At 43.8% G+C, this 288358-nt stretch overlaps 5 protein-coding genes across 19 annotated transcripts; 1 reads left to right on the top strand and 4 right to left on the bottom strand.

The window, feature by feature from the left end:
* Positions 1-34281: 34281 nt before the first annotated feature.
* On the bottom strand, positions 34282-46227 carry LOC112230418 (serine/arginine-rich splicing factor 7). 3 transcript variants are annotated; one of them, XM_024396718.2, is made up of 8 exons: positions 46087-46227; positions 44062-44242; positions 43533-43709; positions 42380-42448; positions 38801-38872; positions 38603-38656; positions 35116-35136; positions 34282-34548 (listed from the first exon to the last, which is right to left on the bottom strand). In XM_024396718.2, exons 1-8 carry the CDS (start codon positions 46112-46114, stop codon positions 34494-34496), a joined length of 657 nt encoding a protein of 218 aa, XP_024252486.1. In that variant the 5' UTR covers positions 46115-46227; the 3' UTR covers positions 34282-34493. The 3 variants fall into 3 exon arrangements, with proteins under 3 accessions (XP_024252486.1, XP_024252484.1, XP_024252487.1); XM_024396716.2 differs by having other exon boundaries at positions 34282-35136; XM_024396719.2 differs by lacking the exon at positions 35116-35136 and having other exon boundaries at positions 46087-46226.
* An 8011-nt stretch (positions 46228-54238) lies between these two features.
* On the bottom strand, positions 54239-129808 carry LOC112230419 (son of sevenless homolog 1). 5 transcript variants are annotated; one of them, XM_042310774.1, is made up of 24 exons: positions 129593-129808; positions 114000-114125; positions 109342-109473; positions 97948-98112; positions 96857-97066; positions 96414-96557; positions 96097-96207; positions 95778-95876; positions 90816-90943; positions 86044-86705; positions 75584-75665; positions 72364-72486; positions 71699-71802; positions 71330-71552; positions 65437-65556; positions 63710-63872; positions 63309-63426; positions 62800-62972; positions 62108-62224; positions 61142-61192; positions 60169-60439; positions 59917-59961; positions 56527-56648; positions 54239-55940 (listed from the first exon to the last, which is right to left on the bottom strand). In XM_042310774.1, the coding sequence occupies exons 2-24, from the start codon at positions 114039-114041 to the stop codon at positions 55404-55406; spliced, it is 3942 nt and encodes a 1313-aa protein (XP_042166708.1). In that variant the 5' UTR covers positions 114042-114125; positions 129593-129808; the 3' UTR covers positions 54239-55403. The 5 variants fall into 5 exon arrangements, with proteins under 5 accessions (XP_042166708.1, XP_042166703.1, XP_042166704.1 ...); XM_042310769.1 differs by lacking the exon at positions 129593-129808 and adding an exon at positions 126109-127122; XM_042310770.1 differs by lacking the exons at positions 59917-59961; positions 129593-129808 and adding an exon at positions 126109-127122.
* On the bottom strand, positions 129156-170493 carry LOC112230420 (mitogen-activated protein kinase kinase kinase kinase 3-like). The gene is made up of 17 exons (XM_024396727.2): positions 170448-170493; positions 140235-140273; positions 138524-138586; positions 137646-137703; positions 137048-137231; positions 135958-136064; positions 134632-134716; positions 134061-134140; positions 133205-133265; positions 132703-132820; positions 132560-132618; positions 132156-132259; positions 131337-131509; positions 130918-130985; positions 130521-130613; positions 130276-130344; positions 129156-129648 (listed from the first exon to the last, which is right to left on the bottom strand). Exons 3-16 carry the CDS (start codon positions 138529-138531, stop codon positions 130280-130282), a joined length of 1263 nt encoding a protein of 420 aa, XP_024252495.1. The 5' UTR covers positions 138532-138586; positions 140235-140273; positions 170448-170493; the 3' UTR covers positions 129156-129648; positions 130276-130279.
* A 5131-nt stretch (positions 170494-175624) lies between these two features.
* LOC112230456 (mitogen-activated protein kinase kinase kinase kinase 3) lies at positions 175625-194744 on the bottom strand. Of its 9 annotated transcripts, none has more exons than XR_006080605.1 (14): positions 194667-194744; positions 194103-194165; positions 193059-193280; positions 191922-191977; positions 191460-191507; positions 190984-191026; positions 188783-188855; positions 186545-186676; positions 185889-185951; positions 185375-185456; positions 181744-181866; positions 180582-180678; positions 179195-179264; positions 175625-176856 (listed from the first exon to the last, which is right to left on the bottom strand). XR_006080605.1 is itself a non-coding variant. In XM_024396781.2 (14 exons), exons 3-13 carry the CDS (start codon positions 193159-193161, stop codon positions 176792-176794), a joined length of 885 nt encoding a protein of 294 aa, XP_024252549.1. In that variant the 5' UTR covers positions 193162-193280; positions 194103-194165; positions 194667-194744; the 3' UTR covers positions 175628-176288; positions 176784-176791. The 9 variants fall into 9 exon arrangements, 8 of the variants coding, with proteins under 8 accessions (XP_042166710.1, XP_042166711.1, XP_042166712.1 ...); XM_024396781.2 differs by lacking the exon at positions 179195-179264 and having other exon boundaries at positions 175628-176288; positions 176784-176856; XM_042310776.1 differs by lacking the exon at positions 179195-179264 and having other exon boundaries at positions 175626-176856; positions 193055-193280.
* Positions 194745-235447: 40703 nt separating this feature from the next.
* LOC112230455 (transmembrane protein 178A) lies at positions 235448-251072 on the top strand. The gene is made up of 4 exons (XM_024396779.2): positions 235448-236288; positions 244826-244939; positions 247169-247306; positions 248867-251072. The coding sequence occupies exons 1-4, from the start codon at positions 235877-235879 to the stop codon at positions 249106-249108; spliced, it is 906 nt and encodes a 301-aa protein (XP_024252547.1). The 5' UTR covers positions 235448-235876; the 3' UTR covers positions 249109-251072.
* Positions 251073-288358: the final 37286 nt, after the last annotated feature.

Genomic DNA, 288358 nt, shown 5'->3' with positions numbered 1-288358 from the left:
AGGACTGTATGAGAAGAAAGGCAAAGATGAACACAGGACAGTTCTGTTCAGAGTACTTTCCTCTATTTTTCAACAAGATTTTCTCGCCATCTGTGGATACTCATCTTGTTTTTCAGCTAGATGTAGTATCTGGGGATCTACATCTGTTTATATTAGTTACTGTGCTGTTACTAAGCAGTAATGCATTACGGCAGTGTTACGTTACTACACCTAATAGGAAATGCATATGCACACTGGGGTGCCGGGAACTGTAGAGAACGAGGGGTTTTGACTAAACTAAAACTAACTGTACTCCCGGCTCCTGCCTGGTCATTTCTCCACAACACAAATATTACACTAGATTGAAACAAAAACACACCCAGCTAAGTCTTTATCTACCTAATAAATCCATGTATTAGGTTATTTTCCTTCCTCTGATCCGGATATGGCTACTTCTCTGTTTCTATCCTTTTCTCTCTTTCACCTCTGCTGGACTACGAACCCTCTGAAAGTCAACAGTTCTACTGAAAGGACCCCAGGTGTTCACGTAAAGTGAATGAATTAAGTCAATTGCCTTGAGAAGAAACATCTCATTTCCACGGTCTCGAGGGAACATTCCTTCTTTGCATTCATGACCTAACACCATTTTCATGGAGCTATGTGTCACGCCCTGGTCTTAGTATTTTGTGTTTATATATTTATTTGGTCAGGCCAGGGTGTGACATGGGGTTATTTTGTGTTGTGTTGTGGTATTGGGGGTTTTAGTAGATATTGGGATTGTGGCTGAGTAGGGGTGTCTAGCATAGTCTATGGCTGCCTGAGGTTCTCAATCAGAGTCAGGTGATTCTCGTTGTCTCTGATTGGGAACCATATTTAGGTAGCCTGGGTTTCACTGTGTGTTTGTGGGTGTTTGTGGGTGATTGTTCCTGTCTTTGTTCCTGTCTTTGTTCCTGTCTTTGTTCCTGTCTTTGTTCCTGTCTTTGTTCCTGTCTTTGTTCCTGTCTTTGTTCCTGTCTTTGTTCCTGTCTTTGTTCCTGTCTTTGTTCCTGTCTTTGTTCCTGTCTTTGTTCCTGTCTTTGTTCCTGTCTTTGTTCCTGTCTTTGTTCCTGTCTTTGTTCCTGTCTTTGTTCCTGTCTTTGTTCCTGTCTTTGTTCCTGTCTTTGTTCCTGTCTTTGTGTTTGCACCAGATAGGGCTGTTTCGGTTTTCATTATTTCATTTCGCTAGTTTTGTAGTTTCTGTATGTATAGGTTTTCCTGCATTAAAATATATCATGAATCATCATCTCGCTGCATTTTGGTCCGATCCTTGTTCTACCTCTTCGTCAGAGGAGGAGATGGAAGAGAGCCGTTACACTATGGTTCATTTGAGTAACGACAACGATTTACTACAAGATATGAATTGGGCATTGGAAATTCTGCTCACCTGGGTGAGAAATGGTAAATTAAGTATAATATTAATTTATTGTATTGATGTTTAAAGATTTGATTAATCTAAATTGTTAGTCAATTAGGCTTTTCTGGGTAGAATTCCCCTCAAGCTGCTAGTTAAATGTCACTAGAAATATGAGAAGCTGTTCCCCAATTTCCATAATATTATCTTCAGTACTGCAATGGAGAGATAAAATAAATATTTAGTCCAAGATGGCGGTAAGATCTCTTGTTGAGATGTTACTAAATATTTGGTCGTACACATTTGAATTTATCTCTGATGAAAGTTTAGGTATAATAATATGATGATGATGACATTGTATTTTACTTTTATGGTGTCAAATAGTTTCTTGACATGCATATCTATGACAGGTGTTTTGCTCTTAAATGTAAGAACTTTGTATTTGATACAGGTCTACACCAAAGGCCCTGATAATATCATATACTTAGGTCTTCGTTTCAGAATCCCTTTACAAAATTCCACCTACAACAGCGTGCTTCTCTTAGAACTCCAGTACTCAAGTACACTGTGAGCCTGTTACTGTGAAGTGAGAACAGTATATCTCCCAGCCAGAGATGAAAAGATTATTTAATAATCTTAAGGTCAGAGTCAACTCATCTGACAACCGTCCTTTTATAATGTGCCAGGATAAAAATGTGCACAGACACACTGAGCCTGTGTTCCAAAAGGGAACTCTATACTCTATATACACTCTATATGCACTCTATATAGTGCAGTATTATTGACCAGAGCCCTATGGACCCTTGTCAAAATTAGTGTACTATACAGGGAACAAAATTAGTGCACTACTGTGTATAGGGAATAGGGTGCCATTGGGACATCACCACTGAGTAGACAATAGGGCACTTCGCTTTCACTTCAAAGAGGGTTTTAACTCATTCAGCATGAAAATAGGTAGTTTTAGCACACTCATTCCCTTCAATAATTGAAATAAAAAAACAGAAACTGAGGGTATGTTGTGTAAAAAAATAAATAATGTAAATGCATGCACACCCACACACACACACACAGTTCAGAATGTTTCAGAGACTATGTAGTGTTTCAGAGACTATGTAGTGTTTCAGAGACTATGTAGTGTTTCAGAGACTACGTATCATAAAACAATGGTACTGGCCTCGACAGAAAAATATGCAATCAAAAGGGATTTTTCAAATGTCCTACTGCTTCACCAACCTACTCATGGATCCAGAAGTCAAAATAATTGTCAATAAACGAGTTTCCTGTCAAACAAATGGTTTTATAATTTGATGCAATGCATGGTAGCAGGTTTCATTACATTCATATGGTTGCATTTGCTTTCTTGCAAACCACATTGCAAGTCCAGCCAGGCCTGTTCTTAACTATGTAGATGGATCTCACAAGCTATTTTATTATTTCAATATTTGTTAGAGGTCATAGATTGTAGGCAGCAGAGTAACGTGGGGTAACTAGACCCCCGGGGTAACTGCACCCCCCCCCCTGCAATTCTCACAGAAACCACTTTATCTCACCAATTTTTCTCCCAACACTTTCCCTGGCTGCTACTACTCTTGCTCAACTAAAATGTTATCTGTCTTATCGAAAATGTATAAGTCACTTTAACAAAACGATTCTGAGGTAAGTTGGTCTAATATTTCGTCATTTATAAAAACTTATTATCTAATTAAATTACATCTATAAAGTGTATATATATATATATATATATTACATTAGGGAAGCCTAAAGATACATAATTGACTATGTTGGGGATAACTGCCCCCCCCCCTCAAATGATTCATACCCCTTGAGCATCGATTACAGGTGTGAGTCTTTCTGGGTAAGTGTCTAAGAGCTTTGCACATCTGGATTATACAATATTTGCACATTCTTCTTTAAAAAATGTTGTTGATCATTGCTAGACAGCTATTTTCAAGTCTTGCAATAGATTTTCAAACAAATGTAAGTCAAAACTGTAATTAGGCCACAGGAACATTCAATGTGGTCTTGGTTAGCAGCTCCAGGGTATATTTGGCCTGTGTTTTAGGTGAATTTGTCTCCCAGTGTCTGTTGGAAAGCAGACTGAACCAGGTTTTCTGCTAGGATTTGGCCTGTGCTTAGCTCTATTCCATTTAGTTTTTACCCTAAAAAACAACCTTGCTGATGACAAGCATACCTGTAACATGATGCAGAGCCACCACCATGCTTAAAAATATGAAGAGTGGTACTCAATAATATGTTGTGTTGGATTTTCCCCAAACATAATGCTTTGTATTCAGGACATAAAGTTCATTTCTTTGCCCCATTTTTTTGCAGTTTTACTTTAGGGACTTTCTGCAAACAGGATGCATGTTTTGGAATATTTTTTATTCTGTACAGGTTTCCTTCTTTTCACTCTGTCATTGAAGTTAGTATTGTGGAGTAACTACAGTATTGTTGATCCATCCTCAGTTTTCTCCCTTTACAGCCTTTAAAGTCTGTAACTGTTTTAAATTGTGACTGTAACTGTCACGACTCCGACCGAAGGACACTCCCCTTCCCGTTCGGGTGGCGCTCGGCGGTCGTCGTCACCGGCCTACTAGCTGCCACTGATTCTTTCCTCCCCCTCCTTATGTGTTTATTGAGTACACCTATTTTGAGTTGGGTATAATTAGTGAGGCTTTATTAGTCAGCCGGCCCGCCTGGTTCTTTGTGCGGGATTAATTATTGTGATCTTCTGTTTTGTAGTAGAGAAACGTGTTTGTTCCTGGTTGTGCATTTTGGTTGTGAGCACCCTGTGTTGCGTTTTGTGCATTAAAGAGCACAGCATCACACTCTATGTTTCCTGCGTCTGACTCCACACCCACGACACCCGGAGCGTTACAGTAACTGGTGAATTCCTCTCCGGCAACTGAGTTAGGAAAGACTTTCTTTGTAGTGACTGGGAGTATTGATACACCATCCAAAGTGCAATAACTTAACCATGCGCAAAGGGACATTCAATGTCTGTTTTTAAATGTTTTACCAAGTATCTTGGCCATACTTTGTGAGGCATTGGAAAACCTCCCTGGTCTTTGTGGTTGAAATCCCTGAGCGGTTTCCTTCCTCTCCGTCAACTAGGAATGACGCCTGTATCTTTGTAGTGACTGGGTGTATTGATACACCATCCAAAGTGTAATTAATAACGGCACAATGCACAAAGGGATAAAACACATACTATCAGTATGTGCTCTTCTTTGTGAACCATAGGAAAACCTGGTCTTTGTGGTTGAATCTGTGCTTGAAATTCACTGCTCGATTTAGGGACCTTACGACAATTTTATGTGTAGGGTACAGTAATGGGGTTGTCATTTAAAAATCATGTTAAACACTATTATTGCACACAGAGTACATGCAACTTATTATGTGACTTGCTAAGCACATTTTTACTCCTGAACTTATTTAGGCATAACAAAAAAGTTGAAAACTTATTGACTCAAGACATTTCAGCTATTCATTATTTATTTGTAAAATATTTCTAAAAACATAATTCCACTCAGACATTATCGTGTGTAGATCAGTGTAAATCAAAAATCTCACAAAATGTGGAAAAAGTCAAGAGTGTGAATACTTTCTGAAGGCACTGTGCCTACAGTACTTTTGAAAAAACCTTGCTTTTTTGTGTAAGAAATTGGACATTGTTTTTAGGTAGGGGGGGGCTACAATAGTTACCCCATGTTTCCCTATTTACACTATATTTCCAAGATTTCCAATATAATCTTGTTGCCTGGGTTCAAGATCTGTCCTCAATTTCCTATCGTTCACTTGTTTTATAAGAAACACATCCATTCTAGATGTAAAAATGTTTAGAAAGGATATTTTCTTCAAAGTAAAGTACACTGTGTGTGTGGGAATGTTTCCAATGGTATTTGGCCACTATAAGCAGCTGATTCCAATCCAATTATCCAATCACATTATTATTTTCAAACCTCCATTTACCCCAGTAGCCAACATTTACGATTTCATTTAAAAAGAGAAGGCTGAAGAATTTAAGAGGAGGATGGAGATGACTGTGCCATAACATTTAAAAAAAAAATTGTATCACACCACAGACTTGAGAAAAATGTTAAGGTTAGTTTTCTATGGAAACACTCCAGCTGAACAATATTGTACAATACAAGTGTAGGACACATGTTACATTTTAGAGGCTTCATTTCTCCAATAACAGTGTGTGACTGACAATATTACAATAAGAATAAGGGTCCCAAATGGCACCCTATTCCCTGTATTCAGGGGACCAGTTCCATATACACCACCTTTTTGATTTTGAAAAGGCCTTCGACACTCCACCGAATATCCCTGTGGAAAATACTTCACCACTATGGAATCCCTCCCAAAATAGTCAACGTCATCAAGACCTTGGAGACCGATTTCCACTGTCAGGCTGTCCGTAAGAGACACGTAAACCAACCGTTTCGGAATCAACACTGGAGTTAAACAAGGATGCATCCTCTCCTCCACCCTGTTCATTAAAGCCATTAACTGGCTTATCACACAGACCCTGACAAAGGGAAAAAGTGGCATCAGATGGACACTCACCTCAACTCTGGAAGATCTGGATTATGCAGATGACATCACCCTGCTCTCCAGCAGACAATCTGACATGCAAGACAAGGTTGACAAGCTCACAAACACATCCCTACAAATGGATTTGAAAATCAATGCAAAAGAAAACTAAGCTCGGGAGGAAAAGCCACAAGACACACACATAAATGGAGAAGCGGTGGAGGAAGTTCAAGAACTCCTCTACCTCGGCAGCAAGGTCATTAATGGTGGAGATTCAGAAAAGGATGCCAACACCCGGATCATAAAAGCAACCAACACTTTTGACGTGTTAAAAACCATATGGAAAATAAACCACTCAAAATCAAAACCAAACTCATCCTGTTCAATAGTAATGTCCTCAGTGTGCTTCTGTACGACTCTGAATGTTGGAGGCAAACATCCAGACTGTCTAGAAAACTAGAGACTTTCCAAAACAAGTGTCTCCAGAAGATACGTGGCATTTACTGGCCAAACACGATGTCAAATGAAGAGTTACACCAAAAGACAGCATCACAAAACCCCCAAAAATGAAGGTGGTGGCTAGGGCATGTATGCTGAATGAATGAGCCTGCACTCCCAAAGACAGCCCTTCACTGGACAGCAGATGGAAAAAGGATGCGTGGCTGCCCAAAAGAAACCTGGCAAAAAACTGTGGAGAAGCAGATGAAGGACAGTGGCCTGTCATGGAAAACCATCCCCAAAAAGGCAGAAGATCAGCAGCTGTGTCTCTCTCTCTCTCTCGTGGAAGCCTTATGTTCAACGTGGGAACAAAGAGGACAAACTTAACTGACTAACAAAAAAAACATTGAGTCAATATTTTGTTGAAATTCTAGATTACAGCAAGCAATGTGTATCATGATGTATGTGTGATGCAGGGAGCAGTGCTCTCATTTCTCTACTGCAGGATCCATGGATAAGACTTCCTATACAGCTCACTCACTTGCCTACATAAGGTTGTTGTAACTTGAAGCTTTATATAGCCGTTTATGTCAATTTCTGTCATTTTGTCTGTCTTTGCCATACCCCTGTTCTGAAGCACGATGCACTGAAACTTTGGAATCTGAATGTGTTGTAGCCGATTAGCGATAGAGACCAGCAATGTGACCAGTTAACACGTTTGTGTCTCATTTAGTCAACTGGATGTCCTGTGTGGCTCAGGTAGTAGATCATGGTGCTTGCAATGGCATGGGTAGAGGGTTCAATTCCCACTGGGGCCACACTTACAAAACAATTATGTGTGCATGACTGTCATTTGATTTTGTCACGCCCTGGTCAAAGTATTTTGTGTTTTTCTTTATGTATTTGGTCAGGCCAGGGTGTGGCATGGGGTTTTTGTAATTGTGGTGTGTTTGTCTTGGGGTTTTGGTGGTGGTATTGGGATTGTAGCTTAGTGGGTTGTCTAGCAAAGTCTATGGCTGTCTGGAATGGTTCTCAATCAGAGGCAGGTGCTTATCGTTGTCTCTGATTGGGAACCATATTTAGGCAGCCATATTCTTTGAGTTTGTCGTGGGTGATTGTCCTTAGTGTCCTATGTGTACTCTCGGTTAGTTTGCACTAGATAGGCTGTTTCGGTTTCGATTACGTTTATTGTTTTGTGTAGTGTTCGTGTTTCTTCGTTTGATTAAACATGAATCTAAATCGACACGCTGCAGTTTGGTCCGACTCTCCTTCATCACCACTAGAAAACCGTAACAGAATCACCCACCACCAACGGACCAAGCAGCGTGTTAACAGGCAGGAGCCACAGGAGAGGCAACAGAGGCAGCAGCAGCAGGAGCAGCAGCAGCTGCAGTGGGAGAGGCTGCACCACCTGGAGAAATGGACATGGGAGGAAGAACTGGACGGTAAAGGACCCTGGAATCAGCCTGGAGAATATCGCCGCCCCAAGGAAGAACTGGAGGCGGCGAAAGCTGAGAGGCGCAGATATGAGGAGGCAGCACGGCGTAGCGGATGGAAGCCTGAGAATCAGCCCCAAAAATTTCTTGGGGGCTCAGGGAGAGTGTGGCAGAGTCAGGAGTCAGACCTGAGCCAACTCTCCCTGTTTATCGTGAGGAGCCGAGGAGGAGACCAGAACCAGAGCCGGTGTTGGAGGTGAGCGAAACAGAGACTGTGAAGGAGTTAATGGGGAAATTGGAGGAGAGAGAAATGAGGGAGTTGCTGTGTTGGTGCTTTTTGCATGGAATTCGCCCGACGGAACGTGTTGGGGATTTGATGGCACCTGGGTTAGCGCTCCATACTCTTCCTGAGGTGCGTGTTAGTCGGCTGGTGAAGTTGGTGCCAGCCTCACGCACCAGGCCTCCTGTGCACATCCCTAGCCTTGCACGTCCTGTGCCAACACTGCTCTCAAGATCTCCAGTACGCCTTCACGGTCTAGCCCATCCTGTGCCACCTTCACACTCCAGTCCTCCGGTAGCAGCTCCCCGCACCAGGCTTCCTGTGCGTGTCCTCGATCCAGTACCACCAGTTCCAGCACCACGCACCAGGCCTTCAGTGTGCCTCGCCTGTTCAGCGCAGCCAGCGCTTTTGTCCTCTCCTGCGCTGCTGGAGTCTCCCGTCTGTTTAGCGCAGCCAGAGCCTTTCTCCTCTACAGCGCTGCCGGAGCCTCCCGCCTGTTCAGCGCAGCCAGAGCCTTCCTCCTTTACAGCGCTGCCGGAGTCTCCCGCCTGTTCAGCGCAGCCAGAGCCTTCCTCCGACACAGCGCTGCAGGAGTCTCCCGCCTGTTCAGCGCAGCCAGAGCTGCCAGTCTGCATGAAGCAGCCAGAGCTGTCAGTCTGCATGAAGCAGCCAGTCTACATGAAGCAGCCCGAGCTGCCAGTCTGCATGAAGCAGCCAGTCTACATGGAGCAGCCAGAGCTGTCAGTCTGCATGAAGCAGCCAGAGATGTCAGTCTGCATAGAGCAGCCAGTCTGCATGGAGCAGCCAGTCTGCATGGAGCTGCCAGTCTGCAAGGAGCTGCCAGTCTGCAAGGAGCTGCCAGTCTGCAAGGAGCTGCCAGTCTGCAAGGAGCTGCCAGTCTGCAAGGAGCTGCCAGTCTGCACGGAGCTGTCAGTCTGCACGGAGCTGTCAGTCTGCAAGGAGCTGTCAGTCTGTAAGGAGCTGCCAGTCTGCAAGGAGCTGCCAGTCAGCACGGAGCCGCCAGAGCGGTCAGTCTGTAAGAAGCCGCCAGAGCTGTCAGCCAAAATGGAGCAGCTAGTGCCGCCAGTCTGCCCAGCGCCGCCAGTGCCCCCAGTCTGCCCAGTGTCGCCAGTCTGCCCAGCGTCGCCAGTCTGCCCAGCGTCGCCAGTCTGCCCAGCGCCCAGTCAGTCTGCCCAGCGTCGTCAGTCTGCCCAGCGTCGTCAGTCTGCCCAGCACCGCCAGTCTGCCCAGCGCCGCCAGTCTGCCCAGCGCCGCCAGTCTGCCCAGCGCCGCCAGATCTGCCAGTCAACCAGACTCTTCCAGATCTGCCAGTCAATCAGACACTTCCAGATCCGCCAGTCAGCCGGGATCTGCCAGAACTGCCAGTCGACCAGGATCCGCCAGTCGGCCAGGATCCGCCAGTCGGCCAGGATCCGCCAGTCGGCCAGGATCCGCCAGTCGGCCAGGATCAGTTAGATCCGCCATTCAGCCAGGATCCGCCAGTCTGCCAGGATCCGCCAGTCAGCCAGGATCCGCCAGTCAGCCAGGATCCGCCAGTCAGCCAGGATCCGCCAGTCAGCCAGGATCCGCCAGAACTGCCAGTCGGCCAGGATCCGCCAGTCTGCCAGGATCCGCCAGTCTGCCAGGATCCGCCAGAACTGCCAGTCGGCCAGGATCTGCCAGTCGGCCAGGATCCGCCAGTCTGCCAGGATCAGTTAGATCCGCCATTCAGCCAGGATCCGCCATTCAGCCAGGATCCGCCATTCAGCCAGGATCCGCCATTCAGCCAGGATCCGCCAGGATCCGCCAGTCTGCCAGGATCCGCCAGTCAGCCAGGATCTGCCGGAACCACCAGCCAGCCAGGATCTGGTAGATCCATCAACCTGCCTGAGCTTCCTCTCACTCCCGAGCTTCCTCTCACTCCCGAGCTTCCTCTCACTCCCGAGCTTCCTCTCCTCGGTCCCGAGCTTCCCCTCGGTCCCGAGCTTCCCTCGGTCCCGAGCTACCTCAGTCCAGTGGGGCCCGTTGTTAGGTTTCCTAGGCCAAGGTTAGCGGCGAGGGTCGCCACTCAAGGGACACTAAGGAGGTGGACTAAGACAATTATGGAGTGGGGTCCACGTCCAGCACCAGAGCCACCACCGCGGACAGATGCCCACCCAGACCCTCCCCTACAGGTTTAGGTTGTGCGTTCGGGAGTCCGCACCTTAGGGGGGTTCTGTCACGCCCTGGTCAAAGTATTTTGTGTTTTTCTTTATGTATTTGGTCAGGCCAGGGTGTGGCATGGGGTTTTTGTAATTGTGGTGTGTTTGTCTTGGGGTTTTGGTGGTGGTATTGGGATTGTAGCTTAGTGGGTTATCTAGCAAAGTCTATGGCTGTCTGGAATGGTTCTCAATCAGAGGCAGGTGCTTATCGTTGTCTCTGATTGGGAACCATATTTAGGCAGCCATATTCTTTGAGTTTGTCGTGGGTGATTGTCCTTAGTGTCCTATGTGTACTCTCGGTTAGTTTGCACTAGATAGGCTGTTTCGGTTTCGATTACGTTTATTGTTTTGTGTAGTGTTCGTGTTTCTTCGTTTGATTAAACATGAATCTAAATCGACACGCTGCAGTTTGGTCCGACTCTCCTTCATCACCACTAGAAAACCGTAACAGATTTACAGTATATTATGTCACTTTCAAATAAATTGTTGCTGTAAGTTCATAAAAACACAAAATAAAGTAAAGGCAATTATGCCTACATAATTAATCACAGGGATCTAGTGAGTAAAAATGACAATGTTCAGTGATGGTTGGAAAAGGCAGTCATGGGAGAATGTATTAATTCATCTGTAATGACTTCGTTTTTAACTTTTTTACAGTTCATGATTTTCTCAGTCCATCACGGTTTGTTTATCATTGTTGTTTTTTTTAGCTTGAAGCACAAAGAGACTCATTTGTGGAAACAGTTTAATGACAGGAGGAAAGAGTGCAATTTTGTCGAGTTACAGTACAATTATAATAATTTTTATAATGACTATTCATTAGCATTCATTGGCAAATAAGGTTTGTATTTTCACAGTGTTGGTTTTTATTGCTCTTACGCACAACACAAATGATTAATTGACAAGGATCCATGGAGGTAAAATATCAATGTTGCTTGTTGCCGAAGGAGGATTTTGAATTGGTAGGATGGATTAAATCTATTTTTATTCATACTTGTCCTCCTGGACCCTTGTGGATGTTAATTTTCTGAGTTAATATATTTATCTTGTTGCCTCAATGAATAAAAAAACATGAAATAACTTAAACCAATCTCAAGAGACCCAGGAGGGTTCAATTCTAGTTGAGCTATAAAAAGTCACATTTCTTAATAATGTGAGTTGAGGGAAATCCACATAAAGAAAAATGTGGCATTTTCTGTTAATGGTTTTCATTTTACCTTAATTGAATGGATTTACACCAAAGCACAATCACCTAAACACACACACACACACACACACACACACACACACACACACACACACACACACACACACACACACACACACACACACACACACACACACACACACACACACAACACAAAACAGGTCCATTTACTTTAGGGACACCTAGAATTTCGGTCGCATAGATGACCAAAAAGTCCATATATCGCCTTTCAGTCCAGGCCTCCTAGGTTGTAAACAACCACACAAATAGAATGTAATTCATTTCTATGTCATTTCATTTATATGGCTACGTCTTACTGCTACCTTTTTAAAGTATATTTTAATGTATTCCTTTGATTTTATTGAACAGATAGTGAGCGGATTATAATGCTGAAAGATAGGACAGAACCTATGCTCACACTGAATGCAGTGTACCGGTGGCTGCAGCATTACCACAAGACCCTCAAGGGCACCCCCTGCTTCCTTTTGTCCATTTCCCATATGGTCACCATACTCGAGTACCACCCCGTGCTGAGTGGACAAACAATGATGAAGCTCTAAAACCTGTATGAATCTGTTGGGAGGACAATGAAGATGTAGGATCGGTGCATCCAACTGTGCGATTACATCCTGTGGGTGTTTGTTCATCTGCCTACACACATAGGCTGTTTCCCCACAGACCTGGGTTCAAATACTATTTAAATCCTTTCAAATCCTTTATCTGTGCTTGATTTAACTGCTTGCCTGGCTTAATGGACCAATAGAATAGTCCCAAAACAGTAAACCCGGCCAGATGGCATTCCAGGCAGGCTAGAGCAAATGCTCAAAGAATTTAAAAGATTTCAAAAATTATTTTAACCCAGGTCTGTTTCCCCCTCCCTCCCTCTCTATCTTAGCCTCGATCACTTCATGCAAATTAGTGTAGCAGCGACCCAGGATCATTTGTTTACTGGAAGATGGAGGAAATCAAATTTCATGATAGCCGGTGACACAGTAGGCTATCGCTTGAACACAGGAAAATATATTGTTGTAAATCTAAGCCAGCCCAAATTCAATTACATTTTTTGAATGAGGGGCAAGCTAGTCCTGCTTCACTACGGTAGTTGTATATAAAATAGGCTTTCATAAAATACACAACAGTGAGTTACAGAATTACTGATGCGACAGAGTCAAATTTGTTTAAAACCAGCATTGGGTCAATTCCATTTAAATTCAGCCAATTCGGGAAGTCAACTGAAATACCCTGTTTTAACACATTGTGTATGTAAGATGCGTGGACTCATGGACGCTCGGTGTGTGGTTGGGATTATGTTAGCTCCGGGAGTTGAAAGGCGCTTCGTTATTTTGATGTCCCGGACCCTCTGTGGTCAACACCGAGCCTAGAGAAGAGCATTAGCATGGTGGTGACAGGGCACCAGGAGGGCAGGCTACGCCTCTGCCAGTGCCCACTCGCACACAGGCACCCGCAAACACATACTATTCAAACGCAGAGTCAGTAGACTCATCAAACTGACACGTGCACCTCCCTCCCTCTCTCTCACACACACACACACACACACACACACACACACACACACACACACACACACACACACACACACACACACACACACACACACACACACACACACACACACACACACACACACACACACACACACACACACACACACACACACACACACACACACACACACACACCCCAAATGAGCCTCCCAATTATGTGTGTGATGGGGACTAAAAAAGCCTGGCTCATTTGCATGTACAGCTGGTTGGAAGGATCAAACAGATTTTTCATGTCTCCCTCTTTTGCGCAGCGGTGGCTCAGCCTTGAATCACAAGCATAGGGTACAAAGAGGTTTACCTCCAAGACCTTCCATTTAGTCTTGTTTCATTTTTCAGCACACTGCTTTAATGGAGGGGAGAGAAGAGGGAGAGAAAGAAAGAAAAAGAGAGGGGGGGAGAAGAGAGAGGAGAGAAAGAGGCAGCTGCAGGTATTGATCGTCGACAGCATTCAGCATAATGGGTGTTAATATGAGAGTTTGTGAGAGACGAGGTGCCGTGGTTGGTGTGCCTGTCGGAGCGGGGACATGTGTGTGGTTGGTGTGCCTGTCGGAGCGGGGACATGTGCGTGATTGGTGTGCCTGTCGGAGCGGGGACATGTGCGTGGTTGGTGTGCCTGTCGGAGCGGGGACATGTGTGTGGTTGGTGTGCCTGTCGGAGCAGGGACATGTGTGTGGTTGGTGTGCCTGTCGGAGCGGGGACATGTGTGGTGGTGTCGGAGCGGGGGTGTGCCTGTCGGAGCGGGGACATGTGTGTGGTTGGTGTGTCTGTCGGAGCGGGGACATGTGCGTGGTTGGTGTGTCTGTCGGAGCGGGGACATGTAAACCACAGCCGTCGTGTGATAAATGATGCCATATGCCAGGCCCTCTGCCAGTCCCCTTGAGGTAAACCCAGGCTAACTCATGCTAAATTGTCCTCACGCTGGCAAAGCGTCAGATTCAGATTTCTTACAGTTAGGAATGAACTGCGGCGAGGGTGAATGTCTGGCCCTGAAGGCGTATGACATTGAATGTCGATCAGCCTACACAGGCCGCAGCCTGGCCATAATGAGGACAATAGATGTATTGATTAGACATAATTTGATTTGATGATGGGATGCAATAATGTGCTATAACTTCATGGATGGATCAATCATTTTTCTTCTAAAATTTGAATCCTATACGGACAATAGTAATATGGAAACAAAAACATTTGAGTATTTTATAGATGAATGTTATGTCATGCTATGCAGAAACAGCCATCACACAATCAAATTGCATAATGGTACAAGTGTTTGTTGTGAAAGCGGATGTCAAACATTTCCTCAAGTTCGTCAGGTACAGCTCAATGCACTTCACATTGTGGTCTAATTTGGAGTTCAGACCAAAGGCCAACTATGACCTATTTCAGGCCTTTCTTACTCTAATGAAACCACTATAAAATAGAGCATGAAATGGTCAATGAGGAAGAGGCATGGTTGAAGGGGGAGAGACAAAGAGGAAATTAGAGCCGAGTGGTTTTCAGAGTCTTGTTCTTCTGTTCTTTCTGACAGCTATTGTGGGGCAATTCCCTCCCCCAATTAGCCTTGCTTATGGTGTTGTCAACTAGTGAGAGCAAGAGTTTGAGAAAGTTTGACAGTACGTTTGTGTGTGTGTGTGACCAAAGAAAACAAAAGTCATAGCAATTTATTATTTCTGCTATAGGGCTTACAAATAAGTACCTCTTCTGAGAAAGTTTGACGGTAAGTGTGTGTGTGTTGTTATTTCCGCTATAGGGCTTACAAATGAGTCGTTTATTTAACTCTTCTTGTGTCCAACAAGTCAATGTGTTAATGTAACTTAATTGAAGTTAATTCACCTAGTTAAGAAGTCTAAACCTTGTCCGTCTCTGTCCAAAGTACCTTCCAACCTTTTACTTACTGCCCCACTCATGGTTCCTCTGTGCTCTCCTCTAGCTTGCTACCAGATCTGTTTGTGCTGTCACTGGGACTATAGGAGTTGGCAAGACAGCTCAAATAGATCTGGGAACAGACTAGTTCTCCTCCATACTGGGTCTGTTTTTTGCTTCACTTGCTTTTGTTTGTTTTCTGGGCCACCTTGCTTTGCTTGTCTTCTCTGTGGCAGACCTCAGCCTCTGTGTCAAATGGAGCCATAGCGCTGGAGTGCACCTTGGTCCCTGACACTTAAAAATAGGCTGACAGTTGTGCTCAAAGGCCCTTGGCTTTTCTCTCTCTGCTTTACTCTACACCTGCCAGCTCCTCTCCATAACACGCTCCTTTGTCCCCTCGGGAAATTTTTTTACCTGGAAGAGGTGACACGCCTACTGCATTATTAAAAAGGTGCGAGTGGTGTAACATACTCAATTCCGACACAGAGCAAATGAAAAAGAAGGTTCACTGAACTGCTAGGATACCCAAAACATTTTTATATTAAGAAAATCTCAAGAGGAGTTTTGGTCATTCCCCTGCCTCAGGGAGCATGTTAAGATGTTTTCAGTTTATATGTAATAGACCATTGTGCCCTGGTGATCAGCCTCTCCCCCTTGTGTACTCCTGAATTGGCGCAGTCTGACTGTGCCAAAGGGCCGCTGGCAACCAAGTCCTCCTCAATGGAGTCCTTGTTCTGCTTTCTCGCCTGTTGCCACTGCCAACTCTGCTCTGCCCAGGAGTTCCAGAGAAAGTAGCGGGATTATCCTCAACTACTGGAATGTCTTTCTTAAGACGCACCCGCCCAAAACATGGATCAGATCAGCTCCCCAAGGGAGGACTTTGGATATTCCAAGGCATCCCAGTTGGACAGTTAAGAGCGCAGTCAGTTAGGGGCAAATCATCTAAAATAACTTGTATGCATTCAGGACTTGCTCAGCATAAGCTGTCATAAGCACCGACAGTGGAACTGAAGCACTCAAAACTGGCACCGTGGGAGGCCCAAGATAGGAGCAGCCAATTTGGTCAGCCCCAAAGGTATACTGTACAGAGGCTGGCCTTGAACATCATTGGGAAGACAAACTAGCTGAATGAACTGAATGAGCTTCCGTCTTCTAACTCAGTTGCAGCAGAAAGACCTGAAGGGTGTCATTAGAAAGTAATTTAGACAAACGAACCCACAATCATTTCCTTTTTTCTGGGGAGCGTTATAATTCAATTAGACTTTGTTATTTATTATCCCCCTGACGTTTAATGCTAATTTGAAAGGACCCCCGAGAAATATTTTCAAGCACCCCATTTAGAGGGTCATGAATCTGGGCAACAACAGTGTTAAGGGCAGACATTTAGGTAGATGATGGAGTGTAACAGAACAGGTTGAATGGCATTACTATGAACGCCGCTCAAAGCCATTGCTCCACTAAAACACTGAATGTTCCCCCCAAACGAGATGAGCGCAAATGACTGTGATTGACGACTCTAGCTGGATTATCTATGCGATAAGTCAAAACTTGCACAGTTTTCTGGAGGCCGAGTGGGTGGCTGGGGAAGATAAAAATCGATTAGGCTCTCAACCCTGTGAAGAGGTGCTCAGTGAAAGAGAAAGCCATGGATGAAGGAGGAGAAATCAGTTCCAAGAACTCCCAAACACACACACACACACCTCTGCTGAGAAGTTACCGCCTAAAACATCTATACTTGTCTTTCAACATTGTCCTCTGCATGAGCCATAGAAACCAATACATACTTTCATACATTACAATTGCACTCCGTACTCTCAATCTCAAGTCTCCAGAGTTCGATAAAACAAAAATGTTCTTGTGCCGAGGGAGTTTGTTTAATCAATAAAACAATGATTGCTGTTGGAGGCAAAAAGAAAGTCCACAGAATATGGAATAAAATATGGTTTCTTAGAATAAAAGAAAACATTCTGAATAGGACCCATGGCTGAATTTTCCAGCTAACAAAAGCCTCCACAGGGGCCACCAGGGTCAGTGAACAAGCACGCACACAAATCCACACAGCGATGACGGTGGGCTCCAGACAAGACAAGGCCAAGTATTTTACCAAAGCCCTTGGTTTCCACCTATCTGACAACACTCCCGTTGGGTGTGTGTGAATGAAGGCTTCATCTAATTTGCTGAGTCCCACTGTGCCCCCCACGCCGCCTGTGTTCGCTAATACAACCACCTTGGCATGCTCACAACTACAGGGGCTCAAGGTGCTTTGGTAATAATGAATACATTATTCAAATGTATTCAGTGATGACATTTAAAAGTCTTCCCGTCCACAAATCCAACCCCAAAAAGAAACTCATCGCCCAACTGGATGCTTAATCTCTGTTAGTGTTGCGTTGTGTTGTTCTGAAGAGAGAACAGGTGGGAGAACAACACAGAACAGTAGCTGGAGTATTTATTGTGCTATAAATCTTTAGTGCTCTTATTACAAGGCCCGATGCAATGATTATTTAAGAGACACACGGCTGGGATTCAGATGGCCGTAAGGTCTGGCCTGAAAACAATAACAAGGAAGAACGAGGCTATTAATATTGCAGAGAGAGTGTCCACCTGCGTCAGGTATCTTCAGTCTAATGGCAGACATTGGTTAAAAGGCTCTTTGCAATACAGCTAGTGGCATATTAAATATGCCAAATGCTTCAGGCAAATAATATTTTATTTGCTGTATATTGGCTTTCTGTTTAGCAATATCTAGAAGAAAATATTGTTAACACTGTAGTAGGCTGCAGGTAGGTTAAATGCATTACGAGAGTGTTACAAAATTATTTAGCTGAGAATAACAGCTAGGGCCCCAAAAAATGTAAAGTTGAGACTAGCCATGTCTCAGCACTAGGGTTGCAAGGCGATGATATATTACTGGAAATGTTCCAACTTTACCAGCAAACTACCATAATTATTTTATAAAAGGACATCTTGTGGCCTTTTTGTGTATTTAAGATTATCACAGGGGTTTAATCATATCTGGCCCTGTGTTTTTATTTGTATTTTTTTATTTAATCTTTATTTAACCAGGTAGGCTAGTTGAGAACAAGTTCTCATTTACAACTGTGACCTGGCCAAGATAAAGAAAAGCAGTGCAACAAAAAACAACACATGGGATAAACAAAAGTACAATCAATAACACAATAGAAAAAGCTATATACAGTGTGTGCAAATGGAGTAAGGAGGTATGTAAAATAAATAGGCCATAGTAGCGAAGTAATTACAATATAGAAAATGAAGACTGGAGTGATAGATGTGCAGATGATGATGTGCAAGTAGAAGTACTGGTGTGCAAAAGAGCCGAAAAAAAAGTAAATAAAAACAATATGGGGATGAGGTAGGTAGTTGGATGGGCTATTTACAGATGGGCTATGTACAGCTGCAGCGATCGGTAAACTGCTCTGACAGCTGATGCTTAAAGTTAGTGAGGGAAATAAAAGACTCCAACTTCAGCGATTTTTGCAATTCTTTCCAATCATTGGCTACAGAGAAATGGAAAGAAAGGCAGCCGAAGGAGGTGTTGGGGATGACCAGTGAGATATACCTGCTGGAGCGTGTGCTACGGGTGGGTGTTGTTATGGTGACCAGTGAGCTGAGATACCTAACAAATACTTATAGATGACCTGGAGCCAGTGGGTCTGGCGATGAATATGTAGTGAGGGTCAGCTGACGAGAGCATACAGGTCGCAGTGTGGGTGGTATATGGGGCTTTGGTGACAAAACGGATGGTACTGTGATAGACTGCATCCGGCTTGCTGAGTAGAGTGTTGGAGGCTATTTTGTAAAATACATCGCCGAAGTCATAGGATGGTCGGTTTTACGAGGGTATGTTTGGCAGCGTGAGTGAAGGAGGCTTTGTTGCGAAATAGGAAGCCAATTCTAGATTTAATTTTGGATTGGAGATGCTTAATATGAGTCTGGAAGGAGAGTTTACAGTCTAACCAGACACCTAGGTATTTGTAGTTGTCCACATATTCTAAGTCAGAACCGTCCAGAGTAGTGATGCTACTCGTGCTGGTGGGTGTGGGCAGCGATCGGTTGAAGAGCATGCATTTAGGTTTACTAGCATTGGCCACGGAAGGAGTGTTGTATGGCATTGAAGCTCGTTTGGAGGTTTGTTAACACAGTATCCAAATTAGGGCCAGCTGTATACAGAATGGTGTTGTCTGCGTAGAGGTGAATCAGAGAATTATCACCAGCAAGAGCGACATCATTGATATATACAGAGAAAAGAGTCGGAGAATTGAACCCTGTGGCACCCACATAGAGACTGCTAGAGGTCCGGAAAACAGGCCCTCCAATTTGACACACTGAACTCTATATGAGAAGTAGTTGGTGAACCAGGCGAGGCAGTCATTTGAGAAACCAAGGCTATTGAGCCTGCCGATAAGAATGTGTTGAATGACAGAGTCAAAAGCCTTGGCCAGGTCAATGAAGACGGCTGCACAGTGCTGTCCTTTATCAATGGCGGTTATGTCATTGTTTAGGACCTTGAGTGTGGCTGAGGTGCCCCCATGAGTGACCAGCTCGGAAACCAGATTGCATAGTGGAGAAGGTACAGTGGGATTCGAAATGGTTGGTGATCTGTTTGTTAACTTGGCTTTCAAAGATTTTAGAAAGGCAGGGCAGGATGGATATAGGTCTATAACAGTTTGAGTCTAAAGAGTCTCCCCCTTTGAAGAGGGGGATGACCGCGGCAGCTTTCCAATCTTTGGGGATCTCAGACGATACGAAAGAGAGGTTGAACAAGCTAGTAATAGGGGTTGCAACCATTTCAGCTGATAATTTTAGAAAGAGATGGTCCGGATTGTCTAGGCCAGCTGATTTGTAGGGATCCAGATTTTGCAGCTCTTTCAGATCATCAGCTGTCTGGATTTGGGTGAAGAAGAAACAGGGGGGTTGTGAAAGTTGCTGCAGGGGATGCAAAGTTGTTGGCTAGTGTAGAGGTAGCCCGGAAGAAAGCATGGCCAGCCGTAAAAAAATGATTATTGAAATGATCGATTATCGTGGATTTATCGGTGGTGACAGTTTCCTAGCCTCAGTGCAGTGGGCAGCTAGAAGGAGGTAGAGCTAGAAGGAGGTGCTCTTATTCTCCATGGACTTTACAGTGTCCCAGAACTTTTTGGAGTTAGAGCTACAGGATGCAAATTTCTGTTTGAAAAAGCTAGCATTTGCTTTCCTAACTGACTATGTGTATTGGTTCCTGACTTCCCTGAAAAGTTGCCTATCGTGGGGACTATTCAAATGCTAGTGCAGTACGCCACAGGATGTTTTTGTGCTGGTCGAGGGCAGTCAGGTCTGGAGTGAACCAAGGGCTATATCTGTTCTTAGTTCTACATTTTTTGAAAGGGGCATGCTTATTTAAAATGGTGAGGAAATTACTTTTAAAGAACAACCAGGCATCCTCTGCTGACGGGATGAGATCTATAGCCTTCCAGGATACCCGGGCCAGGTTGATTAGAAAGGCCTGTTCGCAGAAGAGTTTTAGGGAGCGTTTGACACTGATGAGGGTTGGTCGTTTGACCATGGACCCATAACAGATGTGGTTGCTGAGATCCTGAGTGAAAACAGCAGAGGTGTATTTGGAGGGCAAATTTGTCAGGATAATATCTATGAGGGTGTCCATGTTACGGATTTAGGGTTGTACCTGGTGGGTTCCTTGAGGATTTGTGTGAGATTGAGGGCATCTAGCTTAGATTGTAGGACGACCGGGGTGTTAAGCATATCCCAGTTTAGGTTTAGAACGAACTCTGAAGATAGATGGGGGGCAATCAATTCACATATGGTGTCCAGGGCACAGCTGGGAGCTGAGGGGGGCCTATAACAGGTGGCAAGAGTGAGAGATTTATTTCTGGAGAGATTCATTTTAAAATTAGAAGCTCAAACTGTTTGAGCATAGACCTGGAAAGTATGACAGAACTTTGTAGGGTATCTCTGCAGTAGATTGCAACTCCTCCCCCTTTGGCAGTTCTATCTTGACGGAAAATGTTATAGTTGGGGATGGAAATCTCAGAATTTTTTGGTGGTGTTCCTAAGCCAGGATTCAGACACGGCAAGGACATCAGGGTTGGCGAAGTGTGCTAAAGCAGTGAGTAAAACAAACTTAGGGAGGAAGCTTCTGGTGTTAACATGCATGAAACCAAGGCTTTTACAGTTACAGAAGTCAACAAATGAGAGTGCCTGGGGACACACAGGGCCTGGGTTAACCTCTACATCACCTGAGGAACAGAGGAGGATTAGGATTAGGGTACGGCTAAAGGCTATCAAAACTGGTCGTCTTGTGCGTTGGGGACAGAGAATAAAAGGAGCAGATGTCTGGGCGTGGTAGAATAGATCCAGGGAATAATGTACAGACAGGGGTATGGTAGGGTGCGGGTACAGTGGAGGTAAACCTAGGCATTGAGTGATGATAAGAGGTTGCATCTCTGGAGGCACTAGTTATGCTAGGTGAGGTCACCCATGTGTGGGAGGTGGGACAAAAGAGGTACCTGAGGCATGTTGAGTGGGGCCGGTTGAGGGCACATCGGACGGCATTACGTCAGCAGACCAGACGTGATGGATCGGCGGGGCTCCGTGTCAACAAAAGGTCTAGGCCAATTGGCAAAAGAGGTATTGTAGCTGGAGTAATTTAGTTTGCTAGCCAGGAGATGCGCCTGGCTCGAGACTAACTGGTGCTTGCTTCAGGACAAGGGCATTAGCCACTATAGCCGCTCGGTAGCAGCTAGCTAGTTGCGATGATCCGATGCAAAGGTCCAGAGCTTATGGAAGGAATCTGGCAATGTAGTGGCTTCTAGTTGTGTTAGTGAAGAGAGACATCAGCAGTATAGCCGAGTGTTCATAGGGTCCACTGAGCTGGCCGGGAGATGGGCAGATCCGTATCACATTGGGTGTGTAACGTGCAATGAGTGAAGAGGTGTGGAGTCAGGCGCAGAGAGCAAAAGGATCTGGGGAAAAACACGCTTTAATGTCCAGGAAAAATAACATGAACAAAAGTAGGAAAACAAATGAACAGAAATATTAACGGACAGCGCGAAACCCAAAATGCAAACAAAATACACTCTAACACAAAACAGACGAACAAGCCCGCACGAAACAGAAGCGGGCTGAACAAACTTAAATAACCCCACCCTAACAACCAAACAAGAAACAGGTGATACCAATTAGACAAAACCAAACGAACACAGAACAAAGGATCGGTGATAGGTAATATTCGTGACAGGGTGAGGCGGGTTGCCGGAAGGTATATTTGATTTTAAAATGGAAAAAGAGACTGAAATATATTAAAATATATACAAAAAAAGACTAAATTAACGACAAACACGTCTGCACTGCTATGCCATCTTGGAGTTCGCTGTGTGGCCTTACCACGTGTTAAATATATAAAACAACCAAAAAAGATGCTTTTAAAATTAAAAATAGAATGACAAAGCTGTAAAACATCATCCTAAATATAAAACTTAGTGAATACCATTGATGTTTAATATGAGGGTTTTAGCATGCTAAAACCCTCATATTAAACATCAATGGTATTCACTAAGTTTTACATGTATATTCCTTTATATTTGTTTGACACACTTTTATTTATTTTACTATGTCAATATGTCTTTGTTGTCAATGTTTTGTCGCCAAACTGGCAGCAGTTGTGAAAAAGTCCATGGTTGAAAAAGGACATGCAAACTTAATTGAAAATAAGGCCCTTATTGATTAGATGCTTTTTAACTAGGCTATTTCATCTAGAAAAGTATCGCCTATCCACTAAAAACGAATGGAAAATATGGACAAAGATATATAAAATTGAATACTATACTGAACAAAAATCTAAACGCAACATGTAAAGTGTTGGTCCCATGTTTCATGATCTGAAATAAAAGATCCCAGAAATGTTCCATACGCACAAAAAGCTTATTACTCTCAAATGTTGTGCATAAATTAGTTTACATCCCTGTTAGTGAGCATTTCTCATTTGCCAAGTTAATCCATCCACCTGACAGATGTGTCATATCAAGAAGCTGATAAAACAACATGATCATTACACAGGTTCATTTTGTGCTGGGGACAATTAAAGGCCCCTTGAAAATGTGCAGTTTAGTGCCACAAATGTCTCAAGTTTTGAGGGAGCGTGCAATTGGCATGCTGACTGCAGGAATGTTCACCAGAGCTGGTGCCAGAGAATTGAATGTTAATTTCTCTACCATAAGCCACCTTCAACATTGTTTTAGAGAATTTGACAGTACGTCCAACCGGTCTCACAAACGCAGATCACGTGTAACCACGCCAGCCCAGGACCTACACATCCGGTTTCTTCAGCTGCGGGATTGTCTGAGACCAGCTGATTAAAACTGTGAGTTTTCACAACCCAAGAATTTCTTCACAAACTGTCAGAAACCGTCTCAGCGAAGCTCATCTGAGTGCTCGTCGTCCTCAGCAGGGTCTTGAACTAACTGCAGTTCGGGGTTGTAACCGAATTCAGTGGGCAAATGCTCACCTTTGATGGCGACTGGCATGTTGGAGAAGTGTGCTCTTCATGGATGAATCCCGTTTTCAACTGTACCGGGCAGATGGCAGACCGTGTATGGCGTTGTGTGGGCAAGCGGTTTGATGATGTCAACGTTGTGTACAGTTGTGTACAGGGTGCCCCATGGTGGAGGTGGGGTTATGGGATGGGCAGGCAAAGCTACGGACAACGAACACAATTGCATTTTATCGATGGCAATTTACAATGACACAATGACAAGATCCTGAGGCCCATTGTCGTGCCGTTCATCCGCCGCCATTACCTCATGTTCCAGCATGGTAATGCATGGCCCCATGTCGCAAGGATCTGTACAAAATTCCTGGAAGCTGAACATGTCCCAGTTCTTTCATGGCCTGCATACTCACCAGACATGTCACCCATTGACCAAGCTTGGGATGCTCTGGATTGACAGTGTGTTCCAGTTCCCACCAATATCCAGCAACTTCATACAGCCATTGAAGAGGATTGGAACAACATTCCACAGGCCACAATCAAATTAAATCAAACTTTATTTGTCACAAATGCCAAATACAACGAGTGTAGACCTTACCGTGAAATGCTTACTTACAAGCCCTTAACCAACAGTGCATTTCACGGAAAGTTAAGAAAATATTTACCAAATAAACTAAAGTAAAAAATAATAAAAGTAACACAATAACATAACAATAACGAGGCTATATACAGGGGTACTGGTACCGAGTTAGTGTGCGGGGGTACAGGATAGAGGTCATTTGTACATGTAGGTAGCGGTGAAGTGACTATACATAGATAATAAATTAGTACCAGTAGTGTACAAAACAAATGGATTGGGGGGTGGGGGGTCAATGTAATAGTCCGATGGCCTTTTGATTATATGTTCAGCAGTCTTATGGCTTGGGGATAGAACCTGTTAAGGAGTCTTTTGGTCCTAGACTTGGCGCTCCGGTACCACTTGCAGTCTATGACTTGGGTGACTGGAGTCTCTGACAATTTTATGGGCTTTCCTCTGACACCACCTATTATATAGGTCCTGGATTGCAGGAAGCTTGGCCCCAGTGATGTACTGGGCCATACGCACTCCCCTCTGTAGCGTCTTACGGTCAGATGCCAAGCAGTTGCCATACCAGAGGGTGATGCAACCGGTCAGGATGGAACTTTTTGAGGATCTGGGGACCTATGCCAAATCTTTTCAGTCCCCTGAGGGGGAAAAGGTTTTGTTGTGCCCTCTTCACGACTGTCTTGGTGTGTTTGGACCATGATAGATTGGTTGTGATGTGGACACCAAGGAACATGAAACTCTCGACCCGCTCCACTACAGCCACGTTGATGTTAATGGGGGCCTGTTCAGCCCTCCTTTTCCATCACTCAATGATGGTGTTGGAGTCGTGTTTGGCCACGCAGTCATGGGTGAACAGGGAGTACAGGAAGGGACTAAGTACACACTCCTGAGGAGCCCCAGTGTTGAGGATCAGCTTGGCAGACATGTTGTTGCCCACCCTTACCACCTGGGGGCGGCCCGTCAGGAAGTCCAGGGTCTAATTGCAGGGGGAGGTGTTTAGTCCCAGAGTCCTTAGCTTAGTGATGAGCTTCGTGGGCACTATGGTGTTGAACGCTGAGCTGTAGTCAATGAACAGCATTTTCACATAGGTGTTCCTTTTGTCCAGGTGGGAAAAGGCAGCGTGAAGTGCAATTGAGATTGCATCATCTGTGGATCTGTTGGGGCGGGATGTGAATTGGAGTGGGTCTAGGGTATCCAGGAGGATGCTGTTGATGTGAGCCATGATCAGCCTTTGAGCTTTGAGTACACGTCCTGGTAATCCATCTGGCTCCGCGGCTTTGTGAATGTTGACCTGTTTAAAAGTATCGCTCACATCGGCTACCGAGAGCGTTATCACACAGTCATTCAGAACAGCTGGTGCTCTCGTGCATGCTTCAGTATTGCTTGCCTCGGAGTGAGCACAAAAGGCATTTAGCTCATCTGGTAGGCTCGCGTCACTGGGCAGCTCGCGTCTGGGTTTCCCTTTGTAGTCCGTAATAGTTTTCAAGCCCTGCCACATCGGACGAGTGTCTGAGCCGGTGTAGGAGGATTCAATCTTAATTCTGTATTGACACTTTGCTTGTTTGATGGTTCGTCTGAGGGCATAGCGGGATTTCTTATAAGCGTCCGGATTAGTGTCCCGCTCCTTGAAAGCGGCAGCGCTATCCTTTAGCTCGATGCGGATGTTGCCTGTAATCCATCGCTTCTGGTTGGGATATGTCCAGTCACTGTGGGGATGACGTCGTCAATGCACTTACTGATGAAGCCGATGACTGAGGTGGTATATTCCTCAATGCCATTGGATGAATCCCGGAACGTATTCCAGTCTGTGCTAGCAAAACTGTCCTATGGCGTAGTATACCCGTCATCTGACCACTTCCGTATTCAGCGAGTCACTGGTGCTTCCTGATTTAGTTTTTACTTGTAAGCAGGAATCGGGAGGATAGAATTATGGTCAGTTTGCCAAATGGAGGGTCGGGGGAGAGCTCTGTGTGTGGAGTAAAGGTGGTCAAGATTTTTTTTCCTCTGGTTGCACATGTGACATTTGGTAATGAGCGCCGCTTCTGCGTGAGCATTTTCTTGTTTGCTTATGGCCTTATAGATTTGGTTTAGTGCGGTCTTAGTGCCAGCATCGGTCTGTGGTGGTAAATAAACAGCTACGAATAATATAGATGAGAACTCACCTGGTAGATAGTGTGGTCTACAGCTTATCATAAGGTACTCTACCTCATGTGAGCAATACCTCAAGACTTTAATATTAGACATCATGCACCAGCTGTTATTTACAAAAAGACACACACCCCCACCCCTTGTCTTACCCCTTGTCTACCAGACGTAGCTTCTCTGTTCGGCCGGTGCATTGAAAATCCCTCCAGCTTGATATTATCCATGTCGTCGTTCAGCCACGACTCGGTGAATCATAAGATATTACAGTTCTTAATGTCCCGTTGGTAGGATAATCAAAATCGTAGGTCATCAATTTTATTTTCCAAGGATTGCATGTTAGCAAGTAGAATTGATGGCAGTAGGAATTTACTCGCTCGCCTACGGATTCTCAAAAGGCAGCCTGATCTGCATCCTCTTTCCCTCTGTCTTTTCTTCACGCAAATGACGGGGATCTGGGCCTGTTCCCAGGAGAGCAGTACATTTTCCTCATCGGACTCGTTAAAAGAAAAAAGCTTCTTCCAGTTCGTGGTGAGGGATCACTGTTCTGATGTCCAGAAGTTTTTTTCGGTCATAACATACGGTAGCAGCAACATTATGCACAAAATAAGTTAAAAAATAAGAATAATATTCCAACACGGAAAACATAAAAATCCAAAGCACAAGAAAACGAACCCACATGACAAACAATAATGCACAAAACAGAGAGGGAAGCCAGAGGGTTAAATAAGGAACATAATTAATGTAATAGAAATCAGGTGTGTATAATGAAGACAAAACCAAACGAAAATGAAACATGGATCGGTAGCGACTAGAAAGCCGGTGACATCGACCTCCGAACGCCGCCCGAACAAGGAGAGGGACCAACTTCGGCGGAAGTCGTGACAGCCATTCTCTTCGGCGCCATCTTATATCAATCAACAACCTGATCAACTCTATGCGAAGGAGATGTGTTGCGCTGCATGAGGCAAATGGTATTTGTGACCATGTATTCCCAGTCATGTGAAATCCAGAAATTAGGGCCAAATGTATTTATTTCAATTCATTAATTTCCTTATATGAACTGTACCTCCGTTAAATCTTAAAAATTGTTGCATGTTGCGTTTATATTTCTGTTCAGTGTATACAGTGCATTCGGAAAGTATTCAGACCCCTTGATTTTATCCACATTATGTTACGTTACAAGTCTTATTCTGAAATGGATTAAATTGCTGTTTCCCCCTCATCAATCTACACAAAATACCCCCTTATTATGACAAAGCAAAAACTGGTTTTTAGATTTTTGTTCGAATTTATAAAAAACAAAACTGAAATATCACATTTACATATGTATTCAGACCCTTCACTCAGTACTTTGTTGAAGCACCTTTGGCGATTACAGCCTCAAGTCTTCTTGGGTATGACGTTACAAACAATACATTTTAAGGTCCCTCAGACAAACAGGGAATTTCAAACACAGATTCAACTACAAAGACCAGGGAGGTTTTCCAATGCCACGCAAAGAAGGGCACCTATTCGTAAAAAAATACACTTTGGATGGTGTATCAATCACTACAAAGATACAGGCATGCTTACTAAGTCAGTTTCCGGAGAGTAAGGAAAACGCTTTCACCATGAGGTTAATGGGGACTTTAAAACAGTTACAGCCTTTAATGGCTGTAATAGGAGAACACTGAGGATGGATCAACAATATTGTAGATACTCCACAATATTAACCTAAATGACAGTGAAAAGAAGGAAGCCTGTACAGAATAAAAATATTAAAAAACTTGCCTCCTGCTTGCGGTAAGGCATTAAAGTAAAACTGCAAAAAATGGGACAAAGAAATTAACTTTATGTCCTGAATACAAAGCATTATGTTTGGGGCAAATCCAACACTACATTTTAATTTTAATTTTATTTAACCTTTATTTAACCAGGAAGGGCTCATTGAGATTAAAATCTATTTTTCAAGAGCGCCCTGGCCAAGAGAGGCAGCACCAAGTCATTACAAAAAAATTACAGACAGACAACATGAAAAACAAGAGTATAAAACAGCAAATTAAAAACATTGACATACATCACTGTGTACCACTTTCAAATGTTCAAGCATGGTGGTGGCTGTATCATGTTATGGGTATGCTTGTCTCCGACAAGGACTAGGGAGTTTTGGGATTAAAAGAAACGTAATAGAGCAAAGCACAGGCAACATCCTAGAGGAAAACCTGGTTCAGACTGCTTTCCAAAAGACACTGGGAGACAAATTCACATTTCAGTAGGACAATATCCTAAAACACAAGACCAAATATACACTGGAGTTGCTTACCAAGACAACATTGAATGTTCCTGAGTGGCCTAGTTACAGTTTTGACTTAAATTGGCTTGAAAATCTATGGCAAGACTTCAAAATGGCTGTCAATAATATCAATGATCAACAGCTAACTTGACAGAGCTTGAATATTTTTTTAAAGAATCATTTGCAAATATTGTACACTGAACAAAAATATCAACGATACATGCAACAATTTCAAAGATTTTACTGTGTTACAGTTCATATAAGGAAATCAGTCAATTTAAATACATTAATTAGGCCCTAATCTATGGATTTCACATGACTGGGAATAGATATGAATCTGTTGGCCACAGATGACTTTAAAAAAAAGGTAGGGGCGTGGATCAGAAAACCAGTCAGTATCTAGTGTGACCACATTTTCCCTTATGCAGGGTAACACATCTCCTTCGCATAGTTGATCAGGCTGTTGATTGTGGCCTGTGGAATGTTGTCCAACTACCCTTCAATGGCTGTGCGAAATTGCTGGATATTGGCGGGAACTGGAACACACTGTCGTACATGTTTATCCACAGCATCCCAAACATGAGTGACAATTTCTGGTGAGAATGGAGGCCATGGAAGAACTGGGACATTTTCAGCTTCCAAGAATTGTGTACAGATTCTTACGACATTGGGCCGTGCATTATCATGCTGAAACATGAGGTGATGGCGGTGGATGAATGACACGACAATGGGCCTCAGGATCGTCTCATATCTCTTGTGCATTCAAATTGCCATCGATAAAATTAAATTGTGTTTGTTGTCAGCAAGCTTATGCCTGCCAATACCATAACCCCACCGCCACCATGGGGCACTCTGTTCACAATGTAGACATTAGAAAACTGCTCGCACACACAAAGCCATTCATGCAGTCTGGCATCTGCCAGGTACAGTTGAAATCGTGATTCATCAGTGAAAAGCACACTTCTTTCTGCATTGTGTCAGTGGTCATCGAAGGTAAGCATTTGCCCACTGACGTCGGTTACAACACCGAACTGCAGTCAGGTCAAGACACTGGTGAGGACAACGAGCACGCAGATGAGCATCCCTGAGACGGTTTCTGACAGTTTGTGCAGAAATCCTTCGGCTGTGCAAACCCACAGTTTTATCAGCTGTCTGGGTGGCTCGTATCAGACGAGGTGAAGGAGCCGGATATGGAGGTCCTGGGCTGGCGTGGTTACACATGGTCTGCGGTTGTGAGGCTGGCTGGACCTACTGCCAAAATCTCTAAAATATCAGAGGCGGCTTATGGTAGAGAAATTAACATTAAATTCTCTGGCAACAGCTCTGGTGGACATTCCTGCAGTTAACATGCCAATTGCATGCTCCCTCAAAACTTGAGACATCTGTGGCATTGTGTTGTGTGACAAAACTGCACATTTTAGAGTCTCCTTTTATTGTCCCCAGCACAAGTTGCACCTGTGTAATGATCATGCTGTTTAATCAGCTTCTTGATATGCCACAGCTGTCAGGTGGATGGATTATCTTGGCAAAAGAGAAATACACACTAACAGGGATGTAAACTCATTAGTGCAAACATTTTTTTCCAATGTTTTTTGTGCGTATGGAATATATGGGATCTTTTATTTCAGCTCATGAAACATGGGACCACCACTTTACATGTTGCGTTTATATTTTTGTTCAGTATACAATCCAGGTGTGCAAAGCTCTTAGACTTACCCAGACAGACTAGCAACTGTAATCGCTGCCAAAGATGAATCTTACATGTTTTGACTCAGGGGTCTGAATTCTTATGTAAATGAGATATTTCTGTATTTCATTTTCACAAAATTTGATAGAAAATTCTAAAAACATGTTTGTTTTCCCTTCATCATTATGGGGTATTTGTGTAGATGGGTGAGAAAAACAAATCAATTTAATCCATTTTGAATTCAGGCTGTAACACAACAACATGTGCAATAAGTCAAGGGTTATGAAGTTAAGTTATAACGTAAATCCCTGCAATTGCATAGCACCCCGTGATTCACTTTTGGTTGTGTTCTTTTCCAGTGCTGATCCTTTGCCTTTATAGAAACCAACAAACCAATAGATTGAGCTCTATGTTTAAATTATCTCAATTTTTTTAAGGGTTTACATGGATTAACACAAGCAGCAGGAAACAGCACTTGCCATATCAACAAAATATAGGTGGACATTATAAAAGAAATGTAGGCTTCGATGATGATTGTTAGTCTAATGCATGTCTTCCTCATGTGAGAGGATTTAATTCCTCATTTCTCCAACACACCACATAACCTTGATTCATCTTCGAACCCTTTGCATACCAGAATAAGGTCACGCACATTAGGTAGTTGGCATTTTGCCTTTGGCTAATGAGGCTATTAAAAGATATGAGCAGTCTCTTTGGATTATGATCAAACTGCTGGGAAGAAAAGGGAAAAACAAGGGGGGAGAAGAAACAAGCGGTAAACAGCTGCATTTCAATATGTGCATCTCAAATGGCACCCTTTTCCCTATATAGTGCAGTACTTTTGACTAGTGCCGATAGGGGGCCATAGGGCTCCTATAGCGCACTATATTGGGAAAAGGGTGCGATTTGGGATGCACTTAATGCACTCGTTCCCACTGCTGTTACAGGCTAAATGCTCCCTGGTCTTTACTTGCCCAAGAGCAGATTGGCGTGTCTGAAAAACACTTCAGATATTACTGCACCATGAGATTTTTTTTTATTATTGTCAATTCTTTGGCCAAGTGAAAATGAGTGGAGAGGGTAACTGGAGGCTCATCAACTGCATCATGATTATCCTATTTTATGACCATCTCTTATCCCCTCCTTTGTCTCTGTGACCTTGGGCGTTTTCACAATCAAATGTGTTAACGATTTTATTTTATTAGGATCCCCATTAGCTAGTCTTACTGTGGTTCGACACATAACGAAAAATAATTTTACAGAGAAAATACTTTATAATTTACTTAAATGTAAAAACATTACCTGTAGTGTGCATCAGTGGAGGCTCCTAATAGGAGGAAGGGGAGAACCATCCTCCTCAGTGAATTTAATTTGACATTTTTTAAAAAGCTATCCTTTTTAGATAAAACTATACTAAATATAATCACATCACCAAATAATTGATTAAAACACTATTTAGCTAAGAAGGTCTACAGTAGCCTCAACAGCACTCTGTAAGGTAGCACTATGGAGTAGCTGGAGGACAACTAGCTTCCGTCCTCCTCTGGGTACATTGACTTCAATACAAAACCTAGGAAGCTCATGGTTCTCACCCCCTTTCATAGACTTACACAGCAACTATGACAACTTCCGGAGGACGTCCTCCAGCTTATCAGAGCTCTTGCAGCATGAACTGACATGTTGTCCATGGAATCAAAGGATCAGAGAATTAATATAGTACTGAAAGCATAACTTACAGCTAGCTAGCACTTTAAATGTGGTGGGTAGTTGACTCAAAGAGAAAGAAAGACAATAGTTGAACAGTTTTGAACAAATTAATATCTTCCAAAATGAAGGAGAAGAGAGAAATAGAGACAGTGAGATTGTCATTTTTTTCCAGTTTCCCTTAACTTAGCAAGCAAATGCAGCTAGCTAGCTTAGCATACTCAAACAGATGGATGTTATGTTAGCTAGCTGGCTATGACTTTCCAACACAACACTGGAACTCTTCCAAGTCACGGTAAGCTTTTGGTATTACTCATTTAATGCTTACTGACTGTACACTAATGTTAATGCATGCTTGTATGGGGTTTACTAAAGCATTAGTTATATTAGCTATGCTGACTATGACATTACTTTACCTAATATGCGATAAGGAACACAATATGTCTGCTATGAAAGTGAACTGTGTTTACGTGTGAACGGAAACAAACAGAACAAAACGGGATAAAACATAAGTACATTTGTCCAATTGAAACTCTTGTTTGCAACACCCTATACAGTGCCTTCAGAAAGTATTCAGACCCCTTGACTTTTTCCACATTTTCGTAGGTTACTGCCTTGTTCTTATTTAAAGCAAAAACAGGATTTTAGACATTTTCGCTAATTTATTGAAAACAAAAAAACGGAAATATTATATTTACATAAGTATTCACACTCTTTACTCAGTACTTTAGAGAAGCACCTTTGGCAGTGATTTACAAGTCTTCTTGGGTATGACGCAAAAAGCTTGGCACAGCTGTATTTGTGGAGTTTCTCCCATTCTTCTCTGCAGATCCTCTCAAGCTCTGTCAGGTTGGATGGGGAGTGTGGTTGCACAGGTATTTTCAGGTCTCTCCAGAGATGTTTGATTGAGTTCATCCGGGCTCTCGCTGGGCCACTCAAGGACATTCAGAGACTAGTCCCGAAGTCACTCCTGAGTTGTCTTGGCTGTGTGTTTAGGGTTGTTGTCCTGTTGGAAGGTGAATCTTTGCCCCAGTCTGAGGTCCTCAGTGTTCTGGAGGTTTTCATCAAGGATACCTCTGTATTTTGCCTCGATCCTGACTAGTCTCCCAGTCCCTCCCGCTGAAAAACATCCCCACAGCATGAAGCTGCCACCACCATGCTTCACCGTATGGATGGTGCCAGGTTTCCTCCATAGGTGACAGTTGGCATTCAGGCCAAAGAGTTCAATATTGGTTGCATCAGACTTGAGAATCTTGTTTCTCATGTTTCTGAGTCTTTAGGTGTCGTTTGGCAAACTCCAAGCGGGCTGTCATGTGCCTTCTACTGAGGAGTGGCCATGAAGGCCTGATTGGTGGAGTGCTGCAGAGGTGGTCGTCCCTCTGGAAGGTTCTACCATCTACACAGAGGAACTATAAGAGCTCTGTCAGAGTGACCATCGGGTTCTTGGTCATCTCCTGAGATGTTACCCCACTCTTCCACCAAGGCACCTGCAAGTTCCTGGACATTTCTGGGGGGAATGGCCCTAGACCTCACCCTCCAATACAACAGGTCCCAGACGTGCTCAAGGGGATTGAGATCCAGGCTCTTCGCTGGCCATAGCAGAACACTGACATTCCTGTTTTGCAGGAAATCACACACAGAACAAGCAGTATGGCTGGTGGCATTGTCATGCTGGAGGGTCATGTCAGGATGGGTACCACATGAGGGATGTCTTCCCTGTAACACACAGCGTTGAGATTGCCTACAATTACACCAAGCTCAGTCCGATGATGCTGTGACACACTGCCCCAGATCATGACGGACCCTTCACCTCCAAATCGATCCTGCTCCAGAGTACAGGCCTCGGTGTAACGCTCATTCCTTCAACGATAAATACAAGTCCGACCATCACCCCTGGTGAGATAAAACCGCTACTCGTCAGTGAAGAGCATTTTTTGCTAGTCCTGTCTGGTCCAGCGGCGGTGGGTTTGTGCCCATAGGCAACGTTGTTGCCGGTGATGTCTGGTGAGGACCTTCCTTACGACAGGCCTACAAGCCCTCAGTCCAGCCTCTCTCAGCCTATTGCGGACAGTCTGAGCACTGATGGAGGGATTGTGTATCTCGGGCAGTTTTTGTTGCCATCCTATACCTGTCCCGCAGGTGTGATGTTTGGATGTACTGATCCTGTGCAGGTGTTGTTACATGTGGTCTGTCACTGCGAGGACGATCAGCTGTCCGTCCTGTCCCCCTGTGGCGCTGTCTTAGGCATCTCACAGTACGGACATTGCAATTTATTGCCCTGGCCACATCTGCAGTCCTTATGCCACCTTACAGCACGCAGATGAGCAGGGACCCTGGGCAAAGAGCACATTTCGCAAGTGCAACATTGCCCTCTATAGGTAGAGTTAACACAAACACTCAATCAAAAACCTTTTAATTATCAACCATTTCATTGAGTTGTGCTCTATACAGACCAACTGTGCCCAGATGGACAACACACCACCAAACAGTTTTAAATCAAATATACTTTATTAACCAACAACTATTTCTAAAACAAACACAAACGCATTCCAAACTGGGTCCCAATTGCTTCTTTTTGAAATGTCAGTAATATGCCTCAAGAGGAAATTAACAAGCTACATATTTTCAAATAATACAATGGGTTAACAAAGAACTTAGTCACAGGAAATGCTCACAAAGAAACAAAAACTTCAAAAGTTCAGTCGTCTCTCTCCGAGCTGTCACCTCGACGAGGACTCCTCGAGGTAGAGTGGCTGAAAGAGAGAAAAAGAGAAATGAGTTTTCCCTCTTCATTTATTTGCTGTGCATTAAACCCAAATTAAAGTCATTACCTCAGCTGGGAGGAAAAACGCACCTTCGTTTTTTGAGGTGAATCTTTAGATTTTGAACAGCTGGGATTTCAAATATAATTTTAATTTTAGAGCTCATTCTTAAAAGACTTCGACAATGGCAACTGGTAGCAAGCAAATTATTTAAGGACCATGCATTTAATATAAGTTTGTCATGCAAATGTATTATTTTGGTGAATTTAAAGAATACAATTCAAATAACCTTTTAATACATATTTCACACATTGAACTAAAAGACGTGAATGTAATGTGAAGATGTTGATTTATTGCTGAGTACCTTTCATTTGTAATGCTTGAGTAGCCTGACTTAATGAACCATCATGCATCTAAACCGTTTAAACTGTATGGATAGACAACATTTTCATTGTCTGGTTTTGCTGCTTATCATGCATTGTCAAACTGTTCCATAGCTCGTTTAGAGAGGAGAATGGTGGGAAGAAAATTGGGGTCAGACTCAATACTTCTGCATACCTCCTCGTGGGGGAACCAGACCTGAAGAAGTAAACATACAAGGCATTCAGATTCTTTAGATTTAAAGTGTCCCTTTTTCGTGCAAGTCATTTATTTATTTATCTCCACCTTAAGATCACTTCTGTTACTTTTCCTGCAGTATGAACATTCAAAAGCTACATGGAATCGGATATTTCAAGACATATTTCAAACCACCTTCAATCTGATTGCTGGCCATGTGACTTGTCTGAATGGTCAAATCTGATTTATTTGCACTCAAGCTACTCTGTTGACAGTTTGACAAGAACATGACATTGTAGCTAACTGGCTTGTTAATCGTTTAGAAACAAATGAGTGAATGTGCTAGAAAGCTAAACCTCTACCTAGCTAGCTAGATGACTGCTGTGGCTAGTCAGCTTTGAAAGTTGGATCATCTTATCATTTGAGGCTTTTAAAAGTGATCTTACACTATGATTTTGAACATTCAAAGCAACTGGGAAACGTCCGTGGCAGGCAAAGTTGTCACCTTAGTTTTCTACAAAGTGATGGGAAGCACGAGCACCACCACCAATCAGCCTACACCACCGTGCACACACCCGTTGTTACTATGACAACCAGTGTAACCATGACAGCAAATGACTGCTGTCTGTACACACACACACACAAATGTACTTTTCTTTAACCAGGCAAGTCAGTTAAGAACAAATTCTTATATACAATGACGGCCTACCAAAAGGCAAAAGGTCTCCTGTGAGGACGGGGACTGGGATTACAAAATAAAATATAGGACAAAACACACATCACGACAAGAGAGACACCACAACACTACATAAAGAGAGACCTAAGACAACAACATAGCATGGCAGCAACACATGACAACACAGCATGGTAGTAACACAACATCACAACAACATGGTAGCAGCACAAAACATAGTACAAACATTATTGGGTACAGACAACAGCACAAAGAACAAGTAAGATGTGGTCACAAGTACGACAGTCACTACTACAAAACGCATTTGAGAAACAAAACTGATTTGAGCATTAAGGTCTGCAGTGTGGACAAGGCTTCAGCCCTCACTTCAACTCAATGCACGGAGAGCCGAGTATCTGCGGGGTTTCGCTCTTCCCTTGTATTTGATTGATGAAATAAGTCACTAATTACACTGAACAAAAATATAAATCAATATGCATCAATTTCAAAGACTTTACTGAGTTACAGTTCATATAAGAAAATCAGTCAATTTAAATAAACTCATTCTGCCAAAAATCTATGGATTTCATATGGGAATATAGATATGCATCACTTGGTCACAGATATCTTTTAAAAAATTCAAAGGTGGCCTGTGGAATATTGTCACACACCTCTTCAATGGCTGTGCAAAGTTGCTGGATATTGGCGGGAACTGGAACACGCTGTTGTACATGTCGATCCAGAGCATCCCACACACGGGGCCATGCATTATCATACTGAAATATGAGGTAATGGTGGAGGATGAATGGCACGACAATGGGCCTCAGGATCTCGTCACGGCATCTCTGTGTATTCAAATTGCCAAAAATAAAATGCAATTGCGTCCCTAACCCCAGAAACCCCTAATGTACAGGACTACCTTCATAGATCTACTGCACTGGATCCAAGGTTCAAGTCCCTGTCTCACCTAGACCCTGCCCTACACCGGAGGACATACAGTGATCTCACCACTGAGATTGTGGTCACTGAAGAGGTAAAAATAAGGGTGAATTACTTAATAAATATACTGCAGCCTAATCTTAGTCTATGCTATTGCTATTAGAATCATCCATTTTTTGATTTGGAATAATAATGGCTTTTATTAAATGTATGTAAATTAAATATAATTTATTAAATTGCCACAATTATAGTTCTATGAAATACGAAAATAAATCATTAGTTTAATAGATCAAGTAATTTTCTCTGCGGGGTCAAGCCACAGAGCCGACAGGAGCAGACTCAAGAGGCAACTCCTCCGCAAAATAATTTGTCCATGAAGGAGCGTTTCAGGGAGACCTTTGCGAGCAAGGACACAGGCAAGATGTTTGCCAACACCATCAAAGAGGAGGCGGCATCCTACAATAGGCAAGTGGCATTCCAGTGGATGGTGATCCACTGGCATGGTGGAAAAGTCAGCCCTCACATTGACATGATGGCAAGGCCCTACCTGGTTGTGCCTGGCACTACAGTACCTAGCGAGAGGGTGTTCTCCACGGCAGGGGACATAGTGACTGCCAAGAGGTCTACCCTCTCCCCAGACAATGTAGACATCATCTTTTTGAAAAATAATTTGAAGTTATAAGCTCAGGTCTGCTTTGCTTTCTTAACTTTTTTTTGATGATGTGGACACAGGCAATTCTTTCACTATTGTTCAGTGTTGGAATCGACATTTTGAACATTGAGATGTTAAAGACATGATAGATTAGACGTATAGTATATTAAGGAGTGAGATCTGTAGAAAGACAGAGTGGCTTTGGAACGTGTTGGGGGACGGGAGGAGAGCACCGTGTTGATACAGGAAAGACAGACAGACATCTGTGGATTAGGTGAAGGAGGGGTTGAGTTCAGGAGGTGAGGTCAGGTCCCCTTAAGGGGGCAATACGGGTTTGGTATCCTGTTACCCTTTTGGAGAGGATTGGAGAGAAGGAGGAACGTCTTAAGTGGGATGTATATAACTGTGATGGTGAGAAATGTCTTGCTGTCTGAATACAGCTGTACAGAACCTTTGGGAATAATTCAACTTGGTTAAGGTCCTTTAGTGTCCGTGAGTCATTTATTATCAAAAATAAGAACCTAACAAAAGGAAGAAGGTATCATGCCTGATATTGCACTTTAATTCAACAATTAAGTATTGAAGATTTTATTTAAACATTGAAAAGTTCCTTGCTTTAAGTGTTCGTTAAGTGAAATGAAAAGCAAAGTTATATTTGTCTCCCTTTTTTTTGCTGATCCAAAAAAATGATCCGATCCGTTTAATCAGGTTCTTGATATGCCACATCTGTCAGGTGGATAGATTATCTTGGCAAACTATTAATGCTCACTAACAGGAATGTAAACAAATTTGTGCACATACATTTGAGAGAAATAAGCTTTTTGTGGAACATTTCTGGGATCTTTTTTATCAGCTCATGAAACATGGGACAAACAATTATGTTTATAATTTTGTTCAATGTAGTAAGGAACTCTCCTCACCTGGTTGTCTCTCTTCATTTAAAAGGGAAAACCCGCAGATACCATGCCCTCCATAGAATGAGTTTGACACCTGCTTTACTCTCTTAAGTCAGTGACATAATATATCAAGGGGACAAATGTCTAAATTGTAATACCTGAAACGGTCAACACCAACACAAAATTGTATTTTGTTGCGGTAGTGACAATCTTTGGGGATTGACATAATGCAGCAGTTTAAGTGTTAATTGCTCAATTTATGTAGCTGCATTGTTGACAACAGCAACGAAACGCTAATCAAAGCATTGAAATAGTTATATTTCTCACCTGGTCTTTGCACGAGAAAGTGACCTAGACCTTGATCTGGACTTTGACCGAGATCTAAAAAGAAATGAGGGGGAAAAGCATCAACACCCATCCTTTAATAAATAAGTGAACAATATTATTTTTATTTAACCTTTATTTATTTATACACAATGTGGGATCTTTAAATAATGCAAGCAAGTCCATTTTTCGACAATTTACCTTGATCTCTTGGGGGTAAGGGCTCTCGATCTTCTAGGAGAACGAGAGCGGCGTGGAGAGAAGGATCTCGATCTAGAACATAGATATCAAAGCTGTTAGCCATTCCTGATCAACTACTCTATCGTACTACCGTAACACATACAAATCTGTATATGTTTATGTGGTGAATGTATGTATGTGGAGTTATGTATAGCATAAGTGTAATGACAATTTACTCTACACCGAGTGTACAAAACATTAGGAACACCATCTCTTTCCATGACAACCCAGGGCTCTCCAACCCCTGTTCCTGAAGAGCTACCGTCCTGTAGGTTTTCACTCCAACCCTAATCTAGCACACCTGATTCTAATAATTAGCTGTTTGAGCAGCTGAATCAGGTTAGTTTACAACTGGGGGTGGAGCAAAAACATACAGGAAGGTAGCTCTCCAGGAACAGGGTTGGAGAACCGTGACAGACCGACCAGGTGAAAGCTATGATCCCTTATTGATGTCACTTGTTAAATCCACTTCAATCAGTGTAGAGATGGGGGGGGTCCACCACCCAAAGGACATCCAGAGAACTTGACACAACCGTGGGAAACATTGGAATCAACATGGGCCAGCATCCCTGTGGAACACTTGACACCTTGTGGACTCCATGCCCCGACGAATTGAGGCTGTTCTAAGGGCAAAAGGGGGTGCAACTGAATATTTGGAAAGTGTCCCTAATGTTTTGTACACTCAGTGTATATACAGTGCATTTGGAAAGTATTCAGACCCCTTCCAATTTTCCACATTTTGTTTTGTTACAGCCTTATTAAAAAAAAAAAATAAAAAAAAACATTTTCCTCATCAGTCTACACACAATACCCCATGATGACAAAGCGAAAACAGGTTTGAATTTTTTTTGTTGCAAAAATAATATATAAAAACCTATTTACATAAGAATTCAGACCCTTTGCTATGAGACTCGAAATTGAGCTCAGGTAAATAAATAAAATCCAATTGTATTAGTCACATACACGTGTTTAGCAGATGTTATTGCAGGTGTAGCGAAATGCATGTGTTTCTAGCTCCAACAGTGCAGTAATATCTAACAAATAATATCTAACACAGGGCTGCCCAACCCTCTTCCTGGATATCTACTGTCCTGTAGGTTCAGTCCAACCCTAATTTAGCATATCTGATTCAGCTAGTTAAGGTCTTGTTGAGCAACTAATAAGTAGAACCAGGCGTGTTAAATTACACAGAACCCAAACCGGCTGTGCGTGTGCACCATCGTGCATACATTTATTTTGTCCCCCCACACCAAACGCGATCACGACAAGCAGGTTAAAATATCAACACAAACTCTAAACCAATTACATTAATTTGGGGACAGGCATTAAACATATGGCAATTTAGCTAGCTAGCACTTGCTAGCTAATTTGTCCTATTTTAGCTAGCTTTCTGTTGCCAGCTAGCTAAATATAGTTATTATTAATATAGTTGTTATTATATAGTTGTTATTATATAGTTGTTATTATACCTGAAATGCACAAGGGCCTCTACTAATCCACACATAAAACGGTCAACCGAATCGTTTCTAGTCATCTCTCCTCCTTCTAGGCTTTTTCTTCTCTTGACTTTATATTGCGATTGGCTCGTTCGTTTTTCAGGGGGTATAACCAATGAGGAGATGGCACGTGGATACCTGCTTCTATAAACCAATGAGGAGATGCACTGCAAGTCCTGCCTCTCCCAATCGGCGTCACAAATAAAACTGACTTCTATTTTAGCCCTTAGCAACACAGACGCACGTTGCTGCGTGCGAGCAGCGTGGGTGCAATAATTGAATAATATAGATTTCTACATTTATTTTGCAACGCTCACACACACGAGCAGTGTAGTCAGGGTATTAAGGTTGGACGGAAAACCCACAGGATGGTAGATCTCCGGGAAGAGGGTTGGGCAGCCCTGATCTAACAATTTCACAACAATACACACAAATCTAAATTAAAGGAATGGAATTAAGAATATATAAATATTTGGGCGAGCAATGTCAGAGCGGTATGGAGTAAGATATAGTGGAATAGGATACAGTATATACAAGAGATGAGTAATGCAAAATATGTAAACATTATTAAAGTGACTAGTGTTCCATTATTAAAGAGGACAGTGATGATTTAAGTCTATGTATAAAAGCAGCAGCCTCTAATGTGCTAGTGATGGCTATTTAACAGTCTGATGGCCTTGAGATAGAAGCTGTTTTTCAGTCTCTCGGTCCAGCTTTGATGCACCTGTACTGATCTCGCCTTCTGGATTATAGGGGGGTGAGCAGGCAGTGGCTCGGGTGGTTGCTGTCCTTGATGATATTTTTGTTCTTCCTGTGACATCGGGTGAGGTAGGTGTCCTGGAGGGAAGGTAGTTTGCCCCTGGTGATGCGTTGGGCAACCACACCACCCTCTGGAGAGCCCTGCAGTTGCGGGTGGTGCAGTTTCCGTACCAGGCGGTGATACAGCCCGACAGGATGCTCTCAATTGTGTATCTGTAAAAGTTTGTGAGGGTTTTGCTGAAGTCCACGATCAGCTCCTTTGTAGAAATAACCTGTTTCCATTGATCAGTTTTGAGATGTTTCTACAACTTGATTCTGCAGCAGTGAAAGTCCCTAAGAACACAGTGGCCTCAATCATTCTTAAATGAAAGAAGTTTGGAACCACCAAACTCTTCTTAGAGCCGGCCGCCCAGCCAAACTAAGCAATCGGGGGAGAAGGGCCTTGGTCAGGGAGGTGACCAAGAACCGAATGGTTACTCTGACAAAGCTCCAAAGTTTTGCTGTGGAGATGAAGGACAACCATCTCTGCAGCACTCCAATGAGGTCTTAATCCCTACGGGGAAGCAAGGTGGTGGCAGCATCATGCTGTGGGGATGTTTTTAAGCGGCAGGGACTGGGAGACTAGTCAGGATCAAGGGAAAGATGAACCTTAAGACTGGGTTGAAGGTTCACCTTCCAACAGGACAATGACCCTAAGCACACAGCCAAGACAACGCTGGAGTGGCTACGGGACAAGGCTCTGAATGTCCTTGAGTGGCTCAGACAGAGGCACCACTTGAACGCGATTGAACATCTCTGGAGACCTGAAAATAGCTGTGCAGTGACGCTCCCCATCCAACCTGACAGAGCTTGAGAGGATCTGCAGAGAAGAATATGAGAAACTCCACAAATACATGTGTGCCAAGCTTGTAGCATCATAGCCAAGAAGACTCAAGGCTGTAATTGCTGCCAAAGGTGCTTCAATAAAGTGCTGAGTAAAGGGTCTGAATATGTGATTTTATATATATAGATTTTTCTTTTACATTTGCAACATTTCTAAAAACCTGTTTTTCCTTTGTCTCTATGGGGTAGTGTGTGGAGATTATTCTTATTTTTAAATAAATTTTAGAATAAGCTTGTAATGTAACAAAATGTCAAGGGGTCTGAATACTTTCCGAATGCACTGTACAATCATTGTTATGAAAAAAGAGGACCAAGAATAGACCCCTGAGGAACCATCGATGATTGAGGAAGTTGGACAACAGAGCCTTTGGAACAAGAAAGGACAATGCATAAGAGCGCTCACCTCCTGCCACGGTCCCGGCTGCGAGAGCGAGAGTACCTCCTCCCACCGGACCTGGAGTGAGACCGGGACCTAAACCACATCCAAACGAGGGGGAGGGAGGAAAAGAAGGACAGTTCAGAGCAGGCTCCGTGGAGCCCCACATGAGACTGCCTTAGTCTGTTTTTATTTCTAACCTGACCACTGACAACAACAATCACCCTAAGCCCACTGACGCTCACTCAAATCAACACACAAAAAGGGGGGATTACATTAGATTTAACATTACACGTGCAATGATACTGGTAGTAGGAGTCACTATATAGACATAGCTGTTCATGGCGCTAACGTATCCTGCTTAAAGCAGGCCTTTCAGTTCTCTAGTAAAGAGTGGAAGAGAGGAATGTTATTGTCAAGTCATACATTACATTGGAGATAAAAACACATTAATTGGTACTTGAAATAAACCTTGCAAGATTGCCCGGTTGACCCACTTTGGACCAAGGTTCGAGCAGATCTAGGCGATCTAGAAGTATCTATCAGCCGACCTCTGCATCTAGTCGTGTTCTTCGATTTCTAACGATGATGGTCGTATTGACAGCCAAATCGCTTGATTGAGACTTGATAGATGCAAGGCGATTTTTCTAGACGGGACCATGGTCTACCAGGTTGTCCTCTTTACAAAACCAAAGGCCCAAATTGAAAACCAAATCATCTGGTGCATTGTCAGCCCTCTATGAAATCTTTAAGGTGCAGCTAGATGTGGCAGTTGCTTGAGAAGGGGAGGTCTGGCTGATCGATCAACCCCATGGTCATAGAAGGATCAAAAGTGTGGAATTTGCTAGATGCCTCATGAAATCGTTAAGGATCGTGACACTCTGAATCAAACGACGAAACCTGAAATGTTTTGACCAGGTGAGTTGTTAACAAAAAGATTCCCACATAACAGTTCAGAAGTATTTCCATATTTTAAAAGGGATTAAGTGACAAGCGGAGACAAAAGTAGCAACAACAACAGGTAGCCTAGACACAGAGGCAGTTTGTCAAGATTGTATAATAATCATCTTTACTTTTTTTTAATCTACATAAGACACTGAAAAATCAAGACAATGAAAAATAAAATAATAATAAATAAGTAAAAAGACCCAAATCTGATGCATTGGTTAAGGAGGCATACCTGCTCCTCCTGCGTCGACTGTAGCGGTGGCAGTCATAGGCATAGTGCCCCCGCTCACCACACTCATAGCACTTGTCGTTGGAGTCAAAGGGCCGGTTGGTGGGCGCACGCTCGTACCGAGATCGCCGCGGCATCCCTGTAGATAATTCAACTCGAACTCGAGATCCAGAAATTAACCTGAAAGGACAGTCAGTTCAACAGTAAGCAAATTGCACAATGGCATAGTTCACTTTAAAAAGAGGACATGACGAAACCCATCTAAAGCGTAACAAGCATTTAGGAACATGCCTAAAGTGTTTCATCTGGATAGCAGCAAATGCGTAACAAGATCATACCAGCTACCTGCTTTACTGTCTACTGATAGATGTCCCTAAACCAAGAAAATGCTTCAATATTCGCAAAGAGCAAACTACATTATTGACTGGCAAACTTCAACAACACTGGTGCCCTCTGAGCCCTTTCAGCTTGTAGGTCTTGGAGAGTAGGCTAAACTTGGGGGCGAAGTCTGGAGTCTTGAGGTACCACTTACTTGCCGTCAAGGCCACGGACCGCATCTTCTGCATCCCGGGTGTCTTCAAACTCCACAAAGGCAAACCCTGGGGGGTTCCTAGCAATCCACACTGTTCTCAAGGGTCCGTAATACCCAAACGCCCGCTCTAGCTCTCCTTTCCCTGCACCAGTGCCCAGGTTACCGACGTAAACCTTAGCGTCTGCAAAGGAAAAATAGAAAGAGGTGCCACCACTGCTGCAACTCACTGATTCTGTTCCGAGAGGCCTTTGATTTCCCACTCCCCTAAGCTCAGTAGCAAAAGTAACTGCACAAATGTGGAAATTGCATTGAAATGCGGTCCTCTCAAGGCATCCTATGTATGAGGTCAGTGAACGATTAGCATAGAGTTGGCCTGAGGCAGTTCCTCATGCTATGGTCTAAAATTAATTATGTGTCAGGCATATGAACATAATATTGTGTACTTTTCCACATAACAATGAGCTGCGTGTAGTGATTTCCTGCAATTACGTATCACCTAAATCACACTTGAGCAAATATTTCAAATATGATAGGTGATACGTAATTGCAGGAAATCACTACACGCATGCTTAAGGTTGATTCTTTGCCTAATTTATCACATTTTCAGGCTTCAAGCAATATGCGTTTGGATCAGGAAAGTTCCCTCTCACAACCTCTACAAGCCAAAATATTGAATAAAATGTAGATTTTTTTGTTTTTCGTACTTTTACCCCCTTTTTCGTGATATCCTAGAAACACTGTCCAACTGGCGACCGAAGTCAGCTTACAGCCACCCGGCCTGCCACAAAGAGGAAAAGCTCAAAGGCCTAACCCGGACGTCGCTTGGATAATTGTGCGCTGCCTCATGGGTCTCCCGGTCACGGCCGGCTGTGACAACAGATTAAATGATATTTTTACTCACTTTACCGGTTGTCCATGTGGTTGGTCCTTTTGCAGGTAGGAATGTGAGCTATTATATCGACAGGAAGTATAATTACATAAACTTTTCAAAGCCCTGGTAGTGTGTTCAGATTTCGATCACTTGAAGCATGTGCACAAGAGACGCATGCTCGTGCATGTGTTTACATGGTTCCGCGCATGCTTCAGGTGATAGAAATCTGAACGCACTACCAGCGCCTTAAAGTTCACTGAAGTATACTTTCCTGTGAATATGTCTCATATTCTTACAGACAACCTGTTAAGTCATTCAACATTCTGGCTTGTGAGAGGACATTTTCCAAACAAATCTATGGCATTAATCTCAGACTGTGAATCAGAGCTATCACAGTGCAGTTGAAACAAAGCGATCCCCGCCCCTGTTTTGTTAAAAAGCTGAGGGATGGGGCTGGAGAAATGTAACCAATCTCAAATCCATAGAGCAATGGATATAAAGAATGACCATCTATGATATCACATGTATAGTTTTAACCATGTTTTGAGGCTTTACATCTAGTGTTTGTTAACATTTACATGGTTTGCAAACATTGGAGTAAAACATGCTTATATTTTGAGTTCTGATGGGGTACAACAATTGAACTATGGTCATGAGGCATTTAAGCTGCAATATGTCACTTTTTGTTATGGAAAATATCTTTCACAGCGGTTTAGATGGTACAATGATTCTCTACACAATGACTGATTGTTTTGTCACAAACTGAAATTAAGTAAATTAATAGAATTTTTGCAACAGGAAATTGCGGAGCGATCTGCATATTGCACCTTTAAATTCTTCAAGAATCAATGCAACAATGGGCACATTTCATTCATTTATAGGTCCACAAATGGATGTAGCAACTGCAGATTGCCCCCATTAAAACATTTCGATCGAAAAATAGCTACTTAATAAAGCAATTGATTAGCGAATCGGGTGTGCTAGGAAAGCTAAATACGCCTAATGTAGCTAGCTAGTCAACCAAGTATGAGATTATCTTCACGTATAGGGAGTTTGACGTCAATATATATTTTGTCTACTATTGAACATTGCGTTCGGTTAGCCTTTTGTGCATTATTTTGTGATGTTAAAATCCGTTATGCTATTTAGTTTACCTCCTCCGTTTCGACCGTGTCTTGACATGATTCTAGGCCCGCTTTACAATCAATCTGCGCATGTGCGTGTCAAACTCATTCTCCTGAGAGGACGGTCAGACAGGACGGCTCACAAAATGTACTCTTGCAATACAATAAAATGCTAAATCACACTTATTTCATACCATGAACCACACAGTACAGTATTAGGTTAGTGAAGGTATTTAATTATTCGGTCCGGACCCTTTGGAATTGTATCACTGTTTACAACGACACATTTGACCGTCGGACATATTCAATCCAGCTAGCCAGCTCTAGCACCTGATTTGAAGATTAAAGTCCAGTGTAGGTTATTCTCGGTCAGTATATTGAAACAGTCATGGACATGTGGCGTCAACTGAAGCCACTGGAGTGGTGTAGATATGTCAACAAAGAGGTCAAAAGTGACAGCAACATCATGGTTGGGTTAGGCTAGCTCGTTCCTGGCTCTGCCCACCTTGCTTGTTCTGTCCACTATGACTCATTGTTTCCATTTGATACTACGGGCTGTGGTCTATCTTGGTTTAGTTATACAAATCTGAGGCCTACACATGTTGCTCCAGAGCCAGTACTGTTTTTCCTTCAGACAAGAATGCGTCAAAACTTTGTTCATTTGCGCAATGTCTCAAGTTCACATGTCCAAACTCACAAAAAAAAAAGACATTTGGTAGCTGCTACCTATTTATGTGTAACTTTATGAGCTGGATTGCCTGTCTTCGCTAACGAGCTCGTTAGCATATTTAGCAAGCAGCCCCCATTGAAATTCGCTATTACTGCACATTTTGTTAGCATTCTGGTAATAGACGCCCAATGGCGTGTTTTTTTTTTTTTTTTGGCGCAACCTTGTGTACCAAGCCGGTAATAGCGTATTATACCAATATGAAAGAAGAATGGTATGACGATATGAAAATCTGGATACTCTCCAACCCTACCAACAATACATGAGGGAATCTCATCCTTACACATTGAGCTACAGTATTACATTGTGTGTTATAACTAAGTAGTCCTCCAGAGCACTACAACTTCACAAATGTTGGGGTCGATTTTGGAATGGGCACTTGACACAGAGAAGAAGGGTTTTATGTAATGTCACAGCCAAATAAGTATAACATAGTGCGCTACAATGATAGGCCTCAACAGCAGTCATACTGGAGCTTAACGTTTTTCAAAGCATCTTACGTGGTTACTGTCATGAATGCCATAACCTTGTTTAAATATGATACGATTGGGTTATTCTTGCCTCATTTAGCTAGAAAATCATTTTCATAAATGTGTTATACTTTGTGATATTCATATTCTATTCCCAGAACATTGTTACACTCCCTGTGTATGGAATCACATCCTCATGACATATCAGCTTATGTCTTATCTATTATTCTCTATTATTCACCTTTCTTATCACTACATACCCACCTACAATAAAACACAGGAATGAAGAGAGAAATGGTCCCGTAATAGTGTAGTTTATTGAATGGTGGAACTGTAGAGGGGGAGAAAGAGAAGGAGAGGGAGGGATAGATAGAGAGAAAGAAGGATAGGGAAGGGGATTCTCAAATGGGAAAAAGTCCATCCTCTCCTCCATTCCTGTCCTCTTCTACACTGTGACCCGGAAACCAAAAATTGTTCACCATATGTAGGATGGTATCAATTCGGAGGAGTTTCCTCCTCTCCTCCATAGCCTAAGCACAGATGTATCCTCCCGGCAGTTAACACGAAAGTGTTTTAAAATCTGCCACACCCCCTTTCAATCAGTTATTGTTTTCTCTGAGAAAAGCATGCCCATAGTTAAAAATAATACACTACTTATCCCTCTATAAAATGTCGAGTGTAACTATCTAAATGTATTTTTACCACTTAACACATATTTTGGGATTACTCCATTGTAAATGTAATTTGCCTGATGACGTGCTAGTGGAGAGTCATTTCATTTAAGCATATTTGTTTCCAGGTTTCCTTTCCTCACCTCCTCTCCTTGATTACCTTTGAGCTTTTTCAAAAGGAGGGCGAGGAGAGGACGGAGGTGAGGACGCGAGGAGTTGAGCAAAACCAATGGAGATTCTCCCATTGAGGGACAGAGATACAGAGGAAAAGGCAAAGAGGGACAGTGAGAGACAGAAAGGGATGAAGGTAGAGGCAGGTTGGCAGTCCTCTCTTTGCACTACAGATACAGGAGGCTTCATAGGCTCAGCCCTCCAAACAGCGACCTGTGTTAACCTCATTGCAGTACTAACCCTTGCTTTGTGCACAGCGATATAGGGGGAACTTCTTATGTATTGTACTAAAAGAGTGTAACAGTATAACTTTAGTCCGTCCCCTCGGCCCCTGGTTCGAGCCAGGGTATGGGCCTCTGCACACATCAACAACAGTCACCCACGAAGCATCGTTACCCATCGCTCCACAAAAGAGGGACCAATGACTGTTGATCTTAGCATACTGGATGAGGCACTTTTAGTTGACCCGACTGACTACAAGCCAAAAGATTAGTCTGTCACCCGCTCTTGGACAGTGCTGGACAGTATCCTGACTGTTACCATGATCCTTGGTCTTATTTCCCTTGGCGTGTGCACCCACTACGTACAAAGGCGCACACGTGCAATGGAAGACCTAATGAGGTCTTATACTAGGATCATCCGTGGAATGGAAACAATCCCGATTTTCGGAAAGTTGGCAATAGATCCTGAACCCCCAACAGGGGGTCCATCCACAGCATCCTCAGTTTCCTCTCCCAAATTCACTAGCACAGCCCTGTAATGTCCCCAATGTAAGCTTTGCCATTCAGGGTGCCATTTTTCAAAGTGCCTTAAATAGCCACCTTCAAGTTGGATCGCCCTAGATATGACATTAGAGACAATGCCATAATAGAGTAATTTAGCCAAGACCTTGGACATATATAGAACATAGTCCAAATTAGATGAATAAGGTGTGGTAGCTATATTTTGTATATCTCTTGTTTATGTTTTTATTCATTTTGTTTCATTTCCTTTGACATTTAGGAAGTGATAGAGCCATAAACAAGTTCCCCATTCAACCACCAGTTAGAGCCACAACGGCGCTCATTTGGGGAAGAAATGTAATGACGTATTGACTGAGTGTGGTGCGTTATTAACATGTGCCCAAGTTACTGCCTAGATCCACTAGCCGGGACAACCAGACAACTGGCTGGGAACACAGAGCCAACGCTGGACCTCCCATGTCCATTCTGGTGGTGATCTGCAGCTGGCAGAAATCCTACCAGGGTAAATCACCAGGAGGGGACTGCTACAATGATCCACAAACCAGGAAAGCTGATGGTCATATGGTGTGTTGCAACATGCAGAATCCTTCCAAGTTTAACCCACTAGAGGGGGACTGTCATGACTGGCCTGTTCGGGTCAGGTTACAGTGGACCACACTCCTACAAGAGACATCTGTCACACCCACCAGAGGGGGAGAGATCGAGAGCTATGGAGGTGGGTGGTTTTATGACACCTCACGCCCATTGTATATCTTAAGGCAGCAAACAAAATCCCTTTGTCCTCTCACTTTGGATGATTGTATGATGGGCCTATGGAGAACCTACCTCAGAACAGTAACATGCAATAAATGGACTTTGGGACAATGTGTTTCGACAGCCAAAATGGTGGTAATGACAATAGATGGAATATGAAAATGATGTTTTTGTTATGTTATTACAAGTTAAATGACGTTATAACAAAAACATTGTAATTTGAAGAGTTTTCACAATATGTACCTGATGTTTGCATAATGTGCGTTGTGTGGAAAATGTCCAGATCAAAGAGAAAGTTTTTGTAAAGATGAAATGTGAAGTTTGTCTAAATTGGAGGCAGAAACGCCCATTTCTGACCCAAGGGTATAAAACATGTAGGTTAAGAATTAACATTATGACTAGATGACCACGAACTGCAGCCAAGGTCCGATTAGCTGTAACCTCAAAACGCAACACGAGGTTGAAGACAAAGGAACCTTTTAACAATCTATGCTATGGATGAGTAGTTGTTTCTAAGAGTGTGAATTCAAGCAGGACCACCCGGTTACCACTCTCCAAGGAATCATGTGTCTAAACTGTTTTCACTCCTACGTCGGAGCCCTGAGCTACATGGCTGGCTGTCCTCAGAAGACCCCTTTTCAGAACAAGGGCAAGGAAACAGACCACTAAGACAAAGGACACTGTCATCGTGTGGACAATCAGAACAACAGAAGTGATGCCATCAGAGAAGGTGAACCCGGTCCATGAAGAGATACCCCATCAGAGTCCTTCGACACGTAATTACATCATTATATTCTGACCCATAAGATCGGCCGTTCGGGGCAAGGTTAGGGTTAAAATAATCATAGTTTACAAATGTACCCAAGTGTGCTTTTCTCTCGTGCACTCTTTTTCTCTCTATTTTTAAATCCCCATTTTGTGTAACACGTGTCATATTGTGTTGGCCCGCTAGGGACCTGTTTCATTGTACTAAGTTCTAATCAATAGCCTAGACTGTGTGTTTGTGTATGTGCATCTTATATTATCATTTTAGCTTGTTAGTAAATAAATAATCAACTCAACTGGTGTGGGACAGACTTATTTAGTGGGACTCGTGTTTGAGCATTATGCCACGTTCAGAATGAGACTGTAGAGGAAATTAATTAATTAGCGGCTGTTGTAAAAATCGATATTCTGAGTTAATTTGGCAAATAGAAATTGAATAACACCAAACTTTTCCATGGTGCCCCAGGTTACTGAGTTAATAATTACCTGATAAAAACAAGTTAATAAAAACCAAGGTCAGTCATGTCAGGCTTCTCGCCATCTGACAAACATGTTGGAAAGGGTGGTAGTAGATGGAGTAGGGTATGAGCGGCCAGCCCCCGGCCGTGGACTGAGGTTGGTTGCTGAGCTCCCGGCAGGATCAGCCCCCGGTTGCAGGAAGCCTGATTGGACAAGACGATGGAAGGTTGTGCTCGGAAGTTACTGCTTTGAAAGACTCCAGCTGTGCATGGGATGTGTCGTTTGATTAAAGGTTCCCCCTGAAACTGCGTTATCAACTCCCAATACTATCAGATACACTCAAATCACACACATTAGCCAGTCTCTAAGTGACCAGCAGCACTGAGTCAGGACCTTCAGTACAACTCTAACAATCAGTCAACCAAATGATCCCCTAGAACTTATCCTCTAAGCTCCCCGGCTAATGGTTAAATGGGCTATTTCTAACCTAAGTGTGTGTAACTCAACATAGCAGTGAAACAAATACATTTTACTCATCTAATTTTACCTGACTGCACATATCACTGCTGCAGTCGACTTAAATGCTTGGAAGTCATGGTCAGCAGTATACAGTGGGGCAAAAAAGTATTTAGTCAGCCACCAATTGTGCACGTTCTCCCACTTAAAAATATGAGGCCTGTAATTTTCATCATAGGTACACTTCAACTATGACAGACAAAATGAGAAAAAAAATCCAGAAAATCACTGTAGGATTTTTAATGAATTTATTTGCAAATTATGGTGGACAATAAGTATTTGGTCACCTACAAACAAGCAAGATTTCTGGCTCTCACAGACCTGTAATTTCTTCTTTAAGAGGCTTCTCTGTCCTCCACTCGTTACCTGTATTAATGGCACCTGTTTGAACTTGTTATCAGTATTAAAGACACCTGTCCACAACCTCAAACAGTCACACTCCAAAGTCCACTATGGCCAAGACCAAAGAGCTGTCAAAGGACACCAGAAACAAAATTGTAGACCTGCAATAGGTAAGCAGCTTGGTTTGAAGAAATCAACTGTGGGAGCAATTATTAGGAAATGGAAGACATACAAGACCACTGATAATCTCCCTCGATCTGGGGCTCCACGCAAGATCTCATCCCGTGGGGTCAAAATGATCACAAGAACGGTGAGTAAAAATCCCAGAACCACACGGGGTGACCTAGTGAATGACCTGCAGAGGGCTGGGACCAAAGTAACAAAGCCTACCATCAGTAACACACTACGCCGCCAGGGACTCAAATCCTGCAGTGCCAGACGTGTACTGCCTTAAGCAGGGGGACATGTCCAGGCCCGTCTGAAGTTTGCTAGAGAGCATTTGGATGATCCAGAAGATTGGGAGAATGTCATATGGTCAGATGAAACCAAAATATAACTTTTTGGTAAAAACTCAACTCGTCGTGTTTGGAGGACAAAGAATGCTGAGTTGCATCCAAAGAACACCATACCTACTGTGAAGCATGAGTGTGGAAACATCATGCTTTGGGGCTGTTTTTCTGCAAAGGGACCAGGACAACTGTTCCGTGTAAAGGAAAGAATGAATGGGGCCATGTATCATGAGATTTTGAGTGAAAACCTCCTTCCATCAGCAAGGGCTTGGCTGAGTCTGGCTGGGTCTTTCAGCATGACAATGATCCCAAACACACCGCCCGGGCAACGAAGGAGTGGCTTCGTAAGAAGCATTTCAAGGTCCTGGAGTGGCCTAGCCAGTCTCCAGATCTCAACCCCATAGAAAATCTTTGGAGGGAGTTGAAAGTCCATGTTGCCCAGCAACAGCCCCAAAACATCACTGCTCTAGAGGAGATCTGCATGGAGGAATGGGTCAAAATACCAGCAACAGTGTGTGAAAATCTTGTGAAGACTTACAGAAAAACATTTGACCTCTGTCATTGCCAATAAAGGGTATATAACAAAGTATTGAGATAAACTTTTGTTATTGACCAAATACTTATTTTCCACCATAATTTGCAAATAAATTCATAAAAAATACTACAATGTGATTTTCTTCCCTAATATTGTCTGTCATAGTTGAAGTGTACCTATGATGAAAATTACATGCCTCTCATCTTTTTAAGTGGGAGAACTTGCACAATTGGTGGCTGACTAAATACTTTCTTGCCCCACTGTATGTTCATTCCCAACGTGGCACAATTATTGCATTTCGGACACTGCATCAATGTGTTGTGGGTTAAAGAGACCTACTGTTGCCAAGACTTTTTCCACGGTATTGCTGGTAAACACAAGGTCACTGTGAATGAGATGGTCACATACATACAGTACACACATACAACCTGGTTTCTAATTCCTTAAAAGATAATCATTACTTTCCTAGATGGAATATTGGTGCACTGATATTGCCGTCAGTTGACCCATCGCGGAACGTGACTTGAATGTGAATGCACGTTCTAGTCATTCTGTTTCTATGACTCTCAAACTCCAACCATTACATAGTGTATGGGCCAGAAAAATATGTTTTTTTGAAAGCAACTGACAGGATGGCCCTATGGAACTTAGTTCAATGGGAAGAAACCCGGGAGAATAGCCAAGAATTATTACAATGAAGACAACAAACCCAGATTAATTACTTTAGGTTATTCATCATGAGTGCATCTCAAATGGCACCTTATTCCCTATATAGTGCACTACTTTTGACCAGGGTCCATAAATATGGCACCCTATTCCATACACAGTGCACTTTGGGTGACTCACAGCTCACATTTTGACCCTAGAGAACAAACCATAGTATAAAACTGAAGATGGAACACCTGTACATGTTCAAATAAACCAAAATGATTCAAAAAGTACAACTTAATCGTTTGATTTTCTATATATAAACTATTGCCAAACTCACAGGCTATTGTTCTCGTAATTAAATTATTCAACTGCATTTTGCTATGGCCCTTTTTGGATGCTTTAAAAGGTATCCCCTTCATCCTTCCTTTAAGGACTGTGTGGTTTCATGAGTTAAGAAATTATAACGTGTGGCTCATTTGGTAGAGCATGGCGCTTGCAATGCCAGGGTTGTGGGTTTGATTCCCACGGGGGACAGGTAAGAAAAAGTATGAAAAAAAAAATGTATGCACTCACTACTGTAAATCGCTCTGGATAAGAGCGTCTGCTAAATGACAGAAATGTAAAAACCTTAAAATGTGTAAATGCCCCATCCAGGCAAGACTCAAGCTGAAATTTGAGGTAAACAATTACATTTCCATACAGACTCTTTATGATGTTACTGAGAGAGCAAGGTCTCCACTACATAACCCGATCAGCTTCAGTCATGTCAGATCAGTGACCACGCCGTGGAAGGAAGGAATCATTAAACAAATCTATTCTAACAGGTCCTTCGCGTTCAGGACGGTAGCCAGCTCTTCACTCGTTTCATAGTTGACTTATAGGTGGTAGAAACACTTTTATTCCCTTGTTTAAAGAAGTCAATCGTAATTTTCTTTACATACTCATTGGCAGAAATAAATCAGAACATAAAAGTACTAACACAAACTTAAGAACAATCACTTCTTGTGTTTCTTGAATGCTTGAAAAGTACCTCTTTGGTGTGGATGGGTATCTTAAATCAGGGTTTCTCAAACTCGGTCCTGGGCCCCCCACATTTAGTTTCTTGCCCTTGCACTGCACATCTGATTCAATTACCCAACTCATCATCAAGCTTTGCTTATTTGAATCAGCTGTGTAGTGCTAGGGCAAAAACCAAAATGTGCACCCAGGGGGGCCAGGCCCAAGTTTGGGCAACCCTGCCTTAAATCATGGTACTCTGGTCGATCTACTGGCACAAAAAAAATAAAACGTTTGCCTCGGACTCAGTCTCTACACAAAGCCTTAAACACCATTTAACAACATGATTTCCCAAGTCCCTTTTTCAATCTGAGTGAGGTGGATTGAACAGCAGACATTTGTTATTGGGGGAGTTCAAATGGGTTTACAACACCGTGATCGCTTGAGTCCTCTCTGGTCAACATGGGCCATGTTAGTAGATTATTTAGCCCATACACAGTGAGTTAAAACACTATTAAGTTTGTGGATTTCTCCTAGAGTCTGTTCAAAACTGGTCTACAGTCTTTATCGTTCCATCCTCCAGCGTGCGGTGGACTTGTGTGGTCCTGGTTCAAGGTTTATTATGGTTCAAGCTGTATGTGCATGTGTAGGCCACCGAGCTCATTGACAAGTAATGCTGCAATTGATTCACTTAAAAAAATAAAATAAACCAAATGAAATAAACATTGGACGATGACAAACAACATACTGTACATACAAACACACAACAAAACAAACAAACAGTAAGATAAAACCCTTTTGGGGGGGTTATAGGGAGTCTCCAATGGTCTGCACAAATGAAAAAGGACAATCATTCATTTAAGTATTTTTTTTTTTTTTTTTACAAGGGCACATGATTATTTTTCCAGGTAGCTAAGAAACTACACTGGCATTGCCTTTTTTTCCTTAAAGTCGACATCACAATTCAATTTTGTTTTTGTTCAAGTCTAAAGTCTTTAGTGTTTAATGATTTCCCCCCATATCTCATGTACAAGTATTTTTAAGAGGGGTTGGCATTCTCCAGTAGGGGTGGGCCATCCCGATGCACTAGGGACGGGTGTGACACCAACTCCCTTTTGTATGTTTTGGGAGGGAGCTTGGGGATAGCTTGGGCAGCGGCACTGCTGGTGCTCTGGCGAGGGGGCACAGGGGGGCCAGCTGCACCCCCCAGAGGGAGGAGGGCTGAGTCGCTGCAGCAGTCTGGGCCGCTGGGCCCCAGCGAGGGTGAGGGAGTTGGGGGCGGCGGCGGGGTGAGTGGGCTGAACGGCGAGGGTGGGAAGAAGGTCTGGCTCAGCGTGGGTTCGCTGCTGCGGATGCGGCCCAGCGGGGGTGGCTGCAGGTGCAGGGGGCTGTTTGAGCTGGAGAAGACGTCCGGCGTTCTCACGGGCTCCCGCGGCGGCAGGGTGGGTGGGCTGTCAGGTGGCTCTGACACAGAGGTGCGCTCGGTCGAGAGCGAGTAGCGAGGTGAGTAGACCTTGGTGGTGGTGGGCTGCCGTGGGGGGATGGCGGGGGGGCTGTCCAAGTGCTTTGACATCATCTGGAATGTGAGAGACGTGCAGGTGGAAAAGGAGAAAGAAGGAGAAGCACAAACGTTATGAAGACTCGACAAACTCTCAAAAATGTAATCAAGAAATGACTAGCAAATAACTGACAGTGGAACTTTGTTGTGTTTCATTGGATATTTAGCATTCCACATCTAAACTCTAGAATCAATCAAGAAACATCCTAATGATTCGACTAACCGGTGCCCTCGCACATCGACTCTGTACCAGTACCCCCTGTATATAGCCTCACTATTGTTATTTTACTGCTGCGCTTTAATTATTTGTTACTTTTATTCTTTTTAAGTTATTTTTTAAAACTGCATTGTTTATACTTTTATTTAACTAGACAAGTCAGTTAAGAACAAATTCTTATTTGCAATGACGGCCAAACCCGGACGACGCTGGGCCAATTGTGTACCGCCCTATAGGACTCCCAATCACGGCCGGATGTGATGTAGCCTGGATTCAAACCAGGGACTGCAGTGATGCCTCTTGCACTGAGATGCAGTGCTTTAGACCACTGCGCCACCCGGGAGTCTCAGAAAACCTTAGGTAGCAAACAGGTAAAAATAGAGTCACCTTCGAAGGGGAAGATTCAGCGGGGGCGGATTCGGGGCGTCTGCGAGGGGGCACAGGCGGGGGGACGGTGGTGTCTTCAGTGTTCCTGTGGAAACTCACCATGGAGGAAACCGAGGAAGACCCTGGAAAAGAAGGAAATCAGGTTAACTAAAATTAAGCCTTACAAGAAGACAGTAATTACACATATTTAAACCCAATTCATCCCATACAGGACTCTACAACTCAGGGATGGCCAACTGAGTGTCTGGGGTTTCTCTCTTTTGCCTGGCACTTGACTGTTTTCTAGGTTATAAATCCCACATTCATTTCAAAGAAAGAGACGAACTGAAGACATTCAGGCCCACGAAGAATGGAGTAAATACAAGCATTGAAATCACAGAAAATGGAGAAAAAAAAGAAGAGAATAGAGGATGATGAATGGATGGGTAATAGAAACTCTTTCAGGAAGAGTATACAAAGACAACACTAAAGTATTATGTTTGAGGAAGCAATCACGTCAACCAACTTCAATGATGCCTAATATTACGGGTTCTACTACATACAACTGCTACTAACTATACAGTGCATTCAAAAAGCATTCCAGACCTTATTCGAAAATAAATTAAAAAAAAATAATCCTCAATCTACACAAAATACCCCATAATGGGCAAAGCGAAAACAGGATTGTTTCGAGGCACAGATCTGGGAAAGGGTACCAAAACAATTCTGCAGCATTGAAGGTCCCCAAGAACACAGTGGCCTCATTCTTAAATGGAAGAAGGTTGGAAACCTTCCCAGAGCTGGCCACCCGGCCAAACAGAGCAATCGGGGGAGATGGGCCTTGGTCAGGGAGGTGACCAAGAACCCGATGGTCACTGACAGAGCTCTAAAGTTCCTCTGTGGAGATGGGAGAACCTTCCTGAAGAACAACTATCTCTGCAGCACTCCACCAATCAGGCTTTATGGTAGAGTTGCAAGATGGAAGCCACTCCTCAGTAAAAAGGCACATGACAGCCCACTTGGGAGTTTGTCAAAAGGCACCCTAAAGACTCTCAGACAATAAGAAACAAGATTCTCTGGTCTGGTGAACCCAAGATTGAACTCTTTGGCCTGAATGCCAAGTGTCACGTCTGGACGAAACCTGGCACCATCCCAACGGTGAAGCATGGTGGTAGCAGCATGATGCTGTGGGATTTTCTTTCAGTGGCAGTTACTGGAAGACTAGTTAGGATCGAGTAAAAGATTAACAGAGCAAAGTACAGAGATCCTTGACGAAGTCCTGTGCGCTCAGACTGGGGTAAAGGTTCACCTTCAAACAGGACAACAACCCTAAGCACACAGCCAAGACAACGCAGGAGTGGCTTCAGGACAAGTCTCTGAATGTCCTTGAGTGGCCCAGCCAGATCCTGGACCTGAACCCGATACACCACCTACATCTCCTACTGGAGATGTTTCAAGCAAACCACCATAGTGTTCTTGGGCACAGGGACTAAGGTAACCTGCCTACATGACTACAGATCCGTAGCACTCACGTCTGTAGCAATGAAGTGCTTTAAAAGGCTGGTCATGGCTCACATCAACACCATTATACCAGAAACCCTTGACCCACTCCAATTTGCATACATCCCCAACAGATCCACAGATGATGCAATCGCTATTGCACTCCACACTGCCCTTTCACACCTGGACAAAAGGAATACCTATGTGAGAATGCTGTTCATTGACTAAAGCTCAGCGTTCAACACCATAATGCCCTCAAAGCTCATCACTAAGGTAAGGACTCTGGGACTAAACACTGCAACTGGATCCTGGACTTCCCGACGGGCCGCCCCCTGGTGGTAAGGGTAGCTAACAACACATCCAGTTAAGGGTGCGTGCTCAGTCCCCTACTGTACTCCCTGTTCACTCATGACTGCACAGCCAGGCACGACTCCAACACCATCATTAAGTTTGCCGATGACAACAGTGGTAGGGCCTGATCACCGACAACGACGAGACAGCCTATATGGAGGTGGTCTGACCGTGTGGTGCAAGGACGACAACAACCTCTCCTTCAACGTGATCAAGACAAAGGAGAAGATCGTGGACTGCAGGAAAATGAGGACCGAGCACACCCACATTCTCATCGACCGGGCTGTAGTGGAGCAGGTTGAGGGCTTCAAGTTCCTTGGCGTCCACATCAGCAACAAACTAATATGGTCCAAACACACCAAGACAGTCGTGAAGAGGGCATGACAAAACCTATTCCCCCTCAGGAGACTGAAAAGATTTGCCATAGGTCCTCAGATACTCATAAGGTTCTACACAGCTGCACCATCAAGAGCATCCTGACGGGTTGCGTCACTGCCTGGTATGGCAACTGCTCGGCCTCCGACCGCAAGGCACTACAGAGGGTAGTGCATACGGCCCAGTATATCACCGTGGCCAAGCTTCCTGCCAGGCTGTTCTCTCTGCTACCGCACGGCAAGTGGTACCGGACCGCCAAGTCTAGGTGCAAGAGGCTTCTAAACAGCTTTTTCCCCCCCAAGCCATACGACTGAACATCTAATCAATTGGCTACCCAGACTACTTGCATTGCCTGCCCCCCCTTTATGCTGTTGCTACTCTGTTATTATTTATGCATAGTCACTTTAATAACTATCTACATAACCGGTGCCCCTGCACATTGACTCTGTACTGGCACCCCCTGTATATAGCCTCGCTATTGTTATTTTAATGTCGTTCTTTAATTATTTGTAACTTTTATTTTGTTATTTTTCTAAACTGCATTGTTGGTTAAGGGCTTGTAAGTAAGCATTTTACTGTAAAGGTCTACACCTGTTGTATTCGGCGCATGTGACATTTGATTTGATTAGAATAATTAAGTGAATGTGATATTTCAGTATTTTATTTGTAACAAATGTAAAAAAAAAAGAAGGTTTTTGCTTTGTCATTATGGGGTATTGTGTGTAGATTGATGAGGGATTTTTAAAATCCATTTTAGAGTAAGGCTCTAATGTAACAGAATGTGGAAAAACTCAAGGGGTCTAAATACTTTCTGAATGCACTGTATACCACCGAGTGATGTTGTACAAGAATGCAACAGGAGGGGGGGGGTGACACTGATCTAAGGTCAGTTCAGCTGGTCAGGATTTAGAGCTGATCCTAGATCTGTTTCTGTGGGCAACGTCTACTTGGAAACACACACAGACAACAGAGCATTCTTTGCCACGGACAGGGGCAACGGTGAGGGGAGATGGGAGCAATGAGGTGGATGTCAGTTGCATGCGGGTAGGGAGAGGCAAGTAGGGCTTGGGAGGGTCAGAATGAGTGAGAGATGGGGGTGGGTTGATGTAGTAGTTTGTATGGGGTGTGGGTGGATGGGTAGTGAGGGGACACTGACAACAGGAAGGCTTTGAGGGTCATACTAACGTGGGCCGTGTGGTAAGGAGACCTGGGCAAAGATGCTGTCGCAGTCTGGATGGAGGGAAAGGCCGGAGTAGAGAAAAGAGAAGAGAGAGAAGGCCCTGAGAGAATGAGAGACTGAGGCGGAAGGAAAATCTCAAACTGTGTTTAACAAACACCTTCTCTATAAGCTCTAGCTACGCTCCCACCCAACCTATCCTCCCTCCTCCACAATCCCCACCCAACCTGCTCCCTCGTCCAGCTTGAAGGGCCACCTACTGGAGTGGAAGGGGCTGGAGGGGCCCTGGGGTGAGTCGAACACGCTGCCGATATCTGTGGAGCTGGAGGCAGCCGAGGCCGGCGGCGGCGTGAGGGGCGTGCGCGGCGAGTTGGGTGCAGAGGCGGCGCTCTCCATCTCGCTATCAGGGATGCGGCTGTAGCTGATCTTGCGCGGCTCATTCTGCAGTGGCGTCGGATGTCGCATGGTGCCCGGGCGCACCGAGGACGGGCGCACGCCAGGGGACTTGAGCGGGCAGTTGTACTTCTTGGGCTGGAAGGAGACAGGGAGAGGGGGGAGTTGAAGAAGGGGTCAGGGTAACACTTCTACAATGTCAGGGCTACTCAACTGCAGACTCTCAGCCCTCAAGTACTGCTGGTTCTGGTAATTAATGTCAGAGATTGGGGGACTATCTGGTTAGTGTGTTACCTGCAGGTAACTGCCAAAATAAACCAACACCAAAGTGTATTAATAGGGCGTTGGGCCACCACAAGCCGTCAGAACAGCTTCAATATGCCTTGGCATAGATTCTACAAGTGTTTACAACTTTATTTGGAGGGATGTGACACCATCCTTCCATGAGAAATTACATAATTTGGTGTTTTGTTGATGGAAAACGCCGTCTCAGGTGCCGATCCAGAATCTACCATAATTGTTCAATTGGGTGAGATCTGGTGACTGACACACACACCCTTTAAACACTCTATGCACCATTTATATCCTTCTTTCAAAGTCACCTCTCTCTTCTTCTAGCCATGGTAGCCAAAATAATGGGAAACTGAGCATTTTTATACACGATCCTAAACATGATGGATGTTAATTGCGTAATAAAAGCTCAGGAACACCTGTGGGGAAGCAACTGCTTTCAATATACTTTATATCCCTCATTTACTCAAATGGGTCCTTTATTTTGGCAGCTACCTGTAATTGTTAGAGGTATAAATTCTGCTGACAAATGTTCAGTCTTTTTTCTACCTTAATAGCAGGGGCGTTGCGTCCATAGAGGGCGCTCGGACGCCGCCCCACCTGGCAGCAATGAGATAAAAACGGATTTACAAAAATGTATATAATGATCAAATATTGTAATATCAAGTTTGTGTATATAAATAAATGCATTTAGATTACAAATGGAGTTTTCAAAAATAAAATGTGCTGCTGTAATTGGCAGCGTAGTTCCAGCATTCCAGAGAGCTTCTCAAGCCACCTCATTCAATGCAATTTAAAGTTATCCCTATACCCCTTGCGGTTATCATAGGATTTTAGCCACTCTTATTGAACCTATCCAAAGAGCCCCTGGTTTGCAATTATAACTCTGTACACCAGATGGCGATGATCTACAAAACACTGCACTGTTGTCAAAGTATGAAGTGAGCGCAGACACAGAAGATGACACTGTCAAACAGCTATTTCAGCAAAGCTCAAACAAGACATGACGTTAGCTATAACTAAACTACCACAACTTTTCGTCTGTTATTGTATTCCCACATGCTTGTACGTCTAGCAAATAAGTTGAAGTTGAACATTTGCAGTAGCCTACTTATTCCGTTTGGAAATGTGGACTTATTTGTCAGCTACCTATTGCCAGTTTGCAACAGCCCCACTTGTTGGAAATTTCACGAGACGCCACTGCTTAAGAGCATACAGGGAGCCACACATGCTTAAGTGTGGCTCAGTGTGGTCCCGTGGCTCAGATGGTAGAGTATGACACTTGCAATGCCAGGGTTGTGGGTTCGTTTCCCACGGGGGGCCAGTACGAAAAAGCTAAATGACTCAAATGTAAAACAATGAATAGTGGACAAAAATGATTTTTCATCTCAACTCATGAAGTTTCAATGTCATTCTAACAAAGGTTTGAAATACAATAACTGATCAAACGGCATTGGGAGTCCGAGAGAGGATAATCACGTGAACCGTAAGAAGGGAGAGGGACAAGACCCTTACATATCGAGGCAACGACCGGGCATTCCGAGGCTCAATCTCCAGCGACTTGTTGAACAGATAGTCAGCAAACTCCTTCTCTGCCTTGTCCTCCATTGGATTGAGGTTTTCAAAGAACTTCTGTTTAACACAAATGAGAGAAACAGAGAGTCGTCAGAAAGACAGATCCATTGAGAAGTATACATTGTTGTCCTAATGACTATAGACAAGGGTGTGGGGTGATTGGGGACAATTGGATAAATAACCAACTAGTACATGTCGGGAGCTGAGTGGCAGTAACTCTCTACTAAAGCAGTGAATTCTAACTTCCACATTTCGAATTTTCATGCATTGATGTCAATGAGATTAAAGTTCAAGCTAGGGATCAGCACTAAATGTATATCTAATCAAAAACTAAGAGGTTGCTATGACTTGGAAAACTGTCAACTGTACATGGGAACTGTAGAGATGAAATTGTGAAAGGAAACAGGCCAAATGATGTGATATATTACTTACATTATTCCTTGTTTAATCATATTTATACCCATTCATATTCCACGTAACTAAATGGTATTTGTGAAATGTTGATGGGTTGGACCATGCTGCAAAGCCGGAAAGTATGCCAATTTCTCAAAAAAATGTTGACTATGCAGGCTGGCCATAGAGTGGTGACCAACTTCAATGGAACGTGCGACATCACTGTTTTTGCTCCTCACCCGGATATCGCTCTCCACCCGTAAGCAGTAGGGCTGGTTCTGGTACTGCTGGATCTCCCCGGTGATCTCCGCCACTTTCCGTCGCTTGCTGAAGTTGATCAGCTCCTTGCCATGCCTCTTCAGGAAGTCAGGGTTGCCTTCCTCCGTCTTCAGGATGTTCGTCAAGTAGATCCCTGAGGAGAGAGTTAGAGAAAAGACATGAGAGAGTGGAGCAATGATGTCGATGGACTGGCACCGGTTCGTGAAATGTTGCTGGCCGGTCCCCGAGATGGTTAACCAACACTAGTTCTAATGGAAGCGGTCCTCCAAGGAGGAAAAACCCTAGCTTAGGATAGCATAGGACAGGATCAACTTTAAATGTTCCCGAGGGGGAAATTGTCTTAGATACACAGTACTGCTGTGTACAAAATAAAAACGGCACATTACTTGTGAGTCCCTGACACAAAAAGGACCATAGCTTCCTCGTCCCTGGTATCAAAAAGGTTGAGAAACACTGCTCTAGAGCATACCAAAGAAGGGGACACAGGGGGGGTTGATGGAGCGCAGTTTTGCCAGGTACTTCTTGTAGTGGTCCTCGCTCAGTTCGTGGGCCTCCTCCAGAATCTTCCTCTGTCGGCTTGGAATTTGCTGGAGAGGGGCCGAAAGTTCAGTCAAAACAATTGTATATATTTCGCCCTACAGATGTGTCTCTATGGTACACAGAGGCACATTGGGCCATGCTCTCTATTGATAAGAAATCTGTAATTTTATGACTTACTAATTACAATACTCATCAACACTAGGCACTTAATTTGGTACTGCAATTTTCATTGGATTCATGCAATGCCAGAAAGTACCAAGACAGTTATCACACCATTTCCTAACAACAACTTCAAAGAATTTTGCAGAAAGAACCCCTCCAGGCCTTCACCTCGAAGGTGTGGTCTAGCCGGTAGACGGGCGAGGAGTTCATGGCGCTGACCACCTCCAGCACGCCGTTGAAGTTGTTGAGCTCCTGGAACACCTGCAGGATCTCGATGATACGCGCCACCACCGCTGCCCGCTCTTCCAGGTTCTCCGTCTCTACGATACACCTGTGGAGAACGTAGTACATTGAGAAAAAAAAAGCTATTTAAACCCGTGGGCCAGGGCCGTGTTCATTAGGGACTAAACGGACAACTGACAAACAGCGAGGGACTACCTTTTTGTTTTGAATTGCAAAAAGTTTTTTTTGTTGCTGCAAGCCCTAATAAACATGACTCAGGTCTGCATAGTTCAGTCATTTCATTTCTACAGCTGGTGGATGACAAAGTGTAAGGTAAGTGGGGGAAAGAAAATGCATATTGGTACATTGTAATGCTCCCAAACGTATTAATTAGTGACAACATATTGACCTGTTAATCCTCATTTGGTAACATGGTGAGCTATTACGTCAGTGTAAGGACACATTTCACTCAACCAATTCAGTGGCCCCTGAAAACTAAACCAGGAAGTCTCTGGAGATATCAAGCCTGGTGTGATATCACACATGGGATTAGCAGCTCATACACAAAAAAACAGTCCCAAATTGTTTCTTTCCTTTTCAACTTGAGAATCAACATGGTGAGGATAGGAGTAATCTCAGCCTTATTTAGGGTTAAATTCTGCCACCTACATAAAGCATTCGTAACACCTGTATGCAGTGCACTAAAGGACATGACATAACTATACTGAACAAAAACGCAACATGCAACAATGAACGATTTTACTGAGTTACAGTTCATATAAGGAAATCAGTCAATTGAAAACAATTTCATTAGGCAATAATCTATGGATATCACATGGCTGGGCAGGGATGGGTGGGCCTGGCTCCCAAGTGGGTGGGCCTATGCCCTCCCAGGCCCATCCATGGCAGCCAATCATAATTCGTTTTCCCCCCACAAAAGGGCTTTAATAGACAGAAATACTCCTAGGTTTCATCAGCTGTCCAAGTGGCTGGTCTCAGACGATCCCGCAGGTGAAGAAGCCGGATGTGGAGGTCCTGGGCTGGCGTGGTTACATGTGGTCTGCGGTTGTGAGGCCAGTTGGACATATTGCCAAATTCTCTAAAATGACGTTGGACACGGCTTATGGTAGAGAAATGAACATTCAATTCTCTGGCAACATCTCTGGTGCACATTCCTGCAGTCAACATGCCAATTGCATGCTCCCTCAAAACTCGAGATATCTGTGGCATTGTGTTGTGTGACAAATCTGCACATTTTAGAGTGGCCTTTAATTGTCCACAGCAGAAGGTGAACCTGTGTAATGATCATGCTGTTTAATCAGCTTCTTGATATGCCACACCTGTCAGGTGGATGGATTATCTAGGCAAAGGAGAAATGCTCACTAACAGGGATGTAAACTCATTTGGCACAACATTTGAGAGAAATACGTTTTTTGTGCTCACGGAAAATTTCTGGGATATTTTATTTCTGCTCACTAAACATGGGACCAACACTTTACATGTTGTGTTTATAGTTTTGTTCAGTATACATCGAGCTACATAACATACTTTATCATGCCATAAATTCATCATAGAAAATGCTTTGTCAACACTGCAAGTGTAAGGAATATCATGGTCTCGTTTCACGAGGACCGCTTCTTTGTGATGCCAAAAAACAAAATGGGTGCTCTTACTTTTCGAACCACAACGTGAGGTTGGTGGTGTGGCGGATCATGCGCAGAAGGTTGGGCGAGTTCAGCTCCTTGTCCTCCTTCGTCCACACGCTGCCCACCAGCTCTGACGGCTGCACTGCCCTGTAGATATAGTTCAAAGAGGACAATAATGCAGAGGTCAGTCGCTTTGACGCTTCAAGTAGATGCTCCAAACCAAAGTTCCAGGAGGAGATCACCATATACCCAAACTATTATATGCCATTATTCAAAGAGACTTACAAAAAATGTATGCAGTCACTATAGTGCATGTTTATGTGATCCCAGCAGGAATTGAAGCCACAACTTTAGTTTTGCTAGCACCATGTGTTCACCATATGAGCCACAGAGGACCACCATTATTAGTTATATGACAACAACAAAAAAATCAGACCTTGTGTCAGTGGTTAGGTGCAAACTTCTACCGACTCCAGTCTTGGCAGCTAAGGGAGTTTTCTGCGCCAGCATTGTGGTAAGATTTTCAGACAATACCAGCGACCATTGTTGGGCCACAAGGCCGGTGCGATGTGATCTCGTCGTAGGAAATGGAGTACGGTGATTTTTTAAAGGTTTTTATTTTAACAGGTAGCCAAGGGTCTCATTTTCAGGTGAGCCCTGTGTACACAATACACATCAATATACAAAATACACATTTAAAACTAAACATGCATAAATACGTGTTAATATTAAAAAGAATACGCAAAAAGTAAATACAGAATCCTAAACAGTTACAGGTCTCAGCAACTAGGTTTTCAATCAACGCCCTAAACTGCAACAGAACATCCCATTTTAATGAGAGCTGTAAATTGTACCAGCAGTGGGGCGCATTAAAACTAAAAAGCGGATTTACCTAATTCAGTGGAGACCCGAGGAACAGCAACCCTGTGAATGCGTTTTGTAACTCATGTTTTTATACTTCAACAACAAAGTCAGCTGAGTCAGAAGCTTGTGTAGTAAACAAAGTGGGAGTAATGAAGTGACCTACGGGACATTAATGAGTATCGGCTCAATTCATGGACATATCAATTGATATTATTACAGTATATACATTGAGTTACCATAGATGCTGATCTTGGGTCAGTTCTGAATTTCCCCACTAATGGTTACAGGTTAGAATTGGGAGAGAGGAAGCTGATCATAGATCTGTACCAAGGGGAAACTTCACCCCGGAGCGTGGGAAAGAGGTGAGGGGATAACCTTTGGTACGGCCCATCATAGCTGTTCCCACAGGCCCAGCGACATCAGTGGGGGAAGTGTACCCCCTCTCTGGTGCTGCACGTTTGTGTATGTGTACAGTTGAAGTCGGAGGTTTACATACACCTTAGCCAAATACATTTCAACTCAGTTTTTCACAATTCCTGACATTTAATCCTAGTAAAAATTCCCTGTCTTAGGTCAGTTATTTTAAGAATGTGAAATGTCAGAATAATATACAATACTCAAAAAAATAAAGGGAACACTTATTTCTTTACTTAGTTGAATGTTGACAACAAAATCACACAAAAATTATCAATGGAAATCAAATTTATCAACCTATGGAGGTCTGGATTTGGAGTCACTCAAAATTAAAGTGGAAAACCACAATACAGGCTGATCCAACTTTGATGTAATGTCCTTAAAACAAGTCAAAATGAGGCTCAGTAGTGAGTGTGGCCTCCATGTGCCTGTATGACCTCCCTACAATGCCTGGGCATGCTCCTGATGAGGTGGCGGATGGTCTCCTGAGGGATCTCCTCCCAGACCTGGACGAAGGCATCCGCCAACTCCTGGACAGTCTGTGGTGCAACGTGGCATTGGTGGATGGAGCGAGACATGATGTCCCAGATGTGCTCAATTAGATTCAGGTCTGGGGAACGGGCGGGCCAGTTCATAGCATCAATGCCTTCCTCTTGCAGGAACTGCTGACACACTCCAGCCACATGAGGTCTAGCATTGTCTTGCATTAGGAGGAACCCAGGGCCAACCGCACCAGCATATGGTCTCACAAGGGGTCTGAGGATCTCATCTCGGTACCTAATGGCAGTCAGGCTACCTCTGGCGAGTACATGGAGGGCTGTGCAGCCCCCCAAAGAAATGCCACCCCACACCATGACTGACCCACCACCAAACCGGTCATGCTGGAGGATGTTGCAGGTAGCAGAACGTTCTCCATGGCGTCTCCAGACTCTGTCCCATGTGCTCAGTGTGAACCTGCTTTCATCTGTGAAGAGCACAGGGCGCCAGTGGCGAATTTGCCAATCTTGGTGTTCTATGGAAAATGCCAAACGTCCTGCACTGTGTTGGGCTGTAAGCACACAACCCCCACCTGTGTATGTCGGGCCCTCATACCACCCTCATGGAGTCTGTTTCTGACCGTTTGAGCAGACACATTCACATTTGTGGCCTGCTGGAGGTCATTTTGCAAGGCTCTGGCGGTGCGCCTCCTTGCACAAAGGCGGAGGTAGCGGTCCTGCTGCTGGGTTGTTGCCCTCCTACGGCCTCCTCCACGTCACCTGATGTACTGGCCTGTCTCCTGGTAGCGCCTCCATGCTCTGGACACTACGCCGACAGACACAGCAAACCTTCTTGCCACAGCTCGCATTGATGTGCCATCCTGGATGAGCTGCACTACCTGAGCCACTTGTGTGGGTTGTAGACTCAGTCTCATGCTACCACTAGAGTGAAAGCACTGCCAGCATTCAAGTGACCAAAACATCAGCCAGGAAGCATAGGAACTGAGAAGTGGTCTGTGGTACCACCTGCAGAACCACTCCTTTATTGGGGGGTGTCTTGCTAATTGCCTATAATTTCCACCTGTTGTCTATGCGATTTGCACAACAGCATGTGACATTTATTGTCAATCAGTGTTGCTTGCTAAGTGGACAGTTTGATTTCACAGAAGTGTGATTGACTTGGAGTAACATTGTGTTGTTTAAGTGTTCCCTTTATTTTTTTGAGCAGTGTAGTAGAGAGAATGATTTATTTAAGCTTTTATTTCTTTCATCAAATTCCCAGTGGGTCAAAAGTTTACAATTAGTATTTGGTGGCATTGCCTTCACATTGATTAACTTGGGTCAAATGTTTTGGGTAGTCTTCCACAAGCTTCCCACAATAAGTTGGGTGAATTGTGGCCCATTCCTCCTGACAGAGCTGGTGTAACTGAGTCAGGTTTGTAGGTTTCCTTGCTCGCACATGCTTTTTCAGCTCTGCCCACAAATGTTTTTTAGGATTGAGGTCAGGGCTTTGTGATGGCCTCTCCAATACCTTGACTTTGATGTCCTTAAAGCCATTTGCCACAACTTTAACTTCCTGACTGTGGTCTTGAAATGTTGCTTCAACATATCCACATAATTTTCCTACCTCATGATGCCATCTATTTTGTGACGTGCACCAGTCCCTCCTGCAGCAAAGCACTCCCCATGTTGCCACCCTCGTGCTTCACGGTTGGGGTGGTATTCTTTGACATGCAAGCCTCCCCCTTTTCCCTCCAAACATAACAATGGTCATTATGGCCAAACATTTCTATTTTTGTTTCATCAGACCAAAGAACATTTCTCCAAAAAGTACCATCTTTGTGCAGTTGCAAACCGTAGTCTGGCTTTTTTATGGTGGTTTTGGAACAGTGGCTTCTTCCTTGCTGAGCGGACTTTTCAGGTTGTATCGATATAGGACTTGTTTTACTGTGGATATAGATACTTTTGTACCCGTTTCCTCCAGCATCTTCACAAGGTCCTTTGCTGTTGTTGTGGGATTGATTTGCACTTTTTGCACCAAAGTACGTTCATCTCTAGGAGACAGAATGCGTCTCCTCCCTGAGCGGTATGACGGCTACGTGGTCCCATGGTGTTAATACTTGCGAACTACTGTTTGTAGAGATGAACGTGGTACCTTCAGGCATTTGGAAATTGCTCCCAAGGATGAACCAGACTTTTTTTCCCTCAGAGGTCTTGGCTGAGTTTGAGAGGCACCGAGTTTGAAGGTAGGCCTTGAAATATATCCACAAGTACACCTCCAATTGACTCAAATTATGTCAATTAGCCTATCAGAAGCTTCTAAACCATGACATCATTTTCTGGAATTTTCCAAGCTGTTTAAAGGCACAGTCAACGTAGTGTATGTAAACTTCTGACCCACTGGAATAGTGATACAGTGAATTGTAAGTGAAATAATCTGTCTGTAAAAATTACTTGTGTCATGCACAAAGTAGGTGTCCTAACCTACTTGCCAAAACTATAGTTTGTTAACAAGAGTGGTTGAAAAACGAGTTAATGACTCCAACCTAACTGTATGTAAACTTCCAACTTCAACTAACTGTATGCATGCATATGTATGTATGTATGTATGTATGTATGTATGTATGTATGTATGTATGTATGTATGTATGTATGTATGTATGTATGTATGTATGTATGTATGTATGTATGTATGTATGTATACTACCGTTCAAAAGTTTGGGGTCACTTAGAAATCTCCTTGTTTTTGAAAGAAAACTGATTTTTTTGTCCATTAAAATAACATCAAATTTATCAGAAATAGAGGGAAGACATTGTTAATGTTGTAAATGACTATTGTAGCTGGAAACGGCTCATTATTTTATTTTATGGAATATCTACGTAGACGTACAGAGGCCCATTATCAGTAACCATCACTACTGTGTTCCAATGGCAGGTTGTGTTAGCTAATCCCAAATTTATCATTTTAAAAGGCTCATTAGAAAACACTTTTACAATTATGTTAGCACAGCTGAAAACTGTTGTTCTGATTAAAGAAGCAATAAAACTGGCATTCTTTAGACTAGTTGAGTATCTGGAGCATCAGCATTTATGGGTTCGATTACAGGCTCAAAATGGGCAGAAACAAAGCCCTTTCTTCTGAAACTTGTCAGTCTATAATTGTTCTGAGAAATCAAGGCTAATCCATGCGAGAAATTTCCAAGAAACTGAAGATCTCATACAACGCTGTGTTCTCCCTTCACAGAACAGTGCAGACTGTCTCTAACCAGAATAGAAAGAGGAGTGGGAGGCCCCGGTGCACAACTGAGCAAAAGGACAAGTACATTAGTGTCTAGTTTGAGAAAGACGCCTCAAGTCCTCAACTGGCAGCTTCATTAAATAGTACCTGCAAAACACCAGTCTCAACATCAATAGTGAAGACGAAACTCCAGAATTCTGGCCTTTCTATTTTTGATATTGCTACTATTCAAATATGCAAGTAACAATCTCACTGTACCATTTACACCTTCTGTATCCTGTGCATGTGACAAAAACATAGATTTTATTTGAAATAGTGTGTTTTTACCAGAGATGGTAATGTGAAGAACATGACCTGCACCAAAGTCAAATTAGGATATGGGACAAGGACTAGATAGTGTATTTTTAGCTGGAGCTTTTCCTTATTGTAGGCTACTACTTTTAGCACTCTGTCTTGAAATCCTCAGTTGTTTACTACAATACTCACTCTGTTTAACACATGGCCTCACATTTAATCCTTCAAGAGATGGGTTGGGTTAAGGCTTAAGAGGGTGTGAACAATGCTGAATGGGTGTAGACAAAGAAGAGCTCTCCAAGTAGGTGTCCAAAAATATTCAAGGGCCATTTTCTCAAAAGTGGTGTTACAAGTTCATCAACTTTCAAAGCAAAGTGTATGATAAACCATTTTCTACCTTTGAGTCTATACTTTATCTCCAATGTAAAAGACACCATTTCAAATTTTGCTACATCGTACCGAATCCAGGTGGTGAGTCACATTTTTGCTCTAGTCCACCACTTACACAGCTGATCCAAGGAATCATCAAGCCAGTGATAAATTGAGGTGCTTTAGTACTGGACTGGAACAAAAAGGACTGGAGTTAAAAATGTAAAAAACTGCCGTGGACAGCAATACGGTACTGTAGGCCTACCTGTAGAAGTCGGACTCGAGCAGTGTGAGCTGCCGGGCGATCTCAATGGGGTGGAGGGTCATGAGGTCAAACTGGTCTGTCTGACCCGACTTGCTGAGGTGCCACTCGATGGGCGGTGGCGAGCTCTCGAAGGTAATGTTGTGGCTGGGCCCATTGGCCTGTGCTTGCTTCTTCCTCTGGATGATCTTGGTAATGGACTCCACCCACTTCTTCATGGCCTTGCCTGGGAGGGGTCACAGAGAGGGAGATTGTCACTCAGAGAAGAGAAGTAGAGGAAAGATACGAGCGAGGAAGAGACGAGAGGAAGAAAAAAAAGAGAGGATATGCAACAAAAGAAGAGAAAGTCCTTGCCCTAATTTATCCACATACCTCGCACCAATGCAATGAACTCCTCCAGACACTTGAGTAACTGACAGTCCCGCTCAAAGTCATAGAAGTGGTGCTCCACCCAGTGGCGACATACATTCAATACCCTGCAGGAAGAGCGAGTAGGTCAAAACCAGTTAAGATACCAGTTACAGACCAGCAAGAGAGCGCTAACTACAAATCCTGACCTAAAAAACAAATAAATCTGCCCGCTTGTCATTATGCGGTATCATGTGTAAATTGATGAGGATTTTTACATTTAAAAAAAAATCTATTTTAGAATAAGGCTGTAACGTATCAAAAAGTGGAAAAGGGGAAGGGATCTGAATACTTCCCGAAAGCACAGTATATGGAGCATAACAAAAAAAAAATATATAAAAAAATGTAAAGAGTGCATGCTTTTGTTTCAGCCCAGCATTAAAAAAGTTTGAAACCTTTCTCTGCTAATCAGGACAGACTACATTCCAAGTGTATCACAAGACAACCAGGATGTACTGTTGACCCCTAGGTCATGTTCATTAGGCACCAAAATGAAAGAAAACAGACAGGGGCTACCTCGACTTGTCCAATAATAACTGTTTGTTGTTGTTGAATGTTCTCTGTTATAGTCCCTAATGAACACAACCTCTGGAATTAGGTGTGGTAAATGGGGAGGGGTGCAGAGGTACCTGAGTTGGACTGGCTGGACAAACTCCTTGCGAAATCGTTTAAGTTCGGCGCTGAGAGGTTGGTCTCCGTTCTCTATGGCCATCTGGTCCGCCTCCGTGGGCTTTGGCTCGGGAATTTCAAACCTGGAAGGTTCCAGAAAACAAAATCACAACTGAGAAGACACAGCAGTGTGGAATCTGGAATACACCTTTAACCAGACAGTAGAGGTTCCAGACTGGAATATGTTCCGGGATTCTTCCGATTGCATTGAGGAGCACACCACATCAGTCACTGGCTTTAGCAATAAGTGCATTGAGGACGCCTTCCCCACAGTTACTCCAACGAACCATCAAATAGGCTAAGCATCAATACAGGACTAAGATCGAATCGTACAACACAGGCTCCGATGCTCGTCGAATGTGGCAGAGCTTGCAAAGTATTACAGACTACAAAGGGAAGCACAGCCGAGAGCTGCACGAGTGACACAAGCCTACCAGAGGAACTAAATTACTTCTATGCTCGCTTCGAGGCAAGTAACACTGAAACATGAAACATGCTGTTCTGGATGACTGTGATCTCACACTCTCCGCAGCCGATGTGAGTAAGACCTTTAAATAAGTCAACATTCACAAGGCGGATTACCAGGACGTGTACTCCGAGCATGCACTGACAAACTGGCAAGTGTCTTCACTGACATTTTCAACCTCTACCTGTCTGAGTCTGTAATACCAACATGTTTCAAGCAGACCACCATAATCCCTGTGCCCAAGAACACTAAGGTAACCTGCCTAAATGACTACCGACCTGTAGCACTGACATCTGTAGCCATGAAATGCTTTGCAAGGCTGGTCATGGCTCACATCAACACCATTATCCCAGAAACCCTAGACCCACTCCAATTTGCATACTGCACCAACAGACCCACAGATGATGCAATCTCTATTGCACTCCACACTGCCCTTTCACACCTGGACAATAGGAACACCTATGAGAGAATGCTATTCATTGAATACAGCTCAGCATTCAACATAGTGCCCTCAAAGTTCTTACTAAGCTATGGACCCTGGGACTAAACACCTCCCTCTGAAACTGGATAATGGAATTCCTGAGGGGCATCTCGCAGGTGGTAAGGGTAGGTAACACATCCGCCACTCTGATCCTCAACAACGGGGCCCCTCAGGGGTGCATTCTCAGTCCCCTCCTGTACTCCCTGTTAACTCATGACTGCACGGCCAGGCACAACTCCAACACCATCATTAAGTTTGTTGATGACAACAGTGGTAGGCCTGATCACCAACAACAACGAGACAGCCTATAGGGAGGAGATCAGAGACCTGACCGTGTGGTGCAAGTACAACAACCTCTCCTTCAATGTGATCAAGACAAAAGGAGATGATCGTGGACTACAGGAAAATGAGGACAGAGCACACCCACATTCTCATCAACGGGGCTGTAGTGGAGCAGGTTGAGAGCTTCAAGTTCCTTGGCGTCCACATCAGCAACAAACTAACATGGTCCAAGCACACCAAGACAGCCGTGAAGAGGGCACGACAAAACCTATTCCCCCTCAGGAGACTGAAAAGATTTGCCATGGGTCCTCAGATACTCAAAAGGTTCTACAGCTGCACCATCGAGAGCATCCTCGCGGATTGCATCACAGCCTGTTATGGCAACTGCTCGGCCTCCGACCGCAAGGCACTACAGAGGGTAGTGCGTACGGCCCAGTACATCATTGGGCCCAAGCTTCCTGCCATCCAGGACCTCTATACCAGGCGGTGTCAGAGGAAGGCCCTAAAAATCAAAGACTATAGCCACCCTAGTCAAAGACTGTTCTTTCTGCTACCGCACGGAAAGCAGTCCCGGCTCGCCAAGTCTAGGTCCAAGAGGCTTCTTAATTAACAGCTTCTACCCCCAAGCCATAACACTCCTGACCAGCTAATCAAATGGCTACCCAAACTATTTGCATAGTCTCCACCCCTCTGTTACACTGCTGCTACTCTCTGGTTATTATCTATTCATCGTCACTTTAACTCTACCTAAATATACATGTTACCACAATTACCTTGACTAACCAGTGCCCCCGCACATTCACCTCAAGCAGTGAGTAAAGGTATGTTTTTTATTGAGAATGACAATGGTTCCTCAATGTATATAAAAAAAATTAATCACTCTCCATTTCAATAAGCACTCAGCATGAAAGGGAAAAATGTAATGCTCTGATCCAGTGCAAACGTCATAAAATACCTGATTACTTCTTATCCCTAAAGCTGTGTCTCAAGCTCACTGGCTCAGGAAGCTCACTGGCCCAGAATATTACAATGTTGCAAGTTTGCTAGCACGAGAGCGTTGGTGTATCCAGTTGATAGCCTAGTTGATACAATGTTTCAAGTTCGTTGCAGACAGGCTATGCGTAGCCAAAGTGATTTATAGGATATTCATTTTTTTAAATTTTTAAATCAGGATATTTTCTACCTGCAGGCTGCAATGTTTTTATTTGTTGGCTTTAGACTATTTTTTTTTACATAGTTGGCAATGGCAAAAGTTACTTTTAGATGTTTATGATTTTCATTTAGATATAACTTAGATGAACCACATGACAATGATTGAGATACAAAGACTTTATTATAAATTAAATTAAACTGTTAATTGAAAATAATAGCTGGCATAAATTGGCACTCCAAATGGAAAAAGTTGCCGACCCCTTGTGTAGCCTATTACCGGCAACTTCAGGAATGTAAAGGCAGAATTTTGAGAAGGCCAGCAGCAACGGGAGGCGGCCATCTTGATCTCTGGCTCCCTCGAGTCATTTGTGTGTCTTAATTATTTAATCAAACAGTGTGTTTAAATCATCAGACAAGCTACATAGTTGATTTTATCAAAACACATAGGGTGTGTGTCTTTATATGGAAAAATATACGTTTAAATTTATTTTGAGCAATCGATTAGTCCAAAAAAACTGACGACTCTCGCTTGACCAATAATTATTTTAGTCAGGGACAGCCCTCGTTTCAAAAATGTATATGGGAATATATTGTCCACGATGAATACATCTCTGTCTTTGTTCTGACAAAGGTCAGAGTCAACGAGCACAGACGAATGTCTTGTTGACTGAAAACATTTGCCAAAGTGAAAGGCAATGTATCTGATTTTGAAAAATATGATACAATATTAGACACACAAAGGCGGTTCATAGAATAATAACAGTGGAGCCCAATCTTAGAATGGCATCAACATACTCACCTCTCCATAAGAAGACCCAGCAGCTCCTGAGGTTTACAGAAGGACCTGTAGGTTGTTAGAAATGTTCGGACGAAATTTGGATCTGCAAGAAGGAAAAACAAGGGAATTGTCAGCCATTTTGTTAATCAAATCAAATTTATTTGTCACATACACGTTAGCAGATGTTAATGCGAGTGTAGCAAAATGCATGTGCTTCTAGTTCAGACAACGCAGTAATAACCAATGAGTAATTTAACCTAACAATTCCACAATTACTACCTTATACACACACAAGTGTAAAGGGATAAAGAATATGTACATAAAGATATATGATTGAGTGATGGTACAGAACGGCATAGGCAAGATGCAGTAGATGGTACAGAGTACAGTATATACATATGAGATGAGTAATGTAGGGTATGTAAACATTATATTAAGTGGCATTGTTTAAAGTGGTTAGTGATACATTTTTTACATCAATTTCCATTATTAAAGTGGCTGGAGTTGAGTCAGTATGTTGGCAGCAGCCGCTCAATGTTAGTGGTGGCTGTTTAACAGTCTGATGGCCTTGAGATAGAAGCTGTTTTTCAGTCTCTCGGTCCCTGCTTTGATGCACCTGTACTGACCTCGCCTTCTGGATGATAGCGGGGTGAACAGGCAGTGGCTCGGGTGGTTGTTGTCCTTGATGATCTTTATGGCCTTCCTGTGACATCGGGTGGTGTAGGTGTCCTGGAAGGCAGGTAGTTTTCCCCCGGTGATGCGTTTTGCAGACCTCACTACCCTCTGGAGAGCCTTACGGTTGTGGGCGGAACAGTTGCCGTACCAGGCGGTGATACAGCTCGACAGGATGCTCTCGATTGTGCATCTGTAGAAGTTTGTGAGTGCTTTTGGTGACAAGCCAAATTTCTTCAGCCTCCTGAGGTTGAAGAGGCGCTGCTGCGCCTTCTTCACGATGCTGTCTGTGTGGTTGGACCAATTCAGTTTGTCTGTGATGTGTACGCCGAGGAACTTAAAACTTACTACCCTCTCCAGTACTGTCCCGTCGATGTGGATAGGGGGGTGCTCCCTCTGCTGCTTCCTGAAGTCCACAATCATCTCCTTTGTTTTGTTGACGTTGAGTGTGAGGTTATTTTCCTGACACCACACTCCTAGGGCCCTCACCTCCTCCGTGTAGGCCATCTCGTAGTTGTTGGTAATCAAGCCTACCACTGTAGTGTCGTCCGCAAACTTGATGATTGAGTTGGAGGCGTGCATGGCCACGCAGTCGTGGGTGAACAGGGAGTACAGGAGAGGGCTCAGAACGCACCCTTGTGGGGCCCCCAGTGTTGAGGATCAGTGGGGTGGAGATGTTGTTACCTACCCTCACCACCTGGGGACGGCCCGTCAGGAAGTCCAGTACCCAGTTGCACAGGGTGGGGTCGAGACCCAGGGTCTCGAGCTTGATGACGAGTTTAAGGGTATTATGGTGTTAAATGCTGAGCTGTCGTTGATGAACAGCATTCTCACATAGGTATTCCTCTTGTCCAGATGGGTTAGGGCAGTGTGGTTGCGATTGCATCGTCTGTGAACCTATTGGGGCGGTAAGCAAATTGGAGTGGGTCTAGGGTGTCAGGTAGGGTGGAGGTGATATGGTCCTTGACTAGTCTCTCAAAGCACTTCATGATGACGGAAGTGAGTGCTACGGGGCGGTAGTCGTTTGGCTCAGTTACCTTAGCTTTCTTGGGAACAGGAACAATGGTGGCCCTCTTGAAGCATGTGGGAACAGCAGTGTGCAAGTAGCTATTGTTCTTTCATGACTTTGCGGTGATTACTTTTTTTGTTGTTGATGAAATTCGCTACTGTTTGCTAGCTATATGTCTTATAACTATTAAGTTAACAGTCTAAGATATACTAACCGATGTCATGTTTATTAGGCACCAAACAGAAGAAAACAGACAAACAAAATGTCAAACATTCCGAGTGAACATGACTCAGGTCTGTGTGTATATTAGGAGTGCTGATACTGTGGTTATGCGGGTGAACAGGACCGTTAGCTAGTGGTTCACATGTTGGATCTGTCCAAGCCCTTTCACCGGTGTCTGGCTGGGGTTGGACAATAGCTGCCTCAGTGCGGATTTACAAACAATCGGCCTGAAACTATTTCAGCCAGGAAACAGACGCTGCTCTGACGCACGCAGCTGCCACTCCACCACACACGCTTAAAAATAGATCACCCGCCTGCCCTCCCCACCACCGACATACACACTGCAGTGGCTTTGACCACAAATACAAGTATAGGACAAGTCAAACACATTATTTGGGTATGACATAACAGAATATGAACTTAAAGGTTTGATTTTCACTGGGTAGTTACTTTAAAGTAATCTTCCTGCAATTCTACGCATTTTGCAATGGGGGGCAGAGAGATAATGACAGGTTTATTGCCAATTTCCTGCAATTCTACACATTTTGCCGTGGCTCATGCTGTGTTCTTATACTATCTGAGTAACAAACTTTCTAACAAAAATGTATTTCAGACAGTTATTCTGGTGGTTGTTAGTTCTCAAAGATGATCCTATTAAAAAAATATACAGCTCCATTATCTTTTCTACATACTTTATATCTGGTTTTAAACGTTTAAGTTTACACGGAAAACGTTTTAACACCCCAAACCTTATTTAGTTATCACACACACGAAAAAGTATGTGAACCTTTTGGAATTACCTGGATTTCAGCATCTTCCTCTCAGTCACAACAATAGACAAACAGTGTGCTTAAACTAGTAACACAAATTATTGTATTTTTCTTGTCTATATTGAATACATAATTTAAACACTCACAGTGTAGGTTGGGAAAAGTATGTGAACCCCTAGGCTAATGACTTTTGGAGTCAGGAGTCAGCTAACGTGGATTCCAATCAACGAGACGAGAGTGGAGTTGTTGGTTAGAGCTGCCTTTCCCTATAAAAAAACACTCAAAACATTTGAGTTTGCTATTCACAAGAAGCATTGCCTGATGTGAATCATGCCTCGAACAAAAGAGATCTCAGAAGACCTAAGATTAAGAATTGTTGACTTGCATAAATCTGGAAAGGGTTACAAAAGTATCTCTAAAAGTCTTGATGTTCATCAGTCCACAGTAAGTAAAATTGTCTATAAATGGAGAAAGGTCAGCACTGTTGCTACTCTCCCTTAGGAGTGGCCGTCCTGAAATGATGAGTGCAAGAGCCCAGTGCAGAATTCTCAATGAGGTTAAGAAGAATCCTAAAGTGTCAGCTAAAGACTTACAGAAATCTCTGGAAGATGCTAACATCTCTCTTGACGAGTCTAGAATACGTAAAACACTAAACAACAATGGTGTTTATGGGAGGACAACACGGAAGAAGCCACTGCTGTCCAAAAAAACCCATTGTTGCACGTCTGAAATTAGCAAAAGAGCACCTGGATGTTTCACAGTGCTACTGGCAAAATATTCTGTGGACAGATTAAACTACAGTTGAGTTGTTTGGAAGGAACACACAACACTATGTGTGGAGAAAAAAAAGGCACAGCACACCAACATCAAAACGCTATCATTTGTTTTTCAGCAGGACAATGACCCAACACACCTCCAGGCTGTGTAAGGACTATTTGACCAAGAAGGAGAGTGATGGAGTGCTGCATCAGATGTACTGGCCTCCAATCACCTGACCTCAACCAAATTGAGATTGTTTGGGATGAGTTGGACCGCAGAGTGAAGGAAAAGCAGCCAACAAGCGCTCAGCGTATGTGGGAACTCCAAGACTGTTGGAAAAGCATTCCTCATAAAACTGGTTGAGAGAATGCCAAGAGTGCAAAGCAAAGGGTGGCTACTTTAAAGAATCTCAAATATATTTTCATTTGTTCAACACTTTTTTGGTTACTACATGATTCCATGTGTAATTTCATAGTTTTGATGTCTTCACTACTATTCTACAATGTAGAAAATAGTAAAAATAAAGAAAAACCCTTGAATGAGTAAGTGTGTCCAAACTTCTGAGTTGTGTAGAGTCAGTATAAATGTGTGTGCATGCTATATGTGTGTGAGCAAATAGTCTCTCTCACACACACACGAAAAGTATTCAGACCCCTTGACTTTTTACACATTTTGTTACGTTACAGCCTTATTCTAAAATGGATTACATTAAAATAGTTCATCAATCTACACACAATACCCTATAATGACAAAGCGAAAGCAGGTTTTTAGAAATGTTGGCAAATGTATTACAAATAAAAAACAGAAATATCTTATTTACATAAGTATTCAGACCCTTTGTTATGAGACTTGAAATTGAGCTCAGGTGCATCATGTTTCCTGATCATCCTTGAGATGTTTCTACAACTTGATTTAAGTCCACCTGTGGTACATTCAATTAATTGGACATGATTTGGAAAGGCACATACCTGTCTATATAAGGTCGCTCAGTTGACAGTGCATGTCAGAGCAATACCAAGCCATGAGGTCAAAGGAATTGTCTGTAGAGTTCCGAGACAGGATTGTGTCGAGAAACCGATCTAGGGAAGGGTACCAAAACATTTCTGCAGCATTGAAGGTCCCAAAGGACACAGTGGCCTCCATCATCCTTAAATAGAAGAAGTTTGGAACCACCAACACTCTTCCTAGAGTTGGCCGCCAGGCCAAACTGAGCAATCCGGGTAGAAGGGCCTTGGTCAGTGAGGTGACCAAGAACCCTCATGGTCACTCTGACAGAGCTCCAGAGTTCCTCTGTGGAGATGGGAGAACATTCCAGAAGGACAACCATCTCTGCAGCACTCCACCAATCAGGCCTTTATAGCAGAGTGGCCAGAAGAGAAGCCACTCCTCAGTAAAAAGGCACATGACAGTTTGCTTGGAGTTTGCCAAAAGGCACCTAAAGGACTCTGACCATGAGAAACAAGATTCTGTGGTCTGATAAAACCAGATTGAACTCTTTGGCCGGAATGCCAAGTGTTTTCAGCAGCAGAGACTGGGAAACTTGTCAGGATGAAGGGAAAGATGAACGGAGCAAAGTACAGATAGATCCTTGATGAAAACCGGCTCCAGAGCGCTCAGGACCTCAGACTGGGGCAAAGGTTCACCTTCCAACAGGACAACAACGCTAAGCACAAAGCCAAGACAACACATGAGTGGCTTCGGGACTAGTCTCTGAATGTTCTTGAATGGCCCAGCCATAGCCCGGAATTGAACCCAGACCTGAAAATAGCTGTGCAGCGACACTCCCCATCCAACCTTACAGAGCTTGAGAGGATCTGCAGAGAAGAATGGGAGAAACTCCCCAAATACAGGTGTGTCAAGCTTGTAGAGTCCTACCCAAAAAGACTGACATGCCAAGTTAAGTAAAAATATCTGGGATATCTGTACTTTATTTTACTATTCATATTTTTGTCAACTTTTACTTCACTACATTCCTAAAGAAAATAAATGTACTTTTTACATAAATTTTCCCTGACACCCTAAAGTACTATATTTTGACAGGAAAATGGTCAAATTCACACTTATCAAGAGTATATCCCTGGTCATCCCTACTGCCTCTGATCTGGTGGACTCATTAAACACAAATGCTTTGCTTGTAAATTATGTCTGAGTGATGGAGTGTGCCCCTGGCTATCCGTCAATAAAAAACATAAAAATAAGAATTGTGCCGTCTCCCTTTGCTTAATATACGGAATTTGAAATGGTTTATACTTTTACTTTTGATACTTTAGTACATTTACAAGTTCCATTTACATTTGATACTGAAGTGTGTTGGAGGGCCAGTTGGAGGCACTCATTCCTCTGGTCTAAATAACATCCCAATGCCCCAGGGTAGTGATTGAGGACACTGCCCTGTGTAGGGTGCCATCTTTAGGATGGGATGTTAAACAGGTGTCCTGACTCTCTGAGGTCATTAAAGATCCCATGGCACTTATCGTAAGAGTAGGGGTGTGAACCCCGGTATCCTGACTAAATTCCCAATCTGGCCCTCAAACCATCACGGTCACCTAATAATCCCCAGTATACAATTGGCTCATTAATCCCCCCCCTCTCCCCTGTAACTATTCCCCAGGTCGTTGCTGCAAATAAGAACGTGTTCTCAGTCAATTTACCTGGTAAAATAAAGGATAAATAAAAAAATATAAATACATTTTAAAAAGTATATTTAAAACCAAATACTTTTAGACTTTTACTCAAGTCGTATTTTACTGGGTCATTTTCTGTGGTATCAAGTATAACAATTGAGAATTTTTTCCACCACTGCTGCTATGTACCATAGAGGTCAATGGTCAAAGTTCTGTTGACCTGAACATTCCGAAAATGTGTCTGAATCTCTAAGCTTTCCAATGATATAAGATTAAAGAGAACAAGTGAGAAATACTGATATTGTTTGTCATAGGGTAAAATCCCTATGGGAAAAATTGATGGGACGGAGGGATGAAAGACAACACGCAGAAGGCTACCATTGCTGCACTGCTATCACACATTTTCTAACTCTTGGGACATTGACCTTCAAAAAAATCACTATGAGACATCGCCATCCCAAGTGAACCCGACCGACCCTCCTGGCTCATGGACTATATGGATTCTTGATTACAATTTATGGGAAAAGAGAAGCGTAGATCCATGCAAATTGTAATGCAGATAGTCGGGACAGAGAGATGAGAGAAAGTGTGTTGTCCCTCCGCTGCTGTCTCCTGGGTGGGAGTAGGGTGTGTGTCCAGGCATGAGGTGCATCGTACAGGAAGCACCTTTTTCCCCCTTTTCAAATTACCCTGGGCACACAGACACACTTTTCCTCAAAAGGCTGGTTTCCCTTGGCTTATTTGAAATCAGTGGCACACAGACGGTTGAAAACTAAAAAGCAAAATAGTGGCCTAAATTTACACCCTACTCTTTATTCGGGGGAGGAAGTTTACACAGGGGTGTGAGCTGGACAGTCCACCCATAAGAGGAATGTTCTCTTCTGGCTGTGTATTGTGCTGCATTAACCTTGGACCAGTGTTTTTTAACTCCAGTCCTTCACTACTCCCCAACAGCACAAAGGTTTGGTGTAGCCCAGGACAAGCACACCTGAACCAACTCGTCAACTAATCATCAAGCACTTGGGTGAGTTGAATCGGGTGTGCTTCAACAAAAATGTGTACAGTTTGGGGGTACTCACTTACCACAGTTGAGAAACACTGCTCTAGACATCCAGAGACAAACAAGATGAAACTCAAACTTGTGTACGAGTTCAGAAAGGCTTCCGTGCTAAACAAAGGAAAACGTGTGTTTTTAAGAAGATTTTATACAACACCTGTATGTTTGCATGACATTGAATAACAATGCATAGAAACAGAACAAATTCAAAAGCGCTTGGCCTAAATGTTTTGCTCCCCGGATTACCAGAGCCCACATCCACTTGGACTTTGAGTGATTGAATTTGGTGATTTATTTCCCCAAAATGACATCATTACTTTTAATTAATGAAGAGCTTATTAGTCCAATCACAGCCTTGTAATCTGGTTAGGTACAATGGCACCCGTCAGTAGAGAAGAATACAGATCCCATGGTCTAACAACTGCTGTGTGTGCTGGGTCATTCAGCCTTTCTTAAGAGCGATTCCTTGCAAAACCCAGACAAAGAAAGACCATAATTTTTTACATTTTCACAAAATATAGTCTATAAAAGTGTCCTTTGGTTGAAGGATTGTTGACGTGTCTAAAAGCATAATTGAGAAATATTTAATACAAGTTGGCATTTTTCTGATATTTTGGCCTTATCCAGGCCTCCATTAAGACTCCATAGTGTTTCATCTGTAGATGCTACTAAACAAACATTGGTGTCATATGAAGTTTTATCACTTGCTCTGTAATATGAGTAGTATTTTGGTTTCAATCACTTTTTCATACATTCTTGAAAAATAAACAAATATATTAAATCTAAAAAATATAAACATGAATATAGAAATGTTTGATTTGAGATATATATATATATATATATATATTGTTGAGCATAATATAGCCTATTCTACAGGCATATCAGTTCCAGAGGGGATCTCTGATATTACCAACAGTAAAAGTGAACATTTATTAAAAATGTTCACCCTCTGCTGGTGATATGTAGGATGTGCAATGATTCAAGTAAAAGGAGGGCTGTGATTGGTTACATTGCCTACTATGCCAATTTCTCTGAATAAAAAGGGCCAAAACTTTAAAATAACTTTGATATTCCTGTAGAGCCTATTATGTTCCACAATATATTGAAAAATTTGCCAAATCAAAAAAGTTATATTTTCAATATTCATAAATTAGTATTATTTTTGACTATTAAAATACTACTCCTATTACAGAGCAAGTGTTAAAGCTTCATATGACATACATTTTTGCTTTGTAGCAACTACAGATGAAACATTATGGAGTCTTAAAGGAGGCCTGGATAAGGCCAAAATGTAATAAATATGCCAACTTCTAGATACAAATATATGTCAACAATTCTTCCTCTAAAATAACTATATTATGGATTACATTTCATGAACATTCCAAAAGTAATGGATTTTTTTGTTTGTTTGGCTTTAGTGAGGAATCACTAAAGGAGTTCAGGTGCCACTGAAGTCTGCAAAGTGATTACCTCAACAACACTAATGGCTAGCTCACCAACACACCACAAAGGGCTGTGAGGGAAAGGGGAAGTTTAGTATTTTATAACATGATGCTAGATGGTTCATGACCCTGAAAGTAGTCTATGGGCCCAGAGAAACTGTAATCCATGGGTTGGTTCTCTTTAAACAGCTACACACAAGGTGAGGATACTGAACTTCCCCTTTAAACACTAAACAGGCAGGAAAGATCTGATACTACTGGTCACTTACAAAATGGCGAAGTGAAGATAAATAGGCTTCGTCCTCTTGTTTTTTTGTTCTTTATCAGTTCTCGCTGTGTTATCAGGAGCTAAACTGACACTGAAACAAAGCAGGTCATCACATCCCGCGCTCTGACGTCAAGTGTGGCCAAATATTTACAAGCCGTGTGAAAACAGCTATAAATGGATGCGGGGATGACGAAAGTGGGGGGGAAGAAAAAGGCCTTCCACTATCTTGTCTTTTATGTTTAGGCATAAACTGCGTTTGTGCCAAGCTCAAGGTTTGGTGTGTAGAACAACAAGGTGATAACAGGAACAGGCACTCCAGGCACTGGGCAAGTGCATATTACATAAACACAAACAATGGAGGTGTACAATGGTGGGAACACGTGAGTAAGAGACCAGGCCCTAATAGTTAGGATTTTTTTTTTAAAGATACAGAAAATATCTAGGTTTCTTGGCATTCGCTTTCGACCTGTCCAGTTCTCTCATTTCAAAGAAATTAAACGTGGTGAGGGAGCCATTTGAGATGTGACCCATGTCTACTTCCTGCTCTCTGTAGCCCTTTACACTCGTACCTGTATACGGGTTGAAAATGGCATATTTGGGCACTGGTAAGCTCCTAAATTGGAACACAGTGGCTATACAATAACATGCAGTGTCAATGTTTATGATCACTATGTTTGATGTACAATTACAAGATGACCTGGTGTCATACCCTAGGTTGTTCTGAAGAGAATGAGCATGTTTGTCTCGTTGGATTCTAAACTTTGAACATTGAGATATTAAAGACATGATAGATCAGACGCATAGTATATAAAGGAGCGAGATCTGTAGAAAGACAGTGGCTGTGGAATGTGCTGGGTGGACGGGAGGAGATCAAAAGATTGCTATAGGGGAAGCAGGTGGACATCTGTGGATTAGACAAAGGAGGGGTTGAGGTCAAGAGGTCAGGTCAGATCCCCTGAAGGGAATAATAAGGGTTTACTACCCTCTTCCTGTGGAACCATAAGATGTAAGGATTGGAGAGAAGGAGGAGTGTCTTAAGTGGGATATTAAACTTGGTTAAGCTTCTCTAGTGTCCGTGAGTTATTTACTCTGAAAAAGTAGAACCTAATGGTCTAAAGCATGACTCTTTTCTTCTCTTTCTTATCAACAAATGCAGCGAAAAGTAAAGTAAAGGTAAAACGCACATAAAATCAACAGTGTAATGTTCGGATTCAGCCTTGTGAAAGGTGAACTGTCGTATCCTCAACTTTGGTCAAATAATGTTCCCATAATCTCCAAACTGTTCCCTTTCAATTGCTACTATGCTCATGCATTTCATATTTCTTCTGTAAAAAAAACATTTCAATTTAGCCCTATCCATATAGGCCAAATCGCACGACTGTAAAGGGTTAAACCTTTAAACTGGTTGATGAACACCAAATTTGACTCCTACAGACTACTTTTTCACAGGATTCTCCTCCTCTCTAAAACCAAAACCCTGCCCCTTCCCCCTGTTCTACGATAGGAAAGGGTCTGCAAGATGTTCTCTACTACGATTTAGCAACTACTGTTATTCCACACATCTGAGGGAGTTATTTGTATAGCCTACTGTACGGAAAAGGCATGCATTTCAACAGGTCAACATAGGAAACCTTTTTCTGTGTCATGCTTTTTCTCACCTGCATACATGTGGAAGGTGAGCCTTTCGATGAGCTTGAGCACTGTACCCGCCTTGATGATGGGGATGCCCGACTTGGACTGCACGTTCTCCTCGAACACCACGTTCTCCTCAGAGTCGGGCGTGGCGAACCGGTAAAGCTCCGCCCCGGGCAGCCTCATTTGCTCCTCCTTCTCCTCCTGTAGCATGGCCGAGTCCAGCATGCGCTCCAGCGTCGAGCGGTACTGCAGTGAGATGAGCGCCGCCATCCAGCCATTCTTGTCCTCGGCCGACTTGGCGGCGAACACCACGCTGTTGCCATCTTTGAGGATGATCTCAAAGGCGTGCCGGTACTCGCCCTCCTTGTCGTCCTTGTCATTGATCTGCACCTTGCGCATTAAGAACTTCTCCTTGAGGCGGTACTCGGCGGTGGACGAGGCGCCAGGCAAGCGCGGCTGGCCGTGGTTGGACTTGCAGCAGATCATCAGGCCGTCGAAGAGGAATATGTGCCGTTCGTGCTTGGCGCCCACGCGTGTCAGCTTCCCCTCCATGATGAATTCGTTGCAGCACTGGCCAATGTCCTTGCCCTCCCAGCCGTCAATGTTCTTCTGGATCTCGTTCATCTTCTTGATGGCCAGGTGCTTGCCCTTCATCTGCTGGCTGTAGAAGCGGCAGGCTGACTCGCTGGTGCCGCCGTAGAGTTTGAGGAGAGAGAGAAAGAAAAGATGAGATGAGATAAAATGACAAAAAAGTTGAATGTAAGAGAAAGAATGTGAGAAAAAAAAGGAAAGCGGGGGAGAAGAGAGGAAGGGAAATGTGGGTCTGATGTTCACAGCCCATTGACAATGGAAAGTCAACAAAGCCAGCGAGACTGAGATTGAGTGGAGGGTCAGTGTGGGTGGCTAAAGCAGCGGTACAACTAAACCTGGTCCAGGAGGGGGTTCCTACAAATAACATCTCCTTAACAAAACACTGGGTGCGACTGAAGCAACGTGACTGGCATCCCCACCCATAACTAAACTCAGCAAAAAAAGAAACATCCTCTCACTGTCAACTGGGTTTATTTTCAGAAAATGTGTATATATTTGTATGAAAATAAGATTCAAAAACTGAGACATATACTGAACAAGAGACAGAAATTGAATGTGTCCCTAAACAAAGGGGGGGGGGTCAAAATCAAAAGTAACAGTCAGTATACGGTGTGGCCACCAGCTGCATTAAATACTGCAGTGCATCTCCTCCATGGACTGTACCAGATTTGCCAGTTCTTGCTGTGAGATGTTACCCCCACTCTTCCACCAAGGCACTTTCAAGTTCCCTGACATTTCCTAGACCTCACCCTCCGATCCAACAGGTCCCAGACATGCTCAGTGGGATTGAAGTCCGGGCACTTCGCTGGCCACGGCAGCACACTGACGTTCCTGTCTTGCAGGAAATCACACACAGAACGAGCTGGTGGCATTGGGTCATATCAGGATGAGCCTGCAGGAAGGGTGCCACATGAGGGAGGAGGATGTCTTCCCTGTGACGACCACCGTTAAGATTGCCTGCAATGACAACAAGCTCAGTCCGATGATGCTGTGACACCACCCCAAACCATGATGGACCCTCCACCTCCAAATCGATCCCGCTCCAGAGTACAGGCCACGGTGTAACGCTCATTCCTTCTACGATAAACGCAAATCCGACCATCACCCCTGGTGAGACAAAACAGTGACTTGTCAGTGACAAGCACTTTTTGCCAGTCCTGTCTGGTCCAGCGACGGTGGGTTTGTGCCCATAGGCAACATTGTTGCCGGTGATGTCTGGTGAGGACATGCCTTACTACAGGCCTACAAGCCCTCAGTCCAGCCTCTCTCAGCCTATTGCGAACAGTCTTAGCACTGATGGAGGGACTGTTCATTCCTGGTGTAACTCGGGCAGTTGTTGTTGTCATCCTGTACCTGTCCCGCAGGTGTGATGTTCGGATGTACCAGTTCTTCTCGTGTTGTTAAACGTGGTCTGCCACTGCGAGGACGATCAGTTGTCTATCCTGTCTCCCTGTAGCGCGGTCTTAGGTGTCACACAGTACAGACATTGCAAACATGGGAAACAGTGTTTAAACCCTTTACAATGAAGATCTGTGAAATTATTTGGATTTTAATGAATTATCTCTGAAAAACGGGGTCCTGAAAAAGGGACATTTAGTTTTTTGCTGAGTTTATAATCCTGACCCTAACCTTCAAGGAAAATTCCACCCAAAAACTATCTTTTAGTTTTTGTTTCATTAGTCCATTGTTGATAATAGTCCCTAAATGTTTTGCATGTCAGCAATCCAATAAAGGACTAATGAAATAAATACTAAAATATAGTTTTTGGATGGGAGTTTTCCTTTAACCACACCAATAACCCTAAACTTAACCTAACCAGAACCCATTAGGTAGTTCAACATCAGTTTGCTGGTCAGTCATGTCCCTTCAGTTTACACCCAGCAGGCCAATTGACTAAACTTCCTCACCATTCCAGCAGTTCAGTTCGAGGAAGGGCCCACACCCATGGTTAACAGGGTGCCTTGGAGGACCAAATGAGAAAGTGCATAAGAATAGAATGAGTCTAAAAGAAAGAATAAAGAGCATCTGATGATATTTATTTGAGCCAGACACTATTTAAATATTGTTTTGGTTCATCATACCATTAACATGGTCTATGGTATGACTATCATATTCAAAATGAGCTATGAGTATCTCTCATTCCAGTTCTTTTAGGACCACAATGTAGAGTCTGTTTTAATCAATCTCTTTATTCTTATATTATACTGTCTATTTAAAGTATTTATTCATTACTAAGGACCATGCCCCCTGTAATATTTACGTCATGTGAGGAGTACGTTTAAAACTCTTTCAGCAATTCAATACAAAAAGACTGGTTTGAGTGAAAACCAGCACATACGGTGCTCTTTCAAAACCAGAATGACAAAACAAAAAGCAAGCAGAAGAGGAGAAAGCTCTGCGGCACACCAGAACCAGAATCTCACCTCTACTGCTCATGACAAATCAGCTGAGCAATAATTCCAATGATCACTTCTAAAACCACCTACTTAGAATAATCGAACAGCATTGCGCCACTGGGGCTTGATTTCTGATATCCTAATTTTCTTTTTTTGGGGGGCTAAAGATTTGTTGGCGGTTCTACAAATTGATTGAGTGAGAGGGTGATAGGAAAAAAATCAACAAGGATTTAACACCCGCTAGTACAGTGCGTCTGAACTAAAACTACTTGTAAACAATCGCGGGAGGGCTTACTTTGTTTTTCGTGGACGCACGACGACTCGCATCAGCACTCCTGAGAGGAGGGGAAGGCAGGCGAAGCCAACTCACGCGCCTGTCTTCATACCAGCACCTCAAAGTACAGGATGACTTTCACCCGGCCCGAATTAGCTTCGCAGAGAGACAAGGGGCACCTCTGAAGGGCAAGGGATAGACTACACACAAAATTCACCCCAGAAACTACAATTTCCATTTCCCAGTCCATTAAGTGTGAAACTCTAAAAACTATACACAGAAAGAAACTGTCAAAACTTTGCCTACTCTCAAGTCTGATCAGAGAGGTTATATTTGAAGTGCATTTACATTCATCTTTAAACGAGCAGTCTTGCAATGAAATTAATCAATTAGTTAATTAAAGCAAAAAATTATAATGAGCATCATTATCAAACCATCATTTATCCCAGGCAGCGATGGACCTTGCCAGAGCATTGGCGACTAAGAGCCTATTACGTTTTTCCTAATGAACAGCAAGGTTGCGAAAGAGCAAACATAATTCAAATGGCTGTGACAGAGCTCTTGGGTTGTTCTTTGTTCTGGCTCTCGAAATACAAAGACCCCTAGAGACAGGAAAGGTGTAGCGAAACGGCAAAAGTCAATAAAGGTAACCCTTGTGGGGTGCCCCAACTCAGTGTCTCCTCTCGGAACGTCCATTTTAGCCTCCTACGTGTGTCACCATCCCCACGTTCCCGCCAAAGTATGGGGTGCAAAGACATACCGTAAGATAAGCCATCCTTTCCCCATGAAAAAACAAAAAACAACTAAAAAGAACAGCAAAGGGGTAATCTTTTTCTCGTTTATAACCTGTGTCCTCCACTCAAGTAAAGAACGAGCGACAACCGCATGTAACCAAAAAAACACCCTGTTTTCTTCACCAATACAAAATGAGGGGTGGAGATAAAAATGGTCCGCACGGTTTGGATGCTAAAGTCCACTGTTGAAAGCAAGGGAATTCTCCCCCCCCCCCTTTCAAATTCTATCACTTTTTTCCCCCTCAAAGCCGGGAACAATAACACCAGAACAGGACAGCCCAATTCCTGACACAACTTCCCTCCGACAACACAGTGGCGAGCCTCCCTCCAACCCTCTCCCTCCCCCCCACAAGTCTATTTTAGGTTCAGAGGGAAACTCAGAACTGAGCTTAGGGTGGGGGGTGTGCAGAGGATGGGAGGAGTACACCAATGAGGCAGTAGTATGAATTGCTGTGTGTGTGTTAGTGTGGGTGTCTTTTGTGAGGTGTGTATTGTGCTGTGCAAGTGTTAACGCCTCTGAGTATATATAGTGCACATGAGACATATCCACCTTTTGGTGCTTGTCTGGTCTGTGCCATTATGTGTGTGTGAGTTATCTTCCCATATTTTGCTTGTGGATTTCTATTACTGTGTGTGCATATGTACTGTGTGTGTCAGAGCTAGCTTTGTATCTTCTTGGGTAAAGAGAACCAGGTGTGGATGGACCAGGAGGGGTTGTAAATTGGCGCTCCTCTGCCTACCTCAGCCTCCTCTTGGCCATGTTCTTGGAGCAGATCCTCTCCATGCTACTCTGCAGATTGAGCAGCGCCGTGATGGCCTGCTTCAGACACTCCTTGTCCTCCTCGTCCTCACTTTTCTCCTCTAGTTGCTGTGGAAAGGAGGGGGAAGAGGGGATGGGGCAGAGAAAGAGGGGTAGAGAATAAAATGTTGGATCAGGTGGTTTCGCTGGTAGTGGGAGTCTAGAGAAGGATCATGATGCGGTATAAGGCCAAACTCATGAGCGAGATTACGGCTGAGGGAGAAAAAAAAATCCCTCCCAACCCCCTCAACTCCAGTGTTTCCCCTTAATTCGTACTTTCTTGAGCGACTACCAAGGATTGGTCCAACATTACCAACATTGTCTCGCCCTCCTTTATATATACAGTCGTGGCCAAAAGTTGAGAATGACACAAGTATTAATTTTCACAAAGTTTGCTGCTTCAGTGTCTTTAGATATTTTTGTCAGATGTTACTATGGAATACTGAAGTATAATTACAAGCATTTCATAAGTGTCAAAGGCTTTAATTGACAATTACATGAAATTGATGCATAGATTCAATATTTGCAGTGTTGACCCTTCTTTTTCAAGACCTCTGCAATCCACCCTGGCATGCTGTCAATTAACTTCTGGGCCACATCCTGACTGATGGCAGCCCATTCTTGCATAATCAATGCTTTGAGTTTGTCAGAATTTGTGGGCATTTGTTTGTCCACCCGCATCTTGAGGATTGACCACACATTCTCAATGGGATTAAGGTCTGGGGAGTTTCCTGGCCATGGACCCAAAATATTCATGTTTTGTTCCCCAAGCCAATTAGTTATCACTTTTGCCTTATGGCAAGGTGCTCCATCATACTGGAGAAGGCATTGTTCGTCACCAAACTGTTTCTGGATTGTTGGGAGAAGTTGCTCTCGGAGGATGTGTTGGTACCATTCTTTATTCATGGCTGTGTTCTTAGGCAAAATTGTGAGTGAGCCCACTCCCTTGGCTGAGAAGGAACCCCACACATGAATGGTCTCAGGATGCTTTACTGTTGGCATGACAACTGATGGTAGCGCTCACCTTGTCTTCTCCGGACAAGCTTTTCTCCGGATGCCCCAAACAATCGGAAAGGGGATTCATCAGAGAAAAGGACTTTACCCCAGTCCTCAGCAGTCCAATCTCTGTACCTTTTGCAAAATATCAGTCTGTCCCTGATGTTTTTCCCGGAGAGAAAAGTGGCTTCTTTGCTGCCCTTCTTGACACCAGGCCATCCTCCAAAAGTCTTTGCCTCACTGTGCGTGCAGACACACTCACACCTGCCAGCTGACATTCCTGAGCAAGCTCTGTACTGGTGGTGCCCCGATCCCGCAGCGGAATCAACTTTAGGAGACGGTCCTGGCGCTTGCTGAACTTTCTTGGGAGCCCTGAAGCCTTCTTCACAACAATTGAACCGCTCTCCTTGAAGTTCTTGATGATCCGATAAATGGTTGATTTAGGTGCAATCTTACTGGCAGCAATATCATTGCCTGTGAAGCCATTTTTGTGCAAAGCAATGATGACGGCACATGTTTCCTTGCAGGTAAGCATGGTTGACAGAGGAAGAACAATGATTCCAAGCACCACCCTCCTTTTGAAGCTTCCAGTCAGTTATTCGAACTCAATCAGCATGACAGGGTGATCTCTAGCCTTGTCCTCGTCAACACTTACACCTTTGTTAACGAGATAATCATTGACATGATGTCAGCTGGTCCTTTTGTGGCAGGGCTGAAATGCAGTGGAAATGTTTTGGGGGGGATTCAGTTAATTTGCATGGCAAAGAGGGACCTTGCAATTAATTGCAATTCATCTGATCACTCTTCATAACATTCTGGAGTATATGCAAATTGCCATCATGCAAACTGAGGCAGCAGACTGTGTGAAAATGTATATTTGTGTCATTCTGAAAACTTTAGGCCACGACTATAGCGCATACAATTTTTCAGACCCCTTGATTTTTTTTAACAGCCTTATTCTTATCCCCCCCCTCCTCCCATCATCAATCTACACACAATACCCCATAATGACAAAGTGAAAAAAGTGAAAACAGAAATACCTTATTATTCAGACCCTTTGCTATGAGACTTGAAATTGAGCTCAGGTGTATCCTTTTTCCATTGATCATCCTTGAGATGTTTCTACAACTTGGAGTCAACCTGTGGTAAATTCAATTGATCGGACATGATTTGGAAAGGCACACACCTGTCTATATAAGGTCCCACAGTTGACAATGCATGTCAGAGCAAAAACCAAGCCATGAGGTTGAAGGAATTGTACGTAGAGGTCCAAGACAGGATTGTGTTGAGGCACAGATCTGGGGAAGGGTACCCAAAAATTACTGCAGCATTGAAGGTCCCCAAGAACACAGTGGCCTCCACCATTCTTAAATGAAAGAATTTTGGAACCACCAAGACTCTTCCTAGAGCTGGCCACCCAGCCAAACGGAGCAATCGGGGGAGAAGGGCCTGACCAGGAACCTGATGGTCACTCTGACAAAGCTCCAGAGTTCCTCTGTGGAGATGGGAGAATATTCCAGAAGGACAACCATATCTGCAGTACTCCACCAATCTGGCCTTTATGTTAGAGTGGCCAGACGGAAGCCACTCCTCAGTAAAAAAGGCACATGACAGCCGGCTTGGACTTTTAGGTGCCAAAAGGCACCTAAAAACTCTCAGACCATGAGAAACAAGATTCTCTGGTCTGATGAAACCAAGATTGAATTATTTGGCCTGAATGCCAAGCGCCATGTCTAGCGGAAACCTGGCTCGGCCCCTAAGGTGAAGCATGGTGGGGTTCAGCGGCAGAGACTGTGAGACTAGTCAGGATCAAAGGAAAGACGAATGGAGCAAAGCAGAGTGAGATCCTTGATGAAAACCTGCTCCACAGCGCTCAGGATCTCAGACTGGGGTGAAAGTTCACCTTCCAACAGGACAATGACCCTGAGCCCGCAGCCACGACAACACAGGAGTGGCTTCGGGACAAATCTCTGAATGTCCTTGAGTGGCCCAGCCAGAGCCCGGACTTGAACCCGGTCTGGAAAGACCTGAAAATAGCTGTGCAGTGACGTTCCCTATCCAACCTGACAGAGCTGGAGAGGATCTGCAAAGAAGAATGGGAGAAACTCCCCAAATACAGGTGTGCCAAGCTTGTAGCCTCATACCCAAGAAGACTCATGGTTGTAATTGCTGACAAAGGTGCATCATCAAAGTACTGACTAAAGGGTCTGAATAGTCATTATGGGGTATTGTGTGTAGATTGATGAGGGGAAAAAAATATTTAATCAATTTTAGAATGAGGCTATAACGTAACAAAATGTGTAAAAAGTCAAGGTGTCTGAATACAATGTATGTCATCTTCTTTGCAGTTTTATTCAGGTCTCTAAACTAATAAGGCAGCTAGCATGCCGTGGTTAAAGTACAGAAAGCCCTACCTTTTGCATCTGTAGCAACAGTGTCTATATTATTATTATATATATATATATTTATTTAACTAGGCAAGTCAGTTAAGAACTAATTCTTATTTACAATGACAGCCTACCCCCGGCCAAACCTGTACGACGCTGTGCCAACTGTGCGCCGCCCTATGGGGCTCCCAATCACGGCCGGATGTGGTTGAGCAGCCTGGATTCAAACCAGGGACTATAGTGACGCCTCTTACACTGAGATGCAGTGCCTTAGACCGCTGCGCCACTCGGGAGCCCCATGGTCTGTTATAGTCTTGTATACCTGTGCAAACGCATGACATGTAAAGGATAATCAATGAGGGACTATGCGTTCTATGGGAAATAATGAACGACGTGGAAGGAGTGTTCTACCATGTGCCAGCGGAGTGGAATTAACCTTCCAATAGTTGCATAACCCATGGGTTTGCATCCTATGGCTGTCCCTTTGGCTATACCATCTGAGGAAAAGGCAGAAAGAGACTCCTCTCCACACCCACTTTCCCTTTACCCTGGACTCGCAGTAAGTAAGCATGGGGTAGAAAAGAAATTCTGCGATTTAGCCCTCTCCAGAGCAGCCGCCACTTCCATGGCTTGCTGGAAAGAGGCTTAGGGGAGAATAAGGACTGTGTGGGCCAAATCTTTGCCTAAGTGTGAACAAGAAGCCCGGCACTAAGGCTCTCTCGGCGGGGGCACATGGTTCCTGTCCTTGTGACTTTTGGCAGATATTCCACGCTAGTACAGATCATGTGGTCCAGCGGTAACACTTTCTGCTCTAAAACACATGCATGACTACCCACCAGAGACCAATCGCGGCATCCTCCCTTCTGTGTCCCTCCCACCTACTCTCCCTTCTCTGATTTCAAACCTGTCTGAATAAGTTAAACAATACGAGAAGGAGTGTGGAACCTCCCAAGGGGCAATCTGCAATTGATACATTCATTTTTTAAATGAATGATATATACCCATTCATTCTTTAAAAATATATTTTTTAAATGCCTCATGGTTAAAACGATCATGTTGATCCCATGGATGTCAAGTCCTTGAATCCATAGATCTGTCTATGGATTTGAGAGTGGTTACATTTCTCCTGCCCCATCTCTTAGATGGGACCCTTTTCTTGTTGTTTTAAACTGCATTATTTAAAGAAATAAACAAGAAAAACATTGAGATTCCACATCAACTGTGGGCTGGTGGATCGTCGGAGAAAAACCAGCCCCCTGCATCCAACCAAGGCATTCTGATCCATATACAGTACCTTCGGAGATACTGACACAACATATTTATACACTATTATTATTAAATGTTATAATATATGCCATTTTCGCAGACTTTCATCCAAAGTGATTTCCAGTCCAGCGTGCATAAATTTTACGTATGGGTAGCCCTGGGAATCGAACCCACAATCCTGGCAATGCAGCAAGTGCCATGCTCAACCAATTGAGATACAGAGGACCACATTATGAATCCTCATACATGCTTACCTTTAAGATCTCGAAATAGTGGAGACAATGATAGACCGGTGTGAGGAGCAACCGGGGCAGGACGTACTGGACTGCTTCCTTAAAGCCTTCGCATATAGACTGGGGAGTCAGAGACAGAGAGAGATGAGGGTTAACTTGGGCAGGTAATAAAGTGTCAAATCTTATCAAGGTAAACAGTGGTCTGGGGGGAAAATCCACCCCAGAAAGGGCCAATAACATTTCTACTATCTCAAATTGTTCTGGCAATTCTCACAGGAACTGCATTGGGAGGAATGTTTGATGTGCTTAAAAAAAAAAAAAAAAACACATTTTCTCTGACCTGGAGGTAGAAGGCAGCTCCCGGTTTAGACAACTGGTTGAGGAAGTGATCGTGGAAGCCAGTCCGCAGGATGTCTTGAGCATATGTCTCGTAGGGGTCGAAGGCCAGCTCCTGGAATCAAAAAGAAAGCTGTATCAAATGTCATGTGTTATAACAGTCGTGCTGCTGACACTGGCCACAACCATAGGGTGTAAGTGGGGTCTGTGAATGACAAGTAACCTTGCCTGGGACCTGAAGACTTGCGTTAGCTCCCTGATCTAACGCACGCACCCACCCAGAAACACACACCCACGACCACCACACAAACACACACCAACCTCAGCCAGGTCTTCAAAGCAGCTGCCCACCAGCGGGTGTGGGCTCCCCTCATCTGTCATCTCCACCGTGTCTTCAATAAGGCCCAGCAGCTTAAGGGTGACCTCGTGGATGTCCACGATGCGGCTGAAGATGTTCTCCACGTCCTGCAGGGGGTAGTAGAGAGGGGGAGAGAGAGGATGGGAGACAGGGAATTAAGAAAGGGGAGGGAGGCCGTGAGAGAGTTGGGGGAAGAGAGAGCGAGTCGTGTGGGAAAAGGGGGAGGGTGATAGAGAGATAGGTGGAAGGGAGAGAACAGTAATGCAGGAGGGTAGTGGGGAAAAAAGTAGTGGAAAAAGACCAAAGTAGAGTCAAACAAAGTCATGATGGAAGATCATCGCTGCACACGTGTGTGTGTGTGTGTGTGTGTGTGTGTGTATATGAGTCTACCTCCATCACTACTCACATGGTGGGAGAAGAGTATGGCGTCGGAGGCCAAGGGCTCGCGGAACACCTTGATGATGAGGTTGAGGTCGCGCAGGTACTGTCGGACCTCGGCCATGAAGGTCTTGACCAGGTCGTAGTAGGTCTGCTCCTCGCTGGTGGATGGCTCCTCGTCCATCAGGGGGAAACCGCTGATGTCCTCCTCATCCTGGTGGAACATGTCCATCAGAACCTGGAGATGGGGGGGGACATATTCTTACCAATTACTCAAGAAGAGTGTTCTAGACCACTTTTTGCTACCGGGTGGCGCAGTGGTCTATGGCACTGCATCTCAGTGCAAGAGGCATCACTACAGTCCCTGGTTCGAATCCTGGCTGTATCATATCCGGCTGTGATTGGGAGACCCATAGGGCGGCGCACAATTGGCCCAGCGTCGTCCGGTGTAGGCCGTCATTGTAAATAACAATTTGTTCTTAACTGACTAGCCTAGTTAAATAAAAATAAATAATTATAGGTTGAATAGTCACACAGAGGGACATCAGCATAGATACCAGGTTGGAGTCAATTCATTTTAGTTCAGTCAATTCAGGGAGTAAACTGAAATTCCAATTCCAATTTTCTTCAGTAATTTTCTATAAAGAAAATGTGAAATTGGAATTTCAGTTTACTTCCTGAATTGAAATAGATCCTGAGAGACCAAAGCTTAGAAGCGCGAGCACACACTCTCTCGCTCATTCAGCTGGCATTCTTCATCAGCTTATGTTCAGAAATGACCCTATGGACTCCAGCTTTAGTGGAATATTGGCCAGTCAGTGTGGTTCCTGGGCCTTCTCACCATCACACACCACCAGCCATACTAAGGCCAACAACAATAGCATTTACAAGCTAATCTAATTTCATACTCATAGCAACATAAAAAAGGGACAATCTGGGATTGGTACAGTCATTGGTACAGTCATTGAATCTTGAAGAATAACACTTATTATAACTAGAAATTGTTTATTGTCATATATGGCCAGTGATGTCCTGCTGGGAGATGTCATTGTAGCTGATGTTGAAGACCCTCTTCATAATGCATTACAATACATTGCACAACACAGGCGTTACTCTCACCTTATCGGCACACATGGCCACGGTGATGTCCTGCTGGGAGATCTCGTAGTGGCGGATGTTCCTCACGTAGTTCCCTGCCAGCTTCAGGATGTCTGCTGAGATGTACTCCAACACTGCCACAATGTACACCGACACCTGGTGGTCAATCTTGTAACCTAGTACCTCCTGAATAAAGAACAGGAATCATGGAGAAATGATTCATGGGTAAAAGCAGGGTCAGTGGGGTTTGACTACTGTATAATCCGACCACTGTACATTCAAACTAATGGAAACGGTGTAGGCCTAAATGGGCCACAGAATGCAGAATGTGCAGGTTAAGAATTCCTTCAAGCGTTTTAGTTACCGGTACACATCATTGAACAGTAATTGGGCACAATAGGTACTTTAATAGTAATTAAGTAATGTGAGATGGTTATGCAAGGTAATTAGCTAAGAATGGTATAACCTGTGTTCGTAAAATGATGTCAACCACAGTAATTCTGTTGTTGCGGCACATTAATTGTTATGTGTATTTCTAAAACAAAGAGCACTAGGAGCTCATAGCTAAAAAGTTCTAAAGAATATAAGTGGAATATTCTTATCAAGTATCCAAAAAGAGGCATGTTTTTAAAAGGTTGCTTGGTCATCTCTGGTTAGGTGTATAGTTAGGCTTTACATTTTAGAATGCTATCATTCCTTATTTAAAGGGGCAATAGGTGAAAGAGTACAAAAATGTAAAGTGCAAAAAGTTTAGGTCTTTCAGAACTTTAACCTTTTGTATTCTTTGAAGCATGGTCTAAATTAAGTAGATCTTTGCATATCCTTGGAATTGTACTTCATGGTTTGAGAACTCTACAGTCACAATTCATTCTAGCCTGTGTGCAAACCTTCATACTGGCTTTCTACATTTCTCCATACCCATCCCACAGCTTTTTACCAAAACTTTGTTTCAACTGCAGATTGCCCCTTTAATATCATCTCAAAGTATTTGGCATGGGGGAAGACATTTTGTTAAGCACCACAGGTTCATCCTGGATTTTCAATAAGTGACCAATTCCACAACACAGTTCAACATCTCCCTCTATTGGTCAGTATAGGTATTGTGAGAAAAGTGGCCAATACCTTTACCAGGGCTGTGTTCAATAAGAACCGAAACAGAAAACATTTTGGAAAACACAAAATGTCTATTTTGTTTATGGAGTCATTTTAAAAAAGCAGTCTAATCAATCCTTTTTCTGTTTCATAACATTGTCACTTTCTGAAGTGTAGAACACAGACATCAGTAACCGGGCCCTGCGCAGGAGGATTACAACACTTTCAGATATACTGTGTAGAACAGCTAGAATAAATTAATATATATTTACTGTGACTTCAGAAACTATTCACACCATAATGTTGTGTCACTGATCAATACCCCATAACTTCAAACTGGAATTGTTTTGAGAAATGTTTACAAATTAATCAAAAAGTAAAAGCTGAAATGTCTTGGGTCAATAAGTATTTAACATTTTATGGCAAGCCTAAATAAAATCAAAAGTAAAAATGTGCTTAACAAGTCACATAATACGTTGTGTGCAAAAATAGAAGTTTAACGTGATTTTTAAACGACTACCCCATCTCTGTACCCCACACATACAGTTAGTAAGGTCCCCCCAGTCAAGCAGTGAATTTCAAGCACAGATTAAACCACAAAGACCAGCAAGGTTTTCCAATGGTTTGCAAAGGGCACCTATTGGTAGATGGGTAAAAAATAAAGCAGACATTGAATATCACTTTTCGCATGGTGCAGTTATCAATACACACAGTCACTACAAAGATACAGGTATCCTTCCTAACTCAGTTGCCGGAGAAGAAGGAAACCGCTCAGGGATTTCACCATGAGGCCAACAGTGATTTTAGAACATTTACCGAGGCGAATGGCTGTGAGAGCCATTAATGAAAATGGCGCCGACAGATATGGCTGCCATGCTTCTAGCTCTTAGGGAACTTTGCAGTATTTGTTTTTGTGTGTTATTTCTTACATTATTAGCCCAGGAAATGTGTGATATTAAATACAGCCGGAAATAACTTTTGGATATCAGAGCGGTGGTAACTCACCAGCATTACGACCAGGAATACAACTTTACCCAGTCGGACCCTTTGTTCATACCCCCCAGGGCAATTGAACTGATTCAAGAGGCAGATCCAAAACACCATTGGCGGAAAAAAACTCAGAGTGGACTTCTAGTCCGACTCAGGAGGCGCGCACACCATCCACCGCATCAGAGTATATTACTCGCTAATGTTCAGTCTCTGGAAAATAAAGTTAATGAGCTCAGGGCGAGGATTTCCATCCAGAGAGACATCAGGGATTGTAACATACTCCGTTTCAAGGAAACATGGCACTCTTGAGATATACTGTCTGAGTCCGTACAGCCAGTTGGGTTCTCAGTTCATCGCGCAGACAGAAATAAATATCTCTCTGGGAAGAAGAAGGGCAGGGGTGTATGTTTCATGATTAACTACTCATGGCGTGATTGTGTTAACGTACAGGAACTCAACACCTTTTTTTCACCCGGCCTAGAATACCTCAATCAAATGCAGACCGTATTACCTTCCAAGAGAATTCTCTTCGGTTATAGTCACAGCCGTGTATATTCCCCTTCAAGCCGATACCATGGCTGCCCTCAAAGAACTTCACTGGACTTAATGCAAACTGGAAACCACATATGAGGCCACATTTATTGTAGCTGGAGACTTTAACAAAGCAAATCTGAGAAAAACGCAGCAAAAGGTCTATCAACACATTGACTGTAGTACGTACACGCGCTGTTAAAACAATGCTACTCCAACATCCGGGATGCCTACAAGGCCCTCCCTTCTGCAAATCTGATCACCCCTTCCTATGGCATAAACTCAAACAGGAAGGACCCGTGCTAAGGACTATTCAACGCTTGTCTGACCAATCGGAAATCCATGCTTGAAGGTTGTTTTGATCACGCGGACTGGGATATGTTTCGGATAGCCTCTAAAAATAACATAAATTAATACACACTGATACGGTGACTGAGTTCATCAGGAAATGTATCGATGTTGTACCCACTGTGACTATTAAAACCTACCCTAACCAGAAACCGTGGATAGATGGCAGCATTTGCGGAAAACTGAAAGCGCGAATCATCGCATTTAACCTTGGCAAGGTGACTGGGAATATGGTTGAATACAAACAGTGTAGTTATTCCCCCCGTAAGGCAATCAAACAGGCAAAACATTAGTAAAGAGACAAAGCGGAGTCGCAATTCAACGGCTCGGACACTAGATGTATGTGGGAGGGTCTACAGACAGTCAATGACTACAGAGGGAAATCCAGCCACGTCGCAGACACCGACGTCTTGCTTCCGGACAAGCTAAACACCTTCTTCGCCCTCGTTGAGGATAGCACAGTGCCACCGACACGGCCCACTACCAAAGACTGTGGGCTCTCCTTCTCCGTGGCCGGTGCGAGTAAGACATTTAAGCATGTTAACCCTCACAAGGCTCCTGCCCAGTCAAAGATCATAGCCGCATCCTCAGAGCATGCGCAGACCAGCTGGATGGAGTGTTTACGGACATATTCAATCTCTCCATATCCCAGACTGCTGTCCCCACATGCTCAAGATGTCCACCATTCTTCCTGTACCCAAGAAAGCAAAGGTAACTGAACAAAATGACTATCGCCCCGTAGCACTCACTTCTGTCATCATGAAATGCTTTGAGAAACTAGTCAAGGATCATATCATCTCTACCTTACCTGACAACCTAGACTCAATTCCATGTACTTACCGGCCCATAGATTCACAGATGATGCAATCGCACTACACTGCCCTAAGCTCATCACAAAGCTTGAGGCCCTGGGTTTGAACCCCGCCCTGTGCAACTGGGTCCTAGACTTCGTGACGGGCTGCCCCCTGGACGTGAAGGTATGAAACAACACCTCCACTTCGCTGATCCTCAACACTGGGGCCCCACAAGGATGCGTGCTCAGCCCCCTCCTGTATTCCGTGTTCACCCATGACTGTGTGGCCATGCACGCCTCCAACTCAAATCATTAAATTTGCAGACTACAAAACAGCAGTAGGGCTAATTAACAACAATTAGACAGCCTAGAGGGAGGAGGTGAGGGCCCTGGGAATGTGGGACCAGGAAAATAACCTCTCACCCAACATCAACAAAACAAAAGGAGCTGATCGTGGACTTCAGGAAACAGCAGAGGGAGCACCCCCTATCCACATCGATGGGACCGCAGGGGAGAAGGTGGAAGGCTTCAAGTTCCTCAGCGTACACATCACTGACAATCTGAAATGGTCCACACACACAGACAGTGTGGTGAAGAAAGCGCAACAGCGCCTCTTCAACCTCAGGAAGCTGAAGTAAGTTGGCTTGGCACCTAAAACCCTCACAAACTTCTAGAGATGCACAACGGAGAGCATCCTGTCAGGCTGTATCACGCCTGGTATGGCAACTGCACAGCCCGCAACCGCAGGGCTCTCCAGAGGGTGGTGTGGTCTGCCCAACGCCTCACCGGGGGAAAACTACTACAGGAAGGCCAAAAAGATCATCAAGGACAACAACCACTGAGCCACTGCCTGTTCACCCCGCTATCATCCAGAAGGCGAGGTCAGTACAGGTGCATCAAAGCTGGGACCGAGAGACTGAAAAGCAGTTTCAAGGCTATCAGTGTTAAATAGCCATCACTAGCACAGAGGCTGCTGCCCTATATACATAGACTTGAAATCACTGGCCACTTTAATAAATGGAACACTAGTCACTTTAATAATAATATTTACATATTTTTCATTGCTCATATGTATATATTGTATTATATCCTATTCTACTCTATCTTTGCCGCTCTGACATTGCTCCTCCAAATATTTATACATTCTTAATTCCATTCCTTTAGACGTGTGTGCATTGTTGTGAAATTGTTGGATATTTCTGCACTGTTGGAGCTAGAAACACAAGCATTCAGCAACACCTGCAATAACATCTGCTAAACAAGTGTATGAAACAAATAAAATTTGATTTCATTTAGGAGATAACTGAGGATGGATCAACATTGTAGTTACTCCACAACACTAACCTAAATAGAGGGAAGACTGTACAGAATAGAAATATTCAAAAACATGCATCCTGTTTGCAGTAAGGCACTAAAGTAATACTTCACATCATGTTGCAAAGAAATTAACATGGTTCTGAATACAAAGCATTATGTTTTGGGCAAATATAACATTTTGTTTTTAAATAAAAAGAGTAGGAATATAGCTAAGCACAGGCAAAATCCTAGAGGAAACTTGGTTCAGTCTGCTTTCCAACAGACAAATTCACCTTTCACAAGGCCACATATACACTGGAGTTGCTTACCAAGACGACATTGCATGTTCCTGAGTGGCCTAGTTACAGACATAGATTTTTAAGCAGATTTATGACAAGAATTAAAAATGGATGTCTAGCAATGATCAACCACCAACTTCACAGAGCTTGAAGACTTTTTTGAATAATGGGCAAATATTGTACAATCCAGGTCTGCAAAGCTCTTCGAGACTAACCCAGAAAAACTTACAGCTGTAATCACTGCCTCAGGTGATTCTAACATGTATTGACTCAGTGGGTTGAAAATGATCTAATCAAGATGTGTGTGTATGTACACGTATATATACACACACAGCAAAAAAATAAACGTCCCTTTTCAGGACCCTGTCTTTCAAAGACAATTCGTAAAAATCCATAGTAATTGGTTTAAATGCTGTTTCACATGCTTGTTGAATGAACCATGAACATGCACCTGTGGAACGGCCGTTAACACATCTGCTGTGTCAGATAAACATTTAAAAAAAATAAGCTTTATCTGAGAACGGCGCTCAGAGCCCAAACCAGCCAAAAATACAGTGGGGCAAAAAAGTATTTAGTCAGACACCAATTGTGCAAGTTCTCCCACTTAAAAAGATGAGAGGCCTGTAATTTTCATCATAGGTACACTTCAACTATGACAGACAAAATGAGAAAAAAAAATCCAGAAAATTACATTGTAGGATTTTTATTGAATTTATTTGCAAATTATGGTGAAAAGTAAGTATTTGGTCACCTACAAACAAGCAAGATTTCTGGCTATCACAGACCTGTAACTTCTTCTTTAAGAGGCTCCTCTGTCCTCCACTCATTACCTGTATTAATAGCACCTGTTTGAACTTGTTATCAGTATAAAAGACACCTGTACACAACCTCAAACAGTCACACTCCAAACTCCACTATGGCCAAGACCAAAGAGCTGTCAAAGGACACCAGAAACAAAATTGTAGACCTGCACCAGGCTGGGAAGACTGAATCTGCAATAGGTAAGCAGTTTGGTTTGAAGAAATCAACTGTGGGAGCAATTCTTAGGAAATGGAAGACATACAAGACCACTGATAATCTCCCTCGATCTGGGGATCTACGCAAGATCTCACCCCGTGGGGTCAAAATGATCACAAGAACAGTGAGCAAAAATTGCAGAACCACACAGGGGGACCTAGTGAATGACCTGCAGAGAGCTGGGACCAAAGTAACAAAGCCTACCATCAGTAACACACACTCAAATCCTGCAGTGCCAGACATGTCCCCCTGCTTAAGCCAGTACATGTCCAGGCCCGTCTAAAGTTTGCTAGAGAGCATTTGGATGATCCAGAAGAAGATTGGGAGAATGTCATATGGTCAGATGAAACCAAAATAGAACTTTTTGGTAAAAACTCAACTCGTCGTGTTTGGAGGACAAAGAATGCTGAGTTGCATTCAAAGAACACCATACCTACTGTGAAGCATGGGGGTGGAAACATCATGCTTTGGGGCTGTTTTTCTGCAAAGGGACCAGGACGACTGATCCGTGTCAAGGTAAGAATGAATGGGGCCATGTATCGTGAGATTTTGAGTGCAAACCTCCTTCCATCAGCAAGGGCATTGAAGATGAAACGTTGCTGGGTCTTTCAGCATGACAATAATCCCAAACACACCGCCCGGGCATCGAAGGAGTGGCTTCGTAAGAAGCATTTCAAGGTCCTGGAGTGGCCTATCCAGTCTCCAGATCTCAACCCCATAGAAAATCTTTGGAGGGAGTTGAAAGTCCGTGTTGCCCAGCAACAGCCCCAAAACATCACTGCTCTAGAGGAGATCTGCATGGAGGAATGGGCCAAAATATCAGCAACAGTGTGTGAAAACCTTGTGGAGACTTACAGAAAACGTTTGACCTCTGTCATTGCCAAAAAAGGGTATATAACAAAGTATTGAGATAACTTTTGTTATTGACCAAATACTTATTTTCCACCATAATTTGCAAATAAATTCATTAAAAAGCCTACAATGTGATTTTCTGGATTTTTTTTTCTAATTTTGTCTGTCATAGTTTAAGTGTACCTATGATGAAAATTACAGGCCTCTTATCTTTTTAAGTGGGAGAACTTGCACAATTGGTGGCTGACTAAATACTTCCCCCCCCCCACTGTATTTAGGCTACGTGTGCCTTGTTTTAAAAGTATGTAGTTCTGTCCTTGAGCTGTTTTTGTCTTAATGTTCTGTATTATGCCATGTTAAATGTTTTGTGTGGACTTCAGAAAGAGTAGCTGCTGCTTTTGCAACAACTAATGGGGATCCTAATAAACTACCAAATACCAATACATAGCTCATGAAATCCCATGGCAAAACAGAGCGGGGCTGTTCGAGATTCTCTGGGGACAAATGCATGTACAGTATTTGTATGTGTGGCTGATCATATAGGAAGAGCATCAGAATGACAGCCTTGGGGCAACTGAAGAGCAAAATAAGCCTAACATTTCCACACCCTAATTGTAGGCTAACCAATACCCAAATGGAGATTCAGTGAAAATAAAAATGTCATTAATTTATCAAGACCGGTCCCCATACATGTGTCAGAGCAGCACAAAACTGTGCTGAAATAGTTGACCACACGGGCGTAGGCTATTGCTTCAAATCCTATTATAACAATTGGATGACTTTGGGAGTTTCAGTAAGCAACAATTTGTTGCCTTCATTAGCCTACTTTATTTCAATATTTAGGTCATGGTAACCATTCAGATCACAAACATGCAGTTGTTATACACAGAGAGACCAATAGAGAAGCTGAGGTCATAGAGCCCCTTATTCATCAGAATTTCAGAATTTATCAGCAATGAAAATAAATGAGTAAAACTAAAAAATAAAGCTTTCAACACACATCTTATTATTCAATATGAACTTCACATTCTGCAGGCCCAGGCATGTATCAAAGCTTGCGAGACATTCAATGACATTATCAAGAGATATGCTGGACCCTATGTCAGAGAGGTGTTTTTGGGACCACATCGTGTCTATTGCCCTGCTAATAGCCCTTATGAAAAACAAGTGTTTGAAAACTTTTTCCCCCTTCCAATTGCCTCTTCCACGGTCATGCTGCAATTAGTTGGTTGTAAATTTTGGGTAGAGCAGACATTTCCATATATTTGTGTTAGCTGCATGTGTGGCATAACTCCACCAGTCCTATTTATCATATCATTTACAAAGATTATACCTTTAACATTTTATTGAATATTTGAGTTTAGCATATTTGAGTTTAACCACAATATTTGTATTATTTGCTCTGTCTTTTCTGGTGAATTAAACTGAAATTGCAACCAAAAATAACAATATTTTTTAGATTATTTTGTTTTCAAATAACCGAAAGTGAGCAGCTGCAATCTGAATAAAGGGGAAAAAGCCATTCTTAAACATGGGGTGAGACATTCTTACTAATTTTCTCGAGAACCCGTTCGGATTCAAGTATAACTTCTGTATGACTGACGCCTATAGTGAGAGGTCTAATGCTTTAATATGTAAGAATGTCGGCCCTCTGAATTCATATTCCCATGTGCATCTTGATATTGGAGGCGAAGCCAGCCAGCCAGCCATAGTAATTCGTTATGGTTCCATCCAGATGTGGTGAGAAAACAATGCATTTGGTGGACTCACTGATGGTTGAAGATGATGAGCGATCGGCAAAGGCAATCAACATCGCTCTAATCACAGTCAGAAGACAGTTGAATAAAGTTGAGTGTACTTATGGAAAGGCTCAGCAAGACATATTGTTTTAATATATATTTATTTTTCCCCCCCAGAACATTAACCATGTGTGTTCCCTTGTTCTGTAGTTGACCCAATAATTCTTCTGACAAACGAAGAACTTTGGTTACTGCAGGCCCAGATCAAAGCTGGTGAGAGAGGTGTTTTTGGGACCACGTTGTGTCTATTGTCCTGCTAATAGCCAAAAGCTTCCAGGACCGACACGAGTTCCTTACTTTTTCCCCCTTCCACTTGCCTCTACCATTTATTCCCATAGTAATTCGTTATGGTTTGCATTGAAAATGAGGGCATAAACTGGGTCAAGATGCCAGCAGAGTAAGTAGACCTTCATGAAGTAAAATAAAATGTAAAAAAAATGTTTTTGAAGACCTACAACACTTAACAGGACATTACTCAACACTAGTGAGACTCATGTCGCCTACGGTAGGCCTACAGTATATCTACAAATATTTTGTAGGTCTCCTGATTTAAACGCGACCGAACTTGTTGCAACTAAAATGTAGTTGAAATAAACTGCATGTTTGCCTGGCATGGATTGTGAAACGCCCTCGCCCTCTTCAACTCCGCCAATGCGGCCTGACTCTCTGCCAATAATTACATTTAGAGGATTGGATTCTAAATTAATATATAAGGGGCATTTTTCATTAGATACTCTCACGGACCAGATTTCCCCTAAGGGGCTTTATCTAATTATGATGCAGGGTTAATAATAGTCGCTTTGTAAATAAGAATTATTTTATGAAAGGAAAATTACATACGCAAGAGACGGTGGTATATATTTTTATCCATCCCAATTTTCTTTAACCAATTTTGGCCTTTAATCCAGGGCCGACAGACAAGTTCATTACTTTTTTCAATTTTTTCTTTTTACTGAAATTGCATCTAACTTTCTAAGGCTTGTTTAAAAATGAGGATATTTTGGATATGATTTTATTTCATTTCAAAAATGAGCATTTGTAATCTGAATAAAGGGAAAAAGGCCATTCTTGAACATGGGGTGAGGCATTCTTACTAATTTGTAAATAAATCCAGTTTGTTATTTTGGAATTACTTATCTGTTTTTAGATGGAGAGAACCCAAAAGACTACCGTGCCTATTTTTTTTGAAAATCGTCAATCCACGTGAAGTGAAATTCCCCCATTGTATTTACCCAAATTCTCTCTTAACTCCAGGACCACCAACAGTTTTTGTTGCCTGATGCAGGACCACCAACAGTTTTTGTTGCCTGATGCAGGACTCTAGTGCCAGAGGAGAGACTGACTGAAAACTCCTCCATTAACTGCCACAGTTTAGACTAGACAGATCAGCGTTCTAACTCCCCCTTGTGATTGTACCGCACTATGACAGAATACCAGCATCTACCACAAACAGTCGCAGCATAAACTCGTAACTTTTAAAGGAAGAACCACTGTATTTTGTGTAGATCCTTGACAACAAATGACAAATCCCTTTAAATCCAACTCGTAACAAAACATTTTTGGGGAAAAGGTCAAGGGGTGTGAATACTTTCTGAAGGCACTGTACATCACTGAATACACCCTGCTGTTTCCTAAAAGTGGTTCACAGCCTGACTAATTTACTGGGCACTGAAGACATAGGCTACATGCTGATGACCTTACAAGTCACTTCATTATGATTGGTCTAGCCACCACGGTCATGTTCAGTAGGCACAAAACAGCAATGTACTACTTGAAAGCAGAGTCCAAGGTTAACTTTTTCTTTTTAAATGCATTAGGGTCATGTAGGGCCTAGGTTAAATGCTTGTATGTATGTATGTATGTATGTATGTATGTATGTATGTATGTATGTATTCAGCGAGTAATAGGCTACATTTGGTCATTTAATATTGTATTAAAAACTAATATAAATTTAGCAATATAGACAATGTATTATTTTTGCTAGTATGTTCACTACTTTCCCTAAAATAAATAAGCTGAGTGAGTAGATTGTTGAGCGCTTCTTTTCCCTCTGGACAGCTCGTGTGCCGTGTGAAGGCATCAACTCATGCTCAAGAAGTTGTGATTGGCGAGGAGCGTGGTTGAATGAACGGCCAATAATTTTGCTCAAATACAAATAGCATCATTTTTCAGTGTGTAGTCCTTCAATGGTTTTCAATAGCAGACTGCGACACAGAAGGTAAACTGGAAAGACAAAATGTGCTGAGAAGATATTGGCCCAACATGTTTTTACTGGCAAGCGGGCAATCAATGTCAGATCCTGCTAAAAGTGTCCAGTAAGAAATGTACATTTTCGCTTTCCATTTCAAATTGCTTTGACCTACTGAACATGACCCAGACATTTGGGATTATGGGTTACCTTGAGCAGCGGGTGGATCTTATCCACGGGCAAGGCCAAAGGATTCCTCCTCTTCCTCTTTTCAATGGCCGCCTGGGCATCAGCGATAGCCCATTTATCGATAGGGTGAGGGAAACTCTTCTGCACTCGCTCCTGAGGGGAGGAAAGGAGGGAAGGAGTGAGGGAGATCGAGAACCTTTTAATAGTGCAATACTTTTGACCAGAGCCCTATGGGCCCTTTCTAAATGTAGTGGAATACATAGGGAATAGGGTGCCATTTGGGCTGCAGAGGGCCTTACTTATCTGTTATTTACTTTAATGACGTATTTCCTGGTACTCTATTGACGCTGCATCCATAGGCAAAGCAAACATTACCCCCAGTGAATGTCTGTTCACTGGGGGGTAAACATGCCTCCTCCTCCTTCAAACTGCCCTATGACACTTTACATTGTTTTATTGTTGCAGACATTTCACAAGGGACTTTTCCCTTAATAAGGGACATCTAACAGGTTATGTCAATGGGAGGGCGGGTACATGACATGTACACGTCAAGTCACACTTCCGCTAGAGGCACTACCAGGATGTCCTTCCCTTGACGTGGGTGTTGGGCTAAAGAGTTACTGTAACCCTTTAAAAAAGGGTGAGAACTAAAGCCACAGTTAAAGGAGGACATCTTCATAAGCACATGTTAATTGTTATGTAGTGCTTATGTCAACAACTTCAAGTTGGCATAGGCTTTGAGGCCTAGGCATTTACAAAATGTTTGTTGTATATTAGGAGGGAATCAAACATTTCTGTTGTGCCTACAAAGGTGTTAAGGAACTCCTTATGAATGTGTTATGTAGTTCTTATGTAGGGTACATACATAGTAAACAAACAATACAAATTTCCCGTAATCTGTTGGGTCACAAATTACAATATACACAAGCACAAATGAGTGTGGTCAATCATCAACCCTGGCAGGTCAATGGTTAAGGGGGCACAGGTCAAGGGTTAAAGTTCATACAGACTGGGTCACAGGGAGAGGTCAACAGAAAGTCAGAGCACAGAACTAAGGGAGGAGTAAACATGGTAAAAAGAGACCACATATCGATGGTTTGGCTTTACCATGCCCCATGGCTAGGACCATGGACCCTAAAAAGCACCTGTGGATTTCACGTGATCCGTCTGCTCGCAAAAATAAGTCAAGGTGGACAAAACAAAAACAAGAGGTGAAAACATGTTGGTCCGCTAAAACATGGACTGAACAAAGAAAGTCTTCAGATGTTTTCTGCATTAACTCATGTCAGTTATCATTGCAAAAAATCAACACAATAGTAGTAGCCATTAGTGTGATGATGCGCAAGAAAACATTCTGTTCAATGACATAAAACCAAACAAGAACTAAAAAGGTAATCATATTCAAAATATGAGACTGTGTGTTCTGTTCAAATGATTGTCAAAGCAATAGGAGTCAAAATACATGTCTGCAAATAGCTTCACTTTTCCACCTTTCACTTTGGGTAAATGGATTGTATTCATAAGAATACAAATGGACAAAAACTGAGTTATATCTCAGTGCAAAACAAACCGTCTAAAGAACACCATGATCTGAGCGTAAAAGAAATTAAACTTCAAACATTTATAATTTCCCCTTTTTGGTTGGGGACATAAATCAACATCCTCTTTTACTGAAACCGTGACTTAACCAGCTGTCAATAAAAAGTGTGTCTGCTACCGAATAAAATTAAGCTGAATGCTATGAGACGCTGTGAGCGACATTAAAGTGGCAATCAGCAGTTGAAACAATAACAAAGCGGACTCCTTGCCCCGGTTTGGTAAAAAGCTGGGGGACGGGGCTAGAGAAATGTAACCACTCAAATTCATAGACAGAGGTATGGATGCAAGGACTGGCCATACATTATATCAAAATTATAGTTTTAACCATGTTTTGAGGCTATATAGTGCTTGTTTACAAACATTGGAGTAAAAAGATTATATTTTGGGTTCTGATAGGGTATGACAGTGGAAGTAAGCTCATGAGGCATTTATAAGTTATTCTTCAAAAATGTATAAGTCCAAAAATGTATGTATACTGAACAAAAATATAAAAACGCAACATTCGACAATTTCAAAGATTTTACTGAGTCACAGTTAATAAAAGGAAATCAGCCAATTGAAATAAGTGAATTAGCCCCTAATCTATAGAGTTCACATGACTGATATGCATGTTGGTCAAAGATGCCTTAAAAAAAAAGTAGGGGCATGGATCAGAAAACCAGTTAGTATCTGATGTGACCACCATTTGTGTCATGCAGCGCGACATCTCCTTCGCATAGAGTTTATTAGGCTGCTGATTGTGGCCTGTGGAATGATGTCCCTCTCCTCTGCAATGGATGTGGGAAGTTGCTGGATATTGGCAGGAACTGGAACACACTGTCGTACACGTTGATCCAGAGCATCCCAAACATGCTTGATGGGTGACATGGCTTGTATTCAGGCCATGGAAGAACTGGGACATGTTCAGCTTCCAGAAAGTGTGTTCAGATCCTTACAACAAGGTGCTGTGGATTATCATATTGAAAGCACTCCACACTGCCCTTTCCCACCTGGACAAAAGGAACACCTATGTGAGAATGCTGTTCATTGACTACAACTCCCGTGTTCAATACCACAGTGCACACAAAGCTCATCACTAAACTAAACTAAGGACCCTGGGACAAAACACCGACTGCAACTGGATCCTCGATGGGCCACCCCCAGGTGGTAAGGGTAGGCAACAACACATCTGCCACGCTGATCCTCAACACAGGGCCCCTCAAGGGCTACCTTTACCACTTTAGTCCCCTACCCTTACCACATTTGTCCCCTCCTGCACTCCCTGTTCACCCACAACTGCGTGGCCAAGCACCCTCAGTAAGTTTGCTGACGACACAAAAATTCTACAATTGCGCCATCGAGAGCATCCTGACCGGTCGCTCTGCTACTGCACAGCAAGTGGTACCGACGCGCCAAGTCTAGGTCCAAAAGGCTCCTAAACAGCTTCTACCCCCAAGGCATAAGACTGCTGAACAACTAATCAAATTCAAATGGCCATGCGGACTATTCACTTTAACCCTACCTACATGTACAAATTACCTCGACTATCCTGTAGCCCTGCACATTGACTTGGTACCGTAACCCCCTGTATATAGCCTTGTTATTGTGTCACTTTTTTTCTTAACTCTATTTCTTGAACTGCATTGTTGATTATGGGCTTGTAAGAATTTCACAATAAATTGTATTCAGCGCATGTGAAAAATTGAATTTGATTTAACAATGGGCCTCAGGATCTCGTCACAGTATCTGTGCATTCAATTTGCTACAGATAAAACGCAATTGGGTTCATTGTCCGTAGCTTATGCCTGCCCATACCATGACCCCACCCCCACCATGGGGCACTAGGTTCACAACGTTGACATTAGTAAACCACTTGCCTACACAACGCCACAGAGGCTGTCTGCCATCTGCCTGGTACAGTTGAAACTGGTATTCATCCATGAAGAGCACACTTCTCTGGCATGCCAGCGGCCTTTGAAGGTGAGCATTTGCCCACTAAAGTTGGTTACGACACCAAACTGCAGTCAGGTCAAGACCCTGGTACTCTGGGTTGTGCAAACCCAAAGTTTCATCAGCTGTGCGGGTGGCTGGTCTCAGACCATCCCGGAGGTGAAGAAGCCAGGTGTGTAGGTCCTGGGCTGGAGTGGTTACACGTGGTCTACGGTTCTGAGGCCGGTTGGACGTACTGCCAAATACTCTAAAACGACATCGGGGGCGGCTTATGGTAGAGAAATTAACATTCAATTCTCTGGCAGACATTCCTGCAGTTAGAATGCCAATTGTACACTCCCTCAAAACATCTATGGAATTGTATTGTGTGACAAAATTGCACATTTTAGAGTGGCCTTTTATTGTCCCCAGCACAAGGTGAACCTGTGTAATGATCATGCTGTTTAGCTTCTTGATATGCCTCACCTCTCAGGTGGATGGATTATCTTGACAAAGGAGAAATGCTCACTAACAGGGATGTAAAACAAATTTGTGCACAGAATGAGAGAAATATGCTTTTTGTGTGTATGGAAGATGTCTGGGATCTTTTATTTCAGCTCATGAAACATGCGACTAACACTTTACATGTTGCGTTTATATTTTTGTTCAGTGCTGCAACTGCTGATTCCCCCTTTACGTAGAAGTAGCACCTAACCACTGGTCAAGGGTCAGTTTATTTCCTAGACCATAGTTTAAAGTGAGAGGATCAGGGGAACAGTCGTCTGATCCTAGACCTGTGATTTAGAGGCAACTTCTACCCCGCCACATCTGTTGTTGATGCCCTGAGGGATTCTGAAAGGGAAGGTCTGCTCACTCTTTTTCTCCTCCCAAACGGGATCTTTTAATACAGCTTAGACAACACAATCACAACAATTCAACTTAATTGTGATTAAAATGTTGTGATTTTATCACCTGGGCCTAAGCTTTAGTAAAATATCACATTTGAAGGCAAAACAACACGCACACATTCCCTTTTTCTCTATGTATTGGACCTTTTTGTCCAAAGCCCCCTTTATTGCTTTGGAAGTGTACAAAACCCCCTCTGTTTATACTCTGTAAAAAAGGGGTCAACAAGGTTTTAGGTCTGTTGCACTATTGACGGAGATCTTCACCTCCACGTCCTGCACGCTGCGTGGCTGTGCCTGGCAGAGCATGCTGAGCAGCAGCAAGATCAGCTCCTCGATGTACTGCAGCGCATCCTCCTGGGACGACAGCTTGGGATGCACCTGACTCAGCACCTTCACAGAGACAGAGATGTGCATTAGTTCAGTATGAGTCAAAAAAAAAAAAAAAACTTTTGAAAAAGGTTGGATCGGTAGAATGTGGTAAACATGTATGAGTTCAGTATAGGTTGAGTTGATTATCATATATATATTTTTTTATAAACTGTTAAAAAGCTTGGGGTGCATCTGGCTCAGCACCTTTACACAGAAACTAAGAGAGATGAGGCAAGGCTACTAGTTCAGTATAGATTGCCGCTGGGCCCAAACTGGTTGACTCAATGGTGTTTCCATGGAATAGAATCAACGTGGAAAACTGATTGAATTTGCAAAAAGTCATCAACATATAGGAATTGAGACATTGTCATTTTTTCACCCAATTTTGAACCTAAATCCAATGACACAGTTCAAATGTTTGTGGATTACACGTTAGTTGACAACTCAATAAAACGTCAATCTAAACTAGACGTTGAAGTGACGTCTATGGTTAAAAAAAAACAATCAAACTGTTAAAAACCTTGAGTAGCAACTGGAAAGACATTTTCTAGTGTAGTATAGTTGAGTGTTTTCACACTTAGTCCCTTTTCAGTCAATGTGTGTGAACTCAGTGCAGTTCGCTTATTTTTTTGGTACAGTATGAACACTCCAAAAGAACTCAGACCCCTTAAAAGAGCCCCAAAAGCAAACCAAATTGAGACCATTGTGAGAGGTGGTCCGAATTCGGTTTGCTTGAATTTCCACACCACACACTAGACTACTGCAACAGTGTTTCCCCTGCCATAAGCCCTCACATTGGTGCCACAAGAGAGAGAAGATGAGCTAACACTTTACTTGACACCCAGCGTCATAACACGTTATTACACAGTCATAACCATGTCATGGCGTAACAGCTGACATAACACATTGTTATTTTATGGCTGTTATGACACCTACATAGGAGTGGAAAGGAAACTTCACAGAGAAAACCTATTTGGATAAAATTGGGTTTTGACACAAGTAGGTGTTATAAAAAGCCATAAAATAAACACAATATGTCACAACAGGTGTAAATATAATGGGTCATGACAGTGTTGATCATATTATGTTATATTATGACAAGTTATGTCAGCTGTTATGAGATATGACATGGTTTTGACCGTGTCATAACGTGTTATGGCACAGGGAGTAAAGTCAAGTGTTACAGATGATGTGCAGGTTCACATAAAAAAACTAAGTGCATGTTTGGAAACTGATTAGCGATTGTTAAGGATGCACAGAAATGCCAAAATGTGGAGGTTTTGAGATTAAATCAAATAAAATGTTATTGGTAATATACACATGGTTAACAGATGACAATGCGAGTGTAGCGAAATGCTTGTGCTTCTAGTTCCGACGGTGCAGTAATATCTAACAATACCCCAACAACTACCGAATACACACAAATCTAAAAAGGGATGAATGAGAATATGTACAAAAAAATATATGGATGAGTGATGGCCGAGCGGCATAGGCAAGGTGCAATAGATGGTATAAAATACAGTATATACATATAAGTAATGTAAGATATTTAAATATGATTAAATTGGCATTATTTAAAAGTGGCATTGTGTAAAGTGACTCGTGATCCATTTATTAAAGTGGCCAGTGATTGAGTCTCAATGTATGCAGCAGCCTCTCTGAGTTAGTGATTGCTGTTTAGCAGTCTGACGGCCTTGAGATAGGAGCTGTTTTTCAGTCTCTCGGTCTCAGCTTTGATGCACCTGTACTGACCTCGCCTTCTGGATGGTAGCGGTGTGAACAGGCAGTGGCTCGGGTCGTTGTTGTCCTTGATGATCTTTTTGGCCTTCCTGTGACATCAGGTGCTGTAGATATCATGGAGGGCAGGTAGTTTGCCCCCGGTGATACGTTGTGCAGACCACACCACCCCCTGGAGAGCCCTGTGGTTGCGGGTGGTACAGTTGCCGTACCAGGCTGTGATACAGCCCGAAAGGGTGCTCTCGATTGTGCATCTGTAAAAAAAAGTTTGTCAGGGTTTTGGGTGACAAGCCACATTTCTTCAGCTTCCTGAGGTTGAAGAGGTGCTGTTGCGCCATCTTCACCACACTGTCTGTGTGGGGGGACCATTTCAGTTTGTCTGTGGTGTACGCCAAGGAATGTGAAGCTTTCCACCTTCGATGTGGGGGTTCTCCCTCTGCTGTTTCGTGAAATCCACGATAATCTCCGATAATCTCTGCGCATGCACTGAGAACGTAGCTAGGGATGCTGTCTGGGCCAGCAGCCTTGCGAGGGTTAAAACGTTTAAAATGTTTTACTCACGTCGGGCCAAGTGGGGGGGGTGCAGTCCTTGTTTGTGGGCTGCAATGGTGGCAAAGTATTATCCTCAAAGCGGGCAGAGAAGGTGTTTAGTTTGTCTGGAAGAGTGACGGTGTCCTTGACTTGGCTGGTTCTCTTTTTGTATTCCGTAATTTTCTGTAGACCCTGCAACATATGTCTCGTGTCTGAGCTGCTGAATTGTGACTCCACTTTGTCCCTTTACTGGCATGTCGCTTGTTTGATTGCCTTGCAGAGGGAATAACTACACTGTTTATATTCAGCCATATTACCAGATCTCTTTCCATGGTTAAATGCGGTGGTTCACGTTTTCAGTTTTGCGAAAGCCACCATCCATCCACGGTTTCTGGAAGGGTAGGTTTTAATAGGAACAGTGGGAACAACATCTCCAATGCACTTCCTTATAAACTCACTCACTGAGTCAGCGTATAGATCGATGTTGTTCTCTGAGGCTGACCGGAAGATATCCCAGTCCGGGTGATCAAAACAATCTTGAAGCATGAATTCCGATTGGTCAGACCAGCGTTGAATGGTTCTAGTAACTGGTATTTGTTTGCAATATGTGATCTATAGGCTAAGATAGCTTCATACACGGTTTAGTCGATTGTGGGGTTTGAATAGTGTGAGAAGGCAACATATGGTGAAAATCACAACATGGAGTACAAAATAAATTCAAGCTCTTAAAAAGGGGCAGTAGCCTACATTCGTAGCCTACAATTTTCAATAACAGCATTATTTAATCTGCAGTTATTAATCTGCTATTTATTCTGTTACCAATAATATTGACATGTAAATAGTATCTTCTGATTGTATTTTGTTAAAATATTAGACAATTGTAATCTATTAGCTTCCAAAATGTATGTAGCCATTAGTGTAAAATACTTAAAAAGGAAAGGTTCACGGATTTGGAATGTTATACTGTTTTTGTGCATCTCTAAGTGATGTTCTATCGATACCCTTGGGTGATTAAATGTGTATCGGAGTTATTGGTGTTCAAGCAGGCAGAATCAGGCCGGTATGATGCAGCACTATGACAAAGTCGCACTCACTTCACTGGAAGTTAATAGGAATATGACTTTCAGATCTCAAAAACATCTACCCACTGTCTCTGATCTTGCAGACTCACTAAACACACATGCTTTGTTTGTAAATTATGGATGTTTGAGTGTGCTCCTGGCTGTCCGTAAGTAAACAAAAAAAATATTTTAAAAATAGTGCCGTCTGGTTTGCTTTATAAGGAATTTGAAATTATTCATACTTTTATTTTTAATACTTAAGTACATTTTAACAATTACATTTACTTTTGATACTTACGTATATATTTTTTTTAATTACTCAGGTAGTATTTTACTGGGTCACTGACTTTTACTTGAGTGTTTTTCTATTAAATGTATCTTTACTTTTACTCAAGTATGACAATTGAGTACTTTTTCTACCACTGCTGCTATGTACCATAGAGGTCAATGGTCAAAGTTCTGCTGACATGAACATTCCCGAAAATGTGTCTGAATCTCTAAGTTTTCCAATCTAGCTGTCCGATAAATTCAGATGGAATGGCTTGTCCTGCACTTTGTAAAAACCCAGAGTACATTGAGGGAATGCTGGAAAAAGCTCTTGGATCCTTTCTAAACATAGCAAATGTGAATACAAAGAGGACTCGGAACACAACATAGGTGAAGTGAACTGGCAAAATAGTTGAGTCCTCAATCAAAGGCGAGGGCAGTGTGAATACAAAGAGAACAGAGTTATTTTCCTTATTTTTTACCCGGAGTTCATGTTAAAAAAGGACTGTGTGAAAATACCCTTCGTGGGAAGAAAAAAAATATGAAAAAAAAGTTAGATTTCTCATTTGGACCACTCAAAAACAGACAGAATAATAAAATAGTCAATATTTTGCTGAAAGTAGGCTAGACTTCACACTCTCAGGGATACTTTTGGTTGGATAGCATGCGGTCGAATATAATGTTAAGAACAAAAAAGACATAGGCTTGTAGTGTGGCTCCCCTTTAGAGCTGCACTATATGCATTTGCAAATAGCAATTCAGCCGAATAGTATTAGGCCTAATTGATGCTAATTCTGAGTGCCGTGGTCACCAGTATCTAGCCTACTCAAATACATTCTTACACTGGATAGGCCTATCTGCATTCCAGTCAAGTGCACTCAATCATAACAGTCACAAGTTAATGTATAGAAAGACCTACATGATTAGTTCTTGCAGAACACGCCCATCATAACATAGACCCAAACTCCTTAAACACAGCCCATGGTTGGCTTTAAAATCAAACACTAGACATAGGCTACATGAATATTGATGAAAGCCATTTTCCAAGTCAATTCATATTTTTCAAGCATGAAATTGCTATTTAAGTGCTCATTTGCCAAACTAATTCTGTGTTGACTAACTGCCGAACTTGTGCCCACTTCATGCAGTCACTCAAACAGTGACAAACATGGCTAGAAAAAGAGATGACCAGTGATGAAGGTTTATCGCAGTCGCTAAGAACATAACCATAAAGACACATTGCTCACATTACTACCTTTTGATCCTACATCTCCTAACCAACATCCATTGAGTTGGTACAAGACTTCAATCTTCACTATGGCTGGTAATGGGTCAAATACATTAGGGAAAAAGTATACATTTAGGCCTAGCTGTAATAGAAAGAAGGCAATGCTCATAAACAAAGATCATCCTCCCTCATCTTACACTGCAACGACCACTGACACACACCTACCTAGCTTTCTCACCTCGTGTCGGAAGGCAGAGGTATTCATCTGTCGTGGGCATACACGTAGGTGCTTTCAGAAGTGTGTTTTGAGTGGGGAAAGATCAAGGTCTAACAGGAGGTCCTGAGATAATGTAAAAGATGTGTTGGCCACATCATGATTGCCGATGGGGGGGGAAAAAAAGGGAGATTGACAAGAAAGCTCTGCTTGTAGAGGACCTGAATGCTGGAATACATTGCATGCTGCAATTCTTTAGACCGTTTTAGTCTTCTTCCTTTGTTCTGCCTCCTTGTAAGGCAAATGAGAAATAAACTAGAAAGTGAAAACTATTAAAACCCATTGTAATAGGGTAATAATAATCTGAATAAATGAGTTGCAAATAAAATCTGGACACACACAAGATAATATATATGGAGGATAGGTTTATGGGAAGCTCCCAGAAAAATTGGAAGAAAGGCTCATTATTCCAACTGAATCAATGCTCCCCCACAGAAACAATGTCTACGGTGGACTTCAACTCAAAATGTATTGTATGTTTTTAAAAGGTTCTTCCAGGCTTTCTGTGTCCTCACATCCAGACATGTGTAGTAGAGCAGTGTGGTCCTCTGATAGATAACGTCAAGTAAAGAGTATAATTGAACCCTTGGTTGCAAATCCAAGGTCACTCTCCAACCCCAAGTTATGAGAGGACTGAGTGTGGTTCTTGAAGGTAATATGGGAGTCTCAAATCCAGAGTAAGCTGCTGATCATGTGAATCAAGTTGGTTGATAATTCAAGCTCAAGTGAATTGACTTCAGATGTGCAAGGTGGCCTTGTGAGCCCTAGCCCCACATGCCTGCTTGACATGATCCTGTGTCACTCTTGTCCCAGAGGTTGCCGATGACAATCAAGCCGGTGTACCCAGGTGCTTCTCCCTCAATCTCAGCTCAATTCCAGTCCCCAACCCTTGCCCATAGCCCTTTTCTCAAGAGTCTTAGCAGAACTGAAGGGACCAGACAGATCTCCTAATCTGCAACCTAGATCTTCAATAGCTCCATATTACTTTCACCTGTCCAGGACCTGTCAGGTCTGTGCAAATCATGTGAGAAGGGGCTAAGGGTTTAGAGAAAGGGGGACAAGAGCAGAAGGAATCCGGGCTGGAGCTGCCCATCACAGGCAGGTGGGTGTGGTGGAGAGAAGGCCCTGGTTCCTGCATGCTAGACTAACTCAAAGCAATGCCAGGAATTTCATTCCCATGAACCCCAGCCAGTGTGGGCCTGCACAGCACCATATGCAAATAGTAGGGATGTGCATCTTTCCCATACAGGAATGATACGTTTTAGTTTGAAACGATTCAGTTCAATTGGAGAATGAATCAATGCAATTCAGTTCAATGCGATACACTAACATTTGTTGTATAAAACACATTCATTTTCCATTCTAAATTCAAATCTGCTGATGGAACTCATAAGCGGGGCCTCCCTGAGCTGGATCTGTCTGAGTTGATTTATGTGTGTGTGTGTGTGTGTGTGTGTGTGTGTGTGGATGCATGTGTGTGTGTGTGTGTGTGTGTGTGTGTGTGTGTAAAGGATGCATGTCTATGGTGTACTATGTAGGCACCTGAGCTGAGCTGAGCAATAAGGGAGACTAGGCATCTACAACCCCATTACCACTATCAGATCTGAGGGGTGGGGCAATGGAGCCTGTTTCCCCCCCCCTTCTAAAATTGCCACCACCCACTAATTAACTTGTCATTTTAGCAAACTAAGTGTTTGAGCTAGTAGTATATCAATATTTATCATTTACAAATTAGCTATGACAGCCAATGAATATATAGCAATACTTTGGATTTCACCCCATCTCAAAATCTAATGGTTTTGACAATTTTGAAGTTTCTACATAGTGACATTTTCTTCCCCTCTTGCTTCGAGTGGGCCTCGCAAAAATGATTGCCGTCCTCGTTATGAAATTATCAAACGTTACCATTTTTATATATAAAATGACCATACAGATTGTTTAAAGCAAAACTACAAAAACTATTGTTGATGGTAAACCTCAACAATCAAAATAAAATCAATTTTATGCCCGGTTCGGCAAGTATATCCAGATGAGAGCTGTCTCCGGTAGCTTACTTTTCCCAATTTTCAACTAGAGGTCGACCGATAATGATTTGTCAATGCAGATACCGATTATTGGAGGACCAAAAAAAGCCAATACCGATTAATCGGAGAGATATATATATATAAAATAATGACAATTACAACAATACTGAATGAACACCTATTTTAAGTTAATATAATACATAATCAATTTAGTCTCAAATAAATAATGAAACATGTTCAATTTGTGATCACTGTTCAATTTCAAAAACAAAGTGTTGGAGAAGTAAAAGTGCAATATGTGCCATGTAAAAAAGCTAACATTTAAGTTCCTTGCTCAGAACATGAGAACATATGAAAGCTGGTGGTTCCTTTTAAAACCTGTTGATCCTACCCCCTACTTTTTCGAACATTCTGTTAAAAATCGCGCAACATTTCGGCGTCCTGCTACTCATGCCAGGAATATAGTATATGCATATGATTAGTATGTGTGGATAGAAAACACTCTCACGTTTCTAAAACTGGTTAAATCACCGCTGTGACTATAACAGAGTGTCTGTTTCATCGAAAAGCGCAAGAAAAACTGATCACTGAAAACTGAAAAAAATATCCATGCGCCACTTGCATGTATTGTTCAAGGGGCACGAAATTAAATAGGGCCGAGATTGCAAGTCCTACAGCTTCCACACGATGTCACCACTCTTGTCAATTGCCTTCTCGTTGTTTCTTGGTCAAACGAGGAAGAGAGACCACTTTCCATCCGGTCTCCGACAGGACGTTATGGAAGAGAGATTTTGGAAGATGTTGAAGACGTGGAGCTATTGAATACATATCGCCTCGTGATCAATTTGATAGATTATTAATGTTTACTAATACCTAAAGTTTGATTACAAAAGTATTTCGAAGTGTTTTGTGAAAGTTAATCGTCGACTTTTTTAATTTAAAAAAACGACGTAGCGTTTTGAAACGGCCTTTTTTTCTGAATCACACAGTTTCCATAGATGGATATTTTGGGTATATATGGACCGATTTAATCGGAAAAAAAGACCCAATAGTGATGTTTATGGGACATATAGGAGTGCCAACAAAGAAGCTCGTCCAAGGTAATGAAAGTTTTATATTTTTTCATAAACAGCGCTGTGCTTCAAACATTGCGAAGAGCTGCTGGCAAATGCAGGAAAGTTTGAATGAATGCTTACGAGCCTGCTGCTACCTACCACTGCTCAGTCAGACTGCTCTATCAAATCATAGACTGAATTATAATAAACACACAGAAATACGAGCCTTAGGGGATTAATATGGCCAAATCTGGAACCTATCATTTTGAAAACAACACGTTTATTCGACCGACCTCTATTTTCAAACGTGCATAGATAACAATTACCCAGCAAACACATAGGTTGTTACTGAACTAATAAAGCATAATATTACGCAAGCCATTTTACAATTTGAATGCTGAAGGTACTGAGCAGATGTGCAATATCAGGAACAGGCTGCCTACCCCACGTTGGTCAGCGCCCAAAGCTGAGCAGTCGCAATTTGTCTAGGCTACTGGTGTTGTCTGGGGTTGTTCGGCATGCAAAATGACTTGTAGATCAATGACTTAACAGTTACACACAGTTCCAGACTGAAGGAGAGGACACATCAGTTGTCAAAAGATTCGATACTTTCAGAAGGTAGAAATAATGTAATACGACTCCCAAAAAATTGTGAACGGGTGATTCGTAAAGTTTAAAATCGATTTTCTGACTGATGCAAGCTACATTTGGATCGGTTTTGGGTCCGCAGACCAATGCGGATGTTAAACATTTGAATCGGGGACCGATGCGTATCGGTGAATCACTACATCCCTAGCAAACAGACTAGGAGAACAAAAGAAAGAGGAAAATGGGGGACACTGTTTATGGAAAATTGTCTGTGCTTGAAAATTGTGATTATTGCAGATGCTAAAGTGATTCATTTGATTGATTATCGTCAAAGAGTAGAGGCACAAGATGCAGCATGTGTGGATGTAAATGCAATTGTAATGTGAAAAGTCTATGTAAGTACATATGGCTGAGTTGGTGTGACATTTTCCATCTCCAATTTAAGATTATGTCCATTGATATTTAGCAGGGCTAGGAGAATATTCGGGAATATTCTACAGACTACAGCTGGCTTTTTGAAAAACCTGACCACAACTTTGCCCACAAAATGAAGAAATTACTCTGCACATTAAGTACAAAAATTCCAACAGAACTTGAAAGACTTTGCAAACTCACTCCATTGGAAAAGTGTGGGGAGGCTAAAATGAGGGCTTTCTCTTGACAAAGCCTCTCATGGCAGGGCTGACAAACGTGGCATTTTGGCTTTGGCAAAGCTGGCCAAAATGTCTTGAGCAGTGAACCAAGGAGGAAATATACATTTTAAAAAATGGCATGACAAAACAATCCCGATTTCATTCCACAGCAGAAACCTGAACAATGCTCATCCACTGAAGCGCATGCAGGATTTCGAATCCTCTCAGTTCCCTGTGTCAGCACGTTCCAGACAAATGTAACAATTTTTTTAAAGCCGAGAGGCCAATGGCTAAATCAATAAGGTTAACAGACGGTGTGTCCACATTGAACGGCTCAATGCGGAAAAGCTGGTCTGGCCATGGGGCTCTTTTGAAGTCTTCCATAACCTCTCCTAGACTTGTTGACACAGCTTGAGCGGGGAAAGCAACACTTGAGGGATCCGAGGGGCGTGATTTGGTGGAGAAGAAAGGGGGTAAAAGCTTGTCGCAAAAAAAATCCTTAATGCAACCCACTGGGGCTATAACCTCCCCTCCGTTGTCTCTTACTCCCGCTCTCTGCGAGGGCTGACTTGCTTTGACCTCATGCATTGGGCTACATTCCTGCCATGCCTGTGGCGTTACATTGCAATGGCATCATGGCACTTTAGCATTTGCCGGCCCTTGCCAGTCTACACACAACAGGAATGCAGAGGCCATCCCCCCTCGTTGGGATGCCACATGTGCCCGTCGTCCAACAGTGGGAACTCGAGCAAAGACTTGAACTGTTTCTCTGCAGCATTCCTCCACAGTTCATTCAATCTCCCACATAAGACCAACTTCTCAACATAATGAACAGTGTACTGTTTCTGCAGCGTTAGCTAAAAGATTAACCGAGGCATGTCAAAGGTCATTTCCAGATTCATATCAAATGGTACACTGTAGCATTCCATCATTCAGTCCTAGCTGGTCCATTAGGATGTTTTTTCAGTAGGCTAGAATTCAGTTTCAGAATTATTAACCTACTGTTTCAGTACTGTTCTGATTCTCCCAGTTCTTATCATTCTCTTCTCCTGATCACTACCTCTGGCCCAATATGACACATAGTGGGGCTTACGCTGGGCCTACCCCTTCACGTCAAACTCCCATTGTAAATTGGGCTGCTTATCTTGACCACTACCATTATATAGGCCTAATACTTTTAAGGCCTAAAATCGGTCAGTCTGGAGTGGTTTTAGCTAAGCACTTTACAGTGCAAAACAACTTGGGCTTGGCCGAGGCTGTCGTGAACTAAATATACGCTAGTCATAAACAATACTCATCTTGAGAAAGCACTGGGGTGAAAAAAAAAAGAAGGAAAGAACATTTTTTACAATTTGCTCAACTGTCATTGTAACACATCACTTGAGAGCTGTGCAGTGAAGTTCACTGACTCGGCATTCCCCTGCTTGCAGCATCTTGCTGAAAAACCCCACCCTGATCACCTCACGCCAGTTATAGGCCTCTATTTGCCAACACACGCAAACTAGAGAGGCTCTAGTCAGTGTTCACTCTGTGTAGACCAAGGTAACATGTGTGGTGTGTCACTAAAATTTGCCCACATCAGACATGTTATTTCAAACCATCCTGATATGCGTTTGTTTGATCAATAACATCAATTTCACTCAGCAGCGAGTCGGTAAATCGCCCAAAACATGGCCAGCACCTTTATGAGACTAGATGAGGGTGTCCCAAAATATCGAGACAGTCAGAATCTACTTGAAAAAAGTTGCTGCATCAATCTTGATGGGCTGTGACCCAAGTATGTAATGTTTCAAAACCTCATTTCTCTTTAAAAATACATGTGGAAGCAGGCAAGCAGAGTATCACAACAACAATATAAAAAGACACTTATGACTACTCTAGCATTTATCATGATGATTACTACTACAATATACAGGGTTGCTGCTAGCAAGCCGTTTATTTATTCTGTCTGAAATTGAGGGCCCAGTTTGAACGTTGCTATGGACCCCTTAGCTTAGGAAAAAGTGATGCCGTTTTGCCGAGGGGGGACAACGTTCTGTGAGTGTGACAGCGTCCTCCCCCACAGAAGCTGCCAGTGCCACCACACTCAAACTGACACCGTGGGCAAGATGTGACGCTGAGATAGCAGATACAAATAAAAGGAGACATGTGTAGGAATGGTGTAATGCATAGGGAACTAGGTGACGTTCGAGTTTAGGTGTGGGAATCAAACACAAAAAAGTTAAGTCAAACATAGGGCTGTGTGTGTGTCTGTCACATAGAAGCATCGAGTCCCCACGGGTGCACCCCAATAATGAGCGGGGGGCAGCTAACAACTATTAGCACACACAAGCATTTCGCTACACCCGCAATAACATCTGCTAAATATGTGTATGCAGCCAATAAAATGTGATTTGACCAACCAAACCATGTGTCACGGGCAACATGGTGTATTTTGACATGGCATTATCAACTGTGTGTTGCAAAAAAAATCAATTCCTACAAGACAACACCGTTTGAGTTAGCTAATTAACGTTAGCTGACTAGCTAATAATAGCTACGTTGCTTGTAATGCATACCCTCGCCGTCTAGTTAGTTCGCTTGGCACCTGCCAACGTCCTAGCCTACCTTGTTCAGGGAGGGTACCAACAGCCCCCGCCATTTCGGTGCGTTCTCCTCGCTGAAAAAGTCGTACTGAACCTGGGCCGCTTGCATAGCTTCAGCTGTTCGTCGTCGTGCGCTATCTTGCAGCCAGCGAGCGATGTGTGTTCACGGCCACTCTTCACATCAATACAGTATGTAGCATGGCCCGTGGTTGGAACTGAGAGGTGCAATATTCTGTGCGGCCCGCTGCCTCAGAATATCCACCCAATGAGCATTCCTCTACCAAAACAGTTAACAATGCGACCATCGCATCGGCAGTGTACAGATGTTGATCGCTGCTAGCTAGCCGTCTGCAGCTGCCGAAGCAAGGAGCTATCGTTAACTAGCAGGCTTGCTCTTTCGGGCTCCGAGTTTTAAAAAAAGCCAAAATTCACGAAACCAAATATATTTCAAACGCTAACTAGCAAGCTTGCGTTGCGTTGTCAAATTGAAATTATTCCAAGTTCTGAGCTGACGCTGATGGCAACAAACGAACGTTAGCCTTGCTAATATAGCACGCTAGTTTACAGCCGAGCTGGTGATGTTTACTAGCCATAGCCGATCGATCCGAATCGGAAGATGGTTGGCAGTAGTGATCAACGATCTGTGGACAGTGGCGTAGCTGGCTAGCTAGTATCCAATTTAGGGATTAATGTGTCACTTCACGTTTCGGGAACTGCGATACTGTTCGTCCTTTTCGGCTAGTTGAACCATTCCCTATATTTTTGGGGGGAAAAACCTCTTCGGTGCATAATCACCCATTTTCACCGAATCTTCGACAGGGTGTATATTGATAAACGTGTTATCCTCCACGAATTTATCATTTCCAAAATATGTCTCCAGACTATTTAGCTTTTTGTTAAGTTATCGAGAAAACCAAGATTCCACGCACAGGCTGGCTTTAATGACCAGTTAGGCTTTGGTCAAAATAATTTCTTTGGACGATTGTTATGACTGGTCGGTTGCAGTTGTTGGTAGAAGAATTGCACAGGCGCAATGGATAGCTAATGACGTACTTCGGGTTTGTTTTCGATAATCATCGCGCCTGCCCAAGATCTGGATCTAATCTGGCTAAACCGAGAGCAATAATTGTTTAAACGATAGAATGAAAAAGATCGCTTGATGAGGAGGATCACTTGAAACCATTGCATACTCACGGGGCCCTAAACACTCACTGTCACTCCAACACACACACACACACTCCCATCATTTTCTCACTCACATAATATGCACATACATTTCTACTGACTCTACACACCCACTCACATACAAGCTGCTACAACTCTGTTTATTTTATATCCTGTCGCCTAGTCACATTACCCCTATACAGATCTACCCCCATCACTCCAGTATACCTGCACATGTAAATATGGTATTGGAACTAACATTTAAAATAATTCCTGTATATAGTACCGTATGTTTACTTAATTACTTTGTGTATTTCTTATTCTTATTTCTCGTGTGCTTTCCCCCCCCTGTAAACCAGTTATGGATTATTGCATTTTTGGGTTGAGTTTGTAAGAAAGGCATTTCACTGTATTTGTGAAATTTGAAACATGCCAACGATGCATGTGAACAAGTGCTAGATTAACTCACGCGGTGAAGTCTCAGACTTGACTAACAGAGCCCAGAGAAAACATCATGGAAACCATTTATCTTTTTGTAGACTTCCCAAAGACACCTCCACTAACTGTGTGGAGCAGTTAATGGTATATAAAGTATACCCAATGTTCAAAATACACATCTACATCTTGGCAGAAATTATTCCTGTAGGTTTAATAGGCTTAAAAATATACAGTTGGATTCGGAATTTTTACATACACCTTAGCCAAATACATTTAAACTCAGTTTTTCACAAATTCTGACATTTAATCCTTGTAAAAATTCCCTGTCTTAGGTCAGTTAGGATCACCACTTTATTTTAAGAATGTGAAATGTCTGAATAACAGGAGAGAATGATTTCAGCTTTTATTTATTTCATCACATTCCCAGTGGGTCAGAAGTTTACGTACACTCAATTAGTATTTGGTAGCGTTGCCTTTAAATGGTCCAATTGACTCAAATTATGTCAATTAGACAGTCGTGAAGAGGGCATGACAAAGCCTATTCCCCCTCAGGTAACTAAAAATATTTGGCATGGGTCCTGAGATCCTCAAAAGGTTCTACAGCTGCAACATCGAGAGCATGGTTGCATCACTGCCTCGTACCGCAATTGCTCTGCCTCTGACCTCAAGGCACTACAGAGGGTAGTGCGTACGGCCCAGTACATCACTGGTGCTAAGCTGCCTGCCATCCAGGACCTCTACACCAGATGGTGTCAGAGGAAGGCCCTAAAAATGGTCAAAGACCCCAGCCATAGACTGTTCTCTCTACTACCGCATGGCAAGCGGTACCGGAGTGCCAAGTCTAGGACAAAAATGCTTCTCAACAGCTTTTACCCCCAAGCCATAAGACGAACTAAACTGACAGGTAATCAAATGGCTACCCGGACTATTTGCATTGTGAGGCCCCCCCCCTCTTTTTACGGTGCTGCTACTCTCTGTTTACCATATATGCATAGTCACTATAACTATACACTCATGTACATACTACCTCAATTGGGCCGAACAACCCCTGTTCCCGCACGTTGGCTAACTGGGCTATCTGCATTGTGTCCCGCCACCCACCAACCCCTCTTTTACGCTACTGCTACTCTCTGTTCATCATATATGCATAGTCACTTTAACCATATCTACATGTACATACTACCTCAATCAGCCTGACTAACCGGTGTCTGTATGTAGCCTCGCTACTTTTATAGCCTCACTGTATATAGCCTGTCTTTTTACTTTTTAAAACATTTCTTTACCTACATATTGTTCAACTAATACATTTTTTGCACTCTTGGTTAGAGCCTGTAAAGTAAGCATTTCACTGTAAGGTCTACACCTGTTGTATTCGGCACACGTGACAAATAAACTTTGATTTGATCAGAAGCTTCTAAAGCCATGACAACATTTTCTGGAATTTTCCAAGCTGTTTAAAAGGCACAGTCAACTAAGTGTATGTAAACTTCTGACCCACTGGAATTGTGATCCAGTGAATTATAAGTTAAACAAGTTTAAAATAACACATTTATAACACATTATTTTATTGTCAGACATAAGACTGTAAAACAGCAAATCAGCTCCAAGGGATTTTAATTTTGGAAATCTGTTACAAAGTATTCACACACATAATAGAGAGATACACAGTAACAGTATGTGATTGTATACAAATGTAAGCAAGGTTTGACATGATTATGTTTTAGTCAAATATTATATCTGTTTGGGCTTCTTGTGGTCAATTTGCAGGTTACAAATTCTTTGTAATTATGTTCCGGCCCCCTGACCATCCGCTCATGAAAAGAAATCGTCTCGAGGCTGAATCTACTGTAGTTGATGATACTTGCTAAACAGATTTAGCCTCAATCTAAAAATGGATTTCTCACCTGTCTGATCCTAGGAGTCGGAATATCCTGGTGTTGTCGGAAATTTCCTGTGTAATCTGGTGGGAATATGGACAAGATCCAATAGTCAAGTCATCGCAGTCACTATCATAGTCATCATATATTTTGAGCCAGCAGCACACCACTCTGCATACCACTGCTGGCTTGCTTCTGAAGCTAAGCAGGTTTGGTCCTGGTCAGTCCCTTGATGGGAGACCAGATGCTGCTGGAAGTGGTGTTGGAGGGCAAGTAGGAGGCACTCTTTCCTCTGGTCTAAAAAATATCCCAATGCCCCACTGCAGTGATTGGGGACACTGCCCTGTGTAGGGTGCTGTCTTTCGGATGGGCCGTTAAACGGGTGTCCTGACTCTCTGAGGTCATTAAAGATCCCATGGCACTTATCGTAAGAGTAGGGGTGTTAACCCCGGTGTCCTGACTAAATTCCCAATCTGGCCCTCAAACCATCACTGTCACCTAATAATCCCCAGTTTACAATTGGCTCATTCATCCCCCTCCTCTCCCTTGTAACTATTCCCCAGGTCGTTGCTGTAAATGAGAACGTGTTCTCAGTCAACTTACCTGGTAAAATAACAAATAAATTAAAGAAACATTACAACAATAAACAGTTCAACTGTATATTGGTTATATACAGTTATTGCGTCCGCCGGGGCATTGACACAACTTGCCTCATTAGATTTGAAACTCCGTCCTTGCATGCCATGTCTCCAGAAAGCCAGAACACTGTCTTGAAGGCACTGTGGAAAATATTCATGTTTAATATACCATATGAAAAATTCAATTTTACCAAAATGTCATTTATCATAACATGACTGTGATACTATGCTCTCCTCTCCATTCTATAGCTGTTGATACATGTGTGTGTGTGTGTGTGTTTTAGCTAATCTCTAGCAAAGGGGTCAAGGGCGATTACCTATCGACTCAATCTGGAAATTAAACGTCAGCTCAGCTGAAAGCTTTCTACTGGACTTCAGCCTCCCCTGCAGATTCACAATCTTAATGGATCCTGAGGGGGAAAATAACATATGGAAGTTAAACAATGATGCTATTACAAGAGACTGAAGACATCCAGGCACAAAATGGCTGCCGTCCATCCAGGCGGGGTGCAACACATTGGTGGCTATTGAGGTGAGTTTCCCCCATGTCATTTAAAGGACAGCTCAGTGATAAAACATTATACACTGTTAATATATTGTCATAGTGTTATTAGCAATGCATACAATTAATGTACAATGCATGTATAATCTATATAGATAATATTACAATACAAATCAGATTTTTGGATAGTCAAGACATGCTGCTAGACTCACGATCCAGGCAGACAAGAATGGTGTCTCTTTCCAGTTGAGTCACATGGCTAACACAGGTCTGTGAGTGTCTAGGAGGAGATTAAACATAAAAACCTCAACTAACCATTACATCTGTTGCTTTATTAACGTCAAACATTTTACATTATGAATGTGCACAATGATATAGGACTATATTTTCTCTATAATTGTTAACTTTTGAAAAGTTAACCATTTCCAGTAAGGTCAATGTGTAGAATGTGAACGTCAGTCTCCAGTGTGTGCTACGATAAAAAAGAAAAATAATAATGGGGATTAAAAAAATGATATTTAATGTTTATTTAATTTTAATGATGTTCCATATTAAAGGAGCACTAAAATCTAGAGTTGTGTCAAGTCTATGTCAATGAGGAGTCAAGGTCAGTCTTTGAATGAGACCTTACCGGACTCTTTGAGCCCAGGGGCAAACGGTGTTGGGGTCCAGCGTCTCAAAGCGTACCACCTGGTTGAGCTCCGTGCCCTTGCTGACGCCCATACAGATGAGGGGGTACTGGTGCTCGGGCACCACAAGCATCTCAAAAACCTCCATCGGTGAGGGCAGGGGAAAGTCAATGTTCTTAGGAGGAGAGGGTTAGCGTTAGCATTAGGCTTGTCAATGTTAGGAAGACAGGGTTAGCATTATCATTATGCTACATGGTCTAGACTCTAGCATGTTATCATGCTAATCTCAAAATCATTATTCTTGGGAGGAGGAGAGTTAGCATTAGGCATGTAGACGGGGTTGGCTTACAATCAAAGTATTATTGACAACATGTACGATATATATAGAACAAAACATAAATAAAAGGGTAAGCATTAGCTCATCGGTTACAAAGCACGGGTAGCTTAGTCTATGTTGGTGGGTTAGCACAAACACTTCCAGTGTCAGCGGGCAGGGGGAAGTCAGTGTTTTTAGGAAGAGGGAAGTGTGTTTCCATTAGCATGTAGGCTACAAAGTAAAGGGATGTCTCTTAGCATATCTCAAACACCTCCATTTGACAGGGCAGTTAGGGGAAAGTTGTGGATTGTTATTAGTCAATTCTTCCCCGGAAGCTCTTAGCATAGCTAGTGTCAATGCTTTTTTGTTTTTGGTTGAAACCTCAATGGCCAAACTCTTATATGGCTATGACATGGGTTGTCAGCACTCCTCAAAGGTTTGGGGAGAGTGAGCCTGGCAAACTGATGGAGATGGCTAAAAAATGCACAGACATAAAAATTCTTACCTTGATGAGCATGAACTTCTGCATGGGCTCCACCCATTCCGACATGACCACACTGGATTGGAAGGCTCCACACAAGTACTTGTGGCCCGTGTAAGGATTTCTCACTAAGGGGGAATAGTTGGTAGTCAGCAGGGGTTGTCAATCATACTAAGCTGGCACCACAATAATGTATTTCAAAGACCTTTCTACTATTGGTACCCAGTTGAAGAGGTTGTTGTCCTAATTGGTTATAAGGGGAATGGAGAACTATTGTGTTTATTACATGTAGTGAAGCGATGCATCTACTCTCAATCTTGTAGCAAGATTATGTAGCAACTTGTTGGAAAGTAGTGGGTCTGACGTAGACAGAGATGAAAACCGAGGGGGGAGAGCGAGAGAGAAAAATAATGTCCATGACTACTCACCCACACAGCACGTCTGACATCCCTTGGTGTCGGGAATCTTGTTGGAGATGGAAAATTTCCTAAAAACCACAATAACAAAGTCTCAAAAGTAGGACTCTACCCACAGAAAACTCCTACACGCAGAGGCATCGCCATCTTCTTACCTTGGAATGATTTTGTCTGGGAGCCGGTGGGTGGGGATGGCCATTGGCAGCTTCTGCATCTGTCGAGCGTGCTCATACAGACCCGCCAGATTGTGACAGTAGAGCTGCGAGGCTTTTCCTGCCAAAAAACACAACGAACACACCTTTTGAATGCTTTGAAGGCAATTATAATATCTTTAATTTTCACGCAAAACGTGCATCATCTAACTGCTTGTATATCTGGAGCAAGTATCGACAAGTAGAATTTACATTTACAAGTGCATATTTCATGATAAAATTAGACTAATGCTCTTGATGACAGATTGTTGCTTATGATTTATGTTTTTAATGTCTGTCACAGTCATTGTGTGCGGCCAAAGGTACATTTAAATGATGTGTCTGGAAAATCTATTCTATTCTGGAAACTACAAACAAATAACGTAAAACTTTGTGTGCACTACAGTTATTTGTTGAGATATATTAGCAATGTGTGGGAATACAGGTTTCTATGATGAATCCTTACCAGATATGGAGAGCAGACTATTACTCATGACATAAAGCCACGTACATCTCCGGGGAAAGAGCTAGGAAATAAAATAAAAATGTATCTGTTTTTAATAGTTCTGTAGGTGGTCAAATGAAATCATAATCCGTGTCTCATTGACCAGTTCTGGATAAAACCTCAAATCCTTGTGGATAAATCCTTGTGGATCAAACCTCAAATCCTTGTGGATAAAACCTTGTGGATCAAACCTCAAATCCTTGTGGATCAAACCTCAAATCCTTGTAGATAAAACCTCAAATCCTTGTGGATCAGACCTCAAATCCGTATGGATAAAACCTTGTGGATCAAACCTCAAATCCTTGTGGATAAATCCTTGTGGATCAAACCTCAAATCCTTGTGGATAAAACCTTGTGGATCAAACCTCAAATCCTTGTGGATCAAACCTCAAATCCTTGTGGATCAAACCTCAAATCCTTGTGGATCAAACCTTGTGGATCAAACCTCAAATCCTTGTGGATCAAACCTCAAATCCTTGTGGATAAAACCTTGTGGATCAAACCTCAAATCCTTGTGGATCAGACCTCAAATCCGTATGGATAAAACCTTGTGGATCAAACCTCAAATCCTTGGGGATCAAACCTCAAATCCTTGTGGATAAAACCTTGTGGATCAAACCTCAAATCCTTTACTTACGTCACAAAGAAGCAAGCACTCAAATTGAACTATCATTTGATGTGACAGAGAATATTTCAATCTTCACATAAATACATAGATTATGTTTAATACATTACACTGTAAAAACATTGGAAGCAGTTAGAACAATTGAAATTTACTGACAAAAAGATCATTCAAATGAAATAATGAGACACTGACCTGTTCCATGGAGGAGTCATGCAGTTCGTTGAGATTTAGAGTGTAAATGCCCTCTTCAGCACCGAATAGCAGGTATTGGTCTAAAACAGAGAATTAAACAATCATTAAGTATTATAACAGAGAGAGAGACAGGTAAACTTGGACAATACACACATTGCTTAGGACTCTGCCTAAGAAGGAAACTAATAGTAGCACATGCAAACTGCAAATAAGACATAGGGTAAGACAAAGACGAAAGTCAAGTTAGCTTAGACTCCTGTTCTAGGTTTCTCCAAGCCTTTCTCGAACAAGAATACAGTGGGACACCTGGTAGCGCGAGACTGAAAATAAAGTAATCCAATCAATTGCAGATAAAGGTAAACCGCACAGCGGGTTTGGTCAAAATATTAACCGTGCTCCGTCTGTCAGACCCTGCACACCCCACACCCTTGCAGACATTGTCATTGAACATTGACACAAATCCACATGATCTGTCCTTAAAATACAGCATAAATACAGTTTCCTGTTATCTGCAATTGATGGAATCAGGGTACACGGCAGTTAGACAGAAATGAATTGGCACGAGGCCCACCTCTCGTGTCGGGGTTGATCCATGACGCCGCACAGTGGATCTTTAGAGGGCAGCCATTGAAGACTTTGGAGAAACAGGCTCCCATCTGTGCAGCGAAAACAGAATGTAGATGTTTAGTTATAATTGATCAATGTAGAGCACCTGGAAAAACCCTTTATAAATTCAGTCCAATATAATAAATAGATTTTAAAACAAAGTTATGGCAGGATCTCTAGCTCGAGGGTTGCGGTAATTACAAATGTGTTATGAACTCAACACTACTACTTTTAGGTTGCTAATGAATTAATTACAATTCACATAAATTATTTAGATAATGAATGTGTAATCAACACATTTGTGCTTTTGTTTCTGTATCTTAGTGCTCATTTGCTTTTTCCTAGTACAGAGTTATAGTTTTCTACTTGACAATGCGTGTGTGTGTGTAAGAGCAGGTAAGGGGTGTTAAGACGTACGTGGACTTTTGGCGTGGGGGGAAGGCCATTACTGATTGGTTTCCGAGGAAACAGGAAATGACATCATCATACCAAGGTCAGTGTAGAATAATTAACAATCATAGTTAAAATATACTGCAATATTATTAAATATGAAAATAATATGTGGATCTTATAGAGTTCTATTGAGCTGTGCGTTAACAATGGCATCACTCTGTCTATCAGTGCTGTAATATCTTGGGAAAAACACGGTAGCACTTTAAGTGAACTATAAGTGATCTTTAAATCATGAGTCGTTGCTTATTAACGAGTAACTAATGAGGTAAACATATAACAAATGCTCTTTGTTCAGAGCTCTGGGTGCAAATAAAAATCCACTTCTAAGAAGAATGAGAAGATTTATGTTTAGTCATAATGCAAAACCGCATAATTATCTATTTTGCAATGACAATTTAAGTCTTATCATGGCTGTTAGGACATGTTAATGAATTAATCACCATTTACATTAATTATTCACCAAATAAATTACTTTCAGGTAACACGTAGTAAAGTTAGTATGTAAAAATGTGAAAAGGTCAGAAACATTTTAAATAACACTTTCTATGAACCAGCGCTGTGCAATGCATTATGAATAGATTATGCAATAACGCATGATGTACATAATGAACACCTCATTATAGATATTAATTAATTAATGACAGCCATGACCGGTTATCAATATAATGCACTTTACTACCTATATGTTTAACACATAATGCTTACAGGAAGTCTTATAATGCACTATGGATTTGACAGAATCCACTTCAAGTGCATTATATACAGAAAATTCACCAAAAGTGTCGCCACCAATTTTTACGCACAGCTTCTGACCAAGGCTAAATGACTATGATGTTACCGGAATCTCTTTCCTGTCCTTCCTCGTGGTGACACAAGGTGGCATAGTAGACTGCTTCTCGGCAACACCAGCATCCCCGCTCACTTCTGATGGGCTGAACCCATTGCCTGTTAGGAGGGAACTTAATTATTGATTCATTTTGAAATATTACATTATTTAAATTATTCCCCAATAGCCACAATCTGAATGGTGCTGTGGAAAGTGAAAAGTGAAAAGGAAGCAAGAGAGTATGTGGCTCTGTGGGAACTGAGCAATTACAACAATTGTGCTGAAACAAGACACTGATAAGATCACCACAGTGACTAAACTAAGATTTGTCTCAATAGTCTAAAGTGGCGTCCACTCCTCGTCTCTTGTCCTTCACCTTGACATATCTGAAAACAACAGGACAGGAGAATGCAATAGGATGGAATAGCCCTGGTACTAGTCCAGTTCTTTCATGTCAAATGCAGATGAAGGAAAGCTCATGATGGGAGGAAAACTATTGAGATGCACACGTGAGGGACAGTCAGCTTCGTTTGAAAGTTGGCCCCTGCCACCAGACTGCTCGAAGTGGACAGGATGTGGAAACTGGGGAAGTTTGTGTGAGTGTATTGGAGGGTGACTCATGTGGCAGAGAGGGTGTGTGACATTATCGCATGCCAACACCAGACACACCACTGCTCCTAATTAAACTGACAGGCTATAAATACTAGCTGGCAACCACAGGGTCCACTTTGGAAAAGCTGACTGGCTAAGACAGGGAGGAGGTGGGGCGGAGCCTCTTGAGGATGTTGGCAGGGTTGGAAGGAGGAAGGAGAGATCCCTGAAAACAGTGGTAGCTTTTATCTCAGCATCATCACACTTATTGTCTAAGTGGTCCAGGTTTGGTATTGTGATGAATTGAAGTGACTGGCTGATTCATTCATTCGACTCACTCACCCACCGACCCGACCCATTCATTCATTCAAAGGGACCACAGCTTTGGTCCTCCAATTAAGTGCAGGGGAGATAAGAAAACCCACATTAATGCATTTCTGACAGAATTGTCTACATCTCCCAGAATGCACCCATTCAGTTTGTGAGCATGCCTTTAAACCATGTTACCTACCTAAGCTAACCTGCTTGTGCGGGGGGAGTCTGGGGGGCGGCGGCCTGGGTGGCACATGGGTGGCAGAGCGGGCGGGGCTCTCGGTGGCTGGACAACGCTTGATGGTCCCCCCGTGGTCATCATGGTCACCAGGGGAGCCATGGTGTGCAGGGGAGTTGGCAACATCCTGTGGAATGGGAATGGGCTAAGAGCAAAATACAAAACAAAGAGATAGGATATCAGGGTTCTGGTAAATTCCCATTTAATGAAGTCAACTGAATTGAAACAAATTACATTTGTAAAATAAAATCATACGTTGAAATTGATTTGACCCCCAACGCTACAGGATCGGCATCAAAGCACACACGTCAACATGTAAACATCATCATTAGATGTAGTCACACCAAGAAATATCTCAAATATTATGCTCTATTGCACACAATAGGGCTATAGGAAATATAAACAAATGTTGTGCTATGTTCACTTTAAAGTGGTGCCACAAAAGGATTCCTGTGTGTGTACACTGCAGTAAATAGATCATCTTGCAGGTTTATATGTGAGAAAACACTACGCTCTCAGTCTCAAAATATGGACAATGAGTAATTTGAAGAATACATACCTTGACGTTGGGAGGCGGTGGTGGAGGCTCTTTGGGCCGCATTGTGGAGCCCTTGGCACTAAGAGAGAGATAGGGTATAACTATTAGAACAACCTATTGTACTAATAGTTATACCTTTATTTGTGTATCACATACAGTGTACAAAACATTAAGAAGACCTTCCTAATATTGAGTTGCACCCCCTTCCCGTTGCCCTCAGAACAGCCTCAATTCGTCAGGGCATGGACTCTACAAGGCAACAAAACCATTCCACAAAGATGCTGGCACATGTTGACTCCAATGCATCCCACAGGAGTCAAGTTGGTTAGATGTCCTTTGGGTGGTGGACCATTCTTGATACACACGGGAAACTGTTGTATCAAACCAGTGGGCCTGTCACCTGCTACAATACCCTGTTCAAAGGCACTTAAATATTTTTGTCTTGTCCATTCACCCTCTGAATGGTACACATAAACAATACATGTCTCAACTGTCTCAAGGCTTCAAAATCTTTTTTTAACCTGCCTCCTCCCCTTCATCTACACGGATTGAAGTTTATTTAACAAGTTACATCAATAAGGGATCATAGCTTTCACCTGGATTCAGTCTGTCATGGAAAGAGCAGGTGTTCATACACTCAGTGTATATCCTGGGTCACGTTCATTAGGCACTATTTGGCATTATAAGGCATCAAATGGAAGAAAACATAGTAAATAAAAAGACGGACTACCTGGACTTGTCCAATAAGAAACGCTTAATGAACATGAACCTGGCCCCTGGTAGAGTAGCAAGTTCCTATAATTTGCATAACAAAAAATGTATAGATACAATTTATAGATGAAATGTTAAGAGGACAGTTAAGTTGAAAGGAGAAAGAGGTTGAAGACAGTAGGACTTACTGTTGCATTTCATCATCATGGTCACCACAATCATCATCATCATCTAAATGAGTCTCGTGTCCCCTAAGGGAGAAGAGGGATGTACATTTCAATTCAATACCACTTTATTAATGCCTTTATAGTTGCCCCTCTGGGAATAATACAATACAATTATTTGTAGTGGTATTGAACTGAAGAGGTACAGTGGTAGAGGCATTTCTCAATCGTGGCTCAGAATCAGCTGAGGACTCCCTTCTAAGGGCTTATGAGAGATGAGGAAAGATCCACCTCATAACAACAATCCTTTTGAACAGAATTTCAGCATTGGGGATGCATACTCTTCTCCTGTCCAATGTAGAAAAATAGTTAGTAGGTACCTCGTGTCCAAAACATTTCAACAGTGAAATGTGATAATATGCACCATTATTCATTGTGAGGTCTACCTTAAGGCGTCCGCATGCTTCCCAACCGTAACCAATCGGAAGAGTTTGTGCATATAATGTGTTTGGACTTCGGTGAGGGTTTTTTCGGGGACACATTTTTTTTTCTTGAGGCAAACTGAAGTTGGTAGCCGAAGTCTTACGTCCCTTCATCAGTGATTGTTCAACAGTAGGGGTTCCTCAGTAAAGTCTGTTGTCATTCAACGAGCGGTGACTCGTTTTCATGCAATTATTTTGGTTGAGAAATACTGCACCAAACACCTTAGTTTGGATGTATTGCACAACTAAGATCTCCTCGGCAAAATGAATGATATTTCTTGCGTTATTTTGGATTCATTCGGACTACTTTGAGGAAGCGTATACTGACTATGGCGTCTCAAAATGAACAAACTTTCCGCTTTCATCTTATTTTTCAAGCAAAGGTCTTTTGAGGGAGTATGCGAGCACACTCGTGCTGTTCGCCTAGCCGACTGAAGCATGCTGACGTCTTTAGTAGTGAACCGGCCAACATTTTGAGTGCCATTTCATCAACAAAGATAAAAGTAGAGAAGGCACCCGAAACAGTCAATGCCTTATTTTGAACAGTGTCTAGCTATCCATTTGTGTTGTCTTACCAAACGTCACGTGTGGCAAGACAACGAACATTGGAGTTGGCTATATACAGCATAAACTGATCTAGCACTTGCTCGTCACTTGTGTATTGGAAATCAGTGTGCATGCATCTTTCCTGCATGAGGTGTATTTTTTTTTTTACCCTAACGCTGAGAATGAATGGATGCTAGCAGCACACCACGCTAGCCGCAACGAGACAAAGATTACAATAAAGAATAGTGGACATTCCGCCGGCTTTCAGTCCCTCTGCGCTATAACTGGGCATACGGCTTTAACACCTCAGCAAGGGTGAGAAATCACCCCGGTCTCCGCGGACGTGGTTCTAAAGCAAGTTAGCCGTCCATTTCACTCGGACAAGCACAGAGGCAGGAGGTTAGGTCACATTAAATATTGAGTAGTGCAAGAGAGAGGTGGGGGGAGGAAGAGCGAAGCTGAAGATGAGAAAAATATGAGGGGAAAGGGATGAGAATAAAATAGTCCAGAAAGAGAAGACCGATAAGATTAACTTTTATTTATCCAGGGAAGTCACATTTATTTTTCCAATTGAGCCCTGTCCTATATAGAGAGATAGAAATGAGAAGACAAGATAGGAAAGAAAGAGTTTCAGTGAGAAAGAGAGACAGAAAGAAGGGGGAGTAAAAACGAGAAAAATGGGGAAGGAAAGACATAGCTGGGCCTACCTCTGGTTTAGCTCCTCCTCCACCGATTTCAGAAGACTCCTGTTGCGAGAAAATGACAGGAGATAATTAGAGATAAAACAGAAAATGAGATGCTGTTTACATTTGAACACAAAGGGTACTTGGCAGGGGTGGTTGGGGATGAGGGAGACGATTTACGAAAACACGGTTTTACAAAAAAGGCTTATTGACTGTAAAGATGGCGCTAGATTGATGTTGATCGTTCAAAGGTAGATTTTGTGTCCGTTTTTTGGAAGATGCTGTGAAAGTACCCAACCACCTTCGCTTTCTTGTCTAAAAATATTAGTGGAGCCATGTTCCTTTTTGTAAAATAACTTTGCCGCCTGTTTCTCCAATCTCGATTCTCCGTGTTTTGGTTGTAAATTATTTAGTGCATACCGGGGTCGTGCGCTGAGGGCAGTTCCAACAAACAAATTGCAGAGTGATTGTGTCGGAGAAAAAAAAGGCTATTTATGTTTTATGAATTAGCACTCTGCAAAACCTCTCGATAGGTAGGAAGAATGTTGGCTGAACATTAAAAAACAAACACAGACAAATATCAAAGCTGAAAGGGGTTCCTGCTAGTGAACAAAAACCTCTCAAACACACTATGCTCAGCAGTGAGCTACTCAATTTACTATTGGTGGTTCCAATGGCTCAATTAAGTCATGATGCTTGCAATACAATAGTTTGTGGGTTTGATTCCTGCATGGGCCACATACAGTTAACCTATACCCAGTGTACTGTAAGTTGCTTTGACAGGGTCTGCTAAAATGTATGCATCAAAATGATATCATATTAGTAGTACTGTATAAGAGTGAATGCTACATTGCGTTGTGTAGAAAGTGCTAGCTGCAAAGGTTGTGGCTACACTAAATGGTCCCTCCAAAAAAAATCTGTGGTAATTTAAACACAATACAACCACACACGTGGATACAGTGCAATGGCATTAAAATCATGGAGGATGAGTTTAAAAATGTATTTTCATTGGGGTCCTCTTGAAAATACTTTAAAACCAAAATATACAACATGAAAACAAAATACATCATCAATAGGGAAGAAAGAGCAAACGGAATAAAATAGATGACCAAGTAACGTTCATTGATACAATTATACTTTCTTTTAGCCTGTCGCTTTAAAACATTTAGCTCATAAACCATTTCTTAAAGGGATAGTTCACCAAATTACAAAATGACACATTGGTTTCCTTACCCTGTAAGCAGTCTATGGACAAGGTATGACAGCAATGCATGATATGGTTTTGTGGGACAAATCCTAATCAAGTCATGGGACCGATATTAGCATTTTTCGTGCATCATTTTCAAATCCAAAAGTATCTAAAATGGATTGTGAAGCTTAACAAAGTCACTTATAGATGTTTTGAATATGATGTGCGAAAAATGCTAATATCGGTCCCATAACTTGAATGGGATTTGTGCCACAAATGCACTTGGAACAGTCCCAGGGAAACTAAACCAAAGCATAGATTGTTGTCATAAACCAATATGTTATTTGGTCATTTGGGTGAACTATCCCTTTAAGGTTTATCATAAAACTCCCTTGCGTAGGGATGGATTTTATATGGTTTGGTACACCATTCCATTCCTCTGCACCAGTGTTAAAATAGCTTTTTCCAGCCATGCTCCTATCGTGCAGCGGTCTGATATTGGTAACACTGGCTCTGGTGTGATGGCTACGAGAGTCTCTAATTAAATTAAAATAACCAGACAGGTAACTCCGGGGGCAAGGTCATGTATAACTTTTAAAATTAACAGTTTGATCTGCACCACCCGGAGATCAACTGGAAGTCAGTTCAGTTCCCTGAATTTATTAGGACAAATGTGCATTCTAGGGCTGAGCTTGAGTATAATTCTCATCAGTTGGTTTTGGGCCATTTGAAGTTTGTCTTTCAGATTTATTTTATGCCACTGGACCATGAGATACAATCATAGTCATAGTGGCACTGGATCAGAGATGTTGCCAGGGTCTGCATAGTAGGCTACTGTTTAAGAGAGGATGCTAGTATGTTGCTTTGTGTGGAGAGCGCTAGCTACACATGTTGTGGCTAAGCTAAATGACCATAATCATTATTACTAGTACTGTATAAGAGCAGAGGGAGCATGCCACATTGCTAGGCTATGTGTGGAAAGCGCAAGCTTCACATGTTATGGCTAAGTCAATTACCAACAAATATACTGTATACTAGTACTGTAGAAAGGATTCTACATTGCTATGTGTGGAAAGCGCGAGCGACACAGGTAGCGCCGAAGCTAAATTACCATATTATATTATTACTAGTCCTGTATAAGACAGGATGGTATGTTGTTAGTGTGGAAGGCGCTAGCTTAACAGGTTGTGGCTAAGCTAAATAACCAAATTATCATATTATTACTAATAATGTATATAAGGGTGCTGCATTGCTTTGTGTGAAAAGCTCAAACTTCACAGATTGTGACAAGGCCCATCGGTTAGTGTAACTGGGAGCGACACCTCTCGCCTGTCTCACTCGTGTGTCATTCCACCTGTCTCGACGCCCCACCGGCCTTGTCAAATCTACATCTTCCCCTATTATCCCTCTCTCCTTCATTCATGGCTGTCTCTACAAATAAACAATAAAATATGAACAGAGAGTGGAAAAGTTTTGAAAAAGAGTCTACACATATTCAAGATGCCCATTAAGATTCAGTGCAATGCAACCAGAGTTGGGTTCAAATACTATTTGAAATCATTTCAAATACTTTATTTGGGCTTGATTTGCCTTGCCTAGTGGCAAAGGTACACTCCAGATAAGGTGAAGAAAACACAAAGTATTTGAAAAATGTAAAATAGTATAATCGAATCCAGGTCTGAATGCAACTTGCCTAGTCACCATATCCTTACACATGCAGTGCTGTAAAAAAAAGTTGTCTTGCAGCATGAAATTCTCCTGTAGAATTCTCTGTGTTAGGTTGGAGTCATTGGAGCTAAAGGTGGTACAACCGGTTATTGAGAGTGTAAGGGGGCAATTATTTTTCACATGGGGTCATTGGGTGTTGCATAACTTTGTTTATGACATAAGTAGGGTGCCATAAGTATATTGTGCAGTAAAGTAGTGCACTATAGGGAATAGGGTGCCATTTGGGGGGGACACACACAAGGTGTCAGCCGTGCACCCAATGTACACAGAATCTCAGAGGGTGAATTTAAGAAACGGTTTAGCTACCATCTTTAGTATCTACGTTATGACAGTGAATAATGGCAATATATATGTACAACTACAACATATATGTACAACTAAATATATGCGCAAGATGTGTGCATAATTGTATCTTTAGATTAGATAAAAGCATCAGCTAAATTCCATATTACAATATGATAATTCCAAAACGCCATCTCAGGGCACATTTCTGCTGTATGGCCTAATGGGAAACACTTAATAAATCCTTTAAAAAGGGATGTTATCACAACACATACATGCAGAGGATGTGGGGAGGATGTGAGGAGGTTGTGTGGCTAAGCAGAGGCCTGTTTTACTGCGGTGCAGCTGTTGTATGGTTGCTGTATGTACCGTTTGTTACACAAAGCATCTGCAGCGGGTGCTTAGGCAGCACTCCCCTGTCCAACTCGGAGAGACTTGCAGCTCACTACAGTTTGAACGTCTCGATGGGACAAACAATGACACTTCTCTATCAACCTCTCTCTCTCAACTGCTCTTTCTATCACTTGTTCTCTCAACATTTCTCTCACTTTCTCAACCTCTGCCCCCCCCTCTCTCAACCTCTATCAATCTCTCAACCTCTCTCTATCAATCTCTCAACCTCTCTCTCAATCAATCAATCCCTCTCTCAACCTCCGTCCCTCTACCTCGAGCTCCCTACCTCGCGCTCTCTCTCGCTCTCTCAACCTCGCGTCTCTCTCTCTCTCAACCTCTCTCGCTCTCTCTCTCTCTCAACCTCGCGCGCGCTCTCTCTCTCTCAACCTCTCGCCGCGCTCTCTCTCTCTCTCTCTCAACCTCGCTCGCTCTCTCTCTCTCTCTCAACCTCGCTCTCTCTCTCTCTCTCAACCTCGCTCGCTCTCTCTCTCTCTCAACCTCGCTCGCTCTCTCTCTCTCTCTCAACCTCGCTCGCTCTCTCTCTCTCTCTCAACCTCGCTCGCTCTCTCTCTCTCAACCTCGCTCGCTCTCTCTCTCTCTCTCAACCTCGCTCGCTCTCTCAACCTCGCTCGCTCTCTCGCTCTCTCAACCTCGCTCGCTCTCTCTCTCTCTCTCTCTCTCAACCTCGCTCGCTCTCTCTCTCTCTCTCAACCTCGCTCTCTCTCTCTCTCTCTCAACCTCGCTCGCTCTCTCTCTCTCTCTCAACCTCGCTCGCTCTCTCTCTCTCAACCTCGCTCGCTCTCTCTCTCTCTCAACCTCGCTCGCTCTCTCTCTCTCTCTCTCAACCTCGCTCTCTCTCTCTCTCTCAACCTCGCTCGCTCTCTCTCTCTCAACCTCGCTCGCTCTCTCTCTCTCAACCTCGCTCGCTCTCTCTCTCTCTCAACCTCGCTCGCTCTCTCTCTCTCTCAACCTCGCTCGCTCTCTCTCTCTCTCGCAACCTCGCTCGCTCTCTCTCTCTCTCGCAACCTCGCTCGCTCTCTCTCTCTCAACCTCGCTCGCTCTCTCTCTCTCTCAACCTCGCTCGCTCTCTCTCTCTCTCTATCTCTCTCTCTCTCAACCTCGCTCGCTCGCTCTCTCTCTCTCTCAACCTCGCTCTCTCTCTCTCTCTCTCTCAACCTCGCTCTCTCTCTCTCTCAACCTCGCTCGCTCTCTCTCTCAACCTCGCTCTCTCTCTCTCTCTCAACCTCGCTCGCTCTCTCTCTCTCAACCTCGCTCGCTCTCTCTCGCTCGCTCTCTCTCCTCAACCTCGCTCGCTCTCTCTCTCAACCTCGCTCGCTCTCTCTCTCTCTCTCAACCTCGCTCTCTCTCTCTCTCTCAACCTCGCTCTCTCTCTCAACCTCGCTCTCTCTCTCAACCTCGCTCTCTCTCGCTCTCTCTCAACCTCGCTCGCTCTCGCTCTCTCTCAGCCTCGCTCGCTCTCTCTCTCTCTCAACCTCGCTCGCTCCCGCTCTCTCTCAACCTCGCTCGCTCTCGCTCTCTCTCAACCTCGCTCTCTCTCTCTCTCTCAACCTCGCTCGCTCTCTCTCTCTCTCAACCTCGCTCGCTCTCTCTCTCTCAACCTCGCTCTCTCTCTCTCTCTCTCAACCTCGCTCTCTCTCTCTCTCTCAACCTCGCTCGCTCTCGCTCTCTCTCTCAACCTCGCTCGCTCTCGCTCTCTCTCTCAACCTCGCTCGCTCTCGCTCTCTCTCAACCTCGCTCGCTCTCTCTCTCTCTCTCAACCTCGCTCGCTCTCTCTCTCTCTCAGCCTCAACCTCTCTCTCTCAACCTCGCTCGCTCTCTCTCTCTCTCTCAACCTCGCTCTCTCTCTCTCTCTCAACCTCGCTCTCTCTCTCTCTCTCTCAACCTCGCTCGCTCTCTCTCTCTCTCTCTCTCAACCTCGCTCGCTCTCTCTCTCTCTCTCTCTCTCACCCTCGCTCGCTCTCTCTCTCTCAACCTCGCTCGCTCTCTCTCTCTCAACCTCGCTCTCTCTCTCTCAACCTCGCTCGCTCTCTCGCTCGCTCTCTCGCTCTCTCAACCTCGCTCGCTCGCTCTCTCTCTCTCAACCTCGCTCGCTCTCTCTCTCTCTCTCAACCTCGCTCTCTCTCTCTCTCAACCTCGCTCGCTCTCTCTCTCTCTCTCAACCTCGCTCGCTCTCTCTCTCAGCCTCGCTCGCTCTCTCTCTCAGCCTCGCTCTCTCTCTCTCTCTCTCAGCCTCGCTCGCTCTCGCTCTCTCTCAACCTCGCTCGCTCTCGCTCTCTCTCAACCTCGCTCTCAACCTCTCGCTCTCTCTCTCAACCTCGCTCGCTCTCTCTCTCTCAACCTCCTCGCTCTCTCTCTCTCTCTCAACCTCGCTCTCTCGCTCTCTCTCAACCTCGCTCTCTCTCTCTCTCAACCTCGCTCGCTCTCTCTCTCTCTCTCAACCTCGCTCTCTCTCTCAACTCTCTCTCGCCTCGCTCTCTCTCTCTCAACCTCGCTCGCTCGCTCTCTCTCAACCTCGCTCGCTCTCTCTCTCTCAACCTCGCTCGCTCTCTCTCTCTCAACCTCGCTCGCTCTCTCTCTCTCTCAGCCTCGCTCAACCTCTCTCTCTCTCAACCTCGCTCGCTCTCTCTCTCTCTCTCAACCTCGCTCGCTCTCTCTCTCTCTCAACCCTCGCTCTCTCTCTCTCTCAGCCTCGCTCGCTCTCTCTCTCTCTCTCAACCTCGCTCGCTCTCTCTCTCTCAGCCTCGCTCAACCTCGCTCGCTCTCTCTCTCAACCTCGCTCTCTCTCGCTCTCTCAACCTCAGCTCGCTCTCTCACCCTCGCTCTCTCTCGCTCTCTCAACCTCGCTCGCTCTCTCTCTCTCAACCTCGCTCGCTCTCTCTCTCTCTCAACCTCGCTCGCTCTCTCTCTCTCTCTCAACCTCGCTCGCTCTCTCTCTCTCTCTCTCTCTCTACCGCTCTCTCTCTCTCTCTCTCTCTCTCAACCTCGCTCTCTCTCAACCTCGCTCTCTCTCTCACCTCGCTCGCTCTCTCTCTCAACCTCGCTCGCTCTCTCTCAACCTCGCTCGCTCTCTCAACCTCGCTCGCTCTCTCAACCTCGCTCGCTCTCTCTCTCTCAACCTCGCTCTCTCTCTCTCTCAACCTCGCTCGCTCTCTCACCCTCGCTCGCTCTCTCTCTCAACCTCGCTCGCTCTCTCTCTCTCAACCTCGCTCGCTCGCTCTCTCTCTCAACCTCGCTCGCTCTCGCTCTCTCTCTCAACCTCGCTCGCTCTCGCTCTCTCTCTCAACCTCGCTCGCTCTCGCTCTCTCTCAGCCTCGCTCTCGCTCTCTCTCTCAACCTCGCTCGCTCTCTCTCAACCTCGCTCGCTCTCGCTCTCTCTCTCAACCTCGCTCGCTCTCGCACTCTCTCTCAACCTCGCTCGCTCTCGCTCTCTCTCTCAACCTCGCTCGCTCTCTCTCTCAACCTCGCTCTCTCTCTCTCTCAACCTCGCTCTCTCTCTCAACCTTGCTCTCTCTCTCAACCTCGCTCTCTCTCTCTCTCTCTCAACCTCGCTCGCTCTCTCTCTCAACCTCGCTCTCTCTCTCAACCTCGCTCTCTCTCTCTCTCTCAACCTCGCTCGCTCTCTCTCTCTCTCAACCTCGCTCGCTCTCGCTCTCTCAACCTCGCTCTCTCTCTCTCTCTCTCTCTCAACCTCGCTCTCTCTCTCTCTCTCTCTCACCTCGCTCTCTCTCTCTCTCACCCTCGCTCGCTCTCTCTCTCACCCTCGCTCGCTCTCTCTCTCTCTCGCTCGCTCTCTCTCTCTCTCACCCTCTCTCGCTCTCTCTCTCTCTCTCAACCTCGCTCGCTCTCTCTCTCTCTCTCAACCTCGCTCGCTCTCTCTCTCTCTCTCTCAACCTCGCTCGCTCTCTCTCTCTCTCTCAACCTCGCTCGCTCTCGCTCTCTCTCTCAACCTCGCTCGCTCTCGCTCTCAACCTCGCTCGCTCTCTCTCTCAACCTCGCTCGCTCTCTCTCTCTCTCTCAACCTCGCTCGCTCTCTCTCTCTCTCTCAGCCTCTCTCTCTCTCTCTCTCTCTCAACCTCGCTCGCTCTCTCTCTCTCACCCTCGCTCGCTCTCTCTCTCTCTCTCTCAACCTCGCTCGCTCTCTCTCTCTCTCAACCTCGCTCGCTCTCGCTCTCTCTCTCAACCTCGCTCTCTCTCTCTCAACCTCGCTAGCTCTCTCTCTCAACCTCGCTCGCTCGCTCTCTCTCTCTCTCAACCTCGCTCGCTCTCTCTCTCAACCTCGCTCTCTCTCTCGCTCTCTCTCTCAACCTCGCTCGCTCTCTCTCTCAACCTCGCTCGCTCTCTCTCGCTCTCTCTCTCAAGCTCGCTCTCTCTCTCAACCTCGCTCGCTCTCTCTCGCTCTCAACCTCTCAACCTCTCTCTCTCAACCTCGCTCTCTCAACCTCTCTCTCTCTCAACCTCGCTCTCTCTCGCTCTCTCTCTCAACCTCGCTCGCTCTCTCAACCTCAACCTCGCTCTCTCTCTCTCTCTCAACCTCGCTCGCTCGCTCTCTCTCTCTCTCAACCTCGCTCGCTCTCTCTCTCTCTCTCAACCTCGCTCGCTCTCTCTCTCTCTCTCAACCTCGCTCGCTCTCTCTCTCTCTCTCAACCTCGCTCGCTCTCTCTCTCTCTCAACCTCGCTCGCTCTCTCTCTCTCAACCTCGCTCGCTCTCTCTCTCTCAACCTCGCTCGCTCTCTCTCTCAACCTCGCTCGCTCTCTCTCTCTCAACCTCGCTCGCTCTCTCTCTCTCAACCTCGCTCGCTCTCTCTCTCTCAACCTCGCTCGCTCTCTCTCTCAACCTCGCTCGCTCTCTCTCTCTCAACCTCGCTCGCTCTCTCTCTCTCAACCTCGCTCGCTCTCTCTCTCTCAACCTCGCTCTCTCTCAACCTCGCTCGCTCTCTCTCTCTCTCAACCTCGCTCGCTCTCTCGCACCTCGCTCGCTCTCAACCTCGCTCGCTCTCGCTCTCTCTCAACCTCGCTCGCTCTCGCTCTCTCTCTCAACCTCGCTCGCTCTCGCTCTCTCTCTCTCAACCTCGCTCGCTCGCTCTCTCTCTCAACCTCCTCGCTCTCGCTCTCTCTCTCAACCTCGCTCGCTCTCGCTCTCTCTCTCAACCTCGCTCGCTCTCTCTCTCTCAACCTCGCTCTCTCTCGCTCTCTCTCTCAACCTCGCTCGCTCTCTCTCTCTCACCTCGCTCTCTCGCTCTCTCTCTCAACCTCGCTCTCTCTCTCAACCTCGCTCGCTCTCTCTCTCTCAACCTCGCTCGCTCTCTCTCTCTCTCTCAACCTCCCTCGCTCTCTCTCTCTCTCTCTCAACCTCGCTCTCTCTCTCTCTCTCTCACCCTCGCTCTCTCTCTCTCTCTCTCCTCGCTCGCTCTCTCTCTCTCAACCTCGCTCGCTCTCTCTCTCTCAACCTCGCTCGCTCTCTCTCTCTCAACCTCGCTCGCTCTCTCTCTCTCAACCTCGCTCGCTCTCTCTCAACCTCGCTCGCTCTCTCTCAACCTCGCTCGCTCTCTCTCTCTCAACCTCGCTCGCTCTCTCTCAACCTCGCTCGCTCTCTCTCAACCTCGCTCTCTCTCTCTCAACCTCGCTCGCTCTCTCTCAACCTCGCTCGCTCTCTCTCAACCTCGCTCGCTCTCTCTCAACCTCGCTCGCTCTCTCTCTCAACCTCGCTCGCTCTCTCTCTCTCAACCTCGCTCTCTCTCTCTCAACCTCGCTCGCTCTCTCAACCTCGCTCTCTCTCTCTCAACCTCGCTCTCTCTCTCTCTCTCACCTCAGCTCGCTCTCTCAACCTCAGCTCGCTCTCTCAACCTCGCTCGCTCGCTCTCTCAACCTCGCTCGCTCGCTCTCTCAACCTCGCTCGCTCGCTCTCTCAACCTCGCTCGCTCGCTCTCTCAACCTCGCTCGCTCGCTCAACCTCGCTCGCTCGCTCAACCTCGCTCGCTCTCTCTCTCAACCTCGCTCGCTCGCTCTCTCAACCTCGCTCGCTCTCGCTCAACCTCGCTCGCTCTCTCTCTCAACCTCGCTCGCTCTCTCAACCTCGCTCGCTCGCTCAACCTCGCTCTCGCTCTCTCAGCCTCGCTCGCTCGCTCTCTCTCAGCCTCGCTCGCTCTCTCTCAACCTCAGCTCGCTCGCTCTCTCAACCTCGCTCGCTCTCTCAACCTCGCTCGCTCGCTCTCTCTCAACCTCGCTCGCTCGCTCTCTCAACCTCGCTCGCTCTCTCTCAACCTCGCTCTCTCTCTCTCTCAACCTCGCTCGCTCTCTCTCTCTCTCAACCTCGCTCGCTCTCTCTCTCAACCTCGCTCGCTCTCTCTCTCTACCTCGCTCGCTCTCTCTCTCTCTCAACCTCGCTCGCTCTCTCTCTCTCTCAACCTCGCTCTCTCTCTCTCAACCTCGCTCGCTCTCTCTCAACCTCTCTCTCTCTCTCAACCTCGCTCTCTCTCTCTCAACCTCGCTCGCTCTCTCTCTCTCAACCTCGCTCGCTCTCTCTCTCTCAACCTCGCTCTCTCTCTCTCTCTCTCAACCTCGCTCGCTCTCTCTCTCTCAACCTCGCTCGCTCTCTCTCAACCTCGCTCGCTCTCTCTCAACCTCGCTCGCTCTCTCTCTCTCAACCTCGCTCGCTCTCTCTCTCTCAACCTCGCTCTCTCTCTCTCTCTCAACCTCGCTCGCTCTCTCTCTCTCTCAACCTCGCTCGCTCTCTCTCTCTCTCAACCTCGCTCGCTCTCTCTCTCAACCTCGCTCTCTCTCAACCTCGCTCTCTCAACCTCGCTCGCTCTCTCTCTCTCAACCTCGCTCGCTCTCTCTCTCTCTCAACCTCGCTCGCTCTCTCTCTCTCTCAACCTCGCTCGCTCTCTCTCTCAACCTCCTCGCTCTCTCTCTCTCTCAACCTCGCTCTCTCTCTCAACCTCGCTCGCTCTCTCTCTCAACCTCAGCTCGCTCTCTCTCTCTCAACCTCAGCTCGCTCTCTCTCAACCTCGCTCGCTCTCTCAACCTCGCTCGCTCTCTCTCTCTCAACCTCGCTCTCTCTCTCAACCTCGCTCGCTCTCTCTCTCTCTCAACCTCGCTCGCTCTCTCTCTCTCAACCTCGCTCGCTCTCTCTCTCTCAACCTCGCTCTCTCTCTCTCTCAACCTCGCTCGCTCTCTCTCTCTCAACCTCGCTCTCTCTCTCTCTCAACCTCGCTCTCTCTCTCTCTCAACCTCGCTCTCTCTCTCTCTCTCAACCTCTCTCTCTCTCTCTCTCTCTCTCAACCCTCGCTCTCTCTCTCTCAGCCTCAACCTCGCTCTCTCTCTCAACCTCGCTCGCTCGCTTTCTCTCTCTCTCAACCTCGCTCTCTCTCTCTCTCTCAGCCTCGCTCGCTCGCTCTCTCTCTCTCAACCTCGCTCTCTGCTCTCTCAACCTCGCTCGCTCTCTCTCTCTCAACCTCCTCGCTCTCTCTCTCTCTCTCAACCTCCTCGCTCGCTCTCTCTCTCTCACCTCGCTCTCTCAACCTCGCTCGCTCTCTCAACCTCAGCTCGCTCTCTCAACCTCGCTCGCTCTCTCTCTCAACCTCAACCTCGCTCGCTCTCTCAACCTCTCTCTCTCTCAACCTCGCTCGCTCTCTCTCTCTCAACCTCGCTCGCTCAACCTCTCTCTCTCTCCAACCTCGCTCGCTCTCTCTCTCTCTCAACCTCGCTCGCTCTCTCTCTCTCTCTCTCAACCTCGCCTCGCTCTCTCTCTCTCTCTCAACCTCGCTCGCTCTCTCTCTCTCTCAACCTCGCTCGCTCTCTCTCAACCTCGCTCGCTCTCTCTCTCCTCGCTCTCAACCTCGCAGCCTCCTCGCTCTCTCAACCTCGCTCTCTCTCGCTCTCTCAACCTCAGCTCGCTCTCTCTCACCCTCTCTCTCTCTCAACCTCGCTCGCTCGCTCTCTCTCAACCTCGCTCGCTCTCGCTCTCTCTCTCAACCTCGCTCGCTCTCGCTCTCTCTCTCAACCTCGCTCAACCTCGCTCTCTCTCTCTCAACCTCGCTCGCTCTCTCTCTCTCTCTCAACCTCGCTCGCTCTCGCTCTCTCTCTCAACCTCGCTCGCTCTCGCTCTCTCTCTCTCAACCTCGCTCGCTCTCGCTCTCTCTCTCAACCTCGCTCGCTCTCTCTCTCAACCTCGCTCGCTCTCTCTCTCAACCTCGCTCGCTCTCTCTCTCAACCTCGCTCGCTCTCTCTCTCAACCTCGCTCTCTCTCTCTCTCAACCTCGCTCGCTCTCTCTCTCTCAACCTCGCTCGCTCTCTCTCTCTCTCTCTCAACCTCGCTCGCTCTCTCCTCAACCTCGCTCTCTCTCTCTCTCTCAACCTCGCTCGCTCTCTCTCTCTCTCAACCTCGCTCTCTCTCGCTCTCTCTCAACCTCGCTCTCTCTCTCTCTCTCAACCTCGCTCGCTCTCTCTCTCTCAACCTCGCTCGCTCTCTCTCTCAACCTCGCTCGCTCTCTCTCTCTCAGCCTCGCTCGCTCTCGCTCTCTCTCAACCTCGCTCGCTCTCGCTCTCTCTCTCACCTCGCTCCTCGCTCGCTCTCTCTCTCAACCTCGCTCGCTCTCTCTCTCTCAACCTCGCTCGCCTCTCGCTCTCTCTCTCAACCTCGCTCTCTCTCTCTCTCAACCTCGCTCTCTCTCTCTCAGCCTCAACCTCGCTCGCTCTCTCTCTCAACCTCGCTCGCTCTCTCTCTCTCTCTCAACCTCGCCTCGCTCTCTCTCTCTCTCAACCTCGCTCTCTCTCTCTCTCAACCTCGCTCTCTCTCTCTCTCTCTCTCTCAACCTCGCTCTCGCTCTCTCTCAACCTCGCTCGCTCTCTCTCTCTCTCTCAACCTCGCAACCTCTCGCTCTCTCTCTCAACCTCGCTCTCTCTCTCTCAACCTCGCTCTCTCCTCTCTCAACCTCGCTCTCTCTCTCTCTCAACCTCGCTCGCTCTCTCTCTCAACCTCGCTCTCTCAACCTCGCTCTCTCTCTCACCTCGCTCGCTCTCTCTCTCTCAACCTCGCTCGCTCTCTCTCTCAAGCTCGCTCTCTCTCAACCTCGCTCGCTCTCTCTCAGCCTCGCTCGCTCTCTCTCTCAACCTCGCTCTCTCTCTCTCAACCTCGCTCTCTCGCTCTCTCTCTCAACCTCGCTCGCTCTCTCAACCTCACTCGCTCTCGCTCGCTCTCTCAACCTCGCTCGCTCTCGCTCTCTCTCTCAACCTCGCTCGCTCTCTCTCTCAACCTCGCTCTCTCTCTCTCTCTCTCTCCTCGCTCTCTCTCTCTCTCTCAACCTCGCTCGCTCTCTCTCTCTCAACCTCGCTCGCTCTCTCTCTCTCAACCTCGCTCGCTCTCTCTCTCTCAACCTCGCTCGCTCTCTCTCTCTCAACCTCGCTCGCTCTCTCTCTCTCAACCTCGCTCGCTCTCTCTCTCTCAACCTCGCTCGCTCTCTCTCTCTCAACCTCGCTCGCTCTCTCTCTCAACCTCGCTCGCTCTCTCTCAACCTCGCTCTCAACCTCGCCTCGCTCGCTCTCGCCTCTCTCAACCTCGCTCGCTCTCTCTCTCTCAGCCTCGCTCGCTCTCTCAACCTCTCTCGCTCTCTCTCTCTCTCTCAACCTCGCTCGCTCTCTCTCTCCTCCTCGCTCGCTCTCTCTCTCTCTCAACCTCCTCGCTCTCGCTCTCTCTCTCAACCTCGCTCGCTCTCTCTCTCTCAACCTCCTCGCTCGCTCTCTCTCTCTCTCAGCCTCGCTCGCTCTCGCTCTCTCTCTCAACCTCGCTCGCTCTCGCTCTCTCTCTCAACCTCGCTCGCTCTCTCTCTCTCAACCTCGCTCTCTCGCTCTCTCTCTCAACCTCGCTCTCTCTCTCTCTCTCTCAACCTCGCTCGCTCTCTCTCTCTCTCTCTCCTCTCTCAACCTCGCTCTCTCTCTCTCTCTCAACCTCGCTCGCTCTCTCTCTCTCTCAACCTCGCTCGCTCGCTCTCTCTCTCTCAACCTCGCTCTCTCTCTCAACCTCGCTCGCTCTCTCTCTCTCTCAACCTCGCTCGCTCTCTCTCTCTCTCGCTCCTCGCTCGCTCGCTCTCTCTCTCAACCTCGCTCGCTCTCTCTCTCTCAACCTCGCTCGCTCTCTCTCTCAACCTCGCTCGCTCTCTCTCTCTCAACCTCGCTCGCTCTCTCTCTCAACCTCGCTCGCTCTCTCTCTCTCACCCTCGCTCGCTCTCTCTCTCAACCTCGCTCTCTCTCTCTCTCAACCTCGCTCGCTCTCTCTCTCTCTCAACCTCGCTCTCTCTCTCTCTCTCTCAACCTCGCTCGCTCTCTCAACCTCGCTCGCTCTCTCAACCTCTCGCTCTCTCTCTCAACCTCAGCTCTCTCTCTCAACCTCGCTCGCTCTCTCAACCTCGCTCGCTCTCTCTCAACCTCGCTCGCTCTCTCTCTCAACCTCGCTCGCTCTCTCTCCTCAGCTCGCTCTCTCTCAACCTCGCTCGCTCTCTCTCTCTCTCAACCTCGCTCGCTCTCTCTCTCCTCAACCTCGCTCTCTCTCAACCTCGCTCTCTCTCTCTCAACCTCGCTCGCTCTCTCTCTCTCAACCTCGCTCGCTCTCTCTCTCTCAACCTCGCTCGCTCTCTCTCTCTCAACCTCGCTCGCTCTCTCTCTCTCTCTCAACCTCGCTCGCTCTCTCTCTCTCTCAACCTCGCTCGCTCTCTCTCTCTCTCAACCTCGCTCGCTCTCTCTCTCTCAACCTCGCTCACCCTCGCTCTCTCTCTCTCACCCTCGCTCGCTCTCTCTCTCTCTCTCAACCTCGCTCGCTCTCTCTCTCTCTCTCAACCTCGCTCGCTCTCTCTCAACCTCAACCTCGCTCTCTCTCAACCTCTCTCTCTCTCTCAACCTCGCTCGCTCTCTCTCTCTCAACCTCGCTCGCTCTCTCTCTCAACCTCGCTCGCTCTCTCTCTCTCAACCTCGCTCGCTCTCTCTCTCAACCTCGCTCGCTCTCTCTCTCTCAACCTCGCTCGCTCTCTCTCAACCTCTCTCAACCCTCTCTCTCTCAACCTCGCTCGCTCTCTCTCTCTCAACCTCGCTCGCTCTCTCTCTCTCAGCCCTCGCTCAACCTCTCTCTCTCAACCTCGCTCGCTCTCTCTCTCAACCTCGCTCGCTCTCTCTCTCTCAACCTCGCTCGCTCTCTCTCTCTCTCAACCTCGCTCGCTCTCTCTCTCAACCTCGCTCGCTCTCTCTCTCTCTCAACCTCGCTCGCTCTCTCTCTCACCTCCTCGCTCTCTCTCTCTCAACCTCGCTCGCTCTCTCTCTCTCAACCTCGCTCGCTCTCTCTCTCAACCTCGCTCTCTCTCTCTCATTCTCGCTCTCTCTCAACCTCGCTCGCTCGCTCTCTCTCGCAACCTCGCTCGCTCTCTCTCTCTCTCAACCTCAACCTCTCTCTCTCTCTCAACCTCGCTCGCTCTCTCTCAACCTCGCTCTCTCTCTCTCTCTCAACCTCGCTCGCTCTCTCTCAACCTCCTCGCTCGCTCTCTCTCTCAACCTCGCTCGCTCTCTCTCTCTCAACCTCGCTCTCTCTCTCTCAACCTCGCTCGCTCGCTCTCTCTCTCAACCTCGCTCGCTCTCTCTCTCTCTCAACCTCGCTCGCTCTCTCTCTCAACCTCGCTCGCTCTCTCTCTCTCAACCTCGCTCGCTCTCTCTCTCTCTCTCAACCTCGCTCGCTCTCTCTCTCTCAACCTCGCTCTCTCTCTCTCTCTCAACCTCGCTCGCTCTCTCTCAACCTCGCTCTCTCTCTCTCTCTCAACCTCGCTCGCTCTCTCTCTCTCAACCTCGCTCTCTCTCTCTCTCAACCTCGCTCTCTCTCTCTCTCAACCTCGCTCTCTCTCTCTCAACCTCGCTCTCTCTCTCTCTCTCAACCTCGCTCGCTCTCTCTCTCTCTCTCTCTCAACCTCGCTCGCTCTCTCTCTCTCTCTCAACCTCGCTCGCTCTCTCTCTCTCAACCTCGCTCGCTCTCGCTCTCTCTCAACCTCGCTCGCTCTCGCTCTCTCAACCTCGCTCGCTCTCTCTCTCAACCTCGCTCGCTCTCTCTCTCTCTCTCAACCTCGCTCGCTCTCTCTCTCTCTCAACCTCGCTCGCTCGCTCTCTCTCTCAACCTCGCTCGCTCTCTCTCTCTCAACCTCGCTCGCAACCTCGCTCGCTCTCTCTCAGCCTCTCTCTCTCTCAACCTCGCTCGCTCTCTCTCTCTCAACCTCTCTCTCAACCTCTCTCTCTCAACCTCGCTCGCTCTCTCTCTCTCTCAACCTCGCCTCGCTCTCTCTCTCAACCTCGCTCTCTCTCTCTCTCTCTCAACCTCGCTCTCTCTCTCTCTCTCAACCTCGCTCGCTCGCTCTCTCTCTCTCAACCTCCTCGCTCTCTCGCCTCTCTCTCTCTCTCTCTCAACCTCGCTCTCTCTCTCTCTCTCTCAACCTCTCTCTCAACCTCTCTCTCTCTCTCTCTACCTCGCTCTCTCTCTCTCTCTCACCCTCGCTCGCTCTCTCTCTCTCTCAACCTCGCTCGCTCTCTCTCTCTCAACCTCGCTCGCTCTCTCTCTCTCAACCTCGCTCGCTCTCTCTCTCAACCTCGCTCGCTCTCTCTCTCAACCTCGCTCGCTCTCTCTCTCTCAACCTCGCTCTCTCTCTCTCTCTCACCCTCGCTCTCTCTCAACCTCTCTCTCTCTCTCAACCTCGCTCGCTCTCTCTCTCTCTCAACCTCGCTCGCTCGCTCTCTCTCTCTCAACCTCGCTCTCTCTCTCGCCTCGCTCGCTCTCTCTCAACCTCGCTCAACCTCTCTCTCTCTCTCTCAACCTCGCTCGCTCTCTCTCTCTCAACCTCGCTCTCGCTCTCTCTCTCTCTCAACCTCGCTCGCTCTCTCTCTCTCTCAACCTCGCTCGCTCTCTCTCTCTCTCAAAACCTCGCTCTCTCTCAACCTCGCTCTCTCTCTCTCAACCTCGCTCGCTCTCTCTCTCTCTCTCAGCTCTCCTCGCTCGCTCTCTCTCTCTCAACCTCGCTCTCTCTCTCTCAACCTCGCTCGCTCTCTCAACCTCGCTCTCTCTCTCAACCTCGCTCGCTCTCTCTCTCTCTCAACCTCGCTCTCTCTCTCTCTCTCTCAGCCTCGCTCGCTCTCGCTCTCTCTCAACCTCGCTCTCTCTCTCTCTCAACCTCGCTCGCTCTCTCTCTCTCAACCTCGCTCGCTCTCTCTCTCTCAACCTCGCTCGCTCTCTCAACCTCTCTCTCAGCTCAACGCTCTCTCTCTCTCTCAACCTCGCTCGCTCTCTCTCTCTCAACCTCTCTCTCTCTCTCTCAACCTCGCTCGCTCTCTCTCTCTCTCTCAACCTCGCTCGCTCTCTCTCTCTCTCTCAACCTCGCTCGCTCTCTCTCTCTCTCGCCTCGCTCTCTCCTCGCTGCTCTCTCTCTCAACCTCGCTCTCTCTCTCGCTCTCTCTCTCAACCTCGCTCGCTCTCTCTCTCTCTCTCAACCTCTCTCTCTCTCTCTCTCAACCTCGCTCGCTCTCTCTCTCAACCTCGCTCTCTCTCTCTCTCTCAACCTCTCTCTCTCTCTCTCTCTCAACCTCGCTCTCTCTCTCTCTCTCAACCTCGCTCGCTCTCTCTCTCTCAACCTCGCTCGCTCTCTCTCTCTCAACCTCGCTCGCTCTCTCTCTCTCTCAACCTCGCTCGCTCTCTCTCTCAACCTCGCTCGCTCTCTCTCTCTCTCAACCTCGCTCTCTCTCTCTCTCTCTCAACCTCCTCGCTCTCTCTCTCTCTCAACCTCGCTCTCTCTCTCTCTCTCAACCTCGCTCTCTCTCTCTCTCTCTCTCTCAACCTCGCTCGCTCTCTCTCTCTCTCTCTCAACCTCGCTCGCTCTCTCTCTCTCTCTCAACCTCGCTCGCTCTCTCTCTCTCTCAACCTCGCTCGCTCTCTCTCTCTCTCAACCTCGCTCGCTCTCTCTCTCTCTCAACCTCGCTCGCTCTCTCTCTCTCAACCTCGCTCGCTCTCTCTCAACCTCGCTCGCTCTCTCTCTCAACCTCGCTCGCTCTCTCTCTCTCTCAACCTCGCTCGCTCTCTCTCTCAGCCTCTCTCAATCTCTCTCAACCTCGCTCGCTCTCTCTCTCAACCTCGCTCAGCTCTCTCTCTCCTCTCAACCTCAACCTCGCTCTCTCTCTCTCTCTCAGCCTCGCTCGCTCTCTCTCTCTCAGCCTCGCTCTCTCTCTCTCTCAGCCTCGCTCGCTCGCTCTCTCTCTCAACCTCGCTCTCTCTCTCTCTCTCTCAACCTCGCTCTCTCGCTCTCTCTCTCAACCTCGCTCTCTCTCTCTCAACCTCGCAGCTCGCTCTCTCTCTCAACCTGGCTCTCTCTCTCTCTCAACCTCGCTCTCTCTCTCAACCTCTCTCAACCTCGCTCGCTCTCTCTCTCTCTCAACCTCGCTCGCTCTCTCTCTCTCAACCTCGCTCGCTCTCTCTCAACCTCGCTCGCTCTCTCTCTCTCAACCTCGCTCGCTCTCTCTCTCAACCTCGCTCGCTCTCTCTCTCTCTCTCAACCTCGCTCTCTCTCTCTCTCTCAACCTCGCTCGCTCTCTCTCTCTCTCAACCTCAACCTCGCTCTCTCTCTCTCTCTCAACCTCGCTCGCTCTCTCTCTCTCAACCTCGCTCGCTCTCTCTCTCTCAACCTCGCTCGCTCTCTCTCTCTCAACCTCGCTCTCTCTCTCTCTCTCAACCTCGCTCTCTCTCTCTCAACCTCTCGCTCTCTCTCTCAACCTCGCTCGCTCTCTCTCTCTCAACCTCGCTCGCTCTCTCTCTCTCAACCTCGCTCGCTCTCTCTCTCTCAACCTCGCTCGCTCTCTCTCTCTCTCTCAACCTCGCTCGCTCTCTCTCTCAACCTCTCTCTCTCTCTCAACCTCGCTCTCTCAACCTCGCTCTCTCTCTCAACCTCGCTCGCTCTCTCTCTCTCAACCTCGCTCTCGCTCTCTCTCTCTCAACCTCGCTCGCTCTCTCTCTCTCTCAACCTCTCGCTCTCTCTCTCTCTCTCAACCTCGCTCGCTCTCTCTCTCTCTCAACCTCGCTCGCTCTCTCTCTCTCCTCGCTCTCTCTCTCTCAACCCTCGCTCGCTCTCTCTCTCTCTCTCTCAGCCTCGCTCGCTCTCTCTCAACCTCGCTCGCTCTCTCTCAGCCTCGCTCGCTCTCTCTCTCTCAACCTCGCTCGCTCTCTCTCTCTCAACCTCGCTCGCTCTCTCTCTCTCTCAACCTCGCTCGCTCTCTCTCTCAACCTCGCTCTCTCTCTCTCTCAGCCTCGCTCGCTCTCTCTCTCTCAACCTCGCTCGCTCTCTCTCTCTCAACCTCGCTCGCTCTCTCTCTCTCAACCTCTCAGCGCTCTCTCTCTCTCAACCTCGCTCGCTCTCTCTCTCTCCTCTCTCTCTCCTCTCTCAACCGCTCTCTCTCTCTCTCACCTCGCTCGCTCTCTCTCGCTCTCTCTCTCAGCCTCCTCGCCTCTCTCAGCCTCTCTCTCTCTCAACCTCGCTCGCTCTCTCTCTCCTCAACCTCGCTCGCTCTCTCTCAGCCTCGCTCGCTCTCTCTCAACCTCGCTCTCTCTCTCTCAACCTCGCTCGCTCTCTCTCAACCTCGCTCTCTCTCTCTCAGCCTCAACCTCGCTCGCTCTCTCTCTCTCAACCTCGCTCGCTCTCTCTCTCTCAACCTCGCTCTCTCTCGCTCTCTCTCTCTCTCAGCCTCGCTCTCTCTCTCTCAACCTCGCTCGCTCTCTCTCTCTCTCTCTCTCAACCTCGCTCGCTCTCTCAGCCTCTCAACCTCAACCTCGCTCGCTCTCTCAACCTCTCTCTCAACCTCGCTCGCTCTCTCAACCTCGCTCGCTCTCTCTCTCTCTCAACCTCGCTCTCTCTCTCTCTCTCTCTCAACCTCGCTCGCTCTCTCTCTCTCAACCTCGCTCTCGCTCTCTCTCAACCTCGCTCTCTCTCTCTCTCAACCTCGCTCGCTCTCTCTCAACCTCTCGCCTCGCTCTCTCTCTCTCTCTCAACCTCGCTCTCTCTCTCTCTCTCTCAACCTCGCTCGCTCTCTCTCAACCTCGCTCGCTCTCTCTCTCTCTCGCTCTCTCTCAACCTCGCTCTCTCTCTCAACCTCGCTCTCTCTCTCTCAACCTCGCTCGCTCTCTCAACCTCTCTCTCTCAACCTCGCTCGCTCTCTCTCTCTCAACCTCGCTCGCTCTCTCTCTCTCTCAACCTCGCTCGCTCTCTCTCTCTCAACCTCGCTCTCTCTCTCTCTCTCTCTCAACCTCGCTCGCTCTCTCTCTCTCAACCTCCTCGCTCGCTCTCTCTCTCTCAACCTCGCTCGCCTCGCTCGCTCTCTCTCTCAACCTCCTCGCTCGCTCTCTCTCTCTCTCTCTCAACCTCGCTCGCTCTCTCTCTCTCTCAACCTCGCTCGCTCTCTCTCTCTCTCTACCCTCGCTCGCTCTCTCTCTCTCAACCTCGCTCGCTCTCTCTCTCTCAACCTCGCTCGCTCTCTCTCTCTCAACCTCGCTCGCTCTCTCTCTCTCAACCTCGCTCGCTCTCTCTCTCTCAGCCTCTCAACCTCGCTCTCTCTCAGCCTCGCTCGCTCTCTCTCTCTCTCTCCTCGCTCGCTCTCTCTCTCTCTCTCAACCTCGCTCTCTCTCTCTCTCTCTCTCAACCTCAACCTCTCTCAACCTCTCTCTCTCAACCTCGCTCTCTCTCTCTCAACCTCGCTCGCTCTCTCTCTCTCAACCTCGCTCGCTCTCTCTCTCAACCTCGCTCGCTCTCTCTCTCAACCTCGCTCGCTCTCTCTCTCAACCTCGCTCGCTCTCTCTCTCTCTCAACCTCGCTCGCTCTCTCTCTCAACCTCGCTCTCTCTCTCTCTCAACCTCGCTCGCTCGCTCTCTCTCACCTCGCTCTCTCTCCTCGCCTCTCAGCCTCGCTCTCTCTCAGCCTCGCTCGCTCTCTCTCTCAACCTCGCTCGCTCTCTCTCTCAACCTCGCTCGCTCTCTCTCAACCTCGCTCTCTCTCAACCTCGCTCTCTCTCTCTCAACCTCGCTCGCTCTCTCTCAACCTCAGCTCGCTCTCTCTCTCAACCTCGCTCGCTCTCTCGCTCTCTCTCTCAACCTCGCTCGCTCTCTCTCTCTCTCTCTCAACCTCGCTCTCTCTCTCAACCTCTCTCTCTCAACCTCGCTCGCTCTCTCTCTCTCTCTCTCTCTCAACCTCGCTCTCTCTCTCTCTCAACCTCGCTCGCTCTCTCTCTCTCTCAACCTCTCGCTCTCTCTCTCTCTCTCTCAACCTCGCTCGCTCTCTCTCTCTCAGCTCCTCTCTCGCTCGCTCGCTCTCTCAACCTCGCTCGCTCTCTCTCTCTCTCAACCTCGCTCGCTCTCTCTCTCTCTCAACCTCGCTCTCTCAACCTCGCTCGCTCTCTCAACCTCGCTCGCTCTCTCTCTCTCAACCTCGCTCGCTCTCTCTCTCTCAACCTCGCTCTCTCTCAACCTCTCTCTCTCTCAACCTCGCTCTCTCTCTCTCTCTCAACCCTCAACCTCTCTCTCTCTCTCTCTCAACCTCGCTCGCTCTCTCTCTCTCAACTCGCTCGCTCTCGCTCTCTCTCTCAACCTCGCTCGCTCTCTCTCTCTCAACCCTCTCTCTCTCTCGCTCTCTCTCTCTCTCTCAACCTCGCTCGCTCTCTCTCTCTCTCTCTCTCTCTCAACCTCGCTCGCTCGCTCTCTCTCTCAACCTCGCTCGCTCTCTCTCTCTCAACCTCGCTCGCTCTCTCTCTCTCACCCTCGCTCTCTCTCTCTCTCTCAACCTCGCTCTCTCTCTCTCAACCTCGCTCTCAATCTCTCTCTCTCTCTCACCCTCGCTCGCTCTCTCTCTCTCTCAACCTCGCTCGCTCTCTCTCTCTCTCTCTCTCTCAACCTCGCTCGCTCTCTCAACCTCGCTCTCTCTCTCAACCTCGCTCGCTCTCTCTCAACCTCGCTCTCTCTCTCAACCTCGCTCTCTCTCTCTCAACCTCCTCGCTCTCTCTCTCAACCTCGCTCTCTCTCTCTCAACCTCGCTCTCTCTCTCTCTCTCAACCTCGCTCAACCTCGCTCTCTCTCTCTCAACCCTCGCTCTCTCTCTCAGCCTCTCTCAACCTCTCTCTCAACCTCGCTCTCTCTCTCAGCCTCGCTCGCTCTCTCTCTCAACCTCGCTCTCTCTCTCTCTCAACCTCGCTCGCTCTCTCTCAACCTCTCAACCTCTCTCTCTCAACCTCGCTCGCTCTCTCAACCTCAACCTCGCTCGCTCTCTCTCTCTCAACCTCAACCTCGCTCTCTCTCTCTCAACCTCGCTCGCTCTCTCTCTCTCTCTCAACCTCGCTCGCTCTCTCTCTCTCAACCTCGCTCGCTCTCTCTCTCTCAACCTCCTCGCTCGCTCTCTCTCAACCTCGCTCGCTCTCTCTCAACCTCTCTCAACCTCTCTCAACCTCGCTCTCTCTCTCAACCTCGCTCTCTCTCTCTCTCAACCTCGCTCGCTCTCTCTCTCTCACCTCGCTCGCTCTCTCTCTCTCTCTCAACCTCGCTCGCTCTCTCTCTCTCAACCTCGCTCTCTCTCAACCTCTCTCTCTCTCAACCTCGCTCGCTCTCTCTCTCTCAACCTCGCTCTCTCTCTCAACCTCGCTCTCTCTCTCTCAACCTCCTCTCTCTCTCTCTCTCAACCTCGCTCGCTCTCTCTCTCAACCTCGAATAAGCTCTCTCAACCTCTCTCTCTCTCAACCTCGCTCTCTCTCTCTCAACCTCCTCGCTCGCTCTCTCTCTCTCAACCTCGCCTCGCTCGCTCTCTCTCTCAACCTCGCTCGCTCTCTCTCTCTCTCCAACCTCGCTCGCTCTCTCTCTCTCAACCTCGCTCGCTCTCTCTCTCTCTCAACCTCGCTCGCTCTCTCTCTCTCTCTCCTCTCTCGCTCGCTCTCTCTCTCACCCTCGCTCTCTCTCTCTCTCTCTCTCAACCTCGCTCGCTCTCTCTCTCAACCTCGCTCGCTCTCTCTCTCAACCTCGCTCGCTCTCTCTCTCAACCTCGCTCGCTCTCTCTCTCTCAACCTCGCTCGCTCTCTCTCTCTCAACCTCGCTCGCTCTCTCTCTCTCTCAACCTCGCTCGCTCTCTCTCAACCTCGCTCTCTCTCTCTCTCTCCTCGCTCTCTCTCTCAACCTCGCTCTCTCTCTCTCTCAACCTCGCTCTCTCTCTCTCAACCTCGCTCTCTCTCTCTCAACCTCGCTCGCTCTCTCTCTCTCAACCTCGCTCGCTCTCTCTCTCTCAACCTCGCTCTCTCTCTCTCTCTCAACCTCGCTCTCTCTCTCTCAACCTCGCTCTCTCACCTCGCTCTCTCTCTCAACCTCGCTCTCTCTCTCTCTCTCTCTCTCTCAACCTCGCTCGCTCTCTCTCTCTCAACCTCGCTCGCTCTCTCTCAACCTCGCTCGCTCTCTCTCTCAACCTCGCGCTCGCTCTCTCTCAACCCTCGCTCTCTCTCTCTCAACCTCGCTCTCTCTCTCAACCTCGCTCGCTCTCTCTCTCAACCTCGCTCTCTCTCTCTCTCTCAACCTCGCTCGCTCGCTCTCTCTCTCAACCTCGCTCTCTCTCTCTCAACCTCAACCTCTCTCTCTCTCAACCTCGCTCGCTCTCTCTCTCTCACCTCGCTCTCTCTCTCTCTCAGCCTCGCTCGCTCTCTCTCTCTCAGCCTCGCTCGCTCTCTCTCTCTCTCTCTCAACCTCGCTCGCTCTCTCTCTCTCAACCTCGCTCGCTCTCTCTCTCTCACCCTCGCTCTCTCTCTCTCTCCTCTCGCTCTCTCTCTCTCAACCTCGCTCGCTCTCTCTCTCTCAACCTCGCTCGCTCGCTCTCTCTCTCTCACCCTCGCTCTCGCTCTCTCTCTCTCAACCTCGCTCGCTCTCTCTCTCTCAACCTCGCTCGCTCTCTCTCTCTCTCAACCTCGCTCGCTCTCTCTCTCTCAACCTCGCTCTCTCTCTCTCTCTCAACCTCTCTCTCTCTCTCTCTCTCTCGCTCCTCAACCTCGCTCGCTCTCTCTCTCTCAGCCTCGCTCGCTCGCTCTCTCTCTCTCAACCTCGCTCTCTCTCTCTCTCAACCTCGCTCTCTCTCGCTCTCTCTCTCTCAACCTCGCTCGCTCTCTCTCTCTCAACCTCTCTCAACCTCGCTCTCTCTCTCTCAACCTCGCTCGCTCTCTCTCTCTCTCTCAACCTCGCTCAGCTCTCTCTCTCAACCTCGCTCTCTCTCTCAACCTCTCAGCCTCGCTCGCTCTCTCTCTCAACCTCGCTCGCTCTCTCTCTCAACCTCGCTCGCTCTCTCTCTCAACCTCGCTCGCTCTCTCTCTCTCAACCTCGCTCGCTCTCTCAGCCTCTCAGCCTCCTCGCTCTCTCTCTCTCTCACCCTCGCTCTCTCTCTCTCTCAACCTCGCTCGCTCTCTCTCTCTCAACCTCGCTCGCTCTCTCTCTCTCTCACCCTCGCTCGCTCTCTCTCTCTCAACCTCGCTCGCTCTCTCTCTCTCTCTCTCTCAACCTCCTCGCTCTCAGCCTCTCTCTCTCTCAACAGCCTCGCTCTCTCTCTCTCAACCTCGCTCTCTCTCAACCTCGCTCTCTCTCTCAACCTCGCTCTCTCTCTCTCAACCTCGCTCGCTCTCTCTCAACCTCGCTCGCTCTCTCTCAACCTCGCTCTCTCTCTCAACCTCGCTCTCTCTCTCAGCCTCAGCTCTCTCTCTCTCTCTCTCTCAACCTCAGCTCTCTCTCTCTCTCAACCTCGCTCGCTCTCTCTCTCTCAACCTCGCTCTCTCTCTCTCTCTCAACCTCCTCGCTCTCTCTCTCTCTCAACCTCGCTCGCTCTCTCTCTCTCTCAGCCTCGCTCGCTCTCTCTCTCTCTCTCAACCTCGCTCGCTCTCTCTCTCAACCTCGCTCGCTCTCTCTCGCTCTCTCTCTCAACCTCGCTCGCTCTCTCTCTCTCTCAACCTCGCTCGCTCTCTCTCTCTCAACCTCGCTCGCTCTCAACCTCGCTCTCTCTCTCAACCTCGCTCGCTCTCTCTCTCTCTCTCAACCTCGCTCGCTCTCTCTCTCTCTCAACCTCGCTCTCTCTCTCTCTCAACCTCGCTCTCTCTCTCACCTCCTCGCTCGCTCTCTCTCTCTCACCCTCGCTCTCTCTCTCTCTCTCACCCTCGCTCTCTCTCTCTCTCTCTCAACCTCGCTCTCTCTCTCTCTCTCTCTCTCTCTCACCCTCGCTCTCTCTCACCTCGCTCGCTCTCTCTCAACCTCGCTCGCTCTCTCTCTCTCTCAACCTCGCTCGCTCTCTCTCTCTCAACCTCGCTCGCTCTCTCTCTCTCTCTCAACCTCGCTCGCTCTCTCTCTCTCTCTCTCTCAACCTCGCTCTCTCTCTCAACCTCGCTCTCTCTCTCTCTCAACCTCTCTCGCTCTCTCTCTCACCCTCGCTCTCTCTCTCTCTCAACCTCGCTCGCTCTCTCTCTCTCAACCTCGCTCGCTCTCTCTCTCAACCTCGCTCGCTCTCTCTCAACCTCGCTCGCTCTCTCTCTCAACCTCGCTCGCTCTCTCTCTCTCAACCTCGCTCGCTCTCTCTCTCAACCTCGCTCGCTCTCTCTCTCAACCTCGCTCGCTCTCTCTCTCAACCTCGCTCGCTCTCTCTCTCTCACCCTCGCTCGCTCTCTCTCTCTCTCAACCTCGCTCGCTCTCTCTCTCAACCTCGCTCGCTCTCTCTCTCAACCTCGCTCGCTCTCTCTCTCAACCTCGCCTCTCTCAACCTCTCTCTCTCAACCTCGCTCGCTCTCTCTCCAGCTCGCTCTCTCGCTCTCTCTCAACCTCGCTCGCTCTCTCTCTCTCTCTCGCCTCTCTCTCCTCTCGCTCTCTCTCTCAACCTCGCTCGCTCTCTCTCTCTCAACCTCGCTCTCTCTCTCAACCTCGCTCGCTCTCTCGCTCTCTCTCTCTCAACCTCGCTCGCTCTCAACCTCTCTCTCAACCTCGCTCGCTCTCAACCTCTCTCTCTCAACCTCGCTCTCTCTCGCTCGCTCTCTCTCTCTCTCAACCTCGCTCGCTCTCTCTCTCTCTCAACCTCGCTCGCTCTCTCTCTCTCTCTCAACCTCGCTCGCTCTCCTCTCTCAAGCTCGCTCGCTCTCTCTCAACCTCGCTCGCTCTCTCTCAACCTCGCTCGCTCTCTCTCAACCTCGCTCGCTCTCTCTCAACCTCGCTCGCTCTCTCTCTCAACCTCGCTCTCTCTCTCTCAACCTCGCTCTCTCTCTCTCATTCTCGCTCTCTCTCTCTCAACCTCGCTCGCTCTCTCTCAACCTCGCTCGCTCGCTCTCTCTCTCAACCTCGCTCTCTCTCTCTCGCTCTCTCTCTCGCTCTCGCTCTCTCTCTCTCTCTCTCAACCTCGCTCGCTCTCTCTCTCTCTCAACCTCGCTCTCTCTCTCTCTCTCTCAACCTCGCTCTCTCTCTCAACCTCGCTCGCTCTCTCTCTCAACCTCGCTCGCTCTCTCTCTCTCTCAACCTCGCTCGCTCTCTCTCTCTCTCAACCTCGCTCGCTCGCTCTCTCTCTCAACCTCGCTCGCTCTCTCTCTCTCAACCTCGCTCGCAACCTCGCTCGCTCTCTCTCTCTCAACCCTCGCTCTCTCTCTCTCTCAACCTCGCTCGCTCTCTCGCTCTCTCTCTCTCTCTCAACCTCGCTCGCTCTCTCGCTCTCTCTCTCTCTCTCTCAACCTCGCTCGCTCTCTCTCTCTCACCTCGCTCTCTCTCTCTCTCTCAACCTCCTCAACCTCGCTCTCTCTCTCAGCCTCGCTCTCTCTCTCTCTCAACCTCGCTCGCTCTCTCTCTCTCAACCTCGCTCGCTCTCTCTCTCTCACCTCCTCGCTCTCTCTCAACCTCGCTCTCTCTCTCAGCCTCGCTCGCTCTCTCTCTCACCTCGCTCGCTCTCTCTCAACCTCGCTCTCTCTCTCTCAACCTCGCTCGCTCTCTCTCTCTCAACCTCGCTCGCTCTCTCTCTCTCAACCTCGCTCGCTCTCTCTCTCAACCTCGCTCGCTCTCTCTCAACCTCGCTCGCTCTCTCTCTCTCTCAACCTCGCTCTCTCTCTCTCTCTCTCAACCTCGCTCGCTCTCTCTCTCTCAACCTCGCTCTCTCTCTCTCTCTCAACCTCGCTCGCTCTCTCTCTCTCAACCTCGCTCGCTCTCTCTCTCTCAACCTCGCTCTCTCTCTCTCTCAACCTCTCTCTCTCTCTCTCAACCTCGCTCTCTCTCTCTCTCTCAACCTCGCTCTCTCTCTCTCTCAACCTCGCTCTCTCTCTCTCAACCTCGCTCGCTCTCTCTCTCTCTCCTCGCTCGCTCTCTCTCTCAACCTCGCTCTCTCTCTCTCTCTCTCAACCTCGCTCGCTCTCTCTCTCAACCTCGCTCGCTCTCTCTCTCAACCTCGCTCTCTCTCTCTCTCTCAACCTCGCTCTCTCTCTCTCTCTCTCTCTCAACCTCGCTCTCTCTCTCTCTCTCTCTCAACCTCGCTCGCTCTCTCTCTCTCAACCTCGCTCTCTCTCTCTCTCAGCCTCAACCTCGCTCTCTCTCTCAACCTCGCTCGCTCTCTCTCTCTCTCAACCTCGCTCGCTCTCTCTCTCTCTCAACCTCGCTCGCTCTCTCTCTCAACCTCGCTCGCTCGCTCTCTCAGCCTCGCTCGCTCTCGCTCTCTCAGCCTCGCTCGCTCTCTCTCTCAACCTCGCTCGCTCTCTCTCTCAACCTCGCTCGCTCTCTCTCAACCTCGCTCGCTCTCTCTCAGCCTCGCTCGCTCTCTCTCTCAACCTCGCTCGCTCTCTCTCTCTCTCAACCTCGCTCTCTCTCTCTCCTCAACCTCCTCGCTCTCTCTCTCAACCTCGCTCGCTCTCTCTCTCAACCTCGCTCGCTCTCTCTCTCAACCTCGCTCGCTCTCTCTCTCAACTCTCTCTCTCTCAGCCTCTCAACCTCGCTCTCTCAACCTCTCAACCTCGCTCTCTCTCTCTCAACCTCGCTCGCTCTCTCAACCTCAACCTCTCTCTCTCAACCTCGCTCGCTCTCTCTCAACCTCGCTCGCTCTCTCTCAACCTCGCTCGCTCTCTCTCAACCTCGCTCGCTCTCTCTCTCAACCTCGCTCGCTCTCTCTCTCAACCTCGCTCTCTCTCAACCTCGCTCGCTCTCTCTCTCAACCTCGCTCGCTCTCTCTCTCTCAACCTCGCTCGCTCTCTCTCTCAACCTCGCTCGCTCTCTCTCTCAACCTCGCTCGCTCTCTCAACCTCTCGCTCTCTCTCTCTCAACCTCGCTCGCTCTCTCTCTCCTCTCTCTCTCTCTCAACCTCGCTCTCTCTCTCTCTCAACCTCGCTCGCTCTCTCTCTCTCTCAACCTCGCTCGCTCTCTCTCTCTCAACCTCGCTCGCTCTCTCTCAACCTCGCTCGCTCTCTCTCTCAACCTCGCTCGCTCGCTCTCTCTCTCAACCTCGCTCGCTCTCTCTCTCAGCCTCTCTCTCTCTCTCTCTCAGCCTCCTCGCTCAGCCTCTCTCTCTCTCTCTCAACCTCGCTCTCTCTCTCTCTCAACCTCGCTCGCTCTCTCTCTCTCAACCTCGCTCGCTCTCAACCTCTCTCTCTCTCAACCTCGCTCGCTCTCTCTCTCTCAACCTCGCTCGCTCTCTCTCTCTCTCAACCTCGCTCGCTCTCTCTCTCTCAACCTCGCTCGCTCTCTCTCTCAACCTCGCTCGCTCTCTCTCTCTCTCTCAACCTCGCTCGCTCTCTCTCTCTCTCTCAACCTCGCTCGCTCTCTCTCTCTCTCTCAACCTCGCTCGCTCTCTCTCTCTCTCTCTCAACCTCGCTCTCTCTCTCTCTCTCTCAACCTCGCTCGCTCTCTCTCTCAACCTCGCTCGCTCTCTCTCTCTCAACCTCGCTCGCTCTCTCTCAACCTCTCAACCTCTCTCAACCTCTCTCTCTCTCTCACCTCGCTCGCTCTCTCTCTCTCAACCTCGCTCTCTCTCTCTCTCTCAACCTCGCTCGCTCTCTCTCTCTCTCAACCTCGCTCGCTCTCTCTCTCTCTCAACCTCGCTCGCTCTCTCTCACCCTCGCTCTCTCTCTCTCAACCTCGCTCGCTCTCTCTCTCTCAACCTCGCTCGCTCTCTCTCAACCTCGCTCGCTCTCTCTCAACCTCGCTCGCTCTCTCTCTCAACCTCGCTCGCTCTCTCTCTCAACCTCGCTCGCTCTCTCTCTCAACCTCGCTCGCTCTCTCTCTCAACCTCGCTCGCTCTCTCTCTCTCTCAACCTCGCTCGCTCTCTCTCTCTCAACCTCGCTCGCTCTCTCTCTCAACCTCGCTCGCTCTCTCTCTCTCTCTCAACCTCGCTCAACCTCGCTCGCTCTCTCTCTCAACCTCGCTCGCTCTCTCTCAACCTCGCTTCTCTCTCTCTCAACCTCTCTCTCTTCTCTCTCTCTCAACCTCGCTCGCTCTCTCTCTCACACCTCGTTCTCTCTCTCTCAACCTCGCTCTCTCTCTCAACACCTCGCTCTCTCTCTCTCACACCTCGCTCTCTCTCTCTCACCTCGCTCTCTCTCTCTCTCAACACCTCGCTCTCTCTCAACACCTCGCTCTCTCTCTCAACACCTCGCTCTCTCTCTCTCAACACCTCGCTCTCTCTCTCTCAACACCTCGCTCTCTCTCAACACCTCGCTCTCTCTCAACCTCGCTCTCTCTCAACCTCGCTCTCTCTCAACCTCGCTCTCTCTCTCTCTCAACACCTCGCTCTCTCTCAACAACTCCCTTTCTCAACACCTCCCTTTCTCAACACCTCCCTTTCTCAACACCTCCCTTTCTCAACACCTCCCTTTCTCAACACCTCCTTTTCTCAACACTTCCATCCCTATATTTCCATCTCAACCCCTCTCTCATCTCTCCAGCTCCTTGTCCTCCCTCGTCTGAGTGCCATCATTGATAGGGCATTGCACTTTGATAACCATCCCCCTCTCTTTCAACCTTTCTCTCTTTGAAAAAGAGACGCTTCGCATTGTGACAAGCCCTAAAAATAAAGCCCTTCTGTGCCCCTGTAAAAACAAGCGCATGTCAAAAAAATACTTACTACAAAATAGGCCAGGGGAGAACTTACATGCGATATTTCATCATTGTAACCCATTTGGTGATTTTTCATGCTGATATTACTGTGTTATTTCATCAACCACGTCAAAACCAGGTAGGAATATGAATTGATCATACTGTAAGGTATGCAGGGCATTAATAAATGTGCAGTGATACCTGACACTAATAACCAAAAGGAACTATAGGCTGCAAACTATATGTTACAAAAGGGAGTATATGTCGCAAGGGCACGGTTTATGTCTTTACATGTGTAGGCCGTCATTGTAAATAAGAATTTGTTCTTAACTGACTTGCCTTGTTAACTAAAAGGTTACACATGCAATGACAAGTGAAAGTGTTAAGGGATACCAGCGAAAGCAGCAAGACAGAGGGCTTCACCGAGTGAAAAGCATCCAAACGTGAACTGACAACATATGAACTGCGATGAGGATGAGACAACACAAAACAGAGGTAAAATATGGGCAAAAATAAGAACAGAAGTACCATGTTAGATCTTGCAGTGTAGTATTGTTCTTCCACACAGTCCAAAAAAATCATCAGGGTCGGGCTGTTTAGTAGACAGACCAAGAAAATACAGATTATTCACAGTCATGGGGTATTTAAAAATAATCACACACACAGTTTTTTTTTTAAAGTTGTTGAAGTTGTTTGAAGAGATGGGATGAAGGTTGGGTTAAAAAATGTATAAACATATTTCTTTTAAACACACATAAGGGGTGAGAGACTCAAAAGGCTGGCCAAGGTGCCAAAAGGATACCATGCAAGTGGGGCCTTCAGAAAATAATCTTTCATGGACTTGCACCTCTAAAATAAGTGGCCGATCTTCCCCTCCAACCAAAGCACATCAAAGACAGAAGTTGAGAGAGAGAGAAAGAGCGTGGTATTACAAGCCTACGATTTTGTGGCTGTTGATAAAAATAAATAAACACTCCTTGCAAAAAAATATACAAATATATTTAGAATAAATATATATAATTATTTTTACAAATTCTTTAGTCCCCCAAATGTGTTTGTGTGTGTGTGTGTGTGTGTGTGTGTGTGTGTGTGGGGTGCTTTATAAAAATAAAAAAAAGAAGAAAAGAAGAAAATACTTCAAGACTGGAGGATTGGAAGGTACTGTGTACAGGACTTGATGACTGATTGTTGATTAACACACACACACATTCAAACACTGCTACATTTAAACACTGTTTAGACTCGGTTAGATATTTAATTGGAAGGGTTAGAAAATGTATTTAACAATGTGAGACTCTCACCCCTTCGGTATTTTGAAGTCAACATACAAACTACAACTCGTATTTGTTGACTGTGGGTACGTCCCAAATGACACCCTATTCCATATATACCTTTGACCAGGGACAATATGGTGTCGTTTGGAGCGCACGATCTGGGTTTCCAATATATCTTTGTATGCAGGCGTCTGTCGTCGCTATTATACCACATACAGTTAATATAGTCTATATAACATATCACCAAATACTATAGTATGCCTCATCCAAAATACAATGCACAGTTATGGTATGATAGCAGTGCAACAATAGCCATGGAAATTGTGAGGTTCTGAATTTAAACAGTCATTATTGTTGCAACGTGTGATTTGGTTGGTCGAAAAGTGTGAAATGTTGATGGGCAAGCCTGTGCGTGTGTTTGTGTGTGTTAGAGTCACTCGCTGCTGGTTCGTGATGAGGTTCAGTCTCCTTCCTAAGCAGGGGATGAAACTTGACTTGATCGACTATCAGTGTTAAAAAAATGAAACAGAGAATTAAACAAACTGCAGTACTAAGAAATGAACACACAACACATTTCTAAATATAGTCACAGTGGCCTGGCAATAAAAAAATAAAAACCTGCATGACTCGAACAGCAACATAAGCACAAAATATCACTAAAGATCGCTTACGGGCATATTACTCCTAGTGTAGGCACTTTCCCTCCTATATAATCTCTGTGGGTACTGAGTCAAAACTAAATGGCAAAGATTAAGACCCTCAGATATAGAGTCGCTGAATGAACAGTAAGCAGTTCCCCATGCGCCTTTTGCACATGCAGGGCGAATATTCAAGTCTCTTGGGAAGTGATGCTCAGCGACTTAGTGAGTGACAAAAAGGAGAGCTGGAAAGATAAGGAGCGAGTGCGGGGGAGAGGCAGAGAGAGGAAGGAGTGGTTTTCCATACTTAACCACAAAAGGTCATGAGAAGGACCACTCAGGGAGAAATTTGAAAAGCTTTCGTTACATTGTTATTAAACGTGACATTATAGATGTCATAACCAGTCACAGTGACCTGTGCGAGATGTTAGATTGTGGCTACTTACTTGATGCAGTCGTAAATAAAAATGATTTTAATAATTCCAGCCAGTTGTTTTGAAAGTAGAGCTCACAACCCAAAACGGGTCCCCGAATATTGTTCATAATTGTGTACAACGTCAGTGCATGTGGGGTGTGCATGTTGGGCTCACCTCGCAACCTCATTGGACAATACAGTGCTGACCTGAATCCCGCCTCCCACTTTAACCTTGCAACCTTACTGGACCTCATTCCACCTGCGAATAAACATTCTCTATCAAGTTCTGTTGTTGCAGGCTAGCTCCCGTTGTAGGGTATGGTCCCATCAGACTAATATGGCAAACGAGCAAGCAAATGTTATAAAGTAAGTTTAAACAACGGAAAATGTACACTTCTACAATACATGACCATAAGTTTGTGGACACCTGTTCATCAAATATCTCATTCCAAAATCATGGTTATTAATATGAAGTTGGTCCCCCTTTGCTGCTATAACAGCCTCCACTCTGCTCGGAAGGCTTTCCACTAGATGACAGAACATTGCTGCGGGGACTTGCATTAGGCACTGATGTTGGGCAATTAGGCCTGGCTCGCAGTCGGCGTTCCAATTCATCCCAAAAGTGTTCGATGAGGTTGAGGTCAGGGCTCTGTGCAGGCCATTCAAGTTCTCCACACCGATCTTGGGAAACCATTTCTGTATGGACCGCACTTTGTGCACAGGGAAATTGTCATGCTGGAACTGTTTCCACAAAGTTGGAAGCACAGAATTGTGTAGAATATTATTTTATGCTGTAGTGCTAAGATTTCCCTTCACTGAAACTAAGGGGCCTGGCTCGAACCATGAAAAACAGCCCCAGGCCGGTATTCCTCATCCACCAAACTTTACAGTTGCCACTATGCATTGGGGCATGCAACGTTCTCCTGGCATCCGCCAAAACCAGATTTGTCTGTCGGTGGTGAAGCATGATTCATCACTCCAGGGAACGCGTTTCCCGGCTGAGCTGTTGTTGCTCCTAGACGTTTCCACTTCATAATAACAGCACTTACAGTTGATCGGGGCAGCTCTAGCGGGGCAGAAATTTGACGAACTGACTTGTTGGAAAGGTGGCATCCTATGACGGTGCCTGAGCTCTTCAGTAAGGCCATTCTACTGCCAATGTTTGTCTATTAAGACTGCATGCTGTGTGCTCAATTGTATACACTGCTCAGCAACAGGTATGGCTGAAATAGCCAAATTCACTCATTTGAAGGGGTGTCCATCTACTTTTGATTATATAGTTGCATCAAATGTCCTACTCCTTGAAAGTCAATCGGGGGAGAATGGCGTGACGCTTGGCATTCAAGCCAAAGAGTTCAATCTTGGTTTCATCAGACCTGAGAATTTTGTTTCTTATGGTCTCAGAGTCCTTTAGCTGCCTTTTGGCAAAAAAAAGAAATGTCCTCTCACTGTCAACTGTGTTTCTTTTCAGCAAACTTATATGTGTAAATAATTGTATGAGCAATCTATTGCCCTGGCCACATCTGCAGTCCTCATGCCTCCTTGCAGCATTCCTAAGGCATGTTCATGCAGATGAGCAGTAGAAAGGCCTCTTTAGTGACTTAAAATGTCATAACTGTGACCTTAATTGCCTACCGTCTGTAAGCTGTTTGTGTCTTAACGACCGTTCCACAGGTACATGTTCATTAATTGTTTATGGTTCATTGAACAAACATGGGAAAGTTTGTAGTATACATTCATATCACGATTCACGAACGGAATGGATGGACACGTCTTGTATAAACCTTATAGCCTATTGCACAATATATTACAAAATTATAAAAAATTACAAAAAAGATTGCTGGTTCAAACCCCTGATCCAACTCGGTGAAAAATCTGTCAATGTGCCCTTGAGCAAGGTACTTAACCCTAATGGCTACTGTAAATCAATCTGGATATGAGTGTCTGCTAGTATACTAAAAAATAAAAAAATAATATATAACTTCTAATTTCAGATGTTTTCTAACTTATGATGCATGGATTTGATCCATGTATTTTAGCTGCTATCAAAACAACTAATGGTAAGCCATGCAGGCACTTGAAAACTTGCTTCAGAGTGCAATACATGACAGGCACGAGTGCGTAATCTCATGCACTAAATGATGGCAGGTTAGAATGTAAGGATTCAGATGCTTTTTCCGCTTGGAGAGGACTGTAGATCATTTATTATGCATGTACGAGCCATACATTGACACGTTGAGTCCAAAACAGAAGGTTTAAAAAAAAAAAATCTAAGTTTTCTATCTTCCCGGAAGATCTAACCATGTAACCTTTTCAGTCATGTCATGACTAAGGCTGTAGCGGTCACAAAATACTGTCAGACGGTGATTGTTAAGCAAATAAACTGTCAGTCTCACGGTAATTTACCATTAATTAACAAACACATTTTGCATCTCCTGGCTTCCACGCATAATCCATGTAATATAGCCTACACCTTCACAATAAATATGTTATTTATTTTAGACAGGCCTAAAGAAGCATGATATGAAGAAGAAGAACAGAAGAACAGAATAGCATATTCTGAGTTGTCCTGAGGCCCTGATCTGGCTATGCCAAATGGCTGTGGGCTACACTAGTTCATTTAGCAGACAAGATTTGAGTCGGTGGCATTATTTTATAGTATGAAGAATACAATTTAACAAATCTGAATAAACAATTTGAGGGAGTGAGCACATGCGGCTATTCTGTGTTAAGCGGTTAACAAAGAAATTGCTATTCCTACATGCTTAATTTAGAGTTATTTAACTTAAACTTTAGTTCTACAAACGTTAGGCTATATGTTTTGATTTTTAATACATTGTAAGGCTGCATGATGGGACTCTAAACATTTTTGCTTGAAAGGCATGAGCTCTGCATTGTTTTTTTTGTGCAGGCTGTACACACTACATCAGTCACTCACAATTTGACAAGCACTTGATAATGCCTCGGAATTTCACGGCGGCATCCCCTTGTGTGGCTGTAATGCACCCTAAAAAAAAATCCAAGTCTTTTGCGGCCAGCGGCCATTGTGCACTTCTCCCTGAGTGATGCGTGCTCCATCAAGTGATCGGGTCTTTCTCACAAGCTACAAGTGAAGACCGACACATCGGGCACGCACCTGCGTGCGTCCATATCCAATTCCGAGGAGCATATTGAGGATATTTGAAGAACTGTCCACATTTACTTTTCGTCAGCCAACAAGATGAGTAGGCCTAACGAACAGTGAAAGCACTAGCCTATGTCAATCTACTATCCCCCATAGTACAAAGGTTAACCTATTCTATTCTGTGCGAGAAATAAATATTCCAAACATAGTCTGGGACAGTTGCGGGATGCAATAGATCCCAAATTAATATAACCACTAGCATCAAAAAAAACTTTAAAGAATTTTGGCTGATGCAACTGATCAGAAAGTTTATCAATATTTTAAGCTAAGCGATAAGGCTATTTCTTCACATTATAAGCACAGCAATGCGCACATGGTAGTATTATTTCAATAAGCGTGAATGTTACATTAGCGGAAAACACCATTATCAAAAATGACCGCAAATGCAATTATCCATGTAATGCTTTTATTATAAAGGTGCATAAGATGAAAATGACCTTCCCCAAACTTGAAACTCAAGCGCTGCTTACGTATGCCCGTTGGCCACTTTAGTTGTGATACAAACCTTAAAACATATACACCTATGGACTAGGCTACATTACATGTGACTATGATTCAAAAAGTAGCACAAAAAAAAAGGCATTGTTTCTTAAGCTAGTCATCATTCACAAGTGATAATATATAATTCACAAGTATTTGGCTAATATTGTCACCCATCAGACTATTCTTGATTTAATATAGTTTTTACATATACTAAATAATATATGTGTGAAATATGTTTTGATTTAGAATGGACCATAATCAAGCACCTGTTTAGAAACAGGGTCGGCAGGAAAAAAATACATGTCATCTATGCACTTAAATTGCGACTGAAGGACACTTTTCCCCGTGGTTTATTTTCATGCCAGCCAGGTACTCCTGTTGTAAATATAAGCAATGTGCTTAATATTAAGAAAGTTGAGAAATAAATACAGTAGGCCTAGCCTATAGAATGCTGATCCTCCTATTCTTATTAGAGGCCATTACTCTGTTTTAACGCACAATTGCATAGCCTACTGAAATGTTGCGTAACATTAGCTCATGTGCTCTCATGAAGTGTTTGATTAGATTTTTAAATACATTTGCATTGACGTCAGAGAGATTAGAGGGACAATAGAGTGCTGAGTACCAGGCAGTTAGCAAGTTTGGTAGGCTACTAATGAACATTGGCAGCATCAGGGCTGGGAGAAGCCTAATTTACTGTGACTAAAAATTCACGTGGAATTAGACTGCCTTCATGACTCGTGACCGCCGGTATGGTGGTAATACGTTCACCCTAACTGCCCTAGTCATGAATGCTTATGACATACTATGGCATGCTAATGTCACTCTTATACCAAAGGGATTAAGTAAAATGCTACTGAAGACACTCACAGTTGATCTCAGAGAGGGTCTTCCCTTCTCGTGTGTTCCCAGAGCGAATCCGATGCGGCACCGATACAGGGGGCTGTCAAAACAGATAAAGTGGAGTGAGGGAAACAGTACAACACTAACTAGCCTGGTCCCAGATCTGTTTGTGCTGTATTGCCAAATTTTATGGTCATTGTCAGCCCAAAACGATCTGGGACCAGGCTAGGAATACATTAGTCGCAAGGCAAAAATGTAGCATTGTCTGATGCAGGCATTCTGACATACATACCCCCTACAGTACAGTTTATGAAAGTGTTTGATATTATTTCAATGTGCTTGTATGCATCTGATACTGCCTTAAAATTACATTTAAAAATGGGATTTAATTGTATTTTAAAGTATTGTGGTGGCAGCTTTATGTAATGGGTATGCTGGTCATTGGCAGGGACTGGGGAATTTGTCAGGATCAAAATAAATATGAAAGAAACAAAGCCCAGGTAAAAAGGAAAACCAGCCTCAGTCTTCTGAAAACCTAACCCTGGGGTGGAGTTATATTTTTCAGCCAGACAATTACACACATTGTTATGCCAAAGACATACCAGTGGCTTTCCAAGAGGTGTTGAGTGTTTTTGAGTGGTTTAGTCTCAGTCCTGAATTAAAGTTGCTTGAAAATCAGAGACGAGGTTGAATTATTCCTGTTCACCATTGATTCCCAACCAAATTTACTGACCTTAAGCAATTTTGACAAAAATAATGGACATATGTTGCCCTAAGAGTTATGCAAAGTTGGTAGAATATTATTCACAGCTGTAATGGCTGCCAAATGTACTTCCACCAAGTATTAACTCTGAGGTGTGAAGACACATGCAATCAAGACATCTTCGTTCTTTCATTTTAAATTAATTTAGAAATGTTTCTATCATTTAAAAAATGTGGAGTAGATTGTGTAGATCTGTAGGTAAAAATTCCAGTGTAATCCCTTTTTATATGTAATTTTAAGGCAGCAAAATGTGAAGACTGTGCAAGGGGTGTGTAGAAAAAGTATTCAAGACCCCTTCACTTTTTTCACATTGTTACGTTACAGCCTTATTCTAAAATTGACTCAGAGTTGTTTCCGAAGCCACTCCTGCATTGTCTTGGCTGTGTGCTTAGGGTCGTTGTCCTGTTGGAAGGTGAACCTTCGCCTCAGTCTGAGGTCCTGAGCACTCTGGAGCAGGTTTTCATTAAGTATCTTTTTACTTTGCTCCGTTCATCTTTCCCTCAATGCTGACTAGTTTCCCAGTTCCTGCTGCTGAAAAACATTGCCAAAGGATGATGCTGCCACCACGCTTCACCGTAGGGAAGGTGCTAAGTTTCCTCCAGACGTGACGCTTGGCATTCAAGCCAAAGAATTCAATCTTGGTTTTATCAGACGTGAGAATTTTGTATCATTTTGTCATGTGCCTTTTACTAAGGAGTGGCTTCCGTCTGGCCACTCTAACATAGATGCCTGGTTGATGGAGTGCTGTAGAGATGATTGTCCTTCTGGAAGGTTCTCCTATCTCCACAGAGGAACTCTGGAGCTCTGTCAGAGTGACCAAGGCCCTTCTCCCCCGATTGCGCCGTTTGGCTGGGTGGCCAGCTCTAGGAAGAGTCTTGGTGGTCCCAAGCTTCTTCCATTTAAGAATGATGGAAGCCATTGTGTTCTTCGGGACCTTCAATGTGGCAGAAATGTTTTGGTACCCTTCCCCAGATCTGTGCATCGACACAATCCTGCTCTGACATGCACTGCCAACTGTGAGACCTTACAGGTGTGTGCCTTTCAAATAATGTCCACTCGATTGAATTTATCACAGGTGGACTCCAATCAAGTTGTAGAAACATCTAAAGTATGATCAATGGAAACAGGATGCACCTGAGCTAAATTTCAAGTCTCATAGCAAAGGGTCTGAATAATTATTTACCCCCTGCCCTGTATTTATGTATATTATTTTTCATAAAATTTGTAAACATTTCTAAAAACATGTTTTCGCTTTGTCATTATGGGGCAGTGTGTAGATTGACAAAGACATTTTTTTTTTAGAATAAGGCTGTAACGTAACAAAATGTGGAAAAGGGGAAGGGGTCTGAATACTTTCCGAATGCACTGTAATTAGCGTCAATAGGTAAGATAAGAGATCTGTATATAATGATGAGATGCTCATGTCTCCTTCCTAACAATGGGAGTTGTTGTCCCATTGGCGGAAGACAGGCGACATGTTTAGATTTCAGTGAGAGTGAAACCTCTCGCTTCGTCTCTTCCTCTCTGGTAAGACCAGTATAATGTAACGACAATTAGCGATAACGATGATTTTTTTAAACTAGGCAAGTCAGTTAAGAACAAATTCTTACTTTCAATGACAGCCTAGGAACAGTGGGTTAACTGCCTGTTCAGGGGCAGAACGACAGATTTGTACCTTGTCAGCTCGGCGATTTGAACTTGCAACCTTCCGGTTACTAGTCCAACGCTCTAACCACTAGGCTACCCTGCCGATGAGAGAAGAACAAGATTTCAAATGAAAGAATAACAAGTATTCAAACCGTCTTGGCAGCCGGCGCATACGTCCCAAATGGCACCCTATTCCTTTTATAGTGCACTACTTTTGACCAGACGCCTATGGACCCTATAGTCAAAAGTAGTGCACCATATAGGGAATAGGGTTCCATTTGGGAAACAAGTGAGTCACGTCTTCCTGGCAACCTTCCACATTTCCCTGATTAAAGAGGCTAGTGTAAAAATACCACCATTGAATGTCGCACTTTGATGACACGTGTAATGAAAATGACCCTTCTGGGGGGGGCATCAACCTGATATCCTCCCTTCCACTAAGCCATGTGGGGAAAATCATTAGTTGGCTGCCAGTCGTCTTCTGTGTCATGACTATAAGAAAGGCGTGCGTCCCAAATGGCTGCCCATTTCCTATATAGTGCACTAATTATGAGCACAGCCCAAGTAGTGCACTATGTAGGGACCAGGGTGACATTTGGGGGCAGCCAAGGTAGTCCCAGGATGGCTTCCACTGTTATTTATTTAGCAGTGTGTCCTCCTTCGTGCATCAGAGGACATGCACTTTACTTTATGTGATGGGCTCACAGTGGAACTAACATTCCCAGGGCACAAAATGGCAGTTGAAGGACCTCCTTCACTGCCGGGTTGACTAAAAGCATTTAGAGCCAAACCGTCGGAAGCCAGGGGCGGTTGAAGGAGCTTCTCCAGCACAACTTAATCTTGGGATATAATATAGGACCATTCTTGTCTACATTTTATTCATTTAGCAGATGCTCTTATCCAGTAGTGGGTGCATACATTTTCATACTTTTTTTGTAGTGGATCCCGTGGGAATTGAACCCACAACCCTGGAGTTGCAAGCACCATGCTCTACCGACTGATCCACATGGGTCTACCATTAAAGACAAATAGCATTTGGTTCCAATTTACAATAAGTGTCCCCGATACCTTTGTATTTACATGCAGCTCTACAGTATCTACACTGTAATTATACTACCTGATGTAAATATTTATTAAGGTCACCCACTGTAAAGTGGGACTAAGTACTCAAATGGTAAAATGTATCATACATTTTAGCTTTAGCAAGGACCCAATGGTTTCACACCATTCTCCACATCAAACAATTTCAGCACATGCTCATGATGTTACACCCGAACACACTTACCATGCACAAATGTTTAAAAAAACGAACCACACATCTATGCCTGTGTGCACACAATCTCAATTACCAGAGCAAGCAAACACACCCATATAGGCCCACAACGCCCACAAACAGACAGACAGACACACGGTACCTCTCTGCCAACGGAAAAGCGTGGGAGTCGTCGAGATAGGGGGACAACAGGTTGAAACACACCCCAGTATGAGCCAAAGCACCCTCTTGTGTTTCAACTAAGGGCAAAGGAGAGAGACAGAGACACTCAGCCCAACTGATAAGAGGAGTTGAGGAGGATTAGGGTGAAATTGCCCTTAGTTGCTGATCTTCGGTCAGTTTTGCATTTCCCCCACTAATATTTAAGGTTAGGCTTGGGGGAAAGGAAGCTGATCATAGATCTGTACCTAGGGGAAACTTTACCCCGGAGCAGTTGAGGACAGGGCAGGGGGTGAAACGGCCTAAATAATTCCTTTAAGGCACAGAGTCAACACCTAGAGTCAGTTATTATGGGCCTTGGACAATGTGTGACTACTGCCAGCTAAAGTGACAGTGCAACTTTTTGGAATGAGTCATGCGTACATTTGATGAGACAATGTTGGGGAAATGTAAAAAATAAAAATTGCAGGCAGCTAAGAGGCTAATTAATGCTTATGCTAAGGCTAATACATCTTTAAAATTCAAACAAAAATGTGTAGATGCTGTATAATAGTATACATTCCGTAATTGTCTAAAAAATATGCATTTAAGTGTGCCAATGAACAAGACAGAATGTTCAGTCAGTGTATTCTAGTATAATATTGACAAAGATAAAAGTACTGCTGAGTGTGAATACAGTGGCTTTGAATAGCAAAAGCACTCCCATCAAACTCTTGCTGTGCATTATACACAGACTAAATTGACCCCTAAAACCTACAGTGACACAATGTTCTGTATGACAAAGTACAATAGATGCTCTATAACCAATGATAGTCCTTTGTAGTCAAATAAAATGATTTAGGGCCTTGATCAATCAAAACCAGTAACCAGGAATACAGGATAAGACAAAGGAAAATCTAAATGATTACTATTTCCACTGTGAGAATTGATGTCACCATTGAATAATGGCAACTTTGGAGGCAACCTAGCCTGGGTGCCAGTCTGATTCTGCTATCTTGACAACTCCTTATGGAACAGTTATGCCAAATGTTTGGATTGACACTGAGTGACAAGGAGTTGGAAAGATTGTATTAACAGACTAGCAAAGGTTACCGGTTTTGATTAAATGAGGATGTGTCCTGTGAGTGTCTGCAGCTGTACTGTACCTCCTCGGACTCCTCAGGCACATCATCTAAGTGGTCTTCGTAGGAGGAGTGGTCCGGGTTGCTGGCCTTGTCCAAGAGCTCGATGGCCAGCGTGCGACTTAGAGGTTGCGAGACAAAGGGATGCTGGGAAAACATCAGGGGACAACAATGAAGCGGAGTTCATACTCTACCATAGCCTGGTCTCGGATCTGTTTGTGCGGTCTTGCCAATTCCTATGGTTATTGATGGGGCAATGACCATAGCAGTTGGCAATACAACACAAACAGATCTGAGACCAGACTAACTGTAGGAGACTATGGGCCAGATTCAGTCAAGAAAAAACACGTGTCAGAAAGATTGCATTATGAGAAATGCAATCGAGTAAAACAAATTAATCATAGCTCTCAATTATTTAAAAAAAATACATTTCCTGCTGTGGTTGTTCCCTCTTGAGCCAAATAGCAGTTGAATAAAATAGGAGTTGGCTTGGCTTAGGGAAAATGTTATCTAAGATGAGATAAGATACAACTTTATCCATCCCCTTGGGACAATTAGATTCAGGGCTAAAGTGGTGCATCTGATATGGACTGACATACAAAAACACTAGACAGACAACACATTTAGGCTGCATCCCAAATATGGGCATACGGTGCCATTTGCCTCAGACAAGCATGAAACAAGACATTATCACATTTTTATTACATGCTTGTGCAATAGATTATTAAAAGGCTAAAGAGTAATGTGTAAAAGGCACTTTAAGTGAGGTAGATCTAAACAAGATTTCTAAGATAAAATGTTCAAACGGTTGAGCCTGTAAGAGTTAGGTGGGTTCCTCTGTTAAGTTTATTTGAGTGATATACATGGTCGAGTTCTAAGAACACAAACCTCAGGCTAATAGTAAATAAGAGTTGCTATGTGGAAACTGAAGCACTTTCTACAGCACTTTCTGCAATTGCAACATCCTTTTTTGGACTGTTAAATAAATGTTTACCCATTGATTCTTTAAGAATCTTTTAAATGCCTCATGAGCTTAGCTCAACTGTCATACACCATCAGAACCCAAAATGTAAGCTTGTTTTACTTGAAAACAAACACTATATAGCCTCAAAGTGTATAACTGGGGGCAAAATCTCCCCCCTCCTGGACACCTACACCACCCGATGCCACAGGAAGGCCAAAAAGAAAATCAAGGACATCAACCACCCGAGCCACTGCCTGTTCACCCCGCTATCATCCGGAAGGCAAGATCAATACAGGTGCATCAAAGCTGGGACTAAAGACTGAAAAACAGTATATATCTCAAGGCCATCAGACTGCTAAACAGCAATCACTTGCACATCAGAGGCGGATGCCTATAGACATATATCAGGAATCACTGCCCACTTTTAGAAATGGATCACTAGCCACTTTAATAACGTTTCCGTATCTAGCACAACTCATCTCATATGTATAGACTGTGCTCCAAGCTATTCTACGGCATCTTAGTCACTTTAATTGTGTGTAAATATTCCATCACCCATCTCATATGTACAGTTGCAGTCGGAAGTTGACATACACCTTAGCCAAATACATTTAAACTCAGTTTTTCACAATTCCTGAAATTGAATCTTAATAAAAAATTCCCTGTTTTAGGTTAGTTAGGAACACCACTTTATTTTAAGAATGTGAAATGTCAGAATAATAGTAGAGAATGATTTATTTCAGCTTTTATTTCTTTCATCACATTCCCAGTGGGTCAGAAGTTTACATACACTCAATTAGTATTTGGTAGCATTGCCTTTAAAATTGTTTAACTTGGGTTTGTAGGCCTCCATGCTCACACACACTTTTTCAGTTCTGCTAACATATTTTCTATAGGGTTGAGGTCAGGGCTTTGTGATAGCCAATCCAATACATTGACTTTGTTGTCCTTAAGCCATAACTTTGGAAGTATGCTTGGGGTCATTGTCCATTTGGAAGACCCATTTGCGGCCAAGCTTTAACTTTAACTGATGTCTTGAGATGTTGCTTCAATATATCCACATCATTTTCCCTCCTTATGATACCATCTATTTTGTGAAGTGCACCAGTCCCTCCTGCAGCAAAGCATCCCCACAACATGATGCTGACATCCCAGTGCTTCACGGTTGGGATGGTGTTCTTTGGCTTGCAAACCTCCCCCTTTTTCCTCCAAACATAACACTGGTCATTATGGCCAAACAGTTCTATTTTTGTTTCATCAGACCAGAGGACATTTCTCCAAAAAGTACGATCTTTGTCCTCATGTGCAGTTGCAAACTGTAGTCTGGCTTTTTTATGGCGGTTTTGGAGCAGTGGCTTCTTCCTTGCTGAGCGGCCTTTCAGGTTATGTTGATATAGGACTTGTTTTACTGTGGATATATATACACACTGTTGTACCCGTTTCCTCCAGCATCATCACAAGGTCCTTTGCTGATGTTCAGGGATTGATTTGCACTTCTTGCACCAAAGTACGTTCATCTCTAGGAGACAGAACACGTCTCCTTCCTGAGCGGTATGACGGCTGCGTTGTCCCATGGTGTTTATACCTGCATACGATTGTTTGTACAGATGAACGTGGTACCTTCAGGCGTTTGGAAATTGCTCCCAAGGATGAACCAGACTCGTCGAGGTCTACAATTTATTTTCTGAGGTCTTGGTTGATTTCTTTTGATTTTCCCATGATGTCAAGCAAAGAGCCACTGAGTTTGAAGGTAGGCCTTGAAATACATCCATAGGTACACCTCCAATTGACTCAAATGATGTCAATTAGCCTATCAGAAGCTTCTAAAACCATGACATCATTTTCTGGAATTTTCCAAGCTGTTTAAAGGCACAGTCAACTTAGTGTATGTAAACTTCTGACCCACTTGAATTGTGAGTTATAAGTGAAATAATCTGTCTGTAAACAATTGTTAGAAAAATTACTTGTCATGCACAAAGTAGATGTTCTAACCGACAAGCCAAAACTATAGTTTGTTGACAAGAAATTTGTGGAGTGGTTGAAAAACGAGTTTTAATGACTCCAACTTGAGTGTATGTAAACTTCCGACGATATAGTGTATTCTATACTATACCACTGTATCTTAGTCCAATGGCGCTCTGACATATGTATATAGTCTTAATCCATTCCTTACTTAGATTTACATGTATTTTGGGTATATGTTGTGAAACGGTTAGATATTACTTGTTAGCTATTACTGCATTGTGCATTTTGCTACACCCACAATAACATCTGTTAAACACGTGTATGTGACCAATACATTTTGTTTTATTTTAAACATGGTAAAAACTATAATGTTGATAAAGTATCATTATTCCTTGAATCCGCTAGCTCATTCTATTAATTTGAGAGTGGTTCAATTTCTCCAGCACCATTCCTCAGCTGTTTACAAAAACAGGTGCGGGGTCAGTGCTTGCTATTGTTTGAACTTCATATTGCCCATTTAACCAGCGTTTGTATAACAACTGCAAAGGGGGCTCTATTTCCAAATATTCACACTATTTCACCCAATCTTGACCTTGAACATTTGAAAGACTTCCTTATGAACAATACTCTTTGGGTTGTCATTGAGGCAACCAAATCCCTTGATCCACACAATGACATCACTACAATCACATTACTGTTATGTAGCTCAGGCCAAGATCATCTTACCTGCAGCAGCTTGTCTGAGGAAGGCCTTTTCTTTGGATTTTTCGTCAACGATATTTTTACAAAATGATGAAAATTACTGGTCCTTGGGGAGAGAAAATGAAATTGTATTTAAAAAAAAAAATATTTCACCCATTCTATCATTTTTTAAAGTAAATATTCAAATTTATATGCTAATAATGATCAAACCTCTTTGGGATAAAACTTGACCTCATATTATGTGTAAATCGAGTTAGGCTGTCAATTCTCAAACCACTCCCCACAAAAAAAAGCCTTTCTCTGAGTCCAATGACATTGACACAAATCTGAGGCTCCTTTACCCCTATGACAGGTGTGTCTGACTGTTAATATTTTAGCAGCATTTTGATTTGATTCATTAATATTGTATTACGTCTCTTTTTCCATCCAGTTCTAACGTATAAGTGTTGGGGTGGGAGAGGACGGTGTGTTCAAGTAACGAGATAGAACCGGACAGGGTTAAGGTTATGTTGCAGGCAGCAAGCGTAAAGACACTTACCACTTCACCTTGTCTTTCAACTTGGGCGGCTGGAAGTTACTTTTGGTCATAAAAAACAGGGCTCTGAAAAAAAACAAAAAGGTGCAGTTGTGTATTTAAGGAAATCAGTCCTTTCACATCCAATCCTTGCTTTTACTCAGTTAAAGGCGCTAACTTTCTAAACATACATTGAAAATAATTATGATCTGCTTACTTTAGGTTCTGCAAATGCATACAACGAGTTTGTCGAGTCATTGCGTGTTAGAAATATGGGACCAAATACTTAACTATTGACTACTATAAGTGAATTTGTCCAAATACCTTTGACTTCAAATGAGAGACTAGCTACATAAAAGTGCTTTCATTTCTTAACGGTAAAACAGATATGTCTGAAAATAACCTCAAGTAAAAGGTGTCATTCTGTACTGTCGCCTCATATGAAACATTTAATCTCAAATCCAAAATGCTTGAGTGTAGAGCCCCAAAAGATACATGCTTCACTGTCCAAATACATGCGGAGGGTGAGTGTATAAGATTCCCCTGCATGCATGGATAAGAATCCCGGCACCTACTGGCCCTATTATGTGTCTCCATTCTCTCTGTGCTCTTCATTTCATAAAGGTCTCTGTCAAAAAAAAAAGGGCCCTGGTCTGATGCCAACAGGTTCAAATGCTAACCTCATCGGGTGAAGGTCAAACATGGGCGGCTGCAGCTCTGCCAGCTCGATGGCGGTGATGCCCACCGCCCAGATGTCGCACAGTTGGTTGTACCCGCCCTTCCTCTCCACGGCTGCCACCTCAGGTGCCATCCTGCACACAGGGAGTCGGCTCAGTTAAATGAACCGTTCACCACATAGCCTTGGCACAGTCAATAGCAATTAACACTACAGGGGCATCTCAACCAAGACCTCTGAACTCAACTGTATAACTCACTGTATGTGCCAATTACTCGCTTATAAAATGTTTATAAATATTAACACATTTTGTAAATATTTCTAAACTTTTGTTTAGCGGTGGCTCGACCGCTAGGGGTGCCAAGTGGGGGGCCACAAATGTTTCGCCGCCAAGGTCGGGGGTGGCAACCCTACCAAAACTCACTTAATTACCCAAAATGGCTAGAGCCAGCACGGATTTTAAATTTTACAATTTATAAGCATTTATAAGGCTTATTCGTGAAAGTTATTATGTTTAATAGGTAACTTTTTTTTAAATCAATCGAATACACTGTTCTAAAATTGGATTTGATGATACAATTTACAACAACATTATTATTACATTTCAGTAATTTATCAGACGCTCTTATCCAGAGCGACTTACTGGAGCAATTAGAGTTAAGTGTCTTGCTCAAGGGCACAGACAGATTTTTCACCTAGTCGGCACTTAACCACTAGTCTACCTGCCACTCATCATCATCATCATCACCACCAAATCAATATAATCAGAATATGTTAACCCCCTAGAGTCTAAGCCCTGCCTAAGCTGGGCGGGGGTTCTACTAAGCTAACATACGGAATTATTTTAAGAAAGTCATACCAAATATCATTTATCTATTTGATTTAGAATTTTAAGAAATACAATTTAAAATTTTAAAAATTAAGAAAAAAAAAACAATTATTTGACTAAAATAAGTTTGTTCTGAAGTGTCTGTCCTACAGTGCCGTGAAAAGTATTTGCCTCCCTTCTGATTTTCTCTATTTTTGCATATTTTTGATACTGAATGTTATCAGATCTTAGATAAAGGGAACCTGAGATAACACACCCCCCCTCCCCAAAAAAAGTATACCTATTTATTTAATTTACAAAGTTATGCAACACCCAATTCCCCTGTGTGAAAAAGTAATTGCCCCCTTACACTCAATAACTGGTTGTGCCACCTTTAGCTGCAACGACTGCAACCAAATGCTTCCTGTAGTTGTTGATCAGTCTCTCACATCGCTGTGAGCAATTTTGGCCCAGTCATGCATGCAGAACTACTTAACACAGTGACATTTGTGGGTTTTCAAGTATGAACTGCTCATTTCAAGTCCTGCTCCAACATCTCAATTAGGATTAGGTCTGGACATTGACTAGGCCATTCCAAAACGAAACATTTGTTGCTTTTTAGCCACTTTCATGTAGACTTAATTGTGTTTATGGATCTTTGTCTTGCTAGATGACCCAGCTGCACTTCAGCTTCAGCTCACAGATGGCTGGCCTGACATTCTCCTGCAGAATACTCTGATACAGAGCAGAATTCATGGTTCCTTCTATTAAGGCAAGTTGTCCAGGTCCTGAGTCAGCATCCCCAAACCATCACACTACCACCACCATGCTTGATCGTTGGTATGAGGTTCTTACTGTGGAATGCACTGTTTGGTTTTCGCCAGGTATAATAATACTACTACTACAACATGGAACTTATATAGCGCTTTCATGGAAAGAACGTTGCTTTATAATTATAGAAATTAACAAACAACAAAACAGGAGTCAAAACAAAACAGACTAAACAAAACATGAATAAAGAGAGGTGTGGGCTCAAAAAAGGAAAAGAGTGTATCAGTGTAAGGGGATGAGGGTAGGGTCAGGATTTGGATACGAACCCGGTCTAGGGTAAGGGTCGGGATTGGGGTTAGGGTTCTCTGCCAACTTTTACCACATATGCAGAAGTACAACATTGGCAGATGCAATGCAAAAAAAACATATCCAGCTTAAACTGATGGATTTTGATGGAAATGTTTTCATTATGCTAATTTGATTTTTGCAGGGCCACGGATATCAACTCTAGGGGGTTAAAAACCTTCTAAAATCAATCGAAGGGCACATTCATATCCTGCTTGACAAAATGGTGGATGATAGATCCATGGATAGATTCACCTGACTTGGGTATCAAGGGACAGAGAGAATTGATAGAAGGGGGGAGATGATGAAGGACATTACCAGTAAGGTGTGCCGATGAAGGATTTTCTCTTTGCAATGGTCATTGTGATTTGGGCCGAGACGCCGAAGTCAGCTGCCAAGAAAACAATGAAAGATTTGAGAACCTGACTTTATAGGTCTATTCCCATCAACAGTTGAAGTCGGAAGTTTACATATACCTTAGCCAAAAACATTTAAACTCAGTTTTTCACAATTCCTGACATTTAATCCTAGTCAAAATTCCCAGTTTTAGGTCAGTTAGGATCACCACTTTATTTTAAGAATGTGAAATGTCAGAATAATAGTAGAGAATTATTTATTTAAGCTTTTAATACTTTCATCACATTCCCAGTGGGTCAGAAGTTTACATACCCTCAATTAGTATTTGGTAGCATTGCCTTTAAATTGTTTAACTTGGGTCAAACGTTTCATGTAGCCTTCCACAAAATTCACACAATAAGTTGGGTGAATTTTGGCCCATTCCTCCTGACAGAGCTGGTGTAACTGAGTCAGGTTTGTAGGCCTCCTTGCTCACACACGCTTTTCAGTTCTGCCAACAATTTCTATGGGATTGAGGTCAGGGTTTTGTGATGGCCACTCCAATACCTTGACTTTGTTGTCCTTAAGCCATTTTGCCACAACTTTGGAAGTATGCTTGGGGTCATTGTCCATTCGGAAGACCCATTTGCGACCAAGCTTTAACTTCCTGACTGATGTCTTGAGATGTTGCTTCAATATATCCACATAATTTTCCTACCTCGTAATGCCATCTATTTTGTAAAGTGCACCAGTAACTCCTGCAGCAAAGCACCCCACAGCATGATGCTGCCACCCCAGTGCTTCAAGGTTGGGATGGTGTTCTTCGGCTTGCAAGCCTCCCCCTTTTTTCTCCAAACATAACGATGGTCAGAATGGCCAAACAGTTCTATTTTTGTTTCATCAGTCCAGAGGACATTTCTCCAAAAAGTATGATTTTTATCCCTCTGTGCAGTTGCAAACCGTAGTCTGGCTTTTTTATGGCAGGTTTGGAGCAGTGGCTTCTTCGTTGCTGAGCGGCCTTTCTGGTTATGTCGATATGACTCTTTTAACTGTGGATATACAGTAGATACTTTTGTACTTCCTCCAGCATCTTCGCAAGGTCCTTTGCTGTTGTTCTGGGATTGATTTGCACTTTTCGCACCAAAGTACGTTCATCTCCAGGAAACAGAACGCATCTCCTCCCTGAGCGGTATGAGGGCTCAATGATGTTCCCATGGTGTTTATACTTGCGTACTATTGTTTGTACAGATGAATGTGGTACCTTCAGGCGTTTGGAAATTGCTCCCAAGAATGAACCAGACTCGTCGAGGTCTACAATTTATTTTCTGAGGTCTTGGTTGATTTCCTTTGATTTTCCCATAATGTCAAGCAAAGAGCCACTGAGTTTGAAGGTAGGCCTTGATTAGCCTATCAGAAGCTTCTAAAGCCATGACATAATTTCGGGGAATTTTCCAAGCTGTTTAAAGGCACAGTCAACTTAGTGTATGTAAACTTCTTAACCACTGGAATTGTGATACAGTGAAATATAAGTGAAATAATCTGTCTGTAAACAATGGGTGGAAAAATTACTTGTGTCATGTACAAAGTAGATGTCCTAACCGGCTTGCCAAAACTATAGTTTGTTAACAAGAAATGTGTGGAGTGGTTGAAAAAATTGTTTTAGTGACTCCAACCTAAGAGTATGCAAACTTCCAACTTCAACTGTAAATGTCCAAATGCAATCAACAGTTCATCATTAATACAGTGAATGTCTAATACACGTTTGATGACCATTTCCTAAGCCTGGTTCGCTCTGTAGTAAATTATACATTATGCATAGCAATGTTGAAATCAATGAAAATCATGCAATGCTCATGTATTGTAGTAATTATACAAAAAATGTAAGCTGGTGTAGGCAATATTCCCAAAAGGAATATGATATAAATTGTAGTGGTAGCACTGATATACAATTATTCCAATCACTGTCCAGGCATCTCAGACTTGATTTAGCTTACTACACACATTGAATATAAAAGCACACACACACACACAAAAGCAGAAGGTGCTATTCACAGCCAAGCACAATTAACAGCTTGTCAATCACAGCCAGGTGGCGATCACACACTCAACTCAACAAATTGCCATTATTCATCATATTGAAACGCAGACATCAAAGAAAACAGTTGGACGTCTGGACTCCTTACCTAGTTTGACGTACCCGTTGTCTGTCAACAGTATGTTTGCTCCCTTTGTGCAGATAAAAGAAAATTACAACTTCAATGGATTTGCAGTTGCATAGGCCTATGTAAGTGTTTAGTACGTTTATACATACGTTTTCTCAACAACGTATCAAATGTCTTACCAACTTGGTGGCTATTAGTGTCAGAAATGTTTTTATAATGGCTATTACACCGTCTCTGCCAAGAAATTCCAGAGGAACACACTAAACTACTGTAAATGTTTTTTGTACATGTCTGGGTGAAGGTGTTGTTGGTCTATTTGTGTGTAGGTACAAGCTTGTGTAAAATGATTTTCTTGAAGAGGACAATAAACTGTATTCTATTCGATCCTAATCTACACAATGCATTCCTGCTTGAAATGGTTATTGTTCCAGTCCCACCTTGCCTTTGTGCACTCAATTCTATTCTATGCAATGGAACCTTGCATTTTCCCACCTTACCTTTATGTCTCTGTGCATTTTCCCTTTGTTGTGTAGATAGTAGAGACCCTGTGAAGGGAAAAATGCAGACAGTGAGTCAAGTCCATTGACCTCTTCACAAATAATATCCCATCCTAATATGGTGTCCCTTTTTAGCCAATTCACATTCAACCAAAATCAGCCACATACCTTTCCAAAAGCATAAGAGAACTGTCATTTTACCAGGAAAGCAATAGTCTGTTTGCTTATTTTTTGCAATTTGTAATAAAGGATTTATTATGATATAATAGTTGTGTGTATCAAAATCGAACAAATCAATGACAACAATAGTCCTACGATGTTGCTATTGCTAACGGCTGTTTTCAATCTCAATCGAGCGGATGGATGAAATCAAAGGCAGTTCAAAGGCTTTTAGCTGAAAGACATCTGTCTGAAGAAGAGTGAATGCTTGAGTGCTGGAGGAGGCAAAGTGAATGGACGTACCTGAAGAGTTTCTCGAGACACGTAGGCTATTTGTGATTCTGTAAGAGGCCCGGTCACTGAAAGATAAGGAGAGACATGGTTGGAGCCTGAGAAGCACTGGGGTATATCAAAAAGCAGGGTCACCAAGTTAGCCAGTTGAATCAATTATAATATTCCCATTTTATTTTTTATTTTTTATATTTTACCTTTATTAAGAACAAACAACTGCCTTGTTCAGGGGCTGAACGACAGATTTTTACCTTGTCAGCTCAGGGATTCGATCTTGCAACCTTTCGGTTACTAGTCCAACACTCTAACCACTAGGCTACCTGCCTCCCCTTTCAAGCTTATCTTTCCAAAAAATGAGGAATTTACTTCCAAATAGTTACACAGGTTAGCTGGCTAACTCATTGACCCTGTTTGATGGGTTCTGACTTCTTAACTGGAAACATTGTTAATCATCAGGTATCCTTTGGAAATGAGAAGGGCCACCGTCTGGTTTCTACACCAGAAGTTAATGGTTATCTGTAGGAGGAATGTCTATGGTGGAGTCAATTAAGGTTAGACATGTGTAAAGGAAAGGCAATCACACGGTTGCGGTCACTGATAAGGGTGGAGAGCTATGAATTAGTGAGTAATGGGGGCAGAGGTCATGTCACATGAAGGGAGAAGGAACAGTTTATTACCCGCATCACTTAACGTCCTACCTAGCAATAAAGATGTAATGTTTAGAGGGAAGGAGGAGACTTAACCCAAATTGGGGTATATATACACTTGTTCTGGTATAAACATGTCTTTGTCAGTTCAGCTGTCTGAACCATTGGGTGAATAAACTTGGTTTGAGATGTACTAATCTTCCATGAGTTAGAACCTAACATGTTTAAATTGGAAAACTCAGTCTAAAATTACATCCTTCCTTTATATTCTTTCTTTCATCGGCACTGACCTGAAAGAACCTATACAGATGACAGCATACTCCCAGCTAGGGTCTACCATACTGCTTTCACCTATCCTCCATTTTCAGATCAATGCAGATGGAAAGGAGAAAAGGAGAGGAAGCTATGTTAGACTAATCAACATGCCCCCTTAAGCCTTGTTAAGAATACCCAACAACTAAACGATGAAGGTTAAAGGAATGTAACGATGCGACAAACCTACTGGGCATTGTGGAGACCACGAGGGACAGTGCGCCGAGCACGTCAGCCTTCCGTTTCGGTGACCCTCTATGTACTCCGTGGACAGAGCCTAGGGTTGGGGACATTATGACCAGCGTGACGTCTCCGTGGCAGCAGGGAGCCGATATGTGGGAGGATGAGATCAACGGTAGTTGGTGGTGTCGACTGCTGTTCCTGTCTCTCTAATGAGGAGCCTTACAGCCGACTGAGCCCAGCACAGTCATTAAGAGCAGAATCAACACCGTCTCTGTGTGAGTGTATGTATGTATGTGTCTGTGTGTGCGCAAAAGTGCAAAAACAGCTGCTAAAGACGGCCGCACTAATGACCTGCTCTTTAAATGGGCAATCTGCAGTTCAAACAATTACAAAGTGGTCACGCCACCAGTACTTTCGTAAATAGCTCGGGGATGGGGCTGAAGAAATGTAACTACTCAAATATATAGATGGAGCTATGGATGCAAAAACTGACCATCCATGACAAACTTATAGTTTTAGCCATGTTTTAAATCTATACACAGTGTTTGTTTACAAACATTCGAGTAAAACCAGCTTATATTTTGGGTTGTGATGGGTTAAGACCGTTGAACTAAGCGCGTGAGGCAATTTATAAGTTATATTCTTCTAGAATAAAATGGATATATCATCTCTTTTAAAGTCCAAAAATGGACGTAGCAACTGCAGATTTTCCCTTTAACGACCAAGACAAGAAGAAGAAAAAGCGTAATAAGAATCTGTTAACTGTCTACCTGGTTATGTGGTAGGAGCTAGGTTACGTCCAACATGGCAACCGATTCCCCCTGGGCCGTAGTATAAAGTAGTGTACTATAAAGGGAATAGGGCGCCATTTGGGACATACCCCTAGTAAGAGGACGTCTAGCTTGAGTGAGGAATTAGCTTAAAACCACACACCGAAACGTATTGAATTTGGCTTCATCGAACCGGTTGAGCCAGCGGTCATTTTTCAAATGCTTGTGTGTTTTGTGTGTGTATGTGTGTTTGTGCGCTGTATGTTGTTGTGTATGCTTACCGTGATATGTCTTGTAGGGACCCTCCCCCGCAATATTCAATACATATCCATAATTTATCTCTCCTGTAAAGAGCAAAAGGAAACAAATTACATTACAATCGATACTGTACGGCTCAAAATAGTCTGAGTAAAAAGCTAAAGCAAAGAGGCAGAGAGAGAGTATGGATGAATGCTTTTGGGAGTCTTTTTCTAGGTTGTGACACAGCATGATGCGGTTCGGCTATTAGGTCACAACTACCCTCCGGCCAACCAACGCGTTAAAACTTCTCAAAATGGCCACCCTCCACCTCCCTCACCTCTTGAGCAGTTCAATACAAAGCATTTCCCCAGAGCTAGTAATTAGGCACATTGTTAGCATGCTAGCGTTAGTGCGGCTAGACTTGGAAAGGAGGCTCTGTCCGTAGCTTGGCTGCAGTGGAGAACGACTCTACGCTGAGCCTGTGTGTACTTCAAAACCTGAGAGTGGCTGGGAATTGACTGAGCCAGGACAGGGGTGGAGGAGGGAAGGGTAGGTTAGGGATGGTGGCGGATGAAGCATGGGGTGCGGACCTTTAAATATGCTACCTTAAGTAACTGCCAAAGTAGGCCACGATGTTAGAATGCTTGCAGTCCTTCATCATGATGATTTCCTGCTGCACCACCACAAAGTCCTCCCCTGTGGAGAGACGACAGACGTGGTGAGAAGAGAGACAAAGTAACATACGTACATAAACACACATTTATAAAACACATTCAAGGGTTTTTCTTTATTTTTACTATTTTCTCATTTGTAGAATAACAAACATTGAAACAGTGAAGACATCAAAACTATGAAATAACACATATGGAATCATGTAGTAACCAAAAGAGTGTTAAACAAATCAAATATATTTTATATTTGAGATTCTTCAAATAGCCAACCCTTAGCCTTGATGACAGCTTTGCACACTCTTGGCATTCTCTGAAACAGCTTCATGAGGTAATCACCTAGAATGCATATCAATTAACAGGTGTGCCTTCTTAAAAGTTAATTTGTGGAATTTCTTTCCTTGTCAATGCATTTTAGCCAATCAGTTGTGTCAAGGTAAGGGTGGTATACAGAAGATAGCCCTATTTGGTAAAGACCAAGTCCATATTATGGTAAGAACAGCTCAAATAAGCAAAGAGAAACAACAGTCCATCATTACTTTAAGATATGAAGGTCAGTCAACACGGAACATTTCAAGAACTTTGAAAGTGCAGTCGCAAGACACATCAAGATCTATGATGAAACTAGCTCTCATGAGGACCGCCACAGAAATGGAAGACCCAGAGTTACCTCTGCTGCAGAGGATAAGTTCATTAGAGTTACCAGCCTCAGAAATTACAGCCCAAATAAAAGCTTCACAGAGTTCAAGTGACAGATACATAAACATCAACTGTTCAGAGGGGACTGTGTGAATCAGGCCTTCATGGTCAAATTGCTGCAAAGAAACCACTACCAAAGAACACCAATTTGAAGAGACTTGCTTTGGCCAAGAAACATGAGCAATGGACATTAGACAGGTGGAAATTTGTCCTTTGGTCTGGAGCCCAAATTGGAAATTTTTGTTCCAACCGCCATGTCTTAGTGAGACGCGGAGTGCGAGAACGGATGATCTCTGCATGTGTATTTCCCACCGTAAAACATGGAGGAGGTGTTACGGTGTGGGGGTGCTTTGCTGGTGACACTGTCTGTGATTTACTTAGAATTCAAGGCACACTTAACCAGCATGGCTACCACAGCATTCTGCAGCGATACACCATCCCATCTTGTTTAGGCTAAGTGAGACTATCATTTGTTTTTCAACAGGACAATGACCCAACACACCTCCAGGCTGTGTAAGGGCTATTTTACCAAGGAGGAGAGCGATGGAGTGCTGCATCAGATGACCTGGCCTCCACAATCCCCCAACCTCAACCAAATTGAGATGGTTTGGGAAGAGAGTGAAGGAAAATGCTTTTCCAACAGTCTTGAAGGAGTTTCCACATATGCTAAGCACTTGTTGGCTCAGAATATGTGGGAACTCCTTCAAAACTGTTGGAAAAGCATTCCAGGTGAAGCTGGTTGAGAGAATGCCAATAGTGTGCAAAGCTGTCATCAAGGCAAAGGGTGGCAATTTGAAGAATCTCAAATATAATATGTTTTTAACACATTTTTGGTTACTACATGATTCCATGTGTTATTTCATAGTTTTGATGTCTTCACGATTATTCTACAATGTAGAAAATAAAGAAAACCCCTTGAATTAGTAGGTGTTCTAAAACTTTGGACCAGTAGTGTATGTCCACAATGAAACACTATAAAAGACTGAAACACTTTAAATGGAACTTAAGCTGCTTCTACATGAATAAAATGGCAAAAAATGAGTTTGAATTATATATATTTTTTTATACAGACACACATTTGGACCACCTCACTGAACCACAGCACTCTGACAATACTAGCTGGGAACTTACAGAATGGGCCAAAAAGTAAGCAGACAATTACAAACTGTGCAATAGTCTGCATACTGACCAGATGCGCAGAGATAATGGCTCGGAGGATTAGTTTAGCAGAATTAATGCGTTATTTGTAATCTATGCTAGTCCCTTTTGATGAAGGCATCTGTCAAACCGGCAAAGCTATCGGTGCAAACTTTAAGCTACACACCTCCCAAATGAAGACCATACATCTCAGAATCAATGAGCCGCACGACGTCCAACTACGATCACTGAGGGGAATCAATTCCACAGATCATAATTACACAGGCTGGGAATATTCAGTTTGGCAGCTTGTCAACACCACCAGAAGGCCAGTGTTTCCCGACACTCAACGCTATTCTAATGCGGGGGAGTGCGATGGACTTGGAAACTGGGGATATAGAAACCAATAGAAGCTAAGTTTTGGAGGCCTGTCTCCTTGAGGTTGCACTCAAACACATGCACACACACTCACAGATAAGAAATTATCTCAATGACAAGGCGGCAGTAAATAGCCCTTGATTAATAAAACCCGCTGGGGATGCTTGCACTTCGATTTTAGCACTTCTCTCAATACGGGATGCGTGCCGCCCATTCAAACCCTGCACTCTCCATCAGCACTGTTGCTATGTCAGCGCATTTCTCCCAGGCAGAGCTATCGAGTGCAGCTCCACCCAATGCTTCTTCAGAGGGAGAAGCAGGGCACGTTTATTGGTTTTAACGAGAAATGACTGCCCATGAAGCTCTCCCTCGCCTTCGATTGGCCCAAGGGGCGGAAGGCAGGGCCCGGTTGATTGGCTGAATGGGCGAGAATCACATTTTTTTCCTCTTTGTTCTCCGACAATGTCCCCTGGGGTTCGTGGACCTGACAGCGTCGATCTGGGCTGACCTTGATCTCTGGCTCGGATCTCAACATCTATAAGCATGTGCGTCATCTCATGCGCGGTGGGACAAACGCTTTGGAGGAGAGAGAGAGAGAACAAAGTCACTTTAGTGTGACTGCTGGCTTAATGATGGACGCTCCAGGCCTCATTAAAAAGCTGATCTATTTTTTGTATTATTTTTTTCTACACCTCTCTCGCCACTCTTCAATATTTCTACACCTGTCATTCGCTCGTTCAAAATCTCTTCTGTAGCCTCAATGAGAGATGAAAATAAATATGTATGCTGGCTTATGTAATGGCTCATTAAAATGTATGGAACATGCTGGATATGCAAGGCGAGGGTTGTGAATATAGTTAGTGCTGCAGCAAAAAAAAGCCCTATTAATAAAGTTTACACGGACCCTATGATGAATTAAATATCGGTGGGGGGGTTTTGCGGGTCTTTTTCTGCTTGCGGCCTCCTCCCGAGGGAGCGTCCCAGGATTCACTTTCAACAGTGACCAAGGTCAGATGGCCCTGGTGCTTCCTGTCGTGGTGAGCCTGTCCTTCTCCGGTGACGCAGTGACATTTTCCCAGTACAGGAGGGATTGGAGAGAGGGACTGACTGTGTAGGATACTCTGGGTGAAGTTTCCCCTAGGTACAGATCCAAAATTAGCGTCTCCTGCTCCAATCATAACCTTAAACATTAGTGTGGAAAAGGCTAAACTGACCCAAGATCAGCGTCTAGGGGCATGTATGACTGGGGGAGACGCCTACTACCGACTGCCATCACCTCTACGTGCTAATACCAAAGGAGTGACTTTGGATAAACTCCTGCACACGTATCTCGAGCTTGCCAGAATGAGTCTTTAGACTCAAAACAATTTATAAATATGTTATATTTAGAACACAAGTGGAGATTTACTGGCTTATTACAGAGATGTAATGTTAGCTGAATTGCTTCCATTTTTTTAAAGTTAAGAACATGGCGTAACAATAACTCAAAAAGTACATTTTTTTATTTTGTCATTCATTTGTTTATGTATTCTTTTTGATCACAATATTCTACAAATTCATGGAATTAAGTATTTATCTGCAGTTACAAAACAATGCTTAATAATAATAATAATAATTACATTCTGGTCACTAAGCACTTACATATAGTAACTGTATAGACCAATGGTAGTTTTTAATTTGGACTATTTAGCAAACAGTAGTGAATTTTTCCTTTCATCCAAGGTGACATGGAATAAAGCAGTGCAATAAGCAATAGGATGCCCCCTTTGGGATGCTCACATACGCTGACAGTAAAGCAAGGACCTCATAATATGATCTCATGTTGGCTAATAGAACAGCAAATGTTGGCAAATACCATGGAGGACTGGAAGCCATCAGGGTTGTGCTCATTAGGCACCAAACGGAAGAAAACGTAAATGCTCATTTTGGTTTTCCGTTGCAAAATGTTTTAAAACTTTTCCAGTTGCATGCCCTAATGAACAGGATCCAGATTTGGGGGAGGAGGCCTTGTGCAAACAGATTGGCTGCGTTGCAATGTATTGAAGCAGTTACAAAGATCTTGGCAGCCTCTAACCCAGATTCTTGGACTGTACATGGACATCACAAAGCACAAGATGAAGATAAAGCCTGGCAGCCAGCCCAAATTAAAAATGTATTTATGACCGAGATGCCATTTGAAAATCAAACACAGATTAGAACAAATTGGAACAAGTCAAAAAAGCACATATTAAATGACTTATTTGAATTCTGCACAGCATGCCACTAAAGCGAGATAAGCCAATGAGTTCCCAGCAAACTGTTGCTAGGGTATATTAGTTGGGCTTGCATTGAAAGCATCTTTGGGAAACAGTTTTACATTTGAGATTGAAACAGACTGGCAGATATAACAAGGTGCTGAATATGGTGTCTTTCGTTGGTTAACTGTGTAGCCGCTCACCCATTAGTTTGTCTTTTTTTTTTAAAACCCTTTTTCCTCCCCAATTTTATGGTATCCAATTGGTAGTTACAGTCTTGTCTCATCTCTGCAACTCCCGTACGAGAGAGAACGAGAACGAGAGAGAGAGAGGCAAAGGCCGAGAGCCGTGCGTCCTCCAAAACACAACCGCACTGCTTCTTGACACAATGCCCACTTAACCCGGAAGCCAGCCGCACCAATGTGTCAGAAGAAACACCATACACCTGGCGACCGTGTCATCGTGCACTGCGCCCGGCCCGCCACAGGAGTCGCTAGTGCGCGATGGGACAATGACATCCCTGCAGGCCAAACCCTCCCCTAACCCGGACGATGCTGAGCCAATTGTGCGCCGCTCCATGGTCACGGACGGCATGCGACAGAGCCTGGACTCTAACCCAGAATCTCTAGTGGCACAGCTAGCACAGCAATGCAATGTTTTAGACCATTGCGCCACTCGGGTTGGCCCCAGCCGCTCACCCTTGGGTGTGTGTGTGTTAGTCCACTCCACACACTATGATACTTAATCACTCTGCCTATGTCTAGGCTACATAGGTTTCCATGGTCCTGGCTTTGGCGACACACCTCGAGCCATCGAATCTGTCACCAAGAAACACACTCATGGACACCATGGCTACATCTGTCAAGAGTGCTAGTTGCCCTGGCCGTGATGCGTACTGACAAGCACCTCCATGTCACTCCACGCTGTCACAGTGGATTGTGGCACCTTCCCTTCGTCATGCAGTGCTGTTGGCATTTTAAGGAGGGAAAACCTTGGCCACATTAATTTTAGATGGGGTTCCTGCAGTGCGTTAGCGTGAATGGCTAATAAGAGACCTCCGGGCCGAAATCGACTGCATGTGGTCCACCTGATAAATCTGGGAAGACACACACTCTCTCTCTCTCTTTAAAGCTTCTGACCCATTTCCAGCTCCAATTGTCACTGTCAATCTAGCAAACCATCAAAGCCCTGTCTGGTGCATTCTCTACCTCTAATGTACTGTAAGAAGAAAATAAAGCATTTAACCCATAGACATCCGCAAAGGGAAGTTCAAACAACATCAGAAACCCCATTTTGGACGTTGTCTTAAGCGTGTGGATGTGTCACAAATAATAAGTCCACTATTTTTAACCAGAGCCCAATGGGCCCTGGTCAAAAGTAGTTCACTATATAGGGAATAGTCATTAGAGACGCAACCTTGAAGTGACTGGTATTCCCAACAACTTCACAGTACAGTGTTCTTTTATGATAAACTGATTCACACACCTAATATTGATGGCCTTTCATAAAGGGGGCCTTGAAAAAAGTGCCTTGAGCGACTACATGCAGAGGGCAAAATACACTCCTATTGCCCTATTGATTTGATTGATGCCTCGCACGTCCCTCGGCGCCAGTCCTGCGTGTTAACTCCATCGTCACACAGGCCTCTGCATAGAAGATCATGTGATGTTGTATAGAATATGGTTCTATGGAACTCATTAATGAACATTTAAAGATATGGGGCATATCATTTGTATTAGAATCCACACCCTTTTAAGATTAAAGGGATAGTTCACCCAAATTACTTATTTGATTCCTTACCCTGAATGCAGTCTATGCCATGGACAATGAGACTCTGTAAGAACTGCTCACAAGGTAAGGCTACAAATATGTAATTTTGTAATTTGGCTTACTATCCCTTTATATAAATAAAACATGGTTTACTGTCAGCTGTGGATGATAACACAACTGACACAAATCAAAGGTTAGAAATGACCATGGCATGAGCACAACCTAAAAATATGCCACAAATAAACCCCAAATCAATTCCTGTTATTGTAGAATTATGCAGTGTCCTTACAAGAATAGACACACAAATGGAGGGAGAGGGAAGTTGCAGCAAATCAATAGTGCCTGTTAAAGTTAAAAGCACTACGACAGAGGTCCCACAGTCCAAAAGCCTTGCAGAAATACTCTAGTCTTGAGTGTCTATACTAAATCTTCCTCCTCAAATGGCACCCTATTCCCTATGTAGTGCACAATTTTTTCTAAATAGGGAATAGGGTGCCATTTGGGATACAACCCAAAAGCAAGGCAGGAGCTGTCACAGCGGATATGGTAAAGAGGTGGTTTGACATTAAAAGGAGAGGATTGGGAGAGTCAGGGGGCGGTTCAATGCTGACTGACCCCTCAACCTTCCGCCCAAGAATAACTTTGGTTGTTGAAGAACACACTCACGTACAAGGACAACAACACATACGGCCACACAGGCACACAAAATTATGAAAGTCAACATTGGATAACTACAGATGTAGGAACTTCATTTGAGCCAGTTCGCTACAGCAGAAAAATAATCCTGCAGCAACAGGAAATGTTTTTTTTTTAAGTGGATTATATTTAATGAACATTTTCATAGGGGTTGATAAATTTTTTGTAATGGAAAATTAAGTCAAATGTCAAAGTGGAAATTACAAACTTCAGAAGCCTTTTTAAAAACATCAAATACACCACAAGTTTTAAATGTCCTGTACTGTAAGAATGTACTCTAGCAACAGGGTATTCAAATCAAGATCCTATTCTGTACTGTATATTTAACGGACTGCCTGAAAGTTGAATAGTTGAGTAGCACTGTCAAATCTGCACAAAGAAGTCCGCAAACAAGCAAACACCAGCAACGAATTAATATTAGTGATCATACCACACACACACACACACACACACAAGCAGAGACTGCTTCCTGTCTGAACTCTTTACCATCCGCAACATCAGATAGTACCCCACAGGCTGCATATCTGTACACGTACGCACAGATAACCGCACACATGCCCATACACAAAGTCCATCAAGCCTACCACCTGCTGACTGTCAGTCTAACAAGCCAAACTCAAAGTGAATCCCTGTTGATTCATAGAAAGAAAAAGTAAGTAAACATTTATTTAGTCTAGCCTAGCCTACACCCACCAGTTCCCACCCCCTGGGTTGGTTCGACTATAGCAGCAACAGTTAACTGTAAAATTATTATGAAAGTCGACTAAGACCAAAATGCTAATAAGATGTATTGAATCGTTGTTTGAATCGGATTCTAATAGCACCATACCTATTAGAGTCAGTAAAATACAATATCATATGACTGTACAGAATGAGATGTTCTAAACTCCACCCCCCACAGCAACTCGTGTCATCTGAGATTCCCAAAGATTGGAAAGCAGCTGCGGTCATCCCAATCTTCAAAGGGGGGGGGACACTCTTGACCCAAACTGCTACAGACCTATATCTATCCTACCCTGCCTTTCTAAGGTCTTCGAAAGCCAAGTCAACAAACAGATTACCGACCATTTCGAATCTCACCATACCTTCTCCGCTATGCAATGTGGTTTCAGAGCTGGTCATGGGTGCACCTCAGCCACGCTCAAGGTCCTAAACGATATCTTAACTGCCATCGATAAGAAACATTACTGTGCAGCCGTATTCATTGATCTGGCTAAGGCTTTCGACTCTGTCAATCACCACATCCTCATCGGCAGACTCGACAGCCTTGGTTTCTCAAATGATTGCCTCGCCTGGTTCACCAACTACTTCTCTGATAGAGTTCAGTGTGTCAAATCGGAGGGTCTGCTGTCCGGACCTCTGGCAGTCTCTATGGGGGTGCCACAGGGTTCAATTCTTGGACCGACTCTCTTCTCTGTATACATCAATGATGTTCGTCTTGCTGCTGGTGAGTCTCTGATCCACCTCTACGCAGACGACACCATTCTGTATACTTCTGGCCCTTCTTTGGACACTGTTAACAACCCTCCAGGCAAGCTTCAATGCCATACAACTCGCCTTCCGTGGCCTCCAATTGCTCTTAAATACAAGTAAAACTAAATGCATGCTCTTCAACCGATCGCTGCCTGCACCTGCCCGCCTGTCCAACATCACTACTCTGGACGGCTCTGACTTAGAATACGTGGACAACTACAAATACCCAGGTGCCTGGTGAGACTGTAAACTCTCCTTCCAGACCCACATCAAACATCTCCAATCCAAAGTTAAATCTAGAATTGGCTTCCTATTTCGCAACAAAGCATCCTTCACTCATGCTGCCAAACATACCCTTGTAAAACTGACCATCCTACCAATCCTCGACTTCGGCGATGTCATTTACAAAATAGCCTCCAATACCCTACTCAACAAATTGGATGCAGTCTATCACAGTGCAATCCGTTTTGTCACCAAAGCCCCATATACTACCCACCATTGCGACCTGTACACTCTCGTTGGCTGGCCCTCGCTTCATACTTGTCACCAAACCCACTGGCTCCATGTCATCTACAAGACTCTGCTAGGTAAAGTCCCCCCTTATCTCAGCTCGCTGGTCACCATAGTATCACCCACCTGTAGCACGCGCTCCAGCAGGTATATCTCTCTGGTCACCCCCAAAACCAATTCTTTCTTTGGCCGCCTCTGCTTCCAGTTCTCTGCTGCCAATGACTGGAACGAACTACAAAAATCTCTGAAACTCCCTCACTAGCTTTAAGCACCAACTGTCAGAGTAGCTCACAGATTACTGCACCTGTACATAGCCCACCTATAATTTAGCCCAAACAACTACCTCTTTCCCGACTGTATTTATTTTGCTCCTTTGCACCCCATAATTTTTATTTGTACTTTGCACATTCTTCCATTGCAAATCTACCATTCCAGTGTTTTACTTGCTATATTGTATTTACTTTGCCACCATGGCCTTTTTTTGCCTTTACCTCCCTTATCTCACCTCATTTGCTCACATCGTATATAGACTTGTTTATACTGTATTATTGACTGTATGTTTGTTTTACTCCATGTGTAACTCTGTGTCGTTGTATGTGTCGAACTGCTTTGCTTTATCTTGGCCAGGTCGCAATTGTAAATGAGAACTTGTTCTCAACTTGCCTACCTGGTTAAATAAAGATAGGGGGGGGGGGCTCAAAAGTAGGGATGCACAATAGAGGTCGATTTCAAGTTTTCATAACAATCGGTAATAGGCATTGTTGGTCACCGATTATGGCCGATTCCATTGAACTCCACGGGGAGACTGCGTGGCAGGCTGACTACCCGTTACGCGAGTGCAGCAAGGGAGCCAAGTTAAATTGCTAGCTAGCATTAAACATATCTTATAAAAACCAATCAATCTTAACATAATCACTAGTTATTAACTACACATGGTTGATGATATTGCTAGTTTATCTAGCTTGTCCTGCGTTGCATATAATCGATGTGGTGCCTGTACATTTTTCATCGAATCACAGCCTACTTCGCCAAACGGATGATGATGATTTAACAAGCATATTCGCGACAAAAGTACTGTTGTTGCACCAATGTGTACCTAAACATAAACATCCATGCCTTTCTTAAAATCAATACACAATTATATATTTTTAAACCAGCATATTTAGTTAATATTGCTTGCTAACATGAATTTATTTTAACTAGGGAAATTGCGTCACTTTTCTTGCGTTCTGTGCAAGCAGAGTCAGGGTATATGCAACAGTTTGGGCTGCCTGGCTTGTTGCGAACGGTGTGAAGACCATTTCTTCCTAACAAATACCGTAATTTGGCAGAATTGTACATAATTATGACATAACCATTGAAGGTTGTGCAATGTAACAGCAATATTTAGAGTTCGGGATGCCACCCGTTAGATAAAATACAGAACGGTTCCGTATTTCACTGAAGGAATAAACTTTTTTTCCCCGAAATGATCGTTTCCAGATTTGACCATATTACTGACCTAAGGCTCGTATTTCTGTGTGTTTATAATTAAATCTACGATTTGATATTTGATAGAGCAGTCTGACTGAGCGGTGGAAGGCAGTAGCAGGCTCGTAAGCATTCATTCAAACAGCACATTCCTGCATTTGCCAGCATCTCTTGCTGTTTATGACTTCAAGCCTATCAACTCCCGAGATTAGGCTGGCAATACTATAGTGCCTATAAGAACATCCAATTGTCAAAGGTTAATGAAAGCTTTTTACATGGCAAATATTGCACTTTTACTTTCCTCTCCAACACTTTGTTTATGCATTATTTAAACCAAATTGAACAAGTTTCATTATTTATTTGAGACTAAATAGATTTTATTAATGGATTATATTAAGTTTGACACTTATTTTTTCAGTATTGTTGTAATTGTCATTATTACATATATATATATAAAAATTGGCCGATTAATCGGTATCGGCTTTGAAAAATCATAATCAGTCGACCTCTAATGCACAATATATCCGTGAACATATCGGAATCGAACGATATTAGCTAAAAATGCCAACAACGGTATCGGCCCGATGTCTAGTTTAACACTGATGCTAAAAACCTTGCATACCTATATAACGTATGACGTAATGGGGCCACGTAAAATTGTGCTTTACATTCCTTACCTGGACAATGTCTGCTGTATGGATCAAGCAGTCAACAAGTAATATGAAAGAGTAAGAACATTTCAGCGAGACAACTCAAAGGCAAAATCCATTAAAGCCAAGATAATGGAATTCAATGCCCCTGACAATCAACCGTTCTCTGTCGTGGGTGATGTTGGCTTTCGCCGACTGGTCGAGCACCAGTACACACTACCAAGTGCAATATTTTTCAGATGTTGCCCTACCGGAGTTACACACTAATAGCATCACTGCTATTAGCGTCACGACAAACATATGGTGGAACGCCGTTTGGGTCTTTTACGTGTCAAAAAAGATACAGTAGCACTGTCAAATCTGTACAAAGAAGTCTGCAACAAGCAAATACCGGCAACGAACGATGTGTTTACAATACCGCGTTGGTAATAAAGCATCATTTGTTCGACCGCAACTTCTGGGGTAGCTAGCTTTAGCTTGGTACCTAGCTAGCACCAATACAACCAGTCTGAAAACAATGACCAGTAGAAACTGCAGTCATTTTCATTATTCTTAGCATTGATTTAGAAATCCTTGGGAGTAAGTATTCGCTAGGTAGCCACTTGTTGTTCGCCTATTGAAATTGAACTTCAGTTTATAAAAATAAATAGCTAGCTAGCTACTCAACCCTGGGGTTAGGTGCGCAAGACAACTTTACCAGCATCATAGCATATGTATGGATAAATCGCTGTGACATACAAAATAGAGTGACTGTGTAATAACTACGTAACACTTTTATGAACGCTTTAAGTTATTATGTGACATGCAGTCATATTCAGGTCTTGATTGGTCAAATAGTGTTATTTGACACGTGTATCATTTTTTGACACGCAAAGACCCAAACGGCGTTCCATAGAATTCCTGGTTGATACTGAAACAACTGAACAAATGACCAACAAAACAGTACACCAAGTAAGTGAAAGAAATGGGTTTTGATGATGTTTTTCTGGTAATGGTAATGCCAACAAAATAACTTTTTAGTCAGTGTAGTGTGTGTGTGTGTGTAACCTTTCTTTAACTAGGCAAGTCAGTGAAGAACAAATTCTTATTTACAATGACGGCCCGGACGACGCTGGGCCAATTGTGCGCCTCCCTATGGGACTCCCAATCCCGGCCAGTTGTGATACAGCCTGGATTCGAACCAGGGACTGTAGTGACGCCTCTTGCACGGAGATGCAGTGCCTTAGACCACTGCATCCATGTGTGTGTGTTAACTAATTAATTGTACTAGAATGCTTAAAAGGCTGCGAAAGATGTTAATATCTGTTATCGGGAATTGTGTTTTTTGGCAAGGAAAATATTGGATATTGGGCAAAAATGTCATATTGGTTGTCACACATAGCAAACATCCTTAGAAAATGTATAGATGATGATTACAAGAATGGATCCACAGGAGGTTAATGGCACCATTATTATGAGCTGTCCTTCCCTCTGCAGACTCCTGTGAATGGAACCAAACTAATTCAAACATTACTTACATATGATCAATTCAACCTCAATAGATTACCTAACCAATCCACTTATCATAGCCAAGGGACAGAAATGGGTTTAGGCTAAAAGTTAGCAGATAGCATGTGAGAGCTAGTTTGCTATTATTCCCACATATGGAAGCAACAGAACAGAATGCAGTTTAGAGATTGCAAGGAGACTGATAACGTGCTATTCATAGCAGAATGCAATTGTGCAACTGACTGGTGACAAACTATCACCAAACACAAACCAACTGTAATTAGGCTATTTTATGGTAGCAATTATGACTAACTGTGGATCAATGAGTAAGCCTGCTAATGCTAACTAAGAAAAACACTACAATAAAAATAGCTTTTTTGGATTGTTAGACATCACCTCTATAGGTTATTGGTGTAGTGGGTCAGTTGGCCTATACCTCGTCTAGTTTATCTTTATGAAAAAGGATGTGTGTGTGTGGGGGGAGGGAGGGTGTCAGAATTAGGGTTGCAAAATTCTGGTAATTCTCCCAAAATTCCCAGGTTTTTCCAGATATCCTGGATGGAAGATTCCCGAAATAAGGAATTTGTTAACCCTATTCTGAATATTTTGTGTTAATGCTGGGCTAGAATAAAAACGTGACAAATTATATGGTAGGTATGATGCAGATGCCTTTTACACTAATAAGGTCAGTGTGTGACCTATTCAGGATTTAAACCCGCAACTCTACTGTAAACAACATGCTCCAACCAACATAACCACTAATGTTATGTTCTCACTTGGTCATAATATACTGTATGCATATGGCCTGGGGCATTCAGGTGGGCTTCATTTGCATAACACTTTTGTATTTTGCCTAGGGTCTTAAGTCAATTCTTCCAAATGTTTAGTGGGTCTCATAAACAGGCACAGTATGACTGGAGAAGTAGAATGGTGGGGAAGAGACGACTTAAGTGAGTCAAATGGAATAATAGGACAGTCTAGCTGATGCTAGATCTGTACGTAGGGGAAACTTAACCCCAGAGTGGGAGAGGGAAGAGGGAGGCAAAGATTCTTACCGGGCTCCAGTTTGATGACCTTGATGGCCGCCAGCTCCCCTGTGGTGACGTTCCGAGCCTGGAAGACAAACAAGACAGAGGGGGAGCACATCGACCAGTCTCCAAAAACACACACAGAAAGCCTCGGGCGATCGATGAAGAGCTGACCAAGAGCACACCCTGAGAAGGATGTGTTTTGGAATCGGGGCTCGACCCATAGGTCCAATTCAGACATTTTTATCTGAATATCAAATCATTTCTGGGTAACAATTAAGTACCTTACCGTGATCACTTTTAATTAAAATGGTCAAAAAGAAACAACAATATTTTTTAAGCAAAAAGCAATTTCTCAAGCAAGAATATTGCGAGGACTGTCGAGGAATGGTCTGAGTTGGGAGAGGAAAACTGAAAACTAGCTGTTACTGGTAGACCGATTTGAAACTCTCTCTCTTATTGGTCTATTAAGGTGATGACACCAGGCAGGCAAAAACTCCATCCCACCAAAACAGGCTGGCATTTCACAGTATTATTCCAACCTCATAGTATGGGAATAAATATAAAACACAGGAAATCACGTTTGACTGCACTGGGCCATTAAATAGCTACAGATAAAACTTGCATAGTCATGATGACTTCAGTTTTTTGAGATTCTGGTCTAATGGGACAACTGTGTAGTATTCTGTTTTTTATCCCGACCTGTCTAGTAAGGAATTGTCGGTCTCAAGGAAACTCATGTTTCATGTGTTCAGTGAAAAGATATTCAAATCATTATGGATTGAAAACCACCATGTGGTCATTCAGGATCAGGGCTACCTGAAACGTTTGACCCAAGTTAAACAATTTAAAAGGCAATGCTACCAAATACTAATTGAGTGTATGAAAACTTCTGACCCACTGGGAATGTGATGAAATAAATAAAGGCTGAAATAAATCACTCTACTATTATTCTAACATTTCACATTCTTAAAATAAAGTGGTGATCCTAACTGACCTAAAACAGGGAATTTTTACTAGGATTAAATGTCAGGAATTGTGAAAAACTGAGTTTAAATGTATTTGGCTAAGGTGTATGTGAACTTCCAACTTCAACTGTATGTATATATTCTTATTCCATTCCTTTACTTAGATTTATGTGTTTTAGATATTTGTTGTGGAATTGTTAGATTACATGTTAGATATCGCTGCACTGTCAGAACCAGAAGCACAAGCATTTCGAAACACTCGCAATAACATCTGTTAACCATGCGTATGTCACCAATACAATTTGATTTGATTTAAAGGCAGACATTTAGCCGGCAGATTCAAAGGTTAATCAAAATTGGTTTAGGATTAGGGTTTAGTTTAGGAGGGGTGAGTTAAGTTAGATGATAGGTGTTGATCCACCTATCCCGGCTTTTCAGATTTCTGATCGTCAAGGGCCACTGGCATAGGGCAGAGAACAAGACTCTATAGCCTTCAAGAGAACATCATTTCAGTAACCCTGAACCAAGAAATTCACGCAAAGTACTTGATTAGGTTCTGGGGGGAGAAGTGTTAGATTATAAACCGGAAAGTCTTTGGTGGCTTCATACCCCTCTCTGAAAGTCTCAGGGGCCAAAATGTCACCTCCCCATCCCGAAATTCAAAGGATGCCCGCCCTGCGATAGTGTGATTCCACAATATAACCAGTGACTCAAACCCAGTGAACTGGAACTATGTTCCTCGCTAGTCATCGCATGCCAGTCTGTTGATAGACGCCACAATAACATTTATGTTACGTAGTCTGTCCACGAGTGATTAAAGCAAATTAGCCTACAACAAATGCCACTGCAAGCACACACTCTGCAACATTCCACGACCAACATTACCCAACCTTCCACCGCCATCACGGTGGCAAAGAAGAGGAAAAGCAGCAGCAGACAGATCATGAAACCTTTACTCTGACTGGCCCACACCTATTTCTACTCCGACTTCTAAGAACTCCAACCCCCACTCCTTCCAACCTTCCCCTGCATGGCTCTTTTCCCACAGCCCCCAACCGCTCCAGCGCCACTCAGCCAAGGCAACACAGGTGCAAGGTACAGATGGAGGCAAAATCATTACCCACTGCCGTCACAGGGGTAAAGGGGTAGGCCATGAAACCTTTACTAACACCTGTCTAAAAACTCCAACCTCTACTCCTTCTGCCAACCTTCCCCCTGCAGGCTGCCCCCCCGCCCCAATTGGGAACGCTGACCCAACTCTCCTCCGTCCCAGTGACATGTACTCAGTCTAGCTCAGGCAGCACAGGTGCAGGGCACAGCAGGGCATTTGGCTGCCATCTCAGGTAATTACAGCCGGAGAAAATAAATCACAACATAGGCCAACGCAACACGGGCCCCAGGGGCCACAGGGTTCACACCGACTGTAGAGGAGAATCTGGAGCAACCTTTTCTTTGCACCAAGGCAGAATTTATTTCACTGCATTTCGAGAAAAGGAGAGAGATAAAACATGTATCTATGTTCACGGCAATATGTATCCGTGTTGCTTTTGGATGTCGTCAGTTATAGCGGTTTTGTCGTGGTTAATAGGTGATGTAATTACTGTCATTGTTCCTAAGAATAACAGATGGAAAAATTATCCAGAAATGCAGAGAGACATGCTTTCTGTGTCTGATCAATCTAGTCCTGAATGTCAAAACTCAAACATCAGAGACATGTCAGGAGGGAGGCTAAAAAGAGGACGCTCATAGCAGAAACTCTTGTCTTTATTGGGTCATTTAATGTGAAAATGGAGCAACTAATGACCCTGACGTTGTGGACTTTCCTGAAATGCAATCCATAGAAATGTCCTTTGGAGGAAATATGTTTATCATCTATTTCACATCTGTCTCCAAATGGATTATGGAGAAAGAAGTCACATTTTGTTCCCTTTTCACACAGAATTACCCCATTTCCCTTCTGCATGCCTGCTCATAGCAGTGCTGTGGAATTCCACACACTTCCTGGTCTGAGTGAAATAATACCTACCATTGATCCAGCAGCTTTGTTTACAAAGGGAGTATGACAGATAGGGTTGGCTAACGTTAACTTTTCATGGTGAGGAAAGAGAAGACCTCTTTTGAACTTGTACTCACAGTGGAGAGAAGGCATCCATGCAGTATTTAACGTGTTAAAGGGATAGATCACCCAAATTAAAAAGTGGAATGCATCGACTTGCATTGTACTTGTCCCTTAAATGCTAAGAAGTTAGCACTTGGAGACAGTTGCCAGGTAAACAAAACCAAAGCAAGACACCTTGTCCATAGACTGCTTACAAGGTAAGGAAACCAATAGATAATTTTGTAATTTGGATGAACTAACCCTTTAACGTTTTCCTGTATGGTTTTGGGTAGCAACCATAAAAAAAACACCAAGTAGACTCACATCTTAAAAATGTAAACCAAAATACTGCCAACGATTCTTAATGTCGGTTTGATATAATCCAGCCGAGTTAGTGTACTTATGACAGCCACTCAGAATGACATATTTCTAATATAATAAAACATGTCACTTAGTAGATGCTTTATATCCAAAGCGACATATAGTTTAGTAAGTGCATGTGATCACTGGAGGAATTGAACCGGCGATATTGACGTTGCTAGCGCAATGTCTTCCAACTTCAAGGCTTGATGAACTACTCTCTAAAATCCAACCCTAGGCAACAGTGACTAGGGCTGGTTTCAATGAAGGACTCCTTTGGCAACTTCGATAAGAAAAAAATTATAATAATTCCAGGGTGGGTTCTCTTCAGACAGACAAATTCCCAACAAATCACGAGTCAGACATGCCAGAACTTCCCAATTCGAAACTTAAGATTGCAGGCAAAACCTTTGCAGTGGTTTGTTTTAGTGAAGGTAGCTGAAGCAAACTAGCCACTTGTGAAATGCACTCACTGATCTCCATCTTGCTAGCTCCTATTTTGTATTTTATTCAAGCAGATAAAATAGTGACGTAGGCAGTGACGTAGTTACTCTATACCTAAAGAGTCCATCATTGAAACCATACCCTAAATCACTGTTGCTTAGGGTTGTGTTTTCAGGACTACTGAAGAACAGGTTCGTTAAGAGCTCAGGGGGAGCATATTTTGCTCATATTACTTTCTACCTTTACGAAAATACCTAATCGTTTGTGCGTCTGTGTCGAACTAAGCAACCGTGTTAACAATCATTGATCAACAAGTAATTTTGCATGCCAAACAACCCAGACATTATCAGTAGCCTAGTCAAACTGTGCTCTGCTTTGCACTCTGACCAAGAGATAGGCCGCGCATCACCTTCAGCATTAAAAAAAATTGTAAAAAGGCTTGCGCATTATTAGGCGTTATTAGTTGAGTGACGACCAACGTAATTTGCTAGGTTATTGTAATCAAATGCGCTGTTGAAAGTTATGTTTACAGGAATAAAGTAGCCTAAGCTACAGCCTGAGAAATGTCTCTCACCTAGCTATAGTCTACCTGCTGATAAGGGCTTAGGCTACATTCCATTTTTGATTGTTCAGGTTTACCATCAGCAATAGTTTTGGTAGTTTTGCTTTAAACATTCGGTGTATATGGTCATTTATATAGATATACAGGGTAAAGTTGATAATTTCAGAACGAGGACAGAAAACCTCCAGAAGGTCTGAACCATTCGATTTTGAGATGGGGCATGGAACCCAATGTTGTGCTATATGTTCATTGGCTATGTCAGATGTATTTTAAAGATAAAAATGTATTACATCACTAGCTCAAACACTTTGAATCTGCAAAAATTACAAATTAATTAGTGGGTGATGTCAATTTCAGATCAAAAAGCAAACATTGCCCCCCTTATCTGATAGTGGGGTGGTGGTAGATGCCCTGTTTCCATTATGGCTCAGTACAGGTGCCTACACATACCGCACACATGTATATAATTCTTACACACAGACAGGGAGAGAGGTCAGCTCAGACAGATCCAGCTCAGAGGCCTTGCACCGGAGTTCCATCAGCAGCTGTTTTGAATTTACAATGGAAAATGAATGGGTTTATGCAACAAATGTTTGTGCGCTGAATCGTTTTGTACCGAATTGCTTTGATTCGTTCATCTAATCAAACCGCATCGCACCGAATCAATTCAAACTAAAACGTATTGTTCCTGTATCGTATCAGAGGCCAATAGATACGTATTGAATTGTCTTGTAAGGGAAAGATGCACATCCTTACTGCTAACTATAGCCAGAAAGACACAAAAGGGGTAGATGGGCAGGCCCAAAGGGTGCTAAGACAGAAATGGGGTAGATGGGAGGCCCAAAGGGTGCTAAGACAGAAATGGGGTAGATGGGAGGCCCAAAGGGTGCTAAGACAGAAATGGGGTAGATGGGAGGCCCATAGGGTGCTAAGACAGAAAAGGAGGCCTTTAATTATTCTAAGCATTTGACTCCTGAATAGGGTGTTTTAGATGATTCCAGGATGTGGATACAAGTTCATACAAAGTGCCTGTGAACGACAGTCTAGTGTGATTTCAGTGTCTGACCATTAACTCCATTCTGTAATGTTAGAAAAATGTATTCATTATTTAAAAGCTTCTTTATAATGCCTACATAGAGATCTCATAAGCATTCAAGCACAAAATAAGGAGACGGGTTTAGGGTCTGGTTATGTGACATCATTTGTCAACTTATGTAATGTCAAGTAAGTAGTGTTTATGACCACCTTATGTAGCTAGGCATTATGACAACACATTTAAACAAAGTGTTAGGCTATTTTAAAGCTCATATACCTCTTATGAATGTGTTATGAAGGCCTTATGTACATACCCTTCAAATAAAGCACTGCCGGCGATGTATCAGAGCCAGAGGTGTTCAAAGTCAGGGTTGTGAGCCCCGGTTGGTCCGCATGGGGAGATTCCAATCTCGGCGCTGTAATAGTGGAACAGGAAGGGACAATGGCCCAGTTGTGGGACTCGGGTAAATAATTGATGAAAAATTCTAAGTGTGAAAGGATTGGGTGACAACATTTATGAGGGTTCGTTGAGGAAAAGAACATTGGTGCCGTCTTGTGTTTCGCAACAGGCTTTTTATACAAAGACAGTTAATTGATACTGTAAAATAGATGGTTTGTATTGACACATGAAAAGGATGGCCTCACTGTCTCCTAGCTAAGGGTAGACTTTTGATTTTAATCTCATACCATGAGAAAGACATGCCAAGAGATATACATGCCTACTGAGAGATGAATGGTGAGGGATAGAGAGAAAAGAGAGAGAGAGATCTCAACAGACTGAATATGTAAATAATTTAGTATCTAATAGGTTAGGAAGAGGAGAAGAGAGAACGGGAGAGAAAGAGAGAAACAGAAAGAGAGAGAGTAGTACATGCTGTGAAGAAGGCAGGCCAACAAGGCTCAAGACAAGTGTTAATCACCTTAACCAAATTAAACGCATCCCTCCATAGCCGTGCCTCCGGAAGGCTTAAATGGACTGAGATGACTGGATGCCAAGTAGGCTCTTCACTACACTCTCTCTACACAATGGCTGCTGCTGGACCACATTCAGTCAATGTCTATTCAAAGTTCGGCCCCAAACTTCAAAGAGTTCCGGTTGAGCTGAACTTGGGGTGTATTCAGTGCACACCATAGCAAAATGTTTCGCAACAATAGTTTCTATTGGACAAATTCAGGCAGGTCCCTCATTGTTTCATTTGTTTTCTTCTGTTTGGTTTCTAGTGAATTACACCCCTGAAAGTTAAGGTAGCTGATGAAATGCAGGAAAATCAAATGGCCCAGTTGGAATACTTCAAAATGCATCCTTCCCTCCCTTTCTTGAAATAATCACAGATCAGAATTGGTTGGATCAGTGAAAATAATGGGGTGGTAACCTTGCTTTCATCTATCCAATCACTTATAGATCTGTTGATTACCTCAAGGAAACAAGGAAGGATGCATTTAAGTATTCTAACAAGGCCATTGAGTTTGAAGGAGGCCTAGCTCTGTCTGAGGAGATCTGCTTACACAATCCTTTTCGCAGTTAACCACTACAGCCCTTAGAAAGAGAATGGACAAATTCCACTCAAACCAGGGCTGCGATGCAAATATGCAGCATCACCATATTTCCTTTAGACCCGCACTCTTCCTCTCACTATATCTCTTGTCCACGTTCTCTCACTCTTTTTCTCTATTTATCTGCCTCCCTCGCCCTCCTCCCCTCAATTTTTCCTCTTTCCATCCCAACTCCACACTGACACACTCCCTCCCCGGACAATAGGGCTTCCTCAGATTGTTGAAATCAATACAAAACCATTTTCTCGAGGCATAGAAGCCGCAGAACTATCAAAACAACCCAATCTAAGCCTGACATACTGTCCAAACAGGCAGTTCAGCAATTTAAAAGGAGTGGGAGGATGGTTTCCCCACTCTGGTCAGTCTCAATGGAGGAAAGGAGAGAGCAGGGACAGTGAGAGGCAGACCCTCTGCTGCTCCCTCCCTCCCTCCCTCCCGTTGAGACTGACCAATAGATGCAGGTACAGTACCATCAGTCTAGTAAAATAAAAAAGCTGTGCCTCGCAAGTGATACAACAACAGATCCATTTTGTTATCAAAGCTTGAGTTTTGAATTATAATATGGTCTTAAAAAGAACAATATTGTCAGGCCAAGCACATAGCCAATAGGCTGTGTTAATACAGTATATGGCCTACTGCACAAAACCTACGACCAAGCCCTCCCCAATTTCGTGGTATCCAATTGTTGTAGTAGCTACTATCTTGTCTCATCGCTACAACTCCCGTACGGGCTCGGGAGAGACGAAGGTTGAAAGTCATGCGTCCTCCGATACACAACCCAACCAAGCCGCACTGCTTCTTAACACAGCGTGCATCCAACCCGGAAGCCAGCCGCACCAATGCGCCGGAGGAAACACCGTGCACCTGGCCCACCTTGGTTAGCGCACACTGCGCCCAGCCCGCCACAGGAGTCGCTGGTGCGCGATGAGACAAGGACACCCCTACCGACCAAGCCCTCCCTAACCCGGGCGACGCTAGGTCAATTGTGCGTTGCCCCACGGACCTCCCGGTCGCGGCCGGTTACGACAGAGCCTGGGCGCGAACCCAGGGACTCTGATGGCACAGCTGGCGCTGCAGTACAGCGCCACCCGGGAGGCCCACTATTTTTATATTCTAACTATAGAATTAGAATAAACATTATATAATGAACAAAAATATAAACGCAACATTTTTCAGGTTTGGTACCATGTTTCATGAGCAGAAATAAAAGATCCCAGAAATGTTCCATACACACTAAAAGCTTATTTCTCTCAAATGTTTAGCACAAATTAGTTTACATCACTGTTAGTGAGCATTTCTCCTTTTCCAATATAATCTATCCACCTGACAGGTGTGGCCTATCAATAAGCTGATTACACAGGTGCACCTTGTGCTGGGGACAATAAAAGGCCACTAAAATGTGCAGTCGTGTCACCACAACCCAATGCCACAAATGTCTCAAATTGAGGGAGCGTGCAATTGCAATGCTGACTGCAGGAGTGCCAACCAGAGCTGTTTCCAGATAATTAAAATGTTCATTTCTCTAACATAAGCCATCTTCAGTGTTGTTTTTTCAGTACGTCCAACTGGCCTCACAACCACAGACCATGTATAACCACACCGGCCCAGGACCTCCACATGCGGCTTTTTCACCTGCATGATAGTCTCAGACCAGCCACTTGGACAGCTGATGAAACTGTGGGTTTGCACAACCGAAGAATTTCTGCACAAACTGTCTCAGGCTCATCTGCGTGCTCACCAGGGTCTTGATCGGACTGCAGTTTGGCATCATAACCGACTTTAGGTGGCAAATTCTCACCTTCGATGACCACTGACACGCTGGAGAAGTGTGCTCTTGACGGATGAATCCCCGTTTCAACTGTACCATGCAGATGGCGGACAGCGTGTATGGCGTCGTGTGAGAGAGCGGTTTGATGATGTTAACATTGTGAACAGGGGTTATGATATGGGCAGGCATAAGCTACGGACAACAAACACAATTGCATTTTATTGATGCAATTTTAATGCACAGAGATACGGTGATGAGATCCTGAGGCCCATTATTGTGCCATTCATCTGTCATCATCATCAAATTTTTTTGCATAATAATGCATGGCCCAATGATGCAAGGATCTGAACACAATTCCTGGAAGCTGAATAAGTCCCAGTTCTTCCATGGCCTGCATACTCACCAGACATGTCACCCATTGAGCATGTTTGGGATGCTATGGATCGACGTGTACGAGTGTTTTCCAGTTTCCGCCATTATCCAGCAACTTTGCACAGCCATTGAAGAGGAGAGGGAGAACATTCCACAGTCCACAATTAACAGCCTGATCAACTCTATGCGAAGGAGATGTGTCAGACTGCATGAGGCAAACGGTGGTCACATCAGATACTGACTGGTTTTCTGATCCACACACCTACTTTTTTTGTATTTTTATCTGTGACCAACAGATGCATTATCTGTATTCCCAGTCATGTGAAATCCATAGATTAGGGCCCAATTTATTTATTTCAATTGACTGATTTCCTTAAATGAACTGTAACTCAGAAAAAATCTTTGAACTTGATCTAAATCGCAAGTCAAATCGCAATTGTAACATTTTGTTAATAATAAGGCCTAGTTTTTTGGCCCATATCATGCAGCCCTATGTGGTAGTGTGGAAATTATCTCAAATGAGTGCAGGAAATGCAGAAATGTATTGAAATGTAGGGAATTCTTTATGGTTGAAGTTGAATTGAACAGTATAAAACAATCAGAATTAAGAAAGACCCATTGAAATCACTTAGAATATATGTGTTGCCACCCTAGGGTCACACACTACTCGAAGCAAATTTAGAACTTTTATTAATCAAAAACAAAAATACCGTCCAAATGTTTTAAAATAGGTGATATGATATTTTGGCCATATCGCCAAGCTTATACTGAGTAGAAGTACTAATTATAAGCCATTTGTTAGCAAACAACTGCTATGGTGTCCATTACAATAATAGTTCTATTGAGTGAAGAGGGGTGGATGGCCGCAGTTTTATGGGCTCTTAACCAACCGTGTGCTATCTTGTTTGTTTTTCGCATTGTTTGTAACTATTTGTACATAATGTTGCTGCTACCGGATGAGAGGGATTTACTCCAGACAAGGCCCTCATCCCGTTATTTGCAGGAGACTGAGACAGAGATATCGAGGAATGAGATTGGGGTGCCTTGTAAGGATCCGGCGACGATGGGCTAATCTGCCGGAAGCACCAGTGACTCGGTCAATAAAAAAAAGTGGTCAGATGAAGCAGATACTAAGTTACAGGACTGTTCCATGGTAGACCATCACTGTAAATAAGAATTTGTTATTAACGGACTTGCTTAGTTAAATAAAAGGTTAAATAGTCACTGGCTTCATCAATAAGTGCATCGATGACGTCATCCCCACAGTGACTGTATGTACATACCCCAACCAAAAGCCATACATTACAAGCAACGTCCGCACTGAGCTAAAGGTTAGAGCTACCGCTTTCAAGGAGCGGGACTCTAACCCAGAAGCTTATAAGAAATCCCGCTACGCCCTCCGACGAACCATCAAACAGGCAAAGCATCAATACAGGACTAAGATCGAATCGTACTACACCGGCTCTGATGCTTGTCGGATGTGGCAGGGCTTGCAAACTATTACAGACTACAAAGGGAAGCACAGCCACGAGCTAAATTACTTCTATGCTTGCTTTGAGGCAAGTAACACTGAAACATGCATGAGAACATCAGTTGTTCCAGACGACTGTGTGATCATGCTCTCTGCAGCCGATGTGAGTAAGACCTTTAAACAGGTTAACATTCCCAAGGCAGCAGGGCCAGACGGATTGCCAGGACGTGTACTCCGAGCATGCGCTGACCAACTTGCAAGTGTCTTCACTGACATTTTCAACCTCTCCCTGTCTGAGTCTGTAATACCAACATGTTTCAAGCTGACCACCATAGTCAAGAACACTAAGGTAACCTGCCTAAATTACTACTGACCCGCAGCACTCAAGTCTGTAGCTGTGAAATTATTTAGACCCCATCATAGCACTGAGACTGCACTTGTGAAGGTGGTAAATGACCTTTTAATGGCGTCAGACTGAGGCTCTGCATCTGTCCTCCTAGACCTTATTGCTGCTTTTGATACCATCGATCACCACATTCTTCTGGAGAGATTGGAAACCCAAATTGGTCTACATGGACAAGTTCTGGCCTGGTTTAGATCTTATCTGTCGGAAGGATATCAGTTTGTCTCTGTGAATGGTTTGTCCTCTGACAAATCAACTGTAAATTTCGGTGTTCCTCAGGCTTCCGTTTTATGACCACTATTGTTTTCACTATATATTTTACCTCTTGGGGATGTCATTCGAAAACATAAGGTTAACTTTCACTGCTATGCGGATGACACACAGCTGTACATTTCAATGAAACATGGTGAAGCCCCAAAATTGCACTCGCTAGAAGCCTGTGTTTCAGACATAAGGAAGTGGATGGCTGCAAACTTTCTACTTTTAAACTCGGACAAAACATAGATGCTTGTTCTAGGTCCCAAGAAACAAAGATCTTCTGTTGAATCTGACAATTAATCTTGATGGCTATACAGTCGTCTCAAATAAAACTGTGAAGGACCTCGGTGCTACTCTGGACCCTGATCTCTCTTTTGACAAACATATTTCTATTTCAAGGACAGCTTTTTTCCATTTACGTAATATTGCAAAAAATCTGACATTTTCTGTCCACAAATTATGCGGAAACAATAATCCATGCTTTTGTTACTTCTAGGTTAGACTACTGCAATGCTCTACTTTCCGCCTACCAGGATAAAGCACTAAATAAACTTCAGTTAGTGCTAAATACAGCTGCTAGAATCCTGACTAGAATCAAACATTTTTATCATATTACTCCAGTGCTAGCCTCTCTACACTGGCTTCCTGTCAAGGCAAGGGCTGATTTCAGGGTTTCACTGCTAACCTACAAAGCATTACATGGGCTTGCTCCTACCCATCTTTCCGATTTGGTCCTGGAAGATACCTATACGTACGCTACGGTCACCAGACGCAGGCCTCCTAATTGTCCCTAGAATTTCTAAGCAAACAGCTGGAGGCAGGGATTTCTCCTATAGAGCTCCATTTTTATGGAATGGTCTGCCTACCCATGTGAGAGACGCAGACTCGGTCTCAACCTTTAAGTCTTTACTGAAGACTCATCTCTTCAGTGGGTCATATGATTGACTGTAGTCTTGCCCAGGAGTGTGAAGGTGAACGGAAAGGCTCTGGAGCAACGAACCTCCCTTGCTGTCTCTGCCTGGCCGGTTCCCCTCTCTCCACTGGAATTCTCTGCCTCTAACCCTATTACAGGGGCTGAGTCACTGGCTTACTGGTGCTCTTCCATGCCGTCCCTAGGAGGGGTGCGTCACTTGAGTGGGTTGAGTCACTGATGTGATCTTCCTGTCTGGGTTGGCACCTCCCCTTGGGTTGTGCCGTGGCGGAGATCTGTGTGGGCTATACTCGGGCTTGTCTCAGGATGGTAAGTTGGTGGTTGAAGATATCCCTCTAGTGGTGTGGGGGCTGTGCTTTGGCAAAGTGGGTGGAGTTATATCTTTCCTGTTTGGCCCTGTCCGGGGGTGTCCTCAGATGGGGCCACAGTGTCTCCTGACCCATCCTGTCTCAGCCTCCAGTATTTATGCTGCAGTAGTTTGTGTGTCGGGGGGCTAGGGTCAGTCTGTTATATCTGGAGTACTTCTCCGGTCTTAACCGGTGTCCTGTGTGAATTTAAGTATGCTCTCTCTAATTCTTTCTTTCTCTCTCTCGGAGGACCATGCCTCAGGACTACCTGGCATGATGACTCCTTGCTGTCCCCAGTCCACCTGGCCGTGCTGCTGCTCCAGTTTCAACTGTTCTGCCTGCGGCTATGGAACCCTGACCAGTTCACCGGACGTGCTACCTGTCCCACACCTGCTGTTTTCAACTCTGATCGGCTATGAAAAGCCAACTGACATTTACTCCTGAGGTGCTGACTTGCTGCACCCTCGACAACTACTGTGATTATTATTATTTGACCATGCTGGTCATTTATGAACATTTGAACATCTTGGCCATGTTCTGTTATAATCTCCACCCAGGACAGCCAGAAGAGGACTGGCCACCCCTCATAGCCTGGTTCCTCTCTAGGTTTCTTCCTAGGGAGTTTTTCCTAGTCACTGTGCTTCTACACCTGCATTGCTTGCTGTTTGGGGTTTTAGGCTGGGTTTCTGTACAGCACTTTGAGATATCAGCTGATGTAAGAAGGGCTATATAAATCAATTTGGCTTGAAATTTGAATTGAAAGGCTGGTTATGGCTCACAACACCATTATCCCAGAAACCCTAGTTCTAGTCTAATTTGCGGACCGCCCCAACAGATCCACAGATGATGCAATCTCTATTGCACTCCACACTGCCCTTTCCCACCTGGACAAAAGAAACACCTATGTGAGAATGCTGTTCATTGACTACAGCTCAGCATTCAACACCATAGTGCCCACGAAGCTCATCACTAAGCTAAGGACCCTGGGACTAAACACCTCCCTCTGCAACTGGATCCTGGACTTCCTGACGGGCCGCCCCCAGGTGGTAAGGGTATGTAACAACACATCCACCACGCTGATCCTTAACAAGGGGGCCCTTCAGGGTTGAGTGCTCAGTCCTCACCTGTACTCCCTGTTCACCCATGACTGCATGGCCAGGCACAACACCAACACCATCATTAAGTTTGCTGATGACACAACAGTGGCCTGATAACGACGAGACAGCCTATAGGGAGGTCAGAAACCTGGCTGTGTGGTGCCAGGACAACAACCTTTTACGCTGCTGCTACTCTCTGTTTATCGTATATGCATAGTCAATTTAACTATACATTCATGTACATACTACCTCAATTGGCCCAACCAACCAGTGCATGCGCACATTGGCTAACCGGGCTATCTGCATTGTTTCCCGACACCCACCACCCGCCAACCCCTCTTTTACACTACTGCTGCTCTCGGTTTATCATATATGCATAGTCACTTTAACCATATCTACATACTACCTCAAATCAGCTCGAATAACCGGTGCCTGTATATAGCCTCGCTACTGTTATTTTTCACTGCCTTTTTTGCTGTTGTTTTTATTTCTTTACTTACCTATTGTTCACCTAATACCTTTTTTGCACTGTTGGTTAGAGCCTGTAAGTAAGCATTTCTCTGTAAGGTCTACACCCGTTGTATTCGGCGTATGTGACAAATAAACGTTGATTTGATTACTGTACTTGTTCCGTTATTCTTACGACAGTATGACACACTTCAAGTGATGTGGTGTTACCAAGTTGCACACTGTCTGGAACAGTCCTCATACTCACAAAAAAACACTGGAGGAACTCAGACATTTCGGTAGCATTTTTCCACATGCAAAAATGTTATCTTAAAGTCAAGGATTATAGACGATGAGGAATCTTATGGAGCCAAATGGGAGTAGGGTGAAGTTGCCCCTAGACACAGATCTTGGGTCAGTTGAGCATTTTCCCCATTAATGGGTAAGGTTAGGATTGGGTGATGGGCAGCTGATCCTAGAGCTGTACCTAGGGGATTTTTTTCCCTGGAGTGCAAAATGCTTTCACGTTGCAGCTAGGTAAATCACCACTACAAAGCCTCCTTAGTCTTGGTATTGCAGCTATGAAATTGGCTGCATGCTATAGGCAAAGAAAACAGATAAAATAAACAATGATGGCTTTCATTATTTCTGCATTTTGAATAGCAACTCTATCTAGGCAGTTTTTTAAAAATGTAGTCAACTGGGTTTTGTCAATATATTAATAATAAAATGCACTTTGAATTATTTTAGTGATCAACTCAATTGGCACTTTTGTCTAAAAGTGGGATCCGAAATTATTGATCAAAATATTTAACAAGAATGACTGTATAAAATAATGAAAATACTGAACCATATTGTATGCAACAGAAATTATATTATTTTAAACTAACACAATTTCTCAGAGAAAGAGATTTTGTTCAACAAGTAATATTATTTTTCCTCAAAAAGGTAGGGGTCAAAATGATTGACACCCCTGTTTTCAATACCTCACCTTGCAAGAATAAGTGCACGGAGCCTTTTTCTAAAATGTTTTATGAGTTGGAGAACACATTGAGAGGGATTCTTTGACCATTCCTACATACAGAATTATTCCAGATCCTTGATATCCTTTGTCTGTGCTTAAGGACTGCCTCCGGCTCTTCAATTCAAATCACAGGTTTTCAATGGGTTTCAAGTCCTGAGACCGAAATGGTAATTTCTTTGTGGATTTTGATGTGTGCTTGGGATTATTGTCTTGATTCATTGTGGCATAGGCTATCTCCCGTATCCCTCTTATTTAGGGGCATTGTGGGCACTGTTGATAAAAATAAGTTAGCGTATTATTATAAGTGCTTGTTAATAACCTTGCGCCAACTGTCATGACAGAATTATGATTTGATTTTAATTACCCATGTTCGCATCAATTATTACCAGGCATTTAAATACTCGTTCCCCGAGTTGCACAGTGGTCTAAGGCATTGCATCTCAGTGCAAGAGGCGTCACTACAGTCCCTGGTTCGATTCCAGGCTGTATCACATCCGGACGTGATTGGGAGTCCCATTGGGGACGCAATTGGTCCAGTGTCGCCCGGTTTGGCCAGGGTAGGCTGTCATTGTAAATAAGAATTTGTTCTTAACTGACTTAAATAAAGGTTAAATAAAAAGTACAAAATAAAAGTATTTAATGAAAGAAAGTAAGAAACAAATGTAAATCAAGAGGGATGGTTTAGTATGTACTGTTGGTAACTTGATATGGGCCAACTTACTTTGGTGTAGTAGCTCATTTTCTGGCCTAACTGCCCACTCGGGTGCTTGTAAGCTAAGGCCTTCAGAATGAAAAGATCGACGAGTGGGTTGAATCCCAACGTTGAAGTATGGATAGAAACTCATTATATGGCCAGTCATCTATGCACCTTTCATAAGGGGTAGAAAAACAAAGTAGGCTTTTAAAATATAGCTTAGCCAAAGATTATGCAGAAAAAATATTGGGGTGCATTTCAATACATGACCCACATTCACATAATAAGTTGAAACTGAGAAACCATTAACCGTATAAGCCAGCATTTTTATCTTTGGGAGCCCCTTGAGCTATTGTTTTCTTGGGCCTGAAAATACAATTTGTTAAAGATGGGCTACTTTGAATATAACAATAGGAAAACTAATGTCATCATCTGTAAACTACTTTTCCTGTCCATCTTGATATATATACACTGTACATTGTTAAATATAACAGTTCCTTATCTTTCATATCAGCGAGAGAGATATAGATAGATACAGTTGAAGTCGGAAGTTAACATACACTTAGGTTGGAGTCATTAAAACTTGTTTTTTAACCACTCAACAAATTTCTTGTTAACAAACTATGGTTTTGGCAAGTCGGTTAGGACATCTACTTTGTGCATGACACAAATCATTTTTCCAACAATTGTTTAGACAGATTATTTCAATTATAATTCACTGTATCACAATTCTAGTGGGAAAGAAGTTTACATACACTAAATTGACTGTGCCTTTAAACAGCTTGGAAAATTCCAGAAAATGATGTCATGGCTTTAGAAGCTTCTGATAGGCTAATTGACATCATTTGAGTCAATTGGAGGTGTACCTGTGGATGTATTTCAAGGCCTACCTTCAAACTCAGTGCTTCTTTGAAGGCCTACCTTTAAACTCAGTGCTTGACTTGGTGGGAATATCAAAATAAATCAGCCAAGATGTTGTTTGGGCACGTCATTCAGACAGGAAATTGAGAAAAGGGGCCTATCCCTAAGAAATTTTAAGGACAACAAAGTCATGGTATTGGAGTGGCCATCACAAAGCCCTGACCTCAATCCTATAGAACATTTGTGGGCAGAACTGAAAAAGCATGTGTGAGCAAGGAGGCCTACAAACCTGACTCGGTTATACCAGCTCTGTCAGGAGGAATGGGCCACAATTCACCCAACTTATTGTGGGAAGCTTGTGGAGGCTACCTGAAACATTTGACCCAAGTTAAGCAATTTAAAGGCAATGCTACCAAACACTAATAGTGTATGTAAACGTCTGACCCACTGGGAATACAATGAAAGAAATAAAAGCTGAAAGAAATCATTCACTCTATTATGCTGACATTTCACATTCTTAAAATAAAAGTGGTGATCCTAACTGACCTAAGACAGGGAATTTTTACTAGGATTACATGTCAAGAATTGTGAAAAACTGAGTTTAAATGTATTTGGCTTAGGTGTATGTAAACTTCCGACTTCAACTGTATATATTGATACACATCTTTAAAGGTTAGGGTTCCCACATTGCCATATTTTCATGTTATACAGTGCTTGTTTATGAAACAAGAAGGAAGACAATTAGCTATCTGCGTCTCCGAACACGCCACAAACGTGTTGTGGAAGTGTGTGTTTTGGGGGATGCTCAACATTGCCATTTTGGGAGACTCTGCAAAGGCCCCTTCCCAGAAACCCCAGACGCTGGTCCCTGAAGGCATTCAAAATGCAGCTTGTGCATTCACTTTGTGATATGGCTACAGTAGCAGGAAGAGGGGGGGCCTGAGTTGTAACTAATTTGAAAGCAGGTGAAGTTTGAAGGGTGCAAGAGAGTGTGCATCTGGAGTAGATGCAGGGCAAAGAGTGGGAGATGTGTAGAAATCTCTTTGGGGTACTCAACGTGTTATGTGCAACTTTGCAGGATGGTGTAGAGCTTCCAGAAGTTCCATGACATGTTGTAGGCTAAATGCCAATACTACAGTGACAGTGTGAAATAGGAATTTCTCCTACAAATCTTTCATTGTCTCTGTAACAGTTGTGTTTTGTATCTTCTCTATCTAAAACTTGTTGCATTCACTGAACTGTTGTTGAAATAGGCTACTATTTCTATTTCTACTATTTTTGTGTCAGGCCTGGTCTATTCTAAATATTATTGAGAGAGGTTACCCACATTTTGAAATAGTCTGAATAGTTTAGAATTTTTACATTGTTACAGAAGTAGGAATCGTTGTCAATCAAATAGCATACTTTGTGTGGGCTTTGAAATACTTTCTGAATAATTGTCCCTCTGGTCAAATTTTTGATAATTGTTCTATTGATATGTAAATAATATTTACAGTGGCAAGAAAAAGTATGGAATTACCTGGATTTCTGCATAAACTTTACATACAATGTGATCTGATCATCTAACTCACATCAATAGACAAACTCAGTGTGCTTAAACTGTTAACACACAAATTGTATTTTTCTTGTCTATATTGACTACATCACTTAAAAATTGTAGGATGGAAAAAGTGTAGGAAAATATGTAGGTTGGAAAAAGTATGTGAACCCCTAGGCTAATGACTAGTCCAAAAGCATACTGGAGTCAGGAGTCAACCTGGAGTTGAATCAATGAGACGAGATTGGAGATTTGGTTAGAGCTGCCCTGCCCCATAAAGAACAATCACACAATTTGAGTTTGCTACTCACAAGAAGCATTGCCTGATGTGAACCATGCCTCGAACAAAAGAGATCTCAGAAGACCTAAGATTAAGAATGGTTGCCTTGCATAAAGCTGGAAAGGGTTACAAAAGTATCTCTAAAATCCTTGATGGTCATCAGTCCACAGTAAGTCAAATTGTCTATAAATGGAGAAAGTTCGGCACTGTTGCTACTCTCCCTAGGAGTGGCTGTCCTGCAAAGATGACTGCAAGAGCACAGTGCAGAATGCTCAATGAGGTTAAAAAGAATCCTAGAGTCTCAGCTAAAGGCTTACAGAAATCTCTGGAAGATGCTAACATCTCTGTTGACAAGTCTAGAATACGTAAAACACTAAACAAGAATGGTGTTAATGGGAGGACACTAAGGAAGAAGCCACTGCTGTCCAAAAAAAACATTGCTGCACATCTGAAATTCGCAAAAGAGCATCTGCATGTTCCGCAGTGCTACTGGCAAAATATTCTGTGGACAGATGAAACTACAGTTGAGTTGTTTGGAAGGAACACACAACACCATGTGTGGAGGAAAAAAAGGCACAGCACACCAACATCAAAACCTCATCCCAACTGTAAACTAGGGTGGAGAGAGCATCATGGTTTGGGGCTGCTTTGCTGCCTCTGGGCCTGGACAGCTTGCTATCATCTATAGAAATATGAATTCTCAAGTTTATCAAGACATTTTGCAGGAGAATGTAAGGCTATATGTCAGCCAATTGAAGCTCAACAGAAGTTAGGTGATGCAACAGGACAACAACCCAGAAGACAAATTTAAATCAACAACAGAATGGCTTGAACAGAAGAAAATGTGCCTTCTGGAGTCCTGACCTCAACCCAATTGAGATGCTGTGGCATGACATCAAGAGAGCAGTTTACACCAGACATCCTAAGAATATTGCTGAACTGAAACAGTTTTGTAAAGTGGAATGGTCCAAAATTCCTCCTGACCATTGTGCAGGTCTGATCAACAACTACAGAAAACATTTGGTTGAGGTTATTGCTGCCAAAGGAGGGTCAACCTGTATTAAATCCAAGGGTTTCCAACCTGCACTGTGAATGTTTACAGTGTGTTCAATAAAGACATGAAAAATTATAATTGTTTGGGTGTTTTTAGTTTAAGCAGACTGTTTGTCTATTGTTGTGACTTAGATGAAGATCAGATCAAATTTGATGACCAATTTATGCAGAAATACAGGTCATTCTAAAGGGTTCACATACTTTTTCTTCCCACTGTTCAAGTAAAAAGTATTATACTTGGTACATTTTAAGTGAGTAATTTACTACAGTTTAAATACTCTGTTTTTGTTGTTGTATTGAGTGTTAATAGTTTTGAGTGTCTTTACACAACGGAATACAAAATGAGTGATATTCCTATTGACATGAATGAGGGGTCATACACTACATAACCAGATGTATGTGGACACATGCTTGTCGAAGATCTCATTCCAAAATCATGGGCTGCCATAACAGCCTCTATTCTTCTGGGAAGGCTTTCCACTAGATGTTGGAACATTGCTGCAGGGACTTGCTATCATTCAGTCACATGAGCATTAGTGGTCAGGCACTGATGTTGGGTGATAAGGCCTGGCTCACTGTCGGCGTTAAAATTCATCCCAAATGTGTTCGATGGGGTTGAGGTCAGGGCTCTATGCAGGCCTGTCAAGTTCTCCCACACCAATCTCGACAAACCATTTCTGTATGGACCTCACTTTGTGCACGGGGGCATTGCCATGCTGAAACAGGAAAGGGCCTTCCACAAACTACTGCCACAAAGTTGGAAGCAGAGAATCATCTAGAATGCCATTGTATGCTGTAGCGTTAAAATGTACTGTCACTGGAACTAAGAGGCCTAGCCAAAACCATGAAAATCGGCCCAATACCATTATTCCTCTTCCACCAAAATGTACAGTTGGCACTATGCATTGGGGCAGGTAGCGTTCTCCTGGCATCCGCCAAACCCAGATTCGTCTGTCGGTGGTGAAGCGTGATTCATCATTCCGTATAATGCGTTTCGCAGCTGAGCCGTTGTTGCTCCTAGACGTTTCCACATCACAATTACAGAGCTTACAGTTGATCGGGGCAGCTCTAGTAGGGCAGAAATTTGACGAACTGACTTTTGGAAAGGTGGCATCCTATGACGATGTAAGGCCATTCTACTTCCAATGTTTGTCTATGGAGATTGTATGGCTGTGTGCTCGATTTGATACACCGGTCAGCAACGGGTGTGGCTGAACAAGCCAAATCCACTCATTTGAATGGGTGTCCACATACTTTTGTGTGTAATATAAATAAATAAATATATAATTAATGACTTGTAATTGTAATTTGTTCTTTGTTTTTGAGTCATGTCTGTTTGTTTGAAATGTTAGCTTTATCTTAAATTGTCAGTAATCTACAGCGACATTCTAGAACTATATTGGGGTCAAACAGAACATGTGGGGGGAAATATGGCAGAAGTGGTTGCTGAGGTTGAATCAAGCACCGCGATGAGCAAAGTTGGTGAAGATGAATGTTCTGAATGGACAACAGTAGTATCAAAAACTGGAACAAAAAGGAAATTGTCTAAAATTGGAGTGGAGGATATGTATATGAATGATAACGAATTACTTGTTGTTGGTACGCGTTTGTTGAGTAAGGATGCATATGTGGGAGACCCGTTTGAGGTGTCAAAAATGGTGAGGCATGCACAAGAAAAAGTTGAGTTTGTCAGGAGTGGTCTTGTTTTTTTATGAATAAGAGACGTTTTGAACTTCTGAGTAGAGAACCCATCAAAGGAATCATCTCAGGGGTGACGACATATGTTCAGGTTGAATACCTGAAGAGAAATCCTGGTGTGGTTGGTGCCCAGTGTCTGAATGGAGAAAAATAAGAAAGTCTGTCGGTCCTGTTGTTTTTTGATAAAGAGCAAATACCTATGCATGTGAAGCTTGGTTATGTAAGATACGCTGTAAGAGTTTTCATCCGCAAACCATTGCACTGTAAGAATTGTAAAGGATTTGGCCATGTTCAAGTGAGGTGCAGACAGACAGAGTATACTGTGTGTATACTTCTACTGTGTGTAGAAGGACAGTGGTGTTGCAATTGTGGTGGTGATCATGATCCCGAGTTCCCAAATCAAGATGATTGAGGGAGCAAAGGTTAGAGCGGTCAATCAAATATCCCATGCGGAGGAGATTAAAAGAAGAGAAAACAAGTGATGCTAGCGAAGACATGGTAGTGGACCGACCACAGCCTGTAGTAAATATTTGCTGCCAGTCAAAAGATACTGTGTGTTAAAAAGGTGGATTTTATGGCGTTCATTGCCAGTTATTAAGTTTACGGCACAAGTCTCAAAGAAGTCTAAGAAACTGGACATTTTTGTGGCTGCGGCAAAACTGTTTTGGGGACTTAAGGATTTTACATCTGAAGACTTGTAAGAGGTTCTGGCTCCAGAGGACCCACCTACCCTCTTTCGCCTTGAGCCTGTGTAGTGATCAGATCTAATAGATTTTTATCAGAAAAGTTGTTTGATTTGGGGGAGTCTGATTCCATCCCGTACAGTAGGTGGCAGAAAGCACACTACATTGTACGATCGCCAATATACCATAGAAGAAGAAACAGAACATGTAAGGTCCTTTGACTCTAAGGAGTAATGTTAGACTCCTTTAGTCCATTATTGTGCTAGGGGTAGCGATGACAAACATTGTAACAGTATCGTTCGTGGAATTTCACAGGGATAAGTATGCGTTTATCACAAGAACCGGTAGAATTCCTTACGTTGGGCTTTGTGAATTGGAACACATCTGTAGCGAGTTGGTAAACATGCTAACAGCCTGGATATAACGTTCCTAGTTCAACAACCACTGTTGCCAAGTTATTGACCGACTGGCTAAACTCCTGAAGGCTAGCTACTCCAAGTTCCTAAACTGTAGTCAGGTTACTAATAACAATGTCTTTATTGGTAGCATATCAATGGTTTATCAAAAAAGACGATGTCTAACTAAAATCCCATGTTACCTTGTATACATCTCCGTAGGTCCCGCTCCCAATTCTCTGTATTAGCTCGAAATCCTCTTGCGGATTTCGCCTTGAAAGGTCGAAAGTGGAAGCCATTTTAAGTCCCCGGTTTAGTTATCCAGTCCTTATATTTGTTGGGACGCTGACACCACAAATGACGAAAAACATACAATATTTAAAAACACGTCGTCAGAAAAAAAAATCCCAGCCTAACGTCAACATGGCCTTCTCTGCACACTGCGCGTGCGCCGCAGCCAGCTGGCTTGTCCAAGAAGGGAACGCAAGGAATGGGCTGGCTGGGGTCTCCCCTGGACCCAGATCTGATCTGAAACCAGACTTTAGGAGTGACTGGTTTGGTTTTGTGTAGCCTCCAGAAATGTCTTCGACAAGGGGATCATGAATACCCTACTAATTCTCTATTTAATTACAGCTGGATTATTTCTTCTCATTCTCACAAATATCCAGAGGTGCAATAGAGCAGAATAGCATAGAATTCGAGAATTAGGAAAATTAAGATCATAAACTTGGAAAAACAATGTTATAAGTTTGATTATATCAATCCATAATTATGGTATAATAGATAATATGCTGCATTAGGCAACAATATTGATAGAATGTATTACTTGTCATTAAAACTGGAAAGCACACAAAATAATAACCATACAAACAATCATATTGTGTTAATTTATTATATTCTATTGCCTTGTGAGTCAGAATTACTAAGAATTTGTGCATGTGGAAAGTTTGCAATAAAAAGTCCTTATTACTGAATGATCGAAAAATGACTAATACAAAGCCAATGCGTTATCACATTTGACCATATCACAAATCACTGTTATTCTTAATTTCCCTTTATGTCATGCCTTTGTGTAATATCCTCCAGAGAAAAACAGGTGTCACTAGATGAACCTGTCCCTACTCCCTAGGCCTACATTAATCGTAAAATAGGAATGCACAGCACAAAAATATATTAAACAAAGGCAATGACCCACACAATGTGAAAGTAACCTTTTCCAATGCCCTGCAGTGTTATTTTGATCAAATTACTTCATTTACTGTTGGGCAACACTGAAGCATGCATGAGAGCACCAGATGTACCGGACGACTGTGTGATCACACTCTCCGTAGCCGATGTGAGTAAGACCTTTAAACAAGTCAACATTCACAAGGACGCAGGGCCAAATGGATTACCAGGATGTGTACTCCGAGCATGCGCTGACCAACTGGCAAGTGTCTTCACTGACATTTTCAACATGTCTTTGACCAAGTCTGTAATACCAATGTCACGTATACACCCTCTCCGGCACTCGAGGTCACAAGTCTGCTTATTATTACGCACATCTGTCACCACCATTACGTGCACCAGCACCTCATCAGACTCACCGGGACTCCATCACCTTCCTGATTACCTTCCCTATATCTATCACTCCCTTTGGTTCTTTCCCTAGGCGTTATTGACTCTGTTTGTGTTTCATGTCTGTACGCTACTCGTGTTTCTTGTATTGTTCCATTTTCATTTAATTATTAAATATTCACTCCCTGTACTTGCTTCCTGACTCCTAGTATACACTTTGCAACCAACATGTTTCAAGCAGACCACCATGGTCCCGGTGCCCAAGAACACTAAGGTAACCTGCCTAAATGACTACTGACCCGTAGCACTCATGTCTGTAGCCATGAAGTGCTTTGAATGGCTGGCCATGGCTCACATTAACACCATTATCCCAGAAACCCCAGACCCACTCCAATTTGCATACCGCCCCAACAGATCCACAGATGACACAATCTTTATTGCGCTCCACACAGCCCGTTCACACCTGGACAAAAGGAACACCTATGAGAGAATACTATTCATTGACTACAGCTCAGCGTTCAACACCATAGTGCCCTCAAAGCTCATCACTAAGCTAAGGACTCTGGGACTAAACACTAAACACTCTGCAACTGGATCCTGGACTTCCTGACAGGTCGCCCCCAGGTGGTAAGGGTAACAACACATCTGACACGCGGATCCTCAATACGGGGGCCCTTCATTGGTGCATGCTCAGTCCCCTCCTACTCCCTGTTCACCCATGACTGCATGGCCAAGCACGATTCCAACACCATCATTAAGTTTGCCAACAGCACAACAGTGGTAGGCCTGATCACCGACAACGATGAGACAGCCCTATAGGGAGGAGGTCAGAAAACTGGCAGTGTGGTGCCAGGACAACAACCTCTCCCTCAACGTGATCAAGACAAAGGAGATGATCGTGGACTACAGGAAAAGGAGGGCCGAGCACGCCTCCATTCTCATCGACGGGTCTGTGGTGGAGCAGGTTGAGAGCTTCAAGTTCCTTGGTGTTCACATCACTAACAAACTATCATGGTTAAAACACACCAAGACAGTCGTGAAGAGGGCACGACAACGCCTATTCCCCCTCAGGAGTCTGAAAATATTTGGCATGGGGTCCTCAAATCCTCAAAAAGTTCTGCAGCTGCACTATCGAGAGCATCCTGACTGGTTGTATCACCGTCTGTCATGGCAACTGTCGGCCTCCGACCGCAAGGCACTACAGGGGGTAGTTGGTACGGCCCAGTACATCACTGGGGCCAAGCTTCCTGCCACCCAGGACCTCTATACGATGCGGTGTCAGACAAAGGCCCTAAAAATTACCGGAGTGCCAAGTCTATGTCCAAAAGGCTTCTTAACAGCTTCCACCCCAAGCCATAAGACTCCTGAACAGCTCATCAAATGGCTACCCGGACTATTTGCATTGACTCCCCCATTTCTACGCTGCTGCTACTCTCTTTTTATTATCTATGCATAGTCACTTTACTTCTACCTACATGTACATATTACCTCAGTTATCTCAACTAACCTGTGCCCCCGCACATTGACTCTGTACCGGTACCCCCTGTAAATAGCCTCGTTACTGTTATTTTATTGTTGCTATTTAATTATTTGATATTTTTCTATTTTCTTCTTTTACATTTTTTTTTAAACTTCTGTTTATTTTGTAAATACTTTTTTAACAATTTGTTACGGCTGTCGTCGGAATGAGACCAAGGTGCAGCGTGATAGGCGTACATTTTCTTTCATTTTAAATGTTCCACCATAAACAACTCAACGAACGTAAAGTTAGGAGTGCAACATACAAAGACAAGATCCCACAACAGAAGGTGGGAAAAAGGGCTGCCTAAGTATGATCCCCAATCAGAGATAACGATAGACAGCTGCCTCTGATTGGAAACCATACTCTGCCAACAAAGAAATCTAAACATAGATTTCCCACCCTAGTCACACCCGACCAACAAATGGAGAATTTAAAGGATCTCTAAGGTCAGGGCGTGACACAATTATTTTTCTGAATACTGCATTGTTGGTTAAGGTCTTGTAAATAAGCATTTCACTAAGGTTGTATTCAATGCATGTGACAAATAAAATGTAATTTGATTTGTAATTTGCACCAGTTTGGTTAACCTAGCAAATGTACCAATTTAATTGCTCAATGTTTTCCCATGTCCACTCCACCAGTACAGATTGCAAATCCTTGTCATCCCCATTTACATGTTTATTTATGTCATTTTTGTCATGCCAGGCACACATCCAGGCTCCATTTTAATGGGCCATTATTAGAGCAGGCAAAGGCGCAGATCAAACAAGCCAAGTAAACACCCACAAATCCATTTCACCAATGCTCGTTTGATGGCAATTATTTCATCACTATGAGCTCAATTCAGACTTTGATACTGACACCGAATAGAATTGCAATAGCATGATGCTGAAATGTATATTGATCATTTGTTTGGGGACAGATAGGGGATTGTTGAAAATCCTGACATTTTTGATATGTCCCCTGAAAGCTTTTATGTACAGTTCATGAACTCCATTCATTAGTTCACTTTGATATGTCCATTGTTTGTGTGTGTGTTTTTTTGTTTTCACTATCCTCGTGGGGACCAGAAATCCTCACAAGTATAGTAAAACAAGAAAAATTGGGGACTTTTCGACAGTCTTCCCCAAAAGGAAAAAGGCTATTTTAGGCTTAGGGGTTAGGTTTAGGGTTAGGGGGTAGACTAAGGGTTAGGAGTTAGGGTCTGGTTTAGGATTAGGGGTTTGGGTTAAGGTTAGGGTTAGGATTAAGGTTAGGTTAAGGGTTAGTGAAAATATCATTTTGAATGGGAGTCAATTGTTTGGTAGTGCATATGTGGGTGTGGGTGTAAGATATATATAGAGAGAGAGAGTACTGCAGTATTGGCTCATATCATTCCTTGAAAGTTTGTGTGACCATTACGTTCATAAACAGGTGCATCTTCCAACATTGTGTAGCTGGTCCGCACTCGAAAGGAGATTCAAGGTTTCTATTTAGTATTAATTTCATTCAGGGGTAGGTACATAGACAAATGTTTTGGCCTGTTTCGCGTGTGTCATGTATGTGTGTGCATCTGAGAGAGAGAGAGAGAGAGTAAATTAAGTTTTACACATTAAAATTGTCAAACTGTAACTTGTTACTTGTTGTTTTGGGAGTGTTGATGTTTCATCAAAATAAGGACGCAAGGGTTAATTTGGAGCCTTGGAGTAAGGACGAAACCATTATTTTATCTTAAAGACACACCCATCTTTATGGCTGACTTTGAAAGAGTAGGACAACCTTGACATTCCCTCACACAAGCTGTGTGTCGCCTCCGGGAGATGGTCATTCCCTCTCCATGTGAATAGGAGGAGCCTTTAGTTTTAGAGGACACGACTTCAAGTCCAGGTGCTGAGGAGAGGGAATGAGCGAGAGGGGTGGTGTGGTTTATGCAGGTAAACACTAGTAATCTCGACCACAGAGAGGCAAGTGCGGAGTTTAGCCCACACCCAGCACGCTTGCGGACACCGTCCCGATCCACCTGTGTTGCTGTATCTTCAGCAACCCGCGAGTGGGAAGCAGCCAATGCCACTGCGCTCTCGACTGTGGACGGTGCTCGCAGGTCAGAGGATGCGTAAAAATGCTTAGTAACTGGAATAGCAGGTGCTGGAAGAAGGGCGTCCGACTGTCAACACGTCTAAACTGTGCGCATAGCGCCGAGCGCTGATGTTCAAACCATGGAGAAACAAGCTCTTGCAACGGCTCTGAGCTTGTCCATGAGCGTTGTCTCTTTACTCTTGCTGGTCACCGCTATCTTCACCGACCATTGGTACGAGACAGACACCAGAAGGCATAAGGAGAACTGCGACGAGTATGGGTCGGATTCTAACGACCAGAAAAACAGGGAGATGCCAATATACCACTTGCCTCTTGTGGACAGCGGTAACTCCAAACGGAACGTGGCGCTTATGAAGCCGATTCACGTCGGGAGTAGAGAGGAGGAATTGCTTGAGAACTGGAGGGCGATACTGGGGATGGGGATTCTTGAGACGGAATGTGGGCGTCCGTTGTTCTCCACATATTCTGGACTGTGGAGAAAATGCTACTTTCAAGGCATGGACCGAGATATCGATAAACTCATATCAAAGGGTAAGTTTTAATGTGCACACTAAAAAGTGTGAGAAAAGAAAAACAGTTGTGAAATTTGCTGTCAATGATCCGTGACTATTAGGCAAGGACTGTTTTGCATTCCTTTAATCGAGGTAGCTCCATCTGTGGTGATGATTCTGCATACGTGCATTGCGTCAAAACAAGGTTTATGAGGGCTCATATGCACAAAGGCTCATGATTATACACGCCCAAACTAATTTCCAGGAACATGAATTGCCATTTCAAACTCATTGCCAAGGCTTGCTTTAGTAGGCTATTTTTATTTCTATAATTGTCGCATCATGATGAGGGTGCTGAGAAATTATAGCCTAATGATTTAGGTTATTAATAGGCTAATTTATGAGGAACATTTTTACATTTATTTCCCTCTCATTTTCCCACAGTGGTAATCGTTGTAGACTGGCCTGGGAAATGTTTGTTTATGTTGTTATCCCAGTCAAATCGTCAATAGAGCCATCGATAGGGCTACAAAAGCCAAAAATGTTGATTGACGACAGAACCCAAAAGGGTTCTTTGGCTGCACCCATAGGATAACCCATTTTGATTCCAGTTACACCCTTTTTGGTTCCAGGTAGAACCATTTTGGGTTCCATGTAAAACCCTCTGTGGAAAGGGTTCTACATGGAACTCAAAATTGTTTTACTTGGAAGCAAAAGGGTTCTACCAGGAAGGGACAGATAGCACCTTTTTTTTTACCCACAAAGAAACCCCTTTGAAGCCATTTTTTATTCTACAGGGATGTGTTCAACATAGAACCCTAGGGTTCTTAAGAATAATCTCTATGGAAATTGAGGGATCTGAAAGGTTAATTTGATTGAAAGTGTTCTACCTACAACCATAAAGGCTTCTCCTTTAAACGCCAGAATAAACCTTTTCTAAAACTGATACGGTGAATTCATGCCCAATGTGCTGAAGTTCAAGTCCCTACAAAGTCTTTTTAAGGTTGAAACTCAAAAGGTCGATCGGGATGAATGGAGAACATTTCCCCATGGTGTCCAGTCCATCAAGATTAATGTTGCCCTGATTAAGCCAGGGGCTAAATGTCACCGAAACCCACTTGCCACCTTGCATTTAAAACAGATAAGGTGTCATGTGAAGGATCTCAAGCTTCAACACCTACCCTTTGATTTCTGTCAATGTTGATTTAATTTGATACCTGTGAAGGATTGTGCCCATACACTCTTAGAAAAAAGGGTTCCAAAAGTGTTCTTTGCGGAAGGATAGGGTTATACCAAGAACCGTTTTGATCAGAAGAAGGGTTCTTTGTAAGGCGAAGGGTTCTACCTAGAACTATTAACATCCTAAAAACATCCGTTTTTGGAAGAAAGGGTTCTTTGATGACTCTTTGGAAGGCAAGAAGGGTTCGACATAGAACCACATATACAGTGCATTAGGAAAGTATTCAGAGCCCTTGACTTTTTCCATATTTTACGTTACAGCCTTATTCTAAAATTGATGAAATAGTTTTTTCCCTCATCAATCTACACACAATACCCCATAATGACAAAGCAAAGCAGGTTTTTAGACATTTTTGCAAATGTATAAAAAAAATATCACATTTACATAAGTATTCACACCCTTTACTCAGTATTTTGTTGAAGCACCCTTTGGCAGCTATTACAGCCTTGAGTCTCTTGGATATGACACTACAAGCTTGGCACACCTGTATTTGGGGAGTTTCTCCCATTCTTCTCTGAAGATCCTCACAATCTCTGTCTGGTTGGATGGGGAGCATCGCTGCACAGCTAGTTTCAGGCTGATTAATTAGGGCCGATTTCAGGTTTTCATTACAATGGCCACTCTACCATTGTAATTGGTGGAGTGCTGCAGAGATGGTTGTCCTTCTGGAAGGTTCTCCCATCTCCACAGAGGAACTCTGGAGCTGTGTCAGAGTGACCATCGGGTTCTTGGTCACCTCCCTGACCAAGGCCCTTCTCCCCGATTGCTCAGTTTGGCCGGGCAGCCAGCTCTAGGAAGAGTCTTGGTGGTTCCAAATGTACATTTAGGAATGATGGAGGCCAGTAGGTTCTTATGGACGTTCAATGCTGCAGAAGTTTTTTGGTACCCTTTCCCAGATCTATGCCTCGACACAATCCAGTCTCGGACATCTATGAACAATTCCTTTGACCTCATGGCTTGTTTTTGTTGTTTTTGTTCTGACACGCACTGTCAACTGTGGGACCTTATATAGACAGGTGTGTGCTTTTCCAAATCATGTCCAATGAATTGAATTTACCACAGGTGGACTCTAATCAAGTTGTAGAAACATCTCAAGGATGATCAATAGAAACAGGATGCACCTGAGCTAAATTTTGAGTCTCATACAGCAAACAGTCAGAATACTTTATTTTTTATTTTTTACAATTTTGCAAAAAATCCAGTTTTTGCTTTGTCGTTATGGGGTATTGTGTGTAGATTGATGAGGAAAACAATTAATGCAATCCATTTTAGAATACGGCTGTAACATATCAAAATGTGGAAAAAGGGAAGGGGTCTGAATACTTTCCAAATGCACTGTATACTGTATATAATATTTCACAGCATGCTCTATTGCAGGGAGATTTTCAGAATTGCTTGTTTTACTGTAATATCTGTGTTTTTGCATGTACATTGATCGCTTGATAAATATTATGTTACACAGAGATAAATAACATACCATTTTCTGAACTAATCCAATCTCTTAGTAATTGGATTTATTTCACCTATTACTGAGATTATTGTTTCAATTTAGATGATTGAAGTTGTCTCAGTATTCAATCTTTCCTACCCTGGCAGTCATTCTGAAAGCAAGTTGCAGATGATTAACAATTCCACTTTTTGTATATTCTATCTCTGTCTATCTCTGTCTGGATTCCAATAGGAATTACACATATTACACACAATATTGCCGTAAATAATTTGATTTTAAAAGCTAATAAGCCTAGTGGAACCGTTCATATAGGGTTCTAGGAAGAACCCTCAGAAGATAAAAGGGTTCTTAGTAGAAACATTTATAGATGGTTCTAGGAAGAACCTTTAGATGATAAAATGGTTCTTGGTAGAACCCTTCATAGAGGGCTCTAGGCAGAACCTTTCACAAAGAGTTCTCGGTAGAACCATATACAGGGGGTTCTATGAAGAACCCTACATTGAGGGTTCTAAATAGAACTCTCTGCAAAGGGTTCTATTCAGCATCAAAAAGGGTTCCCCATGGGGACAAACCAAATAACCCTGTATGGTTCTACTTAGCACCTATTTTTCTAAGTGTGTAGACTAAGGCTACTCAACCTCATACCAAAGGAGTTGCCTCTTAGACGTTCTTGGACCTAAATGGCAAGATAATGCCTCAATGAGCATCTTATTTACTCAGTGGCTGCATCTCAAATGGCACCTTATTTCCTGTAGTGCACTTATTTTGACCAGGGCTCATAGAGCAATAGTCAAAAGTAGTGCACTATACACTCTTAGAAAAAAAGTGCGATCTAGAACCTAAAAGGGTTCTTCGGCTGTCCCCATAGGAGAAACCTTTGAAGAACCCTTTTTGGTTCCAGGTAGAACCTTTTTGGGTTCCCTTAAAAAACATTTCCACAGAGGGTTCTACATAAAACCCAAAAGGGTTCTACCTGGAACCAAAAAGGGTTCTACCCAGGCTCCCAGTGTCCTGTCTGGAGCGTGAAGTCACGAGCTCTGCTGGTTGGCTACTGCGAAGCAACATAGTGGTGCCAAAAGCCCTAGAAAACCTATGTAAATTACGATCGTCAGAACGGCCAAAAATGTTTGGGGGGGGGGGGCAGCCGTTTTGGGATCAACCTAGTTTATTATGGTCAAGTTCGATCCCCACAGTGAATTATTTAAGAGTTTGTTACAAATTGAGATATTTTATAAAATAGTCATCCAGTCTGACTACTACTGTCACGCCCTGACCTTAGATCTTTTTATGTCTCTATTTTGGTTTGGTCAGGGTGGGATTTGGGTGGGCATTCTATGTTCTTTTTTCTATGTTTTTTGTATTTCTTTGTTTTGGCCGGGTATGGTTCTCAATCAGGGACAGCTGTCTACCATTGTCTCTGATTGGGAACCATACTTAGGTAGCCTTTTCCCACATGGTTTTTGTGGGTAGTTAATTTCTGTTTAGTGTTTTGCACCTTACAGGACTGTTTCTGTTTCGGTTATTCTCTTTATTATTTTTCAGTTTGTTCAGTTTCATTAAAAAGCATGAACACTTACCGCGCTGCGCTTTGGTCCGATTCCTCTTCCCCAGATTACAAAAACCGTTACAACTACACAGGACCACGTGCTGACACAGACCAATCATGGGATATGAGGATGCTCCCAGTTGACTCTCTCAGGCAGGATGAAAACGACTACATCGACCATGATCCTTTGCTCGTGACAGCCACTTTCACTATGATCCTTAGTGCCATTCAGCCCCATTTAGCAATAGGGCATGCTTAAAATTAACATACTTCCGGCTTCATGTGCCAATTGGGAGTTTTCCATAGGAATACGTGGATGACGTCAGCACTATCACTATCTCTACTGGGACAGTCGAAGAATACTTTTTTTTAAGAGTGTATAGGGAATAGGGTGCCGTATGGGACACAGTCAGGGATTGCGAGCAGAGCTACTCATATCTATGCAAAGTCACGGCGTGTTGGTTACTGTAAATAAACAAACAACCTTCCGACTCTCTGAGCGTGAGATGCAGATGCTCGGCTCGCAGCCTCACACGCCTCACGTTCACAGTGAGAGATCAAACACATGTGTCAGCTTCAAAGTGCCTGCTCAAATATGCACATGATGATGTTTCATAATTTCTACCAAGTATGAAATGGTAGCAGTTCCCATGCATTATGTAGATGTGGACCACAAGACCTATGATGAGAGCTTTTGAATGTGTGTTAAGATTTTGAATTTAAAAAAGTGTTTTAAAGAGCATCAGGGCTTCGTTCGATGGTAAACTGTCTAGATTTTGTCCCACCAATTCAAGTTGTGGGAGCTCAGCTTGAAATAAGGACAGACGTTCTCACCGGCAACGTAGGAGTCATGGGGCGTCTACTGTACTCTCGTACAAGAAAGAGACAACATTTTACAGTAGCTCACATACAGAGACACCGTAACAGCAGCAAAGGTAACTTGGTAACACTTTATAGGTTGCCTTTTATAAAGTTCATTTTTCTAAATGGCTTATAACAGTTATTTAATCATTTGTAAATGCATTATAAACAAATGTGAAAGGGTACCTTATAGTGTTTACTGAGCACTCACTATGTGAACCTGTCTAAATCTGTCCAGTTTGGAAAAAGAACAAAGTAAGCAACAGCACAGGCCAAGTTAAATGAATTTGTCCTGCATATAGTTGATTACTATACCAATTAAACTCTACAGAAGACCTAGGCTTACCATTCGTGTAAGGGAAACTGGACAACCCAAGTCATAGGTTGCTTCAAAGCCAAGTAAATGTTAAAGTGTTTACCCTTTTCAAAGCAAGTGAGCCATTGCATGGAAATACAAGAGCTCTCTCAAATGTCACAGTTTGAGGCAGTTAATGAGGGTAAAAAAATGTTTTGAGTATTGCAATGGCCCTTTACAATGCGACCTGACACATCAAAATGCCTGGTTTATGACACAAAGGCTTTTGTTAACCATCAGTGACATAAAGCTGTTATGAAATTCAACTTTTATACAGTACATGATTATAAACCATTATAATATGGCATTATGCCATATACAGTACCAGTCAAAAGTTTGAACACGCCTATTCATTCAAGGGTTTTTCTTTATTTTTACTATTTTCTACATTGTAGAATAATAGTGAAGACATAAAAACAATGAAATAACACATATGGAATCATGTAAAAAAAGTGTTAAACCAAAAAAGTGTTAAACAAATCAAAATATATTTTATATGGATATTCTTGAAAGTAGAAAGTAGATAGAACTCCCTTTTCCTTGATAACAGCTTTTGCACACTCTTGGCATTCTCTCAACCAGCTTCATGAGGAATGGTTTTCCAACAATATTGAAGGTCTTCCAGTCCTGTGGCGGTCCTCATGAGAGCCAGTTTCATCATAGACCTTGATGGTTTTTGACCAAATAGGGCTATCTTCTGTATACCACCCCTACCTTGTCGCAACACAACTGATTGGCGTAAACACATTAAGAAGGAAAGAAATTCCACAAATTAACTTTTAACAAGGCACACCAATTTGGTATTTTATTAGGATCCCTATTAGCTGTTGCAAAAGCAGCAGCTACTCTTCCTGAAGTCCACACAAAACATTTAACATGGCATAATACAGAACATTAACAGACAAGAACAGCTCAAGGACAGAACTACATACATTTAAAACAAGGCACACGTAGCCTACATATTAATGCATACACACAAACTATCTAGGTCAAATAGAGGAGAGGGATTGTGCTGTGAGGTGTGGCTTTATCTGTTTTTTAAAATCAGGTTAGCTGTTTATTTGAGCATCAATAGATGGAACGGAGTTCCATGCAATAATGGCTCTATATAATACTGTACGCTTTCTTGAATTTGTTCTGGATTTGGGGACTGTGAAAGACCCCTGGTGGTATGTTTGGTGGGGTAAGTGTGTGTGTCTGAGCTGTGTGTAAGTTTACTATGCAAACAATTTGGGATTTTCAACACATTAATGTTTCTTATAAAAAGATGAAGTGATGCAGTCATTCTCTTCTCAACTCTTAGCCAAGAGAGACTGGTATGCATAGTATTATATCAGCCCTTTGATTACAATGAAGAGCAAGGCATGCCTCTCTGTTCTGGGCCAGCTGCAGCTTAACTATGTCTTTCCTTGCAGCACACAACTGGACAATAATTATGATTAGACAAAACTAGAGCCTGCAGAACTTGCTTTTTGGAGTGTGGTGTCAAAAAAGCAGAGCATCTCTTTATTACGGACAGACCTCTCTCCATCTTTACAACCATTGAATCTTTATGTTTTGACTATGACAGTTTACAATCTAAGGTAACGCCAAGTAATTTAGTATCCTCAAATTGTTCAACAGCCACACCATTCATTACCAGATTCAGCTGAGGTCTAGAACCTAGGGAATGATGCTCTTAGTTTTAGAGATGTTCTGGACCAGCCACCCATTCCAAAACAGACTGCAACTCTTTGTTAAGGGTTTCAGCGACTTTATTATCTGTGGTTGAATCATCAGCATGCATGGACACATATGCTGTGTTTAATGCCAGTGGCAGGTCATTGGTAAAAATTGAAAAGAGTAGAGGGCCTAGAGAGCTGCCCTGCAGTACACCACACTTTACATGTTTGGCATTAGAGGAGCTTCCATTAAAGAAATCCCTTTGAGTTCTATTAGATAGAGAGCTCTGAATCCACGATATGGCAGAGGTTGAAAATCCATAACACATGCATTTTTTCAACAACAGGTTATGGTTAATAATATCAAAGGCTGCACTGAAATCTAACAGTACAGCTCCCACAATCTTCTTACTATCAATTTTTTTCAACCAATCATCAGTCATTTGTGTCAGTGCAGTACACGTTGAGTGCCCATCGCTATAAGCATGCTGAAAGTATGTTGTTAATTTGTTTACAGAGAAATATTTGGTCAAACACCATTTTTTCCAACAGTTTGCTAAGAGCCGGCAGCAAACTTATAGGTCTGCTGTTAGAACCAGTAAAGGCCACTTTACCACTATTGGGTAGCAGAATAACTTTGGCTTCCCTCCAGGCCTGAGGGCAAAGACTTTCCTCTAGGCTCAGATTAAAGATATGACAGATAGGAGTGGCTTTAGAGTCAGCTACCATCCTCAGTAGCTTTCCATCTAAATTGTCAATGTCGGGAGGTTTGTCATTATTTTTTCCATCTCTCCCACACTAACTTTACAGAATTCAAAAGTGCAATTATTTAATTATTTTTTTATACATGAATACGATGGTTCACTGTTCGTTGAATTGAAATGCATTCCAGGTGACTACCTCATGAAGCTGGTTGAGAGAATGCCAAGAGTGAGCAAAGCTGTCATCAAGGCAAAGGGTGGCTACTTTGAAGAATATAAGATATATTTTTTGGTTACTACATGATTCCATATGTGTTATTTCATATTTTTGATGTCTTCACTATTATTCTACAATGTAGAAAATAGTTTTAAAAAATAAAGAAAAAACCTTGAATGAGTAGGTGTGTCCACACTTTTGACTGGTACTGTATGTTGTCCTAAGAGTTGTGCAAAGTTGGTAGAATATTATTCACAGCTGTAATGGCTGCCACAGGTGCTTCCACCGAGTATTAACTCTGAGGTGTGAAGACACATGCAATCAAGACATCTTATTTAGAATTAATTTAGACATTTTTCTCAAACTTTCTTTCAATTTAAATATGTGGAGTAGGCTGTAGGTAAAAATCCAGTGTAATCCCTTTTTAAATGTAATTATGGTAACTTCAAGTAAAGATATGCAAGTTGGGCAAAGATTTTACGTAACGAAAGTAATGCGTTCTAATGTTAAAACGTAGAGCTTTTTGGTAACCCATTCTCTCCACAGGTATTGCGGACCGATGCACAACTGTCAAGTACCATTTCTCTCAGCCCATTCGGCTTCGAAACATCCCGCTCAACCTGACGAGAACCATTCAGCAAGATGAATGGCATCTCTTACGTAAGTATTGCAGACTGAACGTCCCACAACCACCTGCAATAAAACCTCTTGCATGGCTAGCAGTTTTTTATAGAGAAAAATAGTAATCGTGTCTTTATGTAGGAATTAAAGGAGGCTAACTGCACCATGGATCGTTGGCCAAAGCCTATGGGGAAATGTATGTTTTTTTTGGAGGGGGGGTTGGATAAATGTTTTTTTTAAATAAGGTCTGTGGTAAAAGGCCACAGGCTTATGAGATCTTATACTTTTCGTTCTATGAGATAATCTTCCTCAGCTAATTTTTAGGCATTTATGTAATCAAAACAAGCACACAAAGCACATAAATACTTTATAATACATAAAGGTCATGCAGTCTTACTGATATTATCTCATAGAACAAAACATATAAGATCACCTAAGCCTGTGTTAACTTCAGATCTTATTTTCAGTGTTTATCCTAACATCCCACTCCTTCCCCATTCATTTCCCCTATTTCCCCTAATGAACCAGAGGTAGAAAATGCTAGCTCATTTCCGGCTGGGTCTGAGCAAAAAGTCTTTTGAACAATGGATAGATGGCCTTGGTGTGATGTGAGAAGTTTGATTCCAGGTGCCCCACAACTGCTCTCTGTTGGTGTCTGCGGTGGGATAGTCTGACGTCTGTCGTGAGTAGTGTTAGGGTCCTTTAAGATCAGCTTTTCCAGGTAGTTGTTGGTGCAAAAACGTAGCGATCCTAACTTTCATCTTACGGATTTGGGGCAAATTTCTACCACCATCTTTGCTCAGACAATAGCATTGTATCCCTACCCATATTATTTCCATTATTTATTGGGGAATATTTGTACTGTTCTTGCTCTTTCCATCCCTTGTATTGTGTGTTTTTTTGTATAAATATTTACATGTTTTGTATGTGTGTTTTTTAAATATGTTTTTCAATGCTTCATACAGTACTGTAGACTAAAGGTTCTGTCTGTTGTGTCTAGGTTTGATAATGAAATAAGAGTGGAAGTCCAAATACCAGTACTCCATATTAATTTGGCTTCATGCTGTGGAACCTTTAGAACCTTCAGACAACCCTAGTGATCTCATCAGACATCCATGATCTTTAATAAGGCTACTACTGGGTACACATGGTGAATATGTTAAGTTAACCTTTCGAAGCTAGTATTCCTACTCCAATGTCCAACCCCTGATGAGTGGATTACTACATGGTTATGGAAAATGTTCACGGGGAGGAAGTAAATGTCAGCTCATACAAGAAAAACATATTAACGCCACACAGTCTATTATTACTGCACAACTAGTCTGAGGAAGAACATTCATCAAAGTCAAAATACGATTGGTTTTCTTTGTCTGCATGCCATCTTTAGACAGTGGCAGCATCCCAAATGGCACCCTATTCCCTATTAAGTGCACTACTTTTGAGTGCACAGTTGTTCCCTATTAAGTGCATACGGTGTTATTTGGGACGCTGACATTGTTTTTCCTGCTCGAGTTTGATCCTGTGTAAGGATACTGCAACTCGATCTGACAAATGTATGAGATGCAGAGTAGGCCTAAACATTTTGGGGGAAAGTATCGGATATGTGATTTATGATCAATGTGTCATAATGTTGTTGCAGTATATCATAATTTGCAGGAATTGAATATTACCATCAACATATCCCACTATAAAACTGTTGTGTGTTGAGTGACATAATGCTTGCCATAACATTTACTGAAAACAAGGTACAATGCTGTCATGATGCATTAAGGAAATAATTCAAATCACCTATTTTTAACAGTCATGGCTGGCCATTTTATGTTATGACAGGCGTCATGTCATTCTTATGACAGGGTTGTAACAAATGTAGGACAGGGGAGACCAAAAGAAAAGTATTACCTAACAAAAACTCGTGTTTTTTCCCGTGTTTGTTTGGAGACTGTTGACGGGCAGCACGAGCGGGTTTACCAGGGGGCGGTTGTCATGGAAATGTTGGTGTGTGCATGTGTGCTAATGTTTTCACTCGTGTTTGTGCTCTTGTGTGTGTGTGTGTGTACGCTTTGTGTTTGTCTGTGTGTGTGTGTGTGTGTATGTGTGCTTATATGTACGCTTTTGTGTATGCTGGTGTCTGTATCTTTGTGTGCTTGTGTGTGTGTGTGTGTGTGTGTGTGTGTGTGTGTGTGTGTGTGTGTGTGTGTGTGTGTGTGTGTGTGTGTGTGTGTGTGCGTGTGTGCGTGAGTGCTATGTTTATATGTGTGTGTGTCTCAGATCTGCGGCGAATCACGGCGGGGTTCCTGGGGATGGCGGCTGCCGTTTTGTTGTGTGGCAGCATTGTGGCCACAGTGGGCTTCTTTTGGGAGGAGAGCCTCACCCAGCACGTCTCCGGCCTGCTCTTCCTCATGGCAGGTACAACGCCTGCCAACTACCAACACCCTACCTCTCCTGTGTGTGTGTTAGGGCTTTCATTGCCAACGGCCTACCTATCCTGTATGTATGTGTGTGTGAGTGTGTGTGTGTGTGTGTGTGTGTGTTAGAGAGAGAGAGAGACAGACAGAGAGAGATATAGAGAGTGTGTGGTTCTCTTTCCCTTTCATTGTTGGTTTCTTTGTGATGGCAGCTTTCAACTTTTGTCTCTCTCTGCCTCTTTTACTGCAACCTCTCTATATCTCTAGTTTTCTCCCCCTTTCTCTCTCTCTCTCTCTCTCTGTCACATCTTTTCCTGCTCCTCCCCTCTGGCGTACGACATCGCCAGAATACTGACCACCGATCCTGGGATTCATCATTACGCACACCTAGCACTCATCATTACGCGCACCTGTTAATAATTATGATTCACACCTGGGCTTCATTACCTTCATAATTTCTTCCCCTTTATATGTCACTCTCTTATGTTTTCTCACCAGTTGGTATTATTCTTGTGTACCAGCGTATAGCCCGATGGAATTGTCTCGTTTCTGGTTTTGTCGTTTTATTAAACTTTTGACCTGCACCTGCTTCCTGACTCACAGCTCCGTTATTGCACTCTCTCTCTCGTCCAAATCTTCCTCCAAAGTGTTCATCAAACACATACAGTAAAGGCTCTTTTTTTAGCAGAATTTGTAAATGCCTAATGGATACAGAGGCATTCATAATACCTTAGAGACAGGTGTTAATATGCATAATAAAACACGCCATAAGCATTCATAATAGCTCATCGCTACAAACAGGAGACTACTTCTATGGTTGTATGTAAACATTCCTATAACATATTTATAACATTACAATAGGGCAGATAATTTTTAATTTCAGTTGTGTTTTAGATTTTCTTTCAACTTGTGTTTTTGTTACGGTTTTCTTCCGTCGAAAGAGAGTCGGACCAAAATGCAGCGTGGTTAATACGATACATGTTTAATGACGGGAATAAACACGACAATACAAAAACAACAAACGGAACGTGAAAACCTATACAGCCTATCTGGTGACAACTAACACAAAGACAGGAACAATCACCCACGAAACACTCAAAGAATATGGCTGCCTAAATATGGTTCCCAATCAGAGACAACGAGAATCACCTGCCTCTGATTGAGAACCGCCTCAGGCAACCATAGACTTTGCTCGAACACCCCACTAAGCCACAATCCCAAAACCTACGAAAAACCCCCATACATAAACACAACACAAAATAAACCCATGTCACACCCTGGCCTGACCAAATAAATATAGAAAACACAAAATACTAAGACCAGGGCGTGACAGTTTTTTATTTATTTATGTTATACTATATTTCCGTTCCATGTGAATGGCAATCCGGATTGGCACATCCATTTTTTAAACTTTTAAATGAATAATATATATAGCCATTGAAGAATATAACTTAGAAATGCCTCATGATCTTACTTCAACTGTCTAACCTGTCATTTGTTATTTTAATCCTGCATTGTCTCTTTAATAAAAATCTTGGAAGTTACAATTTGTCCCCTCCAGGGATCTTCTGCACCATCTCCTTGTGCACCTACGCCGCCAGCGTCTCCTATGACCTCTCGCGGAACCCACCCTTCATCTACGGACTGCCCGGCGACGTGGACCATGGCTACGGCTGGTCCATCTTCTGCGCCTGGGTCAGCCTGGGACTGACCGTGGCATCAGGCTGCCTCAGCACCACCTACCCCTTCCTCAGCCAAACCAAGGCCCTGCACTCCAAAACCGCACGGGAGTCCTCAGTATGAGCGGTATGAGCAGTGTGAGAGAATTGAGTGCCCCCTGTAGATTCGGGGGGGGGGGGAATTGTTGATGTGGACATTTTGTTGCTGACTGAAAACCAATATAAGAGGAGATGCTTTATTTTTTATGAAACCAGAGATGACAACATAGTGTTTCAGTGAGATGTGGGAATCTTGTTGCTCTTTTGTGGACTCTTGTCATCCTTTATCGAGGTGTTATGCAAGGTGCAGGTGTTATGATGTGTTATTTATGTGTGTTTGTATGTGCACACAGGCAAACTCACACATACATATGGACCTACACACACAAATTGTTAGTTCTCTCTCTCTCTCGCTGTCTCTCTCTCTCTCTCTCTCTCCAAGACATGGAGAACAACATGAGAGTGAATAACATGAAACAACATAAATACCCACACAGGCATACCACACACACATAAAACATGTGTGTATATATTACCATATATATGAAAAGGGCATACTTCTTATTGGTGGTTTGGTAAGATTGAATCAAATGGACATTGTATAAAAATACTAGTATCACTTTGAAAGCAAGAACCCTTTTTTTTCAGATGTAAGTGGTATATTTTCAAAACTCTTAAGTACAAAACTCTAAACTGATAACATGTGTAATGCCCCCTATCTTATGTTCAGAACTTTTGACTGTGCATTCAGCAGGGTTTCACACATCTTTCACCCCTGAGTCATTAATGCAAAATCAAAGTTTTCCTCAAATACCACAAGCACATTTTTTTTGGTCACCAATACATCAGATAATGATAGGCTCACCATATAGTCATTTGAACTACCACTTTCAATTGTTGTTTTTTTCAATCACTTTGGCGCAATTTTCATTAGTATATGGTACATTTTCGCAAAAATCAAAACAGATCATCACAATCGCTCATGTTTCAAAACTTTAAGCACATTTTTAATTGACTGAGTAAAACAAACAAATTCACAAAGTCACTTGTTCACTGCACCAAATCACCTTTTCAATTTAGATAAATATTCAATATATATGTCTGCTTTTCAAAATGCAATATTCACTTTACTTTTGATATTAGTTTCTTGTTATTTGTTGACAATACTATAAACTATCACTTAATCAAACTGCTCAAAATGGCTGAACCACAATTATGTACTGCCTAGTTAACATATATAGTTTGATAACTGTTGAACACTGTAAATGTCTACATTTTTACCTAAATGTATCAATTTGACATCAATTTATGCTGGAAGTTTTGAAACATGAGCCATTTTCATTATCTGTTTAGATTTTTGTGTTTGGAGTTGTGTACCACATACTTGTGAAAATTGCACCAAAGTGATTGAAAAAAACTGTTATCCACAGCCTATGAGATCCGATGGATTCGATTGGTAATTTCAGTTGTGGCAATCAAATTGTACAAAGTTTTTAGCAAACCCATTAACCAGTCCCTTCCCAAACAGATGAGGCATAATCACTAATAATTTGCCAGACTGTGAGAAGAATGCTGACAATGATAGACAAAGGACTACAGGGTTTGTTGCTTACATAGTTGAGGAAACTCATTTTTCTCGCCCAACACAAATGGTGTACAATTCTACATTGAAATGTGAAAACAGTGGAAACTGGATGAGATAATGTTGACACCGCTTGAATGGATGTAAGACTTTTGTGTTGAACCATTATCACAGATATTCTGAGCAGCCAACAGTGAGCGGTGGGCTCTGAAAGTTAGTTGCTGCCCCATGGAATGGCCAGCTTTCGCAACAACTCTATCTGACCTGGAAGACTTGTAGGGACCTTGAATGGCTTGTGGGGACATTAAATGACATGGGTGGACCTTGCAGGTTATGTATGTTCAACTCAGCGTGCTGTTTCAGAAGCAGAGCAGCATTTCTGAAACAGTACAATGAGCTTCAACTCTTCTCTATGAATTGTAAATAAAAGATTATCAACAAGAACGTATGTTAAGAGTTTATGACATGTCTTATGTTGAGCTTTGTCTCTGTGTGTTACCTTTGTTACGAAGGCCTGCATGATGCTGTTCTAATGCATTTTCAAGACCCCCTTATAATGTCATATAATCATATCATAATGATCCTTACTAAATGCACCATTTCATATCAGTTGACAAAACATATTTTATTCTGTATTATAAAGGATCCTTCATACACTCATGACAAAGTATTGTCAGTAAATCCATTGTAGCACATCAGAGCATGGTTTCACTACCAGATACCAGAGGTCTTAAGCAGTATTGCCATAATCGTCTTTGTTGGGAGCTGGGAGCGGCGCCTACTGGACAGGTGACTTCAACAGGTCCCTCATACAGTTTAGATGTGCCTGCACTCGAGATCACGATGTGTAAACTACACTCTCTGTCTTACTTGCCACAAACACATTGGTAAAACAAGACAACAGCCTCTACTGCAGTCCTGAATTCATCTGAGGATTTCTGGTCTACACGCATGAATATACATTCTGAGGTGTGTACACAGCATGCAGGAGTCGCTCAAACATCTCAATCTTCTCATGGACCACAATGGAGTAGGTGATGGAGAAGTCTCTCTCCTCCACACCCAGGAGTATCATGACGAACCCTCTGTCTGTAACATAACTTTTACAGTTTTAGGTCACGTCGTGGCAGAATGCCTCAGACAGGAGCTTGGGCTTATTCTTTGTTTTCTGAGCTGCTCCTTGTCGATGCCCTTCAGGTCTCCTCTGATGATTGGAGGAGTAGGCTGGCAGATCGTCTGCGTAGTCTTATGGTAGGAGGTAAGGTGATGGGAGCGGGCTCCTCTCAGAGCAGGTTTAGCATCTCAGAGTGTTCCAGAGGAGAAGAGAGATCAAATCTCACATTGGGATGAGAAAGAGGTTTCTGAAGCATATATGTGATCTTGATCACCTAAGAGGACCCATAACTATTTATCTATGTATTATTAGTATTTGTGCAGACCATAGCCTTGGAGCACTGCTGTTAAATTATAATTGTCACACACAAACACACTGTAAAGGAGACTCAGGGAGTCAGGAATTAGGTGCCGTTGGTGAGTTTAATGGTTAATGAACATATAACGCAAATAAAAAACAGGAGAAGCGTCTGGACATGATAACAGAACCAATACTGCCGGATGATAAATACTACAGTGCTAGATAAAGGGGAAGTCATCAGGGTAGGGATGAAGTCCAGGTGTGCCTAATGATTGGTCGCAGGTGTGTGTAATGATGGTTGCCACGTGCATCACTGTAACATTCGTCATTGGGAGATAGAGAGGAGGACCAAGGTGCAGGGTGGTAAGTATTCATATTCTCTTTTAATGAAAACGAATACTCAAACAAAAACAACAAAACACGAGAATGAAACAAAAACAGTCCTGAACGGTGAAATACAAACACAGAACAGAAAATAAACACCAACGAAACACAGTTGGAAAAAGGCTACCTAAGTATGATTCTCAATCAGAGACAACTAACAACACCTGCCTCTGATTGAGAACACAACATAGAAAAACTAACATAGACAACCCACCCAACTCACGCCCTGACCATACTAAAACAAAGACACAACAAAAGAACTAAGGTCAGAACGTGACAGTACCCCCTCAAAGGTGCGGACTCCGGCCGCAAAACCTGAACCTATAGGGGAGGGTCTGGGTGGGTGTCTGTCCGTGGTGGCGGCTCTGGCGCGGGACGTGGACACCACTCCACCATAGTCTTTATCTGCCTCTTTAACCTCCTCTGTGGCCTCTTAAGAGCGGCGACCCTCGCCGCCGACCTCGGACTGGGGACCCAAGCCACGGGTCCGGAATGGACGGGAGATTCCGGCAGCACCGGACGGACGGGAGATTCCGGCAGCACCGGACAGGCGGGAGACTCCGGCAGCTCAGGACAGGGGGGCGGCTCTTGCAGCACAGGACAGACGGGCGGCTCTGGCAGCTCAGGACAGACGGGCGGCTCTGGCAGCTCAGGACAGACGGGCGGCTCTGGCAGTTCAGGACAGACGGGCGGCTCTGGCAGCTCAGGACAGACGGGAGACTCTGGCAGCTCAGGACAGACGGGAGACTCTGGCAGCTCAGGACTGACGGGAGACTCTGGCAGCTCAGGACAGACGGGAGATTCTGGCAGCGCTGGGCATGAGGAAGACTCTGGCAGCACTGGACAGGCGGGAGCACCTGTAGGGAGGAGACGGAGAGACAGCCTGGTGCGGGGGCTGTCACCGGAGGGGTGGTGCGTGGAGCCGGCACCGGATAGACCGGACCGTGGAGGCGCACTGCAGGTCTCGAGCACCGAGCCTGCCCAACTCTACCTGGCTGAATGCTCCCCGTAGCCAGGCCAGTGCGGCGAGGTGGAATAGCCCGCACTGGGCTGTGCTGGCGAACCGGGGACACCATGCGTAGGGCTGGTGCCATGTACCTCGGCCCGAGAAGACACACTGGAGACCAGATGCGCTGAGCCGGCATCATGGCACCTGGCTCGATGCCCACTCTAGCCCGGCCGATACGACGCGCTGCTATGTACCGCACCGGGCTATGCACTCGCACCGGGGACACCGTGCGCCTCACAGCATAACATGGTGCCTGCCCGGTCCCTTTCTCTCCACGGTAAGCACGGGGAGTTGGCTCAGGTCTCCTACCTGACTTAGCCACACTCCCCGTGTGCCTCCCCCATTTTTTGGGTGTGGGCTGCCTCTCGGGCTTCCAACCGCGCTGCTGTGCTGCCTCCTCATACCACCGCCGCTCAGCTTTCGCTGCCTCCAGCTCTGCTTTGGGGCGGGGATATTCTCCAGCCTGAGCCCAGGGTCCTTCTCCGTTCAAAATCTCCTCCCATGTCCAGGAGTCTTGAGATTTCGGCCGCTGCTGCTGCTGCCCGTTACCACTTTGCTTGGTCCTTTGGTGGTGGGTGTTTCTGTAATGTTCGTCGTTGGGAGATAGAGAGGAGGACCAAGGTGCAGGGTGGTAAGTATTCATATTCTCTTTTAATGAAAATGAATACTCAAACAAAAACAACAAAACACGAGAACGAAACGAAAACAGTCCTGAACGGTGAAATACAAACACAGAACAGAAAATAAACACCCACGAAACACAGGTGGAAAAAGGCTACCTAAGTATGATTCTCAATCAGAGACAACTCACGACACCTGCCTCTGATTGAGAACACAACATAGAAAAACGATCATAGACAACCCACCCAACTCACGCCCTGACCATACTAAAACAAAGACATAACAAAAGAACTAAGGTCAGAACGTGACAATCACACTTAACGTCAGAGGCAAATGCAGCATCCTACAATGCTTGCAGCTCTACCACTGCTTTATGCTAGTAGGAAAGTCAGTTAAGAACAAATTCTTATTTACCATGAAAGCCATTGTATTTATTCTAAGCTCCCCCAGGTTTGCAACATTACCTTTTTGGTATAATTTAGCAGGCGCTCTAATCGACAGCCACTTCCAATTAGTTTAATAGTTAAACCTGTCATGAGAGACTGGGGTTGGTTGGGGTCAATTTAGTCAATTCCGGAAGTACACTGAAATTCCCAGTCCAGCTTATCGCTTCAATTGCCTCGTTATAAAGGCAATAACTAAGCTTCATTTGACACTTACAGTGACTTCAGAAAGTATTCACACCCCTTGACTTTTTCCACAAGTTGTTGTGTTTCAGCCTGCATTTAAAATGGATTAAATTGAGATTGTATGTCACTGGCCCAAACACAATACTCCATAAATTAAAAGTGGAATTATGTTTTTTTAATGTTTACAAACAATTTCAAAGATTTTACTGCGTTTCAGTTCATACAAGGAAATCAGTCAATTGAAATAAATGAATTGGTCCCTAATCTATGGAGTTCATATGACTGGGAAAACAGGTATGCATCTGTTGGTCACAGATACCTTTAAAAAAGGTAGGGCCGTGGATCAGAAAACCAGTCAGTATTTAGTGAGACCACCATTTGATCAGGGGTCTGTTGAATTTTTTCCCACTCCTCTTCAATGACTGTGTAAAGTTGCTGGATATTGGTGGGAACTGGAACATGCTGTCATACATGTTGTTCCAGAGCATCCCACACATGCTCAATAGGTGACGTCTGGTGAATACAGTGGGGCAAAAAAGTATTTAGTCAGCCACCAATTGTGCAAGTTCTCCCATTTAAAAAGATGAGAGAGGCCTGTAATTTTCATCATAGGTACACTTCAACTATGACAGACAAAATGAGAAAAAAAATCCAGAAAATCACATTGTAGGATTTTTAATGAATTTATTTGCAAATTATGGTGGAAAATAAGTATTTGGTCAATAACAAAAGTTATCTCAATACTTTGTTATATACCCTTTGTTGGCAATGACAGAGGTCAATAGTGTTCTGTAAGTCTTCACAAGGTTTTCACATACTGTTGCTGGTATTTTGGCCCATTCCTCCATGCAGATCTCCTCTAGAGCAGTGATGTTTTGGGGCTGTTGCTGGGCAACACAGACTTTCAACTCCCTCCAAAAATGTTCTATGGGGTTGAGATCTGGAGACTGGCTAGGCCACTCCAGGACCTTGAAATGCTTCTTACGAAGCCACTCCTTCGTTGCCCGGGCGGTGTGTTTGGGATCATTGTCATGCTGAAAGACCCAGCCACGTTTCATCTTCAATGCCCTTGCTGATGGAAGGAGGTTTTCACTCAAAATCTCACCATATTCACCCATTCATTCTTTCCTTTACACGGATCAGTCGTCCTGGTCCCTTTGCAGAAAAACAGCCCCAAAGGATGATGTTTCCACCCCCATGCTTCACAGTAGGTATGGTGTTCTTTGGATGTAACTCAGCATTCTTTGTCCTCCAAACACGACGAGTTGAGTTTTTACCAAAAAGTTATATTTTGGTTTCATCTGACCATATGACATTCTCCCAATCTTCTTCTGGATAATCCAAATGCTCTCTAGCAAACTTCAGATGGGCCTGGACATGTACTGGCTTAAGCAGGGGGACACGTCTGGCACTGCAGGATTTGAGTCCCTGGCGGCGTAGTGTGTTACTGATGGTAGGCTTTGTTACTTTGGTCCCAGCTCTCTGCAGGTCATTCACTAGGTCCCCCCGTATGGTTCTGGGATTTTTGCTCACCGTTCTTGTGATCATTTTGACCCCACGGGGTGAGATCTTGCGTGGAGCCCCAGATCGAGGGAGATTATCAGTGGTCTTGTATGTCTTCCATTTCCTAATAATTGCTCCCACAGTTGATTTCTTCAAACCAAGCTGCTTACCTATTGAATCTGCAATCTTTCCAGCCTGGTGCAGGTCTACAATTTTGTTTCTGGTGTCCTTTGACAGCTCTTTGGTCTTAGCCATAGTGGAGTTTGGAGTGTGACTGTTTGAGGTTGTGGACAGGTGTCTTTTATACTGATAACAAGTTCAAACAGATGCCATTAATACAGGTAACGAGTGGAGGACAGAAGAGCCTCTTAAAGAAGAAGTTACAGGTCTGTGAGAGCCAGAAATCTTGCTTGTTTGTAGGTGACCAAATACTTATTTTCTACCATAATTTGCAAATAAATTCATAAAAAATCCTACAATGTGATTTTCTGGATTTTTTTTCTCGCATTTTGTCTGTCATAGTTGAAGTGTACCTATGATGAAAATTACAGGCCTCTCTCATCTTTTTAACTGGGAGAACTTGCACAATTGGTGGCTGACTAAATACTTTTTTGCCCCACTGTAACTTAAAAGTGTGTGAAACATTTTTGCATTTAACATGGACCTGACAGAATTGTAGCACCAAGAAATCTTATTCAAATCTATTTGTACAAAACCCAAGGAAGAATATGCCACTTTAAAAAGAAAATCTGCCAAATGACCACTAAAGATATGGTCATTTTCATGTTTTCATAACTTCTTAGAATGTTTGTGAATTACATACAGTTACATACAGTCGGAAGTTACATACACCTTAGCCAAATACATTTAAACTTCCGTGACATTTAATCCATGTAAGGATCACCACTTTATTTTAAGAATGTGAAATGTCAGAATAATAGTAGAGAGAACGATTTATTTCAGCTTTTATGTCTTTCAATCACATTCCCAGTGGGTCAGAAGTTTACATACACTCAATTGGTATTTGGTAGCATTGTCATTAAATTGTTTAACTTGAGTCAAATGTTTTGGGTAGCCTTCAACAAGCTTCCCACAATAAGTTGGGTGAATATCGGCCCATTCCTCCTGACAGAGCTGGTGTAACTGAGTCAGGTTTGTCGGCCTCCTTGCTCGCACACGCTTTTTCAGTTCTGCCCACAGATTTTCTAATGGATTGAGGTCAGGGCTTTGTGATGGCCACTCCAATACCTTGACTTTGTTGTCCTTAAATCATTTTGCCACAACTTTGGAAGTATGCTTGGGGTCATTGGAAGACCCATTTGTGACCAAGCTTTAATTTCCTGACAGATGTCTTGAGATGTTGCTTCAATATATCCATGTAATTTTCCTTTCTCATGATGCTATCTATTTTGTGAAGTGCACCTGTCCCTCCTGCAGCAAAGCACCTCGACAACAAGATGCTGCCACCCCGTGCTTCACGGTTGGGATGGTGTTCTTCGGCTTGCAAACCGGAGCAGTGGCTTCTTCCTTGCTGAGCAGCCTTTCAGGTTATGTCGATATGGGACTAGTTTTTCTGTGGATATAGATACTTTTGTACCTGTTTCCTCCAGCATCTTCACAAAGTCCTTTGCTGTTGTTCTGGGATTGATTTGCACTTTTCGCACCAAAGTATGTTCATCTCTAGGAGACAGAACACATCTCCTTCCTGAGCGGTATGATGGCTGCGTGGTCCCATGTGTTTATACTTGCGGACTATTGTTTGTACAGATGAACATGGTACCTTCAGGCATTTGGAAATTGCTCCCAAGGATGAACCAGACTTGTGGAGGTCTGCAATTTTTTTCTGAGGTCTTGGCTGATTTCTTTTGGTTTTCCCATGATGTCAAGCAAAGAGGCACTGAGTTTGAAGGTAGGCTTTGAAATACATCCACAGGTACACCTCCAGTTGACTCATATTATGTCAATTAGCCTATCAGAAGCTTCTAAAACCATGACATCATTTTATGGAATTTTTTTATGGAAGCTGTTTAAAGGCACAGTCAACTTAGTGTATGTAAACTTCTGACCCACTTGAATTGTGATACAGTGAATTATGAGTGAAATAATCTGTCTGTAAACAATTGTTGGAAAAATTACTTGTGTCATGCACAAAGTAGATGTCCTAACCGACTTTCCAAAACTCTAGTTTGTTAACAAGAAATTTGTGGAGTGGTTGAAAAATTAGTTATAATGACTCCAACCTAAGTGTATGTAAACTTCCGACTTCAACTGTATACTAAGGCATTTGTGAAAATTCTATTGCAATATAGAGTGGGAAAGTTGCCATGCGTTTGGACAATTAATAGACAGTGCAGTAAATAAAACCAAATAAAAACATCTGTCTTGTCCAGGACCGGCACCTACACAGACCGATGCACTACAGCCAATCAGAACTACAGTAGACCTTTATACAAACAAGTTATTTGCCACACGGGCCTGCCATCATTCACTTTGAACTGGACTTTGTGTCACAGGCAGTTTCAACAGCATTACTTTAGATCATTAGAACGCATTCGCCAAAAGCCACAAAATACACCTGAATGGATTTATGCAAATATGTAAACACCACAGGAGTCCTCTTACATTTGAGAACTTTACAGTCCTATTGATCAAACATCCATGAAAAGGTAGGCTCTCTCTCCCTCAGTTATGCACATCAACAACAACAAAATAAACAGCTTGCCTGCAAATGCATGCTTGTCCCAACCAAGTGCCCAAGCTAACTGGCTGAAGTTGGTTATCTTGCTAGCTAGCTACTTCCAGACACAAATGAGAGATAACCTTACTCTGACCATTTTATTCTACATAGCAGAGCTGGTTAGGCTGTTTACATGTTGTTATCTAGAGCGTTCTTGACAAACTATTACTTGTTTTGCCTATGTTTACTGACACCGGTCATATTCAGCAGGTGTTGCGCGTTTGTAAATTAATCCGTTGTTCTGCACTCTGACACACTCAGGTGAGAGTGCTCTGAAATCGGAGTACATTGCCCAGAGTGAATTTGCGAACACAAGAGATATGCTAACTATAACAGTCGTTCAAGTTCTTGCTAGCTGAACAAATTACACCTGCATCTTTAGCTGTGTATAGACATCAAAAAACGGTGTGAGGGAAAAAAGTCAGTCACTCACCCACTCCTCCAATGGGATATCAGGGGAAGGCTGGAGTATTTCTCCTGTCTTATCTGGTGTCATGTGTGAATTTAGGTATGCTCCCTCTAACTCTCTAACTCTCTCTCTTTCTCTCTTTCTCTCTTTTCTCAGACTAACTGAGCCCTAAGACCATGCCTCAGGACTACCTGACCTGATGACTCCTTTCTGTCCCCAGTCCACCTGGTCGTGCTGTCACGCCCTGGTCTAAGTATTTTGTGTTTTTCTTCATGTATTGGGTCAGGCCAGGGTGTGGCATGGGGTTTTTGTATTGTGGTGTGTTTTGTCTTGGGGTTTTGGTGTGTATGTATTGGGATTGTAGCTAGTGGGGTTATCTAGCAAAGTCTATGGCTGTCTGGAGTGGTTCTCAATCAGAGGCAGGTGTTTATCGTTGTCTCTGATTGGGAACCATATTTAGGCAGCCACATTCTTTGAGTTTGTCGTGGGTGATTGTCCTTAGTGTCTTCGTTCCTGTCGCTGTGTTAGTTGACACAAGTATAGGCTGTTTCGGTTTTCATTACTTTTATTTGTTTTGTAGTGTTTGTATTGATTCGTGTTTACGTTTTGTTGATTAAACATGGATCGCAATCTACACGCTGCATTTTGGTCCGACTATCCTTCACACCTAGAAAACCGTAACAGAATCACCCACCACCAACGGACCAAGCAGCGTGTCAACAGGCAGGAGTAGCCCAAAGAGGAGATGCGCTATAAGGATTTCTGGACATGGGAGGAAATCCTAAACGGAGAAGGACCCTGGGCTCAGCCTGGTGAATATCGCCGCCCCAAAGAAGAACTGGAGGCGGCGAAAGCGGAGAGGCGCCGGTATGAGGAGGCAGCACGACTCGGAAGGAAGCCTGAGAGTCAGCCCCAAAAATTTCTTGGGGGGGGGGCCTCAGGGAGAGTGTGGCAGAGTCAGGAGTCAGACCTGAGCCAACTCTCCCTGTTTATCATGAGGAGCCAAGGAGGAGACCAGAACCAGAGCCAGTGTTGGAGGTGAGCGAAACAGAGACTGTGAAGGAGTTAATGGGGAAATTGGAGGAGAGAGAAATGAGGGAGTTGCTGTGTTGGTGCTTTTTGCATGGAATTCGCCCGACGGAACGTGTCGGGGATTTGATGGCACCTGGGTTAGCGCTCCATACTCGTCCTGAGGTGCGTGTTAGGCGGCTGGTGAAGTTGGTGCCAGCCTCACGCACCAGGCCTCCTGTGCACATCCCTAGCCTTGCACGTCCTGTGCCAGCACTGCTCTCAAGATCTCCAGTACGCCTTCACGGTCTAGCCCATCCTGTGCCACCTCCACACTCCAGCCCACCGGTAGCAGCTCCCCGCACCAGGCTTCCTGTGCGTGTTCTCGGTTCAGTACCACCAGTACCAGCACCACGCATCAGGCCTACAGTGCGCCTCGTCTCTCCAGCGCTGCCGGAGTCTTTCTCCTCTCCTGCGCTGCCGGAGTCTCCCGTCTGTTCAGCGCTGCCGGAGCCTTTCTCCTCTACAGCGCTGCTGGAGTCTCCCGCCTGTTCAGCGCAGCCAGAGCCTTTCTCCTCTACAGCGCTGCTGGAGTCTCCCGCCTGTTCAGCGCAGCCAGAGCCTCTCTTCTCCTGCACTGCCGGAGTCTCCCGCCTGTTCAGCGCAGCCAGAGCTGCCAGCCTGCATGGAGCAGCCAGAGCTGCCAGCCTGCATGGAGCAGCCAGAGCTGCCAGCCTGCATGGAGCAGCCAGAGCTGCCAGCCGGCATGGAGCAGCCAGAGCTGTCAGTCTGCATAGAGCAGCCAGAGCTGTCAGTCTGCATGGAGCAGCAAGGAGCTGTCAGTCTGCAAGGAGCTGTCAGTCTGTAAGAAGCTGCCAGTCTGCAAGGAGCTGCCAGTCTGCATGGAGCTGCCAGTCTGCAAGGAGCTGCCAGTCTGTAAGGAGCTGTCAGTCTGCAAGGAGCTGCCAGTCTGCACGGAGCTGCCAGTCTTTAAGAAGCCGCCAGAGCTGTCAGCCTACATGGAGCAGCCAGAGCCGCCAGTCAGCGTGGAGCAGCCGAGCTTCCTCTCACTCCCGAGCTTCCTCTCACTCCCGAGCTTCCTCTCACTCCCGAGCTTTCTCTCACTCCCGAGCTTTCTCTCACTCCCGAACTTCCCCTCAGTCCCGAGCTGCCTCAGTCCCGAGCTGTCCTTCAGTCCCGATCTGCTCCTCAGTCCAGTGGGTTTCTGGGTGAGGACTACTAGGCCATGGTCGTCGGCGAGGGTGGACGCGAGGAGAGGGGACTAAGACATTGACTGAGTGGGTTCCACGTCCCGCGCCGGAGCCGCCACCATGGACAGACGCCCACCCGGACCCTCCCTATTGTTTTGAGGTGCGTTCGGGAGTCCGCACCTTAGGGGGGGGGGGTTCTGTCACGCCCTGGTCTAAGTATTTTGTGTTTTTCTTCATGTATTGGGTCAGGCCAGGGTGTGGCATAGGGTTTTTGTATTGTGGTGTGTTTTGTCTTGGGGTTTTGGTGTGTATGTATTGGGATTGTAGCTAGTGGGGTTATCTAGCAAAGTCTATGGCTGTCTGGAGTGGTTCTCAATCAGAGGCAGGTGTTTATCGTTGTCTCTGATTGGGAACCATATTTAGGCAGCCATATTCTTTGAGTTTGTCGTGGGTGATTGTCCTTAGTGTCTTCGTTCCTGTCGCTGTGTTAGTTGACACAAGTATAGGCTGTTTCGGTTTTCGTTACGTTTATTTGTTTTGTAGTGTTTGTATTGATTCGTGTTTACGTTTTGTTGATTAAACATGGATCGCAATCTACACGCTGCATTTTGATCCGACTATCCTTCACACCTAGAAAACCGTAACATGTGCTGCTGCTCCAGTTTCAAACTATTCTGCCTGCGGCTATGGAACCTTGACCTGTTCAGCGGACGTGCTACCTTGTCACTTTGGGACATTGGCTTATGTAAAAAGGGCTTTATAAATACATTTGATTACATAATTTAAACATTCACAGTGTCGGTTGGAAAAAGTATGTGAACCCCAAGGCTAATAACTTCTCCAAAAGCTAATTGGAGTCAGGTGTCAGCTAACCCGGAGTCCAATCAATGAGACTTGATTGGAGATGTTTGTTAGAGCTGCCTTGCCCTATAAAAACACTCAAAACACTTGAGTTTGCTATTCACAAGAAGCATTGCCTGATGTGAACCATGCCTCGAACAAAGGAGATCTCAGAAGACCTAAGATTAAGAATTGTTGACTTGCATAGAGCTGGACAGGTTAGCTACAAAAACGGACATTTAAAGTATCTCTAAAAACCTTGATGTTCATCAGTCCACGGTAAGTCAAATTGTCTATAAATGGAGAAAGTTCAGCACTCTTGCTACTCTCCCTAGGAGTGGCTGTCCTGCAAAGATGACTGCAAGAGCAGAGCGCAGAATGCTCAATGAGGTTAAGAAGAATCCTAGAGTGTCAGCTAAAGACTTACAGAAATCTCTGGAACATGCTAACATCTCTGTTGACGAGTGTACGATACGTAAAACACTAAACAAGAATGGTGTTCATGGGAGGACACCACGGAAGAAGCCACTGCTGTCCAAAAAGTTTGCAAAAGTGCACCTGCATGTTCCACAGCGCTACTTAAATATTCTGTGGACAGATGAAACTACAGTTGAGTTGTTTGGAAGGAACACACAACACTATGTGTGGAGAAAAAAGGCACAGCACACCAACATCAAAACCTCATCCCAACTGTAAACTAGGGTGGAGAGAGCATCATGGTTTGGGGCTGCTTTGCTGCCTCAAAGCCTGGACAGCTTGCTATCATCGATGGAAAAATGAATTCCCAAGTTTATCAAGACATTTTGCAGGAGAATATAAGGCTATCTGTCAACCAATTGAAGATCAACAGAAGTTGGGTGATGCAACAGGACAATGACCCAAAACACAGAAGTAAAACAAAAACAGAATGGCTTCAGAAGAAAATACGCCTTCTGGAGTGGCCCAGTCAGAGCCCTGACCTCAACCCAATTGAGATGCTGGGGCATGGCATCAAGAGAGCAGTTCACACCAGATATCCCAAGAATATTGCTGAACTGAAACAGTTTTGTGAAGAGGAATGGTCCAAAATTCCTCCTGACCGTTGTACAGGGGCCTGTTGCACAAAAGTAGAATTAAGACATCCGGGATAAATGACTCAGCTGAGCTCAATGAAGCCAAAACATGTGCGTCCAGGCTTAATTGGTTGCACAAAGACCAAGCCAGGATGAGCAGACACGGATTCATTAAGCCAGGTGAAACCAATCCTGGATAGGTGCGCGCTCACGGCTCACTCAAATAGACCCCGCCACAGATCACAGATTAACTGATTTACCATGGCAACTAGAGCCGCGTACTTTTCCCCGTCGGAAGCACAAATCCTCATGGAGGCATACGAGGAGGTAAAAGATATAATTAAGAAGAAAGGCAACACTGCCACAGTGATAAAGCAAAGAGAAAAAGCGTGGCAAAGTATTGCAGACCGCCTGAATGCGTAAGTAGTGCACAATTACACACTCACCGCTCCGCTGAAACATCACAATTACAATTCAAATATTTAATTCACATCTCCAAAAATGCAGTTGTACTGTAATTATGAAACGGTTAAATTTTTTATTGAAATGCACTGCAGATATGAGTGAAATTGTGTAAAGTAACTCCATCACACTGTATAAAGCTATGATAAATTTTTTGATATTTTTACTGAAAACAAGACAAAAATACCAAGTAATTTTTTGCAGTGTGTGTGTGTGTGTGTGTGTGTGTGTGTGTGTGTGTGTGTGTGTGTGTGTGTGTGTGTGTGTGTGTGTGTGTGGATTAAACATGAACGGGCCAAAACGGACATGGCAGCAGGTCAAAATCAAATACAAGAACATTCTGCAGAATGGTATGGTCCCTGACTAATATTTAACAAAGCACAAGCATATATTGTACCCAGAAGGTGCCTGCTCACACATTGTCTGTACTGTTTTAGCAGTGAAAAAGAATACCCACAGACAAGGCACGGGTGGTGGGTCACCAAAGGCTGACCTTACCCCAGCAGAGGACATGGCCTTGGAGCTAAATAAAGGCAGGCCCGTCTTAGAGGGGATCCCTGGGGGAAAGAGACGAGCATAGGTTCCTCCCAAGATGCCACCCGCTTCATTCAAGGTATGTTCTTCCATCTCTACATGGGATACAACCACATTCATATTGAATCAATTTGGACTGTCTGACTTTGGTTTACCTATTGCCTTGCAGTGTCTGGCAGCACTGTGTTCCTGTTAGAGCCACCAGCACAAGCACCAGACGATGCTGATCCAGTGAGTACTCCATCAAAGGCATACTGTAGGCCTGGCATGTCTTGTCTACTAGCTTCAATATGAATCCGATTAAATGTGATAGGGTGAAGGCCCCAATGCAGCAGCAACAGCACATGATGGAGACGATGATGAGGAGGAGACCATCTCTCTGGATTCCAGAAGGCATGAGGTATCATGTTAAGACTGTGAAAGTACTATTTACTCTACGATGGTGAGGAGTCCTCATCAAAATCAAAAAATCTAATTTCTTTTACAGGACCCAGATGCTATACAGTGGGAAAACCAGCCTGGCAACATAGTGCGTATTAATAAAAGGACACCACATCCTGCCAAATTCCAGCTGCGCTAATTGTATTGTGTTCACAGAGCTCACAAGCTATCAGAAAGTTGTATGGCAACCACCTCCGGCGCCAAATAGAACTGGCAGACATAGACATTCAGTACAAGAAGAAAAAGATGGAAAATCTTGCACTGGAGTTCGAAATAAAAAAGAGGACAATTAGGAAACTGGACCTTGAAATAAAAAAACTTGAGAGGGAGGTGAGATGCCTTCAATGTTCACTGTATGCTAACTGTAACACAAATGTATTAATCATTATTTTTCTTTCCTCCCCCAGCTCCAAGAAGATGACACAGCTCAAAATAAAAATTAGGTATATTCTCGTAAAGTCAAGTGAGCCATGACATATGAGCTCTTATTGTGAGCACACAGGACGGTGGCATCTTTCTAAGGTTTTTTTTATTTTCCCAGCAATCAGTACAACCAAGTCATCGTTATAAGGCATCGCCCTCTTTTGCCCACCCCCAGCACCAGGTGTGGCCACTAGCCTATATGAAGGCCCAAAATTGTGTGTTCCTTTCTGCTCTGACAATGGCATGCCCATTCGTGCGAGATGTGGTGGATGAAGAAGCACTTGTGCTGAGGAGAGCCTTCAGGCGAGAAAGGGTCTTCAGGGACCGGTTGGACCCACTGGCCTTCCCTGATGACCATCTATATGAAAGATACAGGTTTTCTGCAGATGGCATCAGGTATCTATGCAGACTACTGGGTCCCAGGATTAAGCACCGCACTGCACGGAGCCATGCACTGAGTGTGGAGCAAATGGTTTGTGTGGCCTTGCGCTTTTTTGCTAGTGGAGCCTTCCTGTACTCAGTGGGGGATGCAGAACAGCTGAACAAGGCCACAATTTGCCGCACAATAAGGAGTGTGTGTCTGGCTATCAAAGCATTAGCAGATGTCTTCATCTCCTTCCCTGGCCACAGAAGACTCTGTGACATCAAAGAGGAGTTCTATAGGATTGCAGGTAAGAGGATCTACAAATTACAGGACAACTGTTAACACATAGTAGGATACTCATTACTTGTGTGACAGGTTTCCCCAATGTCATTGGTGCAGTGGACTGCACACACATAAGGATAAAAGCCCCTCAGGTGCCCATGAGGCCGATTTTGTGAATAGGAAATCCTTTCACAGCATTAATGTTCAGGTGAACATAACTTTTTGATATTGTCCATTGACGAACACTCTGCATTGCCAGTGATGTGCATTGATTGGTGTAATATTCCTCATCTTATGATTTCAGATGGTCTGCAATGCTGACTGTGTGATCAGCAATGTTGTGGCAAAATGGCCTGGCTCAGTCCATGACTCCAGAATCTTTCGGGCCTCTGAAATCTATCAGTGCCTATCACAAGGTAAGCCACACAACCCCTATTTATAACCATCATGGCTGTGTCAAGAATATCACTGTGTTTATGAGGTAGTAATGATGAGATTTTGTGTTGACAGGTGAATTCTCTGGTGTGTTGCTGGGAGACTGCCAGCCTTTTCTCCTGACACCTTTCACAGACCCCCAGGAAGCACAGCAGGCCTACAACCATGCCCATGCCAGGACCAGGGCCAGAGTTGAAATGACCTTTGGCCTCCTGAAGGCACGCTTTCACTGCCTTCACAAATTAAGGGTCAGCCCTGTTAGGGCATGTGATATTACTGTGGCTTGTGCTGTCCTCCACAATGTGGCCTGCCTGAGGAAGGAGAGGGCCCCCAGAGTGCCACCAGCCATGGACTGGGACAATCCGGCAATCTTCCCTGATGACGACAGTGGTCGGCTGCTGAGGGACCAATATGTGTTGAATTATTTTAGTTAGTATGTGTGCTTTCAATTTTGGTTAAATATGTCCTGCGGTGGCAGAGGAATTTGGGTTTTTTTGGGTTCGTTTTTTGACGAATTTGGCCTCTTATGATGTTTGTGCGGTATACTGTGTGTAATACAAGGCTGCAGGGAGGCTACTGCATCCATTCATTTGTCTGTTCAGTTGATGTGTATGGATTTGTCCTGCATTTATTTTAGTGTGCAGACATGCAGGGTGTGTTATATACAGACCTTTGAATGTGTATGTATCATTTTGTATAATATGCTTGGATTCTGTGCTTTCCATCTTGTAGAGTCACTGTGACTTCAGTTTCGAAAGGAGCTGATGGTTTACCTGCTTTGTTTTGTCCTTATTCAATAAAGGAACATAATGTTACACATTGTGTTTTTATATTCATATGGAATGTGTATTTGTTTATATGACAGAGTACTAGGGCCACACTGAAGAAAAAGGATAAAGTCATAAATTTATGAGGCTGGTTCTTTCTGCAGAAAAGCTACATATTGTTTTTACAGTTTTGATACTTATGACAATGTGATACTTAATATTCTGGCACATCAGCATGTCTTTGTTTATGAAACCATACTGAAGTACAATTTCACGAAATGCCCCACATCTGTCATTTTAACAACTGTCCTCCTTTAAAACAACTGGTTACAATATTATGACTTGTGTTTTTTTCCCCTCTGTGGCCCTAATATTCTATCATTTTATATATAGCCTTATAGTCTATGGGAAACTGTAAATTATCTAATGATAGCAACATCATCTAAAAATCATTTTTTATCCAAAATCATTGAAATTAATGATCACAAACGTTTAAATAACAGTGGGTCTAGTTATATGTGATAACAATGTATAGTGAGCAGTGAAATAACTATTGGTTTCCATTTGTGGTGACTGCTGACTGACATTAGGGATGAGATTAAATAGATCCTGGAATTTAGCCTGGTCTGGAGCAGGCTAGCTCCACAGAATAAATCTCCATGGTAATTTATACCATAACATATCCTCCTGCCCCCTATCCATCTTTAGTGCAACCGGATTACGGATCAATTGAGCCAGGATCACCAAGATATCCTGGCTTAATCCCTTATCCTAGTTTTGTGCAACAGGCCCCAGGTCTGATCAGCAACTACAGAAAATGTTTGGTTGAGGTTATTGCTTCCAAAGGAGGGTCAACCGGTTTTTAAATCCAAGGGTTCACATACTTTTCCCACCTTGCACTGCGAACGTTTACATGGTGTGTTCAATAAAGACATGAAAAAGTATAATTGTTTGAGTGTTATTAGTTTAAGCAGACTGTGTTTGTCTATTGTTGTGAACTAGATGAAGATCAGATCAAATTTTATGACCAATTTATGCAGAAATCCAGGAATTTCCAAAGGGTTCACATACTTTTTCTTGCCACTGTATCTAGCTAACGTTAGGCTTTGTGTTTTGAACACACCAACTCATTCAAGGGTATTTCTTTCTTTTTACTATTTTCTACTTTGTAGAATAATAGTGACTACCGGTACATCAAAACTATGAAGAACGCACATGGGATCATGTAGTAACCAAAAAAACATTAAACAAACAAAATATATTTGAGATTATTCAAAGTAGACACACTTTACCTTGAGGACAGCTTTGCACACTCTTGGCATTCTCTCATCCAGCTTCATGAGGTAGTCATCTGGAATGCATTTCAATTAACAGGTGTGCCTTGTTAAAAGTAATTTGTGGAATTTCTTTCCTTCTTCAAATCAAATGTATTTATGTAGCCCTTCTTACATCAGCTGATATCTCAAAGTGCTGTACAGAAATCCAGCCCAAAACACCAAACAGCAAGCAATGTAGGTGTAGAAGCACGGTGGCTAGGAAAAACTACCTGGAAAGGCCAAAACCTAGGAAGAAACCTAGAGAGGAACCAGGCTATGAGGGGTGGCCAGTCCTCTGCTGGCTGTGCCGGGTGGAGATTATAACAGAACATGGCCAAGATGCTCAAATGTTCATAAATGACCAGCATGGTCAAATAATAATAATCACAGTAGTTGTTGAGGGTGCAACAAGTCAGCACCTCAGGAGTAAATGTCAGTTGGCTTTTCATAGCCGATCATTCAGAGTATCTCTACCGCTCCTGCTGTCTCTAAGAGAGTTGAAAACAGCAGGTCTGGGACAGGTAGCACATCCGGTGAACAGGTCAGGGTTCCATAGCCACAGGCAGAACAGTTGAAACTGGAGCGGCAGCACGGCAAGGTGGACTGGGGACAGCAAGGAGTCATCATGCCAGGTAGTCCTGAGGCATGGTCCTAAGGCTCAGGTCCTCCGAGAGAGAGAGAGAAAGAAAGAAAGAAAGAAAGAAAGAAAGAAAGAAAGAAAGAAAGAAAGAAAGAAAGAAAGAAAGAAAGAAAGAGAGAAAGAAAGAAAGAAAGAAAGAAAGAAAGAAAGAAAGAAAGAAAGAAAGAAAGAAAGAAAGAAAGAAAGAAAGAAAGAAAGAAAGAAAGAAAGAATTAGAGAGAGCATACTTAAATTCACACAGGACACCGGATAAGACAGGAGAAGTACTCCAGATATAACAGACTGACCCTAGCCCTCCAACACATAAACTACTGCAGCATAAATACTGGAGGCTGAGACAGAAGGGGTCATTCTTAATGCATTTGAGCCAATCAGTTGTGTTGTGACAAGGTAGGGGTGGTATACAGAAGATAGCCCTATTTGGTAAAATACCAAGTCCAAATTTTTGCAAGAACAGCTCAAATAAGCAAAGAGATGCAACAGTCCATCATTACTTTAAGATGTAAAGGTCAGTAAATCCGGGAAATTTTAAAAACTTTGCGCAAACATGTCTTTAATAGATATAAAGACTTCTAAGATATTAATGTTTCAAGAAAGGAGTGTATATATTTTGCCTGGCGAAGCTGTCTTATGCGCTGACTGAATGGAAGCTGATAAAAAAAAAAATATTACTCTGCTGGTCTAGGCTGGTCTCGGGAGGAAACTACGAGTCCTCACTGTCCGATCACTGTCCGAGACCGAGTCAAGACTGAGTACAAATGTATCCGACACTGAGACAAGACCGAGACACTCAATATGTGGTCTCGAGAAAATATTGTGGGAGCTGTTTTGTTAGACTTCAGTGTAGCTTCTGCGTTATGGCTTTACACCCCCTAATATATTGTGGATGAAGAGTTACCTGTCTTACAGAATACAGAGGGTGTTCTTTAATGGAAGACTGCAACATAATTAAGATAGAATCAGGAATTCCCCAGGGAAGCCGTCTAGGTCCCTTACTTTTTTCAATCTTTACTAATGACATGCCACTGGCCTTGAGTAAAGCCAGTATGTCTATGTATGCAGATGACTCAAAACTATACACAGCTACTACAGTGAGTGAAATCATTGCAGTTAGTTTCAGAATGAGTGGCAAGGAATAAGTTAGTCCTAAATATTTCAAAAACTTAAAGCATTGTGTTTGGGACAAATCATTCACTAACCCCTAAATCTAAACCAAACCTTGTGAAATGTTGAATCTGGAATAGTGGAGGCAGCTTCTGTTTTCTTTGAGACTTGCGATATCTCTCTATGGTTCTATATCAATAGTTGTTTTGGATTCCAATTTTTGTTTTTAATTACCTTGCTTGACATTGCTGTAGGTCATGTAACTGTCTTTTACTGTACATGCATTATGCTTTGTGGACTTCACTAGACAGAGGTTACTATCTGGTTTTGTGATAAAACAAAGTTGAAGAATTACCAAGTTATAGAGCAAACAAAGCAATTATCACAACAGCCTAGAACAAAATCACGGATGATCAATCAAACTACGAGGTCTGCAGTAGCGGTGCATGGGAAAATCAATGGGGAAGCCAATCCGGGAAAAAAAGCCATAATACAACATGTGTTGTGATAATTCCGTTGTTTGCTCTATAACCTGTTAGTTCATATGCCTTGCCACCGCAAACTATAGGTTAAGGCCGAGATAATAAGAAGACAATGGCAGAATACGTTCAACCGGAGAGCAACATCTGTCTGGTGGAGTCCACAAAGCATTTTGCATGTAACAAGTTACATGACATACAGTATGTCAATCAAGTTAATGTTTTTGAGATTTTCAGACTATTAAACAACTGTTGATTTAGAACACCAGAGAATTAGCGCAAGCCGCGAAGAAAACAGGAGCTGCCTTTAGCATTCCAGCACCATTTCAACTTCAACATTTCAACATCATCAAATCACCTATGCTCAGTCTAATACCATGAAAACTAAAAGATTCCAATAACGATTTAGTCCAATCAACATAAGCTAAATATCATCTCTTATATCAACACTGATTGGCTTAATCAAGGGAGGTGTAATGCTCACTGGCTTCCTTGCATTCAATGCCACTGGCGGCAACAATGTCATTCATACTCCTTTTGACCAGACAGCATCAGATAGATGGGCAGAGACAGAGGGGAACTGTTTCGCCCAGACGCTTTCTCTGGTGAGACACATCCAGCCTCTTGCGAATTGAAGGATAATTATGAAATACAGAGAGGCCAAAGATAAACTACCTTTTTTGTGTACATTTTTGGAGGAAGCTTGGCTTACGTTGGCATACATGAATACATTCCACTGGAGGTCTGGGAAGTATTAAGAACAAGTTTATATTAAGAACATTAATATAAACTTGCTGTACATTTTTATACTGAGTGTAGTTTAACAGTAAATAACACTCTACAACTCTGGATATTGACTGCTATAATTCCAGATCAAGCAGCAGAACTGTCAGCCTTGGGTACCAGAGTTACAGGCAGTGAAACCCAGCTGGAGAAACGGAAGAATGAGAATGCAGGTAATAATGAGACAGGACTGCTGTGAATATAAACTGAGTGTACAAAACATTAGGTACACCTGCTCTTTTAATGACAGACTGACCAGGTGAATCCAGGTGAAAGCTATGATCCCTTATTGATGTAATTTGTTAAATCCCCTTCAATCCGTGTAGATGAAGGGGAGGAGACGGGTTAAAGAAGGATTTTTAAGTTTTGAGAAAATTGAGACATGGATTGTGTATGTGTGCCATTCAGAGGGTGAGTGGACAATACACAATATTTAAGTGCCTTTGAACTAGGTATGATAGTAGGTGCCAGGCGCACCGGTTTGAGTGTGTCAAGAACTGCAACGCTGCTGGGTTTTTCACACTCAACAGTTTCCTGTGTGTATTAAAACGGCCCACCACCCAAAGGAGACATCTGTGGGAAGCATTGAAGTCAACATGGGCCAGCATCCCTGTGGAACGCTTTTGACGTGTTCTAGAGTCCACGCCCGACGAATTGAGGGTGTTCTCAGGGCAAAAGAAGGTGCAACTCAATATTAGGAAGGTGTTCCTAATGTTTTGTACACTCATTGTATATGCCATAAAAAGTAGTGCTTGTCTCAACTCAGTAATGTTTGACACGTTTAGCAATGTTTATTTTCCAACCCTGGAGACCAGAGTGACAACCAATGAGAGACAGGTGGTGAAATCGCAGGAAGAGAATGCAGGTACATGTAATATCTGTTATGAAAAAAAGTTGAGTTCATTATTTCCTCAGTTGTAAAATGAACAGCTATGGATATTGCCTTGATTGCCTCTAGATTATGTAGTATTTTTTCATTTCAGCCCAAGCAGCTGAGGTGTCAGTCCTGGAGACCAGAGTGGCAGACAGTAATAGTCAGGTGGAAGAAGTGAAGAAAGAGAATGCAGGTAAGATAAGAAATGATGAACTAATGAAAATGAATGACTCTGATGTGAAAGATATACTGTATTCAAAGACTGTGAACGTTCAATGTACGGTTCTGAATGTAATCTAGAAAGCATTACAATCATTACAAATGTTAGCAATTTAATTTTGTATTTCGAAAATTGATCAATTACGACAGAAATTTGGGCCAAAACAATTGGGGTGGGATATTGATGATTAAATCAATGGAAATGATGTTGAGCTAAATCACAGATTATCAGTAAAACCATGACATCTGGGACACATTAGGAAAGAACACTACTATAATAGTGTACATTCTTCACATTCATGTAGTTTGACAGTAAATAACACTCAACAACTCTGCATTTTGACTTATGTAATTCCAGCCCAAGCAGCAGAAATGTCATCCTTGGGTACCAGAGTTACAGCCAGTGAGACTTAAATAACCCTTTAATTGAATTCAGTATTCTACATTTTTCTGATTTTAGCCTTGGAGGCCAAACTGAGTTCCAGTGAAAGCCAGTTAGAGGAGATGAAGAAAGACAATTCTGGTAAATAATGAGATCTGAATCTGAGTGAGAGCTGAAACTCTATAAAAACATATTTGCTTAAATAATAAATTCAATGCAAATATAAACAACATTGATTTATGATTCCAGCCCAAGCAGCAGAACTGTCAGCCTTGGGGACTAGAGTTACAGCCAGTGAGACTCAGGTTGTGGATTTGAAGAAAGAGAAGGCAGGTAAAAACGAAAGAGGACTACTGTGAATATACACGTCATCAAAAGAATGCTTGTCTCAACTCAGTAATGGATGATATGTTTAACAATGTTTCTTTTCAGCCCTGGAGGCAAGAGTGACAGCCAGTGAGAGCCATGTGGTGGAACTGAAGAAAGAGAATAACATTAGAAATTACCCAGCAGTGCTATTTACAGAGTTAGCTCTAGGTAAATGTCCCAATTCTTCACTTTATTGAGTCATTGTTAGTTTTACATACAGTGCCTTGCGAAAGTATTCGGCCCCCTTGAACTTTGCGACCTTTTGCCACATTTCAGTCTTCAAACATAAAGATATAAAACTGTATTTTTTTGTGAAGAATCAACAACAAGTGGGACACAATCATGAAGTGGAACGACATTTATTGGATATTTCAAACTTTTTAACAAATCAAAAGCTGGAAAATTGGGCGTGCAAAATTATTCAGCCCCTTTACTTTCAGTGCAGCAAACTCTCTCCAGAAGTTCAGTGAGGATCTCTGAATGATCCAATGTTGACCTAAATGACTAATGATGATAAATACAATCCACCTGTCTCCAATCAAGTCTCCGTATAATTGCACCTGCACTGTGATAGTCTCAGAGGTCCGTTAAAAGCGCAGAGAGCATCATGAAGAACAAGGAACACACCAGGCAGGTCCGAGATACTGTTGTGAAGAAGTTTAAAGCCGGATTTGGATACAAAAAGATTTCCCAAGCTTTAAACATCCCAAGGAGCACTGTGCAAGCGATAATATTGAAATGGAAGGAGTATCAGACCACTGCAAATCTACCAAGACCTGGCCGTCCCTCTAAACTTTCAGCTCATACAAGGAGAAGACTGATCAGAGATGCAGCCAAGAGGCCCATGATCACTCTGGATGAACTGCAGAGATCTACAGCTGAGGTGGGAGACTCTGTCCATAGGACAACAATCAGTCGTATATTGCACAAATCTGGCCTTTATGGAAGAGTGGCAAGAAGAAAGCCATTTCTTAAAGATATCCATAGAAAGTGTCATTTAAAGTTTGCCACAAGCCACCTGGGAGACACACCAAACATGTGGAAGAAGGTGGTCTGGTCAGATGAAACCAAAATTGAACTTTTTGGCAACAATGCAAAACGTTATGTTTGGCGTAAAAGCAACACAGCTCATCACCCTGAACACACCCTCCCCACTGTCAAACATGGTGGTGGCAGCATCATGGTTTGGGCCTGCTTTTCTTCAGCAGGGACAGGGAAGATGGTTAAAATTGATGGGAAGATGGATGGAGCCAAATACAGGACCATTCTGGAAGAAAACCTGATGGAGTCTGCAAAAGACCTGAGACTGGGACAGAGATTTGTCTTCCACCAAGACAATGATCCAAAACATAAAGCAAAATCTACAATGGAATGGTTCAAAAAGAAACATATCCAGGTGTTAGAATGGCCAAGTCAAAGTCCAGACCTGAATCCAATCGAGAATCTGTGGAAAGAACTGAAAACTGCTGTTCACAAATGCTCTCCATCCAACCTCACTGAGCTCGAGCTGTTTTGCAAGGAGGAATGGGAAAAAATTTCAGTCTCTCGATGTGCAAAACTGATAGAGACATACCCCAAGCGACTTACAGCTGTAATCGCAGCAAAAGGTGGCGCTACAAAGTATTAACTTAAGGGGGCTGAATAATTTTGCACGTCCAATTTTTCAGTTTTTGATTTGTTAAAAAAGTTTGAAATATCCAATAAATGTCGTTCCACTTCATGATTGTGTCCCACTTGTTGTTGATTCTTCACAAAAAAATACAGTTTTATATCTTTATGTTTGAAGCCTGAAATGTGGCAAAAGGTCGCAAAGTTCAAGGGGGCCGAATACTTTCGCAAGGCACTGTATACTTGAGACATGACTCTGCTGAAAATGCAGGTAAGATAAGCTACATACAGTATATCACAAAAGTGATTACACCCCTCACACCTTCCATTTGAGGATGCCCCACAGATGCTCAATAGGGTTTAGGTCTGGAGACATGCTTGGCCAGTCGATCACCTTTACCCTCAGCTTCTTTAGCAAGGCAGTGGTCGTCTTGGAGGTGTGTTTGGGGTCGTTATCATGTTGGAATACTGTCCTGCGGCCCAGTCTCCGAAGGGAGGGGATCATGCTCTGCTTCAGTATGTCACAGTACATGTTGGCATGCATGGTTCCCTCAATGAACTGTAGCCCCCAAGTGCCGGCAGCACTCATGCAGCCCCAGACCATGACACTCCCACCACCATGCTTGACTGTAGGCAAAACACACTTGTCTTTGTACTCCTCACCTGGTTGCCGCCACACACGCTTGACACCATCTGAACCAAATAAGTTTATCTTGGTCTCATCAGACCACAGGACATGGTTCTAGTAATCCATGTCCTTAGTCTGCTTGTCTTCAGCAAACTGTTTGCGGGCTTTCTTGTGCATCATCTTTAGAAGAGGCTTCCTTCTGGGACGACAGCCATGCAGACCAATTTGATGCAGTGTACGGCGTATGGTCTGAGCACTGACAGGCTGACCCCCCACCCCTTCAACCTCTGCAGCAATGCTGGCAGCACTCATACGTCTATTTCCCAAAGTCAACCTCTGGATATGACGCTGAGCACGTGCACTCAACTTCTTTGGTCGACCATGGCGGGGCCTGTTCTGAGTGGAACCTGTCCAGTTAAACCGCTGTATGGTCTTGGCCACCGTGCTGCAGCTCAGTTTCAGGGTCTTGGCAATCTTCTTATAGCCCAGGCCATCTTTATGTAGAGCAACAATATTTTTTTTCAGATCCTCAGAGAGTTCTTTGCCATGAGGTGCAATGTTGAACTTCCAGTGTGAAAGCGATGACACCAAATGTAACACACCTGCTCCCCATTCACACCTGAGACCTTGTAACACTAACAAGTCACATAACACCGGGGAGGGAAAATGGCTAATTGGGCCCAATTTGGACATTTTCACTTAGGGGTGTACTCACTTTTGTTGCCAGCGGTTTAGACGTTAATGTCTGTGTGTTGAGTTATTTTGAGGGGACAGCAAATTTACACTGTTATAGAAGCTGTGAACTCACTACTTTACATTGTAGAAAAGTGTCATTTCTTCACTGTTGTCACATGAAAAAATATACTCAAATATTTACAAAAATGTGAGGGGTGTACTCACTTTTGTGATATACTGTAGTGTGGTAAATCATGTGTTTAATAACAATGATTAAGGCCTATTGTTGAACAGTTTCATAATGTTTCAGGCTTGGAAAACAGAGTGACAATCATTGAGAGTAAGCTGGCGGAACTGAAGAGAATTATTGTAGGTGACATACAAAAACCATCAGCGCAATCCATCATTTACGGACACAAACACTGTGTGGCCGTGTGATGCTTATAAGAGTTAAATGTGCTGAACAAAGCTTTACTCTCCTGTGTTTTCAGACAGAACGAATGGTTTGACGGACTCAGGATATGTGGGAACCTTCAACTCAGAGAAAACTAGTCTACACAAAAGTATTCACCAACATCTGCAATGCTTACGACACAACCTCAGGTAACAGTTTACAGCCTTACACCAACAATACTACAGGTGCAGCTTATGGCATTAAACCTCTTAGGGATAGCAGCTTTTTTTTTTAAATGTTGTCTAAATGACATACCCAAATATAACTGCCTGTTACTCAGGCCCTGAAGCAAGGATATGTATATTCTTGGTACCATTTGAAATGAAACACTTTGAAGATTGTGGAAATGTGAATTTAATGTAGGAGAATATAACACAATAGATCTGGTAGAAGAAAATAATAAGAAAAAAACAACCAGTCTTTTTCTACCACCATCTTTGCAATGCAAGAGAAAGGTCACAGTTCCAGCCATCACTCTGGTTGTAATTCCAATAGTATCCACAAGATGGCAAAGTTTCAGATGGATAATAGTACAGGTGCTGCATATACAGCAACAAATCAAATCAAATCAAATCAAAGGAACTAACAATGCTACATGTGCTGCTTATGGCATTAATACTACAGGTGCATCTTGCACAGCAACAATACTACAGGTGCTGCTTATATAGCAACAATACTACAGGTGCTGCTTATACAGCAACAATACTACATTTGCAGCTTATGGAATTAATACTACAGGTGCAACTTATACAGCAACAGTACTACAGGTGCTGCTTATACAGCAACCTTACTTCATGTGCTGCTTTTATAGCAACAATAGTACAGGTGCAGCTTATGGCATGAATTCCACAGATGCAGCTTATACAGCAACAATACTACAGGTGCTGCTAATACAGCAACACTACTACAGGTACTGCATATGCAGCAACAATACTACAGGTGCAGCTTATGGCATTAATCGTACAGTAGCATCTTATACAGCAACAATACTACAGGTGCTGCTTATACAGCAACATTTCTGTATGTTCAGCTTTTGGCAATAATACTACAGGTGCTGCTTATACAGCAACATTACTACATGTGCAGCTTATGGCATTAATACTACAGGTGCAGCTTGTACAGCAACAATACTACAGGTGCTGCTTATACATCAACAGTACTATTGGAGCTGCTTATGGCATTAATACTAAAGGTGCTGCTTATACAGCAACATTACTACATGTTCTGCTTATACAGTAACAATACTTCAGGTGCAGCTTATTGCATTAATACTAGAGGTGCTGCTTATACAGCAACAGTTCTGCAGCTGCTGCTTATACAGCAACAGTACTACAGGTTCTGCTTATGCAACAATACTACAGGTGCTGCTTATACAGTAACAATACTACAGGTGCTGCATATTCAGCAACAATGCTACAGGTGCAGCTTATACAGCAACAATACTACAGGTGCTGCATATACAGCAACAATGCTACAGGTGCAGCTAATACAGCAACAATACTACAGGTGCTGCTTATATAGCAACAACACTACAGGTGCTGCTTATACAGCAACACTACTACAGGTGCTGCATATGCAGCAACAATAGAACAGGTGCTGTTAAAAAAAAATTTTTTGCCCTTTTTCTCCCCAATTTCATGGTATACAATTGTTTAGTAGCTACTATCTTGTCTCATCGCTACAACTCCCGTAGGTTGAAAGTCATGCGTCCTCCGATACACAACCCAACCAAGCCGCAACTGCTTCTTAACACAGCGCCATCCAACCCGGAAGCCAGCCGCACCAATGTGTCGGAGGAAACACCGTGCACCTGGCAACCCGCCACAGGAGTTGCTGGTGCGCGATGAGACAAGGATTTCCCTACCGACCAAACCCTAACAACAGGTGCTGTTTATGTAGCAAAAGTACTACAGGTGCTGCTTATGGCAGCAATACTACAGGTGCTGCTTGTACAGCAACATTACTACATGTGCAGCTAATGGCATTAATACTACAGGTGCAGCTTGTACAGCAACAATACTACAGGTGCTGCATATACAGCAACAATATACAGTAACAGTACTACAGGTCCTGCTTATACAGCAAAGTACTACATGTGCTGCTTATGGCAGCAATACTACAGGTGCTTCTTGTACAGCAGCAATACTACAGGTGCTACTTCTACAGCAACAATAGTACAGGTGCTGCTTAAACAGCAACAATGCTACAGGTGCTGCTTATGGCAACAATACAGGTGCTGCGTGTACAGCAACAATACTACAGGTGCTGCTTATGGCAACAATACTACAGGTGCTGCTTGCACGGCAACAATACTACATTCTTCCACTTGAATAGTTCCATCTGTGCCACTGACTTAGGGCTCTACTCAATCTGTATTGCGGAAATTCAGCGTTACAGCGTGATTGAAATTTAAAGGCAATGTTCTCGCGTTAGTGGATACTACATTCAAAGTAAACTCTGCATATTTCGGCGCAATCGGAAATTACCTTAACATTTCTATTGCAGAAACTGTAACACTTTCTGCTTAGTCTGGCTTTTATTACAGTTTGTCTACAAATGAATGCTTTTTTTTATGTTGAATTCAAATCAAATCAAATGTTATTGGTTACATTCACATGTTTAGCAGATGTTAATGCGAGAGTAGCAAAATGCTTGTGCTTCTTGTTCCGATCATGCAGTAATATCTAACAAGTAATCTAACAATTTCACAACAACTACCTTATACACACAAGTGTAAGTGAATGAATAAGAATATGTACATATAAATATATGGATGAGCGATGGCCGTGCGGCATAGGCAAGATGCAGTAGATGGTATAGAGTACAGTATACACATATGAGATGAGTTATGTAGGTTATGTCAACATTATATAAAGTGGCATTGTTTAAAGTGACAAGTGATACATTTATTACATCCAATTTTTAATTATTAAACTGGCTAGAGATTTGAGTCAGTATATTGGCAGCAGCCACTCAATGTTAGTGATAGCTGTTTAACAGTCTGATGGCCTTGAGATAGTTTTTCAGTCTTTTGGTCCCAGCTTTGATGCACCTGTACTGACCTCACCTTCTGGATGATAGCGGGGTGTGCAGAAAGTGGCTCGGGTGGTTGTTGTCCTTGATGATCTTTATGGCCTTCCTGTGACATCGGGTGGTGTAGGTGTCCTGGACGGCAGGTAGTTTGCCCCCGGTGATGTGTTGTGCTACCCTCTGGAGAGCCTTACGGTTGTGGGTGGAGCAGTTGCCGTACCAGGCGGTGATACAGCCCGACAGGATGTTCTCAATTGTGCATCTGTAAAAGTTTGTGAGTGTTTTTGGTGACAAGCCAAATTTCTTCAGCCTCCTGAGGTTGAAGAGGCGCTGTCTGTGTGGGTGGACCATTTCAGTTTGTCTGTGATGTGTACGCAGAGGAACTTAAAACTTTCCACCTTCTCTCCCGTCGATGTGGATAGGGGGGTGCTCCCTCTGCTGTTTCCTGAAGTCTACGATCATCTCCTTTGTTTTGTTGATGTTGAGTGTGAGGTTATTTTCCTGACACCACACTCCGAGGGCCCTCACCTCCTCCCTGTAGGCCGTCTCGTCGTTGTTGGTAATCAAGCCTACCACTGTAGTGTCGTCGGGCTTTCTTGTGCACTTGATGATTGAGTTGGAGGCGTGCATGGCCACGCAGTCGTGGGTGAACAGGGAGTACGGGAGAGGGCTGAAAACGCACCCTTGTGAGGTCCCAGTGTTGAGGATCAGCGGGGTGGAGATGTTGTTTCCTACCTTCACCACCTGGGGGTGGCCCGTCAGAAAGTCCAGGACCCAGTTGCACAGGGCGGGGTCGAGACCCAAGGTCTCGAGCTTAATGACGACTTTGGAGGGTACTATGGTGTTAAATTCTGAGCTATAGTCAATGAAGAGCGTTCTTACATTCCTCTTGTCCAGATGGGTTAGGGCAGTGTGCAGTGTGATTGCGATTGTGTCTTTTGTGGACAAGTTGGGCGGTAAGGAAATTGGAGTGGGTCTAGGGTGTCAGGTTGGGTGGAGATGATATGATCCTTGACTTGTCTCTCAAAGCACTTCTTGGTGACAGAAGTGAGTGCTACGGGGAGATAGTCGTTTAGCTCAGTTACCTTAGCTTTCTTGGGAACAGGAACAATGGTGGCCCTCTTGAAGCATGTGGGAACAGCAGACTGGGATAGGGATTGATTGAATATATCTGTAAACACACCAGCCAGCTGGTCTGCACATGCTCTGAGGACGCGGCTAGGGATGCCGTCTGGGCCAGCAGCCTTGCGAGGGTTAACATGTTTAAATGTTTTACTCACATTGGCTGCGGTGAAGGAGAGCCCGCAGGTTTTGGTAGCGGGCTGTGTCAGTGGCACTGCATTGTCCTCAAAGCGAGCAAAGAGGTTGTTTAAATTGTCTGGGAGCAAGATGTCGGTGTCCGCAACGGGGCTGATTTTCTTTTTGTAATCCGTGATTGACTGTAGACCCTGCCACATACGTCTTGTGTCTGAGCCGTTGTATTGCGACTCTACTTTGTCTCTATACTGACGCTTAGCGTGTTTGATTGCCTTGAGGAGGGAATAGCTACACTGTTTATATTCGGTCATGTTTCCGGTCGCCTTGCTATGATTAAAAGCGGTGGTTTGCGCTTTCAGTTTTGCGCGAATGCTGCTATCAATCCACGGTTTCTGGATGGGGAAGGTTTTAATAGTCTCAGTGGGTACAACATCACCGATGCACTTGGTAATGAACTTGCTCACCGAATCAGCGTATACATCAATGTTGTTGTCTGAGGCTATCCGGAACATATCTCAGTCCACGTGATCGAAGCAATCTTGAAGTGTGGAATCTGATTGGTCGAGACCAGCGTTTAACAGACCTGAGCACGGGAGTTTCCTGTTTTAGTTTCTGTCTATAGGTTGGGAGCAACAAAATAGAGTCTTGGTCAGATTTCCCAAAAGGAAGGCGAGGGAGGTCTTTGTATGCGTTGCAGAAGTTAGAGTAGCAATGATCCAGAATGCGGCCAGCCTGGGTCGCGCATTCGATATGCTGATAAAATTTATGAGACTTCTTTTCATATTAGCTTTGTTAAAATCCCCAGCTACAATAAATGCAGCCTCAGGATATATGGTTTCCAGTTTACATAGAGTCCAATGAAGTTCTTTCAGGGTGGGCGAGGTGTCTGCTTGGGGGAGGATATACACGGCTGTGATTATAATCGAAAGCCAAGTCAACAAACAGATTACCAACCATTTCGAATCTCACCATACCTTCTCTGCTATGCAATCTGGTTTCAGAGCTGGTCATGGGTGCACCTCAGCCACGCTCAAGGTCCTAAACGATATCTTAACCGCCATCGATAAGAAACATTACTGTGCAGCTGTATTCATTGATCTGGCCAAGGCTTTCGACTCTGTCAATCACCACATCCTCATCGGCAGACTCGACAGCCTTGGTTTCTCAAATGATTGCCTCGCCTGATTCACCCACTACTTCTCTGATAGAGTTCAGTGTGTCAAATCGGAGGGTCTGCTGTCCGGACCTCTGGCAGTCTCTATGGGGGTGCCACAGGGTTCAATTCTTGGACCGACTCTTCTCTGTATACATCAATGAGGTCGCTCTTGCTGCTGGTGAGTCTCTGATCCACCTCTACGCAGACGACACCATTCTGTATACTTCTGGCCCTTCTTTGGACACTGTGTTAACAACCCTCCAGGCAAGCTTCAATGCCATACAACTCTCCTTCCGTGGCCTCCAATTGCTCTTAAATACAAGTAAAACTAGATGCATGCTCTTCAACCGATCGCTACCTGCACCTACCCACCTGTCAAACATCACTACTCTGGACGGCTCTGACTTAGAATACGTGGACAACTACAAATACTTAGGTGTCTGGTTAGACTGTAAACTCTCCTTCCAGACCCATATCAAACATCTCCAATCCAAAGTTAAATCTAGAATTGGCTTCCTATTTCGCAACAAAGCATCCTTCACTCATGCTGCCAAACATACCCTTGTAAAACTGACCATCCTACCAATCCTCGACTTTGGCGATGTCATTTACAAAATAGCCTCCAATACCCTACTCAACAAATTGGATGCAGTCTATCACAGTGCAATCCGTTTTGTCACCAAAGCCCCATATACTACCCACCATTACGACCTGTACGCTCTCGTTGGCTGGCCCTCGCTTCATACTCGTCGCCAAACCCACTGGCTCCATGTCATCTACAAGACCCTGCTAGGTAAAGTCCCCCCTTATCTCAGCTCGCTGGTCACCATAGCATCTCCCACCTGTAGCACACGCTCCAGCAGGTATATCTCTCTAGTCACCCCAAAACCAATTCTTTCTTTGGCCGCCTCTCCTTCCAGTTCTCTGCTGCCAATGACTGGAACGAACTACAAAAATCTCTGAAACAGGAAACACTTATCTCCCTCACTAGCTTAAAGCACCAACTGTCAGAGCAGCTCACAGATTACTGCACCTGTACATAGCCCACCTATAATTTAGCCCAAACAACTACCTCTTTCCCTACTGTATTTAATTAATTAATTTATTTTGCTCCTTTGCACCCCATCATTTTTATTTCTACTTTGCACATTCTTCCATTGCAAATCTACCATTCCAGTGTTTTACTTGCTATATTGTATTTACTTTGCCACCATGGCCTTTTTTTGCCTTTACCTCCCTTCTCACCTCATTTGCTCACATCGTATATAGACTTGTTTATACTGTATTATTGACTGTATGTTTGTTTTACTCCATGTGTAACTCTGTGTCGTTGTATCTGTCGAACTGCTTTGCTTTATCTTGGCCAGGTCGCAATTGTAAATGAGAACTTGTTCTCAACTTGCCTACCTGGTTAAATAAAGGTGAAATAAAAAAATAATTAAAAAAAAAAAAAATAATCAAAGAGAATTTCTTGGTAGATAATGCGGTCGTCATTTGATTGTAAGGAATTCTAGGTCAGGTGAACAGAAAGACTTTAGTTCCTGTATATTGTTATGATCACATCACGACTCGTTAATCATAAGGCATTCACCCCCGCCCTTCTTCTTACCAGAGAGATGTTTGTTTCTGTCGGTGCGATGCGTGAAGACACCGGGTAACTGTACCGACTCTGATAACATATCCCGAATGAGCCCTGTTTTCGCGATGTCTCTCTGGAAGGTAACCCTTGCTCGGATTTCCTCAACCTTATTGTCAAGAGACTGGACATTGGCGAATAGTATACTCGGGAGAGGTGAGCGATGTGCCCGTCTACGGAGCCTGACCAGAAAACGGCTCCGTCTGCCCCTTCTGCGTCGCCGTTGTTTTGGGTCACCTACTGGGATCTAATCCATTGTCCTGGGTGGTGGTCCAACAGAGGATCCGTATTCCTAGTCGTAATGTTGGTAAGTTGACGTTGCTCTTATATCCAATAGTTCCTCCCGGCTGTATGTAATAAGACTTAAGATTTCCTGGGGTAACAGTGTAAGAAATAATACATAAAAAACTAAATACTGCATAGTTTCCTAAGAACGCAAAGCGAGGTGGCCATCTCTGTCGGCGGCCATTCTCACATCTCCATCTCAAACAAAAGTACAAGTTAAAGAATAGACTAAATCAAATTAGAATGTAAATGCACTTTAAATAAAGTTTGATTTGATTTAGTCCTATTCTTTAACTAAGTATTCTTGGTTGAGATGGAGACATCAACATATCAACTATTAATTTGTGGACAAACTGGAATTAAAGCCAGACGAAGTCAGTGATACAAAAGACACATCTCCTTCAAATGTTGATATTAAGTTGCGCTGTCAGCAAAACACAATTCAACAATACTTTTGTAATACAGTAAATAGCCTAAAGTTAATCATCTTACAAACTATTGTAACAGTACAACTTTCAACAGTACAACAATGGAAATACATGTCCTCAAAGATGGAAGGCAGGCGGGAGAAGGCAAAATCAGGTGGGACCATTCTAGCCAATGAGAGTGCAGATATGCGTATGAACAACAGACCATAGAGATAGATGGAGGACTCAAATTTGTATCTGTGCCATTATAGCATCTGTGACAGCATGGGTAGCGCCATTGAGGCTCCATTTGAAAGTAGTCATTTATCTTCTTCTTCATTGGCTGATTGCTCCCAACTCATAAGAATCCCCACCCAGTTGGCTACTTTAAAATCATGGAAGCTCTCCATTGCAATGTCCATGCTAAATAGATTATATCCATCATAAGTCCTCTATCTATCTTTATGATAACAGATAACTCCTATATAAAGTTGTTTTTTTCAAAAGTTGCCAAAATGGCATATGCATCCATATCAGTGCATTCCTAACAACCTAACAATTACGAAACTCCTTTTCGATCAAATAAGCCTCACTTAGAAAATTAGCAATTACATTTTTTGTTGTCCAAATTTGACAGTCTTCTTGACCTCCACACAAAAAAATCCTCACTTCGTGTGCTTATTTTCATGGACAGACTTTGGGTTGAGTGAAACCTCCTCTCTTGTTGAATTCCCCGGCCTCTGGTTTTTCAACTCTTTCCATCAGCTGGGCAATCTGCAACTGCTACTTCCATTAGTGGACTTTTAAATTAATAATATAAAGCCATTGATTCTTGAAGAACATAACCTATAAATGCCTTATGTACTTTAGTTCAACTGTCTAACCCACAGACTGTAAAAAATATGGACGAAGCCATCGATGACATCATCGCATTGTTCCCTTATGAGAATGCTCAGTGGCGCATTTGCAGATCAAGAAGTGTCATTTCAGCGTGTCACCATCTTGCTGCATGAAGGAGTTATAAGAAACATCTAACCCCATCAGGACCGTAAAAGGTACGTTTGTTTCACTCCATTATTTGTAAACAATGTAATTGTAAACAAACAGTGTATAGCTTCAAAACATGGGTAAAACTATCATTTTGATTTGATGGATGGTCAGTCCTTGCATCCATGGCCCCGACTAAAGGGTGACCGCTTTGTCATTGTTTGAACTGCAGATTGCCATTTCATGAATCTCTCCTGGTTGACCTGCACACAAAGAGACGTTTAAAGGACATTTTATACGATTAGATTAATATTCAGTCATTTTTTCAAAATTATACAAATCTTTAAAAGAAAATATGGGGAAAAAAGTAAAAGTCCTGTAAAGGAATAAAGTAATATGTATCTTAAGCGTTTGTCAATACAGTATCAGCTAGGTGTACCAGAAGGGGGAGCCAACTTACTGTTTATCAGAAATATCTATTTGACCAAATACCCAACTCCTAACATCATACACAATCATGTACACACCAATAACAACTCTACTGATTTCCTAGAAACAAGCTAGGTTTCAAAACTTTTATTTTCTGTGACAGAACTAATTGAGCCTTGGTACACATTACCTCCTGTTTTGCATGCACAGTGAAAGAAAAATCATGACATTCAAATACATTTTACAGCAAACAAATACATTTAAACCAAAAACCCTGATAAATAAAATAAAAAAAATGAAATGAAACCTATAGAACAAGCATTCTGAGAGAAATATGGTGTTTGTATTACCCAGCCTGGTGGTCCAGTCTGTTTGCGCTTTTGCCAAATCCTCTCTGTGTTCGTTCCTTGTCATACCAAGATGTACACTACATAACCAAAGGTATGTGGACACCTGCTTGTCGATCATCTCATTCTAAAATCATGGGCATTAGTATAGAGTTAGTCCCCCCTTTGGTGCTATAACAGCCTCCACTCTGCTGGGAAGGCTTTACACTAGATGTTGTAACATTGCTGTGGGGACTTGCTTCCATTCAGCCACAAGAGCATTAGTGAGGCCGGGCACTGATGTTTGGCGATTAGGCCTGGCTCATAGTCCGCATTCCAATTCATCCCAAAGGTGTTCGATAGGGTTGAGGTCAGGGCTCTATGCAAGCCAGTCAAGTTCTTCCACACCGATCTCGACAAACCATTTCTGTATGGACCTCACTTTGTGCACTGGGACATTGTCATGTGAAACAGGAAAGGGCCTTCCCCAAACTGTTGCCACAAAGTGGGAAGCACAGAATCTCTAGAATGTCATTGTATGCTGTAACATTAAGATTCCCTTCACTGGAACTAAGGGCCCTAGCCCGAACCATGAAAAACAGCCGCAGACCATTATTTCTCCTCCACAAAATTTACAGTTGGCACTATGCAGGTAGTGTTCTCCTGGCATCCGCCAAACCCAGATTAATCAGACTGCCAGATGGTGAAGGGTGATTCATCACTCCAAATAACGTGTTTCCACTGCTCCAGAGTCCAATGGAGGCGAGCTTTACACCACTCCAGCCAACAATTGGCATTGCGTGTGTGTTCTTAGGCTTGTGTGCGACTGCTCAGCCATGGAAACACATTTCATGAAGATCCTGACAAACAGTTATGGTGCTGATGGTGCCTCCAGAGGCAGTTTGGAACTCAGTAGAGAGTGTTGCAACCGAGGACAGACGATTTTTATGCGCTACGCGCTTCAGCACTCAGCGGTCCCGTTCTGTGGGCTTGTGTGGCCTACCACTTCGCGGCTGAGGCGTTGTTGCTCCAAGATGTTTCCACTTCCCAATAACAGCACTTACAGTTGACCGGGGCAGCTCTAGCAGGACAGAAATTTGAAGAACTGACTTGTTGTAAAGTCGGCATCCTATGACGGTGACATGTGACATGTGACATGAGCTCTTCAGTAAGGCCATTCTACTGACAATGTTTGTCTATGGAGATTGCATGGTTGTGTACTCGATTTTCTACAACTGTCAGGAACTGGTGTGGCTGAAATAGCCAAATACACTAATTTGAAGGGGTGTCCACATACTTTTGTATATATAGTGTATGTATAGCTTGAAAAGGATGGAAGAATAGAAAGTTGGCTACAGCACAGTTACAGAAGGGGACAAGGCTGTACAGTATATATAACCAATGTTAATACATAGAACAATTCGTCTAGAGATGGGCCTATGCTTGTGACAAGTTGAGGAAGAGTGAATCAATACAATTGTGTCAATGTGTGTGACATCACCAATAGGGACAATGAGAAAAGTGAAATAAACAGAAGACATAATATGGCTATTTTTTATGCATCAGCTGTCCTAATAGGGAATCAATGTTCTTAAATGTGAGAGAAAGAATTGGGCTGGATTCCTTTTGTTTTGTTTAAACCAGTCAAAACTGTGCAAGAAGTTACAATACCATACATTCACACAGTACTGGTAAAGTGATGCTTATTTCTTTTAGATTTGGCTGAATTCACTCTGTAGTAGACATGTAGTATCCGTTTTGGCCCCTGAATGTATTGACGACAAGACAACTTCCATCGCAAGAAATGATCAAAATACCTCAACAAGGACAAGAACCACCCAGACTCATTCAGGAAAATAGAGGGGAGAAAGTCAATTCAAACATGGCTCCCCTGGAAGGCAACATTAGCTATTATTGTGTCCCCAAAGGGTAGGAAAATAAATAGCTTGAATCTTATATTTTCAACATTGAGGCCAACTACCTCACTTTGACAACACTGTACACTATATACAAAAACAGATAACACAGACAAAGTACTGCTTCGTCTTTTCCGCAAACTTGACATCAGCAAACTATAGTTTTGGACAGTACAAATACCTATTTCATCAACACAAGAGTATGAGATATTGCCTTTCATACAAATAAAAAATTATTTGTTCAAATTACTTTAAAGAAGTGTAGTCT

Source organism: Oncorhynchus tshawytscha, linkage group LG32 (assembly GCF_018296145.1).
Source record: "Oncorhynchus tshawytscha isolate Ot180627B linkage group LG32, Otsh_v2.0, whole genome shotgun sequence".
Classification (NCBI taxonomy): domain Eukaryota; kingdom Metazoa; phylum Chordata; class Actinopteri; order Salmoniformes; family Salmonidae; genus Oncorhynchus; species Oncorhynchus tshawytscha.
This window is presented reverse-complemented; position numbering and strand designations above follow the sequence as displayed.

What these genes read in the sequence shown, in the direction of transcription:
- LOC112230419 (XM_042310769.1), bottom strand. Translation starts at nt 126,195, where the DNA reads ATGCAAGCGGCCCAGGTTCAGTACGACTTTTTCAGCGAGGAGAACGCA. An exon ending in CCATACTCTTCTCCCACCAT is followed by an intron (nt 96,558 to 96,856) that starts GTGAGTAGTGAT and finishes TACCCCCTGCAG; the next exon opens with GACGTGGAGAACATCTTCAG. An exon ending in CTCCAGCCCCTTCCACTCCA is followed by an intron (nt 59,962 to 60,168) that starts GTAGGTGGCCCT and finishes CCCTCCATCCAG; the next exon opens with ACTGCGACAGCATCTTTGCC.
- LOC112230418 (XM_024396716.2), bottom strand. Translation starts at nt 46,114, where the DNA reads ATGTCAAGACACGGTCGAAACGGAGGAG. An exon ending in GTCCGTGGCCTTGACGGCAA is followed by an intron (nt 43,710 to 44,061) that starts GTAAGTGGTACC and finishes CTGTCCTTTCAG; the next exon opens with GTTAATTTCTGGATCTCGAG. An exon ending in CTTACCCCCAAGAGATCAAG is followed by an intron (nt 38,657 to 38,800) that starts GTAAATTGTCGA and finishes ATTTCTTTTTAG; the next exon opens with ATCTCGGTCAAAGTCCAGAT.
- LOC112230420 (XM_024396727.2), bottom strand. An exon ending in CCCTGGGCTCAAAGAGTCCG is followed by an intron (nt 130,986 to 131,336) that starts GTAAGGTCTCAT and finishes ATCTCCTCCTAG; the next exon opens with ACACTCACAGACCTGTGTTA. An exon ending in TTTCCAGATTGAGTCGATAG is followed by an intron (nt 130,345 to 130,520) that starts GTAATCGCCCTT and finishes TATTTTCCACAG; the next exon opens with TGCCTTCAAGACAGTGTTCT.
- LOC112230456 (XM_042310775.1), bottom strand. Translation starts at nt 193,161, where the DNA reads ATGTCCCCAACCCTAGGCTCTGTCCACGGAGTACATAGAGGGTCACCG. An exon ending in CGTGGTCTCCACAATGCCCA is followed by an intron (nt 191,978 to 193,058) that starts GTAGGTTTGTCG and finishes CTTATCTTTCAG; the next exon opens with TGACCGGGCCTCTTACAGAA. An exon ending in GCTTTTCCGTTGGCAGAGAG is followed by an intron (nt 176,857 to 180,581) that starts GTACCGTGTGTC and finishes CTGTTTTGACAG; the next exon opens with CCCCCTGTATCGGTGCCGCA.
- LOC112230455 (XM_024396779.2), top strand. Translation starts at nt 235,877, where the DNA reads ATGGAGAAACAAGCTCTTGCAACGGCTCTGAGCTTGTCCATGAGCGTT. An exon ending in CGATAAACTCATATCAAAGG is followed by an intron (nt 236,289 to 244,825) that starts GTAAGTTTTAAT and finishes TTCTCTCCACAG; the next exon opens with GTATTGCGGACCGATGCACA. An exon ending in CCTGCTCTTCCTCATGGCAG is followed by an intron (nt 247,307 to 248,866) that starts GTACAACGCCTG and finishes TGTCCCCTCCAG; the next exon opens with GGATCTTCTGCACCATCTCC.